The sequence below is a fragment of the Marmota flaviventris genome, chromosome 9, assembly GCF_047511675.1.
Source record: "Marmota flaviventris isolate mMarFla1 chromosome 9, mMarFla1.hap1, whole genome shotgun sequence".
NCBI lineage: Eukaryota > Metazoa > Chordata > Mammalia > Rodentia > Sciuridae > Marmota > Marmota flaviventris.
In genome coordinates, this window is record NC_092506.1 from 53,334,183 (window position 1) to 53,576,454 (window position 242,272).

The window sequence follows — 242,272 nt, forward strand, 5'->3', positions numbered from 1 at the left end:
TCCTCAACACCACATAAAAATGAATAAATAAAATAAAGGTATAAAAATGTATCTGTTTAAAAAAAAGAATCAATTACAAATAACAAACACACACCTAGCATAAATAGCTTACAACCTTGGATAGTATGAGATGGTATTATTTTAACTTGGGACCTTAGTAATATTACTACAAATATTATTAGAAAAGTATCCAAATAAATATTACTTATAAGAATAACTGTTAAATCCTTTGTTTTAATATCTTTAAATTATATTTAGGCCAGGTGAAGTGGCCCACACCTGTAATTCCAGTGGCTGGAAGGCTGAGGCAGGAAGATTGCAAGTTCAAAGCCAGCCTCAGCGAAAGTGAGATGCTAAAACAAAGTCTTTTATTAACACCCTGTCTCTAAATAAAAATACAACATAGGGCTGGGGTTGTGGATCAGTGCCCCTGAATTCAGTCCCTGATAAAAAAAAAAAAAAAAAACTATATTTAAGGGCTAGGGTTGTGGCTCGAGCATTTACCTAGCATGTGTGAGGCACTCATTGGGTTCAATTCTCAGCACCACATATAAATAAATAAAATAAAAGTCCATCAACAATTACATTTGTGTGTGTGTGTGGTGCTGGGGATCAAACCCAGGGTCTTGTGTATGCTAGGCAAGCACTCTACCAACTAAGCTATATCCCCAACCCCCAAAATTAAAATATTTTAAAAAAAAGACTTCTATCCCTTAAAAAAAAACTATATTTAAGTACAGTTTATAACCTTTATGATTATTTTATTTTTGTGTTTCTGTCTTCTCTCTGGTATGTTACAATGGTTAAAGTTTGGATTAAGAAAATTTGAGGGCTGGGGTTATAGCTCAGTGGTAGAGCACTTGCCTAGCATGTATGAGTCACTGGGTTGGATTCTCAGCACCACATATAAATAAATAACATAAAGGTCCATGGACAACTAAAAAATAAATTTAAAAAATTTTTAATTTAAAATTTGAGTTTGTAGAGTGATCATTATGGTAGGCCCTCAACATTTATTCCACTCTTGGATAATTAATAAAAGCCAAGTGGCAGTCCCATTCTCCTCATCAGTGGCTGATTTAGGAATGGACACGTGACACCGTTCTGGCCAATGAGATGTGAATTAAAGTCTGCTGAGGGACTTTTGAAAGAGGTTTCTTCAGGCCCGACACAAAAGAAATGAGAGTCCCACTTACTGCTCTGAATTGTATGTGTGAATACAGTGATGCCAAAACATTGAGAAGGGCAGAATCAAGAGAATTACTGAAGGGAGAGCCTGAGCCCAGAGATACTGCACCAGAAGTCCATCCTAGCCAGCACAGTGGCATACGGCTAGAATCCCATACTTGAGAGCCTGAGGCAGGATAATCACAAGTTTGAGTACAGCCTGGGTAACTTAGTGAGACCCTGCATCAAAATAAAAAATAAAAAGAATTGGGGATATAGCTTAGTGATAGAGTGCCCCTGTTTAATCCCCAGTACCAGTCTTCACAAAAAAAAAAAAAAAAAAAAAACAAAGAATAAAAGGAATAGATGTTAATTGTACTGCTGGACTTCATGTTATGTGAAGACAATGAATGTCCTAATTGTTTAAATTAAAATGACTTATTTTCACCCCAGAGAAATATAATCTATAATCAGGATTTAAATGTAAAAATATAGTTTGAAAAATTTTTATTTTCTAAGTTTCATGTGTTAACCATATACATTTGATAAGCTGATCATCAATTATACGGAAAATTGTAGGGAGTGTTCCTTTGCCCATACAGAATCACCTTGGACTTCCAAGAAACTGAAAATAGTACAAAGACAAATTCCAAAGAGGAATTTATCCCCCTGGATCCTGATATAACGACCTGTTGCTGAATTGGGCCCAAGGAGTTCCCCCAGAAGAAACAAGGGGATCTCAATCCTGCCTAGCATGTTCTTGCCTTGTGCCACAGAAAAAATTTGGGATGCCACAAAAGGGACACAAGCCAAGATTTATTTAGGAAAGCCAGCAGCAAAACAGGATATGCACTCAAAGAAGAATAAGTATGGATGCTTGAGAGTGAGGTGTGCTGTGGGGGTCTGAGGCTTCTTTTTTTTTAATTTTTTTTTCTTTTAGTTGTAGATGGACACAATACCTTTACTTTATGTACTTACTTATTTACTTACTTATTTATTTATTTTTTGCAGTTGTAGATGAACACAATGCCCTTATTTTATTTATTTTTATGTGGTACTGAGGATCGAACCCAGGGCCTCACAGGTGTAGGCTGGTGCTCTACCATTGAGCTACAAACCCAGCCCTCAGGGTTCTTTTTAAAGGAAACTTTGTATGAGAAGCATATGGGATAGCATTAGCCTAATGAGCGCAATTCCTTTGATCATGGGCACAGGTCATGGTGATCTGGTTCTTCTCAGAATATTAACAGACTTGGACTGTACCCATATCATGGAGGTTTTGGGGGGGATGGGGTCTACAGGGATTGAACTCAGGGGCACTCAAACACTGAGCCATATCCCCAGCCCTATTTTGTATTTTATTTAGAGACAGTGTTTCACTGAGTTGCTTAGCACCTCACTTTTGGTGAGGCTGGCTTTGAACTTACAATCCTCCTGCCTCAGCCTCCCAAACCCCTGGGATTACAGGCATGCACCACCACACCCAGTATATCATGGGTTTTTAACACTATATCTTTCTCTAGACTTCCTTTAAGCAGTCTAAAAACAAATTATATAAGGTAACAAGGTATATAGTCACTAATTAACTGGGTTTACAGCAGTCTAAGGTTCATTGCACCTTTTAAGAATTTGGGTCTAGGGCTGGGATATGGCTCAGTGGTAGAGTGCTAGCCTCGCATGCATGAAGCACTGGGTTCAATCCTCAGAACCACATAAATGTAAAGTAAAGATGTTGTGTCCACCTAAAACTAAAAAATAAATATTGAAAAAAAAAGAATTTGGGTCTAGAGATCAGGCCTGGGGAGTGAAGGTGAGGGTGTTCATGGGGTTTTTAAATTTGAGGCTACCGTCCCTCTTTCCCTGTTTGATGGCTGTCTACCTATCCTTATTTCTTCTGTTCTACCCCAGACTGACTGATAGCATGAGGAATGTCTTCAATGATGGACATCCCATGTAAACTCAGGAAGATACATCTGCAGAAACAAACACTGATCTGCTGGCATTGTTTCTTGTGGAGGAGAGGACAGAGAGCCCAAAGGAGCATATTGCTGGCAGCTGTGCTCTATACTAATGACCAAAGGGGGCTTCACAGATCTGCAGTTGAAATGGCTTCAGAGCCCAGACAAGTTCATTCATGACTGAAACTGACCAGAAGCCAGGCAGTAGAAAGTGGTGGTCTAATGGCAATGGACCATTGCCACTCAGATCCAGGGGATGTCATCAGGGGAAATGCAGCTTCAGTACTGCCAAATTTTCCATTTGTCAAGACAAGCCAAACACCTAGATCATGTGAATCTGTTCATTTTTAGATTTGGGCAAAATTTTAGGTTTATATTTTTGCTTTAAAAGCAAAAGCATAATGCCATGGGGCTAAACAAAACACGTCTCCAGGCTATCTGTGGTCGGCAGGATATCACCTTAGCCACGGGCTTACAACAAGTATCAGAGTGAACTGTGTAGTTAGAGGTCAGCCCTGTGCATCCCTGCACACCCAGCATTTCTCTCCCATAGGAGCTTCTTAAGTAGATTCTGGGCCACATAGCTGAAAAGATATGATTCATACTCACAGCTCAGTCAAAGGAATAGCTGGAAAGTGTATCCAAGTAGCTGAACGAAATGACCTGCTGCATGGAGCTGTTATCTGCTGAAATGTTGAAGACCAACTTACAATTTTCATTTCAATCCTTGCCAGAGCCAAGTTGTATGTCTGGTCATTGACAAACCCCCAATGTGGATGGACCCATTAAACTTCTTTGCTATGTTCATTTTTTATTGGTGCATTATATTTGTACATAAGATTGGTATTTATATGCACACAATATAACAATAGAATTTGGTCAATATCACTCTCCTGCACTTCCCCCCTCTCTCCCCATCTTCCATCCCACCTTTCCTCTACTGATCTCCTTTTATCTCCCTTTGATTTTCATGAGACCACCCCCCCAACACACACACACATTTTCTTTTCCTTTTTCCTCTCTAGCTTCCACATATGAGGGAAAACATATAATCCTTGACCTTCCAAGTTTGACTTATTTCACTTAATATAATGGTCTCTAGTTCCATCTATTTTCCTGAAAGTGACATTATTTATTTATTTATTTATTTGTACTCGTGATTGAACCCAGGTACGCTCAACCACTGAGCTACATCCTCAACCCTTTTTATTTTTTATTTTGAGACAGGGTCTTGCTAAGTTGCTTAGGGCCTTGCTAAGTTGCTGAGGCTGGGCTTGAACTTGTGATCCTCTTGCCTTAGCCTCCTGAGTCTCTGGGATTACAGGCATGCACCACCACATCCAGCTGGCCATTTTAACAATATTAATTCTGCATGTCCATGAACATGGTTGATCTATCCATCTTTTGAGGATTTTTAAATTTCTTTCTTCAATATTCTATAGTTTTAATGGTAGAGGTCTTTGTCTCGTTGGTTAGATTTATTCCTAGGTTTTTTGTTTTTCCTATTGTGAATGGAACTATTTTCCTGATTTCTTTCTCAGCAGATTCATTGTTGGTATTTGTGAAAGTAATTGATTTTTGTATGTTGATTTTATAACCTGCTACTTCACTGAATTTGCTTATTTGCTCTAGTAGTCTTTTGCTGGAGTTATTTGAATTTTCTATGTATAGGATCATATCATCTGCAAACAGTAATTCACTGGTTTCTTGAGGATAACAATAAACTGAAGGCAAGTGAATGCCCCTGAATCATTGGGAAACAATGGCTCATTTTCATGGATCGGAGTGCTATATTTAAAATAAGTGTGCCGTGACACATTGTACCAGGAAGAACTTAGGTTATATATTAAAAACAATTTCCAGACTATATGAATTGTGAAGTATTGAACAGGTTACAAATGAGGAAGTGAAGGTCTCATCTAGGTAGGACATTTTAGCTTTAAGGGTAACTATCAGATGTGTGGTCAAATGTTATCACTGGTGAGAAGGGAAGCTGCCCTTCATATGCTGTGTCTGCTCCAAACTGCTTGTCTCCCTCAGTAATGACCTTCCTTTTTCAAAGGGTCAACCTGCTCATTGTCTTATGTCCCTTATTTTACAGTGCCACAATCCCAAATGTTAAAATCCCAAAAGATCAAAATCCTGAAAATACAATTCTGAAAGAAACAATTTTTAAAAAATTTTAAGAGATATTTATTTACATTTTTTTTATGTGCTAGGGATTGAACCCAGGGCCTCGTGCATGCTATGCATATACTCTACCACTGAGCTAAAGCTCATTTGCAGTTCTTTCTTTTTAAATTTCTGCATGTATATATATTTTAGTTGTTGATGGACCTTTATCTTATTCATTTATTTTATATGTGGTGCTAAGAATCAAATCCAGTGCCTCACACATGCTAGTCAAGGGCTCTACCACTGAGCCACAACTCCCGCCCCTCATATACACTTTTAAAAAGCAGTTTATTTGAGAAGCATATAAAAAACAACAATTCACTTCATAGGCCACTTTACACAATAAAATAGGCAATAAAAATATACACATTTGGAGGGGGGTACCAGGGATTGAACTGGGGTATTTGACCACTGAGCCACATCCCCAGCCCTATTTTGTATTTTATTTAGAGACAAGATCTCAATGAGTTGCTTAGTGCCTCCCCATTGCTGAGGCTGGCTTTGAACTCGCAATCCTCCTGTCTCAGCCTCCAGAGCAGCTGAGATTACAGGCATGTGCCACCACGCCCAGCAAAAATATACACATTTTTGTAAGCATAAACACTTTGGTATACTAACAATAGTTACATGGTTATTTAACAGTTATGAACAGATGAACTGTATTCATAAAGAAACAGGTAAAAATGTGAGAGATAGAAACACATATCACTATGGTTGGTATTTAGTTTATAAACTACAGTCATATGAAATACCATGACAGACAACCTAAGTCTTTTGACAAGAGCAATCAAAGACCATGATAGGTCACCACTACATAGTCACCCAGTCTTTCACAAACACAGATGGACAAAAACGACATTGCTTTATTTATTGAGGAAGTTTCAACATTTTTACATATAGGCACAATGCTTACACATAAAGTTAATATTGTGATAATGCACTTTCACTGAATCCAGTTTGCAAAAAAATGTACAAAGCTAATTTGAACTCTATATTTTGTTTTATATTTATGCCTTCAATATGGGAAATGATGCAAAGATGAAATAATAACAGAAAATTTTTAAAAAAGCAAAATAGTGGGGGAAAACTAAACAAGAAAAAATAACAAAAAAGAAAATTCAACACATAAAAAAGTATATTTCAGGGACAGATTATAGGCAGCTGCACAGAGGTAGTCTGTAAGAGCTGGCTAACTTTAATGATTATTAACTATATTCTGAAGTCTTGTATTGTACCAGCTGTTGTTTTCTTTTAGGACAAGGTTCTCCTCACCTCAGGGAATACACTCACAATCATTTCCTACGTGGCAGATCTCCTCAGTAGCTCAGACTCACACACTAATTTCTGGAAACATACACCCTCACATACATCCCGAAAATAATGCTTTAGCAAGTTTCAAGAATTTGTTCTGCCTGAAATAATGCAACTATCTTGCATACAACTCCAAACTGCAGTAATCCCTTCCCCAAAATTCAGCTTTTCACCCTTTCATACAACCTTTTTTAAAAATGGGAATTGTATTTTTCAGCTTTTAGGTTTTCAGCATTCTGGAATTTAAACTCTCAGAATTTTAATCTCTTAAGATTTTAGATTTTGGAGATTCTCATCTTTCAGGATCAACATTCAGAATTTTGACCCAAACCCCATATATTTTAATCAAATTCTTACAAAACCTAATAAGATCAATTATCCCCATTTTACATGTGGAAACTTGACCCTCTGTTTAGCTCTAGCTCAGCTTGCTCATATTTAAGAGCTAGGATTAGAACCCTCATGTGTGTAACTACAAAACTTAGGCTTCTTCCTCAAGGCCACCCTGCTGCAGGTTTCAGCAGGGTACCTGTGTCTGCAAGTGGGGAAGAGTCCCAAAGGTGGGTGCAGGTCAGGGCAGTTTTGTGAGCGCATGGTTGAGGTTCAAAGAGGAAGCCAGTGTCAGCAAGAGAGATGAGATAACCTCTGGGAACAGGCAAGTGCTGTCAGAACCTGGAAGTCAGGCATATTCTTCCAGAAATAAATCTAGAGTGATTTGCACCATCCAGGAAGGGAGAATGGTGAACAGTGAGTTTCTTTTAAACAATACCAGAGCCTGCCAACTCCCAGGCAGTGTGCTACAGACCTGCCCAGCTCAGATTTTCCTTTGGTAGCCCTGGTCAGTTCTCATTAGGACTCCCCCACCCTCTAACAATTGTCTTTGGTGTGTATAAGCTGAGACATTGTTTCCAACAATGACTCTGCAATTTAATTATGTGCTTAAGTCTTTCTTCAGAGTGTCTGGAATCAGAACTTTCCTTCTCTTAAAAAAAAAAAAAAATGGGGAGGGGGGGCTGGGGTTGTGGCTCAGCTATAGAGCACTCGTCTAATACGTGCTAGGGCCTGGGTTGGATCCTCAGCACCGCATAAAAATAAATAAATTTTAAAAAGGTATTGTGTCCAACTACAACATATATATATATATATATATATATATATATATATATATATATATTTTTTTTTTTTTTTTTTTTTTTTTTTAAGGTCCTCTTGTTTCTGCCCTGAGAGGTTTCAGTTTCCTAAAATAGCATCATTGCTACAACATAAGAAAGAGCAGGTGGAAAATTAATGGGTCAGTACACTATAAATTAGGCCATGGGGCCTTTTTGACTTAATGTTCGAGACTGAAAGAAGTGAGTGTCCTTATCACAAAATCAGCCAAACTGCAGCTTCAGGCCAACTCTGGAGAAGGCACCATAGGTAGACTATTTCAGGAGGTGATTCTGGGTCCTTTTTCCATTTTGAGTGCTCAGTTTCCCAATTTCCAGTTATTCCCAGTAGCTCTGGCCTTTGTGTCCAGTTAGGAAATCTAAGAGAATTATACAACTACAGAGATGAGGGAGGGTAGACACACTGGGCTGGGCTCCCAGCATTCAACTACAACTGAGATCCAGTTCATTGAATTAATCTGAAAATTTCCTGGACCCAGGCTCTAGGAGTGGGAGGGAGCCCCAAATCTGCTCTGTTGGTCAGCGACTTTGGAAATTATGTCATTCAGGGTGCATGTTCCTCATCCAGGGAAAGGTTAAAATTCTCCAAAGTCTCCAAATCCTGACATTGGCCTCAGGATTAACAGAACTCTAGGGAATGCTTTGGATTTTTTGAGTTATTCCACAATCATTTTCTGAGCAACTTCTTATTTTCTAGATGCTATGTTAAAAGTGGCAGAAAGGGGTTGGGGTTGGGGCTCAGTGGTAGAGCATTTGACTAGCATATGTGAGGCACTGGGTTCTATAAACAAGTAAAATAAAGGACAATTAATAACTAAAAAAAATATTTAAAAAAAAAGAAGTGACAAAATGCCTCAGAGATGACTTAGCACAGATCCTGATCTCTAGCTGCTCAGGTAAAGTAAGAAAGATGAAGAATGAACTAGATGACTCTGGATAAGAGGAAGAAAGTACTAGGTGCCACAGAGAGATACAACCAAATCACCATCATCATTTTTGTTCAAATGGGACTTTCTGAAATCAGGTTTCTCATATTATCTCTTTTGACCAACGGGACACACGTGGTGGACATCCGCAGTTATTCTCATCCAGCATCCTTTACCTGTTCTGGAAATGCACCTAACTTCTCACTGGATGTGAGAAATAGAATGTCTGGTCGTTCATTTTCAGAGTTCAGTATTTAGTTTTAAATATAAAATTACTGGAGAGGTAAAAATAACACAGCTGAAGGGGAAATATAGCAAATGGTTACCAGCAGTTCACACTTGAATGTAACAGATTCACAGTCCCTTGACAAACAGAAGGCAAGAAAGAAGGCGCCTACCTGAACAATTGCCTACATACCAAAAGGCACTCCATTCGAGAAGACTTTGCTGCCATAAGAGAACAAAGGGAGGTGGGAACAGCCAAAAGCCTATTTCTTTAAAAAATCTAATAGGAACAGTAAAATCAAGTGATGTTCAGGAAGATTGTGCACCCCATAGTACTCAGCCAATGAGGAACTGGGGGAAGTACCTTGCGTTCTAGAGGATAAAATGCTGATTGTAACTACTTTGGGGGTGCTGGCTCCCTCAGACACCCAATTTTGCAAGATTGTCAATAATGCCTCACTTTTTGCTATATTTTGTGTCTCTTGTTTCACTCTTTGGGTTTGGACAGGTGAGCATGTTTCTTACATTGGACAACCTCCACTTGCCCATGTTCCTTCCAGGTGCTGCTGGCAGGTCTGCACCCCAGGATCTGAGGTAGGGAAGGTCTCCTGGGTACCAGTCAATCCAAGCATCAAGTTCTCTTGACCACAGTGACCACTCAAGGATTGGCTCAGGATCCAATGAGAACCCATGTGGACTCAATTGAGACTTCAGAGAAGGAGCTTCCTGAACTTGGCTGCTAGGCTTGAAGTAGAAAGCCCGAAGGTTCTGAAACTGTGGTTGGTCATCTTGCAACTCTGAGCTTGAGCCTGAAGGTGACAGAACAAAAGGCAGAGCTGAGAAGAGTCAGAGTCTTGAATCAGTATTCAATCTTTTTGTTGTGGTAGTGGTGGTTCTAGGGGATTCAACCCAGGGCTGCCTGCATGCTATACAAGCACTCTACCACTGCACCATATCCCCAGCCCTTTTTTACTTTGAGACAGGGTCTCAAAAAAGTTGCTGCTTTTTGAGGCTGCCCTTGAACTTGTGATCCTCCTGCTTTAGCCTCCTGAGTAGCTAGAATTACAGGCATAGACCACCACATCCAGCTTCCATCTCTGTTTTATGTAAGAAAAAATCAGCCTTCAGATAGGTAAAAAAAAAAAAAAAGAAGGCTACTAAAAGAATAGCAAGCCATGTCTTGAGCCCCCAAGTCCTCATATCAATTCATAGATTTAATCTTGTATTTTTCTCAATCACAGAATACAGAGGAAACAGAAAACCTTAGACTGAAAGATTATTCAGGTTTATTGCAGCACCAGTTGAGTTGGACTTTGAACGGACAGTTTGGATTTAGCCTGCAATGAAGATAAAAGAGCATTGTATACAAGGCCATGGATCTGAAAAAGCCCAGGAGTACATGCAGAATAGCAAGCACTTTGCTTTGTCAAAAGGATTGGATGGATAACAAAGGATAACATGGGACTGGGATGTAGCTCAGTAGTAGAGTGCTTGCCTGGTGTGCATGATACATGAGGTCCTGGGTTTGATCCCCAGCACCACACACACACACACACACACACACACACACACACACAGAGAGAGAGAGAGAGAGAGAGAGAGAAGGATAACATGAAATAGAGTTAGAAACGTATTTAGAGTCAGAATGTTTGGTGGACTTTAACTTATCCTGAAGGTCAGAAATTCAATCCCCACTGTATTAAAAATTGGCTGAAGTTTCTGAAACTCAAATGTGGCTCACTTGGTTGTACTAAATATTGGGGGTGAAGGTTACTGACCCAAGAAAAAGGAATCAAAAGAACCCAGTCAGGAGAAAGAGTTGAAATGTTGGCTTTGGGTTTCTTGAAACCAGACAAGCTGATTGAACTGAAGTAGGAATTCCCTCTCATATGAATAAGTAGATATGCTAGCTAGATCATTTATTCTCAAAATTTATCTAAGATTGAAAGCAAGAAAGGGAAATTCCTAGGTGCTAGAAATCAAATGGGAAACCAAGGTAACACGGTGAACAGGATCTGAAGCTAAAGGAGAATAGGTTTGGAGGATTAAGGATGGGCTTTTAATATTGATGTAGCAACTGAAAATGAAAACTTGAGCTCTAAGGAAACTTGAGTAGGAAAAAAATGTCCCATCTACTCTCCATAGAAGAATAACAAACAAACAAAAAAACTCTGCTAATCGGGTTGGGGGAAGGAGCAAGACAGCTTGTCATTGGCCTGGATCACACTGGGAAATAGAAAAATAATCACCTATGAAAAATTGGAATCTCAAGTCTGTTTCTGTATCGGTGCATGTTCTGAACTCATATAATCCATTAGGTACAGGCCACAAGATATGGAGAAAAATGCAAATAAATTCATTCCTAGCCAGAATGGTTGGAGAATATAAAAGAAACGAAAGTCTTTAAAGTAACTAGTAGAAGAAAAACAGCTCACAAAAAAACAAGTTTACCCAGTTACTTATCAGCAACAGTAGGCTCCAAAAGATAAAAAATATCTTAAAATTGTTGGTGGAAAATAATTGTCAAACTAGAATCCTCCTCAGTTAAATTAGCATTAAAAAATGGAAGAGATGGGGCTGGGATTGTGGCTCAGCGGTAGAGTGCTTGTCTACCACATACGAGACCCTGGGTTCAATCCTCAGCACCACATAAAAATAAATAAATAACATAAAGATATTTTAAAAAAATGGAAGAGATGAGCAGGGGTTGTTGCTCAGAGGTAAAGTGCTTGCTTAGCATGCGTGAGGCATTGGGTTCAATCCTCAGCACCACGTAAAAAAAAATGAAGATATTGTGTCCACCTATAACTAAAGAATAGATTTTTTAAAAAAAAATGGAACAGAAATAAAGATGATTTCAGGCCTGGCATGGTGTGCAGTCCTGTAAACCCAGTGACTAGGGAACTGAGGCAGGAGGATTGAAAGTTCAAGGCTAGCTTTGGCAACTTTGCCAGGCTCTGTCTCAAAACAAAAGTAAATAAATACATTTTTTAAAGGGGAGGGGTATGCTGGGACTAGGGACGTAATAAAAAAAAAAAAAGCCACAATCTACAGATTAACAGTCATTTTCTTCACTTTCTTTTCACAAGTGGTGGGCCCATGTTGGCTTCTGGTGTTAGGCTAAGAGCTCCAGTCTCCCACGTTGTGGGCAGCACCATATCCCCATAGGGACTGAACTCTTACCCAGTTACCAAATGTCAAAATTCCAGACTTAAAGTTTCACAAGCCCAAGATTTCAGCTCTAATATCTTACTGTGTTTCTAGCTTAGTTATGGTTCATGGGGATATATAGGAACCAGCTGTGTTTTTGTTGTTGTTGTTGTTTGTTTATTTTGAGAAAGGGTTTCACTAAATTGCTGAGGCTGGCCTGGAATTTGGAATCTTCCTGCTCTAGCCTCCCAAATAGCTGGGATTATTAGATATTCCTAATTATTAGATTAATTATTATTATTAGATTAGATGTAAGCCACCACACCTAGCCAGTCATGTCTTTTTTAAAAAAAGTCATTGTATTTATTTTATTTTTTCCCCAGTACTGAGGATCGAACTCAGGAGTACTTTTCCACTGAGCTACATCCTCAGCCCTTTTTTATTTTGAAACAAGATCTGGTTAGATTGTGCAGGTTGACCTTACCTTGAATCTTCCTGCCTCAGTCTCCCAAGTAGCTGGGATTGCAGATATGTACCATCATGCCCAGTTCATTTTTATATTTTAAATGAAATAGTTATGTGTTTGAAGCAAAGGGGATTTTAGAGACATAAACTCACTTCTTTGTGTTGACTTTGACCTACTCATACCTGGTTTTCTGTCCCCGACTTGGCTATTTATTTTTTGGTACTGGGGATTGAACAAGGGGCACTCAACCACTGAGCCACATCCCAGCCCTATTTTGTGTTTTATTTAGAGACAAGGTCTCACTGAGTTGTTTAGAGCCTCGTTTTTGCTGGGGCTGGCTTTGAACTCATGATCCTTCAGCCTCAGCCTCCGAGCCTCTGGGATTACAGATGTTCCCGTGCCACGGTGCTTAGGCCCCCCACCTGGCTTTTGAAACTACTAAGTCAAGGTCACTAATGATCCCTACGCTGTCAAATCCAATGAACATTTCTCTGTCCTAATCTGTTTTGATTTTCCATCAGTTTTTGACATAATTGACCTTTCTGTTCTTAAAACATCACTCTCTGCTAGACCACTTAACAGTCTCCTGAATTTCATTTTCACTGTCTTTTGCAATGTCTTCCTGTACTTGAGTTCCAGGTATGAAGCTCTACAAATCTGGGCCCTATGCTGTTTTCTTTGCACCCTCCCCTTGAAAATACCTTTAATCCCAGAATTTGAAAAAGCATTCGTAGTCTGATGACTTCTCATTTGTTTATCTCCAGCTTTAACATCTGTTCTGGGATCCAGACCCAGTCCTGTGTGCCAACTTCACAATTCCACTTGCATACTTAATAAATATCTTAAACTTGACATGTTCAAAGTAAAAGTCTTGATTTCTTTTCTCCAAACATCTTCCTACTTTGATCTTTCCTATCATGACTCATGGTACCTTCAGTTACAAGCCCTGAGCAATTCTTGATTTTTCCATTTATTTTATTGCTCCATCCATCATAAATTCTGCCATTTCCACCTGCAAAATAAATTCCAAATCAATTCATGTTTTCCATCTTCAGCATTACATCACTAGACAAGGCACCATTGAAGACAGGATACCAGAGAGAAGAGGGGTACTGGGGGTGAGGGGGTAAAACTTTTTCTATTTTAACAACTCACTCCTGGGGGAACTAATTGGGGTCCCACAAGAACTATCTTTTTAAAAATATTTTTAGTTGTAGATGGACATAATAAATTTATTTTTCATTTATTTTATGTGTATGGTGCTGAGGATTGAACCCAATGCCTCACACAAGCTAGGCAAATATTCTGCCACTGAGCCACAAACCCAGCCCCACAAGAACTATCTTAACTTCTTCTGAGGGTGTTGTAGGGATAAACAAGGCAAGGCATCAAAGATAGCAGGAAATAGTTTTATTTGGCTGCAGCCAGGTTCAGAGGGCACAGCTTTTGCTGTAATCAATTAATCCCCTGAACCCCGAGTTCAGGTAGTTTCAGAGTTTTATACCCAGCATGTAAAGGAAGGGGCTCAGAAGTTCACAGTCTGCAAAAGTTCACATAAAAGCAGCTTTTTCTTTCACTGTTCTGGGAAAGTTAACCCTTCAAGGACAACACCTGAGAAGGGGAGAGCTTCTTCTCCCCTTCTTTCCTCCTCCTGTCAGCTGTTATCATGGAGCCCAATTGTAACTTATCTTAAAAATGTAGACATCTCTGTGAAGCCCAGCTCAAGGCCAGAGGCCTTGTAAAACAGGGCAACACAAAAATAGAAAGTTTATCTACATTGGACTCTCTCCGAGACTCTTTTGCTGACAGTCCTAAAATCAGCCATGGTGAAGAGGGCTTTTCTGTGGAAAAAGGAGATGCCACTTTAAGGGTAGTGTCCTCAGTGACCTAATCACTTTCCATTAAGCCCCGTCTCTTGAGAGTTCCACTACTTCACAGCCAGGCATGACTGCTTAAGCCTGTAATTCCAGTGACTTGGGAAGCTGAGGCAGGAGGATCACAACTTCAAGGCCACTCTCAGCAACCTAGTGATACCCTGTTGAAAAAAAAAAATTTAAGTTTCACTACCTTGGTACTGGAAACCAAATTTCCAACACATGAATCTTTGAGAAATAAAATACATCCAAACCATGGTGGTAGTCACCTCTCTTAGTCTTTGTGTATCTAAAATCATGTGTTTGTTTGTTTTTGTTTTTGCAATGCTGGGGATTGAACTCAGAGCCTTGCACATGCTAGGCAAGTACTCTATCATTGAGCTATATCCCCAGCCCTAGAAAAGCAATATTTGAAGAGATTCAAATATCAAAGTGCTGATATCTTTTTCAAAATTTTTCCTCCAGAGCTAAAGAAAAAGCCCTAGAAATTAAAAAAATAAATATATATATATATATATATATATATATATATATATATATACTCAGCCTAATTAACCTCAAAAGTGTTACAAGGATTTTAAAAAACAATTTTTTTTTTCAGGGACTAGAAAAGTAGCTCACTTGCCTAGCATGCTTCAGGCCCCAGGCTCCATCCCCAACACCACTGTAAGAGGAAAAAAAGTTTCAACATGTAAAAACTAAGTGACTCTTGGGCTGGGGATGTGGCTCAAGCGGTAGTGTGCTTGCCGGGCATGCGTGCGTCCTGGGTTTGATCCTCAGCACCACATACAAACAAAGATGTTGTGTCCACCGAAAACTGAAAAAAAAAACCAAAAAACTAAGTGACTCTTATCACAGGCTTCTTACGAAATGAACCACAAAATGGTCTTGTTATTGTTTTGCTCTGGAGATTGAACCCAGGGGTGATTTTCCACTGATATACATCCCCAGAACTTTTTGGGTTTTTTTTTCTTCCCCCAGGCCTTTTTTGTGTTTTATTTTGAAGAAGGATCTTGCTAAATTGCTTAGGGCTTTGCTAAATTGCTGGTCTCCCTCTTGGGATCCTCCTTCCTCAGCCTAGGATTATAGGCAAATTGCACTGCACCCAGCTAGGATTTTTATTCTAATTTTTTTAATATTTATTTTTTTAGTTGTAGTTGGACACTATACCTTTGTTTTATTTATTTATTTATTTATGTGGTGCTGAGGATCGAACCCAGGGCCTCGTATGCACTAGTCGAGCACTTTATTGCTGAGCCACAACCCCAGTCCATTTACATTTTAATGTCTCTGAAATCAATCAACTGGCAATTTTTTAGTTTTAGTTTTGTTTTCCCTAGGGAAATTTTGTCCAGGTTTTCATATGTTTAGATTTCTGTATACATAGGTAATGTAGTCAAGCTCTCCGGCAGCTGTGTAAATCTCAAGAATGTTTATTTTCATTATCTATTGTTGTCACCTACTTGAAGTAGTCTCTCTGGAGCCTTCTAACTTGCTCTGTTACGGACTGTCTGTACTCTAAGGCTGTGGGACATCATCATCTTGGATTCTCCCTTCATTCTGTTGGGGATTTCCGTCACTTCTTCCTTGTGGTGAATACCTGGTTTCCTGGGTTCCCCTTCCTCCTCCCTCTTGGTTTATCTCCATTTTTCAGTATGGTAAATTCTCTTATCATATCCTGAGAGTGCTTTAATTTTTTAAGACTGTATGTCTGAAAATACTTTTTCTTCCCTCACATGATAGCTTTGTAGGGTGAGAATTCCAAGTTGAAAATGAGTTTTCCTTGGGTTTTGTTTTGTTTTCAATTTTGAAACAGGGTCCAAGTAAGTCTCCCAGGTTGGCCTTGAACTTGAATCCTACCTCAGTTTCCTGAGTAGCTGGAATTACAGAAGAATACCACCAGCTACTTTTTCTCAGTACATTGAAACATTTCTCCTTTGTCTTCTGGAATTCCATGAGAAAGTGTAGATTTCAAATGCATTCTGATCTTTTAGGTTCTTATTAAAAACAAACAAACAAACAAAAAAAAAAAAAAACTATCTCCCTGGAGAAGTCTTAGAAACAGAATCTCATTGTCTACAATGTTATGGAATTTTTTTATAGAACACCAGTTTTTATTCATTATGCTGGAATTTAATGGACTAATTCTTTATGATAGGCATTCATTCCAGCTTTAAGGCTTATCAGGGTCAGCACTTCATCTCCTGATGCCATGTCAACATTACTCCTATGCTTGGTGCCTGAGAACTATCCTGTCCTAGCTTTGGATTCTGCTCACCATCCTATCTTTGGTCTCCTTTTTTGGTTTCTGGCACCTGGAAATTTCCCTTTCTTGCTTTCAGGCCGCCTCAGTAATATTCTCTTGTGGCTTTAAATACTGTCTATACACTGCTTATAAATTACATATTTGTATCAAGTCTCTCCAGAACCACATGTTCTCTGTAGCCAAAAGAAATTTCGAACTTGAAATTCCACATCTGAGTTCCTGATGGTCCCCCTAAGCCTATTCCTCCCTTAGTCCTCCTTACTCTTCCAGGTACTCCATCTGAAAACCTCAGAGTCATCCCTGACTCTTCTTTCCCACATTAAAATTCAACACTATAAGCAAATCCTCTCAAATTTACCTTGAAAATATATCCATAAACAAGTGAATGCTCACCATCTCCATTGCTAGCACACTAATCCAAACTACCAGCACATCTTGCCTACATCACTGAGCAAGTTTTCAGTTCAGTGGTATTGGACTGTCATTGTGATTGCCCCCCTCACCCCAGCCAATGAACAATACAGCCCCTGTATTCATGTCTTTGAGTGGCCTCCTTGCCTCAAGTCTGGGCTGGCCCTATAACCTACTCTAACATAAAAGAATGAGTAAAATTGATGCTTGCCAGTGATGAGCCTAAGCCTTAGAAGGCCTTCCATCTGCACCCTGACGGGAGCTTTGTACAGCCATGTAGGAAGTCTAGCTTCCCTGTTGGAGAGGTCACATAGAGAGGGACACACTAGGAGACCACCTGAAGGTAAACTGAGGAATCGAACCAAGAGCAAAACCGCCCAAACACATGACCACAAGAGAGCTGCTGCAACACACCACCACCTGCTTAAGCTATCCTGGCTAAGGTGCCATTCATGTGACTGAAGAAATCATGTTGGACATTCCAGGCCAAGCAGAAATTGGGTAGTACAGAGAGACAAATTGGTCTTCCTGTGCTCCATCAGAATTCCTACCCACACAACCATGAATATTAGTATAAAGTTTGTCATTTAAACCCTTAAATTATAGGATAGTTTATTATACCAAAATATATAACGTAACCTGACTACTTGATAACCATCCCCTTCAGCCTATTCTTATTACAACAGATGAATTTCTCTTAAAAAAAAAAATATATATATATATATATAGATAGATAGATAGATAGATAGATAGATATAGATATAGATATAGATATATAGATATATAGATATATAGATATTATGGCTGGGGATGTAGCTTAGTTGGTAGGGTGTTTGCCTTGCATGCACAAAGCCCTGGGTTCAATCCCTGGCACCAAAAACAAAAAAACAAACAAAATATATACTTAATTATAATGTACTAATTATATTGATAATAATAGAAGGAAGATCAGTACAGTAGAACAAGCTGATCAGAGGGAGAAGAGACGAGGGGAAGGGAAGATAGTAAGGAATGAAATTAATCAAATTATGTTATGGGTATGTATGAATATGGCATAATGAATCTCACAAATGAATTATGTATAACTATAATATACCAATAAAAATTTTTAAAAGAAAAAATGTAAAAGAGGTCATATTACCCCTGTGCTCAGAATCCTCCAATTCTTCTCATTCCATAGTAAAACCAAAACCTTTACAGTGGCCTATAAGTTCCCAGGGGTGACAGTAAGGTCAAATTCTTGTACTGCTGGAGAAAAGATGATTTTACCACTTTTTTTTAAACCATACAATTTATTTTTATTTTTTTTAGTCATACATGACAGCAGAATGTATTTTGATATATAATACAAAAATGGAATGTACATACATCAATCATATTGTCTATTCTATTCTGCTGCCCTTCCTATCCCCCCCTACTCCTCCCCTCCTGATTTTACCACTTTTAAGCGTAATAACTTTTTTAAATGTGTGTGTGTGTGTGTGTTTGAGTGTGTGTTGCTGGAGATTGAACCCAGGGCCTTGTGCATGTGAGGTAAGCACTCTACCAACTAAGCTATGTCCCCAGGCCAATTTTTTTTTTTAATGAACATTATTCTTTAAATTATTTTTTTTAATGAGAAGAAAAGAAAAAGAATATGTAACAGAGACCATATGTGGCCTACAAAGCTTAAAATATTTACTATCTGGCATTTGGAGAGAAAAGTTTGCCAACCTCTGTCCCACACAGTCTGGCCTCTCTCTGGCCCTGGTTGGTCTCCTTTGCTCCTTCCCCTTTCTCCCCTACCTCCAAGCAGACTGGCCTCCTTTTCTTCTATCACTCCAAAACAGCCAGGAATGCTCTGCCCTGAGGTCTTTGTTCCCATTGTTTTCTCTGCCTGGAATGTTCTTCCCCAGATGTTTGCACAAGGAAGTCCCCTATTCAAAATTACAGGTCATACTCCTTAACTCCCTTTGCTTTATTTTTCTTTAAAGCATGGATCACCAGCTAATATACATGTTTTACTTTTTATTGTTGTTTCCTATTTCTTATATCCTTCCCCTAGAATACAAATTCCAGGACAGGAGGACAGGAGCCTTCATCTCTTTCTTCACTATTGTATTACATTGTATTGTATTACCAGTGCTTAGAACTGTTCCTGGTGTATTGTGGGTACTCAGTATGAATTTCTTGAATGTCCTGATTCACAAAACCCTGCTTTCCGCACAACACTTGTCACTAGCTGCAGGCCATATGTAGTTTTGTCCATGAACTCCATGAAGACAGGGACCACAGGACAACATCCAACAAATATCAAGTATCTTATGTAATATTTACTATTCAATAAATATCTATTTCACATATTTTGGGGGTATTCCAGGGATTGAACTTAGGGGCACTCAACCACTGAGCCACATCCCCAGACCTTTTTTGTATTTTGTTTAGAGACAGGGTCTCACTGAGTTGCTTAGCCCCTCACTTTTGCTGAGGCTGGCTTTGAACTATCAAGCCTCCTGCTTCAGCCTCCTGAGCCCTGGGATTACAAGTGTGAGCCACCTTGAGAGCTTGTTTGGAGGTTCTAGCAGGGGAGCGCAGCTACTCGTATACCCTTGACCAAAGAAAGGTCCTCCTCTATCGGGGAAGGTCGTCCTCTTCCAAAGAGCACGCAGCTGCAGCTTCGGGAGGGACGCACAAGGAGCGATGAGGGAGGAAGGGGACACCCACCTAGCCAGCCAGATCAGCCGAATCAACCCTGGTGATCAATGGGGTGACAGATGTTGCAGCCAGATCGCCCTATCAAGAGCTTTGTAATGTTTTGAACAACTAATAATAAAAATTAATTAATTAATTTTAAAAAAAAGTGTGAGCCACCACACCCGACTCCACATACTTTTTTTAAGAGCAAAAGGGAAATGAGGTAACATGGTGAGTCAACAACTTTTTCAAGAATTTTTGTAAATGGGAGCAGAGAAATGGAATGGTGGCTGGAAGGGAATACAGGGCCAAGGGCAGGTTAAAGGTGGGGATGAGAGGAACAATCCCAATCAACACATACATTAATAGCATAAGAAGGAAGGAGTGATTGAAGAAGCAAAGCTCTAAGAAAGGTGAGGCTTGGGCTGGGGATGTGGCTCAAGCGGTAGCGCGCTCGCCTGGCATGCATGCGGTCCGGGTTTGATCCTCAGCACCACATACAAACAAAGATGTTGTGTCCACCGAAAACTAGAAAATAAATATTGAAAAAATTCTCTCTCTCTCATACTCTCTCTTTAAAAAAAAACAAAAAAAAAAAGGTGAGGCTGATGGGATGCAGAGCAAAGGGGAGACTGACTGGTGACAGACAGAAATCTGTCTTTCCCTTGTAACAGGAGGAAAGTCAGAGGAGCCTCAAGCACCATTGGGAAGAGAGTTCCTATTTCCTGACCTCTACTCTAGTTCCTCACTGAAGTGTGGGAGGTGAGGTTATCTGCTGAAATTGAAGAGTAGGCAAGACACGAAAGTTTGAGAAGAGAGGACAGAGTACAGAATAGACAAAGGGACTTTACTAGGGAAATTGAAAAGGACAGCCAGGCAGTTACTGAGGGCTCCTTTAGAATCTGTAATCATGAATTTAAGTGAAAGCAGTCAGTGGGGTTGGGTGATTTTCCTTGAGCAACACCCAGCTCCTTGGTTGCAGGTGCCCTGATGATCAGGATGATTATAACAAAGCAGTGGTTCTTCAAGCGGGGACCCTGGACCAGCAGCATTAGATTGTTGAAAACTTGTGCCAAATGCACATCCTCAGGCCCCACCACAAGCCTATGTGGTTCTGGTGCTATGCGCAGTCAAATTGGAGCAGCCCTGTTAAAAAAGAAAAGAAGAACAAGAAAACTGAGGACCTACACAGGGATGATTATGATGACACACTAGAAAAATCTCAATTGTAAATAAAGGCAGGAGGGGGCTGATCAACAGTAATAAAATGATCTTAGAATATAACAAAGTAGGGGCTGGGGCTAGGGCTCAGCGGTAGAGCACTTGCCTAGCATGTGCAAGGCGCTGAGTTCGATCCTCAGCACCACATAAAAATAAATAAACAAAATAAAGGTATTTTTGTCCAACTACAACTAAAAAAATATTTTAAAAAAATAATATAACAGGGGCTGGGGGTGTGGCTCAAGCGGTAGCGCGCTCGCCTGGCATGCGTGCGGCCCGGGTTCGATCCTCAGCACCACATACAAACAAAGATGTTGTGTCCGCAAAAATAAATAAATAAATAAATAAATAAATAAATATTAATATTCTCTCTCTCGTGCTCTCTCTCTCTCTCTCTTAAAAAAAAATAATATAACAAAGTAAAATAATTGTAGCATGGTGTATTCATTTTCTACCGCTGCCATAACAAATTATCCCAGACTCAGTTGCTGAAAACAACAGCAAGTTGTGATCTCATAGTTCTGCAGGTCAGAAGTCCAGGTACAGCATGCCTCAGATAAGTTGTCCATTTAGCTGCACAAAGGTTGAAATCAATGTGTTAGTGGGACTGCATTCCTTTCTTGAGATCTTGGAGATAAATCTGCCTCTAAATTCATTCTGGTTGTTGGTAGAATTTATTCCCTGTGGTTGTAGGGATGAGGTTTCCTTGCTGAGTGTCAAATGACACTATGGCAGCTTATTAAAGCCAGAGGCATTCTGTCAAGCTACCCCCTCCCTCTTCCAAACAGCCAGTGCATGGAAGTCTTCCAACACTTTAAATCTCTCTGGCTTACCCTTTAATTGTATCTATTCTTTCTGCTTTACTCCTTTATTGCATCTCTGACTCTTGCTAGAGAAAAGTATCTGGTCATATTTAAGGATTCATGTGATTAGATTGATCTTTTGCCTGTAACTGATCAAAGGTTGCCCTTTTAGTGTCTACTATCATGGCTGTTGTCCTTTCTCACCTCCCCTTTCATATTCTTCATCCTCTTTACAAAAAAAAGGCACATCTCTCATCTCTCACTTATCCTGAGACTGTCTTATTTTTTTTGTGGGGGGGGATGGTGATAATGATATATTTTTCCCACATTTGTTATTGGTGCATTGTAGGCGTAGCTACTAATGGGATTTGTTGTTACATACTTGGACATGTACACAATACACAATATAGCAATATAATTTGACAAATATCACTCCCCAGAACTTCCCCACTTCATCCCCACCTCCCATAGTTCTCTTACCCTGAGTCTTATCTTTTCCTGCTTTATATATATTTTTGTTAAGTTTGAAGCATCTCCTCGTGAACTGGGTGATTTGGTCCACTGAGCTGTTAGACATGTTCTAGAATGAAACCAAGGAAAAATGAAAAGCTTTATCCCTCCCATCTCCAGATTACTATGCAAGAATGCATTGCTTCAGAGACAGAATCCTATGAGGGAAAAACAAAGAGATCAATAAGAAATGCCAGCGTAGCAACTTTTATCCTCCAGGCACAAACTTGGGGCAGGGCTCTCTGCCTCACTTAGATATTTAATCTAGAACCAGAATTCAGACTCAGGACCAGGAAACACAATATGTTTATTGAAGTTGAAAACGGAAGGCTGATTGGCTAATTAATTTGAAAATTAGGCTGATTATTGCCAATTTGATTATATGGCACAAATTTTCCTAAACTGAGTCAATTCTGCAGCTCCAAGGTTTTATCAAATTCTATTTAAAGCCCATAGTAAAATAAGGCATTTTTTTAAAAAATTATGTTAGCAAGTATTAAAATTAATATTTTTACATTTCTCTTTCTGAGTATGTTGGATTAAAGAAGCTATCTCTACATGAAAGAATTGAAGACATAAGTAATATTTGTTTAATCTTGGTAAGGCCTTTCTTGATATGCTTTGCGGAAATTGATGAGTGAAAAAGTCTAACTGGGTAACAAATGATTTTAAAAGAGAAGTGGTTTTCAATTCTTTTACTTTCAACGAAACTGAAAATTGAATTGTCAGCTAATAAGTTGTTAAAATTAATTTTTAGTAATACTTTGCTATGTGATTTTGGTATATAACAGAAAGGGTTCAAATAATTGAAAATATGTGTAATAACTGAATTCCTTCCATCTTATCTGTTTATATGAACAAGGTAATATTTAATCACTAATACATGAACTAAAAAAAAACACAAGCCCATCTATCTCATGAAGAGAAACATTTTCACTAATATTTTGTTTTTCATATTTTAAAATTATTTTTAGTTTTTAATTCATGCTGAATTAAATGGTACTGCCTATAATCCCAGCAGCTTGAGAGCCTGAGTCAGGAGGATTGAAAATTCAAAGCCAGTCTCAACAATTTAGCAAGGCCCTAAGCAATTTAGTTGAGACCCTGTCTCAAAATTAAAAATATAAAGGGCTAGGGATGTGGTTGAGTGTCCCTGGGTTCAATCCCTGGTACAAAAAAAATCTTTTTCATCATAATCATAAGACATTTATATTATTTCCATCAATGTGTTCCAACAATAATCATAATTCAATCCAGAAAAATTTAGCACCTATAACTTTATTGTCATAGAAAATAATACTTTTAAATTTCAATTCATTCAAAGAATAATATGTAATCAATAAAGGACTTTCAAAGATAAAAACATATTACATCAGGATAAAATTCTGTAGTGAGAACTACAATAAATTTCGCAAGTTCAAGGAGAAAAAGACACAAAATTCCAACTTTAAGAGATCATTTTTTTTTAATAGACATAGGGTATTAAGTTGTCATGGGATTTAGATTCTATAAGATACATTTTTAGCTGTCTTAGTCTGTTTTCTGTTGCTATAGCAAATTACCTGCAACAGGGTAACTCATAAAAAAAAAAATAGAAGTTTTGGGCTTAAAGTTCTAGAAGCTGTTAAGTCCAAGAGCATGGTGCTGGCATCTACTTGCATCCATGAGGGCCATATTTCTGTCATCACATGACAGAGGGCATCATGTGGTGAAACTGCAAGAGTGCTAGCTCAAGTGTCTCTTCCTCTTCTTATGAAGCCGCTAATACCCTCATAGGGACCCCACACTCATGACCTCATCTCAGCCTACTTATCTCTCAAAAGTTCCACTTCCATATACTATGAACATATGAATTTGGGGATTAGGGTTCCAAAACAGGAACATTAGGGGACATATTCAAACTATAACGCCACCCATCTCAGTCCTCAGGACTTGCATATTTGCAACATCTGCTGGTTGATCCAGATGAATCTCTAACTGGTCTAATTGGTAGAGCGTCCCAGTACCGCTTGCACTTGCCAATGTGTCCCACCTCAGGACTTGACTGGCCTCAGACATTTCACAGCAGATGAAGAAAGGAAGAGAAGACCAAGTTGGTCTCAGCCTACACAGCTGCCCTATGCAACTGTCTGGGAGGCTTTGGAGCTCTAACCCTCCATTTGTGCCTTCCTTGACCCAGGGCTACTGGGATAGAGCTAATGGGCAGCAAAAGAGCAGTGTATGTTGGAGGAACACCAGACAACTCACTTCATTTTTCCCACCTCTTCTTCCATCCACCTAAATATTTCAACCTTTAATTCAGGTCTCTGTCTGGGTGGAACATTGATACTCTTGGATTTTCCATATTATAAGTGAAGGGAATACTTCATAGATGATTGAATGAATCAGTTAACTAACAAATAACTACACGGTTTCTGTAACTTCCAGTTTTTTAAGACTGTCATAGTAGCCAAGTGCAGTGGTGCGCACCTGTAACCCCAGCAACTCCAGAGGCTGAGGCAGGAGATTGAAATTTTGAGGCCAGTCTTAGCAATTTAGCAAGTCCCTGTGTCAAAATAAAACATAAAAATAAAAAGGGCTGGGGCTGTAGCTCTGTGGTAAAGCACCCCTGGGTTCAGTGCACAACACTTTTTTTTTTTTTTTTTAGTGCACAACACTTTCAACATAAAAACAACAACAAATAAATAAATAAATAAATAAGATATTTTCCATTCCCTACCTTGGTTCAAACCATGTAGTTATTTGGTTCAGCACTTGTAATTTTCTTATCTATACCCTTCACCCAGCCCAGAATGAGTCTTTACATTATGTCTACTCCTGGCCTCTTCCCTTATGCCCATATTTCAGCCTTATCTTTACAATCTGCCTTTAAGGCCATCAGACTCATTTCATAAAGTCCTACTTTCAATTATCCATTCATTCAGCAAACATTTATCAAGCACCTGCTACATTCCAGGCTCTGTTGAGAGTACTTGGGGCACACAAGTAAACAAAAAAGACAAATAAAACTAGGATTCCTGCTCTTGAAGCGCTCACTTTCAGGTAAATACTCTGTCATATGTTATTAGGTAAGAAGTCATATAAAAGGAAAAAGATCGGGCAGAGAAAGCAGGAGCAGGAGTAAGGGTGAAAAGTATTGCATAGTAAATTGAGTGGTCATGAGCAGTCAGAGGAGCAAGATCTTAGGACAGTGAAGGAATAGAGGCAGGAGTATGTCTGGCATGTTTGAGACAGGAGACCCAAGTTGTTGGAGCAAAGTGAAGGATAAAGAGAACAGCAGAAGACAAGCCATAGGTAGAGGCTCCAGTCAGATGGTGTAAGTCATTATAAAGACTTTGTCTTTTATTCAGAATGAAACAGCCACCTGTTGGAGGTTGCAAAGAACAGGCTGGTGGGGGTGGGGGGTGCAGTTGCAGAAGCAGAAGAAATTGAAAAGTGGCTACTGCAGTAACCCAACTGAGAAATAACTAATGGCAGCTCTGATCAGGATGGTAGCAGAAAAAAGTGGTTAAAAAAAAAGTGTTTGGGGGCTGGGGATATAGCTAAGTTGGCAGAGTGCTTGCCTCACATGCACAAGGCCCTGGGATCAATCCCTAGCACTGTGGGGTGGGGTGGGGGATGTTTGGATTACATCCTGGATATATTTTGAAAACAGATTCAACAGGACTTTTCTGACAGATTGGATGTGGGAGGTGAGAGAAAAAATAAATTCTGACTCCTAGGTTTTTTTTTTTTTTTCTGAGCAATGAATGAATGGTGCTATCATCAATTGAAATAGGGGAGTCTGAGGGTAGAAACATTGGGGGAGTTAAGATCAGATGTTTGGTTTTGGACATGTTGAGCTTGGCTTGTCTTTTAGGCATTAGAAGCTGTTAAGTAAGTAGCTGGATAAATGACTGATCTCATGTCATCTCATGCTTTAAATATCCTATCTTCATGGACATCTCCAAAGTCAACTCTGATTCTCAGCTAAACTTCAAACTGTCTCTTTCTTTTTTTTAGTCTGTATTGGGGATTGAATCCAGGGGTGCTTTACCTCTGAGCTACATCCCTATTCCTTTTTATTTTTTTATTTTGAGACAGGGTCTTGCTATGTTGCTGAGGTTGGCTTCAGGCTTGCAATCCTCCTGCCTCAGCCCCTTGACCCTAGTCACTGGGATTATAAGTGTGTAACACAACACCCAGTCTAAAACTTCAAACTCTTAAATCCAAAGTGATTTACTCATTTAGTTTCTAATATACATGTTTTTTGCTTTTAGTTGTAGATGTACACAATACCTTTATTTTATTTATTTGTATATGGTGCTGAGGATGGAACCCAGTGCCTCACACATGCTAGGCAAGCACTCTACCACTGAGCTATAACTCCAGCCTAACAGGCATCTTTGGTTTAATCTGTCCAAAGCTAAATTTCTTATACCCTGCCTCCCTTCACAAAACACACACAAAAAAACAACATCCTACCTAAACCATAAAAGCAATCTTGATGCTCTTCCCTTTCAAACTTCACATTCAAACCACTAAGATCTTTCTGAATCCATCCTGAGGCCATCCTTACCATCTTCACCACTGTGCCTGCTCCAAAGCACCACATCATCTCTTGCCTGGATTACTGTAACAACCTCCAAACTCAGTCTGTTCCCCACAATGACCAAGTTGATTCCTTTAAGAGTTAAGTCACAGCTCAAAACCTTTTAATGATTCCTCATCTTAGAGTAAAATTCTGTAGCCCCCCCCCCCCAGGATGTGGGCCCTATCATGGACAACTTATCTCTCTAGGCACATCCCTTCATTTGTCCTGGCTCACTCCACTCCTGTCACACTGGCTTCTACTAGTGCCTCTACACTTGTACTTGTGCTTCCTCTGCCCAGAAATCACTTTTTCCAGATTTGAAAAATGGTTCTTCCTTCACTTCCTTCATTTTTCTGTTCAAAATGTTAATTTATCAAAAAGATATTTTTTTCACTACTTGCCAAACAAACAAAAAACACATCATCTAGTCTCCCTTACCTTGCAAGCTCCCTAGTAGAAGAATCTTTGTTCACTTCTGTATCCTTAGTGCTTGGGCCAATATTGGAATATAGTTAACATTAATTGAATATTTGCTGGATGAATGAGTAAAGCAAACTTGGCGTCTCTGTAGCTTGAGAGTTTATCATGACACTAGAAATTGACCTGGGAAAAGAAGAAACCTGTGTGAACTCTCTGAACACAACATTCATGGTACAACACTACCACTACCACACACACACACACACACACACAATAACCTAGAACCTATGCAAATGTACAACCAGGGAAATGATGAAGTGTGCCTGTAGGATAGAAAAGTATACAGTCATTAAAACCACTAACTATGAAGACTGTAAAACAATTATGGTATGTTACAGAAAAGTAGTTACTGTACTATCATAATCACAGCAATCCAAAATGTGTATACATAGAAGAGCTGATATTAAAAACAGTTATTGTGCTGTCTATGGGTGGCTTTATAATTTTTTTCTTCACAAAAATAACCTGTGTTATTTTTTTTCCATAAAAGGAACACGTTTTAACTCCCTGAGTGACTGGCTGAGGAAAATCCCAGCCCAGTGAAGTAAGCACCCAAGTTCCCCCAGGGACTCCTGGGTGCGGAGGTGATGAGGGGTCCTGAGACAAGCCTGTACAGAAGAGCTGCCCTGGAGGCTGAAACCCAGTGGTAAGCAAGGCATAGAGGTTTGCATGACAAACGGGGGGGGAAAAACCACCAGAGAGCTATTTCTATTTAAGCTCAGAAATGCAGAAGTATATCTGCTTGAACCTAACTTGGCTTTAAAAGGAAACCAACTGTGCCCCTAAAGTTTTTGTAGGGTGGGGTGAGGGGAGGGGTATTCTTTAAGGAAGGAAGGTCAAGTGTAGACTCAAGTGACCCTAGATGGAGAATCAAATTCCCCAGCTGATGCCAGATTCCAGGGCCCCAGGCAGACTCGGTGCACAGTTCTGAATCCATAAACCTGCTAGTATTGTTTTTTATGTTTTTATAAGTGCATTATAGTTATCATAATAGTTTTGTTCATTTAGACATAATCATACATATATGAAATTTAGTTTGCTTCGTTTCGGCCCGTGCCTCCTCTCTGCCTCCCCTCTCCCCTCCCCCATTCCCATTTCCTTTTCTATTGGTCTTCTATTTATTTCCTTCTATTTTTTTTAATTGGTGCTTTGTAGATATATACAAAGGTGGAATTCACTGTGGTATATTTATACATGCACATAGCAAAATTTGGTCAAGTTAATTCCACACTGTCTCCAGTTTCGCGTCTCTCCCTCCCTCCCCATCAGTTTCTTTCTATTCCATGGATCTGCCCTCTATATTTAAGATATCTTCACTCCTTCCTCCTCCGCCCCACACAAACCTTTCCGCTACCCCTCCACCCGCTTTCTTTGCTCTAGCTTCCTCACGTGAGAGAAAACACTCGACCCTGAGTCTGGCTCATTTCAGTTAACATGCTGTCCTCTAGAATTTATTTCAGAGCAATATTTATTAACTAAGGTTCTGAACTCTGGTCATCATAAAACTATGAAACTTCTTACGAGGAAAATTGCACAGCAGCTCAAAAAGCCGGAAATTTTTGAGGTTTCATGGACTTCCTGAGTCCTATATCCGTCCTAGTTGTCTCCATACCCATTAAGGACCTCTAAATACAATGCCTTACATACAATGTGTCCGGCCTCTGCGAGATTTTTCGAGTCTGTTAATAGTAATGAATAAATACAAATTAATTTAAAAGAAATACTAAATTCAGAGATTTCGTTGTCATGTACCTTCTCCAAAGGGACACTAAACGCTTGTACAGGGCTGAGAAACTTGTTTAAAAGGTCCCTTAGTCCAGTGTGTGTGTGCAGCAGTTGGTTGATTCACCTTTATTTAAGATTTGTTCTCCAATTATGACCGGGGGTTTCCAGATATGGAGTGTTAGCATTATCCAAAGAGTAATCAGCGTGACCCGGGCGTGAAGCGCAGTCACCGGGTCCCTTAAGGTGAGTGCCTGGATGCAGCCCCAGGGCGCAGGCGCGGGTGGCGGTCCCAGCGCCTCTACGCGGAACTCCCTGGCCGCGGGCTCCCTCTGGCGCCCCCAGGCGCAAGGCCCTCAAGGCCTCGGTTCCCCACAAGCACCCGCTTTACTGTCAGGACCGCGGAGGAATGGGGAGATGGCGAGGACAGGGGCGCATTGTCCAGCCTACTGCCCATCACCGAAGTCTCCAGGACAGTAGTCCCCAAAACACCTCACAGCGCCCTTTCCACCCATCCTGGACGCTGTCAACCTGATTTCGACGTTAGCCCCCAAACCTGGCTCTAGTTGCTGGCTCCATACGCTACTCTTCCAGGCTGGAGTATCTGGCACACAATAGGTGTGCGCACATCAGTTGTACACATAAAACGTTGCGTTTTTTGTAGTCGAACTACTGTGTCCCTTGCAACACTTTCAGCAGTGAACCCTCGGTAGGAGGAGGTACAGTGAGTGGTGTGCAAAGAGGGTAGGGGGACCTTGGGAGGAGGTAGGGATGAGCAAGCAGGCTTGGAAAGCAATTTCAGCATAGGCAGCAGTCAGCGCCCAGAACCGATCCCGACCAGCGACGCAAAGCCGTGATGTTAAGGACTGATCGCTAGGACTGCGCGCTACTGCCCGGTGTGGTTCGTGCAGAGTGGACCTGGTGCATCGGGGCCAGGGAGGTGGAAAAATCCAAAGAAGAGAGTCGGAAGGGGCAGAGCCTACCCAACCACCGGGTAGAGGCCCGACGGCCCTACCCCATACTGGAGTTACGGGGCCCGGAAACCTCGAGACTTTAGGAAACTTGGGCAGAAGGAGACTAGTCAAAGAGGACTGGGGTTACAACATGTGTCTCAGTGGTAGAGCCCTTGTCTAGCATGCGTAAGGCCCTGGGTTCAATTTCAATCCCCAGTACAGCCAAAGTAAAGGGCGTGGGTGGGGACGGTGGACCCATACAAATCATCCTGCAGTGATGGAGCAGCAAGTCCACTGTTCACCCGGGGTTGGAAGATAGAGACCAGGATGTGAGCAGCCCGGTGGGTGGGTATCCTTGCCCCAGGTTTCTCAGATCTGGGGGAATCAGCCGCCTGCAGGGGGCGAGATGTTCCTTTGGCACTGCAGGACTGTAACTAAACCAAAAGCCAAAAATAGAAGCTGAGGTCAACTGAAAGGAATGCGACTGAACAAATAGATATATATAATCCTGACGAGACACTTAGTGAAGTAATATTCCCAAACATGGCAGTAAGGAAGGATTAACTCTGTCAGGAATGCTCGGGTAAATGAAAATTTGGAGGGAAAAAAAAATTCAAGTTCTACCATCAAAATAAACTCCAAATAGATTAAAATGGTAAACATGTTATAGACATACCATACCAAATAGTAACAGTTATGTTTAAGGGTAAATGGCAGCATACTCAAATCTTTGAAACAATGAGAGAAACTGCAAAGGAAATCAACATTCAAAAATGTAAAAACTGGACAGAATTTTAAAAAGATAATAGCTTAAGAAAAATGTCTTCAAAGAGTAAGCAGATAATATCTCAAATATATGAAAGTTCGTTTAAATATAGAGGAACCATCAAAGTACTAATCCTTACAGAAGATAAGTAGGTAATTCATGAGAAGAAATAAAATAGTACCCCAGTGCATGGGGAAATACTCATTGTTCTTGATAATCAGAAAGTTTAAACTTATAACTCTAACATAGTTAATGACATCTACTGAGGTGGCAAAGATGTTTTAAAATTATAATGCATAATATTAATAAACTGGTAGGGCTTGGGGTGGAGCCCAGTGGTAGAACGCTAGCAAGAGGCCCTGGATTGGATGGATCCCCAGCATCACAAAACAAATAAAACGAAGTGGTAAAATAAAGTCACCACACAATTTTTTTTTTTTTTTTTTTTTTTTGGTACTGGGGATTGAACTCAGGAGCACTCAACCACTGAACCACGTCCCTAGCCCTATTTTTTATTTTATTTAGAGACAGGGTCTCACTGTGTTGCCTAGCTCCTGGCCATTACTGAGACTGGCTTTAAACTCTTGATCTTCTTGCCTCAGCCTCCCGAGATGCTAGGACCATACAATTCTTTAGAATGACAATAAGATGATCTTCATTTATTCAGTAAATTGCTATTCAGCAGTTCCTACCCCAGGTCAAACATGACTTTAATCTTGCCTTATAATGGAGGAAAGTAAACAAGCAAATATACACATTGCAACATGGTGGTAAGGCTAAGAAGAGAAATAGAAAAATGAATGAGACATGCTGGTGGAATTTGGTTAGTCAGCATAGAGAGTTAGTCATGAAAAGATATCTGAGCTGAGAAATGAAGGAAGTGAGGGAGCAAATTTCATTCAACCTATGGAAAGAGTGCTCCAGGCAGAGAGAACAGAAAAGTACCATGGCCCTTGGGCAAGAGCATATGACTAGTAGAGCACAAGTTGATTCCCTTTTAACTGTAACACTTTGAAAAAAAATTAATTAACTTACTTTTTATATATATAAAGACAATAATGAATTCATTATACTGAAGAGTTACGGTCAAATGTTATTTTATCTTAGCTAAATAAATAAAATCTAGCATCAATGGAGGTGACACTTCAAAAATATGGCCTTACCCCAACCTCTCCCCAAAGTTAGAATCTTCTAGATGGAAAACATCATTTTCACCATGCGTTAGTTTTTTTCTAAATAAAGTATCTGAAGGTATGAATTAAAGTAGTGCCATAGTTCAGGGAAAGGGTCATTAAAGTAAAAGTAAAAAATGCCTTGAGTGTGTCAATTTAGTGTGTGACTAAATACCACTACTGTTCTAATAATCCTCAAATAAATTCCAACCCTAACCTCTGAACTCCACTCTCCAAGATCCTTCTGTCTCCTTGACCTCTCCACTTAGATGTCTAAAAGGCATCTCAAATTTGAATATCCACACTGATCACTTGTTCTCCATGTGCCCGCCCCAAAACACACACACACACACACACACACACACACACACACACACCATGTTTCTCTAACAGTTAATAACAAGTCAAATTTTTCATTTGCTCAGTACAAAAGTTTGGATTCATTCTTCACTCCCCTCTCCTCTTTTTCTCCCTCTCTCTCTCTTTAGTGGAGGAATTAAACTCAGAGGTACTTTACAGCTGAGCTACATCCCTAGTCCTCTTTGTTTTTTATTTTGAGACAGGATCTCACTAAGTTGCCCACAATGGCCTCAAACTTTTGATCCTCCTGCCTCAGCCTCCTGAGCAGTTGGGATTACAGGCATGCTCCTTCAGACTGATTACTATTCTATTGCTTATAAAAGGTAAGTCAGTTCTTGGCAATCCAGTACTTCAAACTTTCCTCATTTATTGGATGGAAAAGTTAAAGTGCTCATGTGCCCTAGGGCCCCAGGCAACCCATCACCCATCACCCATCACCTGATGCCGGGTTTCTGTTCTCTCGACTAAAAGGCTCAGGGGTCACTCTAGTTAAACTGGGCTAACTGGGCTGCACGAAATAACCACACAAGAGACACAAATACCTTTTTCTTTGGGGTCGCTGTGACGGCTCCTCTGACCTTAAGGGTCTGCAGAAAGAGAGCGAGAGCACACGCTGACCCCTTTTATTGAGGAGAAGCTATTCAAATGAGGCAAGGGGTCAGGTTTCAGGGGGCTGAGTCTATCTTCATGATGTCCACTGTCAGCAGGTTGACTGACACCTGGGTAGGCCACACCCAAGGGCACAGTAAGAGGAGGGGACATACACAAGGCACTTCCATGGAAGATTCTATCCTACACAGGGCAAGGGGTTATATTACAAAGGAACAGGTGAGCATAGCTTCACCCATGGGGCTGTAGCAAGACACACCCATTTCTGTGACTGAGCGCCTCAGCACCCAGCTGGGGAGTGTAACTCAGTCACCCGTAAGGTTGGCCTCCCACAACCTGACTTCCTGTTCTTCCCTTCACCTCTCCTCTGGGTTAGACTGGCTTCCTTACTATTCCTAAAATACATCAGACACATGCCACCTCAAGACCACTGGACTTTTCTGTCTGCCAGGAATGCTGTTCTGCTCCACACTCATGTGTGGTCCATGCCTCAGTTTGTTCAGATTTCTGCACAAAAGACAAAGCCACTTTCACAGCGAGGCCTTCTTCTCTACTCAGCCTATCTAAAGTAAACACACAAAAAAACCTCCCAGCTCTGGATTTTCTACTTTATCACTAGCTAGTTACATATATTTCACTTATTTATTTTGTTTATTGTTTAGAACATAGGTCTGTAACTCCTGATGGTAGAATTGTTAGTTTTGTTCACTGGTGTGTCCCCAGTGTCCAGAACAGTGCCTTCCATGTGGTTGATACTTGATAAATAGTGGCTGAATGAATGAGAAGGGGAAGGAAATGCAGCCAATAACCATGTGCTAAAGATCAGAGACAAGAGTAAATATTCTTATTGGCAGAGAACTAACTTCGGTAGATTACTAAGAAAGCAGGAGTGATTGTGAAAAAGAGTCTAGAAAATATCAGTACATGGCTAGTCACCAAGATAGGGGCTGAAAGCCAAATATTCTCTGACAGAGAAGATTAGCCGCCTGGTTCATATTTACATCCAGCTCTAATTTCAGAATCTGGGCCAAACACACATTGACCTAGTAGATGGGGCAAGAGAGTTAATGGGACAAAGGGAACCCTAATATAATTTCTCACAATTGGGATGCCTCAGGTAAAGCAAAGTAACAGAAAACCCAATTCAAACTAGTATAACTAAGAAAGCACATCTATTGTCTTAATGGGGGGGGGGGGGAGTCTAGAAGCAATGATTTGATCCAGAGCTTCCCAACATCTTAAGGGGCTTCATTTCTCCTGACTCTGTCAGCTCTGCCCTTCTGTGAATGCTGGCTTTGTCCTGAGGCTGTGTGGTGATTAATTTTACATGTCAACTTGACTGGGTTAAAAGATGCCCAAATGACTGGTAGTTAATTAATTAATTAATTAGCAGTCTAGGGATTGAACCCAGGCCTCATGCATGCTTACAGTTGGCCTTGAACTTTCAATACTCCTGCCTCAGTCTCCTAAGTAGCTGGGATTGTAGGTGTGCATGTACAGTTAAATCATTAATTTTTAGTGTGTCTGTAAGGAGGTTTCTGAAATAGATTCAAATTTAAATCTGTAAACTGAGTAAAGAAGATTTCCCTCTAGCTGGGCCTGGTGACTCATATCTGTATTCCAAGCTACTTGGGAGGCTGGGGCAGGAGGATTGCAAGTTCAAGTCCAGCCTAGACAATTTAGCAAGACCCCATCTCAAAAAATAAAAAAGACTGGGGATGTAGTGGTAGAGTAGCCCTGGGTTCAATATCTAGTAACCCCCTGATACACACATACACACAAAATTATTACACTCACCAACATAGGTGGGCATTTCCAATTCATTGAGAGCCTGGGTAGAACAAAAGGTAGAAGAGCACAGATTGCTTTCTCTGTTTCAGTTGGAACATCTGCTTTCTGCTTTTGGACATTGGAGCTCTTGGTTCTCAGGCCTTCAGACTCCAGGATTTATGCTATCAACTCCCCTGGGTCTTGTTCCCTTGGACTTGGACTGAATGTATACTCCAGCTTTCCTGGGTTGCAAATGGCTTATGGTGGGACTTCTTGGCCTCCATAATCCTGCAAGCCAATGCCGGTAACAAATCTCCTATTCATCCATGTGCTGCATAACAATGTTTCAGTCAATGATGAACCATGTATGCAATGGCGACATTATAGCCATCTGGGTTTATGCAAATACACTCTATGATGTTTCTCAATGATGAAATCACCTTAGGATGCATTTCTCAGAGTATGTCCTCATCATTAAAAGATGCATGATTGTAAATATCTATGGATATATCCTGTTGCTTCTGTTTCTCTGGAGCACCCTGGGTAATACAAGCTGGTTCCCTTGTGGGGATAGAAATGGCTGTAGTTTTTTGTTTTGTTTTGTTTTTTCCAGATTACACATCCTTACCCTATAACTTCCCTGAAGATTGATTGCTGGGCTTCAATCTGTTTGAGTCAGTTTCTGTCATATGCCTACCCCAAAGCAACTCCTGTAGCCAGAGAAAAGCCAACACTGAGAGAAGGGAGGATCGCCTTAGGTCTTTCCCTGAATCAATTACTTGGCTTGGGGGATGAAAATTCTCTGCCTGGTTCAGGACACACTGCTGGAGCTCGAAGCAAAGTCAATTCTACCTGAACAGCATGTGCTCCTTAAAGAGAAGATCATGTGAATGGTTGGAAGGCCAGTCACAGGATCTGTGACAAAAGCATATCCACCTCTCCTGTTCTGACTCAGGTTTAATTACCTGTCACCAAGGGAAGGCCCTGTAGAGACTCTCAAATGTAGCACCAAATTTCTGCTGGGAATCTGGTGCACACCTATCTGCAGACATAGCCGATGGCTTTAGTTTGTACTGCATGGAAGCCCCTTCAAACCGGTGTCCTTCAATCCCTGGTCAATGAGTCCCACTGTGCTTCCTCCCTATCATCCAGCCTGATTCCCCAAATACAAGTCAGTACTCTTTCCTGTACTCTTGGGCTGATGCTGCCTTCTGTTCTGCCACTACTACAATCACTACTACAGCTTCCTGAGCTTGATTCACTTATAGAAAGGAGCCTCCTCCCCTTCTACCTCACATGGCTTTCTTTGCTCACCTCTTATTAAAAAAAAAAAAAAAAAAAAAAAAAATATATATATATATATATATATATATACATATACACACACACATATACATATATATACACACATATACACACACTATACACACATATACATATATACATACATATACAGTCAATGATGAACCATGTATGCAATGGCGACATCATAGCCATTATACATATATACATATATATGTATATTTGTATGTACATACATACATACATACAAATATATAGATAGATAGATAGATAGATAGATAGATACACACACACACACACACACACACACATACATATTTGCATTTGCTGGGGATCAAACCCAGGACTTCATACATTCTAGGCAGACACTCTATCACTGAGTTACATCCCCAGCACTTTTTAAAAATTTTGAGACAGGGTCTTGCTAACTTGCTGAGACTGGCCTCGAAGTTGCAATCCTCCTGCCTCAGTTTCCCAAGTAGCTGGGATTATAGGTACATGCCACCCTATCTTGCTCCTTTGATTACTTCCTTTTTTTTTTTGTCTTGTGTGTTCTTTAGCCGGGAGGGGGATACTGGGGCTTGAACTCAGGAGTACTCAACCACTGAGCCACATTCCCAGCCCTTTTTTGTTGTTGTTGGACACTATATCCTTATTTTATTTATTTATTTTTGTGTAGTGCTGAGGATCAAACTCATGGTCTCACACGTGCTAGGCAAGCACTGTACTGCTGAGCTACAACCTCAGCACCCCCATTTAAAAAAAATTATTTATTTATTGGTATGTGATGCTGAGAATCCAACCCAGTGCCTCACACATGCCCAGCAAGTGCTCTACTACTGAGCCACAATCCCATCCCCAGCCCCCCTTTTTTTTTGTATTTTTTTAGAGGCAGGGTCTCTGAGTTGCTTAGGGCCTCACAAAATTGCTGAGGCTGGCTTTGGACTTGAGATCCTCCTGCCTCAGCCTCCTGAGCTACTGGGATTACAGGCATGTGGCTACCATTCCTGGCTCTTTGATTACCTCTTGAGAGAAGCCAACTGATTTTCATAGCCCACCTATTACCTCACAAAGATAATCATTATCTTTCCTCCCTCACTGCCTCATTAGACCTTCCCTCTTCTTTGAGGTTCCTTTCTTTGTACTGCCATCTGCTAACTTCCCCAGCATTCATGGAGAATTCTGGCTCCTGACTCACAGGCTTCCAGGGGAAATACTGCCATCATACTGGGCCACTTGGTGTTCCTGTGGTTAGCACATTCTATGTCTTAAAGTCTCCAACTCCTCATCTCTCATGACTTTTGGTCTTCTTATAGCTCGGGATCCTCATCCCCTTGGTCACATGCTGCACCTTGTCATCACCTAGAAGTATTATACTTCCTAACAAAAACCTCTTTATCCAAGCATAGTCATCTTCTCTTGCAGCTCTCCCTTCCTCATCTCACGACATTACATGCTGCTGAGCAATGTAGGGTAAATCCTGTTCTATAGACAGGTTCCAGGATCTTCAACCCCCTGACATCTGGATTCTCTCTACACTGCACCACTGCAGCCGCTCTTTCCAATATTATGGAGATTTCCTTGTGGCTCAATTGGAGGAACCCCTCGGTCCTTATCTTCTTCCCATTCCTCTTCTCTGTGCTGACCACTATTTATCTTCTCCTGGGGCTACTGAGCTGCTGGTTCCCCCTCACTTTCTTCCATCTCCTTGAATGCTCTCCTCCCTCTTCCCCACTAATCCCTTTTTCCCCATCAACGCCATAGTTGCTATCCCCAGTACTCTGTCCTGGTTATACTTCTGACATTTTATAAATTATTGTCAGATTATCTCATACCCAAGATTTCAAGAATTCTCCAAATGCTGGTGATACACAAATCTAAGTCCTGGCCCTTAACATATAGCTGATTGTCCATTGGCCATTGCCATCCCAGGGCCCCTCAGGGACCTTAAACTGTATGTGGTCAAAATTGAACATTCTGAATCAGGTGCTGAGGCATAGGGCTATACTCTTAGCTACTTGGGAAGTGGAGGCAGAAGGATTGCAAATTTGAGGTTAGCCACTTAAGGAGACCCTTTCTCAAAATAAAAAATTAAAATAGCTAAGGATGTGGCTCAGTGGTAGAGGATCCCTGAGTTCAATTCTCAATATCACACACACACTAAAATTTTTAACTAAAAGGGCTAGGGTGTAGCTCAGTAGTAGAGCACATGAATGCATCTGGCCTTTGGTGATTCAATTCCCAGAACCACCAAAAAAAAAAAAAAAAAAAACCCAAATCGAACTTTCTGGGATAAGGATGTAGCTTAGTGATGAAGCTCTTGCCTCACATGTAAGAGGCCCTGGGTTCAATCTCTAGCTTTGCAGAAAAAATTAATGATAGCCAAATTGAACTTTGTGTTCTTTAGCTTTCTCTTTGCAAAAACAGGAAAGGGAACTTGAACAATATTCATTACTACCAATTCAAGCTTTATTAAAGTGTCCCAAACATTTCTTTAATCAGCAAGTTGTTGAATGTAAAAACACTATGTTCCCTTTAAGGTCCTGAATTGCTCAACTGTTAACTCTCCTCCCACAGATGACTTTAGGAGGAAGTACTGTGTCTTGGCCAGCAGCCCATCTTGATTTGGCATAGATGTGACTTATGAAATACAAGGCACATTCAGAGTAAGCATGTGCAGGGCATTTGCCTGCATGTTTAAAAATGGATTTCGCTTCATTGCAGATATTAAGCTTAGTAGAAAAAGAGGCTGGGTCACACATAAAGCTGAAAATAGATGTCCTTTTTCTGAGGACACTCCAGGTATGTGCCTAGGCTTCTGGTCTCATGCTGCCTCCTGAACTGTGGTCTTACATGAGTGGACTGACACCTTACTGGAAATGTAGATGCCAACAGGACTATCAAAACTGGCTAGAGGGAAATAGTCTCCACTGACCTAGCTCCTCCTGGGTCCAACTGAGATGTAGAGGTGTACAATTATAGGAGTCTCAGGATGAACAAAGCTCTGGGTACCATTAACTTAACCTACCTTGTTTGTCATCAAGTGAGCATTCTTGTTGCATAGCTCAAGAAATAAAAAATGAACCAAGGACTTTAAGAAAAGCAGGTGAGACTTAACTGGAAGGATAATTGAGTGCTTCAAGTTTCAACTAAACTAGAGGAATAGGAGGGAAACCCTGAGTGTGGGCCTCTGTCAGATGCCTCTGGAACAAAGTCTTCAATGTCTGGTCTCTCTGCAATCTGCTTCAACCTTTAACAACATTGCAGCCTGAATTCTCAGCATCACACGAATGTCAGCAGCTCCCTGGACTTTCTCATATCCCAGCTGCCAGCAGCAGAGAGCTGTGATGAGGTCCAACAAGTCCTCTTGATTCATGTATCTGACCCTATACCAAATAACTAGCAGTGGGGACATGGTCACATAGTACAGACCTGGCCACTGAGCATGGAGGGCACCCTGTGTAGCAAGGACAATTTCCAGGGTGGAAGGAAGTATAATATTTCATTGCTAAGTGAGTGTTTTTCAATCCATTCCCCAAAGACAGTTACATAACCTTAGTATGTCAATCATGCTAAATCCACGTGTTAAAGCACATAGAAACATAGCCAAGCCCTTCTCCTTATGCTGTCACTCTGTCTCAGTCCCTTTGGCTGTCTCTATCTTTGCTGACTTCTGACACCTCAGCTCCTCTCATCTCTCCCACCCATAACAGGGTCTACTCACATCCTGCTCTCTGTGTTCACTCCCTCTTACTGTAGCATGGAGCATGGGGTTGAGGTCTTTGTCTCATGAATTTGAAGAATAAAATCCACAGATATAAGGGTGGGAGCAAAGTAACAGGATTTATTAGAGTAATAGAAAGAAAGCAGAGCTCCTAAAGAGGGAAGAGTTCAAAGAAAGGGATATCAAAGAGTGGCTATTGTCCAGAGGTTTATATAGATCTATAGGTTCAAGGAAGTCAGCCCCCTGGGTAAGGCACTCAGAGTCCACAAGTTATTCATTCAAACTTTAGTCCAATCAAAATATCAATCAAGCATTTTTACTTCTTTGAAGAGGCATGGACCTCAGTCACATAAGTCCTGATTTTAAAATAGCCTTTTTGTAGGTTTCTTAGAAAATATCTGCAAGTGCTGTTTACTTTACTGTCCAGGAAGTTACCCAGGGGCCTGACTCTCTATACTCCCAGCCTTATCTCTTCCTTCTGACATCATTATCATTTCACCTCTAATTGCTCTCTTTTTTATTATGCCCAAAGGGAGAAACTTCAAGTCTCCAGGCAAAGGGAAAATCATGAAGATTTGAATCTGCATGCACTCCAGTTTCACACATAAGAAGCTTGTGGGGGAAGAAGGAGCTCTTCCCAAAGCCTGTGAAGAGGAAAATGTGAGAGGACGGGGCATGTGTGTTGCAGACTCCTCACATGGGTCTTGATCTCTTCCTGGGTGAAGCCAGACTATTCTCTGGTACTCTAAGATGTGTGAGCCTGTGTGTATATGAGCTCATATGTGAGCCAGTATGACATACCAATTACACACTACTGACAACCAGTGAAGCAGCTGAGGGCAGGTGGTAACTGTCCCAGTCCTTTCTGACTCACTCCTGATACTAGCCTGGACCCAAGATTTCTGCATTTGCTTGTAATTGAATTTGGTTTTCTGTATTGGCCTTTCTTACTACTCCCTAAGATTTTATCTCTTATGTAAGCTGGGCATGGTGGGTCATGCCTGTAATCCCAGCAACTCAGGAAGCTGAGTCAGGAGGAAGGAAAATTCAAGGCCAACCTGAGCAATTTCACTAGACTTGGTCTCAGAAGTAGAAAAAAAGGAGAAAGAAGAGGAGGAGAAGGAGAAGAAAAAAGGTCTGAGGATGTAGCTAAATGATAGAGGCCTGCTGGGTTTAATGCAAAAAAAAAAAAAAAAAAAAAAAAAATCTTGCCACTTGTCAAGGAAATGCCAAATAAATGTGCTAACCACTTAAATAGTCATTGAAGGTGTAGAACAGGAAAAGTGTTCACTTAACTCTTATGTACCTCTGGCCACTTTGATTAGCATCTCCTTGAGTTATAGCTTTCACACTAAACCCCAAATCAAGCCTGCTTGGCAAGCTCTCCAGCCAAGCTCACAACAGCAATACTGATGGGTTCAACAGTAGACATCTCTACTATATGTGGGGAGGGAGCTACTCTTTCTGGTCCTTTCTAGATAAAAGGAATAAGAAAGGAAGAGAAGCAGGTGCTCTGCCAAAGGGGAAGAGAGGCTTAGCTCCAAATACAGCCCTGTCCTACACCATCAGCTCCCCAGGGACTGCTCAGTATTCAGGAAACAGGAAACAGGGAAAAGCAAAACATGTCAATCCCTAAGTCTTGGCATAGGGGCTTGGGCACAGAGGAGGCAGCACCAGACACACTGCAGGAAGAAGGACATAGTACAGAGGGCAAGAGGGACAGTACCTAGAACTGATCTGATGAAGAAAACAGCAGGGCCAGTGATGAGGCAGGAGCAGCTACTCTGGGCTCTTTTTAGAAGACAGAACTCAGAAAAGGCCAAAGTTGCAATGACAATGGACATTCTTCTCTCCTTTTCTTCCCATGGTTGTTGTGATTCACTCCTTGATTGACACAGCCTAGGACTTCTTACATACATTTCTCTCATTTGCTTATTCATCATTGTTTTCTACTCTTGTCTGAACAAGAATAAATAGAAGTTCCTATTTCTTAGCCATTTGTTTATTGCAGAATCGAAACCCAGAAATAGAAAACATGAAAGTGGCAAAGTGATCTGGCTTCCTAGTAATCAATGTGCAAAACCAGCTTGCTTGTTTTCCTCTAACACATGTTATGTTCTCACCCCTTAATGTCCCAAGCGGTTTCATTCCTTTGTGCCTTGCTTGTGCTAATCTCTTTACCTAGGAAACTCTTTTACCTCATCCACTTGGCAAACTTGTCTTTCATCTTTCAAGACATAGAGGAAGTGTCACCTCTCCCAGAATAGCAACACCTACCTCTCTCTCTGATGGATTGTATATCATTTGGTCCTCATAGTGACTATGTTAACCAAAAAGAGTACTTATTTTTCTATACATACAGTTATTTCTGCCTAATTCCTCCTCTACACTGTGTACAAATAAAAAAGTATGTGATGGAAGGGGGTCATCTTGTATATCTTGTTTGTATTCCTCAGTGTCTATCACTAGCTAATAATCCCTAGCACAGTGCAAGTTCTCAAAATAAACACAGATTGAAAAAAACAAACCAAAGAATGCAATCAACACAGAAAGCATGGATGCAGTTTCATTCTACACTTTGGTCCCTTCAATGCCAGAGCCAGAACTCTATAATCCAGGACTCTAAAATCCAGAAGCATGTGATGGAGCCAGATCTTAGATATCTTTAGTATTTGTTCCCCATCTTCAGTATTTGTTCCATCCCTCAGAATGGAATACATATATATATATATATATATATATATATATATATATATATATATATATATACACACACACACACACACATATATATATATACACACACACACACACACATATATATATATATATACACATCTTCAGAATGAGGATGCTTAAAACAGTACTTTTTCCCAACTTTATATGTCAAATATAAATCCAAGATATCTCCCTGCTTCATCTCTAGCCTCTTTCTTCAAGAATAGCTTCTTTGATAATCATAGCAACAGTGTGTGGCAAACAGGAAAACAAACTGCACATTTAATTGTCCAAATCACCTGACTACATAAGTCTCTTTACTTGTTAATGAAAATGTGGTGCTTAATCCTGTTCAGCAGACTCAAAAGGGCTATGCCTGGGGCTTTGTACAAAGTAGGCACTAAAAAAAATGATGCTCTAATCATATGTAACCAGGGAAAATTAGGTAGGTAGAGAGGAGATGGAGTCTACTGTGTCAAATGTCATCTTGATCCAGCAGGAGCTCCAACAAAAGGATTAACCCAGGAACACTCAGATCTTTGCCATACATTTCTCAGTCATACAAAATCTATAAAATTTAATTCATGGCTGCCAGTTTAGAGAACTATGTTGCAATAATCAAGTTCTTTTAATTTTAAGCAACTGATACCCTCTTCAAAATAGCTTAGGCCAAAAAGACAAAATGACTTTAAAAAGTTTAGGCTAAAGAAAAACTTGTGTAAGCTCATGGAGATAAATCAAGATTAGGGGGAATAAGACACTTAGATCTTGCTCTCCTCATTCTCAATTATTGGTTCATTCTCTTTTCCTGCAAATACTACTACCCCTTCTGTGGAGGGGGGACCAAAAAAAATGGGAGCTGTTTCCCCATCTATGCTGGTGAAGATTCTAGGAAAAACTCCATTTGGTATACCTGAATTCAAAGGAGTGGTCTCAATTATCAGAAATCTGGAGGAAGAATGGGCATCATCATTGGACAAATCTTGGTAAGCCATGTGATTTGCCCAGATTGTACTGTGCATGTTAATAACCTCAAATGTTTTTAAAATTTATTTTTATTATAAAATAAAACTTATTGTTTAAAATAGGATAAATTGGGGCTGGGGTTGTGGCTCATCGGTAGAGTGCTCACCTAGCACGTTGCGAGGCCCTGGGTTTGATCCTCAGCACCACATATAAATAAATAAATTAAATAAAGATATTGTGTCCAACTACTACTAAAAAATAAACATTTAAGGGGCTGGGATTGTGGCTCAGTGGTAGAGCGCTCGCCTAGCACGGGCAGGACCCAGGTTCGATCCTCACCACCACATAAAAATAAAGGCATTGTGTTGTGTCCATCTACACCTAAAAAATAAATATTTAAAAAAAATAAATATTTTTTTAAAATAAAATAGGATAAGTTTAAAATGAAAAAGGAGAGAGAAATTTTTCATAATCACAGTTTTCTTTTTTTATTTATTTTTTAGTTATAGTTGACACAATACCTTTATTTTATTATTTATTTTTATGTGGCACTGAGGATCGAAACTAGGGCCTTGCACACGGTAGGCAAGCACTCTACCGCTGAGCCACAACCCCAGCCCCATAATTGAAGTTTTCAATTAATGATCATTTTAGTCTCATGCTCTTTTGTTTAATGCTTTAAATATATATATATATATATATATATATATATATATATATACACACACACACACACACACACACACACACAGTTTTGCTTGCTGATTTTTTTCCACTTTATTATATAATACATGCATTTCCCCAAGTTATAAAACACCTTTAAACACTGCTTTAAAGAGCTGTGTATTATACTCTGAAAACTTTTTTTTTTTAAAGAGAGAGAGGAGAGAGAGAATTTTTAAATATTTATTTTTCAGTTTTCGGTGGACACAACATCTTTATTATATTTTTATGTGGTGCTGAGGATCGAACCCAGCACCCTGCGCATGTCAGGCGAGCGCGTTACCGCTTGAGCCACATCCCCAGCCCTGAAAACTTTTTTTAAAAAACTTTTTACCCACCTCATTCGCAAGGAATGGAAAGTGTTCCTTCCACTTGTCTGTCCTCAGGCCGCTTTAACACTTTGAATTCATGGAATTCACTTCTAACTTCAGAAGAGAGTCCATCATTTGGGAATTCCCCACCTCCATTTTCTACATTCCCCAGAACACTTCCAAATTTGTCTCATCCATGCTCATTCCTTTTCTGCTGTAGGAACAGAACATTTGTTCTGAATTAAGCTAGTGTGCTTCAGTGCAGCACTCTGGGCTCTGACTCCTGAGAGTGTAGCTATGTAATCTGGGAAATTCATTTTACTTCTCTGAATATTACGTATAAAATGCAGATTTTGTCATGGAGTTGTATGTGTATGTGGTGTGGTACTGGGTATTAAACAACTCTACCACTGAGCTTCATCCTCAGCCTTTTATTTCATTTATTTATTTATAGACAGGGTCTCATTAAATTGCTGAGGCTAGCTTGAAACTTGTCATCCTCCTGCCTCGGCCTCTGGAGTTGCAGGAATTACATGAGTACACTACCACTGATGTCATGGGGTTCTATGAGGATTAAATGTTTTTGTGTTTTGTAAAACACTTAGCCCACAGTAAGTTTATAATAAAGTTCATCAAAAACAAAACTCAAAATTCCTTTCTAGCTATAACTCTTTCTTCCCTTTAACCACATTAAAAATGATTTATCTTGCTGTTTCTACTTCATATCCTGTTCACATCCCAACCCACTGCTAACTGGCTTTTGTTCCCCCTCTACCAGCACTTCTTATCAAAATCTCTTAATGAACTCTAGGTGCCTTCTCAGACCTTTAAATCATTTAATCTTATCGGTTAATTGATTTCTTCTTTGAAGTTCTCTATTGGTATCTATGACATAAGATTTCTCCCGACTTTCCTCATTCTTACATTGTTCCTTCTTACTATCCTTTGCTAACTGCCCTGTCCTTTAATTGGTTTTTGTCCTCAACTTTCAAGTGTCTGGAAAAACACAGTTCTTCAAATGAGATCCGAGTAGGAATTTTGGTTCTGCTCTGAGTACCTATTCCTAAATTGTTTAACTCCCTCAAGCGTCCATATTCTCACCTTCACAAAGGTGACTCTCCTACTGAGTAATCATCCTTAAATACAGATGATGTACATTATTTCCCATTGGCATAAATCAGTATGCTGGGGCTGGTAATCCACTTCATATCATAAGAATGTCAGAACTCAAAACAAATATTCTTCAAAATATTTATTAACCATACAAAATTAAACAATATGAACTATGATATAAATGTTCCTTTGAGGTATTTTTCTTCAAGGGCTGGACTGGCCGAGGTTTCTTAGACTCTTAGTTTAATGAAGTTGGGACAGAACATGCCATCTTTTCCTGGTAAATCTTCCTAGAGCATACATAGATTTTTTCCTTACTCCAGAGACCTTTGAACTGCATTGAAAATTAGGGACATCTGCCACAAAGAAAAAAAAATTTCAATGATGTTCAGATGAGTACCTCTCAGTTTGTGAAAACTAAATGTTAGGAGAGGGACAGTTTCAATGATGTCTTACTCTTCCATTTTTTAAAAAAAATATCTACTTCGCTGAGCTTCTGAGAAATTTCTAACAACATAACCAGGTTTACAGAAGTTAACTTCTAGATCCACTCACTCTGCATTGTCAATCAGTTTCAGTGATGATTTTTAGTTATACAAATGCCTTCAAAAATATTGAATAAGGGAGTTTCCTCCAAATTCCTAATTCCAGGCTTCACTTATGATTTTCACAATATCCAAAACACTTCCAAAACTTTTTTGATCTATCATCTTTGTTGATTGCTTTAATTGGCCTTCAAAAAGTTCATAAATAAAAATGCCTTAAGGATGCAAAACATTTTATTTGTTGGCTAAAGTCAAGAGAGATGCTTTGTGGAGATGTACTGGGGAGGAAGAAAAACTACTCTAGTCTGCTACTTAGAATTAGGAGGTAGCCTGAAACCTTACCCAAACCCAGCTATTATATGAAATTTTTGAAATGTTACTGTTTGACGTCTGGTGGAGTGAAAACCAAGTGAAATTCAAAGCTTGAGAATTGGCTCTTCAAAAGTTCATTAATTAAAGGGGTATTGCTCTTGGAGTCTTGGCAAGGCAAATTTTTATTTGTAGTCAAATTCTAATGTGAGGGCTGGGGATGTGGCTCAAGCGGTATCGCGCTCGCCTGGCATGCGTGCGGCCCGGGTTCGATCCTCAGCACCACATACAAAGATGTTGTATCCGCCAAAAGACTAAAAAAAAGATAAATTAAAATTCTCTCTCTCTCTAAAAAAAAAAAAAAAAAATTCTAATGTGATTCCTCTTACCCAACTGCTTTTAATTTTTCTTCTTTATTAAACTGTTTTCCAAAAAGAATATAATTATACCAATGGTAAATACTGTCAAACAGTAACAGACCTTTGCATTTTAATTAAATTTTTGGGAAAATTCTTCAATGTATCATTATTAGCATTAGTGCTTCCCAGCAGATATTATGCTAAGTTCTTATTCTTTGTAATAAAAATTAAACTATTTCAAGTGCAGTGTTTCCATCTAATGAAATCTCTATCCTCTTTTTGCTACAGTGGCTTTGAAACCAGTCTGAACTTCATTTCCTGGATCCATTCTTCAATCTACCACTACTATCTTCCCAAGACATGTGTAGAAGTTTGAACCATCATTTTAACCTTGCCCAATCCCTCCAATAGAGCACTTAACACACTTTATTGTCATTATATATATATTTACATGAGTCTCCTCTACTTTATCCTGAGTCCCTAGTAAGCAAAGACTATTTCTTACTGGTTTTTGGTCTACCACAACACATAAAAGGCACTCAAAAGTATCTTATGTTGACCATGAGTCCAACTTTCACATCAGGTTTCGGATGGCTTAAGAACTCCCCCATGAGCACCAAATACCAGATTATTTTCTCCTTAACCTAATGAAACAGTTATGTTAAAAAACAAAACTACTACAAATCTTGATAAAAAAAACACCTGGATTTTTCTTTGAAGCTAGTACACTAGAAAAATGTACCTTAATGACTTAGAATGATCACAATGAACACAAATTATTTTTTATAGCCGTCTTCCTTAGCTAATGAAAATTGAAACATTTACTTGCTCCAGTCCATGAGGTCTTTTAGGTTCGTGGGGCGGCAGGGGGAAGGGGTACTAGGGATTGAACCCGAGGCACTTTACCACTGAGCTACATCCCCAGCCCGCCCGCCCCTTCTTTAGTATTTTTTAGTTATAGGTGGACACAATATCTCTATTCTATTTTTATGTGGTGCTGAGGATCGAATCCAGTGCCTCATGCATGGTAGGCGAACGCTTTATCTTTGAGCCACAGCTCCCCCGACCACCAGCCTTTTTGATATACTGTCTCCCTAAGTTGCTGAGGCTGTCTTCAAATTTGCAATCCTCAGGTATCAATCTTCCAAGATTACAAGTGTACATTGCTGTGCCCAGCACCCATTAGTTTTTATATCTAATTTATCTGTCTACCAATTTCTATCACCTCTTCCTCTTAAGTTTTACTTTTTAAGATGCTAAGAAGGTAAAATAATCAAGCTTGTTAGAAATATTTATAGCGGAAATAGAGCCTAATCAAGAGCCTGATTGATAATAGACTATGATCAAAGCATAATGATCTTGCAACATCACTTTTGCTCTGTCAGAAAAAAATGTCACATTAGAACAAGCACTATCATTTCAATTTGCACTCAGTTTGGAATCTAGGGTAGCAGGGTCACAAGTTCAAGACCAATCTGGGCAATTTAGCAGACTACCTCAAAATAAAATGAGCTGGTGGTGTAGTTCAGTGGTAAGTACTTGCCTAACATGTGCGAGATCCTGGGTTCAATTTGAAGTACCACACACACACAACTTTCCCACTTTAAAGCTCTCTTCTGTGACTCAGTATAAATTAGAAAAAGTCATGACTCTTATTTTATTCACTTGAATTAACCTTAGGCTATTTTAAATTACATTATACCATATTTCTAGCAAGTCAGATGCATAATATGTAATGCAATACAAAAATATTACGTGAATATTTTTAATGATTTAAAGTTGATGGGTGAACTTTCAGGGAATCACAAAATATAACTGGACTAAAGCCTATCATTAAACTGGCAGTAAGTTTTGTATTTCATCAAAAATATGCACTCTGCTATAGTACTTTATATACATTGCACTCTACATTTTATAATGTAGTGATAATGGAGATAAAATAAGAGAAAACAGGCACCACAAAGATATTGACAATTAAGGTAAGCTCAGAGTGACTTTTAATATGCCAATCAATGTTAATAAAACACAAGTCAAACAGACAAGTGCAAACATGTTTTAGAACAAAGTTAATGAGAAAACAAACAAGAGACAATTTTTTTTTGTAATATCCATTAGCCGGTGTTAATAATTAAGTGGCTAATCACAGATCAAATATATTTTGTGAAAAACTTGGTATAGTCAGAAGTCATTCTGGCATTTCAAACAGCTATGTACAGTATTACCAAGATCAGTTTATATACACAAATATTGAAGAGAAACCAGGCAAAACATTTAAAAACAGACTACCCATACAATCAAGTACAAAACTTGGGAGAAGGAAAGAGACATTTTAAAAAAGTTGTCAGGGAAGGACATTATCCGAAAAAATTACAAAACCAGTAATAATTATACTACATTAATACAGCATTCCAAAGGGGGAAGAGGTGCATTTTTTTCAATGCACTAGCTTCAAAGTTCAAAGAGAAAAAAAGGCAAATAGCTGCTTTTCATCAAGAGCAGCTATATATTTCACATAATTGTTTCAAAAGAAAGCCTATTAACAATGATGATTGTTTAATGCTACAATTTTACAGCAAAGACAAAACTAAAATAGCAGCAAATTCACAAGGCAATACTTCCACAGAATTATCATTCCATGGTTCATGCAATGCCTACAAAGTGCTCCCAGTTGGATATAGAAGTATAATTCACAATTAAAAAAAAAAGAAAAGAAAAGAAAAAAAGAAATGTAAGATTGACACACAGGTACATTGGAGAGGCTGAGTAGTACTGAGTATCTTAATATTTCCCTTTTCAAAGGGAAGTATGTTTGCAATAAAGCCCTTGAGTCCTTTCTACAGGTCACTACAGGGAAAGATACCTTTTATTACAATGCAACAGAAAACTGTAAGCAGCACACCACCACAGTGGTTAACCCTGCAAAGGATGGTGTAACATCCAACAGTGACTGACTGACATCCTACAGAAGACAAACTGATAAGACTATACACAAAAGCCTGATATGGCAAAGGTCAAAATACAGCTTTCAACTGTAATTCACAAATAAAAGTCCTAAAAAGTATTTCAGTAAAACTACTGACACCAATAGAGAAAGTAATTGCAAAGTGGATTCTAGCAGTGATTTCAACCTAGCTTCCTCTTGTCACAGTTTTTTTGCGGGGAGGTGGGAAATGAGCAGTTCAGTATATAGTAAGGCTGACAGAGCGGTTCATTTTCTTTCCAATAAGTCGAGAGGTTCTATTACTCTGGGTGGTGGACCTAGTGGCCATCCGGTCAGTGAAGAGTGCTCTTTCCTCAGCTGCAGCTTTTGCCAGCTGGGCTTTCTTGAGTTCTCTAAGAACATAAAAATAGAAAACAGAACTTTTTATCTATTAATCCTAGGAAGAGATTCTAAGAGGCCAAACACAAACTGGGAGCTATTCATACACCATTATTCCAAGATGTACTCTTTTTTTTAAACTTTTGTTTTTTTCACCCTAAGATCTACTTTTAAAGAAAGAAAAAAATACAACATGAAACTTTAGCTTCTATTCAACTTAAATGTACAAAATTATTTTTATTTTGTGCTTTTGGCATCAAAATACCATATATACTTTAATATAAAGACATGAGTAGTAATAAATAGTAATAACTTTAGGTCTTAAAAAATAATTTCAGCCAGACATGGTGGCACCCACCTGTAATTTCAATGACTTGGGAGGCTGAGGCAGGAAGATCCCAAGTTCAAGGTCAGCCTCAGCAACTTAGCAAGACTCTGTCTCAAAAAATAAAAGGGCTGAGGACTAACTCAGTGGTAAAATGTCCCTGTGTTTAATTCCCAGCACCAAAAAAATTCAAATAAAACTCTAACTTAAATTATGAATCTATTTTGCATAACAGATGAAAGGAGAACCTTATCTGTAAAAACTGATGGTTATCAAACTAATGATATATAAACATTTTAATATAAAATTTTAGAATTTAAAAATTTTAAGATTTAATACAAAACTTTAAAAAAGTCACTTTTCTTATGTTAGACTCAAAATGGGAGTAATAAATCAAAATAACTAGAAATGTGACATGTGGTTACTAATGCTTTCCAATATTTCCCTCTTTTATATATATATATGTGGTTTTTTTTTTTAGTTGTAAATGGACACATACCTTTATTTTTGTTTATTTTTATGTGGTGCTGAGGATCGAGCCCAGTGCCTCACACTTGTGAGGCAAGCACTCTACTGCTGAGCTATAACCCCAGGCCATATTTCTCTCTTTTGATGATTTTTTAAAAATATTTATTTCTTAGTTGTAGTTAGATACAATATGTTTATTTTATCCGTATATGGTGCTGAGGACCAAACCTCACATGTGCTAAGCGAGCGCTCTACCGCTAAGCTACAACCCCAGCCCCTGATGATCTTAATCTTTACAACTATCTTTCTAAAACTGTCAAGCCATTTAGGCCAAATATATATAATCATCTCTGCAAACTTAATCAATATTAATTTCATCCTTTTGTAAAATAAGCACAACAGAATGTTTTCAGGAAGATAATTTTTGATGAGTCTGGGCAAAAAACTGGTAAGGGCTCACTTAGCTTTTACTATTATTTAGAGCTTAACAACTATTGCCACTTGCAAAAATTCTAGGCTTAACATTTTTAAATTTCATAAATTTCAAAGTTTATTAAGAACACAATATATCAAATACTCATTTAAGGCAGAAGTCTCCAAACTTTCATTTGCAACAACATATCAAATTAATATTATATCTTTTGTTGAGCCTAAGTGATCTTTCATTAAAAATTTCTTTTTTTTTGTTCCAGGGACTGAACTCAGGAGCACTCAACCACTAAACCACATCCCCAGCCCTATTTTTGTATTTTATTTAGAGACATGTTCTTACTGAGTTGCTTAGTGCCTTGTTTTTGCTGAGGCTGGCTTTGAACTCGTGATCCTTCTTCCTCAGTCTCTCAAGCCACTGGGATTACAGGCATACACCACTGTGCCTGGCTCTCATTAAAACTCTTGAGAATTAATGAGAATGAAAAAGTAAAACAAAACTTCTCACTTACTTCTGCAAAAGTGAATTTTTGAACTTTTCAGCATTCAATTCTATTCGTAATTGTTCGGCACTCTTTCTAGATGCAGACAATAATACTGAATGCTTTACCAGTGCCATTGCTGAAGGTCTTCTCTCTGGATCTGGATGAATCATAACCTTAGAAAGAAAAGTAAAATTAAAGACATTCAACTTAACAAAGTATTGAACAGTGTTGATAAAATGGTTCATATATAAAATGCTTACTTTTAACAACTCTGTAAATTCCTGGGAAAGCACTTGGGGAATTCGAGGTAATCTACCCTGTCTGATTTCATGCCATTGGTCTCCATTTCTGGGAAGAGGTTCAGCACCAGCAGCACACACCACTGTGAGGGCAAGGGCAAAAATATCCGCTTTTGGTAGATGGGTATAGTTCTGTAAAAGTTATGTAAAAATGGTCAAAAGAGTACACTTCAATGATGATTTAAGTGAAAAATCAGACTAAATTAAAATGTTAATGCCACGTTTAAATTACAAAGTAACATGCACTTTCCAGAAGGGAAAATTTAAATATATATCTAAAACCAAATGCATTTTTAACTTTATAACAAGCTCCTTAAATTCTCAGAAAAAACTCACTCTCTAGGGATTCCTATGCAAACACAACACGTGTACATGAACATACCAACAAGTCATAAATACATACATGAGCAATAAAGCAAATACATATATAAAAGATTAATAAGATCATAATTATACTTTCTGTTGTTATTCTATTTTAAATATTTGTCAGACTTCTTCTGAAATTATGTGGCAAACCGATTTTGAAACCACAGATTTTTAAATACTGACAGATCTTAACATTTTGATCTCCAAAAAGGCTTTACCATTTTAAAGTTCACCAGCAGCATATGAGAACATCTCTTTAACTTCAATGTCACAATAAATCTTTGCCTTCAATGACTTTTACTAGATTAAATATTCCCACCTAATGGTTTAGACTTTCTGTTCCACTAGTTATAAAAATTCTAATATATTTGTATTCATATTTTTCCAATAACCGATAGGTATTACAAAGCAACAATATTAATAAAGTACAAACAACAGTACTAATAAAGTATTAATAAATTATCAAAAGACAAAAATTACCTCCTGTAAAACTTCATTTGCAAGAAAACGACTATCACCTTCTTCAACTTGTGGACTAGAGATTCTTGTTACATGCCCAAGATCACCTAGAAGTATTGAAAAATCACAGTAGGGGGCTGGGGATGTGGCTCAAGTGGTAGCACGCTCGCCTGGCATGCATGTGGCCCGGGGTTCGATTCTCAGCACCACATACAAACAAAGATGTTGTGTCCGTCAAATACTAAAAAATAAATATTAAAATTCTCTCTCCCTCTCTCTTTAAAAAAAAAAAAAGAAAAAAGAATAAAAAGAAAAATCACAGTAGGAATTAAAACCAAGGGCTGGGGCTATATATAGCCCAGTGGTAGATCACTTGCTTAACATGTGCAAGGCCCCCTGGGTTCAATTTCTGGCATGCATACTTACATATACACATACACACACACACACACACACACACACACACTCAGAATTAAAAACCAATACTCAGAATTAAAAACCAACACTCAGAATTAAAAACAAATATTTCTGGCATGCATACACACACATACACACACACACATACACACACACACACACTCAGAATTAAAAACCAACACTCAGAATTAAAAACAAATAGCATTTGTCTTAATTTTAACATAACAATCTAGTTATCTTTCTTACCTATTTTAAACATAACTTTGTTGGATATCCAGTCATCTTCATCTCCATCTTCAGAGGCAGCATTTGGGATTGCAGTTCGAGATATGAAAATATTACCTGTTAAATAGTTAATTATTTAAGCCTCACTAACAAAAGTATAACTATAGTTTATAAACAAAGTCAAATATCAAAATCATCCAAAAGGCTTTTAAAAATCCAGCTCTCATGTTCTACCCCCAAACCAATGAGAACAAAAACTTCAAGGGAGGATGACAAAGCTATATTTTCTGGGAAAATACTTCCTAGCTCGACAACGATCCCTGAACACTTGGAAAACCCTGCATTAGAATCTCATCAAATACATATTAATCTCTAGCAGTTTATTAACTTAAAAACAATACAAAACATAGTAATTTGTGATGCTGCCAAAGCACAAATTTTAATTTAGTGCTTACAAGGCTGGTATGAATAAGACATTTAGCCAGCAAGTTTGGCTGACCATACAGAATCTACTGACCAATATTGCTTTGTGGTTCACTATTTGCTACTGTACAGACATTAGCTTTTCCTTCAAATTCAAGTAAACTCATGATTAACTTAAGTTTTAGTGGCAGATTTCATTTTATTATTACTGATAAAATTCTGAATTTATAAATCTTATACTCACTGGACTCCTCTGTCCAATTTCTATTTATTTTTAGATAACTTATGGTAGGATTTGTAAATTTGCTGATTTTAAAACTTCATATCTCTTAATAATTTCACACTTTGTACCTTGCAACACAAGGGTCTATGGTATTTATCTTACAGTTCATACAAGCTATAAGGGAGTATAGCTAATGGACCTTACTAATTCAGATTCACAACCACTACCAATGTATTTTTCCTTTTGAAAATAAAAATTTTATTTAGAGAGATGTTCAATTTCAAATAAAAAATTACATCAGAAATAAGATGTATAGAGACTAAGGATATAGCTCAGTTGGTTGAGTGCTTGCCTCGCATGCTCAAGGCCCTAGGTTCAATCCCCAGCACCACAAAAAAAAAAAGAAAAGATGTATAAAGTGACTTAAATTCTCATGAATTGACATACATTCCCATAGATAAAAAGAAGGAAAAAGGGCTGGGGAAATAGCTCAGTTGGTAGAGTGCCTGCCTTGTATGCATAAAGCCCTGCGTTCAATCCCCAATACTGTCAAAAACAACAACAACAAAAAACCTATAAAATTCAACTTAAAAACACTTGGACTAAAATGTTCAGTTTGACTCCCATCAACCTTTAGCTACAAATTAATTTACAGGAAATATAGGGGAGAAAGGAACAATTTAAATGATACAAGGAAGCAACTAGTCAAATTCAGAAGAAAAGGAATCTTGCAAGACAATCCTGTATCATTTTTAAAAAGTAGAATAAAGCAGCCAAGTGTGGTGGCACATGCCTGTAACCTCAGAGACTCTGGAGACCAAGGTAGGAGGATCACAAGTTGGAAGTCAGCCTCATTAACTTGTGAGGCTCTGTCTCAAAATAAAAAATAACTGGAGGAAAAACAAAAAGGAGGGGATGATTTGGTGGTAAAGCACCCCTGGGTTCAATCCCCAGTACCAAATACATAAGTAAGTAAATAAGAGAATAGCAGCAGAATGAAATGCTAAAGAGAAAAATGGATATAACCAGATGTAATGCATGGTGCTGAGATATACTACTTTAAACAAATCAACTGCTAAGACTTGGATAAATAAAGGGGCTGGGATTGTGGCTCAGTGAGCACATGTGAGGCACTGGGTTTGATCCTCAGCACCACATAAAAAAATAAAGGTATTGTGTCCATTACAACTAAAAAGAATAAAAAAAAAAAAAGAAAGAAAAAAGACATGGGTCAATTAGAGAAAATTTAAATATGGCCTGGCCTAGCAGAGGAGTAGGGTGTTAAGTCTTTTGCTTTTGTTTTTGCAGTACTGAGGCTGAACCCAGGGACGTACTTAAGGCTAGTAAGTGCTCTATCACTGATCCTATAAAAGACAGCAGAAAGGTTTCTTTTAATGAGTAGTATGTAAATTTGTAGGGTTAACAAGGAAAGAGATGAATAAGAATCATAAAACAGTACTTTTAACAAAGATACTTAATGAAAAACCATGTGGTTTCATATTACAATGAAACGATTTATTCTCTATATCCCCAAAGAATGCAAGTCAGAGGATTTATAATACTTACTAGGTTTTATATCCATGTGAACCAAAGACATTGAATGAATATATTTCAAGCCCCGGCCAACTTGCAAAAGGAGATCCTTCAACTCTACTTCTGTAAAGTAACTCATGATTCTGTAGTTTTCACTTATAGCATCAGCTAAACTTCCACCTAACGAAAACAGCAAAATTAATATTTTCTTCTTTCATAGTCTTCTTTCATTCCTCTTTACTCTTAACAAAGAATGATATTTTCTAGGACCTCGCCCTTCAACCTGCTTACAAAATAAAATTTTTATTTTTTCTTTTAATAGGTAAATAGACTCATATGGATAGAAAATACAATTTAAACCTTCTTTCCAGCAACCTGAATGGTTCACTTTCCCAGAGTAAACCAATGTTGTCAGTTTCTTAGGTATTCAACAAATTAACAAATGATATTATATGTTTATTATCCTGAAGAAAATTCTGTCAATACCCTTTTCTTTCTTGTGTCCCCACAGAATTCCATTGAATGGTAATGCACTAACCAATCCCCTAATTGATGGACATTTAAAAATCATGTATATACTGTGACCTACCTAATGAATATCTTTATTCATAGGTCACTTCACACATATGTAGTATGTCCTGGCACCAAAACTGCTGGATCAAGATTGTAAGTATTTGTAATATACGCAAAACACAGACGAATTCATTCTCTCTCCACAGAAGACCATACCAAATTTATATGCCCATTATCAATGTATGAGTAACTCTTGCCCTAACCCTAACAAGTCCATAAATTTTAGAGGTAAATACCAGTATCTGAGTATGGTTTAAATTTATACCTCTTTTATGAATGAGAATATAAACCTGCTTTTATAGAACAGGTTAAACCAATCAATTAATTTGTTTACACTTTTAAAAACTTTTTATGTTTATACTTTGTCTCAAAATCAATGAGGAACTGTTAAAACAAACCTGGGCTGGGCTACAGCTCAGTGTTAGAGCACTTGCCTAGCATGCTTGCAAAAGGAGATCCTTCAACTCTACTTCTGTAAAGTAACTCAAGATTCTGTAGTTTTCACTTATAGCATCAGCTAAACTTCCACCTAACAAAAACAGCAAAATTAATATTTTCTTCTTTCATAGTCTTCTTTCATTCCTTTTCACTCTCAACAAAGAATGATATTTTCTAGGACCTTGTCCTTCAACCTGCTTACAAAATCAAAATTTTTATTTTTTGCGTTTGATCCTCAGCACCACAAAACAACAAATATATTTAAAACTTAAAATCACTCAGGGTAATAAAATCAGAAAGGTCAATAGTGCATTAGTCAGGAAGGGAGGTTCTACAATTTAAGACTAAATACCAAAATGTCAAATATATTTTATATTTTTTGGGGGAGGGGAGTAACCAGGATTTGGAACCAGGCGCACTTAAGCACTGAGCCATATCTCCAGCCCTTCTTATGTTTTATTTGATAGGGTCTAACTAAGTCGTTGAGGACCTTGTTAATTGCTGGGGCTGGCTTTAAATTTGTGATTATTCGGCCTCAGCCTCCCTAGCTGCTGGGATTACAGGTGTGTACTATAGTGTCTTCCAGGTGTCAAATGTATTTTTAAATAAAAAATTGGGGTTGGGGGGGTATATCACATCAACGTGAAAAAATAAATTAAAAGGAGATGGCATCAAGCAAATATGTTACAGAAAAGACAATATGGTTAAGTTGTTATAAATTAAACTCAGCAACTGAAAAATTAGGGTTAAGAAAAAATATAGTCCATAAGATCATAAGAAACAGCTACATAAATTTTGATGTTATGAATAGAAACATTTCTAGAGCTGTGTGAAACAAATTAGCAGCAATGCTATATAATGAACAAAGTTCTTTCAAGGGCAGAGAACTAAACGAGTAAAGACTGGAAAATGAACTTGCTTTGTTCATTATTTTTAAATATGGAGAACCTAAATCTGTACCAATTAATTATTAACAAGCTATGAGATTGCTGATATTGCTTATTTAAAGAAAAAATGAAAATGAACAAAAATAAATCTTTGCTTTCTCAAGGGTTAGCTAAACCCCAAATTCTCTAATAGTCACAGAAGATGTACAGAAATAGAAATAATACATTATATATAAAAATGTGGGTGTATAGGGGCTGGGGTTGTGGCTCAGTGGTAAAGCACTTGCCTGGCACGTGTAAGGCACTGGGTTCAATCCTCATCACCACATAAATACATAAAATAAAGGTATCTACAACTAAAAATATATATAAAGAAATATGAGTGTATAATAGAATCCTATATATCAGCATTCAAATCAGGATTTCGGTACAGATTTAATAAAAAATAAAAGAAGGAAACCAGCTGGTCCTTAAAGAACTTCATGAAGGTAAAAACAATTCAAGGAGGTCCAAAGTTTATCCTATACATGTCTGCTTTGTTTCAATTTGCAAGAGGGAGAGAGACCAGCTAAAGAATTAAAACAGCAGGGATGGGTTTGTAGCTCAGTGGTACAGTGCTTGCGAAGCAGGCGTGAGGCACTGGGTTTGATCCTCTGCACCACATAAAAATAAATAAATAAATAAAATAAAGGTATTGTGTCCATCAACAAATAAAAAATTTAAAAAGCAAAAAATAGCAGATGGTGGGAGTAAAGCAGAATTTCAGAACACCTTGAAGAAATGAAAAACATTAATGGAGAGTCATTGTCCTTTCATGACCAACAACAGTACTAGAAACAGAAAATAAAATGGAAAAGCAAGGATGGATGCAGTGAGATCCCACAGGAAAAAAATATCTCTTTGCTATGATTTGAATGTGTCCCCCAAAGTTCATGTGTTGGACACTTAATCCCCAATGCAAAAAGGAATGGGAGCGGGGATGCGGGGGTGTCTGATAAGAAGTGACTACATCACAGGGACTCTGTCCTCAAAAATAGATTGTTATTATCAATAGATTAAAAAAAAAAAAGGGGGGGGAGGGGGTTCAGCCCTTAAAAAATGCTGTTGACAAGCTCTTAGATTTCCCAGCCTTCAGAACCATGAACCAGATAAATTTCTGTTTATTATAAAATTATCCAAGGCTGGGGACATAGCCCAGTTGGTAGAGTGCTTGCCTCACAATGTATAAGGCCCTAGGTTCAATCCTCAGCACCACAAAAATATAAAGCAGAAGGATCACAAGTTTAAGGCCAGCCTGTTTCCAAATAAAATAAAAGGGCTGGGGATTAGCTCAGCAGTAGTGCTTAGCATATGTTAGGCCCTAGGTTCAATGTCCAGTACTGCAAAATACATAAATAATAAATAACCCAACACAAATATTCTTTTGTAGCAGCAAAAAATAGACTTAAGACAATCTTTACATATATATATATATATATGTGTGTGTGTGTGTATTTTTTTAGTTGTAGGTGGATACAAACACCTTTTATTTTTATGTGGTTCTGAGGATGGAACCCAGTGCCTCATGTGTGTAAAGTGAGCACTCTACCACTAAGTCCCAGCCCCAGCCCCGAATAAGACAGTCTTAACAACTATGTGCCCTATGCACTATGCTAGGTTCTAGGATACCAGAATATACATGGGAAGATCGCTATTTTCTCAAATGGATTGGTGTAATTTTAATAACAAGGATATGCATAGTATACAAAGTTCTACTGAGGTCTCTACAAGGTGCTTTAGAAGGGAGGTTTTCAATCTACTTGCACTTAAAATACACAGAAGGCCTCTAATCTTTTCTTTTTTTTTTTTTTTTTTTAATATTTATTTTTTAGTATTTGGCGGACACAACATCTTTGTTTGTATGTGGTGCTGAGGATCGAACCCGGGCCGCACGCATGCCAGGCGAGCGCGCTACCGCTTGAGCCACATCTCCAGCCCCTAATCTTTTCAGTTTATAAGACAGGCTGGGGAGTGCTTGCCTTGTACATGTGAGGCCTTGGTTTAATACTCACGACACCAAAAAGAAACAGAGACAAGAGTCAGAGAGAAAGAAGGAGAAAAACTTGAGATAATAATATTCCCTCCTTGGTGCTCATTTTCTCAAGTACATAAGTGTATGAGAAAACCATTACATTACTCACCATTACAATATTCATTTTGAATAAGCATATGATCATCTTCTGCCCAGGCAGAGAAATATCGAACCACATGAGGATGCTGTCCAAGCACTGCATGAGCATACACCTCTCTCAAAGCATTCTGCCTAGGAGAAATTTGAGATCAATAGAATGGTAAATGATTTTTTACTCAAGATTAACCTGAGTTAATTTCTCTGAAACTTTACTTTTCAAACTTTATGCTGAAATGAAATATGCTGGGGGTGGGGGCAGGGTTAAGACTCATGAGATTTCCCAAAGGCTTCCTTCCATTAAAGACTTTCAGAAAGATGAAAGTTTGCTGGCCTTAGGACTCAGGAAAGATTACATGCTATTCTACTGTAAATTCATGGATGTTGACTAGAAATAATAAATTTAAGTTAGACTCTAAAATAAAAAACAATGGCACAAAATTAAAAGGGCCTGATTAATCTTTATGATTTCTCAAAAATTAAACAAGTTAAATTCAACGTTTGATCATCTAAAACCTTAATGTTTGTAATGCCATAGGAAATGAAAAAAAAAAAAAAGATAGGAATGTGTAATACATACTCATCAACAGAGCCGGCCAATGGTTTTTTTGATCGCTTAATGGCATAAACGCATCCATCTAGCCTCTTCACACACTTAAACACAGAACCAAACTCTCCAGAGCCAATTTTTTCCAGCTCATGAAACTCTGTCGTATACCGTGACTTCATATTGCTTTCAGTAATGGTAATTCTCTGGAATAAAAAGGTTATCCATGTACATAATACAAAGAAATGAAAATGAGTTTTTGCTGTGATGACAGGACTATGTGTGAACTTTTAAAAAATTATTCTAGGTTATGTTTTCATGCTTACTTAACATGTATATATCTTAAACAAAATTTCAGAAATAAATATTTACTTTAGCGGGTCTTGTTTCATCTTCAAGCTCATAATCACTGCCTTCTATATCTTCACAGGAACTGAAAAAATAGCATATATTTTTTCATCAACACATCTAATAGATACATCAACTTGAGATCTAAAATTGACTATGGTACACATACAGGAATAGAGAACCACCACGGAATTTCACAGAGCTGGAATCAATTCCTCTAATTTTGTAATCACAAGATTCAGTTCAGATAATGAAAAAGTCCCCGCTGAGATACACTCACTAACTAGATGTCAACATTACCACACATATCAAAATTAAAGTCTTTTTAAAGCTGGGAATGTTGGTTCACGCCAGTATTTCTAGCAACTATGGAGACTAAGACGGAAGGATAGCAATTTGAGGCCAGCCTGGGAAACTTAGTGAGACCTTGTTTCAAAATAAAAAAGGACTGGGGATGTAGCCCAGTGGTTAAGTGTTTAATCCCTGATACCAAGAAAAAAAAAAAGAAAATAAAGCCTTTTTAATAAGGCTTTACTGCCTGCCTCATTTGACACCAGCTTTCCTACAATTTATATTTTTTTATTCCTTCCTTTTTCACACCACTCCTTTCCCAAGTGTTAATAAGAAAACATTTCAGAGCACAATTAACCATCTATGCCATTCAGTAGAAGCTAAACTTTGTTAAGTACACCAAACCAATTCTGGGTATATGGGAAAGCCAAACTATTGATAAATGACTCACTCATTCCAATACGCTCTCTTTCTTCTACGACACTGTCCTGAGGAATGAAGCAAAACTGAATCCGGAGTAAAAGGATTAATATTCACTTGAGGAGTCTGTCGTGTGTCAAATTCTCTCTTTCCTGATTTTTGTGTGTCCATGAATAGAGAACCACCGCGGAGTTTCACAGAGCTGGAATCAATTCCTCTAGCTTTGGAAAGCAAACTCTAGAGAAGGAAAAATAAAAATTCTTAGGACCCAACCCCTCCAGACAGCCTTCACAATCTAACCTTGAACAGACCTTTTAAGTGGCTGAAGGTAGAGATCAAAGTACCCCACCAGAACTGGGGATGTATCTTAGTAGTTAAGTGCTTGAGTAACATGCTGGAAGCCCTGGTTTCATCCCTAGCACCGCAGAGAAAAAAAATGAAGCAACATACAAGCTTTTAATACCAGCGGTTCGGGAGGCTGAGGCTTTGAAAATTCCAAGTTCAAAGCCAACCTCAGAAATTTAGCGAGGCCCTGAACAATTTAGCGAGAACCTGTCTCAAACGGGCTGGGGATGTAACTCGTGAAAAACAAAACAAACAAACGAACAACAACAACAACAACAAAACAGTGGCTAATTTAAGAGTCTGAGATTAGATATTATCTATCTTTCCGAAAAAGGGAGGAAAGTAAAATCGGTCTCAAATCCTAAAAGGAATATTTATGCTAACTAAAACTAAATTAATTTCAGTGTCTTAAAAGTTAACAAACCCCAGTCATCTGAAAATAGAAAGCAGTCAGTCTCATAAAAGCTCCCCTCCCCCATCTAAATAGTGCTTTGAAAGACACTCCCGCGGGACTCCTCCCCTCACTTGCGGGAGGATCTTGCCGTAGGCAAATCCGCTAATAAAACTAATTCTCAAAAGTACATATATTTCTGGTGTTTATGATGAACGGACAACGAAGTGAACCCGGACTTACTTGAAATAACGTAATTTCGCACACAAATGTGCAGCTTGTCTTAATTTCGGTGTCTGTCCTTAAATCTGGGTGACTTTGGAGTATAAGAAGTGGTAATCGGCATACTGAATGACCATTCCACCAACAGGTGCAGAGACCCTCCTTAAGATATCAACAGCAGAGTCCCTAATCATCACCCAAAGGCAACCAAACTCCGGCACCGCTATCCCACGGACAAAAACAAACGCTTACCCGATACTACGTCCTGAACGAAGCTTAAAAGCTACCAGGCATTATTCTGAGTCTAGGACTGTAAATGCGGGGAAGGCCGGGCTTTACTCGCCAGTGGAAGTCCTCACTTTTTCCCCATAACGCCACTACACACGAAAAGGATAAGAGCGGGGAGTTGTTTTTTTTTTTTTTAACCAAACACCTTCTGCCCGAGGGGCCCAAATTACAGGCCTCGTCGCCGCGTTTAAAAGGCACCATATGGCTCGGGAGTGTCAGGGGGCCGGTCCTGCACCCCTCGATATCGGTGCCACACTCGGGGCTGAGGTGCTCGGGGCGGCCCCGACTCCGGGGGCGTCAAATCGTCGGCCACCTGCACGGCGCCGACCAGCCCCTTTGTAAAATGAAGAAGTGCAGACGAGGCCCATTGTTCAGTTACATAATCTTAACGGACAACTCCTGGGCAGGGCCAAAGAGAGGGGCTGCCAACTCTGGGTGGCGGCGCCGGGCAGCGAGCGGGGCGCGGCCGGGCGGTTATGTAACCGAACCCCGACAGCGGCGCGCTCGGCTGGGCGCCGCGGCCTGTTTAAAGGCCCGGCCGTCCCGCCCGCCCGCTCACCTTGGGCGTGTGCGGCGTGTCGAAGAGCCGCAGCTTGCGGAAGGTCTTGTGCGGCGGGGTGCCCGGGTGGTCGGGCAGCGGCGAGCAGGGGCCCTCGCTGGACTGGCGCGCCCCACAATCCCGCGGAGACGCATCCCCCGGGCCGCCGCAGCGCACAGGCGAGAAAGAGCTGCCTAAGAAGTAGGCGGCCGCTGGCGACTTGACCGGCGACGAGGAGCCGAAGCCCTCCTCCTCCCAAGAGTCGCCCTCCGCCCCGCCGCCCGCCGCGTCCGCGCTCGGGCTGGCGTCCTGCAGCAGCATGTCCTCCTCCAGTTCCCCGGGGCTGCCGGGGACCGGGCCGGGCGAGCGGCGGCGCTCTGGCCCGGGCTCCGTGGGGCTCCGCGCGGGCGGCAGCGGCGAGTCGGGCTCCTGAAAGGCCGAGTCCTCTCCAGTGCTGTGGCCGCTGCCCTCCTCCTCCTCCTCTTCCTCCTCCTCCTCACAGTCGCTGCAGGGCGAGAAGATCAGCTTCTGCCGCAAAGTGCAGGCGGCCCCGGCACGGCGGGGCGGCGGCGGCTGCTGCCGGCTAAGGAAGCTCATTGCGGGCCTGGGGCCGGGGCGGAGGACTGGAGAGCCGCTGACCGCGGAGTCCAGGACTCGGCCGGCCCAGGGGGCGGGTCCGCCACGTGCGACTGGGCGCGCCTAGCTGCGGCGGCGGCGAGCCTGCGCAGCGGCGACGGCGACTCCGAGGCGCTCTGGGCTGCGGGCGGCGGCTGCAGTGGCGGCGCGGACTGTCCAGCGGAAGCTGGGCGGCCCGGGCACCGAGACTGGGGTCTCCGCAGGTCCAGCTACAAGTTCGGGCTCCGCGGCTTCCCGCGACCGTTAACCACGTGAGAGCCCAGCCCACCAATCCCCGCCCCGCTCTGGGTTTGAAAAAAAAAGGAGGGCGCGACGTAGCCCGCGGGGGAGGAACCAGCTACGCGATTTTGGCGCGAAACTGCTGGCTCCGCCTCCCTGTCGGCGCACTGCCAGGCCACGGGCCTATGAGCGAGCCCGAGGCGGCCTTCAGGGAGGGGCGAAGGGAGCGAGGTACGCCCTGCGGGGCGGCCTTCAGGGCCGCCCCGAGGGCCGCCACGGGGTCTGAATCTCTGCGGGCGGCGTGGGGGCCTCCTTGGTCCCTGCGGGCCGGCAGCAGCCGGAGCCGCCTGGAGCCAGGCGTCCCTTTGGCGCTAGCCACTGTGGCCCTGTGGGCGTGGCGGTGTGCAGTCACGTTTCGGACTCGAGGTCGGGCCTCCGGACCTTCCTGAATTCTGTGAACTGGTGTGCCTAGGAGGGACACCGAGGTCAACCAGAGGACCCACACGCGAGTTCTCGACGCGAAGACACTGGCTGGGGGGCGCGTCCTCTGAGCCTCAGTTTGCTCAGGTGGTGGCTATTGGGGGCGGGTGCGACCTCCTGAGGTGAGCTCTCCAGGCCTGTGGTCCCCTATGCAGCCGAGCCAAGGCTTGTCCCGGTAAACAGAAGCAGCACCCCCGCGGCGCTACCCCAAACTGGTGCCCACCAAGCGACCACGGTGTTTGTCAGCCTGCACGTGGGCCTGTGTTGGCAAAACGGGTTGGCCAGGCAGCTAAGGTCTAACTAGAGAAAACAATTCCCCTCCTACCCTGTCGAACCGTCCCTTATTGCACACACAAGATTTCTTTCCCAGTTTTTCTGTTGTAAATAACCCCGCGACTAATATCCATCTTTCTCCGTGGTATTATTATTATTTAGGATACATTGCTGGAGTGGGAATTACTGGGTCAAAGGATTTAAGCTGCCAAATTTGCCCTCCAGGAAAACAATTTGTATTCTCACTACCAGTAGATTACAGCACGCTTTTTGTGAATTTTGGATGTCAGCGGATATTTAGTGTTTGTTCAGGTGGGTTTGGTTTCGGTTGTGTGGGTTTTTCTCTTTGTTTTAGTTTTGGTTTAGTACTGGGAATTGAACCTGGAAGCACTTTACCATTGAGCTACAATTAAATTGCTGAGACTGCTTTGGAACTCGGTGATCCTCCTTCCTCAGACTCCCTAGTCGCTGAGATTATGGGCGTGCACCACTACCAGTGATGAATTTGTTTTTGATTCACAATATTGGACAGTAATCTTGGGTTAATGGCCACTTATATTTATTTATTTATTTTATCATAGCATTTTATGGGAGTTAATACTTTGTGATTTAAGTTGTTCTAACACTTCAAAAGCTAACATCAAGCTGGATTTTTAAAACTGGTCTTAGTACTTAGCACATCGCTTGTTGAATTGTCTTGAGATCACAACTGATGACAATAAAGGGTCTACAGCTGTTTCCACAAACATTTGCAAGCTAATGTAAGTATGCCTTTTTGTATGCTAACCCAAACTTAATTTTAAACTTATAGACGATCAGAACTCTGTACACTTCAAGGAGAGGCATTCTCTGATCCAGAGTGGTCAAAGCCAAGGATTGTTTTCTAGCACCCTCTAATACCTCCCCCTCTGTCCCTTCTGATAACAGAATTATTTGGTGTAGATAGTGACATTTTCTATGAAATGTAAATAAAAATAACCTTAGAAAACTGCTGCTTTTATGGATCTAAAGCATGAATTTGTATAAAAATGTGCTTTGTAGGTAAATGGGAACTTTAAAGCCCCTTAGGCCTCTTCTCATTAGACTGTTACTCCTGAGCCCCTCCTCTATAAGAATTCTATATCCCTTGTTACTAACTTCTCATATCCCCTTCTTTGCCCCACTTTGTCTTTCACAATTCCCTGTTTTATTTCCTTAACAGGTTTATGTCTACCTCCAAGTAGGTTGTTTGTCACTATGCTGGAAAAATAAGGTCCCTGAGGGCAAGGACCTTCCCTAACTTGTTTATTGTAGTGTTCTGATATGGGTTAGGTGCTATTTTATCACTGATAAAAGAGCCCTTAGTTAAAATGTTAATTGGTTTGCTTCCTAAATTGGCAAGTTTGCATTTAAATTTGCCTATTCTAAGAGTTTTCTAAAAAAATTTTTTTAGTTGTTTTTGGACCTTTATTTATTTATATGTGGTGCCAGAATCCAACCCAGTGCCTTTCCTTACACATGCTAGGCAAGAGCTCAACCAGTGGGTCACAATCCCAGTTCCTATTTTAAGATTGAATAGAGGATTACTACTTCATTCAATGAAAGTGTGTAAAGGTTAGCAGACATCACACTATATCATTTTTTTCTATGGCCTTCCCACCCCCAAATAATAAAGATTTAAATGATACAAAACTTTCCCATCTATCCCTTCAATTTCCAGCCCAGTTCCCCTTCTTGGAGGTAAACATTCTGAACAGTGTTTGCTTTGTTTTTGTCAACTCCTACATTGTCATCTGTCTGCTTCCATAAACTGGAAGTTCTCAAACTGGGGCAACATGGGAAGGGAAATTCTCAGTGCATAGTCCCAGAACTTTGAAGGCTTGGCATCCTCACTCACAGTGGATGAGGTAAGTTCCCAGCAAATATGTAGAATGACGGGGGAAAAGCTGGTATTATTTTTTATTCATTCTTTTTAGTTATACATGACAATAGAATGCATTTTGACATATTATACATACATGGAGTATAACTTCCCATTCTTGTGGTTGTACATAATGTGAAGTTACACTGGTTGTGAATTCAAGAATGAACATAGGAAAGTTATGTCTGATTCATTCCACTGTCTTTCCTATTCCCATCCTCTCTCCCTTCATCCCCATATGTGTGTGTGTGTGTGTGTGTGTGTGTTTATATTTTAGTTGTAGATGGACACACTGTCTTTATTTTTATGTGGTGCTGAGGATCAAACCCAGGGCCTCCCACATGCAAGGCAAGTGCTCTACCACTGAGCCACAACCCTAGTCCCCTTTATTCCCTTTTGTCCAATCCAATGAACTTCTGTTCTTTCCTCCTGCACTTAACATGTGTTAAAATTGGTATATCAGAGATAACATTCAGCCTTTGGGTTTTAAAAGCCAGTATTTTTAAAAAATTGAAAACAAGACTCAATGCTAGAGGCTAAGGTGTAACTGCATGGTGAGTGCTTGCCCAGCATTCTGGAGGCACTGTGTTGATCCCTACTCTTGGGTGGGGATGGAACCAAAGGTGGCACACTCCAGTACTCAGTGATAGAGCCACTTCCTAGGGCCTTCCTGCATGATTTACTCTTGCCCACACCTGCATGGACTGTAGAACTCTCTTAACTTATCTGTCTTTCCTCACACCCAGAGCTGGAATCAAGTTTTATTTGTCTTTTGAACTCCATCCACCAACCAGGATTGTGCTTTGGACCCCAGGACAGTGCTTCATAAATGTTTCTGGAATAACTGAAAGAAGATCTAGTAATCCTTAAAAAAAAAAAAAACAGTGTCATAATGAATGAGAAATCAGGCCCTGCCTCCTCAGCTAAGCACATGGCACAGTGTTATGGTTTAATTATAGCAACGTCCTAACTGAAATTTTAAATGACTATTCTGATTTTTAAAATTTCATGCTCATTGAGTACAGCACACACTGTACCCAAGAGAGGAGTTACACCCATTTGCACCAGGGCATATCTAAGTCAAATTTCTAGTTTCCTTCCCTACCCAGTGTTGTTTCCAGCTGTAATGTTGCTAGGCAATTTTTGCAAAATCCACATGCTTGTGGTAGTGTTGTAATAACTGAGTCACAATTTTGCCTCTAGCTTTGGAGAGAACAAACTTAACCTGTTTATCCTGATTAGATCCATGACTTAGCAAGTAAAAGGCTTTAATGCCACTATTGTTAGCCCACTGACTTTCCTTGGCAGAAAAATAAAGCAAAATTCTTGCCCTGAAGATTTGTAATTGAGATTTCTAAATCATCCTAAGCACTTTAAATATATATAGCACATGAATATGTTTGCTTACTAATATAAGCTTTGTTCTTTGAATGAAATCCTTCAGAACTAAGAACTAAAATTTTTTTTCAGTGATGTAGAGTCTCTAGGAATGTTTCAAAAATTAATGGGGGCTTTACCCAAAGCTGAATCTTTTCTAGTTTACACTTTTGATTCTAGAGAAATAATCAGTTCATCTCAAAAGAGCCTACTTGATATAATTAAAAAGCCACATTGGTCAAAATCTCACATTTTCACTTGAAAAGCAAATAATACAAAAAAAAAATGTTCAACTGTCTTTCTTCATCTTCCTTATCTTTACCTTTCCCCTTCTGCTTGTTCTTTCAACAAACCTCAGCTTTAACTGCTACCAACTGCCGGTTGACCTCAGGAATCCAGGTCACAGGCTAGAATGTGGCAACTCCTAGCACTGCTCCTGTCTGACTTCTCAGGTATAGATTAGATTTCTCTACTTTGTCACTTGCCTTAATACCCTCTGATGGATGAGGTTGTTTGACCATTTTACTAAATGTTCATCAGCTTACACTGAAAGTACAAACTAATCAAAATCAAATTCTTCCCTAGATGTTCAATGTAAAATTAGTATTATTCCTTACAAATAGTTAAGTATATGCTAGAAATATGCTTTTAATTATAGCAGTGTTGTTTGAGAATAATTTACATTTGTAAATTACATTTGTAAATTATTACAATTTACATGACTTTACAGTCAGTAAATGCAACATGTCACTCCTTATATTCCCCCCAAAATTTACTTAATATGAATAGACAGTTTTGCACACCCAGCTAGGATAATCAAATCAGAACAGAAATGATACCAATGTAAAGGTGACCAATTGATAGTTTAATGAAATAAACATTTCTTGTAATGTCTGAATCTTCAGGGACTACTAATATACTATTTCCTAATATTTATATAAGGTAGATTAAGGGCAGATTTCATTATATCTGTTAGGTATGGAATATATATATATATATATTTTTTTTAATTTTTTTTTTAACTAGGGTTTGAACCTAGGGGTGTGTTACCACAGAACTACCTCTCCAGCCCTTTTTATTTTTTATTTTGAGATAGGGTCTCACCAGGCTTCTGAGAACCTGATTCAATTTTTTTTTTTTCCTTTGCAGAGACTGGCCTCTAACATACATCCTCCTGCCTCAGCCTCTGAAATCACTGGGATTATAGGTCTATGCCACCAAGCCTGGCTCACTTATATGGTTTCTATATTAAAATTTGAGGATCTGGGGGCTCAGGTTGTAGCTCAGTAATGAGTGCTTGCCTAGTGCATGCAAGACCCTGGGTTCAATTCCCAGAACTACAAAAAAGAAAAGTTTGAAGATTCTCATTCAGTTTTTGCTTGGCGGTCTTAAGCTAGGAGAGACCATGCTAGGGTATTTTAAAATTGTGTCTGTACCCGTACAAAACCTTGGCTATAAACATCCTTATTAGTGAAAGGAGCCCTCAGGCTCCTCCTGATTATTTCAGTAGCTCTCAGCCTCATGCAGGCTCCTGGTCTTGAAAGACTTGATAGTCTGCTACAGTCAGGCAATGGATGATAGTAACGGTAAGACCTTTCTCAAGAGAAAATACCACTGACCACATCATTCCTAGATAAGAGAGGAGTTTAAAACCAACATATTTTAAAACTATGCCTCTCTGAAGCAGCTATTATGCACAATATTTGCTATTTAATGACTCTTTTGGGATGGAATCAAGTATATTCAGAGAAATCCAATATTTCCCCTTTTTCCCTTTCCAGAGGCAAAGGGCTACTTTCCTCTGTACTTTAATGAGTTTAAATAACTGAAAAGATCACTTCATAGAAATGTCATAAACGGGGAATCATGAGTGTCCAACAGAATTGCAACCACTCAAAAAACATTCAGATAATTGATTAATTGACTCTCCCCTGGATTTGTGACATACACAGGAAATGACCTAGATGGTGGCAATGTTGTGTGATTATTTAAATCAGCTTTGTTGAGATGATTCTTGCCAGTGAGTCAAGGGGCTCTTTCTCAGTAGGGGAAGGAAGGGAGAAAAGACAGACATCCCATGCTGGTCTTTTGTTAACAAGAGCAAGTATGTTTGGAGTATTGCTATGTTTTGATGACTAAGTGGTGAGTCATTCTTAAAGTTCTGTAAAAGGCTTTGTTCTGCTCAGACAGGATTGAGAGATGAGCTCATCTAGTGACTAGCTGGTTAGAGAGCATCCATTTGTGTGACATGTTCAGTCACTTGGTAGTGTAAATGTGTACGCTGAAGAAAACACTGGTTCCTAAGTGCAAAAATCAACTCTACTTGACAGTTGTCTGTTGAGTGTCTGCCATGTTCAGGTACCAACCTTAGCCTATCAACTGCATATTCCCTTAATGCTGGTCAGTATATATATATGTGTGTGTGTGTATGTGTGTATATATGTATACACACACACACACACACACACACACACATATATATATATATACTTAGTGCTATAAAGAGTGGGGATGCTTTGGAGAGGAGAACATTTTAGTGCCAACTATGTGATAAATACTGCATCAGAGGCTGTACATATTCATCCTTTTTTTGGTTGGGGAGAGGGAGGTGGATGGGGAGGCATTGTACTGGGGAGTAAACTCAGAGGTTCTTTACCACTGAGCTACATCTCTAGCCCTATTTATTTATTTAATTTAAAGACAGAGTCTCCCTAAGTTGCTGTCAGCTTTGTTAAATTGCTGAGGCTGGTGTTGACTTGAGATCCTCCTGTTTCAGTCTCCAGGGTTGTTGGGATTACAGGCACCATGGCACCCAGTGAACTCTCTGAGAAGATTTTTTTGTTTTTTCAGGTACTGGGATTGAACCTAGGGGTGCTTTACCCCTGAACTATATTCCCCAGGCCTTTTTATTTTTATTTTTTTTGAGACAGGGTCTCCCTAGTTGCTTAGGGCCTTGATAAATTGCTGAGGCTGGCTGAACTTGCGATATACAATCATAGAACTGGCATTACTGAGACTGTATTTCTAAGACTGTATTACTGTTGGTTTAGGACCTGGTTCCTCTTACCCCAGCAAAAATGGAGTAAGATGAAGGGGAAGAATTAATTAGAGACTTGATGAAAGCAGAATCACTGGACCTTGCTGGTGGACCTGACTAATTAGGCAGTGTGATGGCTAGAGTCCCTACATGAAGGCACACTCTTGATGAAGTAGATCCAGAGGGAGCCAGACTTGCATGACTTTTTTGCCCCGTCATAAAACCCAAATGTATTTTAAATTCTCAGATCAAGAAGAGAGAATGCAAAGATTGATATTATCCTGTGTTCTGCAGATTATGCATTATTATCTACTATTGGGGTAGATATGAATGGTACCTTTTTAAAAATATTTTTTTGGTTATAGATGTACACAATATCTGTATCTTATTTATTTATTTTTATGTAGTGCTGAGGATTGAACACCTGTGCCTCACACATGGCAAGCACTCTGCCACTGAGCTACAACTCCAGTACCCCCCTTTTTTGAACCCAGAGGTGCTTAACCGCTTAGCCACATCTCTACCCATTTTTATATTTTATTTTGAGAAAGGGTCTTGCTAAGTTATTTGTGCTAAATTGCTGAAGCTGGCTTTGAACTCACAGTCCTCTTGCCTCAGCCTCCCACATCACTGGGATTACAGGCACCACTAAGCCCTGCTGAGTTGCTACCATTTTTAAAAGATTGTTTTGGTGATTTCTGTCACAATTTAAATATTCACACTCTTTGGTCCAGCAACACTACTGAAATATTTGTACAGATTTACAAAAATATGTAAAAGAATGTTTACTGTTATATGATTAGTTCACCAAGTAAATACTTAGATATCCCTTTGGACCTGGCACCTTCTGGGCACTAGGAACACAGCAGGGATGCATAGAAGTCCTTACCTTTTATTTTCCCTTTCTTTTATTTTTTCCTGATACTTAGCCTTTTTAAATTTTTTTAAATCTTGAGACAGTGTCTCAATAAATTGCCCAAGTTTATCTTGAATTTCTGTCTTCCTGCCTTACCCTCCTGAGTAGCTGGGATTATAGGATTAGCTATGGAAGTTCCCTAACGTGCCTGCAAGAATCTTTACTTTCTTTTTGCTTTCTTTGTTTTTCTTTTGGTACTGGGGATTAAACCCAGAGGCACTTTACTTCTCAGCTATATCCCCAGCCTTTATTATTTTTTTTTATTTCTAGACAAGGTCTTGCTAAATTGCTGCGGCTGGCCTTGAACTTTCAATTTTCCTTTCTCACCATTCTGGTATCATAGGCATGTGCCACTGAGGCCAGTCAAGAATTCTAACTTTCATAACATTTTCGAGGCAACCAGTATATTACAAACAATACATAAGTAAACAAATGCACAAAAAGATCATATTATGGTAAGTGCTGTTTAAAAAAAAAAAGCAGAATAAGGGATTAAGAAGTGGTGAGATGGAGGAATGCTATTCTGAGGAGGTAGCACTTAAGTAGAATCTTGAATGAAGAAATCAGCCAAATGGAGATCTGTGGTTATAATACAAAATTGCAAGCCACTCAAATGTCCATGACATACTAAGTAACTACATTTTGCAAAGTAATGAATCAGAGCTACATGTACAAAATGAAAAGATGTCCATAACATGATCAGAAAAGTTGCAAAAGTATATGATGATTACATTAAAATACAAAAACAAGAAAATCAACCTGAAGCAAACATTTACCACAGAAAAATGTGAAGAAATACACAAAGTTGTCAAAAGCTCTGACTTGTAATGGATTGAATGAGACAAAAATAAGTCAAAGTGCCTGAGTGCTTATCAAAGAGAGAGCCAGGAACAAATCCTAGTTCTCTCTAAAACTGGATAAGGCAGACAAAATTATAGCAAGTTCTGAAGATTTGACATGATTGGAGTGCTCCTTTCTTTCAGCTTCCTTATGCCTGAGACCTTCCCTTTCCTCACTTCTCCACAAGTCTTCCCCCCCACCCCAGCTTTATTCTTGGGAAAGAACCCTGCACTTTTTTTCTCTTAATTTGTATACTTTATCTGACCTGGCCTTCCAAGTCAGTCTCAGACAAGCAGCTATGTGTTCTGGCTGCTATCTGTGAAGAGCTGCTGATAAGGAAGAGCTTCCTGGCCCCTGCTGGTTCATAATAGCCTTCCTTCCAAGGAAGTGCAGCTAGAATGTTAGAATTGTGAGCAATATTCCCACTCAGTGTTAACAGGATCACCTGCCTTCCATTTAAGGAGTTTGAAGCAGCCAGGCTTTGTTTTCTGCCCATCCCTACTCTCTCTCACCTTTCACCATCCACTCTGATAACTTCCAGGGCCTTTTGCCAGTCAAATCCAAGAAACAATAGAACACAGAAAAATTGTCAGTGTAGAATAAAAACATGTAAAATACAAACAAAGGGCTAGGGATGTAGCTCAGTGGTAAGATACTTGACTAGCATGCATGCTTCAGGCCCTGGGCTCAATCCCCAGAGCCACAAATAAATGAAATATTATTTCTGACAATTATTCATTTGATTATTTCTAGGTAGACAATGATATAATCAACAATAATTCTGCTTCCTAGTGTTTAATTTCTTATTGTCTAGTTGCATTAATTAGAACAATATTAAATAATAGGGCTAAGGATATAGCTTAGTTGGTAGAGTGCTTGCCTTGCATTCACAAAGGCCCAGGTGGGTTCGATCTCCAGCACTAAAAATAAATAAACAAACAAATAAATAATAGAGATGGTGCGCATCCTTGTCTTGGTCCTGATTCTAATGGGGATATTAAGAATAATATTAGTTTTCCAGGCACATTGGCACATATCTGTAATCCCAGAGACTCTGGAGGCTGAAGCAGGAGGATAGCAAGTTTGAGTCCAGCCTCAGCAACTTTTTTTGGTTGTTATTGTTACCAAAGATTGAAGCCAGGGGTGTTTAACCACTAAGCCATATCCCCAGCCTTTTGTTATATTTTATTTAGACACAGGATCTCACTAAGTTGCTTAGGGCCTTGCTAAATTGCTAAAGCTGGCTTCGTTGTTTTTTTGTTTTTAGTTATACATGACAGTAGAATATATTTTGACATATATACAAGGAGTATAACTTTTCATTTTTGTGATTATACATAATGTGGAGTTACACTGGTCGTGTATTCATATATGAACATAGGAAAGTTATGTCTGATTTATTATACTGTCTTCCCATTCCCATTCTCCCTGCCTTCCCCCTAAACCCTCTGGCCAATCTGGAGAACCTTCACTCCCCTTCCCCAGCACTGTGAGTCAGCATCTGCATATCAGAACATTTGGCCTTTGGTTTATTTCACTTAGCATGATAGTCTCCATTCCATCCATTTACCAGCAAATGCCATAATTTCATTTTTTTAAAAATATTTATTTTTTAGTTTTCGGCGGACACAACATCTTTGTTTGTATGAGGATCGAACCCGGGCCGCACGCATGCCAGGCGAGCGCGCTACCGCTTGAGCCACATCCCCAGCCCATAATTTCATTTTTTTTATAGCTGAGTAATATTTTATTGTGTGTATGTATCACATTTTCTTTATCCATTCATCTGTTGAAGGGTACCTAGGCTAGTTCAATAGCTTAGCTATTGTTAATTGAGCTTCTGTGAACATCGATGTGGCTGCTTCACTATAGTATGTTGATTTTTAAGTCCTTTGGGTATAAACTGAAGAGTGGGATAACTGGATCAAATGGTGGTTCCATTCCAAGTTTTCTGAGTAATCTTCATACTGCTTTCCAGAGTGGTTGCACCAATTTGCAGTCCCACCAGCAATGTATGAGTGCGCCTTTTCCCCATATCCTTTCCAACATTTATTGTTACTTGTATTCTGACTGGAGTGAGATAAAATCTCTGTAGTTTTTGGTATATATATATATATTTTTCCCCAATGGACATTTATTTTATTTATTTATATGCAGTGCTGAAAATCAAACCCAGAGCCTCACACATGCTAGGCAAGCCACAACCAAGCCACGATCCCAGCCCCTCAGTGTAGTTTTAATGAATTGCTAGTGATGGTTTGAACATTTTTTCATGTATTTGTTGATCAATAATATTTCTTCTATGAGGTATCTATTCAGTTGCTTTGCCCATTTTTAATTGGATTATTTGTATTTTTAGTGTTAAGTTTTTTGTATTCTTTATATATCCTGGAGATTTATACTTTATCTAAGGTGCAGGTGGCAAAGATTTTCTCCAATTTGTAAGCTCTCTCTTTGTGTTCTTCATTGTTTCCTTTGCTGTGAAGAAGCTTTTTAGTTTGATGGCATCCCATTTATTGATTCTTGTGCTTTAGCAGTCTTGTTGAAGAATTCAATTCCTAAGCTGACATGAGGAGATTTGGGCCTACTTTTTCTTCTAGTAGATGTAGGGTCTCTGGTTTAATGTCTAAATCTTTGATCCACTTTGAGTTTTGTACAGGGTGAGAGATAGGGGTCTAATTTCATTTTGTTACATATGCATTTCCAGTTCTCCCAGCACCATTTGTTGAAGAGACTATCTTTTCTCCAATGTATGTTTATGGTGCCTTGTCTAGCATGAGATAACTGTATTTATGTGGGTTTGTCTCTGTGTCTTCTCTTCTATACCATCGGGCTTCATGTTTGTTGGGACTAATACTATGCCATTTTTGTTCCTATAGCTCTGTAGTATAATTTAAGGTCTGGTATGGTAATGCCTCCTGCTTCACTTTTCTTATTAAGGATTGCTTTGGCTATTGTGGGCTGAGGCTGGCTTTAAATTTGGGATCCTCCTGCCTCAGCCTCCCAAGCCACTGGGATTACGTGCATATGTCACCGTGCCCAGCTGGCCTCAGCAACTTATCAAGACCTTATCTCAAAATTAAAAAGAAATAAAGTGGACTGGGGATGTTGCTCAGTGGTAGGAATGTCCCTAGATTCAATTCTTAGTCACACACACACACACACACACACACACAGTACTATTTGTTGATGATATATATATTAGTGTGCGTGTGAACATTCACAGGATTTATATCTGTATTATGTTAAAAAGTATTATATCTCTTTAATACATAATGTTTTTTTTAAAAAATATTTATTTTTTAGTTGTAGTTGGACACAATACCTTTATTTTGTTTACTTATTTTTATGTGGTGCTGAGAATCGAACCCAGCGCCTCGCACATGCTACACAAGTGTGATACCACTGAGGCACAACCCCAGCCCTAATACATAATTTTTTTTAATATACGTGTCTACAACTAAAAAATAGTTATTTATTTATTGTTATGTGGTGCTGAGGATCAAACCCAGTGTCTCACACGTGCCAGGCAAGCGCTCTACCACTGAGCCACAACCCCAGCCCCTAATGCATAATGTTTTTAAGGAACATATATTAAATTATATCAAAATTTTAATATTTCTCATTATTCTATTTTTTACTCATTTTACTTATTTATGTGGTAAATTGGATTAATGGATTTCCTTATACCATTTTTTCCTTCCTGAAACCAACTGTACTTAGTCAAGTTGCTTAAAAATATACTGAAAAATTATATTCATATATTTTTAAGGTGTTTTGCATCTACATTCATAAATGACGTCCATATTTTTATGTTGCTCAATGTAAGATTTTGGCTTAAAACACAGAGCCAGCCTGGTAGCCCTTGCCTCTTTCTTTCTCCTTTCTTTTTCCCTTCCTTCCTCCCTCTTTCTCTTTTTCTTTCTTTTTTTCTGAGACTGGGTCTCCCTTCATTGCCCACATTGGCTTGAACTTCTCTACTCAAGTGATCTTCCTGCCTTTCCCTCCCTAGTAGCTATGATGACAGGTATGGTCAGCATAACCTTCTTCCTTCATTTGTTTTCTATCCTTGGAACAGCTTTAGTAGTATTAGAATGATTACTTCTCTGAAAAGTTTGAAAAATGATGCTCACCAACCTATCTAGATTTATTGGGTTTTATTGTTTGTTTGTTTTTGGTATAGCTTTTAACAGCTTTCATCCATGATGTGTGTGTGTGTGTGTGTGTGTGTGTGTGTGTGTGTGTGGTGCTGGGGATATAACCCAGCACCTTGCACATGCTGGACACACACTCTACCACTAAGCCACATCCCCTAGACTATGTGATTATTTATCTGTTTAGATTTTCTATTCTTCTAAGTCCCTATTGGTAATTTACATTTCCTTGAGTATTACCTATTTCATTCATATTTTATATTGTATTAGCATAGAATTGAATAAAGCATTCCCTTGTAATTCTCATAATTTCCCCTGTACTGATAACTGTAGCCTTTTCTCATTCCAAATTTGTAATGCTGGGTATGGAATACAGGGTCTTAGGCATGCTAGGCAAAAGTATTTTATTCCTTTATCACTTATTATATTTATGAAACCTTTTTTAAAAATTTGTTAGTAAGTGGTTTGTCAGGTTTGTTTGTTTGTTTGTTCTTTTTGGTGTTGGGGATTAAACTCAGGAGTGCTTTACCACTGAGCTACATTCCCAGCTCTTTTATTTTTTATTTTGAGAAAGCATCTGGATAAATTGCCTAGGGACTCGCTAAGTTGCTGAGGCTGGCCTTGATTTTGGGATCTTCCTGCCTCAGCCTCTCCAGTTGCTAGTGTTACAGGTATGCCCCACTGTGCTGGGCAAAATTTGTTAATTTTTTTGCTTGCTTCCTCCTACTGCAAAGAACCAGATTTTAGATTTACACATCCTCAGCCCTTTTTTAAAAAATATATTTTTAGTTGTTGATGGACCTTTATTTATTTTTTATTTATATACATTGCTGAGAATAGAACCCAGTGCCTCACACATGCTAGGCAAGCGTTCTTCCACTAAGCCACAACCCCAGCCCCACTTTTTATTTTATTATTATTTTATTTTATTTTTAGAGGGATACTGGGAATTAAACTCAGGGGCACTCAGCCACAGGGGCACTCAGCCACAGAGCCACATCCCCAGCCATATTTTTATTTTAAAAAAATATTTTTTAGTTGTTAATGGGCCTTTATTTTATTTATTTGTAGATGGTGCTGAGAATCAAACCCAGTGTCTCACACATGCTAGGCAAGCACACTACCACTAAGTCACAACCCCAGCCCCCATATTTTGTATTTTATTTAGAGACAGTGTCTCACTGAGTTGCTTAGCACCTTGCTTTTGCTGAGGCAGGCTTTGAGATTGTGATCCTTCTGCCTCAGCCTTCCGAGCTGCTGGGATTACAGGTGTGGCTACAGCGCCTGGCCCTTTTTATTTTTATTTTGAGGCAGGGTTTTGCAGAGTGGCACTTGCCTATAATCCCAGCGGCTAGGGAGGCTGAGACAGGAGGATCGAAAGTTCAAAGCCAGCCTCAGCAATGATGCGGCACTAAGCAACTCAGTGAGGTCCTGTCTCTAAATAAAATACAAAATAGGGTTGGGGATGTGGCTCAGTGGTTGAGTGCCCCTGAGTTCAATCCCCAATACCAAAAAAAAAAAAGAATTATGTGGTGACTTATTTTACCCACTTTGTTTTATTTGTTTTTGTGATGCTGGGGATCCATCAACCCAGGGCTTCTTACATGCGTTCTACCACTGGGCTCCACCTCCAGCCCTATCAGTTTATTAATATTATGCATTATAATTTTAAAACATCTTTGCCACTTTAGTAGATGTAATGAACTATGTTAGAGTTATGTTTAAACTTTCTGATTATCAAGAACAATGAGTATTTCCCCATGCAGTAGTAGAGGTACTACTTTTTATTTCTTCTTGTGAATTACCTACTTATCTTCTGTAAGGATTATTACCTAGATGGTTCCTCTATATTTAAACAAATTTTTTTTATATTTGAGATGTTATCTGCTTACTCTTTGAAGACATTTTGCGTAATCTACTTTTAAAAATTCTGTCCAGGGCTGGGGATGTGGCTCAAGCGGTAGTGCGCTTGCCTGGCATGCGCGGGGCGCTGGGTTCGATCCTCAGCACCACATAAAAAAAAATAAAATAAAGATGTTGTGTCCACTGAAAACTAAAAAATTTTTTAAAAATTCTGTCCAGTTTTTACATTTTTGAACGTTGATTTCCTTTGCAGTTTCTTTCATTGTTTCAAAGATTTGAGAATGCTGACATTTACCCTTAAACATAACTGTTACTATTTGGTATAGTGCGTCTATTACATGTTTACCATTTTAATCTATTTGGAGTTTATTTTGATGAGGTGGAACTTGAATTTTTTTCCTCCAAATTTTCATTCATTTACCTAAGCATTCATGACATAGTTGATCCTTCCTTACTGCTACCACCTTGCCTGTCCTGAAGAATTGAGCATAGGAGTGTGGAATGTTGCTAAGAATAAGTGACAGGTAGGGGCCTCTGTCAGAGATTTGCCTTGGGTGGGAATGAGATTTAGTCTTCAGCAGTCTTTAGTCAAGCACTGCAATTTGCATCTCTGTATGGAAACTGAAATACCCCTCAGAAGTATTTTTTTTGGCCAACACTGTTTATTAGGTATTAATAAAAGCCCAAAATGGAGCTGGGCATGATGGCACATACCTGAAATCTCAGTGATTGGGGAGACTGAGGCAGGAGGATCATGAGTTTGAGGCCAGCCTGGGTAATTTAACAAGACCCTGTTTCAATAAGGGCTGGGGTGTATAGCTCAGTGGTAAAGCATCCCTGGATTCAATCCCCTGTACCACCAAAAGATAAAGCCAAAAGTGGTTGTCTTTGTGTAAGAAGACAAAACTCGTCTCCCAAATCTGAAGTCAACACTTTTTCCATAGTAACATCCAAGTGACCTGAGGAGGCAATCAGGGTTCTTCTCTATTACTCTCCCCATTTTCTTTCATGAAATGACTTTCTTCAAGGAGTTGGGCCTCAAAAAAGATACTCCTGGGTTGGGTTTGTAGCTCAGTGGTAGAGCGCTTGCTTAGAATGTGTGAGGCACTGGGTTCAATCCTCAGTGCCACATATAAATAAATAAAATAAAGTTATTGTGCCCATCTACAACTAAAAATATTAAAAAATACTACAGAGTCTGGCACATTGATAAAAAGAAAAGCAGTACCAGAACAAAGCTTCTTTTGACCTTCTGTCATTCCACCCACTCAAAGCACAAAGAGGGGTCCCTCTGAAGTTCAATTATCTAAGACAGGTTTCTCCATCAGATATACATTTATCTTGAGTACCATCCCTATAGTCTTATCAAACAGGGAAAATAGCCTGCCATGGTGGTACATGCCTGTAGTTCCAGCAACTTAGGAGGCTGAGGCAGGAGGATTGCAAGTTTGAGGCTAGCCTGGACAAGTTGGTGAGACTGTGTCTCAAAATTTAAAAAATAAAAAGGTCTGGGGACCTTTTTCAGTGGTAGAGGACACTTATGTTCAATTCCCCAAAAAAACAAGAAGATTAACTCCTAGGAAAGGAACACTAGAACACCACAACAATAACCCAGACAGACTTTCTTTCAGGCTATTGTTTGTTTTTCAAGTTCATTCATCTCCCTCAAAATCACTTACTCCATGTCTCCTGTCCTCATTCACGAAACCTCACCCCCTATGTCATTCTATAGTTTAAACTGCTATTTAAAGTTTCAACAATTGGGGCTTTTGAGTCTCATGTTTTTTTGTGGTTGTCATGTGCATATGTGCATAATAAATGTGTATACCTTTTTCTCCTATCAATCTGTCTACTATTAGTTTCTTTGTATAGACTCACAGGGCAGGGGGATCTTCCTTTTGTGCCTACAAAGACCATCCCATGGGGCACATGTATGTAATCCCAGTGACTTGGGAAGCTGAGACAGGAGGATCATAAGATGAAGGCCAGACTCAGGAATTACTGAGCCCCTGGCTGGGGGTATAGCTCAGTGGTAGCATGCCTCTAGGTTCAGTCACCAGTAACACACACACGATTCTCCTGTGGCTGGTATAGCTAAGTGGTGGAGCACTTGCTTAGTATGCATATGGCTCTGGGTCCCATCACTAGCATTGTAGACAACAAAAAACAAAACAAAGCAAAACCAAACTGTCCCAGTCAGGACACAACTGATCCATTTGTCCCAGAATGAGGTGAACCACAGATGATAAGGCTTGTGGATTGCTCCCCAAACCATCAGAACACCTCCTTGGGCTGACCCCCAAGGTGCATTGTCATGCCTTTCATGAACCAGTTCTTTTCTTTTCAATTTTGAGAATCTTGATTGCCCCTTCATAATAGTGAAGCCTGTGTTTGCAGAAAATTATGGAGCTTTTTTTTTTTTTTTTGTCATTGCTGCTTGATTGGTTAAAAGAATATGAAGCAATTTCAGGATACTAGAAAAGGCTAAAGCAACGGGAAGCCTGTCTGACCAGTTTTATCTGGGTAAAACCTCCTATGAGTGTTGGACCTGCTCCCAAGTGGGACCTAGTGTCCTCTCAGGGCCAAGATAGCTCAAAAGCCCTGCCACTGCTCTGGAGCAAAGGTTTCCTGTTTTAAAAGATAAGGTAATCCCCTGGGGCACAGAGCTTTTAACTCTTTGCTTTTCCCATAGAAATTGCATAATTCGTGTGGTGGGCCCTGGGATTGAGCCTATAGCTCAGATTCTAGCTGTTTCTCATGTCTCTTTGTGAGGTTGGGGGCTTTGGGGCAAATTAATGAAAGTGCTCAGGCTTGGGGAGAGCTTTCATATGCTCAAGAATCCTGGGCATCCCAGGGAAGGCCTCAGAGGTGAGATCAGTTAGGCAGAAAAGTAAACAAAATTGCTTTTGCCAGAGAATTTTCATTGTAACACTCATGCAGTTTATCCTGAATTTTGAGCATTCTTCACTCTCACATGACTTTCTGTCCCTTCAATTTCAGCCATGCCCTGGAAGCAAAATGAATCTCCTGGAGAATTGAGGAGTCCCTGTATCTCTCAAGCCGGGTGAGTTTAGAATAAGAGGAAACAGGTAGCTGTGATGCTGCTGCTATGCAAAGCCTCCAGGAGTTACTTGGAAGTTTAAATTTCCAGTTATCATAAAGGACCCCATATTCTAAAGGGAGAAACAGATAATATAAATTCACAAAATACAAGTCGCACATCTACAGCAGAAAGGGAAAGGCTAACACAAACATATTTCTCAGAAGGACAGGTTACATAATCTGTGGGGGTTCGGTATGAAATGAAAATGTGAGGCCTCTAAGTAAAAAAGTAAGAAAAAATTGCTTTGAAAGGAACAGCAAGCCAGACACAAAAAGACAAATACTCGCTGGGCTCGGTGGCACACACCCATAATCCCAGTGGCTTGGGAGGCTGAGGCAGGAGGATAACGAGTTCAAATCCAGCCTCCATAATTTATCAAGCCCCTAAGCAATTCAGAGAGACTCTGTCTCTAATAAAATACAAAAAGGGCTGGGGATGTGGCTCAGTGGTTAAGTGCCCCTGAGTTCTATCCTTGGTACCGAAAAATAAATAAATAAAGGACAAATACTCACTGGACATGTGGCACATACCTAGAATCCCACCAACTTTGGTGGTTAAAGCAGGAGGATCAAAAGTTTGATTCCCATCTCAGCAACTTAGTGAAGCCCTAAGCAACTTAGAGACTGTGTTTCAAAATAAATAATAATAAAGGCAGGGATGTATGTAGCTCAGTGGTTAAGCACCCAGTACCAAAAAAAAAAAAAAAATATTGTATGATATGAATTGCCTAAAGTAGTCAACTTCATAGAGATAGATTGGTGATTGTCGGGGGTGGGAGGAGGAGGAGGAATGGGGAGTTAGTGTTTAATGAGTACAGAGCTTCACTTTAGGTGATGAAAAGTTCAGGAACTGAATGTGGTAATGGTTGCATGAGAATGTGAATTTACTTAATGACACAGAATTGCACACTCTAACATAGGCTTGCCTAGCATGCACAAAGCCCTGGGTTCAATCCTCAGCACTGAAAAAAAAAAAGTTAAAATGGTAAATTTTATTATATGTATGTTTACGTATTTTATTAATTATTATTAGTAGTACTAGAGATTAAATTCAGGGGTACTTTTCTGCTGAGCTATATCTCCAGTCCTTTTTATTTTTTACTTTGAGGGTCTTGCTAAGTTGCTGAGACTGGCCTTGAATTTGAGATCCTCCTGCCTCAGCCTCAAGAGTTGCTGGGATTATAGGTATGCATCACCATACGCAGCTTATTGTATGTATATTTAATAGCATGTGAGCACACACACACACAGATACAAAAAAGGTAGACACACATAGCTTGTCCCTTGGAGTCTCTATCTTGATTTGTCATTGACTTTATTTGCTATTTAATATTCTAAAAAAAACCTAAACATTGAAAGTTTTAGCATAGATTTTACCCCTCATCTTTGTGTGTGTGTGTGTGGGGGGTGTACTGGGGACTGAACTCAGGGGCACTCGACCACTGAGCCGCATCTCCAGCCCTATTTTGTGTTTAGAGACGGGGTCTCACTGAGTTGCTTAGCACCTTGCACTTGTCTCAGCCTCCTGAACTGCTGGGATTATAGGCATGTTCCACTGCCTTCATCTTTATATTCTTGTGTTAATCAGCTTTCTCTCATTGGAATAACTCAACTTAAAAAGAGAAAAGGTTTATTCTGGCTTACAGTTATGGAGTTTCTAGTCCACAGTTGGTTTGATTTGGGGACCTGTGGTGAGACTGTACATCACAGCAGGAGTGCATTGCACAGAAAATTGTTTACCATGGCAGCCAAGAAGCAGAAAGAGGCTGGGGTCCCAATATCCCCTTCAAGGGCATGCCCCCAATGAACTAAGTTCCTTCCACTAGTCTCTCCCTCCTAAAGGTTCCACCATTTCATAATAGCACCACAGGCTGGGAATGAAGCCTTCAACACACGGACATTTGGGAGACATTCAAGATCCAAACTATAACAATTCTTCAGTGCCAAATTTATTTATTTATTTTTGAGAGAGAGAGAGAGAACTTTTAATATTTTATTTTTTAGTTTTCGGCGGACACCACATCTTTGTATGTGGTGCTGAGGATCGAACCCGGGCCGCACACATGCCAGGCGAGCTCGCTACCGCTTGAGCCACATCCCCAGCCCCTTCAGTGCCAAATTTAAAAGCAAATATCAAGAGTATTTAATTCAGCCAGGCATGGTGGCATACATCTGAAATACCAGCAACTTGGGAGGCTGAGGCAGGAGGATTCCAAGTTCAAAGCCAGCCTCAACAACTTAGCAAGGCCCTAAGCAACTTCGCGAGATCCTTTCTCAAAATAAAAAAGACTAGGATGTAGCTCAGTGGTTAAGCACTCCTAGGGCAATCCCTGATTTAAAAAAAAAAAAAAGTATTTAACTCATATTTGGAATCACTGAAATAACACAAAATTAGAATTGACTAGAAGAGACATACACAAGTCTGGCTTAGGAAAGCTGGAAGGAGAAGATGATCTCAGCAGAGCCTGCTGAGAACCATCCTGGACATGGGACCTCATAGGTGACTGTGGTATTCACAGGTGCTTGTGAGCCTGACATCTGCCAGATTCTCCTTCCTGCCAGGTATCTCTCCTTCCCACAGCACTGCCAAGCCAGTCCATAGTAAACAGGTTTATCCAAGTATCTTTAAAGCTCAGAGCTGGAATGCTCTTGGAGAAGAGGTATGCCTGAGGCTCAGGGTGGGAATGGCCACCACCACACCCCACTCCACAGGGTTTATGCAGAGTGTGGCAGCAATTGTGGGTGAGGGCAAGAAGTAGGAGGCCAACAGTGGGGAGGTTGTGATGGTGAGAAACCTTCCAGGGAGGCAGCAGGAGTAGGACTGTGTGTGAGCCCAGGCTCCAAGTCTTCAGGACATGCTCCACTATTGCATAGGACTCCACAAAACAGATTCAAAGATAAAACTATTAAGAATTTCAAGATGGCAAGTTGGATTTGTAGCTCAGTAGTTGAGTGCTTGCCTAGCATATGTGGGCACTGAATTTGATCCCCAATACCACATAAAAATAAATAAATAATATAAAGGTATTTTTTTCATCCACAATTAAAAAAAAAAAAAGAATTTCAAGATGGCAGGCACAGTGTATTAAACCTTAAGTTCAGGGCCCCTCTAAGTATAGGTTCTTATTCAAACTGTACTGATAACACACTCAGGATGCCAATAGTTGGGCACGGTGGTACTTGGCTACAGTATTTGACAGATCCTTTTATCTCCAAAGGATACCTAAATACAGAAAGTGCTCCAGTGAAGGGGGTGGAATAAGCTCACGTGTTCCCTTTTACTCCTTGGCAACAAGCCTTCAGCTGTGCCCCTTTTCACCTTTTGCTCACTGTTGAGTGATCTGCTCATAGTTGACTGGCCTATGATCTTTTCTGAGAACATACTGGAATGTAAGTTCATAAATACAGTCAATTTCAACAGTTTCCCAAGTTGCTTACCTAGCCCAGGGCTGCCATACAGGGAGGCCGGCTATGATACTGGCCAAGCTTAGTTTGTCCCTGAAAGACTGGGAGGTGGGCATGGGGGAAGAAGAGATCTGACTCTCTGTGTAGCTGCTACCTGTAAAGCAATATGGAGGCCATCATTCTCGATATATTTACTAAGTTGGAGGAATGCAGACTGTTGACAATGAGCTTTTTCTTTGTAATAGCCCTAAGTTGTGCCTGGGGTAGGGTAGGGTGTTTTACTTGGACTGAAGGGTTTGCCTTGAGCATTATCTGGATTGTATTACAGAGGGTTATGTTCCCTGGTTCCATTGTTCAAGTGTAGTCATGTTTCATCAAGTGCCTTTCTGAGATTTTTCAACTTTGGACTTCTTTCCACATCTTGCACTTGAAGAGACCTCAGAGCAGCCTCATTGGTAACTGTCAACACAGCAGCTGGAGTCTGGAGGAAATATACCATCTCACTAATAAGTTGCGGACACCCAGCAGCACATGGTGCTCTTCTCTCTGGATGCAGCGGGATATAATCATGTTCATTAAAACTGTTCAACTCAGCCCTCCCCAGTCTAACTGGCAAAGGTGCTGAAATCTGAGAAAAGACAGATTAAGGAACCAAAGGAGGCAGGTAGCTTGGGTTTTAGTACTAGAAAGCAAAGCACAATAGCCTACCTGGCCCAGTGGAGCAGCTCCCTGACAGTAGTCAGGGACCAACCCTGGTAGGATGGAGCCCCACCCTGTGATTCATAGGTTGTGGTCTGTCCCACTATGCTAGCACTTGTTGAGACTCAGGCCTTAAAGTAGTAGTTCTGTGTGTGCTTAAATGTCTCCATCAACAATGAAGGCTGTCATCAACTCGGCAAGACCCCGTCTCTAAATAAAATATAAAAAAAAGGCTGGGGATGTGGCTCAGTGGTTAAGTGCCCCTGAGTGGTTCAGTCCCCAGTACCAAAAAAAAAAAAAAAAAAAGAATGAAGGCTGGATTTGGATTTGTAGGCAACTAGGAACTTTTCTAATGCTATACATTTAGGAAGGCTTTGAAGGGAAAGCAACCAATCCTTTCTCTGTCCAACCTTGAAGTGTTTCTCATATTAAATGCCCAAGTCATGACCCCTTTAGCAAGAGTTCAAAGGGCCCAACCAAAGATAAAATTTACATTAAATAAAACAGCACATTTCTCCCTTTGTATTGTAGAGCTTAAAATGAAAAATAACCATATTCCAATGCTCTAGCAAACAATGCTGGGCTTTAAAGGACAGTGCAGGAGTGGCTAATGTAGGACAGCCCTTTACCTTTTTTTTTTTAAATATTTTAAAAATTTTTTAGTTACAGTTGGACACAATACCTTTATTTTATTTATAATTATATGATGCTGAAGATCAAACCCAGGGCCTCACACATGCTAGGCGAGTGCTCTACCGCTGAGCCACAACCCCAGCTCCATACCTTTTTTTTACCTTGGTGGATTGAATTTACATCATAAAATAATATCTAGTGTGTCAGGTTATTAGGAAATAAGAAATGGCCAAAATACATCTAGATAATCTCTGCTACAAATAATCATTTAAGGAGGAAGCTGTGGTGTAAAATATTCTCTGGGTAAATTAGCTTTGTTGGTTGCTCAGTTTCCTTATGTATAAAATGGAGATAGTAAATCCCAAATACCTCACAAGAGGCTGGATGCAGTGGTATGCACCTAATCCTAGCTACTTGGAAGACTGAGGCAGGAGAATTGCGAGTTTGAGGCCAGCCTCAGCAATTTAGCAAGACCCTATCTCAAAATAAAAATCTGAAAGGTCTTAGGATGTATCTCAGTGACATAGAGCCCCTGGGCTCAATCCCCAATATCCCAAAACAAAGCACCCAAATATCTCACAAGGTTGTCATGAGTACATAAAAAATATAGAAAAGTACTTTTTTTTTTTGGTACTATGGATTGAACCTAGGGGCACTTTATCATTGAGCTACATCCCTAGACATTTTTAATTAAGTTTGAGACAGGGTCTTGCTAAATTGCTGAGGTTGGCTTCAAAATTACAATCCTTAGCCTGAGGCTGTAGCTCAGTGGCAGAGCACTTGTCTTGCATGTGTGAGGCACTGGGTTTGATCCTCAACACCGCATAAAAATAAACTAACTAACTAAATAGATAAATAAATAAATAAAAGCATTCTGTCGATCTAAAACTACAAAAAAAAAAAAATTGTGGGCTGGGGTTGTAGCTCAATGGCAGAGCGCTTGCCTTGCACATGTGAGGCACTGGGTTTGATCCTCAGCAATACATAAAACTAAATAAATAAAATAAAGACATTGTGTCCATGTATAACTAAAAAAATATTTTAAAAAAATTGCAATCAGGGGCTAGGGTTGTGGCTCAGTGGCAGAGTGCTTGCCTAGCATGCATAAGACACCAGGTTGGATCCTCAGCACCACATAAACGTAAGATATTGTGTCCACCTAAAACTTAAAAAAAAAAAAAATTGCAATCCTTCTGCTTTGGTCTCCCAAATTGCTAGAATTACAGTATGCAACACTGAACCCAGTTCTATTACTGGTACTTTCTGAAATACTTCCCTACGCACATTAATTTAACAAAACAAATATAAAGGTAAAATTTTAAAAATTGCTGTATTCAAAATTAATAATAAAATTAAGGGTAAACAGGCTTTAAAACAAAAGCACATAAGCAAAAATAAATAATTTACACCACCCCACTAACTAATTTTCATAGTAAAGCCCTTTCCAATTAAAGTACTGGCCACCAGCCTCTGTCAACTTTTTTTTTTTTTGGTACCAGGAAGTGAACCCAGGGGCACTTAACCACTGAGCCACATTCCCAGCCTGTCCCCCGCCATTAAAAAAAATTTTTTTGGTAGTTATAGATTTATACCTTTTTCTTTCTTTATGTGGTGCTGAAGATCGAACCCAGGGCCTCACACATGTAGGCAAGCGCTCTACCCCTGAGCTACAACCCCAGCACCCCCAGCCCTTTTTATATTTTATTTATAGACAGGGTCTCACTAAATTGTTGAGGCTGGCTTTGAACTCTGATCCTCCTATCTCAGTGTCCTAAGCTGTTGGGATTACAGGCATGTGCCACGGCACCTGGCTTCTGGTGAAACTTTTGACAATTCATTATTTAAGCAACAAAAACACTTAGTTGGTAGAGTGCTTGCCTTGCATGTACAAGGCCCGGGATTTGATTCCCAGCACCACAAAAACAAACAACCTGCCCAAAACCCTAATAAATGTGTCAGAATACATTCTACTGCCATGTATAACCCATTAGAACACATTTAAAAAAAAAAAAAAAAGTAACAAAAGACTGAACACTTAGTAAAATCTTTAACAAAACCCAAATGCTGGATTTAATGTTTTAATTTTAAATAACCAAACTTTATAATTCTATACATAATCCAATTAATGCTAATAAAATTAGCATTTAAGCTCCAAGGGTTGGTATGTAACAGGGATAGTCTTCAAACCATGAGATACAAATAAAAATGAACAAGTATATAGTAGAACAAAAAACTGCAGACACTCTACTAACTCAGGGAAATATCTGAAGGCTTTACATCCTTTATTGACCATGATGGCTTTTGGAATTATGATTGTTTGACATGTAGAACCTTGACATTTTAGATACAGGCTTTATTTTTTATTTTTTTCACAGTAAGTTAATAATCCATTATAACACTCTGAAAGACTTCACTGGTCTTGCAAGTGGATTCTAGGAGTTTGTGATCTGATAAAAGAGTAACATGAAAATTTACTGTATTGCCCTAATTTCATACTTCCTTGTACACAATGAATCACTTTGGGAATCTATTCCAAGGGTTATATACACAAAAGTGTCAAGAATAAAATGTTCTCCACTCTTGCATAAAAATGTGTACAGTGTATCAGGAATGGAAAACTTCTGGTTTTCCAGGGCCCGGGCTTCAGGCATTTCTGCTGCCAGAAGATGGGATTTCTGCTGCCACAAGATGAAAGGCTCCTTCTGCTTTATTGCTTCATTGTTTTGAGGATTAGTCATCCAACCCTGGCGTTTCCCCTTGTTGGATCCTAGATGCTATTCTAATGGCTTCTTCTAGAGATGGCTGTTCTCCAAGCTGAAAGAGGAACATACACATCAAACACTAACAATCCAAAAGCCACAGCCAAGATAATGCTGAAAGAAATGTTATATGCCAGAAGTGAAATGTCTCTCTGTAATTTTAGGGCTTATTAAAAATATTATTCTGACCTAATCATTTAGAGTACAAAACCAAATTTCTGTGGGGGGGAATAATGCAGTTTGTTTATTTGGGATTTTGATAAATTCTTTATACATTTCAAGGGACAAAAGGTAGTCATCTTGGCCAGTCTGGAGATGAAGAACTTCTCAGACTGTTAGCTTCTCTACCCATAAATTAAAGAAAACTAACCTGGCATGTTGGCTGGCATTTTCTTGAGTGTGTTCCAAACCCTTTATCAAGTAAACACATGGAAGAAAATTGTCCCCAAGGAAAGGATATCTGCACCTAGCATCCAGGATTCTAGATTCTCTACTTGAATCCAGTGACTTTTCCCAGAGAGTAGCTCCTTGCAGGTCTTCTGACATTCCCCACTTTAAAAGGGGGGCAGTGCAGGGATTCTCAGAAGACTAATTTAGGATCTGTGTTTATACTAGGTTCACCTCCAAGAGTAGCTCTTAAGAACTTTACAAAATACTGCCTAGTTAGACTTTTATTTTGATAGTAAAGATGGCTGGTTGGGTACACACAGGGACACATGCCTGAGATATTTTTCTTGCTATAAATTTCTCAAGAATATGCAGAGGTTGTAAAGAACAAAATGTTAGTCTCTTTGAGATCACCTCAGATATAGAAATTTTCTTAAAGTAAGCTAGGTATCCAGATATGTCTGTGTCCTGCTTTTGTGTGGGTCACATATAAAGCCCAGTGTCCTGGGTTGAGAGCTATGAGTATCACTGCTGTCAGCTGAAAATAGCCTGTCCTTGTACTCACCTGAACTGCAATCTGGGTGCCATTGGATGTTGCCACTAAGGTCAGAGGTCTGGTTTCTGTGGTTACTAAATGATGGCTATGCTGCTGGTGCCCTATTTCTGATGAGGCTGTATGGAATGCTGCCAGGTCTTGAGCAACAATTGCAACCTTAAGTAAAACAAAGCACACATGAAGACTTAAGTCTATGACTCAAATAGGCTGAAGTCCATTTAATGCAAGGGATTGTCTTTAAATTCAAAAGGAAATACTCCTTTCTGATCATAGAATTATGAAGCCTATCACTGGAGGAGACCTTATACTATCCATTCTGGATTTTTTTTTTTTGGTACCAGGGATTGAACTTAGGGGTATTTAACCACTGAACAACATCCCAGCCCCATTTTGTATTTTGTTACAGACAGGATCTCACTGAGTTGCTTAGCACCTTGCTTTTGCTGAGTCTGGCTTTGAACTCAATCCTCCTGTCTCAGCCTCCTGAGCCACTGGGATTACTGGTGTGCACTGCCAGGCCTAGCTTGGACTCCTCTCTTGTATTTGAGGAAGTTAAGGCTCAGAGAGAAGGAATTTGTTTACGTTTATGAAGTGAACCATTGGCAAAATAGAGTAGAGGACACTGGAGAAGTAGATCTGCTGTACTAGGGATATGTGGTTGTACTTAGGATCTATTACCTGGAAACAACTGCTTGGAAAATTATATTGGTAGACTACATTACAAACGTTATTTATTTCTGAGTGTGGATCAGTGGTAGATAATAGACTATTTTCTCCTGTTAACCTGTTTCATTTAAAATTAAATTTCCATTTTTTAAAATATTTGTTTTTAGTTCCAATTTCTTTACATCTTTGCTAACATTTTTTTTTTGCGGGGGGGGGGGGGGGTGTTGTATAATAGACATCCTAATGGGGGTGAAGTAAAAGTTCACTTTAATTTTGATTTGTAGTTCCCTAATGATTGATATTGAACATCTTTTTATGAATTTCTTGGCCTTTTTTTTTTTATGTCTACTTAAGTTCTTTGCTCATTTTTAAGTTGGGGTTTTTAGTGTTGTTGTGCAAATCAGAGATGATTTGCAAATCAGAGATATGATTTCCAAGTATTTTGTAGGCTATCTTTTCACTCTCTTGGTAATAGTAATATCCTTTTTTTAAAAAAAAAATATTTTTTTAGTTGTACATGGACACAATACCTTTACTTATTTTTATCTGGTGCTTAGGATCGAACCCAGTGCCTCACACGTTCAAAGCGTATGCTCTACCACTGAGCCACAACCCCAGCCCTTGGTAATATCCTTTTGATGCACAAAAACTTTTTTCTTTCCAGTGCTAGAGATTGAGCCATGTTAGGCAAGTGCTGTACTGCTGAGCTACACTTTGATGAAACACAATTTATCTATTTTTTCCCTTTCATTGTCTTATGCTTTTAGTGTCATGTAAGAAATCACTGCCTAGTCCAAGGTCATGAAGATTTTCATCTATTTTCCTCTTAGAGTTTTACAGTTTTTGCTCTTAAATTCAGATCTTGATCCACTTTGAATTATTTTTTGTACATGGCATAAGGGCACAATTTCATTCTTTTGCATGTGGATATCCAATCTTCCCAGTACCATTTGTTGAAAAGACTATCCTTACTCCATTGAATGGTCAGTTTAAAAAATGTATATATATATATATATTTTTTAAACTGTGGATGGACATAATACCTTTATTTTATTTATTTTTATGTGGTGCTGAGGATCAAACCCAGAGCCTTATACTTGCTAGGCAAGTGCTCTATTACTGAGCCACAACCCCAGCCCTCAATTTTTTAAAAAATATTTATTTTCTTTTTTTAGTTGTAGGTGGACACAATACCTTTATTTTATTTTTATGTGGTGCTGAGGATTGAACCCAGTGCCTCAGGTGCCAGGAGAGTGCTCTACATTTGAACCACAACCCCAGCCCTGAATGGTCAATTTTTAAGCAGAGACAGGGGGTATAACTCAGTGATAGAGTGTGCTTAGCATACATAAAGAAATGGGTTTGTTCCTATGCACTAACCCAAAAAAATTAAGAATGGGAAATGCAGTAGTGGGAGGGGAAGAAGGAGAGGAAAAGGAGGGGACTGAGTCAGGAAGGACTTCCCAATGAATATACAAAAACAGCTGTAGCCAATTTAAGGATTAAAGTAATTCACAGGTTATGTCCAAACATCCCAGAAGCCAACATTTGCCCAAAGACCTACCGCTGCAGCTGCTGCAGCAGCCAAAGGAGTAGTCCTTAGGTGAAACCCCCACCCCTTGTGTTATTTTCTTTTGCTGGAAACTGCTTGGTTTCATTCCAGTTTTCAAAGTCTCATCTCCTGATTAGTTTCCATACTCACAAGTCTATAGACAATCTACATAAGAATGCTTGCCTTAGGGTCTGGACTTGTAGTTGGTACAAGGTATATTTACCCAAGCTGGGTTATAAACCCATCCTGGAATCTTTGAACCAAGGAAATGACTGCAAACTGATTATTAGGTGGGACCTCCTGTTCACAATATAGCCCGAAGGCAAGTACCTGTGCTTTGTTTTGGTCTCTATAGTAAAAAAAGGAATGAAAAAAAATGGACAGATGTTAGGTAGTCTGTTGAATTCTGACACTTAAATACATCTCTAAAACCACTACCTAAAACAAAATCTGGAGTAATTTTTTCATATTCTACTTAATCAATTTCCCTCCAAAATGGATTAATTCTGTCTGTCCATAGTTCATATAATCATACAATATGTATCCTAGTGGAATTGCTGTGTTATAGAGTAGAGATGTTTGACTTAATTTTTAGTACTAGGGATTCAACCCAGGAGAACTTACCCACTGAGTTTCATCCCCAGTCCTTTTGGTCTTTTATTTTGAGACAGGGTCTCACTAAATTGCTGAGACTGGCCTCTAACTTGCAATTCTCCTGCCTCAGCCTCCCAAATTACACATGTGTGCAATGGCTCCTGGCAATAGAATCATACGATATGTGTTCTAATTGGAGTTGTTGAATCATAAAGTACAGAGTTCTTTGATTTTATAAGAAAACTACCAAATGACTCAGATGGATGTTTTATTTTATACTCCCACTAGCTGCTTTACATCCTTGTCAACATTTGGTTTTAGATTTTAGCCACTGTCTTGAGTCTAAGATGGTATCTCATAGTGATTTTTAATTTGCTGTTTCTTCCCTCCATCCCTTCCTTTCCTTCTGTGCTGGCGATCAAACTCAAGGTTTCTGCTAGATAAGTGCTCTACCCTTACCCCCTTATTTTGTATTTCTTTGATGAACAAAAATGTGGAGCTTTTTTTTTTGCATTATAGGTCATACATAGACTATATCTTCTTTGGGGAGAAGTCTGTTCAAATAAAGAATATAAATAGAATGATCTGTACATTTAAAAATTTAGCAGGTGTGCCTGCAGGTGCCATAATGTCAGCGACTTGGGAGGCTAAGGCAGGAGGATCACAAGTTCAAAACTCAGCAAGGCCCTAAGCAACTCAGCAAGACCCTATCTCATAAAAAATAAAAAAGGGCTGGGGATGTGGCTTAGCGGTTAAGAGTCCCTGGTACAAAAAAAAAAAAAAGTTTAAAAAGTTTTCATTTTTGTTCATTTTTAAGGGGCTGTTCATCTTTTTATTGTTGATTTGTAGCTGTTATTTATTATTTATATACATATATAAATTTTTAAAAAATCTTTTCCCTGTCTGAGGGATATCTAATCCTTACCTTACATTGCCTTAGTGAGCAGAATTAACTTTAAGTCCAATGTATCTGTTTTTTTTTTTCTTTTTCCTTTTGTTAGTGCCTCTTATATTCTGTCCAAGAAATCTTTACCCCGAGGTTCAAAAATATTTGCCTCTCTTCTAGAAGTTTTATGATTCTGAGTTTTGCATTTCAAGGTATATAAGACCTCCAACTTTGTTCTATTTGGGAGGCTAAAGTGAGAGGATTTCTTGAGCCCAGGAGTTAAGAGAATTGCCTGGGCAACAGCAAGATTCTGTCTCCCTGTCTCAAAAAAAAGAGAAGAAAAAAGAAAAAAAAAGAATGTTTTGGCTTTATAGGTTCTTTTGCATTTTCATGTGAATTTTTTAAATCAGCTCAACTCATCTAAGCCAGGTGTGGTATCCCACACCTGTAATCCCAATGACTTGGGGCTAAAGCAGGAAAATTGCAAGTTTAAGGCCAACCTGGCCAATTTAGTGAGATCCTGTCTCAAAGAAAATAAAAAGGGCTGAGGGTATAGCTCAGTGGTAGAGTGCTAATCAAGCATGCAGGAGGCCCTGGTTCAATCCCCAGACTGCAGGGGACATACTGTTCAGGCAGTTCTGGGAACCATGACCCAGCTTTTGGATAAGAATCTTGGAGGTCAGTAGGTCCGAGCTGACTCAGAGACATTTCTTCCACAGAGGACTAGAGTGTGGACTAGCTGGGTGTGTATGGCTTTGTCTGTGTTTCTCTTTTGGGTTTGGGCATACATCTTGTCTCACTGAACGAAAACTCTGTGGGCACAGACTGTCCTTTTTACCATTTTGCTCCTTGTATGTCGCATGCAGCTGATGCTCAATAAACACTCATTGAAAGACTATGTCCAAAGATTCTCTCTAGGCTCCCTAAAAGCTTTCTCTGGATGAGTCCACTTCAATCTTTTTTTTTTTTTAACCAGGGATTGAACCCAGGGGTACTTAACCACTGAGCCACATCCCCACACCTTTTTATATTTTATCCTGAGACAGGGTCTCTGTGAATTGCTTAGGGCCTTGCTAACTTGCTGAGGCTGGCTTTAACTCACAATCCTCCTGCTTTAGCCTCCCAAGTCTCTGGGATTACAGTATGTGCCACTGTGCCTGGCATTCATTTCAATCTTTTTTTAAATTTTGTTTTGGTGGTGCTAGAGATTGAACCCAGGGCCTTGTGTATGCAAGACAAGTACTCTACCAACTGAGCTATATCCCTAACCTTCCATTTCAATCTTAATAGTAAGAAATAGAGAAACAAGATGGTGGAATACAAGTACCCTCCATGTGACTCTGCGAGTGAGAGGAGTCAAGATAACAAAGGAGAAACCATATACTGAGGAGAGAAAGAAAAGAAGAACTTTGAGAACCAATACACAGTGACAGGAAACCTAAACAAAAAGGTTTAGGAGAACTGGAAAGATTTCAACCCTGGTTCCCTGGCTAGGGATAGGGAGGAGCCCAACACTGCAAACACAAGGTAAGTTAGAGAATGCAAACAACCTGGATAATAACAGCAGACCAGCAGTCCTAACTGTAGGAGAGATCCATGGTTCTTACAAACTTTAAACCCATTTTGGACATTTGGTCTGAAAGTGATTCTTCCAGCACAACAAGCTAGCTTACATTACATTATCACATCAGTCAGCAAACTCTGAGTGCTATAACCAGGAGCCATCTGGAGAGGGGTCCTGTAGGGACTAAACTGCTCTAGGGATCAGCAAACTTGGAACAATTCTGAGTTCCTTGGGATACCCTATGCTTTGACTGGGTGGGAGACAGCCATGCAAGATAGTCATGGTTTGGGAGAATGACACAAACCTGAGAGGTTTAAACACCTGGAAACACAGCCTATGATGGGGAAGGGAATAGAGGGCACAGCAGTTTGTAATTCTACCCTCTGTGATAAGGAGCAAGACCAGTTACATGTGGTTTCACAAGGGGGCCAGGTCCAAGAACTCAGAGACCAATGCTACAGAGAACTATAAGACGAAAGCTAGCAAATTGCTCGATTCCTGTGCCTCTTCTGAGTATAAAACTTGGGAGTCTGATTGCTCCCCCAACTCCTGGAGGCATTTCCAGGGATGTGCCATGGTTTGATTATTTGCCATCTCCCCAGATGCACAGACTAGAAACCTCTGGACTGACATGGTCCACATACCACTGAATCTTAGTCGGCAAGAAGGGCTCATGGTAACCCCAATGTTCACCATACCCATGGGTAAAACATAAAGTTTCCAGAGAGAATACAGCACTGGTGCAGTCAACATTTCCTCAACCTGCCCAGTGAGAAACTTGGGTCACAGCCTGCATACTGCCCGATCTTGTTTTGATATGAGCTTAGAGGAACACGACAGGCTTGAGCTGCGGCACCCTGGCCCTCATACCTAGCAGTCCAACATCAGAAGACCTGGAAAGAAGCATCAACAATCCAACCACCTCAGCTGGGAGGAATTTTTGACTCTTTTCCTCTGTCCCCATCTATCCTTTTATATTATTGTTTAAATTTTTCTATTTTTTCTTATTTTAATGCTTTAATTGAGTTTTTTTCTCACTTTTTTCCTCAAAACCTTCTTCTTTCTTCTCTTCTCTGTTTCCTCCTCTTTATTATTCTCTTTTTCTTCTTTTTTTTTTTTTTTTTTGGGGGGGAGGGTGTAGTGGAGATCAAATCCAGGACCTCACACATCCTAGGCAAGTGCTCTACTACTGAGCTATGTCCTCAATCCTTAAGTCATTCCATTTTAATTAATTAATTAAATTATTTTTGGTACCAAGGGTTGAACCCAGGGATGCTTAACCACTAGCCACATCCCCAGTTCTTTTTATTTTATTTAGAGACAAGGTCTCACTGAGTTGCTTAGGGGCTTGCGAAGTTGCTGAGGCTAGCTTTGAACACGCAATCCTTCCTCAGCCTCCCAAGCCACTGGGATTATAGGCATGTGCCAGAGCACCCAGCTTTATTTTGTGTTGATATTGGTTTTTGGTAAGTTACTCAGGCTGGCCTCAAACTTGTGAGTCTCCTGCCTCAGCCTATTAAGTAGCTGGGAATACAGGTGTGTACCACCATGCCTGGTCCTTTTTTATTGTTATCTTGACTTGTTTTTTACTGTATTTCTATATTTAGATTATTTTTATGTTGTTGTTACTGTTTTTGTTTTCTTCTTTCTGAATGGTCCTAGGTATTGAGTCTGGAACCTTGAACACACTTGTTAGTGGGCTACATCCTAGCCCAGCTGGGAGAAATTGTACCTTACTCAAGCCATGACCATGTCCCAATCAAACCTTGGCAGATACTTCAACTTAAAGAAGACCTGGTACCAAGTAGGAATGGCTAAGAAGGTCCAGAAGCCCATTCACCTTCAGCAAAGAGAAGTAAAACAACTGTTGTGGATATCACATCCACGAGGGACCTCAACTTAGGTTGTTCCCATACCCTGTTGACAAGACTCTAAGAATAACCATGGAGGGTACACCCCATATACTCATCTTTCTACAACACACCTGCCTGAACTACTAGAAGGACCCTACTCTTGAGAGGCCTACAAAGAAAATGAATCCCTCACGCTCCAATATAGTACACACTGTGTCAAAACCCACTAATCACAGCCAAAGAAGCCATAAGGAAACTACATTATAAAGTCCATTTGCAATCAAACTCAACACTACTCAACAAACTGAAATGCCAGGACTCACTGTCAAGAGAAGGCTGCTCACTAAGAAGAGGCTCACATAAAATTAGAATAGATTTCTATCCCAACAGATGCTTAAATCTGTACACAAAAACACACAATATGAAAAAAACAGAACAACTCTAAAAATTCATTACTCTCTAATAACTGTCCAAAGGTAATGAAGGGGTGAGATGCTGGACAAAGAATTCAAAAGAATGATTTTAAAATGATTCATGAGCTGGGTGCAGTGGCGCACACCTCTAATCCCAGCAGCTTGGGAGGCTGAGGCAAGAGGATCACAAGTTCAAAGCCAGCCTCAGCAACAGCGAGGTGCTAAGAAACTCAGTGAGACCCTGTCTCTAAATAAAATATAAAATAGGGTTGGGGATGTGTCTCAGTGGTTGAGTGCCCCTGAGTTCAATGCCCCGTACCCCCACCCCTCCTGCTAAAAAAAAAAAAAAAAGATTAATGAATTGAAAGATGATACAAATAGGGGCTGGGGTTGTAGCTCAGTGGTAGAGTGCTCACCTAGCATGCATGAGGCATTGGGTTCGATCCTCAGCACCACATTAAAAAAACGTAAAATATATTGTGTCCACCTAAAATTTAAAAATATATATATTTTTTAAAAAAAGAAAAAAGATGATACAAATAAACAGCTGAACGAATGAATTAAGGAAAACAGTATAGGGCACAAAAGAACAATAAAGAAAAAGAATTTCTGAAAAAGAACTAAAGAGAAATCTTGGAAACAGATCTCAATAAGTCAAATAAAAAGCTTAGTTGAAAATCTCATGAATAAACTAGATCAAGTAGAAGAAAGAATATCAGAACTTAAAGAAAATAAGCATATTCAGACAGTAATGAACAAAATAAGAATGAACAGAACATGCAAGATTTATTGGACATCATTAAAAATCAAGCACAAATATAAATAGAATAGGCAAGGGAGAAGTATAGGTTAAAGGCCTCAAAAAAAATTCCTAAATCTTTTGAAAGATATAGACATGGAGGGATAGAAGGCATTTAGAATCCCAAACAGACATGACCAGAAAAGAACTGCTTTATGACATATTGTAGTTGAAGTGCCAAAAGCATAGAACAAAAAAATAATAAAAGCTGTGAGAGAAGCACCAAGTCATATATAAAGGCAGACTTATCAGAATAACAGCAGATTTCTCATCAGAACTGTAACAGGTAATAGGGCACAGAATCATGTATTTTAATCCCTGATAGTAAATAAATGTGAATGTAGATTACTACATCCAGCAAAGTTTCCTTCAGAATTAAAGAAGAAATAAAGACTTTCCAAGGTAAGCATACACTACAGGAATTCATGACTACTAAACCAGCATTACAAAAGACACTTGAAGAAAGATAAACAATCACAAACTAATGGGATGGGGCTGGGGATGTGGCTCAAGCAGTAGCACGCTCCCCTGGCATGGGTGTGGCCCAGGTTCGATCCTCAGCACCACATACAAACAAAGATGTTGTGTCTGCCAAAAACTAAAATGTAAATAAAATATAAAAAAGAAAAAACAGACTAATGGGAAAGGATAAATGTCATTAGAAGAGTAGAGCAGTAAATGAGAATTAGCGAAGAATCAAACATTAGAATAACAAAACAACAGGAATTATACACACTCTTCAATAATAACCCTTAATATAAATGGTCTTATTTCTCCAATTAAAAGATGCAGACTAGCTGATCAAATTATTAAAATAAAAATAAAAAGGCCCACTGTATGCTGTAATGCCTCTCTGTAATCCCAGCTACTTGGGAAGTTAAGGCAGAGTGATCACTAGATCTCAATTCCAACCCAGGAATCTTACGGAGGCTCTCTCAAAATAAAACATAAAAAGGGCAGGTGATATAGCTCAGTGGTAGACCTCTGTATTCAGTCCCTAGTACTGACAACAAAACAAAATACACGAGCATCTTAACAGATGCAGAAAAAATCTTTGATGAAATCCAACATCCCTTCATGTTAGCCCTGAGTAAATCAAATAAAGGATCATACTTCAACATAATAAAGGCTGTGTGTGACAATCCCCCAGCCAACACCATACTTGAATGGGGAAAAACTGAAGCATTTCCTTTATAATAAAAAATAGCACAAGGGCACATGCTTGTAATTTCAGCAACCCAGGAAGCTAAGGCAGGAGAATTCCAAGTTCCAGGCCAGTCTCAGCAATTTAGGTCCTAAGCAACTTTGCGAGACCCTGTCTCAAAATGAATAATATAAATAAAAAAGGGATGGGGATGTAGCTCAGTGGTAAAGAACCCTGGGCTCAACTCTTAGTACCCAAAAAAAAGAGTAAGTGTGTCCACTTTCACCACTCTTATTCAATATATATAGTATTTGATATTTCAGCCAAAGCAATCAGATGAGAAAGGAAGAAAGAAAAAAAGCGGATACAAACAGAAAAGGAGGAAGTCAAATCATCCCTGTTTGCAGATGATTGGATTCTATACTTAGAAAATCCTAAGGACTCCACCAATGACTCTTAGAACTGATACAAAAATTCAGCAAAGAATCAGTATACAAAACCAATGTACAAAACTCAGGCCAGATACAGTGGCACATCCCTGTTATCTCAGCAACCCAGGAGATCAAGACAGGAGGATCACAAGTTTGAGGCTGGCCTCAATAACTTAATGAGGCTCTCGGCAATTTAGTGAGACCCTGTCTCAAATAAAATTAAAAAGGGCTGGGGACATGGCTTAGTGATAAAGTTTCCCTGAGTTAAATCCCAGTACCAAAAACAAAAAGCAAAAATGAGTAATTTTTCTATACACCAATAACGAATTACCAGAGGGGGGAAAAATCAGGTAAACAATCCCATTCACAATATCACCTCCACACCAAAATATAAAAATACCTAGGAATAAGCCTAACCAAAGAAGTGAAAAACTTCTACAATGGAAGTTATAAAATGAAAAAGAAGTTGAAGAAAGACACCACAAGATGGAAAGACTTCCCATGATCACAGATTGGGAGAATTAATATTGTTAAAATGGCCATACTGGGCTGGGGTTGTGGCTTAGCAATAGAGCACCCGCCTACCATGTGTGAGGCCCTGGATTCAATCCTCAGCACCACATAAAAATAAATAAATAAAATAAAGGTATTGGGTCCAACTACAACTAAAAAATATTAAAAAAAAAAAAAAAGGCCAACTGTAGAGTTGGTAAGTATGCCCAGGCCAAACAATGAGGTTGAATACATGGGTAGTTGCTCCAAAAGAGTGCTGAGTTTCTACTGCACATGCTTAAAATATCTTAAGGGTCTAGATGTACATTCTCTACTCATTGAACTTATCCAGGTGAATGAAGCAACAAGATGGGCTGCTACACTTACAAAGTGCATGGTCAGATTAACTCATACACGAGCTCCCCTGCCACATCGAGATGATCTTTACTGAAAAGGAATAAATTGTTCCTAAGCCAGAAAAGGCTGCACAAAAGAAAAAGATCCCAGAAGAAACAAAAACTCATGGCACTGGAATAAATTCAGCATGTAAAACAAATGCAAATAAAACTTAAAAAAAAAGTCACACTATTGAAAAGTAACTACAGATTCAGTCAATCCCCATCAAAACATCAATGACAGGGCTGGAGTTATGGCTCAGTGGGAGAGTGCTTGATACATGAGGCACTGGAGTTCAATCCCCAGTACCACATTAAAAAAAACAAAATGTTAAACAAAATAAAGGTATATCCATCTACAACTAAAAATATTTTTTTTAAATTACATTCTTCATAGGAAAATTTAAAAAAAAATCAATCCTAAAATTGTAAGGAAGGACAAACCCTGAAGAGCCAAAGAAATCCTGAGCACAAAACAAGATAATGCTGGAGTTATCATAATATCTTATTTCAAAATATACTTTAGAGTCACAATAACCAAAACAGCATGGTCTTGGCATAAAAACAGATATGTACCACCAGGTGCAGTGACACACACCTATAATACCAGTGACTCTGGAGGCTGAGGCCCTAAGCAAGTTAGTAAGATCCTGTTTCAAAATAAAAACTAAAAAATGTCAGGGATGTAGTTTTGTGGTAAAGCACCCCTGGGTTCAAGCTCTACTATAAAACAAAACAAACAGAAAACAGACATGTAAACCAAAATACAAAAAAGGAGCCAGAAATAAACCCACACATCCAACAACCATCTGCTTCTCAAAAAAATTACCAAAAGCATGTTAGAAAAAAGCCTCTTCAACAAATGGTGCTGGGAAAACTCTGGAAATCCACATGTAGAAGACTGAAACTAGATCTCTATCTCTCACCCTAAAATGAACTTAAGGCTGGGCACAGTGGCACACAATCTGTAATCCCAGCAGCTCCGGAGGCTGAGGCAGGAGAATGGAGAGTTCAAAGCAGACCTCAGCAACTTAGTGAGACCCAAAGCAACTCAGCTACTCAGCAAGACCCTGTCTCTAAAATAAAAAAAAGAAAAGAAAAGAAAAAGAAAAGGGATCAAAGGCCTTAATGTAACACCTGAATCTGATATTGGAAAAAAACATATGGGAAACATTTCAAGATACTGGCATAGGAAGTACTGAATAAGACTCTAACAGGCCAGGAAATAAAAGCAATAATTGACAAACCAAATTACATTGAGTTAAAAAGCTTCAGCAAACGAGAGGAAACAGTCAATAGAGTAAAGAGACAACCTACAGAATAGGAGAACATCTTTGCTAGTATTCATGTAATTGAGGATTAATATCCAGAATATATTAAAAAAAACCTCAAAAATTTAATAATGAAAGAATAATCCAATCAATAAATGGACAAATGACCCGAATAGACAGTTCTCAAAAGAAGATACACAAATGGCTAATAAATGTGAAAAAATGCTCAATATCTTTAGCCATCAGAGAAATGTAAATGGAAGTATGCCGAAGCCAGCATGATGATGCATGCCTGTAATCACAGCAACTCAGGAGGCTGAGGCAGGAGGATCCTGAGTTTGAAGCTAGCATGGGAAACTGAGCAAGACCCTATCTGAAAATAAAAAATAAAAAGGGCTGAGGATATGACTCAATGGTAGAGCTCCCTGGGTTCAATCCCCAGTACCCCCAAACAAAACAAAACAAACTAATGCTGGTGAGGATGTGAAGAAAAAGGAACCTTTATACATTTCTGTTGGTGGGAATGTAAATTAGTACAGCCACTATTGAAAACACTATGGAAGTTCCTCAGAAAACTATTCAGCTATACCACTCTTGGGGATATACCTGAAGGAAATGAAGTCAGCATACAAAAGAGATCCCCCTGCAGGACTGGGGTTGTGGCTCAGTGGTAGAGCACTTGCCTAGCATGTGTGAGGCACTGGGTTCGAGTCTCAGAACCACATATAAATAAATGAATATTTATTGGGGCTGGGGATGTGGCTCAAGTGGTAGTGCGCTTGCCTGGCATGTGCGGGGCGCTGGGTTCAATCCTCAGCACCACATAAAAAAATAAATAAAGATGTTGTGTCCACCGAAAACTAAAAAATAAATATTAAAAAATTCTCTCTCTTGGGCTGGGGATGTGGCTCAAGTGGTAACATGCTCACCTGGCATGCGCGGGGCACTGGGTTTGATCCTCAGGACCACATAAAATAAAAAATAAAGATGTTGTGTCCACCAAAAACTGAAAAATATTAAAAAAAATTCTCTCTCTCTTAAAAAAAATTTTTTTCTCTCTAGAAACACAAATAAACAAAAAATGAAAAAATAAAGGCCCATCAACATCTTTAAAAATTCTGAAAAAAAAAAAAAGAGAGATCCCTGCATATCCATTTATTATAGCCAAGACATGGAATCAACCTATGTGCCAATCAATAGATGAATGGATAAAATAATATGTATATATACACAATGGAGTATTTAAAATAAAGTCTCATAGAAAAGAATGAAATCCTGTCATTTGTAGCAAAATGGATAGAAATGGAGACCATCATGTTGAGTGAAATAAGCAAGACAGAAAAGGACAAGTATTATTACATGTCTTCTCTCATATATGAAGACTAAAAAGAAAAAATAAATAATCTGTAAATAGAAGAGGGATTAAGGAAGAGAAGGGGGAAGAGGGAGAGAGAAGATGAGAATAGTAGGGAAGGTAGATACAATAAAAGCATGATATATGCATGTATGGAAATGACACACTAAAACTCATTGATTTGTAGAATTAAAATGTGTTAATAGTTATAATAAAAACAGGAAAAAAATATGAGTTTATTTTTTTGTGGAACTAGGGATTACACTCTACCACTAAGCTACAGCCCCAATCCTTTTTATTTGCATTTACTTATTTATTTTAATAGATTTAAGAGCATTATACTTCTAATGAACAATTAAATCAGGAAAATAGAGATAAATATTGTATTGATATTTTGGAATCCCAGTATTAAGACCACAAATAAGTCTTAGCCCACATCTACTTCCAATGACTCAGATGTTTCTTTCTAATGAATTGATCATTACATTTCCAAATTTCTGAAATGGCCAACAGACAACAGAAAGACATTTGTTTAGGCTCTTGCTTGGAACGGTTTCAACAAACTGCTAGCCTTGATTTAGAGACAAATTATTTTTAATTTTGAGACAGGGTCTCACTGAATTTCCCAAGCTGGCCGTGAACTTGCAATCCTCCTGCCTTAGTGTTAAGTTTAAAAAACAAGATGCAGAAAAGTATCATTTACTGCCATTAAAAAAAGAAAGAAGGGAAGACAACTATTTATTTGTATATGCTTAAAGAATTACTGGAATAACACATCAAAGGTTAATAAAAGTGAATTATCTATAGGGGCAAAAACTGAGTAGATAAGAGGCAGGGATGGGAGGACACTTTTCACTGTACACCTATATATATATTTTTGTCCTTTTTTTTTTTTTTTTTGTATGTGTGTGTGTGTAGTGCTGGAGGTGGAACCCAGGGCCTCATTCATACTAGGCAAGGGCTCTACTACTGGCTCTACCATGTCCCTATTTTTTTTTTAAATTATGTGAGTATATTAATACCTAGAAAATTTAATAAAGTAAAAATAAGTAAATTTTGCAAATGAATTAATTTCTTGAGTATATGATGATGATGATGGTGATAAGAGCTACCAGTAAGGAATACTTAATATACAGCTGGGCTGAGTACTTTACATGCATTATCTCATTTAATCCTTATATTGATCTTATGGAGCAGATAGAACTATCACTCTTAATTAAAGATGAACAAAAAAACAGACTCTGAGGGTTAATTAGCTAAGAAATTCCAAAACTGAATTCAATTTGAAGTTTTTATGCCTAACCACTGTCATATATATAAAGTTGTATAACAGATTTTTTTTTCATATGTGCAACAGTTTTGAAATGGATATATGTATTGACTGATATAACAGACAAAGGTAATTACCTGCTGCCCTTCTGTACCCTCGGCGGTGACCATAGCAACAGAGTGTGTTCCTGCTGAAGAGATGACTGCGTCATGAGCAGGGACTGTGATGGGTGTGCCATCCTGCGTTACCATTGTGATGGTGTTGCCAATGGCCTGCATGTCAGCCTGAGATATGTTGACCTGTAATACAGTGCCTTTTACAAATCAATGCTTCATGTTATATTTGGCGATCTTGGTTATAGGGCCTGACCCTTATATAGGTTTACTCTGTGGGAGCAAATAAACCTTTCACAATTAAATAAATTATTCTAGTCATCAGACAAATCAGTCTTCTTCTCTTTTCTTCCTTTTTTTTTTTTTTTTTTTTTTTGGCACTAGAGGCACAGAGGCACTTTACCACTGAGTTACATCCCCAGCCCATTTTATTTTTTATTTTGAGACAGGGTCTCGCTAAGTTGCTAGGACCTCACTAAGTTATTGGGGCTGGTCTCAAACTTGCAATCCTCCTGTTTTAGCTTCCTGAGTCACTGGGATTACAGGCATGCACTACTGTGCCCGGCAGTCTGTCTTTTTTTTTTTTTTTTTTTTTTTTTTTGTGGTACTGGGGATTGAACCTAGGGCCTTGTACATGCAAGACAAGCACTCTACCAACTGAGCTATATCCCCACCTCCAGCAGTATTTCTTAAATGATCTCTTCCTCTTCTCTCCATCCCTGTTGCTAGCTGAGACCCTTATTTTTCTCTCATCTGAATTTCTGTAGTAATCCAATTCCTTTCCAAGTGTCCAGCATAACTGTTCCCTAACCATCCTCCACCTTAACACCTTTCTAAAACAAAGCAAATCAAGTCTTATTATTCTACTTGCTAAAATTCCCAGTTACTTCCTATCCTTCAATGTTCAGACTTCCTCTGTGGCATCCTTAACCTTTCATGATCTAGCCTTTACCAACTACTACTTCCTAATTTGCATCTGACTCTCTAGCCACAACTGATTCCCAGTCCTAGACAAAGTCACATTCATGGCTTTTCCCTTCCCTTCATTCTTAGCATGGCAAGCTCATGAAAATTCTTCAGGAACCAACTGAATGACCAAATCCATAAGAATCTCCAAGATTCATTACTTTCTACTTCAGGCTTCCACACCACTTTATATGCCCATCAATTATATATCCCTCATTATGAGAAACTGTTCATTTTAGAAATGGCTTTCTCCTAGACTGTGATATTCCCTTTCCTGTACACCCAGTATTGACTACCAAAATGTCTGGCATGGGATAGATGGTCAATAAATATCTGTTGAAGGAATGGAATGGAAATCTAATTACTGAAGGAAATGGGAAGGTTGAATCTAGAAGAAATACAACACTCATTAGGATGGGGAAGACAGTTGTTTTGGAGTATAAGAAGAGGCATTAGGGCTGGGGATGTGACTCAAGCGGTAGCGCGCTAGCCTGGCATGCGTGTGGCCCGGGTTTGATCCTCAGCACCACATACAAACAAAGATGTTGTGTCTGCTGAAAACTAAAATATTAAAATTCTCTCTCTCTCTCTCTCTCTCTCTAAAAAAAAAAAAGAAGAAGAAGAAGAAGAGGGATTAGATTTATTCCGTATGGTTAAAAAAGAACCATGAATTAACAATACAGAGGTGGGTTCCCAATAAATAGTAGAGTTCTCCTGGCTGCCTCTTAACAGAGAAGTTAATCAATCACTATGTATTAGCTCAGTAAAGGATATTTCAAAGTTGCTATAGAAGGGATTTCTCCTACATAGGAAGGAAGGGTAGATTAAATGACTTCCAGAGGTCCTCTGTTTGTGATGATCTGATTCAAGACAAAGTTTTAGAGCTAATGAATTAAAATTAGGTTAAGTAAATATGTTTAATCTTTCTTGCATGACAGTCAGTGGGCAGAGTACTGTGCAGAATTCACAATGTCAAAGTGGGGGCTGGGGGTGCAAGCATGTGATGGTATGAATGCTTTGTATTATTTGATCCTGAATGGGTTCTGCCACCTAACTAATATAGGCATGTTAATAGTTATCAATTTGTTAAAAAGGCAGATTAATTATGGAAGGTAAAAGTCCAAGAGAGGTGAGTAAGGAGAGATTCATCCTTGGAAGAGACAGATAAAAAAGCACATTATACCCCAACATTCCTAATTTTAAAGGTACTAAGAAAACCTTAGTTAGAACTCAAAAATAAAATCAAAGTTAAGTTATTTTAAGCTAGCAGAATCTAGAAAACAACAAGTTTAGCTTTTAGAGAACAGCCATTAAACTGTGCATTTTCTGGAGGAAATCAAGATATTTGCTTTATTAACTCTGTGGAGTTAGTTGAGTAAACTTCCATGATTCCTGGAAAGGAAGAGTGCCACAGTTTGGAAATTTCATAGGTTTGCCTGTCACTTATTTCCCAGGATCTTTTATTGAGTCCATCATATCCTGATCACGTCAGCCAAAGCTCTGCTGTTTTCTCAAACCTCATTTCTTGGACCTAATTAGCCACCAAACCCATCCCTTCTCAGATCTATGTTTCACATGGATACTTTTGAAGCCCTCAGTTTCCCTGTGGTTCTGACCTTCATTACCCCTCACCTTTGAGTGATACCAGTAACACTCTATATGAATTTTACAGAGACGTAAACATTCTCTCCCTACTAAACTCACTTCATGTAATCTCTTTTAGTAGCCTATGGAGAACTTTTAGGAGATATGTTACTGCCTGCCTACAGGCTGAAATCCAACCTTTATTCCTTGATATTCCAAGGAATATTCCAAGGAAATTCTTCAATGAGGACCTGGACTGTGTTTTCAAAAACGGTTGAAGAGAAATATGATTTAACTTGACTAGCTTTTGGTAGACACTTACATGCTGGGTCCCATCCTGGGATATAAGTGTAACTTGTTGACTCAACCCGGACTGGGTTACTGTGGCTACTTGTGTGGATACAACATCATCTCCTTCTACACCTGTAACATATGTGATCTGGGACCCCTTAAGAACATCTTCGCCTTGACCTGTTTAAAAAAAAAAACAACAACGACCTCTATGACCAATTAATCAATCTGTCTAGAAAACTGAGAATATTTTAATATTAAAGAGAATATTATATAAAATTTATTTATAGTATATTCTAAATCATGAAAAAAACTTCTAGTACCTCCTTCTACTTCCTTCACTTCTACGTTTTGAAAGCTAAACCAAATCATATCAAACCACATCAAACCTTTCCCATCAAATTTAAGTGTTTTAATTTTGGGGGACCACTTTTTAAATCTTTTTTTTAAAATATTTATTTTATAGTTGGACACAATACCTTTATTTCACTCATTTATTTTTTATGTGGTGCTGAGGATCAAACCCAGGGTCCCTCGCGTGTGAGACGAGCGCTCTACTGCTGAGCCACAACCCCAGCCCCACACTTTTTAAATCTTAGTTGGAATAATTATGTGATATTGTGCATATGTGTTGGAAAAGGGAAGGGAGAAACTCTATAGAAAGACTAGAAAAAAATCCTTCAATACAACAAGGATGCACTAAGTTCTTGGAGTCACTTAAGAAGCCATACAAGTTGGGGGTGGGGGCAGGGTGAGAATAAGAAAGACAGTAGAATGAATTGGATATAACTATGTTCATACATGAATACATGACCAGGGGCTGGGGTTGTAACTCAGTGGTAGAGCACTTGCCTAGCACATGTGAGGCACTGGTTCAATCCTCAGTACCACATAAAAATAAATAAATAAAATAAGGCATTGTGTCCATCTACAATAAAATATATACATATGTATGTGTGTGTGTGTATATATATATACACGACCAGTGTAACTCCACATCAGGTACAACCACAAGAATGGGAAGTTATATTCCATGTCTGTATGTCAAAATACATTCTACTGTCATGTATAACTAAAAAGCACAAAACAAAATAAACCATAAAAGTAATAAAAGAATCTTCATAAACATAAACCACAAAACTACTAAACTTTGCAAACTCTGTCTACTAATTTAGCCTTTAACACAAGTGACTGATTACAGGTTATCAATAAACAATGACATCATTGTGTAAAGACAATGTAATGGCACATTATCTGGGGTGAAGTTAATCATTTAAGAAGTTAAACAAAAGCAACCTCCTTACTTCTTTATTTTGCAAACCACTAGCAAGTAAACAGCAATTTTAAGTCATTACTGCTATACTTGTCAACTAGGGAGATTACTGATCTCTATTCTTCCAACATTTTCCACTTCACATGAAGTAAGAGAAAGAGAGCAAAAAATTTTCCCCTACAAAGAAGTAATCTATAAGTCTTCTGAAAGTCAGTACTTGATGCATGCACATGACTACAGTCATCAAGGTGCCATTTCCATGACAGTAATGACTTCACTCTTTTTTCTTCTGTTCCACAGATACTTATATATACTATTATTCCAACTGGTTACAAAACCCAGGGAACCATGTGAAAGGAAAACAAATCTATACCTATTCTTAGAAAAGCGTTCTCCCCTTCCTTGTGTCTTTCTCCTCTCCTTTCTTTCTTTTCCTTTCTCCTTCCTCCTTCTCCCTTTCCTTCCCTTCTTTCTTTTTGTACTGAAGATTGAGCCCAGGGGCTTTACCACTGAGCAACATCCCCACCCTTTTTATTTTTTATTTTAAGACAGGGTCTCCTAAATTGCTTAGGGCCTCACTTAGTTGCTGAGGCTAGCCTTAAACTTGCAATCCTTCTGCCTCAGCCTCCAGAGCTACTGAGATTAGCCATTGTGCCCCACCAGATTTTAGGGTTTTTTTTTTTTTAACCTAAGTTATCACAAGTTCAAGGCCAGCCTCTGCAATTTAGGGAGGTCCTGTCTCAAAATTTTAAAAAGGGCAGGAGATGTAGCTCAGTGATAGTGTGTACCTCCTAGATTTAATTCTCAGTACTGGGGAAAAAAAAAAACAGAAATTTTTAATAATATGAAATATCAACATATAAGAAAAGATCAAGGTGGCTGGGGTGTGGCTCAGTGGTAAAGCACTTGCCTCCCTTGTGTGAGGCACTGGTTTCAATCCTCAGCACCACATAAAAGTCAATAAACAAAGACACTGTGTCCATGTACAACTAAAAAATATTTTTAAAAAAGAAAGAAAAAAAGATAATCAAAAGACAGAGCATGGTGATACATGCATATAAGCCCAGGGATTCAGGAATCTGAGACAGAATTTCAAGTTTGAGGACAGATTTGGCAATTTGTCTTGACCCTATCTCAAAAAAAGAAAAAGGAATGGGGTATAGTCAGTGGAAGAGCACCCCTAGGTTTAATCCAAAAAAAAAGAGAGAAAAGAAAAGAAAAAGATAAAGGGCTTAAAAAGTGTAAGAGTCTTATAACTACATTTTTTTGTGTGTGTACTGGGGATTGAATTCAAGGGCACTTAACTACTGGGCAACATCCCCTGCCCTTTTTTGTATTTTACTTAGAAACAGGGTCTCCCTGAGTTGCTAAGTACCTTTCTAAGTACCTTGCTAAGCAGGCTTTGAACTTGCAATCTTCCTGCCTCTACCTCCCGAGCCACTGGGATTACAGGCGAGTGCCACCGTGCATATAATTCTATAAAATATTTTTTCAAAGGTTTTTCCTCATTGAAATGAGTTGTTTTGTTTCTTACTATATACCTAACAGCACCTGAATCAATGAAGTATTATTTGGAGTACTTCTCTAATCTTATGACTAGGCTGCCCCTACCTCATTCTCTACCCTCACTTCACACCACCTTCCCAGGCAGAACCACCATCCTGATCAGGCTTCTTTCAGTATCTCTAATTTACTTTGCTCTCTCTAACCTCCTGCTTTTTGTAGTATCATACCTTCTACTTGAAAGTTCTCATCTTTGCTGTTTCCCTTCCCCCAACCCGTTTCTTCACCTAGTTAGCCTACTTGAAGATTCACCCTCTAGATTTTCTCCAAACACCATTTCCTCAGAGAAACTTACACTTTCCTAGATAAGACCAAGTTCCTCTCTTAACACAACCCAGAGCTCTAATACCTTTCTTCAATAGTACTTTTCACAGTTATAAATTGTAAATTTGTGTGATTACAGAAAAGAAACTTTCTAATTTGAGAAAATGTTATGAATCATAAATTATATTCATAGTTGTTTGATTCTCAAACTCAGAAACAGCTATAATGGATAAAAACCTTACCTGGGGGAGGCTCAAAGAAGGCTTCTTGCTCCTCCTCAATGGGCTCAGTGTCATTGTGGGCTGTCCGTTTGTGCATAGCCAGCGTGGAGATCTGCTTGTATGTCTTACCACAGTGATTACAGTTGTATGGTTTGGAGTGAGTGTGAACGACGTGGTGTTTGTACAAACTAGAATATTCTGTAAACCTTTTGTCACACCCAGGAACTGTACAAACATATGGCTTTTCCCCTAAGAAAAACCAGCACACAAAATGTCAGCTTAAAAAAAAAAAAAAAAGGTCAGCTTTTACATAGGTAGACATAATTATTCCATTATGGGGTGGAGGACCTCTAAAATTAAACAGTTGCCAAATCTGGGCTGTGGACATAGATCAGTAATGAAGCGCTTACCCAACACAGCAACATATACACATAAAGCTTGTCAAATCTCTTCATATCCTACCATGAGGGAAAAACCGTAACTATAATTTTAACTTGGCTCAAAAGGTAGTCTACATTCTGAATATTGTCCTTAAGCATCAATCCCAATGTTCCCTTAATTTCAAGAGATGAGAGAATTAAGGATGATGTTATTACCCAGTTTAACTTTGATGAAACTATAATTTATTGTTTCCTGTAACTAGATAGATATACTAATAATAAGAATAACAAATGCAAGTATTACTATAACTAATGCAGCTTACCCAAAAAGTTTTATAAAGATAATGAAAAAGGATTTTTTTTAAAAGTCTACAGACAAGTTAGACATGTCAATATTCAACTATATATCTAAATATATCTAAAAGAACATTTACAATTTAACTTCACTTGACCTCTTATATCCAATCAAAAGCTATTCTTTCCTCACCAATAGCAAGTAGGCAAGACAAATGGAAGAAAAAACTATTAATTCCTGTTCTATGAAATAATCTGAGAATACTATAGGTAGTATATAATATTTTTTGAACTTTTTATTATGGAAAATTTAAAACTTACACAAAAATATAGAGAAACAGTATAACAAAACTCCATGTACCAATCACTCAGCTTCAACTATTAATTCATAACCAATATTGTTTCATTTATTTATTACATACTTATCCCTTCTTCCTACCGAGGATTATTCTAAAACAGTTCCAGAAAACATTCTATATTATCCGAAATGTGTGAGATTATGTATATGAAAGATGGATCCTGTTATTTTTAAACAACATAAACAAAATTAACAATAATTACTTAATATCACAGAATATCTAGGCAATGCTATTTTGTGGTGGTATGGGGACCTAAAACTGAAAGCAAATGGAACAAGTTATCCTAATTATAGTTTAAGTGAATACTTTTATCCACACTGGGGCATGAGGAAAATAAATTATTTCAAGTAATTTTTTTTTTGTAGTTGTAGATGAACAGAATGCCTTTATTTGTTATGCGGCACCTCACACATGCTAGGCAAGCATTCTGCCACTGAGCCACACTCTCACCCCTCATGTAACTTTTTTTTTTTTTAGTATTTTTAGCTGTGTAGATGGACACAATATCTTTATTTTACTTATTTATTTTTATGTGGTGCTGAGGATTGAACCCAGTGCTTCACACATGTGAGGCAAGCACTCTACAATTGAGCCACAACCCCAGCCCCCCCGTCAAGTAACTTTTATATAGAGTATTTAACTAATATTTTATATATGGCATTTTAACTAATGTCCTCAGTCTTGAGCTAGGGATGAGGCAGCAGTTGCAAACAAACCTTGAACTCTTCAATAGGCTTATGCATTGTGGTGGTATGACTGAAGTGATACTAAAATTATTTTAGATGTAACTAAAGACTGAGCAAATGAATAAATATTCAGTGCTGTAGAAGCCAGGGTTCTCAGTGTGGAAGAGACGTACAAATATGGAATGGGGAGGAAGAGCCTTGTGGGATGAACTAGAATTGGAAGTATTAGTGTGAACTCTTCATTTCTGATATAGAATGTGTAAGTGTAGAGATCCATGTTCCAGCTAATTCTTATTTTAGATCTTCCTTGGTGCATTTCTTCTCATGGCTCTAACCACAGTAAAACTACCCATAAAGAAATCCCTCACTAATATAATTTAAGTTTTAGACATAAAAGTAATTGGAGATGGCTTCCTGTCCTCTTCCTCCCAATATCCATTCTCAAAGCAGGCAGGATTAAGTTCTTATCTTGGTGGATGGTTGTAAGGAAAATATAGTGAGGGAAAGGGAAGTGGGAGTAGATTTCCTAAGCAGGAAAGTGGCAGCAAATTTCAACTTGGAAAATCAGCCAATTTTCAACTGAGAACAGAAATCCCCACTAGGTGGCACCAAACCACAGTCAAAAACTGAATGGAGCAGAATACAATGGCACATGCTTTCAATCCCAGCAACTCCAGAAGCTGATGTTAGAGGATGGAAAATTCAAGGTCAACCTCAACAATTTAGTGAGATGCTATTCAAAATAAATAAATAAATAAATAAATAAAAAGAACGAGGGACTGGGGATGTAGCTCAGTGGTAAAGCACCTCTGGGGTCAATTCCTAGTACACCCCCATCAAAAAAATTTTTTTTTTTTTTTTGCTTGAGCTTTAGAGTTCCTTTTGGCTGGCTACATGGCTTCACATGGGTCATCTGATAATCAAACTTCATGATAGACTGCATTTTATGAAAAAATTGAAAAGACAACCCATAGAGGGGAAAATACTGCAAATCTGTCTGACAAAGGACTTGTATCCAGAATAATAAATAATTCTTACAACCCAATAGTGAAAAAACAACCCAGTTAAAAAAGGGCAAAGGATTTGAAAAGATATTTCTCCAAAGAAGATATATGAAAGGCCAATAAGCACATAAAAAGATACTTAACATCATTAGCCATCAGGAAAATGCAAATCAAAAGATATCACACTACTAGGAAAGTTATAATAAAAAAAAATAACAATTATCTGCCTATGGTGTGGATCAAATGGAAGCATCATACATTGCAGGTGAGACTGTAAAATGGCACAGCTACTTCGAAAACAGTTTGGCAGTTCCTCAAAAGTTAAAAAATAGGGCTGGGGTTGTAGCTCAGTGGTAAAGTGCTGCCTCTCCCATGTGAGGCCCTGGGTTTGATCCTCAGCACCACATAAAAATAAATAAATAAATAAAATGAAATAAAGATATTGTGTCCATCTACAACTAGAAAAAATTTTTTTTAAAAAGTTAAAAGATGGGGCTGGGGATGTGGCTCAAGCGGTAGCGCGCTCGCCTGGCATGCGTGTGGCTCAGGTTCGATCCTCAGCACCACATACAAACAAAGATGCTATGTCTGCCGAAAACTAAAAAAAAAAAAAAAGAAGGGAAAAACTCATTGATGAGAAAAAAAAAAAAGTTAAAAGACTTTTGAAAAGTGACCCAATAATTCCACTCCCGTTTTTTGTTTTTTTTTTTTTTTTTTGTATTGGGGATTAAATCCAAGGGGTGCTTTATCACCAAGCTACATTCCCAGTCCTTTTTTTTCGGGTACCAGGGATTGAACTCAGGGGCACTCAACCACTGAGCCACATCCCCAGCCCTATTTTGTATTTTATTTCGAGGCAGAGTCTCACTGAATTGCTTAGCACCTCGATGTTGCTGAGGCTGGCTTGGAACCCACCATCCTCCTGCCTCAGCTTCCCAAGCGCTGGGATTACAGGTGTGCGCTACTGCATCTGGCCCCAGCCTTTTTTAATGTTTTATTTTGAGACAGGATCTTGCTAAGTTGCTTAGGACTTTGTTAAATTCCTGAGGCTGGCCTTGAATTTGCAATCCTCCTGCTTCAGCCTCATGAGTGGCTGGGGTTACAAGCATGCACTACCACGTTTGGAGAATCATTATGCTTTAAATGGATAAATGGGGCTGGGGATGTGGCTCAAGAGGTAACGCACTCACCTGCCATGCGCGGGGCGCTGGGTTCGATCCTCAGCATCACATACAAATAAAATAAAGATATTGTGTCCACCGAAAACTAAAAAATAAATATTAAAAAAAATTCTCTCTCTATCCCTCTCTCTCTTTAAAAATAAAAATAAATGGATAAATGTCTAGTATGTGAATTTTATCTTAATATAGCTGTTTATTAAAAAATGAGAAGCCAAGCATGGTGGTGTACACCTATAATCCCAGTGACCTGAGAGGCTGAGGCAGTAGAATCATAAATTCAAGGACAGCCTCGGCAACCTGGTAAGACCCTTGTCTTATTAAAAAAAAAAGGGGGGGGGGAGGGGGGGCGCGGCTGGGGATGTAGAGCACCAACCCTGGTTTCAATCCCCAGTATTGCCAAAAAAGCGGAAAATGTATCCATAGATCATTCCTCCTTTTCTACCCCACAAGCTCCACAAAGTTTAATTTAAGAAACACCTTACCATGACAGCATAATACAAAAATCCCCTGATTACTCCTCCGACTTCACTGCGTACAAATCTTCTACATGTAATCTATGCTCTAATTATATGGAACCACCCAATATTATGTTTTTTCATACCTTTGTGCCTATCTTCATTACACTTCCCCTGCAAAGAATAATCTTCTGTTTACCTTTTACATCAGGATTCAGTCTAAAAGTCAAATTCCCCAGTAAAGTCTTTCTGAAACATTTCTTCCGTTCCTGCAAGAAATGACTGTTCCTGCCTCTGCTCCCAAGCATCTTGTTCATATTACAGACATTCTTCAGCAAGTTTATGACCACTAATCTCTCCCCAACTAGACTGTATTTGATAATGTCTTATCTGTCTCGTCTATGGTGTCTGGTAGAAAAACTCATGATAGATGTCAATAATTGTTGAAGAAACGAACATACAAAAGAATGATTAAGTTGAAAAATTTTAAAGGTGTTTAACTTCTTTCCTCCATGCCAACTGGTAGGAAGAAAAGAAGAGATTAGCTAGGTATTGTTTCTGGAAGGGGGAAGAATTAAACTAAGCCTTCAAAGATAAAGGACCAAGAGATCAGAGATCATTACCTGTGTGTATCCTCACATGATTTTTATAATTGGTTGCGCTGGCAAATGCCCTCCCACATCCTGGTTCTGTGCAATAATAAGGTCTTTCTCCTGTATGTGTCCTAATATGCACTTTTCTGATATTTGATGTTGTAAAGGACCGACCGCAGCCTTCGAAGGGACACTTAAAGGGCCTTTCTCCTGAAAATACAAAGGGGAATAAATTAAATGGTGCAAAAATATATAGAAAATTGAAAGGTCTTATCTTCAATTTTGCCTAGGAGCAGGCTCAAGACTTGAGTCTTCTATTAAGTTTCCCTTTTAGGCTTTTTCTTTTTCCCCTGGAAAAAGTATTTTCCACTCCTAACAAATTTGCCTTAGAAAAACTGAATGGTATTCAAAACTCATCAGTGATTACATGTCTCCCCAAGATGGAATCATTCAGGTGTGCATATTAAAAATTGAGCTGAGAAAAGCACAGAAAGAAATGGCAGAAAAAAATATATAAGAAAAAAATAGGGTCAAGAATAAGGATTAAGTTAGAACAACCCCAGAATCACTTAAAAGTTTGTTTCCTGCTTTATTTATGCTACGATATCTGGCAGAAAAAATAATTTTAATCTTTTAAAATCTAGTGCTTAGTATGTTTGTCAAAATACTTGCTAAATACATTACTATTCTCATAGTCCAAACTTATGACTGAAAACTCTGCCAATTATATTCCTTCTTTCCTATTTGCTTTATACAACCTTGAAACTCAAAAGTCCTTTGAACAGTCAAGCAGGAGATGGCTTTTGCTTTCAATTTTTATGTGCCCTTTTCTATAATGAACTCAAGCAAACAACTTCTGGAGCAGGAAAAAAAAAGTATCTTTATAGACAGACACAAGTATTTCATATATATAAGAGAGAGAGAGAGAGAGAGAGAAAGAAAGTCTGTTATTTTTCTTTGGGTCAAATAAAATTATGGTTTCCCTGTTGGTACAGACCATTCCAAAAGATTTCTGCCCTCAAGTTTGAAATCATTAAAAAAGGAACAGAATCTTTCTCTTTTCTTCAAGTGAATTTTTCACGATATGTTCACCAAAAGAGAACAGAATTCATATTGGGCAAGTCCCATCTCCTCCAAGTCTAGAAGACCTCTAAAGTCTTCCCACCTGTGACATGCTATGAAAAGCATAAACTGTTCTAGGACAATTTTCGTTGTACTATATGTATTACTATTCTGTAGCACCTAATTTGTTTTTGACTGAAATCACCTAAGTTCCTAAGCCCCTTATTCAACCCAACATTGTACCATGTTAAAATGTTATGCCATTATAACATTTTAAATCATGAAAATGTCATGATAAAAGTGGTGTATGGGGGCTGGTAGTATTGCTCAATGGTAGAGCTTGTCTAGCATGCAAAAGGCCTTGGGTTTAACTTTTGGCACCACCAAAAATAAAGAAATAACAAAACATAAAGACCAGTGTAAGGGGCTGGGGATGTGGCTCAAGCGGTAGCACGCTCGCCTGGCATGCACGGGGCGCTGGGTTCGATCCTCAGCACCATATAAAAATAAAATAAAGATGTTGTGTCCACCGAAAATTAAAAAATAAATAAATATTTAAAAATTCTCTCTCTCTCTCTCTCTTAAAAAAAAAAAAAAGACCAAAACTGTATGTTTTGATGGATGAATTAAAGAATCACAATTCTGACAGGCACAGTGATGCTCGCCTATAATCTCATAATCTTGGGAGGCTGACACAGAAGGATCCCAAGTTCAAAGTCAGCCTCAGCAACTAAGTGAGGCCCTATCTCAAAAGTTAAAAAAAAAAAAAAAAAAAAGGCCTAGGAATGTGGCTAAATGGTTAAATGCCCCTGGGTTCAATCCCTGGTACCAAAAAAAAAAAAAAAAAAAAAAAATCAAATCATAATCCTGACGTTTTTGCTCAATGTCAATGGTTGTATATAGCTTTTATACAACAAATTGGCTTTATATTGCAAATCCAAACAAAATTTATAGCATCTTGGAAACACTTGCCTTTGATACAATGAATAAAAATAAGTGCAGGAAGAAAAGGAAGCAGATACCTACAACCATTCCTAAGCATTACAAAGTAAAGCAAATTTAGGATCATGTTTGTACTAAAGATTAACCTTAGTTGCTAGAAGAATCCTCCCTGGAAATTTGTTAAACTATATCAGAGTATTTGGAAGTACAAAAATTGCAACATTCGGGGACAAAGTTATAACACCATGTTTAAAACACCTATATTAAAAATCTCTAAATTATTTTATGCTTTATTACTTAGTCAATAGCTTAAAATAGCATCTTTTATCAACAGTTTCTGAATTTTGTTCAGCTCTGATCCAAAACAAATCCTTAAGCCAGGCGTAGTGGCACACACCTAGAATCCCAGCTCCAGTGGCTAGGGATGCAGAGACAAGAGAAGCTTAGGTTCAAAGTCAGCCTCAGCAACTTAGTGAGGCCCTAAGCAACTTAGTGAGAGCTAAGGGGTGGGGATGTGATTGGTGGTTAAGAGCCCTTGGGTTCAATCCCTGATACCAAAACAAAAAAACTAAAAACAAATAATCACCCTTATAGTATCAATTCCACAAGCAGTCAAGCATAGGGTAGAGAGGGGAGTGAGGGGAGATAAGAATAAAGTACCACTTAGAAAAAGAAGGTAAGAGGGCTGAGGATGTGGCTCAAGCGGTAACGCGCTCGCCTGGCATGCACAGGGTGCTGGGTTCGATCCTTAGCACCACATAAAAATAAAATAAAGATGTTGTGTCCACCGAAAACTAAAAAAAATAAATATTAAAAAAAAATTCTCTCTCTCTCTCTCTAAAAAAAAAAAAAAAAGGAAACAAGCAGTTTAAAAAAGAAAAAGAAGATAAAGACATTTAAAGAAGAGATGATCACAAGTAACAAGTCTTTTTTTGGGGAGGGGGTGGGGAGAGGGGTATTAGGGATTGAACCCAGGAGCACCCTATCTCTGAGATATATCCCCAGCCCTTTTTATTTTTTATTTTGAAGACAGCCTCCCTGAGTTGAACTTGTGATCCTCTTGCTTCAGTCTCCAAGTCCTTGGGATTACAGGCATACACTGCTGCAAGTGGCTACATGTTTTTTCTTTCTGTGGGGCTATTAGGGGTTCAGATATTTTCTTTAGCAGCAGCTTACTGAGGAGAAGCGATACTACACTCAGGCAGAATCAGGTGCCTTAGGTTTTGTTCTCAGGCTACTAACTAGACATGCAATCCTAGGAAAATGAGCTTGTTGCTCAGATAATTTCTGCAAGCTGCAAGGGATGGTACTCTAGAGCCATTGTTCATCTCTTTTGGAACACAGACCCTTTTAAGAATCTAAGAGAGTCTTGAGCCCTTATCCTGGTAAGAAACATATAAACACAAACAGCAAATTCCATGGAATTTCAGGAATTTAAAAGAAGCCCCTGATACTGATTCCCTGAAAATTTTCCAGATACTCCTTCCCCAAATCCCCTCCCTGAAGATCAAGAATTCTTGTCCTAGATATGACACTATTTACAATGGTACCTGTATGAGTTCTAATATGTTTCTGTAGATCTCCTGATGTTTTGAAAGATTTGGTACAATTATCTTCTGAACACCGATATGGCTTTTCTCCTGTATGAGTTCTGACATGACTTTTTAATCCATAACCTTCAAGGAAAATTTAAAAGAAATTTAATTACACAATACTCCTCTAAACATTCACATTGAAATTAAAGTACTGAAAAATATAGTAAATTCCAAGAATAAAACACGTTATTAAAAACGTCCTTAGATGGCTCAGGACTATCACACTGAAAATTTTTAGTAGTTTATCTTTGTTTAGAAGTGTGTGTTTAATTTTTTAAAAGTGTCCCAATTGGGCTGGTGTTGTGGCTCAGTGGTAGAGCGCTTGCCTAGCACATGTGAGGCCCTGAGTTTGAATACTCAGCACCACATAAAAATAAATAAATAAAATAAACGTATTGTGTCCATCTACAACTAAAAATACATTTTTAAAAAAGTGTCCCAATTATATTAGATGATGTTCACAACTCATATCCAAAAAGTTTAAATTGGATTCAAGACAAGGAACAAAGAATGAATGTCAGGAGGAATGGTACATGTTGGCCCTGCCACATATATCCCTGGGTAGACTCCATCCCACTGTTAAGTTCCAGTTCTCAGTGGTTCCCTAAGGTCTGTATTAATGTTAAATTTTTAGTCAGCTTTTAAAATTTGGCTTTTATTTTTCTTGCTAAAAGAAAGCAGAACATGTAGTGAAAAGCACCAAAGTAGGCAAAGACAGGTCTGTGAAGGAAAAAAAGAACACAGAGAGGGGTAGAGCAATCAGGCTAAGGAGGCAGTTAAGAGTTAAGAAAACCCAATAAGGGCTGGGGGATGTGGCTCAAGCGGTAGCGCGCCTGGCATGCGTACGGCCCGGGTTCAATCCTCAGCACCACATACAAACAAAGATATTGTGTCCGCCGAAAACTAAAAAATAAATATTAAAAAAATGCCCCCCCCCTCAAAAAAAAAAAAAAAACAACCCAATAAGAGATGGGGTTGTGACTCAGCGGTAGAGCGCTTGCCTAGCATGTGTGAGGCCCTGGGTTTGATCCTCATAAAAATAAATAAATAAAGGTATTGTGTCCGACTACAATTAAAAAATAAATATTTAAAAAAGAAAAGAAAACCCAATCATGTGTTCTCTGGACTCAAGACAAGGATGAAGGGTCAAGTTTTTGCCCACTTATCTCTGCTTGACCTCCATCAGAACCTAGAAACAAAGAAAATTTATGTTCTTACCTGTTGCAAAAGCTTTCCCACAGCCTTGATGTTCACACTGATAAGGCCTGTCTCCTGTGTGTGACCGTTCATGGACCTGTTATTAAAACACAGGCATGATTCCATTTCTTCCACACACTCCTCAAGTAAGATGATTTTAACATAGACCTATTTTCCCCTCTTAGTGCTGAGTGATTTTGTTGTATGCTTTTGAAAGAAATAAAACACCTTTTCCACAAAAACCATAGCCCAGGGATAGGGATATAGGTCAGTGGTACAGTACTTGCTTAGCATGGTGAGATCCTGGGCTGGATCCCCAGCACTGTAAAAAAGAAGACAAAGACAAGCAAACAAGCCAGGCGCAATGGCACACACCTCGGAGAGAATTTTTTGTATTTTATTTAGAGACAGGGTCTCACTGAGTTGCTCAGCAACTGGCTTTTGCTGAAGCTGGCTTTGAACTCACAATCCTCCTGCCTCAGCCTCCCAAGCTGCTGGGATTACAGGCATGAGCCATGAGGTTTTGCCAGTTGCCCATGCTGGCCTCAAACCTGCAATCTTCGTACTTCAGCATTCCAAGTAGCTCGGATTATAGGTGTGCACCACTATGCCCAGCTTACATTTAAGCATTTAAGTTTTTTTTTTGTTTTTTGGTTGTAGATGGACACTATATCTGTATTTTATTTATTTTTATGTGGTGCTGAATATTGACTCCAGTGCCTCATGTATGCAAGACAAGCACTCTACCACTGAGCTATAGCCCCAGCCCATACTTAAGTTTTTATTTGTATTCCACATCTAGGATGAGGGGATAAAATGGGCTTAAAATATTCATTTTAATAAGGAATAACAATATTATAATATAACAGGAACATCTGAGGTCTGAGTTTTTCCAGAGTGATTAAAGGTACCTGCATGAAACATGCATGAAGAGAATTAAGACAGGGTGCAAGGAAACGTTACCCAATGTAAAAAGTGTGGAGGCTGCTATTAGAGGGGTCTAAGTTTGAAGTAAGGTTCCACCACTTCCTTCTCTAAACCTTGAAGTCCTCTTTGTAAGGTGGGGACATAATAGTATCTATTGCTGTGACAAATGTGTAATCATGACAATGGCCATTCAATGAACATTTCTCACATATCAGGCCATTTTTCTTAGTACTTTACAGAAACAGCAGAACTTACTTAATTCTTATAACCACTCTGTGAGAGAGGTACTCTTATGATCCAATTATAGTTGGGGGGAATGAGGTACCAAGAAGTCAATTATAGGCCAAAGTTATACACTAACAAGTAATGAAGATGGACTCTTGGGTCACTACTCCAAATATGCTAAGTGCACACTTTTTGACATAGTTATTTAATATGTCTTAGATATTGTTATAATGAGTCACAGTACTTCTATTGTGTTCATCTACAATTAAAATAAAATACTTCATCCAAAAATTTAATACAGGACAAATTAACATCAACTTTGCTGGATTCTGGTGAATCACTGTTAGCAGAGTGAACATACACATCTCTCATATAATTACATAAATTTCATATTTGACCAAATGCTTTGAAATATACAGAGTGTCTCACATGTGCCAGGTAATATGCAGGACATCAGGGATACACAGGTGAAAAAACACAGTCCAGGCCCTTAAAGAACTGACAGTTTCTACAGTCTGTACAGACTTTTGTGTGTCTGAGTGTGAGCATGTGTCAGTATTTTGATAAGCATTTGAATGCTATATGCATATCACATTAGTTTTTAATGTCCTAGATATACTATAACTAAATAAAACACATATATACACCTTGAGATGATGAGCTGTTGTATATAATTTTCCACATCCATCATATTTACATTGAAATGCTTTTTCTCCACTCTGTTGAGATTTAGCAGTTACTCTTGTTGCATGTCCTTGTAAGACAATCTAGATAAAACAAAAATTATGATTTAAATTACTCATATGGAAATAAAAAAGCTGAAATTTTCACAATAAAAGATAAAGCTATAATGTGGGTTCCAGATTCAGATAATCACTTTATCAAGAGTCTATCAATCTAAATCAGTCACATTCTTCCTGTTCCATTGCTGAAGTCAGCAGCTCTGAAATAGTCAAAAGGAGAGCTACAGTTGAAGGCACTGCTAGTTCAAAGATCTATTTCTCTCCTAGAAAATCAACCCAAGTACCATCCCCATTGTATGCACATATTTCCTGACATACTATTATTTAACTATGCTTTTTTTTAAGGACATATGCCCTAAAATGTCAAATACATTTTCAATTTCAGAAGCATTTCAAAAGCAATGAGAAAAGCTGGGCCTAGTGGCATACATGTGTAATCTCAGCTACTTGGGAGGCTGAAGCAGAAGGATCCTAAGTTCAAAGCCAGTTTAGGCAATCCTGTCTTAAGTCAAAAAATAAAAAGGGCTAAGGCTGGAATTGTGACTCAGTGGTAGAGTGCTCCCCTAGCATGCATGAGGCACTGGGTTTGATCCTCAGCACCACATAAATATAAAACAAAGATATTGTGTCCACCTAAAACCTAAAAAATAAATATTAAAAAAAAAAGGGATGTGGTATAGCTCATTGGTGGAACACCTCTGGGTTCAATAGTAAGAAAGAGAAGGCAGAGGAGAAAGAAGGAAAGGAGGGACGGAGGGAGGAAAGAAGAAAGGAAGAAAGAGAAAGATGGAGGAGGTATGTGCAGGCATTAGGTCATTTAAGTCACCTATAGGAGATAATACAATCAATATCACATTCTGTACTTATATTCAGCACAAGATCTTTTCTTTTGGATATAATACCATAAGAATTCAAATAACACTCCTATGCTAGTAAAGGCTTTTAAAGATTGCTGCCTATTTTAGAAATTATGATACCACAAATGTTGAAGAATGACTGTCTACTATGTGGGTCATATAGTGATACGTTGCAATATTCTTTTCTGTGCTGGCTGTCACTCAAGGTTCAAAAATGACTCTTTCAGAGTTTTGTTGGTTTTTTGTTTGTTTGTTTGTTTTTAGTTGTAGTTGGACACAATACCTTTATTTTATTTATTTATTTTTTTAATGTGATGCTGAGGATTGAACCCAGGGCCTCGGATGTGCCAGGTGAGTGCTCTATCACTGAGCCACAACCCCAGCCCCAGAGGTTTTTTTAATGTTGTAAAAAATTCAAAATAATGAAGCCAAAATCATCACTGGGTGATACTACAGATGTTGTAGGCTTAAAAAGAAATCTGAAAATAAAAGGCAAAACAAGCATGTGATCCTGATGATTTTTCCTCAAAGAACTGTTAGATTCTCTTTGTTTTTGTTTAAAAAAATATCTGATTTATATAAGAGATTCTGCCATACCTCACCACTTTCAGATAAATATGAAGATTTTGGTAAGTAAATTTTCATAAATGTATTTTTAATTGCTTGCTGCTTTTTATCCTCATTCTTAAGGAAATTAATGTTTCATGTAATCTGATTTATGGGGTGAGAACTGATCAATAAAAATTATTTTAGGGTTGGGAAGGTAGCTCAGTAGAATACTTGCCTAGAATGGATGAGACCCTAGATTTGATACCCAGTATCACAAAAATTTTAAAAATCTACATTACTAGATATTTAGACTCTAAAGTAATGTGTTCTCCCATCTCAGGTAACCTCAGGTAACCTCAGATTTCTTTTTTTCTTTAGTACTGGAAATTGAACCCAAGGCCTCATGCATGGAAAATAAGTACTGTACCGCTGAGTTACATCCCAGGCCCCTTTTTTTTTTTTTTTTTGCTGTACTAGGAATTGAATCTAGGGGTGCTCTACCACTGAGCTACATCTTTAGCCCCTTTGGGTTTGATCCCCAGTTTGGGGGGGGAAAACCAAGTATCTAACAAATTTTTCCTAATTTATACCATTTCATTTTCTAAAAAGCTTTATTTTTTTAAGTATATACAACAGCTATACGTATGGTAATATTATGGGTCATTTTGGGTTTTCTTTTTGGAAAATCTCCAAATTAAAAAAAAAACACTAAAAATAGTAATATTGGTGCTACGGATTGGACCTAGAACTTCATGCATATTAAGCACACACTCTATCATTGAGATACACCTCTAGCACGTTTTTTAAAAAATCCTAGATAAACATTTGAGGTGATGGATACGTTAATTATCCTGACCTGATCACTACATGTTGTCTATCTGTATGGAAATATCCCACTATACCCCCCAAAGAGGTATGACAATTTTTGGGGGGGAGGGCGGGGTTAATGGAGATTGAACCTATGAGGAACCTAGCACTGAGCTACATCCCCAGGTCTCTTTATTTTTTGAGACAGGATTTCCCTAAGTTGTTGAGGCTGGCCTTGAACTTGTGATCCTTCTCTCTCAGCCTCCAAAGTTGCTGTGTATATCACTGTGCCTAGCCCCAAAATATGTACAACTATTGTGTCAACTTAAAAAATCCTTTGCCCCTGACTAATAGTCACTGATATAATTATTACCTTTAAGAGATGGAAAAAAGTGGGCTTAAAATATTTAAGAAAAGCAAGGTTTGGACTGGGGATGTGGTTCAGTGCAAGAACATGTGCCTAGCAGGCATGAGGCCCTGGTTCAACCCTCAGCACTGCAAATATATATATAGCAAGTTTCACTTGGTCAAGGTCATGTAGCTAGATTAAAAAAATACAGAAAACAAAAAAATAAAATAAAATAAAATATGAACCACACCTAAATTGCCTATACTAAACAGGTTTGGTTCAATGCAAGAACACGTGCCTAGCAGGCATGAGGCTCTGGGTTCAATCCCATGATTTAGGAAAAACAACATCCACGGACTCTGCTAACCAGAGAAGACTGTACATCTATAGGCTGGCCAGTGATATAACAATGCCTATGTGGTCTGGCTTAAAAATTCAGGCTGAGCCCCATGCTACATGCCTTTATAGTCTCAGCACTCTGGAAACTGAAGTAAGAGGATCACTTGAGCCCAGATGTTTGAGGCCAGCCTAGGGAAAAAAAAAAAAAAAAGTCTCGCCAAGTGTACAGATTCTCTCTGCAGGAATTTGACCTAAGAAATAAATGGAGGAAGGAAGGAAGGAAGGAAGGAAGGAAGGAAGGAAGGGAGGGAGGGAGGGAGGGAGAAATGGAAATCCTGAGTTGGTCATGAGTGGTAAACCTGAGAAAGCATGGCTATGATGAGTCATGTGCAAACTCAATAAGAAGACAGAGAAAGCCTATCTCCAGAGAAAAGGGAGCAGAGATGCCATGGAAGAAACCAGCCCTTTGTGGGAAGTGGGAGAGAGAAGAAAAACAAGTGAGATCAGCCTCCATTCCTGATTCCTTTGTAATTCTAGTTCCTGTGCGGACTAAATGTTCAGCAGTTCCCATTCTGATCTTCTTATTTGCTCTGATATATCCTTACAATATATCTCTTTTTTTCCTTGAGCTAGCTTGACTGGTTCTTGTGGGTCTTCCAACTATTACAGCTCTGATTAAAATACTGTCAAACCAAAGTACTTTGATCTCCAATTAAAGAAAAGTTAGTTTTGAATGATGAAAGGGCCTGGCATTCTAACATAACACGTAGAGTATCAACAATTATATGCATCTACAAATAGTATTTTCATGTGTTACTTAAAATATTAACCAAATGAAAATCTCACTTGGTTATCATAAACTCATGAGATGGGTAAAGCAAAGATGATCATCATTCTCATTTAACAGATAAAAAATTCAGATCCAGAGAAGTAACTTGCTCCAAGTCCCACTGCTACTATATAGCAGAGTAGAAACTCAATCTGGATCTTTTGATTATAAATTGTATACTGGGCTGGGGATGTGGCTCAAGCGGCAGCGTGCTCGCCTGGCATGCGTGCGGCCCGGGTTCGATCCTCAGCACCACATACAAACAAAGATGTTGTGTCCGCTGAAAACTGAAAAATACATATTAAAATTCTCTCTCTCTTTAGAAAAAGAAAAAAAAAAAAAAAAAAAAAGAAAGGGCACCCCTCTATATGAGGACTCAGTCCATAGAGGAAGGTACCCCCAAAAAAAAAATAAATTGTATACTACTTCAATACTGTTTTCTAATTAATAAGGGTGTTGTAACATGAGGGCAATGACTATAGCTATAGTCTGCCACAAACACATCCGCCTCCCCCCAGTGTTTTTACAGTTCTTACAAGTGAACACACAGGTATTCTTAGAGACTATTTTATATTGGGGTTTTAAATTCAGTGCTACTGGGGCTGGGGATGTGGCTCAAGTGGTAGCACGCTCGCCTGGCAGGCGTGCGGCCCGGGTTCGATCCTCAGCACCACATACAAACAAAGATGTTGTGTCCGCCGGAAAAAAAATAAATAAATAAAACCTAAAAATAAAAAATAAAAATTCTCTCTCTCTCAAAAAAAAAAAAAAAATTTCTTGAAAATAAATTCAGTGCTACTGACATTTTCAGAGGGTAACTCCTTGTTGGTGGAGCTATCCTTTGGGGGAAATCTCTACCCACCAAGTTTCAAGTAGTTTTACCTAAATTGTTGACAACCAAAAAAACTGTCTCTAGACATTGCCACATGTCCTGGGGCAAAACTGCCTCCACCTGAGAACTGCTTTAAGTACTCTAAGCCTTTCCTTGTCCGGTGAATTTTTTGTTGTTGTTCATATCAGAGATGAGTTCAGTGGCACAACTAACATCTTCATGTTACAGCTGAAATAAAAATTCTAAACTATAAACATCACAATTTTTTAAAAAATCTAGAGCTTAGAAACAAGACTATTTACAGGAAAATCTGTTGCTTTAGCTATCAATTTCTTTAAAGTTTAGGCAGACACAGAGCTACAACTTCATAAGCAAAAATGCAGAAGGAGCACAAAGAGATGAGACCAGAAGTTATACGTTCTGCTTATTTGCTACGATTCCTTGAAGCAGCCTGGCTTTTTAATACCATACATTGGGCCCTCAATCTCAAATGTGATACTCAATTGTTTTAGAGAAACAGGAAGTTTTGGTCAAGTACTAAAGAGAAAAAGAGTAAGTCACAAATACAAGCCATATATATAATTAAAATTTTCTACTGCCACATTGAAATGGGAAAAAGAAACAGGTAAAGTTAATTTTATCTAACCCAATATAATAGGCCGGATATGTGTTATTTCAACATGTATATGAAAAATTATTGATGAGATATTTTACATTTTTTTTTCATAATAAGTCTTAAAAATCCACACCTTAATTCAAACTAGCCACCAAGTGCTCAATAGCCACGTGTGGTTAGTAGCTACCATACTGGACAGCACAGATCTAGTCTGCAAGGAAAAAGACAGAAGGCTGTGGTCAAAAAAAATTCTATTGAACCGTCTTCTATTATTTTGTCTATTGGTACCAATAACAATGGTTTTATTTCTTCAGATAAAAAGTAATGAAGTTGTGGGGTATGGTGGCACATGGCAGCTTGGGAGGCTGAGGCAGGAGGATCACGAGTTCAAAACCAGCCTGGGCAATTTAGTGAAGCCCTAAGCAACTCAGCGAGGCCTTGTTTCTAAATAAAATATAAAAAAAGTGCTGGGGAGGTGGCTTAGTAGTTAATTAAGCACCCCTGGGTTCAATCCCTGATACTCCCTCAAAAAAAAGGTAATGAAGTTTTTAATGACATTTTTGCCTTAGCAATTCTCAATCCCTCTGTTTCTGGATTCAGAAATTAACAACTGATGTTAATAGTCTTTTATAATAATATATGTTAATAGGTTAAGAAGCCTGATGGTAAATTCATTCATTTTTTGGTTAAGTCTCACTCTATATTAGTTAATTACAAGCACACTTATAACTTCCTTTCTTTAAAAATATTCTACAGTTGCCAGGTATGGTGACACATGCCTATAATCCCAGTGATTTTGGAGGCTAAAGCAGGAGGATTGCAAGTTCCAGGCCAGCCTCAGCAATTTAGTGATAAAAAATAAAAAAGGGTGGGGATGTAGGTAAGTGGTAGAGTGCCCCTGGTGATAAAAAAAGAGAGGAAGGAAGGGAAAAGGGGAGGAAAGGAGAGCAAAGGATGAAGGCAGGGAAGGAAGAGGGAGGGAAAGAAAGCAGAAGAAAGAGAGGAAAGAGGGGGAAAAGTACAAAAAGGGAAGGAGAAAGGAAGAAAGGGCTGGGAATGTATAACATGATACAATACTCTGGGTTAATTTCCATTACCCCCCACCCCCAATCTATGTTTGCAGCATGGTGGTGCAGGCCTGTAGTCCTGGCTATTTGGGAAGTTGAAGTAGGAGGATCACAAGTTCAAAGCCGGCATGGGCAACTCAGCAAGACCCTGTCTCAAAATAAAAAATAGAAAAGGGGATGTATATAGCTTAGTAGTAGAGCAACCCTGGGTTCAAAACATAGTACTGCAAAAGAAAAAAATTCTAAGATTCTACTGCTTAAATATCTTATCATTTGGTAGTTACCAATAAGAAAACTTAATAGGCCACTGCAAGTCACTGAGCTATCTCTTGCATACATTTACATGTGTTTCCATTTCAGTAGAATTTAGCTGAGATGAATTTGACATAATAAAATTTAAAAATATTAAGTCTCATTCATAAAATGTGAAAGTGAATTCCAAGACTTGAAAACTTTACCAAGAATCACACAATTTCAAAGCTCATGGACTTAGTAAACAGAAAATTAAATTTATATTCTTGTTACTCTGTAGCACCACTTGAGCTGTTAAATATATAGACTGGCCATTCAATCATCAAACTTGTATCAGAGATATCAGTAATTCTTTTCTTTTATCGTTTATTAGTATTATAACTGAAAAATCTCTTGATAAGCCCTAACAATCTCACTAAATGTTATTAAGTGGTGATGTTAATGCTCAAAAACGTGTCCTTGGCTGATCACAGAGGCATATACCTGTAATCCCATCTACCTGGGAGGCTAAGGCAGGGGGATCACAAGTTCAAAACCAGCCTGTGCAATTTTAGTGAGAACCTATCTCAAAATAACATTAAAAAATAGTTGGGGGGTGCTGGGGTTGTGGCTCAGTGGTAGAGTGCTCGCCTAGTATGCATAAGGCACTGGGTTAGATCCTCAGCATCACACAAATATAAAATAAAGATATTGTGTCCACCTAAAACTAAAAAATAAATTTTTTAAAAAAATATTTATTTTTCAGTTGTAGGTGAACACAATATCTTTATTCATTTTATGTGGTGCTGAGGTTTGAACCCAGTGACTCAGGTGTGCTAGGTGAGTACTCTACTGCTGAGCCACAACCTCAGCCCCAAAAATAAATATTAAAAAAAAAACAGTTGGGAATATAGCTTAGTGGTAGAGTGCTTTCCAAGCATGTACAAGGCCTTGGGTCCAATTCCCAGTAAGAAGGGGGACAAAAAAGATGGTTACTTTGGTGGTTAATAGGGTGTTACCTGAGCAAGGGGTAGCCAATGACTAGACCAAGGGTGAACACTGAATCAAAGGGAAGCCACAGGCCATCTGCAGCCCAGGAAGCAGTCTGGTACAAAAAGTACAATATCAGTTTTGCTAAGTATGAATAATAATGATTAGCTTGTCTGGATTTTCCCTTCAGAATTTGAAAAGGAAAATACGGGAATAGAAGTAGAAGAAACTTTTAAAACATACAAATGGCAAAGTATACACAATGGAATATTACTCAACATTAAAAGAAAATAAAATCATGGCATTTGCAGGTAAATGGATGGAGTTGGAGAATACAATGCTAAGTGAAGTAAGCCAATCCCCCAAAACCAAATGCCGAATGTGTTCTCTGATATAAGGATGCTGATTCATAATGGGGATTGGGGGGGAGTTTGGGAGGAATGGACAAACTTTAGATAAGGCAAAGGGGAGAAAGGGGAAGGGAGGGGGTATAGAGGTAGGAAAGTCGGTGGGGAAAAAAAAAAAAAAAAGGCAAAATAGCAAGGATTAGGTCATAGTAATGAGTGAGTCACAGAGAATGGATCCACAAAATTCCATGAATGGGACAGTAAGAAAACTGCCTGGTTTCCAAAACTGCTTTGGATTCCAGAATACAAACTAAGCTGGATTTCTGTGATATTTCTATTTCTGTAATGTCACTCTACCACCACTAACAAATCTTAGGGCCTGAGGTAATTTGAGAAAGCTGGTCCTAATACGGATACTGTTTTTCTGAAATGGTGCAATTTTCCTGGAAAAGTAGCATGATCTCTATTGTTGCTTAGAAAACATTAAGAGATTCTTATATAACAAAGGAGATTTACATACCTGCATTTTTTTCTCTTGTTCATTTTCTCCAATTATTCCAGTACCTGTTACACTTTCACTTCCATCAATGGACACCTATAGGAATAAAATAAAGCTTAAAGATGTTTTACCTTTGCATTTTTTTAAATACCTTCATTTTATTTATTTATTTTTATGTGGTGCTGAGAATTGAACCCAAGGCTACACACATGCAAGGCGAGCACTCTACCACTGAGCCACAACCCCAGCCCCTTATCTTTACATTTTTACAGTGGGGGGACAGATACCAGGATGACTTCATGCCTGCTGGGCAAGCCCTCTTCTACTAAACTACATCCTTAGCCCCATGTTTTACATTTTGGTAATGTATGGCAGGTGAGAACATGGAGGTTTTGTTGTTGTTGATGTTGTTGTTATTATTATTAATATTATGTGTGTAGACTTCCCAAATAAAAATTGAAAAAAAAAAACTTAAATTAAATGAGAGAAATATGTTTGATGCAGGAAAAATACCCACCACCACCCCCTTTTAGAGCTGGGGTTTTTGTACGTTACTCAGGCTAGCCTAGAACTCTGAGACTCAAACATCTTCTTAACTCAGCCTCCCAAAGGGCTGAAACTATAGCCATACAGCATTACACAATGATCAAAACTCAGTCCATCTCTCTTTTTTTTTTTTTTTTGGTACCAGGGATTGAACTGAGGGGCACTTTAGAACTGAACCACTGTTGCAGCCCTTTTTTACATTTATATATACATATATTACTTACATTTATATATATATATATATATATATATGTGTGTGTGTATATGTGTGTGTGTGTGTGTATATATATATATATATAGAGAGAGAGAGAGAGAGAGAGTGTGTGTGTGTGTGTGTGTGTGTGTGTATAATGAGTGAGTCACAGAGAAAGGATCCACAAAATTCCATGAATGGGACAATAAGAAAATTGCCTGGTCTCCCAAACTGCCTTGGATTGCAGAATATAAGCTCAGCTGGATTTCTGCAATATTTCTATTTCTGTAATGTCACTCTACCACTGCTAACAAACTATATATATATATATACACACACACACATATATATATATATATATATATATATATATATATATATATATATATATATATGCATTGCTGGTTCTGCATTGCTAGTTTCCCAATGCAAAAATATATATATATTTAATTGTGGATGATTATTTATTTATTTATTTATATGTGGTGCTGAGAATCAAACCCAGTGCCTCACATATGCTACAAAAGCACTCTACCACTAAGCTAAAATCCCTTTTTTATATTTTATTTAGAGACATGGTCTCGCTGTGTTGCCTAGGGCCTTGCTAAATTGCTGAGATTGGCTTTGAACTCATGATCCTCCTGCCTCAGCCTCCTGAGCCACTGGGATTATAGGCATGTTGGGCATATCTATACTTTATTATTTCTTCTATAGCACTCATCCTTGAATATCTCTTTTTGTAAATTACCTGCTAATTCATTTATTTTCTGTAAGTCCTTACCCCATTCCCTTATTTTTTCTTCCAATATATCTTTTTACACTTCACCTTTTTAAGATAAATGCAGTTCTCTTTGAGGTTGAATGATTTTGGTTCTGCATTGCTAGTTTCCCAATAAAGTGTACTTTTTTTTTTTTTCCATGAAAAATAAAGAGGCTGTACCTGGGACAGTACTGAAGTAAAATACCATACCTTTGCTGCATACTGTTCCAAAGCACTGATAGTGTCAGGGTCAATTGTGCCATCGCCAGTGTGAAGCCCTGCCACTGTCCCATCGGCCTGAATTGCCAAGATGGTGTCAGACTGCGGGACTTGCACTGCATGGTGGATATAGGCTGTGGTGCCATCTTCCAGCTGAACAGCCTGTAATGCACTCTGGTCATAACTATCTGAAGGAGTAGAAGAGAAAGGCCTTAAAGTTTGACAAACAGTTACATATTTAAAAGAAGAAGGGAATAAACTTTTACTGAGTAGTACTAGAAACACCAGATGATGTGCTTTATGTTATTTCATTTAATTCTCAAAAAACTTCTATGAAACAGGTATATTTACTACCATACAAATGGGAATCAGAATTTGAGAAAAGTCACTTTCCTTAGGAACCAGGAAATTTTTAAAAACCTAACAAGTAATAGTCCAAATCAGTTGTAAAGAAACCAGGATGTGGGTTGAGGTTGTGGCTCAGTGGTGGAGAACTTGCCTATCCTGTGTGAGACACTGGGTTCGATCCTCAGCACCACATAAAAATAAATAAAATAAAGATAGGGAAAAAAAAAAAGAAACCAGGATTTGAATTGATGTAATTATGACTCCAAAGTCCATAGTGTTTACTGTTCCAAATGGTTTCTGGCAGCTCAAATTGTGAGAAAGCTTTCTCTTTTTAACTGTGTGCAAGCCAGGTGCCTTGAACTTCAAAGGATAAATACAATTTTTACACATGACGATACTTCAGCAGATATTATTTTTCCCATACTCCCACTTCTCCCTTACTTCATATTTTCAAAGTTACTGTACCTTTGGAGGTATGATGAATAAATGCTGTGGTTCCATCTTCTAACTGCACTGCTTGACCATCCTCTAGACGCAAACTGTCCCCTGCTCAAGAAACAATTGTTTACATTTAGGTCCCATGCTTTCCAACATGTTCCAATTAACTAACTTGGCAAAAAACAATCAATTAGCTATTAAATGCATGATGACAACCTATAGTTGCTTTATGAGTCAATAAAGCTGCTTTGAGAAAGCACTTAAAAGCAATATAATACTTGTTTTAGGAATACACACAAGAGGGGAAGAGAGTTGAAAGTAGGGGAAAAAAGAAGAAAAAGAGTAATGCAGGATTCATTTCAAACAATAGACACATTCACCTAGGACTGCTACCCACTAATTTCTAGAACTTCCTTTCCACTATCTTTGAGACTCAGTCTTGGTTACATTAAAATGGTCTTTAAGCCAGGTGCAGTGGTGCACACCTACAATCCTAGCTACTTGACAGGCTGAGGCAGGAAGATTGCAAGTTTGAGACCAGCCTGGGCAACTTAGCAAGACCCTGTCTCAAATTTCTTTAAAAAGGGCTGGGGTTATGGCTTCGTAGTAGAGCAGTGCTGGGTTCAATCTTCAGTATTGGAGAAAAAAAACAACAACAAAAAAGGTCTTTAGATCCTACCTCTGGCACCTACTTATCTCCCTTTTCAAAAAAAGGCAGACTAGAAATCAGGACCAAATTTAAGTAATATGAGGAAGCTGGTGGCAGCAAACACCAAAATCAGAGAATCAGGAGGTTTCCTGTGTTGCATCTTAAATACTTACTACTTTTAGGTATGGGCACATGTTGAACATAGGCAGCAGAACCATCTTCCAACTGAATGACTTGGCCATCAATGAGCTTCCCATCTGGAACAAAAGATTCAAGCCAATAAATTAGCACAAACAAAAATTTTTTAACTTTATACAATTTCAAAATGATATCAACTATAAAAACATACACTACTTAAGCTCATGTTCATCTTGATTCTTCCCTCAACGTTCTGAGGCAATTCAATAACACATCCAGTGATCCTATAGAAAGCAGAAAATCCTCCCTCAGCCATCCTTCCTCCCCTCCAATTTTCAATCAAACAAGTACAAGAGGAAGAGTGGCTCATCACAGCAAGCTACATGAATTGAACCTCAACGTACCTTTCAGAACCACTCAGAATCAGTGACCCTGACTATGGGGAAGCTGAACAGTATGTCAGCGTATGTGAGGCTGGTTGTCACTGTCACTCCTGGGAGGAATGCAGACCCTGTGTATATACATTTGTGCTCAGTAGGTTCCCATAAAAACAAGGAGTTTTAGAATTGGGCTATTTCCTGGAGCAAAGTAAACAGTAACTTAGAGACAATGTTACAAAAGCAAAACCAAATGTCTACCCTTATGTTTAATAAACACATTAAATAACAACTTAAAGTTAAAAAACAAAAGAATGGTTTTGCTCAAAATAGGAAACAGGTCAGACACACTCCCTTCCCTCCTCTCTCCCACTAAATTTGATACCCTAGAGTATCTTCCTATTATCTAAAAGGGTGTCCCAAAATTATCCAGTTATCAAAATTTAAGTTAAAAATAATTTAAAATTATTATAAGCAATCTAGTGTCTTTAGGAGAGACTGGGAAGGAGGTATAGTTGCTAGGGGTTCCAATGCTAAGGTTATAAATTGCTGGTACTAACCAACTGGCCATTTAGGAGGCACATACCTTTAGAATTGTGTTGTATGTAAGCAGTAGAGCCATCTGCAAGTGTTACTGCTTGCAAGCTTACACCTTCCATATTTTCTAAATTGTCACCATCTATTATAAAACAAAATTACTTTCTTTAGATAACTATTATGTGCATGCTGATTAATTTTTTAAAAAAATGAAGATTAGCAATAGGCAGGTTGCTTTACCTAATTCTTAGAGACCAAAATGGAATCTCTTTTAGCATTTATTAAAAAATATTTCCCTGCCCTGCTATACCCAATGCCCACATCAGGGGGAAAAAAAAATGCTCATAATAGCCAGGCATGGTGGCACACTCAACAACTCAAGAGGCTGAGGCAGGAGGATCACAAGTTCAAGGTCAGCCTCAACAACTTAGTGAGACCCTGTCTCAAAATAAAAATTTAAAAAGGCTGGAGATGTGATTGACTGATTAATTACCACTGGGTTTAATCCCCAGTACCAACAAAACAAAACAAAACCTCAGAAAGGCCTAGGTTTATGTTACCACTAATTAAGTTACAGGGAAGTAAATACAGTGTCATAAGTTTCTATTTAAGATAAATAATATTACCAAACTCATGTGGTCCCTTCAAATATGACTGCTCACCTGCCACAGTTACTGCTTCTGTGAGGCACAAGGTAACATGTTGAGCCTCCATTCCTCCTCCAGGAAACTCTGTCATTCCTTGAGAATCCCGATTTATCTGGGCTAACAACATTTTCTACCTTGAAGAAAAATACAGTCCCTTGAGGATAAACAATGACACATATAAAATAAAAGACATAAATATATTACTGAACCCGCCCCAAAAATTTTGAAAGACATAAACAGTATGTGATATTTGATATAACATGCAATTTCACTTAATATGCAGGGTAAGAGTATTAAAACTACAAAAGTATGTCTTATACCTCAAGAAAGTAGCACTAATGACATGACTTAGTAAGGGCACACCTGAACAAAGCTGAATGGTAAGTATACTCTGGTTTGCTTTCCGTGAGACTAGGGAGTCTGAGGAACAGAAGTAGAGAAAAAAGATTCTGATATTCCAAACACCACTTCTGAAGTTGCTCTATTAAAAGGCATGCAGTTTGGCCAGGTGTGGTGGTGCATGCCTGTAATCCCAGAAGCTTGGGAGGCTAAGACACGAGGATCACCAGTTCAAAATCAGCCTCAGCAACTAAGTGAGACTCCATCTCTAAATAAAACATAAAAAGGGGCTGGGGATGTGGCTGGCTAAATGGTTAAGTGGCCCTGGGTTCAATTCCAGGTACCAAAAAAAAAAAAAAAAAAAGCTATTTCAAAATTCACAATAGTAGATTGTACTTTAAATCCCCCAAGATGAACACTGCATATGTTAACTGTTTTTTGAGGGGTGGTATGGGGAGTAACAGGCACTCAGCCACTGAGTCACATCCCCAGCCCTAATTTATATTTTATTTAGAGACAGGGTCTCACTGAGTTGCTTAGCACCTTGCTATTACTGAGGCTGGCTTTGAACTTGTGATCCTCCTGCCTCAGCCTCCTGAGTCGATAAGATTACAGGCGTGCACCACCGGCGTGCACCACCGCACTCCAGCTCCTGTTTATTAGTTTTGAGGTACAGAGTTGCAAAAAGTGATAGTAAAAGAACAATCAGAGCATATTATAAAAGCTTTCAAGTATGTACTGGAGTAGAATCTTTTTTTCAAATAAACACACAATCTTGAACCCTACTAAAAAACAGCTAAAAGTGGCATTTAATTATAAATGCATTTTAAGTGTAAACTTTTGTTTTCTTCTTTTTTAAAGTATAACCTTTTAAATTTTATTCATGAGAATGATTGCTTAGATGAACTCAAAATCTTAAATCAAAATAAAAGTGATGATAGCAGGGTTATGCATCCAATTTATCATAGAGCCAAGAGAAGAAACAGAAAGGTAAAGCTGATTTGCACAGATTAATTCAGAGATCAACTTTTTAAAAATCCCACAATATGCTTTAATCAAATAGATCTACTGGCACTAGAACAGTAGTAGATAATATGTTTGAAGTTTAATCACTAATTATTTTTAAGATATACAGAGTAAAGTACTTGCATACCAGAGGACTGAAGGAATATCTAAAAAGCACTGGGTACATCCTCTCTGTGGAAAATAACTCTATTTACATGAAACACAAAAGTAGAATATATTTCTTCATATATTTAGATTCTTTAAAGCTTCATATTATCAATTTAAACCTGAAAGTGAAAAATTGAACACAACTTCAGCATACTAGGAGATATACCAGTTGTGGTATATCTAATATACTAAATATACTAGAAATAAATTTTAGCATTGTGGGGATGGGGTTGTGGCTCAGTGACAGAGCACTGCCTAGCATGTGTGAGGCACTGGGTTCGATTCTCAGCACCACATAAAAATAAATAAAAGTATCATGTCTGTCTACAATTAAAAATATTTAAAAAAATTTTAGCATTGTTTTATTAAATATAAGTAATAAGATGCCAAGGCAAAGAAACCAGGCATTTGTTCCCATTTGTTCCTACTTCATTTAGTCTCTTGTTTATACTAAAAATAGTAACTTACCACCACAATCTTACCTTAAAAACTATAAATCTAAGTACAATTTATATGCAAGGGTTTTCTCATAAGAGTTTCATCACAGGTGCACAATAAAAAGACTCCAGGACCTTGGTTCAATACCCAGTACTAACAAAAACAAACAAGCCAAAAATTATACAAATATATACTGTTTATATATATAATGTATATATAACTATGTATATGTGTGTGTATATATACACATATACATATATATACATATATGTATATATATATCCTGTTTCTTCCCAAATAAACACAACACATTCCCTACCACCATTAAGGTTTGCCAATTCATCTTTCTGCTCTAAGAGGTTTGCCATCTGGATTTGCCTATTTTCATCAAAGTGAGACACCCAGAATAAAAATTATCAGGTCACCCCTTAACTAAATTTTTCATTTAATTTTATTTTTTTATGGTACTAGAGCTAGAACTCAGGAGCACTTAACCACTGAGCTACATCTCCAGTCTTTATTTAATTTAATTGTTTTATTTTGAGAAGGGCCTTGCTTAGTTGCTAAACCTGGCTTTGAGCTTGTGGTCCTCCTGCCTGAGTGTCCTAAGTGGCAGGGATTACAGGAATGCATCACCACCCTTGGCTTAAATTCTGATTACAAGACAGCAGTTGCCAACACCATGATTTTCACTCTTCAAAACTTTTTCATCTCATATCTTTTGTGTGTACGTGGTGCTAGGGATTGAACCTAGGGCTTTGTGCATTCGACGCAAGCACTCTACCAACTGACTTACATACCCAGCCCTCATTTTGTATCTTAACTATTGCAATAATCTCTTTATGTTCTCTTTGTGCCATTCTCATTCTTCAAGTCCATAACAGGGCCAGCTATCTCACTCTATTCTGTATACCACTGAAATTTTTCTTGTGTACAATATTATAAAATAAATTTTAAAATTAAGAAAAATGGAGCTGGGGATGTGGCTCAAGTGGTAGCGTGCTCGCCTGGCATGCGTGCGGCCTGGGTTCGATCCTCAGCACCACATACAAACAAAGATGTTGTGTCCGCCAAAAACTAAAGAATAAATATTGGAATTCTCTCTCTCTCTCTTTTAAAAAAAAAAAATTAAGAAAAATGATTCTCAATAGTTTAAAATCAAATATTTTCATTTTTCTTCTTTAGTTCTTGCTATCTATATATACATATATTTTACAGTGTTGTAATTAGAGATATTATTTTGTATTCAGTTTTTAAAATTTTAATAACTACGGAAATCGATCCCTAAAAATAGAATCTTTAGCTTTTTTCACTTCTATAAGTTCTGCCAAATTGACAACACATCTTAATAATGATCACTTTTAATTCATTTTTTTTTTGGCCGGGGGGGGGTTTACCAGGGATTGAACTCAGGGGCACTCAGCCACTGAGCCACATCCCCAGTCCTATTTTTTGTATTTTATTTACAGACTGGGGTCTCACTGAGTTGTTTAGCACCTCACTTTTTGCTGAGGCTGGTTTTGAACTTGCAATCCTCCTGTCTCAGCCTCCCAAGCCGCTGGGATTACAGGGGTGCACCACCACACCTGGTGATCACTTTTAAATTAAATTAAGGTGTCCTGGGTGTAGCTCAGTGGTGGACTGAGCACTTGGCATTCGAGGGATCTTGGATTCAATCCCCAGCACCAAATGAACACAAAAAACAAAACAACATTAAATTCTCTTATAAGCCATTTAACATTTTTCTTACTAAATATAAGGCACAAATGACTTTGTCATTAAAAATAATCTTTCAGTAAATATGTTTACAAATATAGTGTCTTTGGAGAAGCAGAGTAGATTATATCCTTAACCTCTCAGAGCACATGCCTGTAAGCCCAGCTAATCAGGAGGCTAACGCAGGAGGATTACAAGTTTAAGGCAGACTCAATAACTCAGCAAGATGCTGTTTCAAAATAAAAAATATAAAAAGGGCAGGGAGCTGGGTGCAGTGGTGCAGCCTGTAATTCCAGCAGCTTGGGAAGCTGAGACAGGAGGATTGTGAGTTCAAAGCCAGCTTCAGTAATGGCGAGGTGATAAGCAACTCAGTGAGACCCTGTCTCTAAATAAAATACAAAATAGGGCTGGGGATGTGGCTCAGTGCCCAAGTGGCCCTGAGTTCAATTCCTGGCACTCCCCCACAAAATAAATAAAAAGTAAAAAGGGCTGGGGGTGTAGCTCAGTGGTAGAGCACCCCTAGGTTCAATACCCAGTACCACTCAAAAAAAAAAAGAAAAAATCCTCCCACAATTAAGTTTAGTGGATCAGAAAATATGAGCATTTTTATAACAATCAGTGATCATTACTTGCATGTCTGGGGCGGCAGGGGTGGTGGTGATGGTGTGTCTATAGAGCTGGGGATTGGACCTAGGGCCTCATGTATGCCAAGCAAGTGTTCTACCATGGCCCTCTTTATGGTTTGTTGGGGTTTTTTTGGTGCTTCACTGCTGAGTTTCATCCCCTGTCCTTTAATTATTTAAAAAAAATTTTAAGACAGGGTCTTGCTAAGTTGCTGAGGCTGGCCTCAAACTACAATCCTCCTGCCTCAGCCTCCCAAATTATTGCTGGGATTATAGGTGTGTGCCATGTCATCTTATACCCCCAAAATGCTGGGGATTGAACCCAGGATCTTATTCATGCTAGGCAAATGCTTTACCACTGAGCCACATTGCCAGCCTGCCTGTCATTATTTTTTAAAATGGTTGTATCAACCACTTTGCTACCAGCAACATAATGAATATGCTAATTTCACCACATTTTTACTGGTATTTGACGTTATGCTAGACCCTCTGTTTGATTTAAGAGAGGGATAATTAAAGATAATCAAAGAAGGGAAGCATTAAAATGATATGTACCTTAAATATTTTTAGTTTAAACACAGAAACACATTTTTATTCGCTAAAGCTCTTAAAAAAAATCTTCTTCCTGAGAATTGGTCTATGGAATTGGTCTATTTTCAGCATTGTCTTTTTGTAAAAATCCCTAGGACGACACATTGTAGTTTGGGTTCCTTTAAAGTAGAGCAAAATCTTAAGATTCTTGCAAAGGATTCTAGGATACAATGCTTCCAGATTTGAACATTTCTTCCTTCTAATATTTTACTCATACTGCTTGTAGATCTTCTGACATTCAGGCAATACTCCAATTTGGCACCTACTTACCTTTGTAATTTCATCTTCTAACATTCACATTCAGATCTTTACCTAAACCATGGGCAAACTATTAAAAAGACATATAAACACAAACACATGTTTATATGTTTATATGTGTGTATATATATATCTATTTGTGTGTATATGCACATCGCAACATACATGTTATTGAAGACATAGAAAGGTTTTTGTTTGTTTTAAAGTCCTTCTGGGGTTTTGTTTTTTTCTTTTGTGGTGCTGGGAATTAAACCCAGGGCCTCGTGCATGCTGCTGGAGCATTTTACCTCTACGTTACATTCCTAGTCATCTTCAGTACTTTAAGAAACTAGTTCCAAACTGGGCATGGTGGTGCATGCCTGTAATCCTGGCTACTCAGGAGGCTGAGGCAGAAAAATTGTAAGTTTGAGGCCAGTGTGGGCAACTTAAAATGGGCTGGGAATGAAGATCAGCAGCCAATGAGTTCAATGCCCAGTACTACAAAAACAAAACAAAAAAGAAACTCCATGGCAGAAGAAACGTGGAAACAGGTCATTAAAGCACAAAGTGTAATCCCCACTGTACATGACACCAAACTATCAAAAATTTAATGCAATTATTCAACTAAGTGATTCTTGGAATTTTTCTAACAGTCATGAAAGTGTGCAAGGTTCACTGAGGCATTATTTTATAATAGCAAAAAATGGTCAAAAATCTAAAAGTCCTTCAAAAGGATGTTAAATATAGGATACCTATATGTGAAATATGCAGCCATTAAAAAGAATGAGAGAGGTGCTGAGGATATAGCTCCAAGGTACACTGCTTGCCTAGCATACACAAGATCCTGGGTTCAAGCCCCAACATTGTAAAACAACAACAAAAAGAATGAGATTGATCTTTATGGAACATAGAGAAGCAAATCCAAGATATATTTTAAGTTGGGGGGCAGGGGAAGCAACATGCAGAGTATACCTGGTATGATTGCATTCATGTTTTTAAAAAATGTATAAAAGTATTAGCACAAGCTTGTGAATACATTTAAGGGCTCAAATAGTTTGCACCCAGGAACAGGACTAGGCAATGAGGGTAAATGGGGAAGAGACTTTTAATTTTTACTGTATACATCCTGTAAGTTAGAAAAAAAATCACCGTGTATTATTTTCATGGCTTATTATTTTCGTTTTAAAATAAAAGCAGTCACTTAATTTTTCTTTTTCTTTTTTTTAACTAGACAAAAGCATTAATAAAGAAGCACTTAACTGCCTTAGGGACACACAAAAAAAGAACATGTGAATTTTTTTTTTTTTTAATAGACGGACACTATACCTTTTTTTGTTATTTTTATGTTGTGCTGAAGATCAAGTCCAATGCCTCACATGTGCTAGGTAAGTGCTCTACTGCTGAGCTACAACTTCAGCCAGTAAATGTGAATATAAATAAATAAGTAGGTATTCTGTAGAAACCCAAGACAGAAAGGGTAGTAGAGACACAGAGAAGAGTCTTTATTCCACACATCCTTATTAGCAATTCCAAGGTGTCCTTCCCTCACTACCCAGCTCTCAGTTATCATCAAGGGCTACAGCATTTGCAGTTATTTGGCTTATAGCCCAGATCACTTTCAATCACTGGTCATGTGTTTTTCGTCACAGCTCTTCATCTATACAAAATTATATCATTTGTTGGCCTTTATACATTCAAATTCTGTTTAGCTCCAGCTTGCTGAGCTTGTTTTCTATTTTGGAAAAAAAAAAAGAGAGAGAGAGAATACAACGCCCACCTGATACAGCTTATTATATGCTACTGTCTTTTTTTTTTCTTGGTACTAGGGATTGAACCCAGGGGTACTTTACCACGGAACTTCATTCCCAGTCCTTTTAATTTTATATTTAGACAAGAACTCATTAAGTTGCTGAGGGTCTTGCTAAATTGCTGAGGCTGGCCTTGACCTTGGGATCTATCTGCCTCAACTTCCCATTACAGGTATGTGCCACTGTACCTGGCTGCTACTGTGTCTCATGGCCTTTGTATTTTTAAAAATTATGACTATATGTTCAATAAATATCTGAATTTATCATAATCATGTGTCAGAGGTCTCAACAACTGTCCTCCTCCATTATAAATATATACAGCCATGCTGACCCTTTTATTTCCTAGAATACACCTAACTCTTCTGATGGCTTTTGTGCTTATTGTTAGGTGTCACCTCCTATCTCAAATATGTGACATTTTAACAACACCCCTTATTCTCTGTCATAGCACTCTCTTGATCTCCTTCTTGCCTCTTAGAGAATTTGTAATCAAACACTTCAGTTGTATGATATCAGGATTTCTTGTCTATTGGTTCATCATTGAATTCCTAGTTCTTAGGAGAATGTCTGACACATAATATATGCTTTCTAAATATGGATGAACAAAGAAATACAAGTTGTGGGGCTGGGTTGTGGCTCAGTGGCAGAGTGCTTGCCTTGCATGTGCGAGGCCCTGAGTTTGATCTTCAGCACCACATTAGAAAAATAAAGGTATTGTGTCCAACTACAACTAAAAAATATATATATTAAAAAAAATAGAAATACAAGTTGTAAGTAGTCATAGCTTGTTATAGCCTAAGGCAAGATTAAAGATTAGATCTTTATTCCTTTTCTTTCACTGTCTCACTTTGTATGATATGCTGCTGTGTGTATGTATTGTTTATAAAGTACCATGAATTTAAATGATTCCAATTTCTTATGATCATTATACCCATACTATATAATGAATTTCTGTATTTTCAAAACTGAGTCTATAGAGCCAAATGCATTTATTATTTTTTTAAAAGAGAATTTTTAATATTTATTTTTTAGTTTTCGGTGGACATAACATCTTTATTTTATTTTTATGTGGTGCTGAGGATCGAACCCAGCACCCCGCGCATGCCAGGCGAGCGTGCTATCGCTTGAGCCACATCCCCAGCCCAAATGCATTTATTATTAAAGACGTATATGTGGCTCAGCGGTAGAGCGCTTGCCTAGTACAGGCGGGACCCGGGTTTGATCCTCAGCACCACATAAAAATAAAGGCACTATTTTGTGTCCATCTACACCTAAAAAATAAATAAATATTTAAAAAAAAGATGTATATAAATAACGCTATGTATGTTATGTCATTTTATGTACAGATTTCAAAATACTATTATCATTCTTGGGTCAACAGATATATTTTAGAAGTTAAAGAGGAGGGCATTTGGTAGCTTATTAAAGTCTTATAGGTTATTGAGAATTTCAGTTGAGAGAATGGGCTTCTGAGCCAGTCACGGGATCATGTCTCAGCTTACAGTGGACAAATAATTCTAAAGTTTAGCTGGTTCACCTGCAAAGTAGTAACTGTATCAACAGTAGTAGGTTTGTAGTGAGGATTATAAGTTTATGTACACATATAAAACACTTAATCACATAATTCAGTGCCTAGCCAGTGAAGTGGTATACATAAGTGGAAATGGAATATTAAGTCCAAGAAATATAGACAGGAAGGATATATCTGTGTCTACATTTTAATGAATATATATTTCCACAGGGTAGAGTTGTCACTGCAGTTTTAAAATAAGATTAGTTTTATGAGAAAGTGTGAAGAAAGGTATTCACTGTTTTCAAAAAAATTTTTTTTCTAGTCAGGAGTGGTGGCAGTGATCCTGTAATCCCAGCAATTTGGGAGGCTGAGGCAGGAGGATCACAAATTCAAGGCTAGCCTGGGCAATTAAGTAAGACTCTGTCTCAAAATAAAACAAAAAGTGCAAAATAAAATAAAAAGTGCTAGGGACGTAGCTCAGTAGTAGAGTGGGTAAATCACCAATATGGAGGTGGGGAATCATTATGTCCTGAAATAAAGCCAGGAGCAAAAAGATTCAGAACTGGGTAAAACTTCAGATTTAACCACTACCCCCTACCAAAACTCTAAAACACTATATAAAACCCCAAAGCTAAGTAATGAAATCAGGACTGATACAGTTCTTCTCAAATGATCATTATATATATATATATATATGTGTGTGTGTGTGTATACACACACACACACACACCATTATGTATATACACACACACATCTATCTATCTATCTCTATACACACACACACACACACACTGTAAACAATGAATAACAGCTAAAATAATAAATTACTTTTTTCCACTCCAGCCAGGTCATCTTTCTATGAAGAATACAATGAATCTTTAAGCAATATCCCAATGCTTAGCAAAAGGTTTAGGTTACTCTGTAAATCATGTATCTGATAAGGAATTTCTATTTAGAGTACACAAAGAACTTTACAACTCAATAATGAAAAGAAGCTGGGCACGGTGGTGGACACCAGTAATACCAGTCAGTGACTTAGGAGACCGAAGTAGGAGGATGGCAATTTCAAAACCAGCTTCAGCAATTTAGCAAGGCCACAAAAACTTGGTGAGACCCTCTCTGAAAATAAAAAATAAAAAGGACTGTGAACGTGGCTTTGTGATTAAGTGCCTCCCAAATAAAAAATGAAAAGGACTGTGAATGTGGTACAAAAAAAAATTTTTTTTTAATAAATAAAGAGACCAAAAAAAAAAACAAACTTTTAAATGGGGGAAAGGATCCAAGTAGATTTCTTCAAAGACATACAACTGGCCAATAAGAGACATGGAAAAAATGCTCAATATCATTAGCATTCAGAGAAATGCAAATCAAACCCACAATATGTGCCACTTCATATCTACCAGGATGGGTATAATAACAAGTAGTGGCAAGGATGTAGAGAAGTTGGGACCCTTATACCTCGCTGGTAAAAATCTAAATGGTACAGCCACTGTGGAAAACAGTTTGACAGTTCCGTAAAAGGTTGAACATAGAGTTATCATATGAGACAACTTATAGTACATGTACCCAAGAGAAATAAACACCTATCTTCAAACGCAGTGTAGTGGTATGGTTGTAATCCCAGCTACTCAGATGGATAAGGGAGAGGGATCACAAGTTTGAGGCCAGCCTGGACAACTTAGTGAGGCCCTTCTCAAAAATTTTTTAAAAAGACTACAGATGTATTTTGGTGGTCAAGTACCTACCTGCCTAGAACACATAAGACCCTGGTTTGGATTCCCAGCACTGCAAAACAATAACACTCCCCACCTGAACCCCATGTCCACAGAAAAATCTGCACCCAAATGTTCACAGAAGCATTATCCATAATAGCCAAAAAATGGAAACAACCCAAATATCCATCAACAGATGAGTGAATAAAATTGACTGTGTCCATTTGGCAATAAAAAAAGAAATAAAGTACTAATACACGTTATAACGTTCTGGCAAATACTATGCTAAGCCAGTCACAAAAATCATCCTCTATGATTGCATTTACATGAAATGACCAGAATAGGCATAATCTGGGGTGATGAGAGGAAGTGGGGAATCACAGTTTCTTTTTGGAGTGATGAACATGTTTAAAAAGTTGTGGTGATACATAAATGGGATTGATATTTTAAATAAAAGAAGTGTATAAATTGAATATAATAAAACTCAGCTAATTATACACTTTAAATTGTGGAAGGTAAGGCATGTGCATCGTATCAATAGTTTTTTTTTTTAATGGGGGGAGGTGTCATTTTTAGACAACCAATTTAGTATAAACAGTATAGTCAAAATATGCCAGGATAAAACTATTTATGCATCTTACTGGCATTTGGGGGTGTTTCGTCAAATTTCTTAAACAATAAACTATGTACTTAGTTTTTTTTAAAAAAAAATAGTATTACACTGATTTCACGTCATTTTCTGGCAAAATTAAGGACAAAAACGACCACAATCTTAAAATCTACAATTTTTCATTACATCCCCACTTAACTATGCAGCTAATTTATACTCTTCCATAGCAAAGGCAGAAACTAACTTCAAATAATGTGCTGACAACGGTGCCCTTTTAAAAGCGTTATAATGTGGGGAAAATTTTTTAAAAATCAAGAGAGGAGGGAACAAAAATGAACTCAAAACAATAAAATATTACAAGGTGTTATAATGATTTGTTCACTCTTTAGTCAAAACCGGGGAAAGAGAGAATGATAAGTTACAAATTTCTAAAACTTGGTGTTAGGATTCATAAATCCTTTAAAAAAATTAATAATAAAGCAAAAGGAAAACAAGAAATCTCTCCGCGATCCGAGTGGGAGGAAATTCTGGATGCTATCCGCAAGCAGGGTCCCGAGCGGGCCCACGGCCAGCCGGGCCGCAGGCGCCCCTGCTGGGCCCTCGTGTGAACCGTGGACCCGTAGCAGCCGGAGGAGATTCGCCCCGGCGCGCCTGGGGACTCTGCGCCGAGGTCAGGCCGAGAAACGCCGCCAGGTTCCCGAGGACTCCACCCTCTCCTCTCACTCTCCCTCCCGTCAGCGGTCCCCTGAGGGGAACAGGCGGGGCGCGGCACGCTGGGACAAGGGGGGGTTGCGTTCTCAGCTAGAAAAGCTCCGCCGCCCAGAGTGGCGGCCGCGGGTTATTAATAAACTCCGCTTCTGCCCAGGCGCAGCTACCGAGGCGGCCGTAGGATCAACAAGGCCTGCGGCCGAGGTTGAGCAGTGGGAGCCGGAGCCCGGGCCCAAGCGGGCCCGCGCCGCCGCGCTGAGGGCGGCGGCCGGGCGGAGAATAATGCACACTGGGTAAAAACACATTTATATACGAACCTCCGAGAAAATTTTCCAACAATTCCTTCGTCCGACCACCATGCACCAGGACAGGAAACAGCCGCCCGGCCCCCAAGCCCCGCAACCCGCATAGCGTGTCTGAGGCCCGCCCCCAGCCTCCATTGGGCAGGCATTACGTCACTCACTGGGCATTCCCTGCTTTTAATTGGACCAAATTTAACCTACCAGAAGGGAATCGCCCCCTTAGGCACGCCCCAACTTGGGACGTCACCAAGGTTGGTCTTCCAGCCAGCGCCTGAGTGGCTCGCGCAAAGTGCGGAATCAAAGTTTCTGTGTCTTACTGGTTGGCAGAACCGCTCATCCCAGACCAACACCACTTCACTGACAAGTTAATTATGCGGATTCCGGGGCTCCAGCGGGAGACGCCATTTTGTAGCAAGGGAGGGAGGTTGGTCCTTGTGATTACCTGGGAGGGAGAAAGGGTGACGGGCGCCATTTTCCCCACAGGGGCGAAGAGGCGGATTGGGATTTCCCTGTGGGCTTGTTGGAATGAATTCTGGAGACCAGATGAGCTTTGCCTAGCCCTTGCCGAATGCTGTACCATTGGGAGGGAAGAGGAGGGGAAGCATAGGACAGGATGGGAGACCTGCCCGCTCCCCGGGGGCTCTCAATGCTGATTGAGGCCCTTGGTCTTGGGCAAAGGCCGTTTACCCGAGACCTGATGTGTGCCGGTGACTGGCTTCCAGGCCTGCCTGCGCTTCTCCAGTCGCCGGGGGCATCACCGTGCGGTGGGAGGATGAGCCTTCTGCCCCCGGAAACTCCCGCGGAGTTTGGCACCAGAGTGGTGGTAGTCTAAGATTCCTTCGGGAGACTGGAAGCATTTATTCATTTTTGTACTTTTGGCTCAAAGTTTTAAGTCAACTGAATTGGTGTCGCTACGTTCTTTTGAATCTTATTTCCCTTTTGTGTGTTGATAACTGAAAAAGTCAAAGGGGTGCGGGAAAGTATTCAATCGGGTCCCCTAAACCTGTTAATGGATACAGATAAGTCGTTTCATGTGTGGTAGCTCTCATCCATTCCTTTTCTAAGTCATTGAAAATACTAGTAATTTCAGGAGGTATTGAGTAAATATTATTTGCTTGGGAAACCATGCCGAGTAAAAATGAAATAAAGTGTGTTAAATGAGGCAAGCCAGGTGTAGAATCGATTATGAGGACGTCGGCTTGCTTGAACAGATTTGGGTACTTAAACGGAGAGAGTAGGATAATGTTTAGTTTCTTGCATTTCAGATGATTATGGAATAGACGGAGGATAAGTCAAAAATGTTAAAATATAGCCAGCCCTCAAGACAGTGCTTTGGTGCATATCTGTACTCTGGGGTTGCAGCATTCCCCTTTTCCTGCTTAGGTGTACCTTAACCAAGGCAAACATGCATAATTTGTACCCAAACGCTCTTAGAAGGAAAACAGGATTTTATTTAAGCTTTAACACATTCTTTAGTAATTTAAAATATTTCTGATTACTTTTTAGGTTCTTGTATGAAAGCCACTGGGGAGGCTGAGACAGGAGAATCGCCAATTCAAAGCCATTCTCGTCAAAAGTGAAGCAACTCAGTGAGACCCTGTCTCTAAAATAAAATACAAAATAGGGCTTGGGATGTGGCTCAGTGGTGGAGTACCCCTGAATTCAGTCCCCAGCACCAAAAAAAAAAAAAAAAAAAGTTTTTTGATGCTAGAGGATTTTGCTCATTTACAAGTTAATGGAGCCGGTGGCTCACACCTGTAATCCTAGTGACTGGAGAGGCTGGGGCAGGATGGTTGCAAATTTGAGGCCAGCCCAAGCAACTTCATGAGGTCCTAAGCAAAAATAAGGGCTGGGTTGTAGCTCAGTGGTAGAACACTTGCCCAGTGGTGAGACACTGAATTCTATCCTCAGCACCACATAAAAATAAATATTGTGTCCATGTACATCTAAAATAAAAAGAGCTGGGATATGACTCAGTGGTAAAGCACTCCTGGGTTCAGTTCCCAATACCAAAAAAATAAATGGATAGATTGATTCCCTTTTAACCAAAGCTCAGCTGAAGGATAAGAGGTTCTGGGGGTAGTGGTGCACACCTGTAATCTCAGCTATACCAGAGGCTGAAGCAGCAGGATTTCAAGACCAGATAGCAATTTTTTGAGACCCCCAGCAATTTAGGGCAACCTATCTCAAAACCAAAAGGGCTGAGAATGTAGCTCAGTGGTGAAGTTAATGGGTACAAATAAGTCGTTTCATGTGTGGTAGCTGTATTCAGTTCCCAGTACCGAAAAATAAAGCACTGGGGACATAGCTCATTATGTCCTGATAATGAGTTCTATCCCCAGAATTCATTTCAAAACAACAGTCTCAATAAATTGCTGAGGCTAGCCTCAAACTTGCAATCCTTCTTCCTAAGCCTCCCAGAACTCGGATTATAGGAGAGTACCACCTCACCCCAAACCAGTGTTTTGTCTGTCTCAATTAGAAACTGTAGCTACAGATGTGGCACTTGCCACCCATTTAACAATGTTGCTGGGAGGATTTATGGTAATGTAAATACTGTACATAGGAAGCACAGTGCCTCTCAGATGTTTTTTAGTACTCGATAAATGTCTTTTTCCACTTCATTGTTTACAGCAGTGGTTCTTTTAAAAAAAAAATATTGGGGTTTTTTAGTTGTAGTTGGACACAATATCTTTATTTTAATTAATTATTTCTTTAATGTGGTGCTGATGATCAAACCTAGAGCCTTCCATGTGCTAGGCGAGCGCTGTACCACTGAGCCACAATCCCAGCTCCTGTAGCAGTGGTTCTTAAGTACTTTGACAACTCCTTTGAGATTCTTATGAAACCTCTGAAAAAAATATACCGAACAACTGTACTTTTCATAGGGCTCATGGATACAGGGTTGAGTCTTTGGTTTGTGCCATGTTTGGTGGCATACACCTGTAATCTCAGTGAACTGGGAGGGTGAGATAGAAGAATCTTAAGTTTGACGCCAGCCTGGATAACACAGTGAGTGTGTGTCTCAAAAAAGAAGAGAAAATCCTGGGTTTGTAGACTGAGATAATTTTCTTAGCTTTCACACAGAAAGGAAAATTCGTATTTACATTCCATTTGTTAGGGTTTAATTATACTTTTAAGAAGCAGGGTCTCCCTAAGTTGCTAAAGCCAATCTCAAATTTGTGATGCTCTGCCATCTTCAGCCCTTTTTATTTTGAGACGGTCTTACTAGATTTCCAAGGCTGGACTCACACATGCAGTCTCCAATATCTGGGATAACAGGCATGTACCACCATACTCTCTGGAATAATATAATTTTATAACTTCTAAAACTTCAAACCCCCTGAAGATCCCAAAGGTATGCCTCTTAACAAACTAGGACCTGATATATGCTAGGCAAGTGCTCTGCCACTGATCTATAGTCCCACCCCATTATAGTTCTTTATTTTTGTGTTGGGGATTTAACCCATGGTGCTCTACCAGTGAACAGCATCCTCAATCCTTTTGAGACAAGGTCACTAAATTGCCCAGGCTGGCCTTAAATTTGGGATCCTCCTGCTTCCCCATTCCAGATTGCTGGGATTGCATGTGATTTGCTCTTCATTCCTTTTTGCTAACTATTTGTATGAATCTAATATTTATCAACTGATGGATATTTGAATTGTTCCTACCTTTTTTGTGTGTGTGTGGTGCTGGGAATTGAACCAAGGGCCTTCTGCATGTAAGATTTTTTTCTACCTTTTTGGCTCTTAGGAATACTATACTTTGGATAATACTGAAGCACATCTCTGCATACACCCCCCCCCCCCGTTCTATTTCAGAGAGACAATATCACACCCAGACTCTATGACATTTCTGTGCAAGTATTATGGATGTATTTTATTTCTCTTGGTATATTTACTTAGGAATACAATTGCAGAGTCATATGGTAAAACTGTTTACAACCTTTTGAGGAACTGCCAAACACAACAGATGAGCATTTTACATGTAAGGATTCTAATTTCTCCACATCCATCTTTATCCCCACCCCACACCACCACCCCCCCTTTTTTTTGTGCAGTGTTGGGGATTGAAATTAGGGCCCTCTGCAAAAGTTTTTACACATTGTGGCTGGGTGTGGTGGTTCATGCCTGTAACCCCAGTGGCTTGGGAGGCTAAAGCAGGAGTTCAAAGCCAGCCTCAGCAACAACAAAGCCCTAAGCAACTCAGTGAGACCCTAAATAAAATACAAAATACAGGCAGGGATGTTATTCAGTGGTTGAGTGCCCCTGAGTTCAATCCCTGGTACCAAAATAAATAAATAAATAGTCTTTTGGAGTGCTGGGGTGTGGTCAGTGGTAGAGCCCTTGCCTAGTATGTGCAAGTCCCTCAGTTCTATTTTAAGTACCATGCAAAACAACAAAAAATACAACTTGAACCACAATATTGATGAAGCCCAATTATTTTTTTCCTTAAATATGTGCTTTGGATACAAGTTTAAGAAACCACTACCTAATAAAAAAATCATTAAGATTTATGTGTATGGTTTTCCCCAAGAATTTTATTATAGTTTGAAGCCTTCATTCAAATCTTTAATACATTAGCTAAGAGACCTGTTTCATGCTTTTGCATGGAGATAACGTATCTTAAAAAGATGACTATTTCCCACGTTGAACACTCTTGGCACCCTTACTGGAAATCAACTAACCATAAATGTAAGGGTTTAATTAGTGATTCAACTTTATTCTCTTGGACCATCCTTACACCAACAGAACACTATGTGATCACTAAATCTACTTTTTCCAATATTGTTTCATCTATTCTGGGTCCTTTATATTCCCATACACATTTCAGGATAAGCTAGTAAGTTGCTGGGCAGGGCGTAAAAAGATAGCTGAAATCTCATATGGATAAAACTGTATCTGTAGATCAATTTGTGCTATGTTGCAGCGTTCATGTTATCTTCCACTTATATAGTTATTTCAGTTTTACCGTTTTGTTGTATTTACTCGTAAGTACTTCTTCATTGCTACTGTAAGTGGAATTTTAGTATATTTTGTATATTATATAACCTTGTATCTTGCAATCTTAAAATCATTTTGTGCATGTTATTTCTTAGAATTTTCTATCATATCATCTTGTGAATATATTTTTACTTTTTCAACCTGGATTCCCTTTACTTCCTTTTCTTGTTTAATTGCCTTGCCTAGAACTTGATTTGTAATGTTGAGTACTAGTGGTAAAAGTGAGCATCCTTGTCTTATTCCTGAACTAGGAACAATTATTACCATTAAGCATATTAACTTTGGGTTTTTGGTAGATATCTTTATCAAGTTGAGGAAGTTTATTCTTTTTATTGTTTGGCCAGGTTTTCTGTTGTTGTTGTTCTGTTTGGGGGTGCATTATATATAGTGGAGTCTCTTTTTTTTAAATATTTTTTTAGTTGCAGTTGGACATTTATTTATTTATTTATTTTTATGTGGTGCTGAGGATTGAACTCATTGCCTTGCACATGCTAGACAAGCGCTCTACTGCTAAGCCACAACCCCACCCCAATAGTGGAGTCTCTTTTGTTACACGTTTGTACAAAATTTGGCTAATCTGACCGGTCTTTTAAAAGAAACTTTTAAAAGGTTTTGAGTATAGCTGACAAACTTCAGTATATGCATGGAAGCAGAATCGAACTATATAAAGATGAACTAACCTATACTTTAAAAACTTGGTAGGAGATGATGATAACCCTAGAAAAATATTACTCTAAGATATTAATTCCTCTCATAGTGCAAAAATGAGGGATTTCTACTGTTAATATAGGTTCAATCCCTAGTACCACACACAGAAAAAAGAACTAATGTTCTTGCAAGAAGAACCTTTTCTAGCTTCAAGATGTGACTTATTTAGATAACAATTCCTCCTTCTCTGAAAAAGATTAAGTATTCCAAGATACTTGACATGTAAGTGAACATGTAACCTTTTTTTTTTTTTTTTTTAAACCATGAAGCCCAAGTATTATATGGTATTGCAAGGGTAGCCAATCTAAGGGTAGAAGCTGGAATTCAGTAGAAACACTGCTGGTAAATAACCTCAGGTTAACTTTGCCAAAAATTTAAATTATATCAGAACGGACAAATCTTATAGAGATGTAACTTAGGTGATTCATTCTGTAAGTATGGAATGTCTGTTATGCTTAAGTCATGTGTTCTTACTGAAGGCATAACTTTCATTAAATTCATGAAATATCACTCCCACTTGGTGGTACCAAGGGAGCTTTACCATGGAGCTGCTACACCAGCTCTTATTTTTTTGGTACTGAGGATTGAACCCAGGGGTGCTTTACAACTGAGCTATATCCCCAGCTCAATTTTTTGATATTTGGCCTCACTAAGTTGCATAGGGCCTCACCAATTTGTTGAGACTGGCCTTGAATTTGGTATCTTTACTCCTTGACCTTGCTGGGATTATAGGGGTGTGCCACCACACCCATCACTTTATATTTTGAGATAGAATCTTGCGCTAAAGTGGCTGAGGTTCCTCTCAACTTGTGATCCTACTGCCACAGTAGCTGGTATTACATTATGTTATGGTAATTCTTAATGCCTTTTTCTTCGTGCTTGCTTCAGGAAGAGGGTATATTTGGGCTGAATAGCGGCATATAGCTATGAGGCTCTGGTTTGGCCCCTCCTATAGTATAGTCCCTTCTAGAGCAAAATACAGCAGTCACTATCTTAATATGTCAAAAACAAATTTATAGCTGGGCATGGTGGAGCATGCTTATAATCCCAGGGAGGTAGGAGTCTAAGGAAGAAGGATTTTAAGTTTGAGGCCAGCCTTAGCAATTTAGCAAGACCTGTCTCAAAAGAGGACTGGGGACTTAGTTCCATTGCAATTGCACCTCTGGGTTCAAATGCCCAGTGCAGGGCAGGTTGGGGTGGGAGGGTGTCTATGTATAACTACTTACAAGAGTTGCATTCCCATGTAGAAACTCAAACATATTAAGACATATGATCTGTGACAAACTGTAATTTGATATTGTTTAAAGAAATCATGAAAATTGAAGTATATATTGGATTCATTAAAAGCTATCATTTGAACATTATTTAAGTAGTTTAATTATAAGGTATAATTTGGGGTTAAAGTCTACAATGGTGGGGCTGGGGTTGTGGCTCAGCGGTAGAGCGCTAGCCTCTCACGTGGAAGACCTGGGTTCGATCCTCAGCACCACTTATATTTAAAGATATTGTGCCCATGTATAACTAAAAATAAATAAATAAATAATGGAGATTAGTTTGGAAACAATTAATGGGAGACAATAAAACTTGTTCTCAAAGACATGACAATACATCTTCTTGAAACAAAACCCCAAATGAGAATTGTCGTTCTGTTCATGAGAGTAACTAAAACCTTTATTAGATATGGTTTTCCAATAACAATGTGAAAACTGGAATTATCATTTCAAAGAGCAGTAAAGTTTGAAATTTTAAAAAGTAGGGGACAAAAAAAAAAGAGGTAAAGGAAGACAAATACTATTTAATATCTCCCCTCTGTACACAATGTTGCATATATACAACTACTCCATTTTTTAATAATTTTATATAATGTGAAATCCCCTTAAGCAATTTAGGGTATATAGTTGGTGTCTAACTTGGGGGCAGGGCAGTAGAAACATACTTGATTAACAGTTTTCACTCAGACATTAGACAATTTTTTCATTTTTTGCCAAGATTTTAGTAGTAAATTCATAAATATAGGAAATACTTCACTCCTTCTGTGTTAATAGAAAACCAACCAAACAGTGCCAGCAATAGTGGCTTAATTATTGATATACAAGAAAAGCACAACACCAATGGGTTTCCTTAATTATGCATTTTAAATATTTATGTGCATTTTATTCTTATACTTACAAATTTTTAATGTTTTAGACAATAGCATGTAAGTTTGAATCCACTGAGATGTTGCTTTCAATTTGAAATATTGTGTATACATGTATATAAAAAATAACCCAATGTATGACTCATCTGACACATGTTTTAAGATCAATAAAGGCTTATTTTCAACATGCAGTTAGAAGAGAGGGGAGCAAGCCAACCTCTCGACACTGTCTTGTTGCTGGCTCGTTTTTCCAGTGGTATCAATAGTGGTTTTTGGAGCAAACCATGTGCCTTCGGCCTATAAATAAGATCAGATACCACAATCATCAAGAGGGGCAGAGGAGCTGTGCAAAGGGAAATAGGCAGATGATGTAAACTGTTAAGGATGCATTTTGCATTTTTTCTTGTTACTGGATTAAAACAAGCCAATGAAGGGAAGAAATTATAAATAGGAACAAAACTGCAATCAAATCAAGACATAATAGCCGAATTAATTTCTTTTAATATTGCATATATAGATGTTTAGCCATACTCTAAGATCAACTCTTTAAGAGCAGAACTTTATATCCAATTTACATGCTTCAGATATCGCCTTTCTTGTTTGTTACAGTAAGGTCTTGTATCCAAATATTCACTTGTACACTGAGAGCTTTAAGAAAAAAAAACAGGACACAGAGGGAGTTGCCATTTTTAGCAGCAATGAAATATCACTAACCCCTTTTTACATACCGAATTCAAGTCACTATCAGAGGTGAGTGTACCACAAAGTTACCAGTTACAAAATTGCTAGTTCATTTTTAAATTAATAACTTGAAATTACCCCTGCCCCCCACCCTATTACATCCCTTTTTATAAACAGCAAACATTTTTGCTTTTATACATAGGCTAGCAGGCTTGTTTCAATATGAAAGTGCTAATTCATTTACAGATTTTTAAATCAGTTATGTAGTGCTACAATAAATGTCCAATAATCTACATAGGAACAATATTTGATGAATGAAAATGAAGACTGAATAAGGCTATCATATTACCTTATCTTATTTACATACAAAGGATACCCAATGGTGAGGAAGAGACAGAAATCGGACAAATACTCATAGGTGTAAAAATTACATCTACCTTTGAGCTTTATACTGTAAATGAGACATTTTAAATAGTCCTGTAGCCCATGCCTATTTTTTCCTCAGAAAAAGAAAAGCTGCCTTCATGACATACCCTCTTGTTTCAGATTTCCACAGTGTCACTTGAAGCTTCAGAGTCAGGATCTTACTTTCTTCAAAAAATAAAGAAAATACCCCCACATTAACCCCCCTCCCCACAAAAATCCCTCTGGTTTCACTTCCAGTGCCAGGTTGCATGATCAGGTCCCACCTCCTGGGGTTTTTTTGTCCATCTATTGATCAATAGTTTAGAGTAGGTAACATGAACCAGTTCTGGAACCACTACTAGGAGGAACACAAGCTCTTCACTACAATCACACAGCAGGAAAGAAACTGAGAACTCAATTCATCCCTGGTGCCGGGCCTCCAAAATTGAAAGAACTTGGCACAACTGGAGCACTGAATTTGTATCCTCCATGCTTCTCAATCATTTTGGATTCTAGAAAATAAATAAGTGAAACTTTAGTAGGGCATTCAATTATCTTACTACTTTGTAGGGAAAAAAAAGACTTAAGAATTAACAAGATAGTAGTTTACCATTAGTGCCCAAGGTGTTCCAAAGTTGACAGCTCTATTCTCCCTGACAAAAGTATAAGGGGAAAGAGGGCATGCACTATGTAGAGAAGACAATCTGTCCTGTTTTATGCTATAGAATCCTTTAGCGAATTTTAATTTCCATGGTTAAGGAAAAACATTTTTAAGGTACTGAGTACTGAACCCAGGGGTGCTATACGACAGAGATATAGCTCCAGCCCTTTTATTTTGAGACAGGCTGGCACTAAATTGCTGAGGCTGGCCTCGAATTTCAAATGCTTTGTTTCCCAAGTTGCTGCAATTACAGTTGTGTGCCATCATGCCTGACCTCAAGAAAAAAAAAAAAAATCTTTAAACACTCCATTGTGAGTCATAAGGAACCATGATTGATACCAGTCATATGTATCAATAAGGAACCATCTTGAAAAGAATTCCAAAATAAAAAATACTTAAGAGCTGGGTATAGTGGTATTTGCAACACAGTAAGACACTATCTCAAAATAAAAAAGGTGGGAAATGTAGCCCAGTATAAAGCACCTCTGAATTCAATCCCTAATCTTTTTTTTTTTTCAATCAGAGTATCTTTAAAAAAAAAAAAATCTTTTTAATATTTACTATTTTTTTTTTAGTTATAGATAGACACAATACCTTTATTTTACTTGTTTATTTTTATGTGGTGCTGAGGATTGAACCCAGTGCCTCATGCATGCTAGGCAAGCACTGTACCACTGAGCCACATCCCAGCCCAAGGGATCTCATCTTTGACCACAACTATAAAGGGGTCTGGGTATTAAAACCTAGAGAAAACTGTTACAGAGTATATAAAATTAAAATACACATTTGCTAGGCGCAGTACTACACGCCTATAATATCAGCAATTTAGGAAGCTGAGGTAGGAGGATCACAAATTCCAGCCCAGCCTCAGCAACTGACGCCCTGAACAACTTAGTGAGACCCTATCTCTCTCTAGAGAGAGAATTTTTTAATATTTATTTTTTAGTTTTCGGCAGACACAACATCTTTGTTTTTGTATGTGGTACTGAGGATTGAACCCGGGCAGCACGCATGCCAGGCAAGCGCGCTACCGCTTGAGCCACATCCCCAGCCCAAGAGAGCCTATCTCCAAATAAAAAGGGCTGGGGATGTGGCTCTGTATTTAATCCCTGGCACACACACACACACACAAAGAGTAGATCTTGAAAATGCATTCCAGAGCTGGAAGTTTATATATATACATACATACATACATATAGTGGTGTGTATATGGTAAAGTATATATATATGTAAAGTTTGGTTCCTAACATGGAGCATAGGGATGGAGTGGAATGAGGGAGTATATTAAAATGTTTAAAGATTAAAAAAAAACTGGGGTTTTTCTATAATATATTTCAGAAAAAATTTTTAATTCATTACCTTTTTTTTTTTTTTTTTAGTACAGGGATTTAACCTGGGGTGCTTAATAACCAACCCACATCCCTAACCCTTTGTATTGAGACAGGATCTTCCTAAAATTGCTGAGGCTGGTCTTGAAAAATGGCAATTGTCCTGCCTCAACCTCCCAAATTGCTGGGATTACAGGCGTGTGCCAACACACCCAGGTAATTTATTACTTTAAAAAAATATTAGATTTATAACTACATAGCCTACATACCATTATACAATATACCTTTTATATAATGTTAAATTCCTTCATAAATCATTGGCTGAGGTTGTAGCTCAGTGGTAGAGCACTTGCCTTGCATGTGTAATCTACTGGGTTTGATCCTAAACACCACATAAAAATAAATAAATAAAACAAAAGATATTGTGTCCATCTACAACAACAAAAAAAAAATGTTTAAAAGAAAAAACTTTGAAGTCATTAATTACATCAAAAAGGGATTATGGTTGACTAACATACCATGGGCTGCTCTTCTTTGATCGGCAAGAGTTGCTATGTCTTGTAACTGTTTTCTTTGTTCTTCATTAAGACCATGAGTCAAAGCTTGATACCATACAGGATTACGATTCTGAATAGCTATCAAAACAAAAACAAGTAGGAAAAACCATTAATACGCAGGACTGACAGCTTTTTTTTTTCTTTTCTTTTGGTACCAGGGATTGAACTCTGGGGCATTCAACCACTGAGCCACATCCCCAGCCCTATTTTGTATTTAGAGTCAGGGTCTCACTGAGTTGGTTAGCACCTTGCCATTGCTGAGGCTGGCTTTGAACTCTTGATCCTCCTGCTCAGCCTCTAGAGTCCCTGGGATTACAGGCGTGTGCCACTGTGCTGGGGAACTGATACGTTCTTTCTATTCTGTTCTGTCTATCCGCAACCCAAAAATGAAATTCTCCCCAATAACTTTATTTCTATTTACGTATTTGTTTGTTTGTTTTATTTTTGTGGTGGTGGGGATTAAACCCAGGGCCTTGTGCATGCAAGGCAAGCACTCCACCAACTGCGCTATATCTCCAGCCCTCCCAAGTAACTTTAAAAGTTATCTTAAGTTACTTATGGAATAAAAGATATAGGGCAAACAGTAATTCCAGTTCATCTTTGTGCTTCAAAAATATCATAATTGTTCTTATTGTATTGTACTAGGGGTGTTTCAATAATAAAATTAATTTAAGTGGTAGAGCACTTGCCTAGCAACTGTGAGGTGCTGAGGGTTCAATCCTTAACACCACATAAAAAATAAAATAAACTGGGTGCAGTGGCACACACCTGTAATCCCAGCGGCTCTGGAGGCTGAGGCAGGAGGATCCCGAGTTCAAAGCCAGCCTCAGCAATTTAGAAAGCAACTCACTAAGCAACTCAGTGAGACCCTGTCTCTAATAAAATACAAAATAGGGCTGGGGATGAGGGCCAGTGATCAAGTGCCCCTGAGTTCGGTCCCTGGTTCCCTAAATAAATAAGTAAAATATTCAGAGTTAAATGACTTGAAAATACAGATGCAAGAAAAAGGGTAAACAATACAAAATACACGCTTTATTTTTCTTCCTCTGCCTACTCAAAAACCTCTCTTTAATATAACTTGGTTTGTGATTTATGTCACTGCTAGAGTTCTTTCCTGGAGTATGTGAGACCCCAGAGTTGGCAGGCAGTAAAAAGAAAGAAAAAAGAAAAGTATATATACATAAAGTCTTTCCATAGAAAGGTAACTTTGCAATTCTCAAGATAAAATGACAAGTCACACATTTTTATATCATAGCCTAAAAAATGGTTACTCTGTGAGGAACAGAACAATTTTTTTCCAAATGTCACAAAAACAAGTGTTAAAATTTCACAATGTTCAACCAAAAAAATATACTACACAAGTGAATATAAAATGATGGTAGGTCTGAGCAAGTATTTGCCTATTTCACACATACATCTGCAAGCAAGAGTCTAAAATAGGTTTTACCCCCAATATTTTCACTGCCGAGCAAGTAAAGAATGTAAAAGTGATTTCCACATGTATTGGGTGCAAGGTAGTTGGGGGGCAAAAACCTAATGCTAAATCACAAGATCTTCTGTTTCTCCTTTACTTCAACTGTGCAGAGGCGCTGTATTAGAAACTATATTTTAGAGACTGTCCTGTTCATACCTAACAAAAAACAAAGCAAGCCAGAAGTTCTAGCACTTCAATCAATTCTTGTTATTATCTAATTCAGAAAACTATTTGTGAACTGGCATCAAAAATACTTTCATGCGCTTGGAGTACTTAAACCTTGGTTATGAAAGAACTTATTCCATATCAAAGTTCCTATGTAGAAATGATAATTAACAGTGGAGAACCCTGAGGGGGAAGGGCTTTCAAATTTAGTGGCAATTTAAATAGCCGCCCCCCACTACTGGGGACTGAATCCAGGGTTGCTCTACCACTGAGCAACATCCTCAGCTCTTCGTATTTTTTATCTTGAGGCAGGGTGTTGCTAAGTTGCCCAGGCTATACTCAAACTTTGATCCCCCTGCTTCAGCTTCCCAAATAGCTGGAACTACAGAACTATGCGATCAGCAATTTAGTTTCATAAAATGAGTGGTGGACTATAGGCATTACACCTTGAAATTCAAGCAAAAGATGCTATTAAACAAAAATAGCATGTCGTATTCTATAGCCACACATAACTGTGATATATCTAGAATTCCAGGAGAAATCTGTATCACTACAACCAAATTTGGGTGGTTAAATTAGCTGCTTGAAGCTTAAAATTGATTATATTAGAATTGCTAATTCTGTAATAATAGAATGAATTGATTAAGAGATGCAAAAATACATAAATACTGAATAGATATAAACATGGAAGAACAATTGAGGAAAATTGAAAGACTGAGAATCAGAAGAAAGAGGAATTGTCACTGTACTTTTAAGAAATACACTATATTCTAGAATGTATATCTTTCAAAATTATAAACTAAATGGAAAAATAAGAGGAAGAGGACAGAATACTCAGTAGCTTGACGGCATCATCATAAATAATTTTGGGTACTTTAATTAATCTCTTCATTAAGGGACAGATTGTTTAATGAAAAGTCTATATGTGATAAGCTGACTTACTTTGAAATATAGCTTTAAATATCTGATACTCATCAACAGGGTTGTCTTCATCATCAATGATTGTGGAATAGCCTTCCAGAGCAGTCTCCTCTGCATCATCTTCTTCCCAATCATCATCATCTCCATCTTCACCTGCTTGCTTAGCCAGAATTTCCAAATATTCTTGCCCATCTTCATCAATATCATCTTCATCACTCCCTAGTTCCTCTGCCAAGTCATAAATATAACACTGAAATGGTTTGTTACTCAAAGTGACAATCGCTTACCATTTTCAGCGAATTATAATTCATTAATAAAGTCAAGGAAAAGTTCCAGGAATTGGTGTTTAAACACATGTCTAGCAACAGACAGAATAATAACTTCTCAAGCATGTCCAAGAAACCCAACCATGTCTTGTTACTCTAAACACCAGAGATGATTTTTTTTGGGGGGGTGGGGCAAGGGGTTGTACGAGTACCAGGGATTGAATTTACGGGCGCTTTACAACTGAGCCACATTTCCAGCCTGTTGTGTTTTTTTTTTTTTGAAAAGGGTCTCACTAAGTTGCTAAGGCTGGCTTTTAACTTTCGATTCTTCTGCCTCAGCCTCTGGGATTACAAGTGTGAGCCACCTCACCTAGTTTGTAGGAAGATTGCAGCCCATGATATGCTCTTGGCCTTCTAGTATGAAAATTCAAACTAAATACCAATAAAAAATTATATAGTTTGAGTAATACCCATAGAAACTTTGGCAGGGGGCCAGTGCTGGAAATCAAACCAAGGGCCTCAAGGAAGGTGCGATACAACTGAGCCACATCTCCAGCCTCACCCATAGAAACTTTTGTGAGATCAAATAAAAATAAAAAAGGGCTAGGGATGTAGCTCAGTGGTAGAGCACCCCTGGGTTCTATTCCTGGTACTGCCAAAATGGAAAACAAGACCCGCTAAGTTAATACTTGCGGAAAAAGAAAAGAAACTGCAATGCCTATCTTACCTTGAATCAATTTCAGTAATTTCTTTTTAAAAAATATTTGTTTATTTTTTTAGTTTATTTTTATGTGGTGTTGAGGATTGAACCCAGGGCCTTGCATGTGCTAGGCAAGGGCTCTACCACGGAGCCACAACCCCAGCCCCTCAATGGCAATAATTTCTAATATCACTTATGCATTCTTTGCTATATTTGCTATGCCAAACAAATACAGAGTAACCATCTTTTATTGATTGCATACTATAATGCCTGGAACTTCCCTCTTATAGGAAACATAGATGACAATTCTGCCTTTATAGACTTTGCTACTCTTCTGAGATAAGGAAGTCTTTCTATGAATGAACAACTATAAATGCATCTGGCTATGATCCTAAATTTTGGGAGAAGGACTAGAAAAAAGTCCAGTAGTTTTTTAACTATATATGTGTTGCTGAAATTCACCACAAATCTCTTACCAGTTTCATCATCATCTTCAGCTTCATCATCATCATCACTGTCGTTTTCATGTTCTGCATGACAGGCATACGCTCTTTTTAATCCATTAAACAAAAGGATAAAAGCTGGCAAAATCTGTCCAGAAACCTGATTTAAAACTTGTGGTATCTGTTCCATATCAATAAGAGCACAGAGGCCAAGAACACACATCTTTCTGTCATGAAGCCTAAAAAAATAATATAAAAAAATAATTTTCCTCTATTTTCTTAAATAAACAGAGTTCTTCATAAAGGTCCAATTCATGTTACTTACCCCAAGAAACAGTCAACATCATTAAGCCACTGTGTAATAAAATGGTTTGTAACTGGTTCAACGTTATTAGGGAAGCGAAGATTTTCTAAGGTATTGAGTAGGAGGTGCGGATTATAATATAAAGCTGCAATTGCAACTTGCAGGCACATTGTTCGCAGTTCACTTGTCTTAACCTCTCTTGTCAGTCTCTCTAAAGCTGCCTCCACGAATAAGGGAATGCACTGTAAAGAAAGATTACAAGGTAGTCCAAGACTGAAATGAATAGCACCCTAACTATTCTATCCATATTAACTTAACTGTTGCCTCAACTAACCCTTTAGGCTCATTTAATTACTAAAGCTGTCAGAAATCTTAAGCCAAAATTTACCTAGCATAACAAAGTACACAAGAAACTTCAATACTTGTATTTTCAACATATTAAATATATGTTCATTAATATATATTGGTTAAATTTTACACCAACAGTGAAAATAAATGCTATGGTACACAACAGTGTATCACAATATATTGTAAATGCCAAAAGGAGAAAAAGATGTAAAAAATTGATTTATTCTCTGAAGTTCCAAATAAAAGCATTAGAAGTTAGCCTTGGGCTGGGGATAAAATGAAATTCAAAAGTAGACTGTCTGCCTAGCATACATGAGGCTCTGGATTCAATCTCAGCAACCTACACAGTTACCCTCACTGACCTGGTCAATGCCACGCCCTTTGCATTGTAGAATGATGACCTCTAACAATTTTGCTGCATGACATTCTGCATCTTCTCCCGCAACTCCTGTAAGAACCTGATCAACAAAGAATATAAATTCCAAGAAGGTTTCATGAAAATGTTTACATCAGAAATAATTTCCTTTCCTTTCTGAGCAGTTCTGAATGATTACAATGTTCATTGTAGAGACTAAACTACAACACCTGAGGATTTAAACTTGTCAAATAGTCTAGCCTTCTGGTGTCCTGGTCTTAGTGATCAAAGCATCTATCCTGAAATGCCATTCTGGATTAAAACAGGATATGAACCAGTACCTTCTCACACAAAGGGTAGAAGCTAAAACACTTAATCTTTCTCAGGGTACTGACTCTTCTGTTAAGAATTACACAAATGCTGCTATTTGTAGACAAAACATTTGTCTCAAAAAATGAAAAATGATGAGTTAGGGTGCTGTGGGATAAGGAGGAAGAAATATCCTATTGATGGCAACCACTGGCCTATAAACGGCAGACAAGAACTAAAGAATATGGACATGACATGGTACTTAACATTAGAAAATTATAAATGTACAGATAAATGTTCTGGAATAACAAAGTAGATTGTAAGAGTATTATCTCTTTTACCATAATATTAATATAGACAAGATAACTGGCAAAAAATGAATAACACAACTAAAGAATTACTGTATGAACAAGAGATCAAAAGGGAAAAATATTAAGTGAAAGACAAGCATATCTAAAACCTTCTTGACAAAAATACTTTTCCCCTTCGTAAATCAGATTATCACTAAGGTTGTTGCCCAAGCTGGCCTTGAATTCATGGGCTGAGGAATCTTCCTTCCTCAATCTCATCAGTAGCTTGAATTACATCCATACCTGGCAGCAAAATCATTTTTTATTGTGCTGCTACTTCTTAACAAAAACTGTTAGAAATTAAAATAGTATGAATTATATCACCAGCCCCCCATTTAAACACATGTCTCCCCAATCAAACTGTAAATAAAAATTTATCCCCCTACCCTTGTTGTAAGAATAGTATTTTTACTTTCTAGCCTCTAGAAACCTTCAATCTCCAAGTATTTCTTTCCTTTATACATCTCTATCCAACTCTAACTAAAAAAAAAAAAAAAATTAAACAAAACAAAACATCTGTCTACTATTCCTGATTCTTTCAAAAAATCTCAAGCTATTGATTCTTTCCTTTAGTTTCCACAGAACTGGGTTAAAGTAAACTCCAGACACTCTAAAAATCAAAACATTTGTAAGTAAATGTCAGAAGCCATAGAGAAGACATGTGCATGCTGAAGTCATTACTAGGTAATCTAGAAAACAAAGGTTTTTTTGAACTTTTTTCAGGGAGTGGGGTGTACTGGGGATTTAACTGAGGGATGCTTTACTTGTGAGCTACATACCTCCAGGCCTTGTTCTTTTTTATTTAAAGACAGTGTCTCACTACTTGGTTTAGGGCCTTTCTTGCCGGGTTTCTGTTCTCCAGACTAAAAGGCTCAGGGGTCACTCCAGTAAAACTGGGCTGACTGGGCTGCGCAAAATAACCACACAAGAGACACAAATATCTTTTTGTTTGGGGTCGCTGTGATGGCTCCTCTGACCTTAAGGGTCCGCAGAAAGAGAGAGAGGGAGAGCACGTGCTGACCCTTTTTACTGAGGAAAGTTATTTAAATGAGGCAAGGGGTCATGTTTCAGAGGGCTAAGTCTATCTTCATGATGTCCACTGTCAGCAGGTTGACTGACACCTGGGTAGGCCACACCCAAGGGCACAGTAAGAGAAGGGGACCCACACAAGGCACTTCCATGGAATATTCTATCCTAATCAGGGCAAGGGATTATATTACAAAGGAATAGGTGAGCGTAGATCCACCCAAGGGGCTGTAGCAAGACACACCCCATGCATGAGACACCGACCCTCGCACCCAAGAAGGATGGGGAAAGCTCTGCCACATTTCTGTGACTGAACGCCTCAGCACCCAGCTGGCGAGGGGAGTGTGAAATCAGTCACGTCTAAGGTTGGTCTCCCACACTTACTAGCTGAAGCTAGTCTTGAATTTAATCCTCTGGCTTCAGCCTCCCAAGCTGCTATGATTATAGGTGTGCATCATCACGCCTGAGTGTTCATAGCTTTTAAACCCTTTGATTTTATCAGACCCACGTGCTCACCATGTTTTTCATAATGTGATATCAAATGTATCCTGATAATTGTATAGGAGCAAACTTGTAAGATCTAATATTACCTTAAAATGACCTACCTTTTTGCACATACTGTATATCATCTCAAGATACTTGGTATCAGATAGAAGTGTGTCTGTATCAACTGTTACATAATTATGCAGAAGAGGCATCATGTCTGTATTAATAAAAAGCATCAGTTATACATGTTTACTAATACAAATGCTTTATCTTTGCTTCTGAAAATTTTCCTTAGAAAAGGGCAAATCTGTGAAATCAGATGATCTCTCTATTTTTTTTTTTAACTCCTAGTATGGGGGATTTAACTTAAAGGAGTTTTACCACTAAGCTACCTCCCAAGCCCTCTGTATTTTGAGTCAAGGTCTCCCAACTTGGTCCAGGGTGATCTAAAATTTGACAAGGCTGGCCTCAAACTTACTATCTTCCTTACTCAGCTTTCTGAGACACTGGGAATACAAGTAAACATCATGATGCCCATTTTCTGTCATTCAATTTTAGTAAAGATGTATTCAATTTTAATGCAGAAAGGAACCTATTTCTTAATTTCTTAATTATACATAAAATAGCTATGGGGGCACTAAAAGAGCAAACCTAAAATAACTAAGTCAAAATATAAAACAGAAATCAATACTATGTGTTGTCCTTGAGGATTAACTACTAATGATAACTTACCCAACCAATGAAGACCATTTAAAAGTATATAACCAAATGATAAGCTATAAATGAATCAATCAACACGGGGAAAGGTGAAACCCTCAGTATTTTCATGCTAATTAGACTTACCTGTGAAGTAATCAAAGCCATCTTGCTGAAAGACCTCAAATACAAGGGGCAGTAGCTGCCACATCTGTGGAGATACTTGTTGACATGTCAAACTATGAGCCAAAGAGAAGATCTCTTCATAGAATTCTAAAAGAGAATACTAAGTCATTAGGAAAATGTTTACCAATGTGAATGGCACTAAATTCTTAGTACAATATGTGTAATGATACCTAAGACATGCTGCTGTAAAACAGTACCAATGACCTGTAAGCAGATCCCTTCAAGTTGCTGGGTTATCTAAAAAAGAAGGGGGACAAAAAAATCATATGGAATTGCAGCACACTTAATAAATTATTAAGATAATATACAATAACCCACTACATTTCTATATGAAAGCACATTGTTAAATCATATTGTTATGAAATGACATGCATATTATGAAACTTTACACCAATCTGAGATTGAAATTTGACAAAATATCATTATAATGAAAAAACACAAATAACTTGATTCATCTACTAAAAACTGAAAGGTAATAATTTGCATATTGGGATATGCAATATAACTACTCTGAAGAGAACCTATAGGTTTTGATTTTTTTTGGTCCTGGGGATTGAACCCAGGTGTGCTTAACCACTGAGTCATATCCCTAGACCTTTTTATTTTTTATTTTGAGACAGGGTCTCACTAAGTTGCATAGGGTCTCACTAATTTGCCGAAGCTGGCTTTGAATTTGCAACCCTCCTGTCTCAGCCCCAGGTTCCTGAGTGCTGGAATTACAGGCAAGTGTCACTGCTCCTGGCACCTAGAGGTATTTTTTTGTGTGTTAAGCACTGACCCCTTCAGTCCAAAGGTAACTAAAAAGTCACATTTACAAGAGAAATAATCTGAAGAAAGTCATTGTTGCTACCAATCTCAATAATTTTGAAGTCACTACTGTTTTTCAAATTATATCAGTGAACCAAGGAGATGAACTCGGGCTCCCCATCACAATCACAATTAATAGAAAATAACCAACTCCTCATTAATTTTCAGTATGGCCTTCAATAGAACCACAAATCTTTGACAGCCATCAGAATGTTAAAAGAACATTCTGGAGATTAAATATTTTCCTACTAATCAGGTATAGGATATAAACTGAGCATGGTGGTACATGCCTTCATTCACAGACTCAAAGAGTTGAGGGAGAAGGATCCCAAGTTCTAGACCAGCCTCAGCAATTTAGCAAAGACCATGTCTCAAAATTATAATAAGAGCAGGGTGCGATGCAACGTGCCTGTGATCCCAGGAGCTCGGGAGAATGAGACAGAAGGATCATAAGTTGAAAGCCAGCCTTAGTAAAGTGAGGTGCTAAGCAACTAAGAAACGCCCTGTCTCTAAATAAAATACAAAATAGGGATGGGGATGTGGCTCAGTGGTCCAGTGCCCCTGAGTTCAGTCCCAGTACCTGAACCCCCAAAAAAGAAGCAAGATAGCCATTTCAAATACATATTATGCAATACATCTTCAATTCCTCAAAATAATCTACTTTAAGTTAAAGCAGCTATAAGATTTCTGATGTCTTCTGCCTATATTCTATTTCAATAGGGAATACAATGGTTTATTGGAAATCTCAAGCTGCAAAAGGCAGAGATCTAAAAACACACAGCTATGGATAAGATAACCTATAGAAACATCTACACCAAAATTTATTCCTCGAAATTCAAGACAATGATTAATTTTAGAGGAAGGACAGAAGGAGGGAAAGGAGATTAGGAAGCAATCCCCTGAGGGATTCAACTACATCTAACTGAAGTTGCTGGGGCTGTACATAAGCACACTAACAGACAAAATGCCTTACATATACAAGGTCGTGCATGCAACACCCCTCACCACAAAAAAAAAAAAAAAAAAAAAAAACCAACAACAAAAAAACCCCCAAATCATCTGAAATTGTTTTTCCTGAAAGTAAAATCTAAACATAATATAAAAATGATTAAATGCAATAATATTTGGTAGCGATTAGGTAGTATCAGCTAGTTTTCTCTATGGTTTATCTTTTTCTGGATGTTTGAAATAATTCAATTTTTAAAAATCCATGATTGTAGTTCCCTTAATTTTCTAAAAGACAACCAAAAAAAAAAAAAAAAAAAAAGATAGGTAAGAAGGGCTGGGATCATGGCTCAGTGGCAGAGTGTTCGCATGTATGAGGTACTGGGCTCAATCCTCAGCACCACATAAAGATAAGTAGAAAGATTGTGGTGATGCTTGCAAAACAATTTGAAGCACTCAATATCAGTAAACTGTACACTTACAAATGGCTAAGATGGCAAATTCTATGTTTTACATATTTTACCAAAACTTTTTTTTTTTACTAAAAATGCAAAGTCAAAGTAGATGGGATGATTATAGAGTCATCTCAGGTCATGCCCTCCAAAAATTATAGCACATTCAGTGTAAAATGACAGTGCATAAAACCTATTCCAGAATGAATCATTTTTCTTACCTCTTTATGATCTTCAACTACACTAAGAAGTGTATCAATGGTATTGAGAATTCCCATGGCGGTAACTGCCTTGTCATCACTTCCTTCTTCATCTGGACCAGTCTGGATTACTTGGTTAAACGTCATTGCCTAGACCCAAAAGAATGCAACTTAGGTTTGTCAATTAAACACTATAACATAGTCTTAACACTATTTTAGTTTAGTTTGCAGGTGTTTTTTTCCCCCTCCAATCCCACCCTGCCCTGCCCGCAACACTTTTATTTTTAAAATGTTCTCACTGGGAATGCAGAACAAATCAATGCCTCCAAATTAATGAATAATTAACAGTGTAGGCTCTATAATCAAATGGTCTTGCTCCGTCACTCATAGGGTGACCTGAAACAAGCTTACTTGAACTCCCTTCCTAGACTTTTCTTGACATGACAATTTGGGAAGTTCACAGAAATACTGTGAAGATTAAAAGAAACAAGTGGCCAGGTGCACTGATACACAATTGTAATCCAAATGACCCAGGAGGTTGAGGTAGGAGGATTTCAAGTTTTAAGGCTAGCCTGGCCAATTTAACAGGATCATGTCTCAAAAATGACATAAAACCTGGGCACACAGTAGCACATGCTTATAATCCCAGTAACGTAAGAGACTGATGTAGGAGGACCACAAGTTTGAGAACAGCCTCAGCAACTTATCAAGATCCTGTTTCAAAATAAAAAATAAAAAGGGCTGGGGATATGGATCAATGGTAAAACGCCCCCAGGTTCAATGCCCAGAACTGAAAAATGAAACAAACCAAAGTGAAAGAAAAGGGTTGAGCGTGCAGCTTAGAGGCAGAGCACCCTAGCTAGGTTCGAGCTCCAGTTACTCACACTTTCTCAAAAAGGAGACAAGTTATAGAATGTACTCAATATTATGAATATTTTCATTAATATTACTGGCTAAATCTGTGCTCAAAGGTGAAAGCCTGGTAGTCCTAGCTACTCAGAAGGCTGAGGCAGGAGGATCAAGGCCAATCTGTTCAAGTTAGCAAGGTTCTGCCTCAAAAGAAAAAAATTACAAATTAATTAATTAATTAATTTAAAATGACTGGATATTCAGTGGTTGAACATCCTGAGTTCAATCCCCAATACCATAAAAAAATTAAAAAACAAAGAGTACGGTGGAGGCCTACGTATAAATCCAAGCCCTACCATATCCAATGTGGGCAAGTTATTTAAACTTTTACCTGTTATATTTTGTATCTGTAAAATAGTATAATCTTTACCCAGATCTGTATGAAAATTAAATGAGTTAAAATAGCTGTCAAGGGGCTTAAAACCCTACATCCTACCTATTAAGCTCCATAAAATATTTGTTTCAAACCTAAGTCAAGGTACTTGTGATGTTAACTGGAACCTACTGCGAGCTAAATTTAAATGCTTGCAAAAAATGGTAATCCAAACATACCAAATGTTGTGTCATTTCTACTGCAATAGGAGTAACTTCTTCACTATATTCACAGATCATTTTCTGAATTACATTGGTAAGATCATCATTTTCTGTTTCTCTTATAATATGAAGGAGGGCCTGCATTACAGGTCTGATAAATGGTGTGATGTATTCTTTAGCTGTAAGAGAAAAACAACAACAACAAAAAAAACCCTTCTTTTGTAAAACAATTATATCTTTTAGAAACCTGACACAACATGTAACAAAGAGTACTTTCACATAAAAAGGAAGTATGATATGACTGGGGATATATCTCAGTGTTTGCTTGCCCAGCATGGTGCAGGGTTCAATCTGGAGCACCACAAAAGAAGAAAGAAGAAAAAAAAGGTGTTAACTTCCTAAGAATAAGTATTGTACAATTAGGCAAAAAAAAAAATCGGTATTTTTGACATGCAAATCCTTTACCTTTTTCTTGATTGCTGATCAACACTTGAAGTGCAATGGCGGCTTCCACTTTCACAGGCATTTCCCTATCATCAATCAGACATCTTCTTGTCAGCTCTAAAGCTGTTTGGAGATTCTGATCACTTTTGAACTTCACCTCACAAAAATAGTGAAGTACCCAGCAAGCCTTTTAAAAAAAGCACAATGACTATAAATATCATACACCAAATTCCCCCAAGCTAATCTCTTTATTTAGAGTTCAATGTGTGGGAATTTGGAGGCTGGCCAGTGGTAGATATGTCCAAAGAGACAACACTAGACCAGTACTATGATCCCAAGTTACTCTTTGGCTACAAGACATTTGTGTGGATAGCAAGATCTGAATGCAAAACACAGACAGACACTGCTACCAGACACAGATGAAAACCATGCACACATTATAGCAGCCATTTAAAGATTTACATTAAATAGACATCCTACATGAAATATAGCTTTTGAAGTAAACATTCAAAAGTTTAAATATAAAAACCCACAGTCATTTATTACAGGATATACATATATAAAATATTACAGCTTGGAAACATACCCTTGCTCTCATGTAGCCTAGGTCACTGCTGAAGAGAGGGAACACGTGATTCTGCAACATGTATTCCATCTGGTCCTTATAAATCTTTTTCTGTAAATATAAACGATTATTTGGATATAGTTCCAAATACCATCATTTCAATTTCCAAGTAGATAGAACATTGACTATTAATGTCATAACATACATTTACTTTAATCCTCTGACCCCTTGAAACCAAAGCCCCAATACATTCTTATATGTTTAAAATCACCTCATTAGAAAGTAATTAGAAGTCTGGGAGTGTAGTTCAGTGGTTAGAGTACTTTCCTAGCATGTGCTGTGCTGGGTCCTGGATTCAATTCCTAGCACCACAAAAATAAAAATTTCAATATGATTACTGAGGCCTACCTTGCCCAACCCAAGGTTTAAAAACAAAATGGCAAACAAGCTATTAGACCAAATTTTAATAAAAATGGTGTTTAATGACAACAAAGTTAACTTTACTTCTTACTTTTTTTCATGAAACTTTTCTAACGAAACAACCTCTCTGTGTAGTATCTAACTGAACATATATAGTTAGAGAAATATCCTGCTCTCAAAACTAATAAACTAGATATTGTTTTTCTGAGCAAAGAGTGGTGGCACACACCTGTAATCCCAGCAATTTAAGAGGCTAAGGCAGGAGGATCACAAGTTCAAGGCTAGTCTCAGCAATTTTTTGAGGCCTAAGAAACTTAGCAAGACCCTGTCTCAAAAAATAAAAAGGGCTGGGGATGTATCTCAGTGGTAAAGCATCCTAAGTTCAATCCTCAGTAGCTGCACCACCACCAAAAAAATAAAGATACTTTCATAAATCTAAAATTCAATATTTCCCAAATGGTTAATAATGGTTTTAGAAGAATTCCTTGAACTGCACATCAAATGAACATTAAAGAATCAGTGGGAAAACTTATAAAATTATATCTGTGAATTATAATACAACAATATTAATTTCTTGGATTTGTTAATTGTGCCATGCCTATATAAAATGTAACCATAAAAGGCATAGTAGATAAAACAAAAAATGTGATGAATTCAGTGGAGCAAGGTTCCTGGTAGTAGGGAAGGTATAATTACTCAATATTTACATACATCTGGAGTAGATTTACTAACTTCAAAGGAAAAACAAAATGTAGATCTTGTTTATGATGTCATATACAATGTATATAATTGAGTTCAGGTTTCTAAACACAAACTAATCTGACTTGTTACTCTTTACCACAATATTTGTGACAAAATCATGAGGTGCCTAGCCTGCAAATGGATGTTTCATGTTTGCAAATTGTCCTAAAGATCCATAAATTTTAGAAGAAAAACATTCTTTAACAACTATCCTGCAATATGTACAGAACAAAACTCAACCTGATGTAGTTGCCACACCAGTAATCCCAGCAATTCAGGAGGAGGAGGCAAGAAGACTGCAAGTTCTAGCCTGGATAACTGAGTGAAACCCAGTCTCAAAGAAAATAGAAAGGGCTGGGGACACAGCCAGTAGTAAAGCATCCCTGGGTTCAAACCCCAGTATGCCAGTAGCTAGTAGGTATATGGGCACAAAACCTCATATGAAAACAAATATCTTCAACACAAGCAAGGAGAGAAAATGTAGATAAATTGGATATCGTATCAAAATCCTATTGAAACATTAAAGGACATCACGAAGGGAGATAAATGTGGTGGCCCAGACATATAAATCCAGCTGTCAAGAGGTTGACTAAGGAGGATCCCAAGTTCCAGGCCATCCTGGAAACAGAGCAAGTCTCAAATTCAAAAGAAAAAAGGATGGCCAAATTAAAAAAAAAGTAAGATCAGGAGTACAGTATCCATGGATTCAATCCCCCATATCACAAAGGTTGTTTAAAAAAAAAAAAAAAAAAAAAAGCACACCATCCAGGAAATGAAAAGATAACCTAAGAAACAGAAGAAAATATTTGCAAATCATATTTATAAAAGAGCATATTTTTATAGAATCTATATTGATAATATCTACTCTAAGCAACTACTCTAAGCCAATAAACCAAAATCTAAACTCTATCTATAAACCATAATTTTGTTTTCGTATCTCAGTTGATCATGAAACCTAATAGAGCATTTACACAGGCAAAAATAAATAAGCAAGCAAGCAAGCATTTAGTATTTAAGATCTCTAACCAATCAATGGTAAAAAACAAATGACCTGGACTAGGGTTATGGCTCAATCGTAGAGCACTTGCATGAGGCACTGGGTTCAATCCTCTACACATTAAAACAAAACAAAACAAACAAGCACAAAAACCCTAAACAAAATAAAGGTACTGTGTTCATGTAAAACTAAAAATACTTTTTAAAAAAATGATCCAATTGAAAGGGGGAGGGAAGGTTGGGGCTGAGGCTCAGTGGTAGAGCACTAGCATAGCACGTGTGAGGCCCTGGGTTCCATCCTCAGCACCATATAAAAATAAATAAAATAAAGGTGTTTAAAAAGATGTAAGCATGATACATAAAACTAAATAAATAAATCAATAAAAGGGAAGAGGGAAATATGATTTGAATAGACATTTCTCCAAACTAGATATACAAATGGCCAATAAAGATTCTCATACTGGGCTGTGGATGTGGCTCAACCAGTAACGCGCTCACCTGGCATGCGCAGGGCGCTGGGTTCGATCCTCAGCACCACATAAAATAAAATAAAGATGTTATGTCCACCAAAAACTGACAAATAAAATTAAAATTAAAAAATTCTCTGTTTAAAAAAGAAAAAAAAGATTCTCATACTATTAGCCGTCAGGAACGTGGAAATCAAAACCATGATGAGATGTCATTTCCCATTAACTAAAATGTCATAATAAAAAAGAATATAAGTACTGGTAAGAATGTGGAAAAACGAAAACCTTCATACAGTGCTGGTAGAAACATAAAATGCTATACCCACTTTGGAAAAGAATCCTGTGGTTTCTCAACTATGACCACCAATTTAAACTCCTAGGTACATACCCCAAAGAAATGAAAACCTGTATCCCCATAGAAAATTGTACACAAATATTCATAGCACTTTTCATAATATTCAAAAGTGGAAACAAAGCAAATGTTCACCAACTGATGAATGAACAAATGAAATGCAAAATTTCAACAAAATGTACCAACAAAAAGAACTGACAAATGCTACATTATGAACCTTGCATATATACAAAATGAAAGAAAACACTCCAAAGGCCATACATTACACCTCCATTTATATGAAATATCCAGAACAAATCCAGATGCAATTGTCCACAAAGAGCAGCATAGGGCTAGGAGGTTTGGGATGAAATGGCGAAAGACTGCTAATGTCCACATGGTTTCTTTTGGGATTGATGAAAATGTTTGAAATTATCCAGGGGTAATGATTGTATAATTCTCTGAATATAACTAAAAACCACTGAACTGTATACTTTAAATGGGCAAACTGCATCATATGTTTACTGTACCTCAATAAACATGTTAATTTAAATGAACTACCTGCATAAGACACATATTAAAAAAAAAAAATACCTTCAGAAGTATTTCAGCTAAAGAGCCAATCATATGTAAGGCTCCATCTTTTTTTCGAGGATCAGCATTTGGTTCTGTAAGAATTTGGTAACAAAATCCCATAGTCTTCTGTAGTACCTAGATTGAGAGATAAGTAATACTTTACTCCAATGCTCCTTAAAAATACACTTAACAGATGACTAACATGTCTGGCATTTGTAACTGAGTATATCTGAACAGATTTTAGGTACTGTAGCAAAAGTTATCTGCAAATTAAATAACTTACCTCTTTCCTCTTACTACAGGCTGTAAACAAAAGTGTTTGGGCAGCAGTGGTAGGAGAAATGAAATCTTCAAATACATCTGGAAAACAAATTTAAAATTACAACAGAAAACAATAATTTTAATTTAATCAAAAAACATTTTCAGGGATGGGGTTGTACCTCAGGGGTAGAGCGCTTGCCTAGAATGTGTTAGGCACTAGGTTCAAATCTCAGTACCACATTAAATAAATAATTAAAGGTCCATTGACAACTAAAAAAATTTCTTTTTAAATTTCATAATAAGTAATTTATAGGTTATGCTGCGTAAAAAGGGCATTTAAAATTTTCTATGGGCTGGGGATGTGGCTCAAGCGGTAGCGCTCGCCTGGCATGCGTGCAGCCCGGGTTCGATCCTCAGCACCACATACCAACAAAGATGTTGTGTCCGCCGAGAACTAAAAAATAAATATTAAAAAAATTCTCTCTCTCTTAAAAAAAAAAATTGTGGACAAAGTCAATGTACATTTATAAATAAATAAATAAATAAAATTTTCTATATCTGATATAAAGTAAATAAGAAAATTAATCTTAATCTTTTTAAACAAATTAAATGGTAACACACCTAATTTTCCTAAAAAATTCTTTCACACAAAACACTACTGGAATTTTCAAAATAGGGTTGGCAAAAGTACAGAGTATTCTGGTAGGAAAAAAGACAAAAACTCAACATTAGCCAAATTATAATTCTTTAGTTTTATGCAGGAAGTACATGTTACTCCAGGTTTCAGTATGCATCTTTTTAATTCCCTCACATATTATGACTGACATTGGATCCAAAAGCACAGGTTAGACACTTAGTATTAAGGAATAATCTTGACTATCTAACAGTTTTGACATGTGTCAGAAGCACATGCAATCCTCATAACTAAATAATTTAACACTTCTACAATTTATGTCTCCTAAAAATAAAAATTATCATAATGTTATAATTAATGAATCATCTTAAGAAGGGATAAACTGTTGTTTGAAAGAACCAAAGATGAGGCTATAACATCACTTAGGTTTGCTACAGATAATCACTTTAACTTTTACTATTGACATATTGTTTCTAAAAATTAAAATTCCTCACCAAATTTCATGCGTATATATTCATAAGGGTCTTCTTGCCAAAGTTCTTCATCAGCATCTGTATAGCACATCAATGGAAAAATAACATCTTGGATAATGCCCTGCAAATTAAAAATTAAGAAAAGTAATAGCCTTCAGCTTTCAAATTTCAACTGACAAATCTCCTTTAAGTACTAAAAAAAATAAATAACTATGTTTCGTGTGTGTGTGTGTGAGTGAATGTGTGTGTGTTTATTCTGGTACCAGGGACTGAACCCAGGGGCACTTAACCACTGACTCACATCCCCAATGCTTTTCAATTTTTTGTTTTCAGACAGGGTCTTGCCAAGTTGCTTAGGGCCTCACTTATTTGCTGAGGCTGGCCTCAAACTTACAATCCTCCTGTCTCAAACTCCAGACAGGATGGGATTATGAGTGTGTGCCAAATATGACACGAATTTTATTTTCTTGTACTGGGGATTGAACCCAGGAGTGCTTTACCACTGAGCCATATCCCCAGTCATTTCTTGATTTTGAGATAGGATCTTACTAATTGCCAAGGCTGCCCTTAAACTTAGGATCCTTCTGCCTTTGCCTTCCCGAGATTACACGCATGCACCACAAAACTTGGTGTGTTTTAAAGTTTAATCCAAACTTTACTAATGCACTTCCAGATCAACTACAAGTTTTTACCTTTTCTGTAAGAAGCGATTATAAAATAAGACATGCATATATAGGTACACATTAAGTATTCTGAAGGAATTCAATTTAAAATTTTAAGTCTCTGAAATCCTACAGCTGTAAAAACAAATAAACAAATAAATTACTTATAGTAGGTCAGCCAATTATCCTGGAAAACAATCTCTCCTTTTACTAGTATACAATCAAAACAATCAACAGAACTACAATAGGAAAAAAAATTAAAAAACACAAATTTTCAAACTTTGTGGAAATTAATGTCACTTCTATTATATTTACGAAAACCATTGCAGGTACAAAAATATTACTTGTATATGAGGCTTCAGGTTCTTCCAGGTAAGGGCATGGGAAACTCCTTGGTTTATATAATTTAATGTCTGTTGTAAAACTCGAGGAGCCATGTATTGCTTCTCCTTGTACTGATATAACACCTTCAATAAAACCTTTGGGGGGGAAAAAAGTTCCATCAAAAACTGAAGTTCAAATAAAAATTTTAACCACTTATGAAATAAAATAATCTGACATTATTTCTTTACCTTTGCATTTCTGGGGATTGAACCACGGGCCTCACACATACTAGACAAGTGTTCTAGCACTAAGCAACATCTCCAGCCCAATATGACATTTACCTTAATGTCCAGATCATCATTAAAACTAACAACCAAATTCATTTAATAAGTAGTAATTTTTGAAATTATGTGAAGAAACACATTCACTCCCAAGGCATTTATTTCATAAACAAATTTAAGTAAGAATATATCAAAGGCCTAGTTTCTGATTCAGTATACAATGAAAAACATATGCTGCCTATTGAATTACCACAATATTCTGAGATAGCCCTGTCTTATTGAGCATCTTCTAGGAAAACCTACCAAACCACTCACCTATTTAACTGTGGTCAAGAGTTCTAACTCTAATTAATATTTCACAACATCAATTTTCATTATGATTCAGACTTCTGTGAATCCTAAGAAGATCTTCATCAGAGGACCCAACAGATTAAAGCTATTTCATAATAATGCCAAAATGCTATATGTATATGCCCTTCTTTTTAAACTGGGCTGACATTTGCATCAATCAACTAAAGTTCTTTGATACCTAAAAGAATCAAGGAAGTAGCACTAAACCACATACATGTAGAACAAGTTTTCCTTAAGAATGTCTCTGATGAACCAGAAAAAATTATAATTACTAAATTATTAAATGAGAAAGTACACATAGAGGTCACCTACCATATTACAAAGTACAAAGGTAGGAAGAAAAGCTATTTGAGACTGAAAGGCAAACTAAAATAATTACTAATTCATGAAAGACTATTTTATGATAGAACTAAAAAACAAATTACGGTTATTAGACTTGTGCATATGGCAGAATTTTCTCTAAAATAAACAAAATAATCCTGTCACTTGAAAGAAAATAACTGACAACATGTTACTGTTTAAATTTCAGTTTTCAAGCAAAAATTAGAATTCTAGGCATCCTGGATTCACCACCATTAGCTTGAGCGCTTTCCAATAGAAAGGATATGTATGCTAAGACTAGTAGTGATATTAACAAGCATGGTTTCTTTTGAAATTGTACAGTGAGGTGATGACATTTGCAAAGCCTGCACTAACTCAATGAATAAACACTTTCCAAATGCCAAGTCCAAGATGTTATAAAATCGTGTAAATAAGAGACTCAGACTGCAATATACACCAAAATATTTTAATGGAAAATGTTCACTGTTAAAAAGTTTTTGTTATTGTTGTTTTGGGTCCTGAGGATTAAACTCAAGGTGCTTTACCACTGAGCTACGGTTCCCAGACCTGTCTAAGTACTAAGATGGGGTGTCACTAAATTGCCTCGCTAAATTACTGAGACTAGCTCTGATCTTGTGATCCTTCTCTCAGCCTGAGATTATAAAGTATACCACCACACCCAGCCACTTTAGAAGCTCCATAATGCAATGAACTTGGAAGAAATGTGTAGTCAAATTTTGGTGAGATTTTAAAGAATTTCCATAATTATCTGAAGTCTATTACACCTCCATTTTTCAACTTCATACCTGTGAGGCCAATATTTTGTTTTTAATGTCAACCATAGTGAATTAACACAGACTGAATACAGAAGCAGGTAAATATCTAGGTCCTTTCTATTAAAGATATTATGAAAAAAAAATGTATAAGAAACAATAAGTCCTCTTTCTAAAACATTTTCATTTTGGAAAACAGCTATTTTTTACTGAAGACAAATTTTTTATATTAAAATGTAATAATGGATGTTATTGGATCTTGCCCAGACTGGTCTTGAATTTCTGGGCTCAGGTGATCTTTTTGCCTTTTCTTTCCAAGTCACAGGAACCATAGGTGTATGCCATCATGCCCCACTTATCTATTCAATTTTTTTTTCAATTATAATGATAGGTATCAGTAAGTACAACCCTGTAAATGAACTCTCCTGAGTAATTTTTTAAAGATCAGAAAGAAGTCCTCAGACCAAAAAAATGTTTGAGAATTGCTATAGGGTTCAAACATGCAGCCTTCAGATGAAAAGAAAACTAGAAATAAGCAAGACAGAAATTAACTTTAGGAAAACTTATCTGAGACTTACTTGTTGGACACCAACAGCAAATGCTTTCAGAAATACTTCGGCAAATTCATTATATTCCTTGGAAACATTGCCAGGACTTCCATATCTAACAGAACATTAACATGCCCATTATTTCTTTATAATCTTTTAAATCTGTACTTATAAAAACAAAAGCTTTAAAAACTAAATTGAAATCACCAAATCAGAGAAAAGCTTACCTTTCAAAAAGTCTTGCTAAAATATGTAAAGCCCACTTCTTACATTTCCACCACGGTAACTCAGGTCTATCATCTTCTTCAACTTGAAGAGTTTCCTTTAAAGAAACATTTATTTAATGTTAGTAAAAGATAATACTATCTACAAGGAAAAGCTTGTGCATGTGCATGTGCTTCTAATGCTGGCCTTTTGCAATAGATCAGACTTGACAAAGTATTAACCCCTATTTGAATCTAAAGGCTTTTAAAAACTCTTATAGACAATTAAAATCAACAATTTTAGCCATGATCTTAATCATATAAAGTCAAGCCAATGAAAATAGTATCTTTTTAAAAAATTTGTTTTAGTTGTCAATGAACTTATTTTATTTACTTATATGTGGTGTTGAGAATCAAACCCAGTGCCTTGAACATGCTAGGCAAGTGCTCTACCACTAAGCTACAACCCCAGCCCAGACAATAGTATCTTAATCAAAACCAGAATAGCAGGGCTCAGTAGTGCACACCTGGAATTGCAGCTGCTCTGGAGGCTGAGGCAGGAAGATTGCAAGTTCAAAGCCAGCCTCAGTAAAGTGAGGCGCTAAGCAATTCAGTGAGACCCTGTCACTAAATAAAATAACAAGGGGGATTGGGATGTGGCTCAGTGGTCAAATGACCCTGAGTTCAATCCCCAGTACCCTCCCCTTCCCTGCCCCGCCAAAAAAAAAAAAAAAAAATCAGAATAGTTCATAATGGGGAGGACATAAGAGACTCCATTTTCAAAATCTAGTTTTGGATATCAGTATAGATAAACAATGTTTTATATATGAGAATATTCACAATACTATTCATAATAGCAAAAAAGTACAAAGAACCTAAATATTTACTAATAAGGTAATGTTTAATCACATCACTTTCATAAGACTACTATTCAACCATTCAAATAATGAGCTGTTACACTGATCTAATAGAAAAATAAAAATAAAGAACAGAAGAAGCTGTCATATACTGCCAGAGAGTACAATGCTACAACCACTTTGAAAGTCAATTTGGAAATTACTAAAAAAGTCTCAAACATGTTCATTGTGGTTCTATCTAAAATACTTATATGTGAAAAGCATCCTGATTATCTATCAACATGAGAACATATCATAAATTGAGGTATATCTACACAAAGGGATAATATTTTACAGCAAATAAACAATCTCCTATACAATATGAATGAATCTCATTAATACATTAAGCAAAAGAAGAAACATAAGATTACTTGTATATCAAGAAATATACATGGGCTGGGGATGTGGCTCAAGCAGTAGCGCGCTTGCCTGGCATGGGTGCGGCCTGGGTTCGATCCTTAGCACCACATACAAACAAAGATGTGTTCGCCAAAAACTAAAAAATAAATATTAAAAAAAAAAGAAGAAGAAAGAAATATACAGGGCTGGGGATGTGGCTCAGTGGTAGAATGCTTGCCTACCATGCATGAGGCACTAGGTTCAATCCTCAGCACCACATAAAAATAAAGATATTGTGTCCACCTAAAACTAAAAAAATAAATATTTTAGACCTGTAGGCTGTGGCACAGTGGTAGAGCACTCGCCTACCAGGCATGAGGCACTGGGTTCGATCCTCAGCACCACATAAATGTAAAATAAAGATATTGTGTCCACCTAAAACTAAAAAGAAATAAATATTTTTTAAAAAAGAAATATACAAGACAGAAGCTGGGGTTGTGGCTCAGCGGTAGAGCGCTCGTCTAGCATGTGCAAGGCCCTGGGGTTGATCCTCAGCACCATATAAAAATAAATAAAATAAAGATATTGTATTCAATTACTTCTAAAAAAAGAAATATACAAGGCAAAAATCAATAACAGATGATAAGAACCAGCCATGAACAAACATTCTGGGGTGACTGTTATACTGATCATAAAACTGAAATAACCCACTTAAGTATTTACTTATAATCTGGTGAATGTTACTGAATATAAATTATACCACAAAAAGGTGGAAAATATATAAGACATTTTAGTTATATTTTGTACCAATTAAAAATACACACCAACCTGATTTCCTATGGAGGGGGAAAAATATTTTGTCTTCTGCACAGATTCAAATCTTTAAAAAACAAATCTAGTTGAATATAATGGCAGAAGCCTCTAATCCCAGAAACTTAAGAGGCTAATGCAGGAGGACTGCAAGTTCAAGGCTAGCCTCAGCAACTTACTGAGGCCTTAAGAACTCAGTGAAACTCTATCTCAAAATGAAAAAAAAAAACATATGTAGCTCCGTAGTGGAGTGCCTCTGGGTTCAAACCCCAGTACTGGGAGGGGTGGGGGGGTACTACCACACACACATATAAAAATTTAAATAAGGACTGGGAATATAGCTCAGTGGAAAAGTCTCTGCTTAGCATGGCTGTGACCCTGGGTTCAATCCCAGTATAGGGGAAAAAATAAGTAAACTGCAAAATAAGAACCTAGTCTTCTTTAGGCAATTATTAAACATTCCACTGACTAAGAAGTTACATGATAATCCCATACTTAGGTTTAATATAAAAGCCAGAAGGATTATTTTGAGGACCAAATAAGCAAATTATATATAATAGAACCTAAAACATACTAATTGTTCAGGAGGAACTTGTATTTACAAGTTGTATTTACTTTCTATGACACTAGATTATATAGTTGAGTGAAACTGGCCAAATCATATTGTTACATTATATTCATGTATGAATATGTAGCAACAAATCCCACCACTATGTGCAGTTATAATACACCAATAAAAAATGTGGAAAATAGGGCTGGGGATGTGGCTCAAGCGGTAGCACGCTCGCCTGGCATGCGAGCGGCCCGGGTTCGATCCTCAGCACCACATACAAACAAAGATGTTGTGTCCACCGAAAACTAAAAAAATAAATATTAAAAAAATAAATAAATAAAAATAAAAAATTCTCTCTCTCTCTAAAAAAAGTGGAAAATAAAAATTAGATAATATAAAAATATTATGGTAATTTTAAAACTTATGATAAAATGTAAAATGTAACAACTCTGTACCAAAACCCACTATGTTATACATTGTAAATGGATATATTTTATGGCATAAATTATAATAATAAATTTTTTAAAATAATGTAAGTACAATGTCTTGCCAACTTATGAATCAGGTTTTCCCTCTGTCCACAGATGTTTGACAAATTACTGGGCTAAAATCCAGCCATAAAGATGAGGGGTCGGGTGGAACGCAGTACTAAACTATACCTCTATCTCTTTTAAAAATTCTTTATTTTAAAATAGGATGTCAACTAAATTGTTGAGGCTGGCCTCACTTGTCATACTACTGTCTCAACCTCCCAAGTCACTGTGATTATAGGCTTGCATCACCATACCCAGCTAACCCTAAATTCATTTAGTTAAGAAGTGAGAAGTTGGGCTGGGATGTAGCTCAGTGGTAAACTGTTTGCCAAGAATGTTCAAACCCCAGTACCATAAACAACAGAGAAATTAAGAAACAAAAAAATTAGGATGAAATAAGCAAATACACACAAGCACTTAACCAATAATATATGAAATAACCTTTCACAATTTACTTAGTATACATATAAAGAAAAGAAATCCATGTATCTAGAAAAAACTGCATCATGAATTACAGAAGTTCATAAAGAATATTATAGGAACTATCAGTGAAAATCCAAGAGATTATTAAATATTTATGTTTTATAATATAATAACACATAGAAACTTACATTAGGAACATCCCTGTTCACAACGGTCTTCAAAATTTCTATCCATTCTGTCAGGTTCTGTTGGTTTATCAGCTCAAGTGGCAGTGTATACTAAATAAAAATCAGGAATTAATATTTTTAAATCTTACTAAAGAAAATTCTACTATTCCACTTCCATTTACTCTTCATACAATACCATGTAAAAGTATTTCTTTGTTTAACGGAAGGGGGGCTACCAGGGATTGAACTCAGGGGCACTCAATCACTGAGTCACATCCCCAACCCTTTTTTGTATTTTATTTATAGTCAGGATCCCAATGAGTTGCTTAGCACTTCACTGTTGCTGAGGTTGGCTGTGAACTCATGATCCTCCTGCCTCAGCCGCCTGAGCTGCTGAGTTTACAGGCATGGGCCACCATACCCTGCTTGTAAGAGTATTTCATTCAATCAATGTATTCCCATTAGTACATAAGTAAATTTCTTTGATTTATTTGTCTATAATGGAAAACACTGGTAGTGACCATGGGCATCCTTGTCTTGTTCCAACTTCCTGGGATTAAATCTTATATTCATATATAAGTATGATATTTACTGTAAATTTCTAGTAAATACCTTTTATCAAGTTAAGGAAATTTCTATTTTACAATTCAAACAGTTTTTTGTTTTTGTTTTTTTTTAAAGCAGGAATTGTTATTTAATTTTATCAAGTGCTTTTCTCTGGGATCCCCAAAGATAATTACAGGTCTCTCTCTCTCTCTTAATGAGGTAATCGCAAAAATTAATTTCTTATTGCTCATTCATTCTTCCATCCCTGGTATACATCCTTTCAGTAGGCTGATAAAATAAATATCCTATGAGGATTTTAAGGCATCTATTTTCACAAGTGAGACATTTTGATATAAGGATGTGCTAGGCTAAGAGAATGAGTTGGGAGGATAACATACTTATTTTGTCCTATGCTCTGATAATTTTCAAGGATTATTTTAATCTAAAATTGTGATTATACCAGCTAGGAAAATATGAAAAGTCTTCAGCTATCTTCCATTCAAGTGGCATTTAACTAAAGAATTATGTAAGGAAGATCCAGACTGGGAGATGATTAGAATATCTTTAAAGACCTAGAAAGCCAGGTGTGGTGGTATGTACCCATAATCCCAGCTATTCAGGAAGCAGAAACAGGAGGATCACAAGTTTGAGGCCAGCCCCTGTGACTCAGAAAGACCCTATCTCAAAAATAAAAAATAAGAAGAACTAGGATGTAGTTCAATCCCACAGTACTACAAAAAAACAAAACAAAAATCAACTACATCTTAGGAGAGGTATAATCACAAGTCTTAAGATTTTTAATAATGGTATGACTTGAACCAAAAGATCCTGATAAGATGCAACAACATAACACAAAAACGCAGAACTTGAATTTTAAGGATCTATTTTAAAAGTAATTACATTCCACTGACAATACAAATTCAACCAATACCATAGTGGGTTATTTTGTATTCAAGGAAGATTAAGAACAATACTGTACAAAAGATATTTTTTTAACTGTAATCAAGTCACATGTTTTAAACTCGTGAATTATTTTTGTTGTTGTTTTTAAGATGGAGTCTTGCTATGTTCTCCAGGGTGGTCTCAAACTCCTGGGCTTGCAGGTCTTCCAACCTCAGCATCCAGAGTGCGGGGACTGCAGGCATGCATCCACACCAAGTTGGACTCGAATTTTTCTTCTTCTTTTTTAAAATATATTTAGTTTTTAGTTGTAGGTGAACACAATACATCTATTTATTTATTTATTTGTTTGTTTGTTTGTTTTTAATGTGGTGCTGAGGATCAAACCCAGTGCCTCACTTGTGTTAGGCAAACGCTCTACTACTGAGCCACAACCCCAGGCCAGGATTCAAATTCTTAGGGTAAAAGATGTTTTAAGTGGGAATGGTGGTGCTCTCTATATTCCCAGCTACTTAGACGGCTAAGGAAAAAGGATGACTTTAACCCATGAGTTCAAGACCAATGTAGACAGCAGAGCAAGACTTTATGACCCTGAAAAAAAAGACTACTTTTGTAGTGCTGAACACTTTTAAGAGAACTTGAGATTGTTTATGTATGCTGCGAATTAGGCTTTATCCTTTTAATTCTGGCAAGTATTATCTTACTAGCAAATCATCCATTGAATCATTATTTATATACTCATATTCTTCAAAATTTTTTAAAATTATTTTTTATTTTATTTATTTTTATGTGGTGCTAAGGATTGAACCCAGTGCCTCACACATGTCAAGCAAGCACCTTGAGTGACTGAGTTATAGGCCCAGCCCAAAATTCTTTAATTTTTAATGTGGTAAGTGTAGACTGACTTTATATATAAAATCTACTTTATACAAATTACCTGAACAAGAGCATAGAAGATCTTGAATATCTGTTTCTGGATGAGGACAGATTGATCAGATTGATCAGAAAGAAGCTGGATAAAGCGATCCTTTAGAACTGGCAAGAAATGCTGCATTGCTGCAACCAATGGACTCCGCTCTTCTGGTTTCTTGTACCTGTGGATAGGAATACAAACTAATTCTGTAAGAATTTATTTCCTCAATTTATATATACATAAAAACTACCTGTTTTTCTACACAAATATAAGTAAACACTTTCTAATCCATCTAGAAAAAGAAAAAAACCTATTCTGGAACAAAACCACAAACAAAAGCAACTCAAAAACAGAATATCTAATATAGACTGAACATTTATAATGAGGTGAATAATATTCAAGTCCCCCATTAGTATTCTCCCTTTTAGAATTGAGAGAAATGAGTCCCTGAAGTTAAATATCTTTCCCAGTATTACACATGGAGGCATAAATCTAACCAAATGAGATCCAAATCACTATATAGTCTCTAAGTGTGAATACTGGTACAAATAAGGAGCTACAACAAACTAACTTAAACAGTAGTAGCTGATGAATAAACAAAACCAATTAAATTTTACCATCAGTAAGTTATTCACATTACAAACAAAATTAAGGCAGAAATGGCATGTACAAAGCAGAAAATAAATGTCTAAAAGCATTGTTAAACCAGAAGTTCTACCATCCATGTGGCAACAAAAAATACTCAACAAACTATATACAATCTTCATTTATCCCATCTGGGGTCAATATTCACATATTTTTTCAGCAGATATATAATATGTTGGACTACTGGGTGCTACTGTGTACCAGTATTATTTAACTAGTATGATGACCTTATTACCTTTCTAAAATCCAAAAAATTCTAAATTCCACTTTGCTCTAGGGATTATGGGTAAACAACTGCTGACCTACTTGGGACATTTCTGTATATATTACTTATCATTTTAACAAAAATTTTTAAAGATCTGTTAGTTTATATTTTAAAAATCAAATAATCATTTTATAGGTTAAAATTATAGAAATGAAATTCCAGTTTCTATTACTAAGGAGACATCAGGGAAACTAGATTTGTAAAATACAAATTACTGGTTATAGAATTAATAACCAAAGCTTGTCTTTTTGGAATACATGATTATTTTAAATTGCTTTAAAATAGTTCTCATCAATGGTCCCAGTTTTATTTGTTTGTACCCTTCTTCTCTCAGAGAAAATCTATTTACAAATTACACATCTAAGCCAGGCTCAGTGGCTCACACTTGTAATCCCAGTAACTCGGGAAGCTGAGGCCCAAGTATCAAGTTCAATCAAGGCCAGTCTCAGAAATTTAGTGGTCAATCCTGTCTCAAAAAAAAAAGGTCTGGGAGTGTATATAGTTCAGTGATAAATACCACTGGGTTCAAACCCAGTACCAAAAAAGAATTGAATATCTGAGTACATTTTTTTAAAGTAAATGAAGGTATATTCTTTGTTTCTATTTGGGTGACATGAGAACCAAGATAAATTTTCAAAGAAATGTTCAGTACTGGGGCTGGGGATGTGGCTCAAGCAGTAGCGCACTCGCCTGGCATGCGTGCGACCAGGGTTCGATCCTCATACAAAGATGTTGTGTCCGCCAATAACTAAAAAATAAATATTAAAAAATTCTCTCTCTCTAAAAAAAAGGCGGGGGGGCTCTTTAAAAAAAAAAGAAAAAGAAAAAAGAAATGTTCAATACTGGGATGTATATAACTCAGTGGTACAGTGCTTGCCTTGCATGTGTGAGACCCTGGATTTGGATCTCCAACAGAGAGAAAGAGACAGAGAGAAAAGAAAGACAAGAAAGAGGGGAAGGAAGGGGAAGGAAACAAAGAAGGGAAGGCAGGCAGAAATCTAACAAAGAAAGATCCGGGCTCAGGGTGCATGCCTGTAATCTCAGTGATCCCCACAACTAGGAGACAGACGGACACAGGAAGATTAGAAACTGAGAAAGAAAGCATGGGGGGGCGGGCGTTCAAGAATGTAGCTCCCCTGAGTTCAATTCCCAGTATCACCAAAAATAAGGTTCACTTTAATGCTTGGTAAGGCTATTTACAAAACTGACAACTCAGGGCTAGTGCTGTAGCTCAGTGGTGGAGCACTTGGCTAGCGCAACTGTGAGGCACTGGATTCAATCCTCGGCACCACAGAAAAATAAATAAATAAACAAATTGGATGCTGTATCTATCTACAACTAAAAAACTAACAAAATTGAAAACTCATTTTAGACATTATTTTAACATACTAAGAAATTATACTTAGCATATATTTAAAAAGGATTACCTATACCTTTGAGTCAATAAAACAGCAACATTTTATGAAAGAAAGCCATTTGCACTCTCTAGTCTGACTACACAAACTATAAATGTCTATAGACAAAATTTTCTTTTAATAAAAGAAAACTATACTATGCAGCACTCTCCACTTATCCATCCCAGGTGACTGTGAATGTGAATACTCATGCCATGTTAGAATTTCTTCTCTGCTACCTCCCCTCACTGTGCTAGAAGTTGGGAGGTAGTAGAAAACAAACTTTTAAAAAATATTTTTTTTAGTTGTTGATAGATCTTTATTTTATTTATTTATATGTGATGCTGAGAATCGAACCCAATGCCTCACACATGCCAGGCAAGTGCGGTATCACTGAATGACAGCCCCAGCCCCTAGAAAGTAAATTTTAATGCCAAACATATAATTTCCCTCCAAGGCCTGAAAATTCCTGAAAGTGTGAAAATGTGACACTGACACAAGTCTACTATCACTTTTCTGTTCATAAACTATTCAATGCTTCCTCAGTATCTAAAAGATCACATCCAGGGCTGAGGTTTTGGCTCAGTGGTAGATCACCTGCCTAGCACGTGCAAGTCCCTGGGTTCAATCTTCAGCACCACACAAAAATAAATAAATAAATAATAAAGGTGTTGTGTCAAACTACAATTAAAAATAAATATTAAAAAAAAATCACATCCATATTTTCTTTTGTCATATAAAACCTTATTTAATATGGTCCCAATAGTCCAAACTATTATTCCCAACCTTTCATAAGAAACTATGCATACTATTAAGTGATTTCCTTTCTATCCATTTAATACAGTGTCTCATTTCCACCTTTGCATCTTTCTTTGTTCATACTACTCACTTCAGTGTGACATGCCTTCCTCTTCAAATGCTCTTTGTGCTCCTTCAACAGACAAGCAACTCCTGAGAATCTATGCTCCTGAAGGCCACCAAATTCAAGTATCTCCATGAATTTTCTTAGAAATGCATCAGTCCACACAGATCCCTTCTGAATACCTGTGTTCCATAAACACTGCCTAAAAGAAACCTGGACTTCTAGTATTGTAGCAGCCTCCTATACTTCCCACTTGAAAATGCCTATCAAATTCCCTCCTGCTAAGATTTTAAAACAGGAGAGACTTGCGCCTCCTCAATGACAACTGACAGCTTATCACTGTTATTCTCTCTGATTTTAGTCACTCACTTACCAGAACTACAACAACTGGCATTCTGACAGAGGTTGGAGCAACAGCTGGAACATTCCTTAGCAGGAAGATGGGCAGCTAGTGGGAACACAAGAAAACACCAGCACCAGTGCTGTAAATGGTATATTTTCTCTACTGCTCAGAACAACAGCAGCAGTTTATCAGCTACTTTGAAATGGGAACCAAAAATGGTATTGGAGGCTAACTACAACTTCTAGATTTGGAGGTATCACAAAGGCATCTGTGTAGCTGTTAGGACTGGAAATAAAATCACCATCATAGAATTTAAAAGGCCTTCCTCATAATTTTTCCACATCAAGACTTTCAATTGCCTACCAATTTTACTACTGTTACCATATGCTTAAAGGAAAGCCCCTTCAACATTTCACTTAGCACTGTTAGTGCTATACCTCAACTTACAAGGTTAGGTTTTTTTTTTTTTTTTCTGATTCCTAAACCCATATCTAAAATGATTCCTTAACCAGAAATATTTCTGATACTAATTACCTTACATGATTTATAATATGCTTAAATATGCAAACAATGAAATAGCTAAGTATGAATCCTTCAATACACATAGCTTTAAAAGGAGCCAGGTGTGGGAGGCACAGACTGCCATCCCAGCTACTCAGAAGGTTGAGGCAGGAGGATCCCAAATTTGAGGCCAACCTGGGCAACTTAGCGAGACTCTATCTTAAAGAAGAATAAAATACAGCTAGGATTTAACTCAGTGGCAGAGTGCTTGCCTAGCATTTACAAGGCCCTATTACCACAAAAAATAAAAAAATTTTTTAAAAAAATTAATTAATTAAAATTACCATTTAGTTCACTAATTTCATGAGCTATGTCAAATATAATTTTACATTTTCAAATTGGTATGTAAAATTTCAAAACTCTTCCTACTTCTTGAAATTCCATGAGAAAGACACTTACTCATAATTTTTCACCAATTGATAAAGGCAAAGGAGAATTCCTAGCCAACAAGCACTGTTATCAGATTGAAGATAAAAGCCAATCTTGTCCACAATGGCAGTCCAGCGGCTTGGATAATCATGCTTGATGATGTGATGAATGCATGTAGTGAGCTGTACCCTGTAAGTAAAAAATATATATAGTAAGAAGGAAGAAATACTAACAGATAAAATTTCACTGACTCATAAAGGGAAAATGGGCTATTCAGATAATACCTAATTTCAAATAATCTACCTGATGTTTGTCTATACATCCAATACAAATAATTCAAAATACTAATTCAAAATAAATCATTCAGCAAAACCTACTATTCCTACCAACTTAAAAGAAACTGAATAATTGTTATGAGTGCAGATTTTTTTAAATCCCTGAAACTAGTAAGTATCATTTAAGAACAACCACACTTGTTATAAATTTTGCAAAATATAAATATGTAAGAGCTTTCAGCGGGTATAGCCCATGGTAGAGTGTCTCCTTAGCATGTGGGAGGCCCTAGGTTCACTCCAGAACCTCAATAAAATAATAAATAGAAAAGAGTTTTCAAATATTGAAAGACTACACAATATAAAGTATATGAGCTGGGTATGGTGATGCACCTATAATCCCAGCGACTTGGGAGGCTGAGGCAGGAGGATCGAAATCTGGAGGCTAGCCTCAGCAACATAGTGAGACTATGTCTCAAAAAAATAAAAAGGGCTGGGGATGTGGCTCAATAGTTAAGACCCCTGAGTTCAGTCACCAGTACCAAAATACTATATGTATGTACATACATATAGTATATGACAGCATTTCACAGTTTTGTTTTTTATTTGTTTGTTTGTTTTTTGGTACTGGGAATTAAACCAAGGACAGTCAACCACTAAATTACATCGTCAGCCCTTTTTTGTATTTTATTTAGAGAAAGGGTCTGGCTAAGTTGTTGAGGCTGGCTTTTAAACTCAGGACCCTCCTTGCCTCAGCCTCCCAAGCCACTGGTATTACAGGGATACACCACCATACCCGGCCATTTCATCTGACAACAGGATGTTTTCCAAGTTTTACGATTGTAATATTTAACTGTAGTAAGAAAATTAATCAAAGACACTGTCGTATAAAAACATTTTTTGGATAAGTTTTCTGCTATAAAAATTGCAGGTTTGCAGGCTGGGGTTATGGCTCAGCAGTAGAACGCTCGCCTCGCACGTGAAAGGCCCTGGGTTTGATCCTCAGCACCACATATAAATAAATACAATAAAGTTAAAAAAAAAAAAAAAAAAGTAGGTTTGCGTATTCTAAATAGACACACCCCCGCCAAAAAAAAGAACCTGAAAATTACATACCTGATAAGCTCAGGAGAGTGAATGATGGCTTCTACAATATTTTCTCGAATGCAGTGTCGATCTTCTTCTGGAATAGTGTAAGGGGATATATCCCCTGGTACTGTTTCTCGATCAGGCCAATACTGTGTTATCATATTTTTCAAATAGATAACACCTAAAATATGGATCAGTTTGACAAAAGAATATTTACTATGAAAGCAATGTTAATGTCCTTTTACAAAGTCCATTCCTCAATTATTTCTTCCAAATCATTTTTAGTTACAAACATAAAACAAACAAAAAAAATTTGTATTACAAACAAAATACTACAATCAATATTGGGTTTTTGTTGTTGTTGTTGTTGTTTTTTGGTGGTACAAGGGATTGAACTCAAGGGTACTTTACCAATGAGGTATATCCCGAGTCCTAGACATTTTATTTTGAGACAGGGTCTCCCTCAAGTTGCCCAGGCTGGCCTCAGCCTCCCAAACAGCAGGAATTATAGGCATATACTACTGTATCCAGCTTTTTTCAAGTATGTTAAAAGTTAATAATCAAAAAACAAAATTAACTCTCATTTACAGCAATTACTACTCAGTGACAGCAATAACCAACATAATTGAACACTAAATCTAAGAGAACCTGGCAAATAAACACTAGAAGCAAAACGGTTATTTTGGGGGGGAGGGGGTTACTGGGAATTGAATGCTGGGTACCATTGAGCAATGTCCCCAGCCCGTTTAATATTTTATTTTGAGATAGGGTCTCATTAAGTTGTTTAGGATCCTGCTGAGTTGCTGAGGCTGGCATTGAATTTGTTGTCTTCCTGCCTCTGCCTCCTGAGGGGCTGGGATTACAGGCTTGTGCCACCATGCCCGGCAATAATCAGTTTTCTATAGAATAGTTAAACTAATTTTAACAGTTTTCTAACCAAGAAAAACCTGAAGACAGAAGTATCTCACACTAAAATAATTTCTAAAATAATCTCACAAAGGTGATAAAAAATAAATGTATATCAAAGAAAAATCATAGTAGTGGGGCTGGGGATGTGGCTCAAGCGGTAGTGCGCTCGCCTGGCATGAGTGCGGCCTGGGTTCGATCCTCAGCACCACATACAAAGATATTGTGTCCTCCGAAAACTAAAAAATAAATATTAAAAAATTCTCTCTCTCTCTCTCTCCTCTCTCCCTCTCTCTTTAAAAAAAAAAAAAAAGAAAAATCATAGTATATAAAGGTTCTTAAATCTATAAATCCCAAGTGTTTCAATCACACAGCACTTCAAATTCATTTTGGGGGATGGGGTACTGGGGATTAAAGTTATGGGCACTGGACCATGCAGCCACATCCCCAGCCCTATTTGTATTTTATTTAGAGACAGAGTTTCACTGAGTTGTTTAGCACCTCACTTCTGCTAAAGCTGGCTTTGAACTCACAATTTTCCTGTCTTGGCCTCCAGAACCACTAGGATTACAGGTGAGTGCTACCTGTAATTTAAATTCATGTTATTTTATGGGAGAATTTGCTATGCTCAAAAATGACAGATCACAGATGCCATAGTGCATGCCTGCAGCTCCAAGACTTGGGAGGCTCAGGCAAGAGGATAACAAGTTTGAGGCCAGCCTGGAGAACTTAGCAAGATCCTGTCTCAAGACAAAAATGTTTTTAAAAAGGGGTATGGATATAACACTTGCCCAGCATGCACAAAGCCCTGGGTTCAACCTCCTAGTACAGGAGGGAAAAAAAAAAGAGATTACAATTTCTTGTCAACTATTATATATTACTACCTTTGTACATTGCTATTTGATGAAATGACCAAACTGATGTGGGAAAATTTAGGTGGTGGTGGTGGTGTTTTTAACCCAGCCCTTAAGCCAGGGAGGCTAGTGGGGTATGGACCACAAAAGTAGAAGAGATACAGCAAGGGAAATTATTCATACTTAATTAATTCCTAAATTCTGGTTCTTTGATCAGCAATTTTTTTTTTTTTTTTTTTGAGGTAGTAGTGGGGATTGAAACCAGGGCCTTGGGCAGCACTCTACCAACTGAGCAATTCTTATTGGAAGTCCTGCACACATTGGAACAAGGACAATTGACATTACTAGCATTTTTTAAAAAGTATTTTTTAGTTGCAAATGGACACGATACATTTATTTCATTTATTTATATTTATGTGGTGCTGAGGATTGAACTATGTGCCTCACACATGTCGAGTAAGCACTCTACCAATAGTAAGCCTGAAGCCCTAGTTTCAATCCCCAACATCACCAAAAAATATAAATCAATCAATCAATCAATCAATCTTTTGAAATTGATACCAAATATCAAGACACTTGCTGTTTATTGAGGGCAAATTTGTTTTCAGGAAAATCATGAAGGGCCACCCCAAAATATTTCTGCTATTCAATTTACAAACCTTTAAACAATATCTTTACAATCAAGAAAATAATTCAGGAAACGTACCTGCCTGTCTTACAGGTAAATCCAGTTGTTCTGACATAGTAATTTGGAGCAATGTTGAAACAAAATTCAGAGACTTGTGTGCCTACAAACAAATGGGGGAAAAATAAACTTTTTAAAGTTTCTATAAATAAATATAATTTAAAATAACAGATCCAAAGAACTTTAATACTCTTCCATTGCTTGGCTTGTACAAAGGACTTTGTCACCTGATCCCAGATTTATTGCCCATCACTCTCCTATACTGAACTTGAACATATAATGACAAATCCTAAAAATGTTTGTATGTTTGCATTTGTCTGCACTGCCCTTTCCATTTCTCTCAACTAGCATTCTTAACCTACATTGGTAGGAGCAGCTCAAAAACAATATGATCTGTGATGATATCTACTTCTACTTTTCAGTAATAATTTCTTTGTATACATGTTCTGTTAAGTAGCTAGATACATCCTAAGTCAATAAAAATGAATAATGAGTAGATTGGGATGATTCCAAGGTGCTAATAATGTTTATTTCCTGATCTGGTTGCTGTTTTATATAAGTGTGCTGTTTGTGAAAACTGTATCCTTATAAACACTTTTCTGTACATTTTATATTTCAATGGAAGAGGGAAAACCAATAGCTTTAACATAATAACAGTAGAATAAAAACTATATGATCATACTTAAATAAATATATGATAAGCAATGCAACCCACAGAAAAGACTGAAACTAAAACACACCAAAAATGCTAAAACCAGTTATCATTGAGTAATAAGAGCTACTCCTTACACATTTTCTATTTTCCAAGTTTTATATTACAATACTGAACACTCAAGTTAAATTACTTCTTGTATGTTTTGCCATTTAATTCCCCTCCATTCTAACAAAATCACCACCTATAAATGTCATCTCTTTTCAGCCTAAGTTTTAGTATTTTTGTGCAGGTGTTCACATGAAATATACTGATTTTTATTTTAATTTCCTCTTTAAAGACTTTCCCCAAAAACATTCTGCAAACACATTCTCACAGAGAATTTTATTGTTGAATACAAAAAAAATTTACTCCACATTAACATCTAGAGTGATAATTATATAGTCTGAAAATTATACAGTTACATGTTCTTGGTGCAGGACATTATGCAAGAAGCTGAGATTACAGGACTGAATATTACACTCAAGTTCCATGACCTCATAGAAACATATAGTGTACTGAAGGAATATAAAATAATCAAACAGCTAATGGAAGAAGTAGTAGACACTACAGAAGATTCAAGTAGATGAAGGGCAGGTACTAACCCCTTTCCTTTACTCCAACTAGATCATCAACACAGTAAATAACTGTCTTTAGAAACCTTTCATCAGCACCATTTATCACACCACTCTTGATCTCTCTCCGCAGGCTTTCTTTGCTGATTTCCCATTCTGTTTAATCTATAAATGCTAGAACTTACCAAGACCCAGTCCTATGCCATCTTTTCCAGTCTCCAGCTGATCTCATCTAATTTCTGTCTTTAAATACTATCTATATAACCGGGCATGGGGTGCACACCAATTAACCCCAGCGGCTCAGAAGGCTGAGGCAGGAGGATCACAAGTTCAATGCCAGCCTCAGCAACTTAGCAAGACCTTGTCTCTAAATAAAATATAAAAAGGGCTGGGAATATGGCTTAGTGGTTAAACATCACTACTGAATTCAATACTTTCATACCAAAAGACAATGAAAAATAAAAAAATAACGCACGTGTGTGTGTGTGTATATATATATATAATTTATATTTACATACATTATTTCCAACCCAGATCATTATAAAAGACTTATCTACTACACATTCCTATTTCAGTATCTAAAGCATCGTTTCTCCCATAAACTTCTATGCTACTGTATATACTAACTCTCTTAACTTCCATCATCACCATCCTTGGCAATCCTCACACTTTCCTCTCCTACTCCCAATTTAACACATCCAGTCCTAATTCTAAAACGTACATTTTTAAAATATACCCACTTTCTTCATTCCCATCGATACCAACCTAGTCCAAGTAACTACCATCCTTTCATTTATTTATTTATTTTTGTGATGATGGCAATCAATCAAACCCAGAACTGGAACCTTGCACATGCTAGGCAAAAGCTGTACCACTAAACTATACCCCATCTCATATCCCTCTTAAATTAACTATTCTCACTCCTAACCATTCTCCATTTATCAGCCAACCAGATTTAAACATAATCCTAGACTCTAAGCATGAGGATTCCATGTTCAAGGTCGGCCTGGGCAATTTAGCAACACCCTGTCTTAAAATAAAATATAAAACGGGTTGCTGAGGGGCTGGGATTGTGGCTCAGCGGTAGAGAACTCGCCTAGCACAGGCGGGACCTGGGTTCGATTCTCAGTACCATATAAAAATAAAGGCATTGTGTTGTGTCCATCTACACCTAAAAAAAAATTTTTTTAAAGGGCTGTCAATGTATTTCAGTGGTAAAGCATCCCTGGGTACAGCAAAAATAGGGCTGGGGTTGTGACTCAGTGGTAGAGTGCTCGCCTAGCATGCGTGAGACACTGGGTTCAATCCTCTGCACCACATAAAAATGAAATAAAGATATTGTATGTTCACTTACAACTAAAAAATAAATATTTTTTAAAAGTACAGCAAAATAATGAATTAACTGAAAATAAGATTGTAAATTAATCTCTTTTAAAAACATTCTATTACAATTTTTGATGCCCTTAAAGAAGATATTTCGCCCCCTTCGTCAGGCTCATTTAAAAAACTCTCTCTCCAGGGCTGTGGTTGTGGCTCAAGTGGTAGAGTGCTTGCCTAGCACGTGTGAGGCACTGGGTTCAATCCTCAGCACCACATAAAAATAAAATAAAGATATTGTATCTACCTAAAACTAAAAAATAAAATTGTTTAAAATAAATAAATAAATAAAAATAAAAAAATAAAAAACTTTCTCTGGCTATTCTGGGTCTCTAATTTTTCCAAACGAATCTCACAATTGCTTTTTCTATTTCAATGAAGAATGACATTGGGATTTTAAAAGGAATTGCATTAAATTTGTGTAAAAACGCTTTGGGTAGTAATGGCCATTTTGATAATATTAATTTTGCCTATCCAAGAACATGGGAGATCTTTCCATCTTCTAAGATCTTCTTCCATTTCTTTTAGTGTTCTGTAGATTTCATTGTAGAGATCTTTCACTTCTTTTGTTAGATTGATTCCCAAGTATTTTTTTAAATACTTTTTTAAATAGTTGGACACCATACCTTTATTTTACTTATTTATTTTTATGTGGTGCTAAGGATAGAACCCAGCACCTCACACATGCTAGGCAAGCATTCTACCACTGAGCCACAACTTCAGCCCCGATTCCCAAGTATTTTCATTTTTTTGAAGATTTATTTTTTAAGAGACTTAGAACAGCCAAACTAATCCTTAGCAAGAAGAGTGAAGCAGGTGGCATCACAATACCAGACCTTAAACTGTACTACAGAGCTACAGTAACAAAAACAGCATGGTACTGGCACAAAAATAGACATGTAGACCAATAGTACAGAAGACAGAGACAAACCCCGCATATACAGTTATCTCATATTAGACAAAGGCACCAAAAATAAACATTGGAGAAAAGATACCCTCTTTAACAAATGGTGCTGGGGAAAATGGAAATCTATATGTTGCAAAATGAAATTAAACTCCTATCTCTCACCCTGCACAAAACTCAACTCAAAATGGATCAAGGACCTACAAATTAGACCAGACACTCTGACCTAATAGAAGAAAAAGTAGGACCAAATCCAATCATGTCAGGTTAGGACCTGACTTCCTTAACAAGACTCCTAAAGCACAAGAAATAAATTCAAGAATCAATATATGGGGGCTGTGGCTGTGGCTGTGGCTGAATGGCAGAGCACTTGCCTAGCACATGTGAGGCACTGGGTTCAATCTTCAGCAACACATAAAAATAAACAAATAAAATAAAAGCATTCTGTCCATCTACTAAATACTAATAGTAGTAGTAATAATAATAATAATAATGGAGGACAACTCCTTTGAATCACTTTTTAAAAAAGAATCAATATATGGGATGGATTCAAATTAAAAAGCTTCTTCTCAGCAAAGGAAACAATGTGAAGAAAGAACCTACAGAATGGGAAAAAAAACTTTACCACAAGCACCTCAGGTAGAGCACTAATCTCCAGAATATACAAAGAACTCAAAAACGTAACACCAGGGGCTGGGGTTGTGACTCGGTGGCAGAGTGCATGCCTCACACACATGTGAGGCACTGAGTTCCATCCTCAGCACCACATAAAAATAAACAAAATAAAGATATTGCGTCCATCTATAAGTAAAAAATATTTCTAAAAAATAGCACCAAAAAAATACAAATAATCCAATTAATAAATGAGTTAAGGGACTGAACAGACACTTCCAGGAGATATACAACTGATCAACAAATATATGAAAAAGTGTTCAACATCTCAGAAATGCAACTCAAAACTACATTGAGATTCTACCTCACTCCAGTCAGAATGGCAGTTATCAAGATTACAAGTAGCAATAAACGTTGGCAAGAATGTAGGGGAAAAGGTACACTCATAATATTGCTGGTGGGACTGCAAATTGGTGCAGCCACTCTGGAAAGCAGTATGGAGATAGATTCCTTAGAAAACCTGGAATGGAACCACCATTTGACCCAGCTATCCCAATCTTCAGCATATACCCAAAAGACTTAAATCAGCATACCACAGTGAAGCAGCCACATTAATATTTACAGCAACTCAATTCACAATAGCTAAACTATGGAACTAACCTAGATGCTCTTCAACAGATGAATGGATAAAGAAAATGTGGTATGTGTACATAGTGAAATATTGCTCAGCCTTAAAGAAGAATGAAATTATGGCATTTGCAGGTAAATGGATGGAGTTGAAGAATATCATGCTAAGTGAAATAAGCCAATTCACAAAAAAAAAAAAACAAAGGCCAAATGACATGCAGATAATAATCCATAATGGGATCAAGGCGGGGCACTAGGGAAGAATGAAGGAACTATGGATTGAACAGAGGAGAGTGAGTGAGAAGGATGATGGAATGAAACAGACATTATTACCCTATGTACGGGTATGACTGCATGAAAAGTGTGAGTCTGTATCATGTACAGCCAGAGAAATAAGAAGTTGTACTCCATTTGTGTACAATGAGTTGAAGTACATTCTGTTGTAGTATATAACTAATTAGAATAAATTTTAAAATTAAAAAAAAAAAAAACTTTCTCTGGGAATAGAAAAGACAGTACAATTAATCGAACATATCTTTCCTATCCTTATATATGAATACACAACCACTGTAACTCCACATCATATACAACTGCAATAATGGGATCCTAACTGAAACAAATTATACTTAAGAATCTATATGTGGGGCTGGGGATGTGGCTTAAGCGTTAGCGCAATCACCTGGCATGCGTTCAGCCCCAGTTCGATCCTCAGCACCACATACAAAGATGTTGTGTCCGCCGAAAACTAAAAAATAAATATTAAAAAATTCTCTCTCTCTCTCTCTAAAAAAAAAAAGAATCTATATATGTATAATATGTCAAAAAACACTCTACTGTCATGTTTATCTAGAAAGAACAAATAAAAAATAAAAATAAGTAAAATAAAATAATAAAAAAGCTTTTCCCCTGCCCTTACTTTACCATCCTTCTCCGGGTTCTTTCAATAATAAATGTCACCCCATTTCAGAGTCTTTGTACATACTGTGAGTTTCTACTTACAACATTCTACTCTCCCCTTGCTTCAGCAGAGTTAACTGCTTCCCAATGTCCCACTCTATGTCTCAGTTTAAACATTATTTCCTTAAAGAAGTCTTTCCTATCTAATCACTCAAGTTAAAGTAAGACTCCCTTAGAATGCTCATAATTTTAACTATTTTTTCTTCAAAACACTTATTACATATTTGTAACTACCATATTTGTAACCCACACCAGTTTTATCCCTTTTTCTACCATTAACTAGACTTTAAGTTCGATCAAATAGGGACCATACTGTTTATATACCTAATCCTCATTATGATGCATGGCATTTCAGACAGTCAAACTATTTACTGAATAAATTGAAAGAGACAAGAAATAAATGCCTTGAAAGAAGACATGATTGCCTAGGAGCATAGTAGAGTGTGAAAAGATATTTATACTTAAGGGATAGATAGAAAGACCTATAACGAACACCACTATCCATACTATTACTAATGTAATTTTAGGCCATTTATAATATATAGTCTCCAATATCAAACTGGGAGCTTCTGGAATGGACTGCTGCAATCAGATAGTCCTGGGTGTAATTCTAAGTAATGACATTTCCTATATTGTTAAGCCTTGAGAAAGCTAATTCAGAAAATCTGTCTCAATTACAAAATGTGTACTAAAATTCACTACATAGAATGTTTGTAAGAAGTAAATAAAAAAGACCCAGAAAATATTTTAACAAATTATGAAGATATAACAGGCTGGGATTGCTCTCAGTGGTAGAGCACTTGCATACCATGTGCAAGGCCCAAGGTTCAATCCTCAACACCAACAAAAACAACAAACCAGCAAAACACCACATAACAAATGTGTATGTTCTATATATCCATACTCAGTAGGAGTTCATCTTTCTTAAAGAGTATGATCTAACATTAGAAAGATGTAAACTGAATGTAGCCAAGTTACTCATTAGTTCTTTAAATCATCCATAAAACACAGCACATGTGGCTTTGTGTATTTAAACAATCTCTTTTGAGGTCCCAATGCTGAAGTTTGTCCTTCAGACTTGAAACAGATTACTTTCTATGATAAGTCCTGAGGAAGGCTGGGCATGGTGATGCAAACCTGTAATCAAGGGGCTTGAGAGATTGAGGCAGAAGGAATGTGAGTTCAAACCCAACCTCAGCAACTTTGGGAGGCCCTATCTCTAATAAAAAATAAATAAAAAGGGATGGGGATGTGGCTCGATAGTTAAGCACCCCTGGGTTCAATCTCTGATACCAAAAAAAAAAAAAAGTCCTGATGAAGTTGTTGGTTTATAATTAGGAGTCATGTTAAACCAACATAATCCATCACAATCACCACTATTTTTGTTTGTCTTACGTATACAAAGGTACATTATTTGAGTTAAAAGTAGCATATGCTACCCACTGTATCTTCCTACAGCATAACTGGTACTCTCTTCTTAAGATTTTAATATAAAAAAAAAAAGACAGATACTGTGTCAAGCACCTTTTTTTTCTTCTTCTTCACAATGTTTACAGTTTAATATGCTGTCAATGTGTCAAGAAGCTTTGGGGTAAATAAAATAACAGAATGTCCCAGTTACTTGGGAGACTACAGCAGAAGACCCCCTTGAGCCCAGGAGTTCACTTGAGCACAGTTTGCAGCCATCCTGGACATGAAATAAAAAAGATCACAAAAGGTACTTCAAGGAAACCAAGGCAAAACATTATTATCATCAAGGAAAACAACATGATAACAAAGGCAGAGAGACAAAAAAGTAGTTTAGGATTAAGTAGATAAAATGTGAAGTTTTGGGGCTGGGCTATGGTAGAGCACTTGACCCTGGATTCAATCGCTAGTATCACCTAAAATAAAAGAAAGAAAAAAGGAAGAACTTTTAAACTCCCCCCATTGGTATAAACAAAATCAAAAAGGAAAATAAAAATATCTGTAACATCTTAGGAACAGAGTTCATTACTCCAAAAAAAAAATGAACAACAAATATGTGCAAATTTCAGCCAGGCCAGCTAGGCTCAGTGGTTAAGCACCCCTGGGTTTAATCCCTGGCTGGGGGCGGGGGGAGGGGAGATCAGCCCTGGGGACCATGGTGGGTGACTATAATCCCACTGATTCAGGAGGCTGAGTTAGGAGGATGGGAAGTTCCTATTCAAGGTCAGCCTTAAGAACTTAGCAAGACTCTTTCTTTCTCAAAATAAAATATAAAGGACTGGGGAATATATCAGTGGTAAAATGCTCCAGGTTCAATTCCTGGTACCAAAAGGAAAAGGAAAAAAAAAAAATTGTAAACTTCACAACAATTAGTATTAGTAGACAATAGTCAATCCTATGCCAAAACAATATATGAAATATGACAAAGCACTGATAAGGATATAAAAAGATGGAATATTCTTACAATGCTAATGGTGTAGAAAATGGTGCCATTTTGGAAAACTGACAGTTTCTAACATGCACTACCTAATAACCTAGCAATTTTACCCTTATAGCATACATATAAGAGAAATGAGTCCTTATATCCATAATATTCAACCATTAACAAGTGAAAGAATGAACCAAACCATGGAACGTTCATAATAAAATACTATACAGTAATTAAAAAATGAAGTAAAACCAACCTACAAAATCAACCAGTAACACTCATCTTCAAAACATGTTGAGGGGGTCTGAGGCTGTAGATCAGTGGTAGAGTGCTTGCTTAGCATGTGCGAGGCACTGGGTTCAATCCTTAGCATCACATAAAAATAAACAAAGACATGCTGTACACCTACAGCTATGAAAAAAATTAAAAATAAACAACATGCATTGAGGGCTGGGGATGAAGATAAGTGACAGAGTACTTGCCTAAGTGTGGAGGCCTTGGGCTCAATCCCTGGTGTGTGTGTACACACACACACACACACACACACAGTTGAAAAAGAAGTCAAACTCCTTAAATACATTCCATGTGATTCTATTTATATGAAATTCAAGGACAGGCAAATTTAAACCATAGTAACAGAAATCAGAATAATAGTAACCTGGAGAAGGAAAGGTACTCAATAAGAAGATTACCAAGGAAACTTTCTAGGCTAATGAAAATATTATTTACATGTTGGTCTGGGTAATGACTACCCTGGTAAAATAACTAGGCAAAAAGTGAATGACCTATACAGTTATTTTAGCTTTGTACTACATGCAAATTACTCTGATTTGAAAAAAAAAAAAAAAAACCTATTATTCCATGGACATTAACAGCATTAACAATTAGTAAAAGAGAAATAGCGATCATGCTACCATGGGTATGGATCTTGAAAATGTACACTATGTAAAAGAAGCCAGTCACAAAAGACTACATATTATATGATTTCAATTATATGAAATGTCCAGAATAGGCAAATCTATATGGACAGAAAGCCTGGATTACCTAGGGCAGGAGTGTGTGGGGGGCATAATGAGAAGTGACTGTTAATTGGTATGGATTTTCTTTTTAGAACACTGAGGAAAGTGTTCTAAAGAATGTGATGATGTTTGCATAATTCTGTGACTATACTAAAAATCACTGAATTGCATACTTTAAATGAGTGAATTCAATAGTTAGTCTTTAAAAATCAACAACACTGGGGCTGGGGTTGTAGCTCAGTGGTAGAGTACTTGCCTTGCATGCGTGAGGCCCTGGGTTCAATCCTCAACACCCCATAATAAATAAATAAATAGATAGATAGATAGATAGATTTTTGTCCATCTACAATTAAAAACAATATTTAAAAATAAATCAACAGGGCTGGGGATGTGGCTCAAGCGGTAGCGCGCTCGCCTGGCATGCGTGCGGCCCGGGTTCGATCCTCAGCACCACATACAAACAAAGATGTTGTGTCCGCCGAGAATTAAAAAATAGATATTAAAAAATTCTCTCTCGGGCTGGGGATGTGGCTCAAGCGGTAGCGCGCCCTCCTGGCATGCGTGCGGCCTGGGTTGGATCCTCAGCACCACATACAAAACAAAGATGTTGTGTCCGCCAAGAACTAAAAAATAAATATTAAAAATTCTCTCTCTCTCTCTCTCTCTCTCCCTCCCTCTCTCACTCTATCTTAAAAAAAAAAAAAAATTCTCTCTCTCTCCCCCCCACTCTTTCTTTAACAAAATAAATAAATAAATAAATCAACAACACTCAACAATAAAAATAAGCACTTATTACTTTATTAATGCTATACTGCCTTGAAAAATACAGGTATAAATTCAAAAGCGCCTTTTGTCTTTCAAGCAACTGAGCTAGTCTTACAGTAAAAAGAAAATTTCTGTAAGAGGGGTTAGCACAAATAACCTCAACCTGGGACATCTATCTACCTTTTCCATACAAATTTCCATCCATTTGAAATTCCTAAGGCAGAAGAAGCACTGCATTCTCTCAAAGTTAATGATAGAAATGAGAGAAATAAATATTGGATAATCAAAAGTAAAATTGAGACAGAAAGTAGATTAGTGATTGCCTGAGACTGGGATGGGGGATAAATAACAAAATGGCATAAGGGATATTATTGGGGTGATGGTTATACAACTCAGTCTACTAAAAATAACTAAATATGGCAGGCATGATGACACACACCTGTGATCTCAGCAACTCAGGAAGCTGTGGCTAAAAGATCACAAGTTCAAGGCCAGTCTCAGCAATTTAATGATGCTTTGTCTCAAAACAAAAAATAAAAAGGACTGGGAATGTAATTCAGTGGAACAGAACTTAACCTAGCATGCATAAAGCTCTGAGTTCAATCCCCAGGACTGGGGGGATGGGGTGCATGTGGGGTGTGAATCACTGATTGTCACTTAAAACAGGTGAATTTTATGATATACAAATAACAAAAGGCCAAAATCTATATATAAAAGACATACATTAACTCTCCAAATTAGGAAAAACTGTTATTCTAAGAGCATTGATCTCTAACAACTTACTTTTTTAGAAAATTCTTCTTTAGTTGTTGATGGACCTTTATTTATTTATATGCAGTGCTGAGAATCGAACCCATTGACTCACACATGTCAAGCAAACACTCTACCACTGTGCCACAACCCCAGCCAAATCTCTTAACAACTTTCTGACATTCCTGAGTATAGCAAACTATCACATAGTAAAAAAGAATTTTCTTCATATTTTTAAAGGCAATTTAAAAAATAAACTAAAGTAAAAATGCCACTAACATCAATCTTTTATCACAAAACTATAAATTTTACAAAATTATGGTATTCTCAACAGTTTAGCATATAGCAAATACTGACATGGGCCTCAAAAAGTCATAATAGATCTTTTATGTGAGTCAAAGTCTAAATGTAACTTTTGTATGCTGACACTAATTACAGGACTAAGTCCTCTCTTCAAGCTCTTAGATTCTAGCAGTCAGAGTACCAGAGAACTGAAGCAACAGACAAGTCATTATACACCATTATTAATTAAGGCATACACACATAAAACTCCTAATACTCAAGTTTAAAAGCTGCTAGTCTTAACATAAAACCACCTTTCAAAACTTTGTACCTTCTCAGTATCTGTCATCAACCCAGATAATTTCAATTTTCACCCTAATTCATCTCATCAAAATTCTTCAATAATCCCAACACCATTGTCCATCTCTTAACTCTATCTACACTTCTAACTAGAATTACAGTTGCCACATACTTTAATATTATACTGAAGAGTTGTAACTGGACAAACCAATTAAATCTCAAAGTAAACCCTAAAGGGCTTAAACTCTGAGATGCAAGGACAAAATTTTAAATAGGAAAAGTAGGAGTTTTATAAAAGAGATTATCAGGAGAATGAAAGCAAATGGTGAAAGATAAAATATGAAGAAGTAAATTGTTACACAAAGATCTAATTAAGGGCTGGGATTATAGCTCAGCGGCAGAGCACTCCCCTGGCACACATGAGGTACTGGGTTCTATCCTCAGCACCACATAAAAAATAAAATCAAGGTATTGTGTCCAACTACAACAAAAATATTTAAGAAAAAGATATCAGATCTGGGGATGTGGCTCAAGCGGTAGCGCGCTCGTCTGGCATGCATGTGGCCTGGGTTCGATCCTCAGTACCACATACAAACAAAGATGTTGTGTCTGCCGAAAACTAAAAAATAAATAAAAATTCTCTCTCTCTTAAAAAAAAGAAAAAGAAAAAGATATCAAAAAAATCTAATTAATTTGGGCCAGTGGTGCACCACTTGTAATCCCAGCAACCCAGAAGGCTGAGGCAGGAGAATCATGAGTTCAAACCCAGCCTCAGCAACTTGGCAAGGCCCTGAGCAACTCAGCAAAATCCTGTCCCTAATAAAATATTAAAAAAGGGCTGAGGATGTGGCTCAGTAGTTAGGTGCCCCTGGGTTCAATCCCTTGTACCAAAAAAAAAAAAAAAAAATCTAATTAAATGTGAATTTTTTAAAAAGAGTTTTAAATGACCAGATAGATTGACGCTATAGGAGGAGATCTGACGCTATAGGAGGAGATCTTGAAGCAGTGTGAAGGATCTAATTCAAGGACTGATGACTATAAAACAAGATGAATGGAAAAACTAATTATTATAACAGGTAGCACAATAACAGGCCAGAAATACCTACTAGTGCTGAGAGCCACAGCCCAGTCGGAATGGCCCCTGGCATTTTGTCAACAGTATTGGTTGACAGGCAAGGCATTACTATCCGCCTCCTCGGCTACTTTGGAGTTCTCGTGGGGATTCCTGAGAGTTCCCATTGGTTGGGGAAGTGCAGGAGGGATTTCCCGAGGAGATATTTCCGGTTGCTAGTTCCTGGAGGAGCCTTGTGGGGTTCAGGATAGTTCCCGGGGAGTGTGTGTGGAGTGTGCTGGTGGAGTTCAGAAATAAAGTTTGATCCTGCTTCAGTGGCTCCTGATTTGTGCCCAGCCAGACTGCCGCATACTAGTCCCTCATTTCTGCTCCACAGCCAGTTTCCCCAAGGGTTACTGTGCCTCCCCGCCTTTCCCATAGGTCTAAGTTTACAGGGCAAAAAACGGAAACTACAAAAACTACAAAGTTCTCTAATCCTGATACCTTTTTAATCTACCATCTATCCTACTCCTTTACTAGCATTCCACTCACTGATCCTGTAATCAGAAATTGTTCCCCACTCTCCTACCCCTGAAAAGTCTTCAGTTCACTTTAATTTCTCAGAAATGCCAACACTTGGGGCTGGGGTTATGGCTCAGGGGTAGAGTGAGGCACTGGGTCCATCAACAACTAATAAAATATTTTAAAAAAAGAAAAAGAAATGCCAATACCTAGGCCACGGGGGATGAAGCTCAGTAGAATTTTTGCTTAGCATGCACAAGGCCCTGCAACTGATGCCCATCACTAGAAAAACAAATAAACAAAAAAATCCCAGAAATGCCAATATCCCTTTCTTCAAATAGTTTTTTAAAATATTGTGAAAATAATTCATGCTCACTGGTAGAAAAATTATGAAAATAGTGTAAGAAAAATGAAGCTAAATTAACTCTAACCACAAGACAGTAGAATGAATCAGACATAACTTTCCTATATTCATATACGCATACACAACCAGTGTAGCTCCACATCATGTACAACCACAAGAATGGGAAGTTATACTTGATGTATGTATAATGTCAAAATACATTCTACTGTCATATATAACTAAAAAGGACAAATTTAAAAAATAAATAAATTAATTAATCACAACCATCCTTCTCACTTGTAAATTTTTTCTTTGTATCTCTCCTACTTTTATGCAGAATTCCCCAGTCGACTTTTTCCCCATTTCTCCAAGACCCAAAAAAACGGGCATAACCCAAACTTTGGCCCTCCAGTCCACCCCACACCTCTGGTTCATACTTTCTTCTTCTCTATAGTAACCTGCAAAAGAAAATGACTTTTCATTGTGGTTTTCTCTTCTAAACTTCAGTTCTACATTCCAATTGCCTGCTACACTGTTTGTCAATGATGTTTATTTATCAGCTCCTCAAACCAGACATAAATTTTAACTCATGAAGAGAAATCCCTGTCTCCCAAAGTCAGTTTTCCATCTGGACCCACATTTTCCAATGGAATCACCTAATTTCAATATCTTGAAAGTTTATTTGTTAAATGCAAGCAGAGAGACTTCAATTAGTTAGTCTAAGTTAAACCATTTATAATGAAAAGGAGGGAGACTTAAGGAATTGACACAATAAATTTTTACATAAAATGAATACAAAATAATTTTAAAAGCTACAGAATTTCTGACCTTTCCTTTTACTAAATAATTTGACAAAGCCAAATAACTATACCTGTTTTACATGAAATATGAAGCATAATGAAGTTATAGGGGGAAAGTTAGGACCAGGCTGAGACTCTCACTACATTCTCCTGCTTCAAACAAAAACTTCATTATAAATTATTTAGAGATCAAAAGGAAAAAAATGCCACTTTACTCAGACTCATCATTAATATGTAACTGACAGAAACAATAAAAAAATTATATATCCGTCTACTACATCTGAAAATGACTATTTTATTCAAATACTAATACTGAACCAAATGTAGTGAGAAATTCCTATAATTCCATTGACTTGTGAGGATGAGGCAGGAAGATCACAAGTTCAAGGGCAGCCTTGAAAATTTTAAGTTTTAAAAAGGGAGGAGTAGGAATGTAAAGTGGTGGTAAAATACCCTTCAGTTCAATCCCCAGTACAAAATAATACATACATATATATAAAATCTTTCATATTTTATCTTTCAGATCTTCAACATGCTGTCACCGAGTAATTTTCTAAAATCCAAAGTATCCAGAGACTTTCCCACTCCCAGATTCCAAATAGTATCTACTTTTCAATATTCCTGGTTAAGGAATGTTAGCTACTCAACCTACAGAAAAATATACACTATTAGAAAGGCGTAATGGCACACAACTGTACTCCCAGCAGCTTGAGAGACTGAGACAAGAGGATTCTAAGTTCAAAGCCAGCCTCAGCAACTTAGGCCCTAAGCAACTTGGCAAGACTCTGTCTCAAAATAAAAAATTTTTAAAAAGGGCTGGGGATGTGGCTCAGTGGTTAGGTGCCCCTGGGTTCAATCCCTGGTACCCTCCCCCAAAAAAGTGTGTATGTGTGTGTGTACACATACATATATATGTGTTGAGAGCTACAGTTTAGTCGGAATGACGCCCCACATTTTGCTAGAGGGAATGGTTGAAAGGTGACCCTGCTCTGGGATTAGGGTGGCTCCGGGATTAGGGCAGATCCTCTGCCTCGGGAGCCTGCTATTTTGGAGTTCGGGTTGAATTCTCCCCGGGTTGAGTTCTCGCAGGGTTCCAGGAAAATTGGAGCGCAGAGCCCGGTGGAGGGAGTGTATTCCCAGGAAGTGTGTGTAGAGTGCCGGTGAGAGTTCAGGAATAAAGAGTTGCTGTTTGAACCTACAAGGCTTTGTGGCGGCTCAGTTATTTTGTACCCAGACAGACTAGGGCATATATGTACACACTACACATTTAAATATTTTGTTTAATGTGCAAATTGGCCTACAAATATGCCATTATTTTGCACTTGATTTTGTCTTTATTTTTATTTATTTTATTTATTTTTTTTTTAGTTTTTGGCAGACACAACATCTTTGTTTGTATGTGGTGCTGAGGATCAAACCCGGGCCGCACGCATGCCAGGTGAGCGCGCTACCGCTTGAGCCACATCCTCAGCCTTGATTTTGTCTTTTAATAAAAATAAAAATCAAATTAACATGTATAAATAAGGTCCATCACAACACTAGTTTGTCCATCACCATTTGTAAACATAAAATAAAGAAATATATCAAAACTAAGTTCATTTGCTTTTTCACATAAAACATGTAAGGAAACAGCAGCATTTTTGCCTATATAACCATTTCATGGCACATTAAGCTTAGGAACTGAAGGTTTAAATGGCATCTATAGGTAAGCCTTCAAATTCCACTTAGGGCATTTCTCTTGGCTACAAATGTGACAGAGAGGGATGCTGATATCATATCTGTCTTTTACCAAGGTCATGCATAATAGTTTTCTCACTTAAAACATACAAAGAGCTCCATTACAGTCCTGACTGCAGGTAAGTATTCAATTTCTAACTTTGCTTACTATTTAGCATACAGATAGTTGGTGTTAAATGAACCAGACTAGGAGTATCATTCAGAATATATTTCAAGATTTTTTTCTTGGCATTACATATAAAAACTTCAGTTTATGGCTGTGCATGTTGGCTGGTGCACACCTGTAACACCAGTGACTTGGGAGGTCAAGCCAGGAGGATTCCAAGTTCAGAGTCAGGCTGGGTAATTTAGCAGGACCCTGTCTCCAAGTAAAAGATAAGGGATGGGGATATAGCTCAGAGGCAGACTGCCCTGGATTCAAAACCCCAATTCAAAAGAAGAAGAGCAGGAGGAGGAGAAGGAGGAGTAGGGGGAGGAAGAAGAAAGTAGAGGGAGGATATATATGCACAGGTTATGTGGAAATTCTACCTTTTATGAGGGACTTGAGCATCCTTGGTATTCTAAACCAAGGTGGTTCTGGAACCAATCTTTCAAAAATACCTAGGAAGGACTGGTCAGAACTTCTCAGTACTTAAAACATCTAAAGGGCTTTCAATGGAATTTCCAACTTGTACCTTTCAATTGTTTTCTCCAATAATAAAGGCAAAGTTTGCTACATGAAGATAATTAGAATTGGGATCTGACAATAAGTTCCAAAATTGTAACAGTGGTCCAAAAAGTAAAAAGAGCCATCAAAACATAAAACATACTACAGAATAAGTCATACTAAGTAGATGTAGCTTGATAATACCTGCTAAAAATGGAGACTTCAGTGCAGTTTCTAACGATCTATGTACTATAAATAGATGAAACATCCTTGAGTTGAAAGGGGTATAACAGAGCTAAATTCTATACTATTATATATTGTAATATTAAGTCAGTGAATAAAGTCTAACACTGGCAAATCAAAGAATAATAGTAACAAAAGACAACTCCATTCCTCATGAAACTTAAAAATTATAGGGGGAAAAACAGAAATAAAATGTACAATAAATCAGTGCTACAGAGAAAAACAAACAAATGCAGAGAGGGAGTGTGGTAGCCAGGGAACTCCTTGGTGATAAGGAGACAAAGGAAATAAGAGAACAAGTCAGGGAGATAATTGAATAAAAGGAGTTCCAAGCAAATGTAACAGCTAAGTGCAAAGACTCTATGGCCAGAGTACTGTTTTGTTTTCATACTATCTACATTATAAACACTTTGAAAACATCTGCAATTTTTACAGTCAGTGATTACTTCACTTAGTGAAAAAAAAATTCATTCACATGTTAAAGATCTTTTTCCTTTAACTAAATGAGCCAAAATACAGCTTCAGTAAAATGATAAGACATGTAGAATGATCAATAGTTTTCAAAGCTAAAGTCTCAAGAACAAAAATGTTACTTCCTCATTCTTACTATATTCAAACTTCAAGACTCAATTAGAATCTTCTCCCTAAATCAAGTTTCAGTCACAAAAAGTCGAAGCAAGGGCTGGGGTTGTAGATCAGTGAAAGTGCACTTGCCTAGCATGTGTGAGGCACTGGGTTCGAGTCTCAACACCATATATAAATAAATAATATAAAGGTCCATCAACAACTAAAAAATATTTTTTTTTAAAAAAAGCAAAAAGTACTCACATATAAGGGAGGGAGGAACTAATGCATTAAAATAGAATAAAGATTAGAAATTAGTAAATATTCTAGAAGTAATCTCAGCAACTCTGAAGGCTGAGGTAGTAGGATTGTAGAGGCCAGTCTCAGCAACTTAGCAAAACCCTGTCTCAAAATTTAAAAAATACAATAATGAAATAAAAAGGACTGAGGATGTAGCTCTGTGTAAGAGTGCTCCGGGTTCAATCCCCAGTACCACAAAACAAGTAAGTATGTTAGTAAATAAATAAACATGTAAATAAATGAATATTTTTTAAAAAGGTACCTTAGGAAAATTACTATAAAATATTAATGTAATAATTGAAAGACATATGAAATGTAAACAGCTAACAATCACAGACATAAAAGCTATAAAACACATTTTCTGCCAGAAAAGATCAACAGTGTCCACTGTTCCATAGTATTACAAAACAGCAACTCAATGGTTAAGTAATAAAAGGCTTTGAATACCATTGATTATTTATCTTCCAAAAACTAGCTTGTGAAATACTTACCCCGGGTCTTTTATGTTAGTGCATATAACAAGACATGAAATACCTGCCCAAAAAATGATTCATAAGCGCACATAGAAATATGACATAATGAATCCCACTATTATGTATAATTACAAAGTGCCAATAAAAATTTTAATTTAATTTTAAAAAGAATAAGTGATTTTCAAATTTGCACAAAATATTATTTATGCAATTTTTATGTAAGGGAATCAACTCTTTCAAGTAATAGTGTTTTAAATTAATAATTACATGCAAGTACATTTAGTCAAAGTAATGTGCTATTAAGAGCAAAGTTACAAACACAAATTACTTTTTGCTTTTCTAGTCTCACACCTGCATAAATACTTCATAAGGAAAATAATGTTCATCAAAATGCGTGTCTATCATAACACAAGTCAAAACAAAAAGTGATCCATAACTGCCCCCATAGTTTAGTAAATGGTTCGAAGTGGGAATTTGTTTCAACTTCCTCTTTTATACCAAAAGAAATCTAAGCTCCTCCCAAGGTGACTTTGAGCATGCAATTGTTAAGCATAGTATGATGATCTTAACATATAAAAGATTTAACTTTTTGGTTTGAAATTTTACACTTAATTCATCTGAACTGAGTAGTCTTCTTGAACTGTTTCTGTAGTACAACATTGTACAAGATGTTGTTCAATTGGTGGTATTCCTGCTGCTTCTGATAAATCAAAAAGTAATGTTTTAAATGTCAGCTAAGACGAGCATATAATAACTGAATCTCTTTAAAGTGGAACTTCTTTTTAAGTTCAAAAATGTATGCTAAATCACTAAAACTGACAGATTCAACAATATATCAAAATACGGTTATTAACTGGCAACAGAAGTTACAATAGTCCTTTGAGGAAGCCTTTGAAATAGGAATCATTAACATCTAAAACTGTACCAGTTAAGAAACAAGGAATGATGATGAACACAGTACAATAAGATACCCACGTGGTAATGCTTTCCAAGGGGTGCTCTCCAAAAAATACAGGGCAAGAAGAAACTAACCCTCAGCAAATGCAGCATCTAAAATGATCTGCAAGTGAAGCACGTTTCAAAGCTCTCAGATTTACATTATCTCACTTGACCATCACAGCAATCCTGTGTCCTAATTTTATGAATGGAAAAAACTAAGAATCAAAAGGTTAAGCAACTTGCCCAAGGTCACTCAAGAAATTAGTGATGCAGCTACACCTAGAAGGGTGCACTTCACCTGACCCTTTCCACTACATCACCCCGCCTCTCGACTGTGGCATTATGACAGGAGAAGAGCAAGGATCAGATTCATATGTTAACCCACACTACTCCTGCCTACCAATGAGGCGCAGGCTTCCCTCTTAAAGCAGCTCGCCAGAAATAAGTTGTGACCAAGAGGCAGGCCACTGATCAGCCCAGCGAAGTGACAAGGCTCGACATGCACAGACCCCCATAAACCAGTATGTATTCCCAGGAGCCCCTCCAGACTCGGCGCCGACAAGACTGCTCACGAAAACGTCTGAAAACCTTCCAGTGAGTTTCGCCCCCTCCTGGACTCAAGGAAAGAGCTGGATGTGAGCCAGAGGGCGGCCAGCCACCGGAGCCAGCCATGTGTCCAGCCCGTCACGCCCGCCTCGCCCGGGCCGGCTCCTCACGCCTAGACCGTAGCCAGAGGCCCAGCTCGGGATCAGACGCAAAGGCAGCCTTGGCGGCTGCCACCTCCACCACATCAGCCTGAGGCGTCCCGGCGTGGCACTGCCGTCAGGTCTCCACCCGACCCCTCCATATGGGCCCCTTGGCGACACCGTCCGCGCTTCTGGCCAGGCCGGGAGGGCTCTGCCTGCCAGAGTCAGCCCGCCCGCCGCCGCCACCGCCGCTAGCCGGGCGTCCTTACTTCATTGAGCTGGCGCTCCGCGGCCTCGCGCAGGGCTGGGTCCATGGTGCCCCGTAGGGCCTCGATAATGGTATTGGGGTCCATTGTAGCGCGGACTCGGTCAAACCCGGAGCACTGATGCTACTGGGGCAAGAGTAGCGCCACTCACTGCGCACATGGACCCGCCGCGCTCCGCAGCGGCAACCGGCGCGAAAGGAAAGAGAAGCGCCAAGGCCCCGGATAGAACCTCTTCGCCTCGGTGTGGAGGCGGGAGATGCTCCGGCCACTTCCTGTCGGCGCGCCAGCGGAGGGCTTTGGGAAATGTAGTCCGCGGACGCAGACGCAGCCCACGTGGCTGGTTCCCACCGATGAGTCCAGCTCTTCGAGAAAAAAACGTTTAAACCACGGAAAGAAAATTAAGACAATGAGCTACAAAGAGTTCATATAATATACCTAGGGAATCTGATACAATGTTTGATGCAATCCTTGTAATAGCTGTGTAATCAAAGGATTTTTTTTTTTTTTTTTTTTTTGGTGAGGGTGGAGGGCATTGGGGATTGAACTCTGGGGCGCTTTACCACTGAGCTATGTTCCCAGTTTTATGTATTTAGTTATTTAATTTTTAAGACAGGGACTCGCTAAATTGCTGAAGCTAGCCGCCAACTTGCAGTCCTACTACCTCAGCCTTCCTAGTCGCTGATGATACAGGTGTGTGCCACCACGCCCTTCTGAATTAACTTTTTTGAAAAGCAATTTGAGATGTATTTCTAAATTTCTTTTTTCAAAGAGAGAGAGAGAATTTTTTTTAATATTTATTTTTTTTAGTTCTCCGCGGACACAACATCTTTGTTTGTATGTGGTGCTGAGGATTGAACCCGGGCCACACGCATGCCAGGCGAGCGCGCTATTGCTTGAGCCACATCCCCAGCCCGAGATGTATTTCTAAATGTTAAAAAAAAAAAAAAAAAAGTTTATACTCCGTGACCCAGTAATCCCATTTTATGAGACTGTTTATGATAAGGAAATACTATAATACAAAATGTTAAGCTTTATGTGTGAATGCTATTTTTCACATTACTTTTTTTGTAATTACAAAATACTGAAATAATGACGTCTATTGAATATCCATATGTTTGCCAGGACTTTTTATAAATCACCTCTAAATGCAGAGTAAAAGTGTAGGCCCTAGTAAAATCCATCTTCAGGGCTGGGGTTGTGGCTCAGCGGTAGAGCGCTCACCCGGCAGGTACTGAGACCCTGGGTTTGATCTTCAGCACCACAATACAAAAATAAACAAGTGAAATAAAGGTGTTGTGTCCAACTACAACTAAAAAATAAATATTTTTTTTTTAAATTCATCTTCATTCATCAAAGCAGTTTCAGAAAGATTAAATAACTTTTACAAGATTACTTAACCAGATGTTCAACTATGCTTTCCAACAAAGGTTTGCTTTCAAAGTTTTCGTTCTCTCCACTGAAAAACTACATCTCAAGAGAAATGTCCAACAATATGAAAATGGTTGAGCAAATTATAAGAATCCAGTTAATTAAATATGTCACAGCCATTAAAAATTGCAAATATTGCTGGATGCAGTGGCACACACTTTCAGCCTCAGCTACTTAGGAGACTGAGGCAGGATTCCTTGTGCACAGAAGATGAAGTCCAGTACCCAAGGCAACTGGGGAGACACTGCCCTTTCCCAGATTACAAATATATACCTTGTATCACCAGGAAAGCATTCATGCAAAGATTTAGCTTTGTAACATGAACAAAGACTGGGAAGCAAGTTTGGCAAATGAAAAAAAAAATTGTTTTCTAGGAGATTGGGGGTAATTTCCTTTCATATCTATGTTATTGTGATAAAATCATGTAAACAGCTTCAAGTATAATTTGTTAACTGATCATTTGTTGTTTTTAGTTTACAGAAAGGAGGAGTGCACACTAAAACTTTTCTCAGGAACCTGAGGGTGTAGCGCAGTGTTAAGAGTGTGTACCTAGCATGTGTGAGGCACAGGGTTCAATCTCCTCCAGTACCACACACACACAAACACAAAAAAAGTAAAAGCCACCAGGTTAAGAGGCACACACTTGTAATCCTGGATACTTGGGGAGGTGAGTCAGGAGAATGTCAGGTTCAAGGTCATCCTGGGCAACTTAGTAAGAACACTTCTCAAAAATAAACAAAAAGGACTAGGGATGTGGGCTGGGGATGTGGCTCAAGCGGTAGCCCGCTCACCTGGCATGTGTGCCACATTCAAACAAAGATGTTGTGTCTGCCAAAAACTAAAAAATAAATATTAAAAAATTCTCTCTCTCTCTCTCTCTCTCTCTCTCTTAAAAAAAAAAAAAAAAAAAGATGATTCCATCTCTTGGGTCCCCTTCTTCCTCTGGGAGAAGTCTTTTCTGCTGTCCTTTAATAAAGTTCTATTTTCCACTCTGAAAAAAAGGGCTGAGGATGTGGCTCAAGGGGTAGCGCGCTCTCCTGGCATGCATGCAGCCTGGGTTCGATCCTCAGCACCACATACAAACAAAGATGTTCTGTTGGCCGAAAACTAAAAATAAATATTGAAATTCTCTCTCAAAAAAAAAAAATTTAAAAATTAAAAAAAAAAAGGAATAGGGATGTAGCTCAAAAGCCTTTCCCTGGAATAGTGGACTTGGTAATATTAATTCCTGTTATGTGCCAGCTACTGTGCCTGAAGTGAAGTATAATTATTCCTCATTTACAAATGAAGAACTCAAGGCTTAGGTAGTCTACTTAAGATTGTGAAAGGTCAAAAAATCTTCATAATTGGGCTGGGGATGTGTGGCCCGGGTTCAATCCTCAACACCACATACAAATAAAGATGTTGTGTCTGCTGAAAACTAAAAAATAAATATTAAAAAAAATCTTCATAATAAAGATCTGTAGAACTCTCTAGCATTGTACTGATATAATATGTTTAAGAATTTTCCTCTCAGGCTGAGCTGGTAGCTCAGGGGTAGAGCACTTGCCTAGCATGTGTGAAGCACTGGATTCTGTTCTCAGCACCACATAAATAAATTAATTAATTAAAGGTATTGTATCCATCTACAACTAAAAATATTTATATATTTAAAAGAAAAAAATCATGAAAGAAAAATTTAAAAAAATAAAGAATTTTCCTCTCCCTTCACCACTTTAATATGAGAGCCTTTAAAAAAAGGATTATGTTTTATTTACCTTTGCATCCTCCATTCCTACCACAAGGCTCATATGACTAGAGAAGTTCAGTAAATACTTTAGTGAGCAAATACTGAAAAGAATGAATAGACTTTAGATGGTTGAGCCAGAATCTAAATCTCTTCATGAACCAATCGGTTCTTCCTTTCTTCCTTCCTTACTTTGTGGTACTGGGGATTGAGCCCAGGGGTGCTTTACCACTGAGCTGAATCCCCAGTCCTTTTTATTTTTGTTTTGAGCTAGGATATCACTAAGTTTCCAAGGCTGGCTTCAAATTTTGACCCTCTGCCTCACACTCCTGAGTCGCTGGGATTACAGTGTACCACTTCACCTGGCTCTCTTTGTACTATTACATATATAGTTTAGATTCCAAAAATGACATATATTATGGAATTGTGAAGATTACAGCACAGCATAGTGTATGCAAAAGCACCTGGCATGTAGACAGTGATCTAAAAATATTAATACTCTTCCCTGAAACTGAAAAGGAGAAGGGGTGGTGATAAAAAGATACATATGTTTTTAAAGAGATAGTGCCAAGAACTGGGAGACAAAAAGTCTTGCAAGTGTATAGCTGGACAAGAGCCTGTGTCTCATACTTTAGAGAAAAAAGAACACATTGGGTGCATGACCCTATCTAGGAATACAGAGTTCCTTTCTATACAAAAGCAATTTGGGGGCTAGGTTTGTGGCTCAATAGTAGAGCGCTCACCTAGCACACATAAGGCACTAGGTTTGATCCTCAGAACCACATAAAAATAAAGGTATTGTGACCACCTACAACTAAAAATATTTTAAAAAAATAGTCTATATATATTTTTTAAAAAATAGTTTGGCCCCAGGACCATTTGGGAGCTAGGTGACAGAGTAAGTAGTATATCCAACTTATATGTAGATTTGGTTTTATTTTATAAAGTTACTAATATAGAGAATGTGACTTATATGATTGGAATATTTTTCTGCTCAGGTACTGGGGATGTAACTCAAGGCCTTCCATATGCTAAGTAAATCCTCTACAACTCAACCACATCCCCATCCCCTTTATTGAGACAAGGTCTCACTAAAACTGAGGCTGGCCTCAATCTTGAAATCCTCCTGCCTCAGCTTCCTAAGTCACCAATGTACCCACATATCTTGTCTAATACCTAAAAATAGTTATTTGATGTATTTTACTCAGTTTCTCGGTCTTTACAACAAGAGGTGTTTGCTGTTACTCTGCCATGGTTAGAAACAGAAGACATTTTCATTACAATAGAAAGGTAGATCCTCTTTAATTTTTATTTTATTTTATTTTATTTATTTTTTTAAGCAGCAAAGAGGTGTTTATTGCAAGCTAGCTGGATCCTCTGCACGCACACAGCAACTGGTGACGCTGAGAGGCTCCAAGCCCAGGGTTTGCAGCAGTTTTATACACTCTTTGGGGAAGGCAGGGACTTCACATACATCATAGTATCTCTTAGCAAATCATCACACACCGTGGGAAAATCATAAAACAACTCTAAAACATGATTAGCACATTCACTGGCAGGAACAAGTTGGGTAGGGGTGATTGGTTAGTAACAAGAGGGGGATTCGTTTGTACTGATTGGTTTAAACCACAAGGGGAGTACATGCTGAACTACATGGTTTCCCAACATGTTATCAACCACCAAAAACTACTGGGAGGGTCATCTGGGATCCCAGGTATTTTCCCTGTCTCATGCTGATTGGTGGCTGCTAGGGGGTTGCTATGGGTCCCCATCTAGCCTGACTGAGTCGGGACACCTGGCGCAGCAGATCTCTCCTGTTATTTGTAGATAAACAACTCAGCAGGGTGGGTATGTTCATAGGAGTCCTCAGTGGGTCTTTCCAAGGACAAGGGTCACACCCCTTTCCTTGGACAGGCTTTGCTCTGAGGTAGAGGCTGGTTTTTCATTCCCCCCTTTGTCTGGAAAATTGGAAACCAATCATGGTTCCCTCCATTGGGGATCTATTTGGGCAGGCTCTACATCTTGGTAAATAGTAACCCTCAGGGGACAGTCTTCAACTTCCCAGACTCACTCAAAATTGGCCTCCTAGGGCTGGGGATGTGGCTCAAGTGGTAGTGCACTAGCCTGGCATGCATGTGGCCCAGGTTCGATCCTCAGCACCACATATAAACAAAGATGTTGTGTCTGCCAAGAACTAAAAAAAAATAAATATTAAAAAAAATTCTTCCTCTCTCTTTAAAAAAAAAATTAATGAAAAAAAAAATGGCCTCCTAGATCCAACCTGACTCGATTTACACTGTCTGTCTATTTCTGGCTTCTTTCCCCGCTCTAATTTTAGGAACTCCTTATTGCTATAAGGAGAAGGGGCGACGGCTCATTCTGGCTGCTTCAGAGCTGAAAGGCGGTGTCTAACATGAGGGGGCTCGACAACATGGGGGGCGTGAGTTCCCTTTTAGAAGTCAGTTCCATTTGAAGTCTGGTTGGGGAAAAACAGGTTGTCATCTGGGGATGGGTGTTTCGGCCGGATTTTCATTACCTCTCAATCGGGGTGTCTGGGTAGGCTTATAAGGGGGATCCCTGACAAGCCCCCATATGTTATGCTTGAATTTGGGACTCCCAAAAGACCACCAGAGACCAAGATCAATGTAAGCAACAAAGAGGTGTTTATTGCAAGCTAGCTCGCTCCTCCGCATGCACACAGCAACTGGTGACACTGAGAGGCCTATTTTATTTTTTTAATTATTTTGTGGTGCTGGAGATTGAACCCAGTGTCACGTGCTAGGCAAGCATTGTACCTTGGAGTACATTCCTAGCTGGATATTCTTTTTATCACCTAAAGTATTCAGGGTAACCATGAGGGTCAAAAGAGAAATCATGCATCAGGTTTGTATTTTTTTTTAATTTATTTATTTATTTATTTTTTTGGTACTGGGGATTGAATCCAGGAGCACTTAACTACTAAGCTGCATCCCCAGCCCCTTTTCATATTTTATTTAAAGACAGGCTCTCACTGAGTTGCTTAGGGCTTGGCTAAGTTGCTGAGGCTGGTTCTGAACCTGCAATCCTCCTTCCTCAGCCTCCCAAGCAGCTGTGGTTACAGGTGTGCACCACCACACTACGTTTATCCTTTTAATTCACATTAGAAAAGTTTCCTTTTACCTGTCCACTCATATTGTGGGAGAGATATACCACCCACTTTGCATGGTCATGTGATGGCAAACAGGAAGATTCCACAAAAAGAAGTCAAAATATGTGAGGTAGGTTCTGGGGATATAGCTCAGTTGGAAGAGTGCTTGCCTCACATGCACAAGGCCCTGGATTTAATCCCCAGCACCACCAAAAAAAAAAAAAAACTCTGAGGTAGCTTTGTCTCCAATACTCAGAAAACTCTGACCTAAGATCAGCCCCATCCCGTCACCAGGAAGGAGAACTGTGGTTGGGGATTTGGCAGCCTTCATTTTCTAGGAAGGTAATCAATCATGTTTGGATATGGTTCAAAGTGGTGGAAACTTTAAGAGGTGAGCCTACTGGAAGGTCATCAGAGGCATCACTCTTGGAAGAGATTAAAATAGTTTTCCTTGGACCCAAGTTAGTTATTATGAGAACAGGTGAGGGATACCACCATTTGGCCCCTTATATACATGTCTGGTTCTTTTTCCTTTCTTCACTATGTAGTGATACAGCCAGGGAGTCCCATCAGGAGGCAGTGCCATACTGTTTGGATCCTCCAGACTCCTATTTAGTGATCTAAGTAGATGACTTTAATAAAATACCTAGCCTCAGGAATTTTTTTATAGCAGCAGAAAACAGACTAGTACAGCAATCTAATTGACAGCTGATTCAGAAATATTCAACTTTTAAGCAGTAAAAATTATACTAGTCAAACCATAGGGTTTCATTTCTATTGTGGCTTAGTAAAGGCAGACAGACTTGGGTGGAATCTTGACTTATAATTTTCAGCTTTTTTATGACTATGGGCTTAATTTTCTCTTCAGTGAGATAGGAATGACCGCATTTCTATCATTAGATTGTTGTAAGATGATATATATCAAGCAGTTAGCCCAAATTTTGTACACAATGAATGTTGAACAAATGATATGTTTCAAGACATTTCACCCAGAATGGTTTTCAAATATTCACATAGTGGTGGAATTTACCAAAGATTTGATAATTGAGAATTATTATTAATTTAGATCCAGAGGCCTAGTATGAGACTGCAATGAATAAAAAGATAAGTCAATCACTTTTTCCATTATTCATTTGTTTCATACATCATTACTGAGAAATTATTATAAGATAGAAAAGAATATATAAAACTTAAAAATAAATAGAGCCAGCACAGTGGTGCATACCTGTAATCACAGGAACTCAGGAGGCAGAGACAGGAGAATTGCAAGTTCAAGGCCAGCTGAACAACTCAGAGAGAACCTGTCTCAAAATAAAAAATAAAAAGGACTAGGGATGTGACTCAATGATAAAGCACCCTAGATTCAATCCCCAGTACCAGAATAAATAAATAAATAAATATAAAACAGGGAAATGTATACTTAAAAAAAGAAAGAGAATGGGCTGGGATATAGTTTAGTGGTAGAATGCTCCTGGGTTCAATCCCCAATACTGCAAAAAAGGAAAAAAAAATCTAAAGATGAAACCACCATATGATCAAGAAATTGCAGTCTGGAGAATTGAAGAGAAATGAAGCTATGTTCACATAAAACCTGTACATAAATGTTTATTTATCCTTTATTAATACTAGTCCAATATTGGAAACTAGAAGTCCTTCAGTGGGTGAACAGTTAAATAAACTATGGTACACCTATAGCATGGTGTTACTCAATAAGGACCAATCTTGTTTTTTCCCCAGTACTGGGGATTGAACCCAGAGGTACTCTACCACTGAGCTAGATCTTTAGCACTTTTATTTTGAGTCAGTCTTGCACAGGCCGACCTTAAATTATATTCCTCCTGCCTCAGCCTCCTGAGTTGCTGGGAGTACAGGTATGCATCACCTGTATCCAGCAGAAGAAAGAAAAAAATGTTACACAAAACCACCTGGATGAATCTCCAGAGCAGGTTGCTGAGTGAGAAAAGCTAATCTTGAAGTTTATACACTGTATCATACCATTTAATAACTTTCCTTCTTCCTTCCTTTGTTCCTCCCTTCCTTTCTTTATTTTAACCCAGGGACACTTAACCACTGAGCCACATTCCCAGCCCTTTTTTATGTTTTATTTAGAGTTAGGGTCTCCCTGAGTTGCTTAGGGCCTCACTGAGTTGCTGAGACTGACTTTGAACTTGTGATCCTCCTGCCTCAGCCTCCCAAAGTGCCGGGATTATAGGTGTGCACCACCATGCCCAGCGGTTTTGTAGTTCTTTATCATATTTTTGGTTTTTACAGCCCACAAGCTAAGAATGGTTTTTACATTTTTGACCCAGCTATTTCTCTTCTTGGACTATACCCAAAGGACCTAAAAACAGCATATTACAGGGATACAGCCACAAAAATGTTTATAGCAGCACAATTCACAATAGCTAAACTGTGGAGCCAACCTAGATGTCCTTCAGTGGATGAATGGATTAAAAAATGTGGCATTGATACACAATGGAATATTACTTAGCACTAAAAAAGAACAAGATCATGGCATTTGCAAGTAAATGGATGGCGTTAGAGAAGATTATGCTAAGTGAAGTTAGCCAATCCCCCCCAAAAAATGCCGAATGTTTTCTCTGATATAAGGGGGGTAACTCAAAGTGCGGTAGGGAGGGAGAGCAAGGGAGGAAGGGAAGAGAGTAGGGAAGAGGGGTGGGAGGGAAAGGGAGGGGAAAGGAGAATAGCAAGGATGGTGGAAGGTGATTGTCATCATTATACACAATACATATATGAAGATTTGAATTTGGTGTCAACATACCTTTATATACAGAGATATGATAAATTGTGGTATATTTGTGTATTAAGAATTGTAATGCAAAAAAAAGAGAGAGTACATGTATAATGGCATAATTTTGCATGAACATACTTTATATACAGAGTTAAGAAAACATTATTACCCATTTACAGTTAAAAAGCTGTAAATGGGTAATAATGAGTGTAATACATTCTACTATTGTCATGTATGTAAAAAATAAATTTAAAAAAAGGAAAATAGACAAAAGTTAAATATGTAAACAATTTTGAACTCTAATAATAAAAATTATGAAAATAAAAAAAGAAATGCAAAAAATATTCAACAGAAACTGTATATGTTCTATAAATATAAAATATTTACTCTCTGGCCCTTTACGTAACTGTTCAAGAAACAGTATTTAGTATGTAACTAGGACCCAATGAAGCCTGCATACTTTACTATAGTTCACCAAGGACAATGCAACCAAAGCTCCCAGTCATGCACCTCATCCCGGGAGTCAGCCATCCATGAACTAAGTCTCTAAAACCATGAGCCAAAATTAACTTTTCCTACCCTAGGTTGTTCTGGTTAGGTATTTTGGTCATAGCAATGAAAAGAGGACTAACATAGTCTATCATGCCATATGGTCAAGAATTTCCTTTTACAATGGAAATGCTACATTTGGGATTAGGTCTAAGGAGGAACAGAAGACATGAATAAATTTCAAATGACTCTAACTCCTATGTTGCTAATGTTAATTGCACTTCAATTCCTTCAATTCACTCTAATGATGGGGGGACAGGAAACAGGCCTTATTTACAGAAGGGTCAGGTATTATGTTGGTATTAATAAAGAATAGATGGATGTATAGTTTCTTATACTGAGGATTGAACCCATGGACATCCCAAATCAGGGATGTAGCACTCTACCCCTGACCTATATCCCTAGCTGGGTCTGGTGGAGCATGCCTGAATCCCAGCACCTTGGGAGACTAAGACAGAAGGATCATAAGTTCAAAGCTAGCCTCAGCAAAAGCAAGGTGCTAAGCAACTCAGTGAGACTCTGTCTCTAAATAAATTACAAAATAGGGCTGGGGATGTAGTTCAGTGATCCAGTGTCCCTGAGTTCAATCCCTAGTACCAAAAAAAAAAAAAAAGGTTTAAGCCAGGGACTTTGGTGCACACCTGTGATCCCAGTGGTTCAGTAGGCTGATGCAGGAGGACAGGAGGATCATGAGTTCAAAGACACTTTAACAACTTAGCAAGGTCCTCAGTAACTCAAAGAGACCTGTCTCTTAATAAAAAAAAAAAAGGGGGGGGGGGACTGGGGATGTGACTCCAAATTTAATCACCAGTACAACAACATCAAAAAGAATGGATCAAACCATACCCCTGCTTCTACTTGGGGGTGACCATAAAGGACAATGATCAAGAAACATCCTCCCAGAGGGTAGAGTTGAGAATAGTACATTTGGTCATTCAATTTGTTTTGTTTTTGTTTCTTATACTGAGGATTGAATCCATGGACATCCCAAATCAGGGATATAGCACTCTACCACTGACCTATATCCCATCCCTCTTCATTTTTTATTTTGAAACATGGACTCAATAAGTTGTAAAGGCTGGCCTCAAACTTGTGATCCTCCTGCCTCAACTTCCTGAGTAGCTGGGATTACAGGTGTGCACCACTGTCCCTGGCTATTGTTCATTTGATTTGTATGGAGGGATAAGTGGCCTGAGTAGGGATATAATATGGACTCCCAGTAATGTATGTATTGTCTGATTAATCAGGATCCTTGAAGAAGTTTGAAAGATGGGACAAAAAGGGCCTGAGGAAGAGGTAAATTGATGAATTTAAAGAAATAGGCATAAAGAGTATAGAATTTTGTGTCTCAGGATAATGTCTACTACAGAACAAATATCACAAAGGATACACTGAGTCCAGGAATACAGGATGACTTGCTTTATGGATGGCAGTCAGACTCTTTTTAGCCATCCCAGTGCTCAATGAATCTATTCATGGAGTGGTCATGTTAGTAGGATTGGAGGCTATGCATAGGCCCAACATGGGTTCCTTTCAATCAATGTTGATCTGGCTATTGCCACTGATGAATGCCCAAACCCTAGCATAAGAGACTATTGCTGAGACCTCAATATTATTCCATCATTGGAGGGCCCAGTTAATTCCTTGGTGTCAGATTGATTATATCAAACCCATTCCTTCCTTGAATGAGTAGCAATGTGGTCTTAGTACGATTGACAACTCCTCCAGAAATGAAGTTGTTGCTACCCACAATGCTTCTGCCAGCACCACTTAATATTTACAGAATTTTTCTCTGTCTTTCTTTATTGTAGTGCTGGGGATCTAATCCAGGACCTTGTACATCCTAAGCAAGTATTCTACCATTGAGCCTAGTTTGTTTGTTTTGAAATATGGTATAAGATATTGCCTTGAACTTATGATCCTTCTGCCTTATTCTCCCAAGTATCTGGAATTATGCATAATCATGCTCTCTTGGCTTTAGAATAGGGACTCTTGGACTGGGGATGTAGTTCAGTTGGTAGAGTTCTTGCCTAGATGTACAAGGCATGGAATTCCTTCCCCAGCACGGCACAAAAGAAAGAGAGAGGGACTCTATAGCAAAGAAAGTACAACAGTAAGAGGATGGACACAAATCCATTGATCTTTCCATATTTCCCATCTCAAAGCTGTTTTTGAAGTTCATTACAGTGGCCTGTTAATGTCTCACTCTATGCATCAACTTGGACATAGCACCCTGTGTTTGGGACACTATCCTCTAGGATGTATTTATGTGCTGAACTAATGCTGATATGTAGTCTATATCTGGGAACAAATGTTGAAAGTAGGATATTCTCCATTTGATTGAGACACAGTGAATTCAAATTCAAAGTTACAATTTTCACCTTGGTCACTTTGCACTTATACAAATGAAACAGCAGGCAAAAAAAAAAAAAGTTGCTATAAGGATCAATATAACCAACACTCATTAATATAATGCCTCTGTGTCTGGTGACAATGGTGAATAGCCAATTGCAGCCACCATCACCCAATCATGATGAGGAAACTGGGATGAGACCCCTTAAGTAAGCAGCAACCCAGATGCTTACCTAAGGATAAGGATATAGGAACTCTGCTAAAAGAATTAAAAGAGATTAAATTAAAAGAGATTGTGATTGCATCCGTATGGCACAGAGTATAACCGCATTGTTCAGCACTTGTGCTGTATTGAGTAAAAAAGTCCTTTGTCTCTAGCCGAGGTCTCACGTCTTCTGTCAGAATCAATAAAACTGTAAATGAAATGGTGGCTTGCTTTTACCTGTATTTACAAGCTAAATGTTGACATATCCATGAGCAACCTGTGAGTATCACCAGTCCTCTCTTCAGGCCTATCATTTCCTACCCCAGGGCTTCCCTGATGCTATATTATCGTATACCCATAGAAACATATTTGGTTCTTCTGCATGCCCAAGCTGGAAATATGGGGAGGTTAATACTCTGTAAGACAATCCTTGACAACCAGAGAATGAGAAACTGATTCTTTCATCTCTTTTCTGGTCCTGAGATACATTTTATAAATCTGCTCAAATTCCACACTATCAAGCTCCAGTCTCTCTCAGTAGCGGACAACTAAAAGCCTTTCCTTGTACTGGCTCTTTCTCCTTCTTAATTTCATGGCATCTATACCTCATTCCTGCCCTCTGAAATTATACTTCCAACTACAAATTATCTCAGATTCTACTTTTGGGGAAACTCAGACAATGGCAATGGAACTTCAGATGTGGAAAGAAGATGACTTGTAAAGCCAGGGTGCATGCCTGTAATCCCAGTGGTTCTGGAGACTGAGACAGTAGGATTGTGAGTTCAAGGCCAGCCTCAGAAATGGCAAGGTGCTAAGCAACTCAGTGAGACCATGTCTCTAAATAAAATACAAAATAGGGTGGGGATGTGGCTCAGTGGTTCAGTGCCCCTGAATTCAATCCCCAGTACAAAAAAAAAAAAAAAAAAAAAAAAGAAAAGAAAAAGAAAGAAAGAAAGATGGCTTGTAATTTTTAAGCCTAAGTGAGTTAGAATGTGGTGATGCTATCAGAAGAAATCAGCAATGCAGCAGGAGAAGCATGTTTGCTACTATGAACATTTCATTTGGAACATTTGTGTATCTCCTTGTGATGCCCAATGAGTAGGATAGTGTTGACCTAGATATCAGGTAAAAGCCAGATCTTCCATTGGTAAGCACAGATTGGGATCCTACCGTATGCCTGCTAGATTTGGATCCATGCCAAGTTCTTAAAAATTGACACCATGAAAAAATTAGGACCTGAGAAATGGAGAAAATAAAAGCATTGTGTCAGTAGAAGTAGAAAATAATTAAGCAATGATTATGTGCATGGTCTGCGCTTCCCTCTGCTGTGAAGAAAACAGAGTTGAAATAGTCATTGATTTTATTTTTAGGTACTTATAATCTAATAGAGATAATAACACAGAGTTGGAAGTGAGAAACATTCTTTAAAAAAGTAAAAATGTAATCCATTAGGTTAGAAATAATTTGCCGCTAAGTTATTAGGGCTGGCTGTAGAGGAAGAGGCATCTGAGCTGGTTTCAGAACAAATACCGTGAGAGCAAGTGCATTCCAAGCAGAGGAGATGACAAAGCTACAGAAATGGAGAACATAGTTTGGAAAAGACAATTTTTTGGAACCTTAGTTACAAAGATCACATTACTCTACATAACAAAGATTTATTCCAAAGCTATGTTGGAAAATAAAGAAGACAGGAATTTCAATCGTGTAGGATTGAAGACTTGCAGGGCATTAAATTCCATCTGAGAATAGGGAGGCTATACTGGATTCCAGAAAGCTAAAGGAATCAAGTATGCTATCTGGATTCTTTTCTGTGGTCTGTCACTACGCAGGGATGTTCTTGCATCTATTTGCTCCTGCTTATGCCACCAGTTTTCTCTATGCTTCTGAATAATCAAGGCTTCTATCTACCCTTGACTTCTGCTGTGTCATAACACCTAGTTAGAGCATTTTCTCAGTGTGGTTTCCAGCTTCTGACCCTGCTATTAACTATTGCACTATCTGGGTTTCAAATTTAATCTTTGCAAGAGAAAATCTGATTAGCTCGTTAGTTATTCATCATTCCTATTGAACAACTCTCTTGGGCAATTTGACAGACTATGAATAAACTCCATAAGGTCAATTAGGATGTGCCACAGGTGACAAGGTATAAAGCAAGGTGAACTCAGGTGGAGCCATGGAAGTGGAAGGCACTGTTCCAATATTGGGAAATCAAGTAAAGAAAATTGATCTTAGATATCACAAAGAGGAATAAATCTTGGACATGATGATGATGACCATTTGTGCTAGCATAAGTCATTTGGTTATTTTTTGAGTAGGCCAGTACTTCTGAATCCTACAATACCCTTTTTATAATCTCCTCTCTCCCATTTTTATTTATTTTTAAATTTTTTTTAGATGTTGATGGACCTAAATTTTATTCATTTATTTATATGTGGTGCTGAGAATTGAACCCAGAACCTCACACATGCTAGGCAAGTGCTCTACCACTGAGCCACAACTCCAGCGCCTCCAACATTTTTTAAATGAGGTCCATAGATACTATAGTCAAACTAACTATACTCATATTTTTAAAAAATATATAATGTTCTAACTTTAATATAAAGAAATAAAAGGGCTGGGCATGGTGGTGCACGCCTGTAATCCCAGTGGCTCAGGAGGCTGAGGCAGAAGGACTGCAAGTTCAAAGCCAGCCTTAGCAATGGTAAGGCGCTAAGTAACTCAGTGAGACCCTGTCTCTAAATAAAATACAAAATAGAGCTGGGGATGTGGCTCAGTGGTGAGTGCCCCTAAGTTCAATCCCCGGTACTAAAAAAAAGAAAGAAAGAAAAGAAAGTGATTTGTAATAATACATATTTCAATATGTAATTCCTCATGCACAGCTACACTAGAATTCATAATGCTGTAGCCAGATGCTTGCAACTGTTCATTGCAAAAGCATACATGTTACAGCTACAAATTCAGATTGATACAAGTATACTGTGTGGATGCCAAATACCAGTAATATTACTGCCATCAATAATGCAATTTTCTAAAATAGTATACCAACCCCAAGTTCAGTATCTAAGATACACAGTTAAAATGCATTGTTTGGTTGAGGGTGTAACTCAGTAGTAGAATGCTTGCCTGGCATGTGCAACATGGGGTTGGTCCCCAACTCTGAAAAAACAAAAACAACTTTCCATAGAAATGGAAGCTAGAAATTGACAGTGGAGAAATGTAACAGGGGTTCACTTGATGCTTTGACTATATTCCTTGTCACTTTAAAACTTACATGTTTTTTTTCTTTTTCCCAACCTTCTTTTCCTTAACTTTCTCCTCCCTGATCTTCTTTTTCCTGATCTTCTCCTTTCTAATCTCTCCTCCCTAATTACCTCTTTAAAAAAACCCTGTTCCCCATGATGGGCTGAATCACAGGCTCTGAGACAGGAGTCCCTTGTGTGTCTCCTTTGCTAGCAAAGCAATAAACATTTTCCTTTTTTAAAAAAAAAGAGAGAGAGAGAGAGAGAGAGAGAGAAAAGAACCCTAAAAAGCAGTGTTTCCAAGTTAAAAAAAAAAAAAGAAAAAGAAAAAAAAAAATCTGAAAGCCAGAGTGTCATAGTTTGGATTTTAAATATCCCAAAGGGTTGACTTTAGCTCAAGTGGTTACTTCCTCATGCTGGACTTCTATCCATCTTAAATGTCTCCCAAAGACCTGTGTGATGAAGATTTGATCCCCAACTTGGCACTACTGAAAGGTGATGGAAACTTTAAGAGATGGGCATAGTGGAAGGTCTTTAGGTCATTGGGGTATATTCTTTTTATTATTATTATTATTTAGTTGTAACTAGACACAATATCTTTATTTTATTTATTTTTATATAGTGCTGAGGATCAAACCTAGGGCCTCGCACATTTTAGGTGAGCACTCTACTGCTGAGCCACAGCATCAGCCCCAATGGGTATGTTCTTAAAGGGAAAAGTAGGTCCTCAGTCCCTTCTTCTTTCTTGCTTTTACTTCCTGATCATGAGGTAAGCAGTTTTGCTCTACCATACACTCCATACCATGATGTTTTGCCACAGGCCCAAAGCAATGGACTCAACTGATCATAGACTGAAAACTCTAAAACTGAGCCATAATAAACCTTTTTTCTCGGTGTGTTGAATTATCTTGGATATTTGTTACACTAATAGAAAACTGACCAAAACAGAGACCCATTAAAGATTTTTTAAAAAGAAGTATTAAAATAAGAAGCATCTTTAGGGCCAGGCACTGTGGCCCATGCCTGTAATCCCAGCAGCTTGGGAGGCTGAGGTAGGAGGATCACAAGTTCAAAGTCAGCTTCAGCAACTTAATGAGACCCTGTCTCAAAATAAAAAAAATAAAAGCAGCTGAGAGCTGGGTGCAGTGGTACATGCCTGTAATCCCAGCGGCTTGGGAGGCTGAGACAGGAGGATCGCAAGTTCAAAGCCAGCTTCAGCAACAGAGAGGTGCTAAACAACTCAGTGAGATCCTGTCTCTAAATGAAATACAAAAATGGGCTTGGGGGTGGCTCAGTGGTCAAGTGCACCTGAGTTCAATCCTCAATACCAAACAAAAACAAAAACAAAAACAGCTGAGGATATGGCTCAGTAGTTAAACACCCTGGAACCAAAAAAAAAAAAAAAAGAAAGAAAGAAAGAAAAGGAGAAAGGAAAAGGAAAAAGAAAGAAAGAAAAAGTTTTTAGGAAGGTTTAAGATAATAAGCTTTAAGATTTGAGTTGTTTTGATCTTTGGTTCATCTGCCCCTCTACTCTAGTGCTTATAAATAATAAGCTCTTGATACACAATTTTAAATTGAATCCATTTGAATCAATATCTCCAGAAAAGTGTCCATAGAGCCATTTAGTATAATATTCTCTCAGGGCATAGCTCCAGAAAAACAGTATTGCTGGGGATATAGTTCAGTTGGTAGAGTGTTTGCCTCACATGCACAAGGCCTTGGGTTCAATCTCCAGCACCAAAAAAAAAAAAAAAAGAAAACAGTATTAGTGGAAAAGACTCCTTCATGAGAGGGCCCAAATCAGTTCTATGTCTTATTCACATGCACAGGTCCCTGGAGTCTAAAATAGTGTTCTAGGTTCAGTTCTGTTACAAAGAAATCTATATTACTGTTAGATAATTCTAAGATTCGTTAGCAACAAGTTCAATGATCCACAGCTAAAGCTGGCTCATAGCAGGTTTCAAATTTTGGTTGATTATTTGAAGAATATTTTTAGTACCTAGCATAGTGCCCAGCATGTAATAGTCACTTTACAAATGTTCTGGGTGTGGGCTGAGATTATAGCTCAGTGGCAGAGTGCTTGCCTAGCTCGTGTGAGGCACTGAGTTCGATCCTTAGCACCACACAAAAATAAACAAATAAAGGCATTCTGTCCATCTACAACTACAAAATAATAATAATAATAATAATAAATGTGCTGGATGGATGAATGAATAACAGCTATTGAAAACTGTGCCTAAGACAGCAGGGTGAAATAGCAAGAATTCTGTATTATATCAGAAGCAGCTCTGGGACTCTTGGTCTTCGGTTTGAAGACCTGTCAAGCAGACTGACTCCAAGGCAAGCACTCAGGCCACATATCCAAAACAAAATAACAAAAAAGAAATAAGCAACATATGCATGTAGTTTGAAAGTAGTGCCAAAGAGCTTAAGAGGAAAAGGAATAATTTCTTGATCTTCTTTTCCCTCAATATTCAGTCCCATAATGCTTTAGGCAGGTCCAAGTTTCTAAATATATAACTAAATATATAACTTTATTCAAAAGATCTTATGACATTATATCTGTTTTCAGCTTTAGCCATTTTCTCTTTATGAAATAACTGATCTGATTAAGAAGGACTTATACACTTTCAGTTGATTTTCAAATGGTGGAGAGAGTCTGCAAAGAAACACTTGTACCATTTCAGCTTTGACAACCATGGCAGGCATGCCATTCGTTACTGAGTGCAGAGCCATAGTTCTCTTCAACAGCAAAAGACAATAATATCTATTATAAGTAAACATTTTTGAGCACCAAGTACAAGTGGATATCATTCTTAGGACTCACAAATATGATCCCACTTAATTCTCACAATTATTTATCCTCGTTTTTCAGGTAGGAAAACTGAAACAGAGATTAAAACATTTGCTCTGTATGACAAAACCTGTCATACAGTTAGTTTACAGTGGCATTTAAATTAAAAATACTAGATTTCTTAATGAAAATCTAAACATCTCACACACACAATTCTGGATTTCACTTCTGTAGGACACCTAGAAAGGGCTACTTTTTAGGGTTTGTGCCCTTAATGAATTACAGCTTGAAAGAAAGGTTGTGATTACCCATGTGGGATAAAATATGATGAGAAATTTGGGAAAATGATGCCAACTCTTAAAAAATGAGCTTTTCTGAGTAGGGTACTTGGCAGCCACTGTGCCTCATAAGACTTGGCCATTTTGCTCATTGAGAACATTTCCTGATGGAGAACAAAACCTGACAACCAGAAAAAAAGCAACTCCAGCCAATAACCAACCCTAAAACACACCTAGGAGAGTAATTTAGGAGTATGTGTGGTGAGCATAATGAAGTTACTTAAAGTAGCTGGGCATGTAGCTTAGTGGTAGAGGACTTGCTAGCATGTGTGAGATCCTAGGTAAAACTCCCAGCACCAACAAAAAATAATGATGTTGTAGATATGTGAGACATGGGTGAATGCTTTTATAATGTTGTCTGAAAACAGTAAAATAAAAAATGATAGTTTTAACATAGCTATGCAAAAACCTCTTCAGGTGAACAAAAAATGTAGGGAGAGAAATAAAAGTAACTGTGGTTTCTGGTTTAGGGCCTCTAAGTAGGTATGTGGTTCTCATCCTTAAGAACTATATATGGCATGCTGGAGTTTGTCTAAAGCAAAACCAACAAAGGATTATTATATGAAAATGAGAGAGGCCTCAGTAGTCTAGTAAGAGTGGGGAAATCTTCAGAAAGAAACTGGTTCCTTCTTACTAATTTTATCATGGACCTATAGAACATTTCTTCCTCTGAAAAGCTCCCATCCTCTTAGAACTTCAGCTTGAAAGCCATGTAATCTCTTGGAATTCTGGAATTTTTGCTATTGCATTAAAAATAATAGTAATAATCGTGTTTGTGTCTGTTAAATTATTATTTACCATATTTTGGCACTGATTCAGGAAAATCCCTTTGATTCTGGCCTCGTGCCTTTGATCTTCAACATCTACCTCAAGGTATTGTGAATTTTCTGTCACAAGGTCAGTAGCTTCCACCGAAACCTGCATACAGAGTTTAGTTAAACAATAATCAGTGCCTAGGAAAGCTGGCAGTAAGATAAAGACTCTGAAAAATGTGATAAGGAAGGAAATGGAGCAGGAATACCAGCTATTCCATTCCCTACAATCTTTTTAGCTGAAGATCAAAAACAGTGACCTTGATTGTAAAGCAAAGGAATGTACTCATAAACAGCAGACAAAATCCATCTATGCAGTCGGCATGCAACCGATCCTATATATATTCTCCCTGTCATTATGGGCGGTGAGGCCCTCCATTTCATCAAAACCTCTCCGTTCTTTCTTTCGGATAAGTGAACAGTATGCTTGAGACATACTGTTTGCAGACCTGGAGCCGAACAGTAATTGTTCCTTGAGGCCCCTTCAGGATTTAAATTTTCAATCTACGATTCCAGGTCCGAGTGGGATATCGGAAATCTCACACTTAATCTGGCTTTGGCTGGGCCTTCAGATTGCCAGGGACCGTCAGACTGCCAGGGACCGCGGTGGCGCGCAGCCCTGGGCGCGGGCCCTGGAGCAGTGGCGCGCTCCGGCCCCTCCCCGCTGGCGTCGCTCGCGCTGGTAGCTCTGACTCAGCTCTTCCGGTCACCGCCGTCACTAGTTGTTCTCCACAGCCCTGAAGATGCCGACGCTGAGAGTCACAGCTCGGCAACGCAGGAGAGAATGGCAGCCATGAGCTCGGGGGGCGGGGGTGTTCGGAAAGGGCTGCGTTCCTGCCCCCGGCGTGACTCAGCCGCTTCCGCTCCAAGGTCGCGGTGCTGAGGCCTCCCCCGCTTTCTCATTGCCCTGGGACGGGCGCCACGCGCCTGCTTCCACCCTTATGCGCACTTCTCTAAGTCCAGGAAAGGGAGTGGCAGCTTGATAAATCTGAGCTCTAATGTTTAGGCCCTGCAAAGCTCTTTTCTTGAGGAACTGGAATCTCAACACTGGAAAACATTCCTCCCTCCTCTTTGCAGAGAGAGGACTGGTTAGTCTCACACCCTTTGTAGCCCAAAAGACCTACCTTGGAAGCTCAGCTCTGCCACTTGCTGTTCTGTTACTCACAGAGAGTCATTTAATCTGCCTAAATCTCACTTACACATAGGCGGAAAACAACGATGATTTCTGTGTCCATCTTAGCGAGACTGTCTTAGTCCACACTAACCACTGAGCTACAACCCCGGCCCTCAGATGTATTTCTTTCTCCCCAAGAGTGATCATTTGGACTCAGTTCTGAACATCTCACTGCAGGGTCACCTTAAGAGCTTCTTAACTGGTTTTGCTACATTCCTATTCAACACTCCTCACAGTGACCAGGTACATTTTTTATAGTCCTTTGAGTCATTTTGCACAAGAAAATTCAATGCCCAGTTGCCTTTTGTTTTGACTGGCACTACGTCATGGCCTGCTCGTCCAAATACTCATGCCTCCCATATTTTATGCCGATACTGCTCTCTCTCATGGTATGGACATTCCTGCCCTCCTGGAGCTTTAGTGGGGGCAGGGGATAAACACATAATCACATAATTATAATACTGTGTAATAAGTGCTCTGATCAAAATATAAACAGGAGAAGGAGAAAGCCAATGGACAGAGGGGGAAGAGGAAAGGCTTCCCAGAGGAGGTGACATTGGAAAGGAGATTGATGAGTGAGGGGGAGGTTAACTCTGAAGGACATCCTATCAGGATCAGAGTGCCCTAATTCCTCTAGAACCTGGAAGTCATCATTATGCTCTGTCTTATTGGCTGCTACTGAATGCATGAAATATCTAACCCCATCCCTTGAATTTCTCTGCTGCAGTGGTCCCAAAGAACATCAGGGGTTAGGGATTTAACTCAGTGGTTGAGGCCCTGGGTTCCATCTCTACCATCACAAAAACAATCACCCAAACCCTAAAGAAACACGGATTGTAGGAAAGAATAATAGCACACCCAGCCCTAACATAAACACACAGAATTACAATCTATTAATGATAAATACATAAATGTATGCATGTAAAATTATAGGGTATGAAATGGAATGATACACATGACACTTATGGTGGCACTTGTCATTGCGCATTGAAAGGGGAAATGTAACTCAGAGGATATATAATGGAAGGGGATTGTAATTTTTTTTTCTTTTTTTAATTTTTGTTTTTGGGTACCAGGGATTGAACTCAGGAGCACTCAACCAGTGAACTTAATCCCTATCCCTATTTTGTATTTTATTAGACACAGGGTCTCACTGAGTTGCTTAGCGCTTCGCTAAGTTGCTGAAGCTGGCTTTGAACTCTCTATCTTCTTGCCTCCACCTCTGGAGCCACTGGGCTTACAGGTGTGCACCACTGAGCCTGGCTGAAGGGGACTGAAATTTTATTTATAATGCTTCACTTCTTTTAAAAACATGGGAGAAGCAAATATGAAACTGTTAGAAATGGATGATTTTGGATGGTGGGAATATGTGTGATTGATATTTTATTCATCATACTGTTTTAAAATTTGATTTAGCTTGACATGGTGGCTGTAACCCAGCCACTCTGGAGGCTGTGACAAGAGGATCACAAGTTTGAGGGCAGCCTGGGCAACTTAGAAAGGTCCTAAGCAACTTAGCTAGACCCTGTCTCAAATGAAAAACAAAAAGTATTAGCCAGGCGTGGTGGCATGTGTCTGTAATCCCATCGGCTTAGGAGACTGAAGCAGGAGGATTTCTAATTCAAAGCCATCCGGTGCTAAGCAACTCAATGAGACCCTGCCTCTAAATAAAATACAAAATAGTGCTGGGGATGTGTCTCAGTGGTCGAGTGCCCCTGAGTTCAACCCCAAGTACTAAAATATAAAATAAAATAAAAATAAAAAATAAAAATGATGGCGTATATAGCTCAATACTAAAGATATAATAAACCCATGGGTTCAATCCCCAGTACTAATATTTTTATTTTAAAATAAACAATTATAGATTCTTAAAAATATTTTTTTAGTTGTAGATGGGCACAGTACCTTTATCTTATTTCGTTTTATTTTTATGTGGTGCCAGGGATTGAACCCAATGTCTCACACGTTCTGGGCAAGCGCTCTACCACTGAGCCACAACCCCAGCCCAATTATAGATATTTTTAAAAACAAATAGTGTGTGCATGAAGAAAGATACAAGTTTTATTGGCATTCAAAATGGAGAAGTTATCAAAGTCAGAATGGGAGAGAGAAAGAGAGATGAGAAAGGTATATGAACTGATCCTTCAGGACCCAGAAGATTAAGACAGCTCAGAAAGGGACTGTGGAGTGGTATTCCAGGTGGAATAAGCATCATGAAAGATTCATGAAATCAGAAAAGCAAGGAACTCTTGAGTAGTTCTTGACTTGAAGACACCTGATGATGAATAGCAGGAAGCAAGTCTAAAAGGTGGTTGTCATCTCATCAAAAAGGTATCTTCTATGGAAAACCAATGAATTTCAGTCTAATTTGTAGATAGTACATTGTCATGAATGAGTTTGGAATTGGGATGACAGAATCAAAACAAGATTAATCTGCACAGGAAATATGAGAGTTTTTTTAAAAAATATTTTTTAGTTTAGATGGCTACAATAGCTTTATTTATTTATTTATTTATTTATTTATTTATTTATTTATTTAATGTGGTGCTGAGGATCAAATTCAGTGCCTCATATGCGCTAGGCAAGCCTTTTACTACTGAGTCACAATCCCAGCCCAATTATAGATATTTTTAAAAACAAACAGTGTGCATGAAGAAAGGTACAGGTAAAGTTTTATTGGCATTCAAAATGGAGAAAATATGAGAGTTTGAAATGGAAGTCTGGAGGTAGCAAAAGAAGGTAGGAATAAATGAATTATAGTATTCCAAGAGAAGAGTGAATGTAAGTACCCCAGTCCCCTCTTCCTGTAGACTTTCTTTTGTATTTCTTTATGGCACTGCTGGGGATTGAATTTAGGACCTCATACATGCTAGGCAGGTGTTATATCATTGAGCTACACTCCTCATCTCTCTTATAGCTTTAAGAATCTAGGTGTCCTTTTGACCATACACAATAGTGTCTGAAATAGTCTTTCCACTATGGGCTGATATTTCCCGAACATTTTTCATGTTCCACCATATAACTCACTCTCCTCAGTTATAGTAGTTCACCCAGACAGAACTCTAGGGAAAACTGGTAGACCTGCACAATTTGAATAAGGATCCAGTCCTGAACAATTATAACTTTCATCTTGTACAAACACTTTATGTTCAAAGATTTCCATTGCCTAACCTGGGCATGGTAGTATACTCTTGTAATCCCAATTTTCTGGAGGCTGAGGCAGGAGCATCACAAGTTTGAGTTGAAACTTGGGTTGATACCACAACTCAAAAAAGAAGAAAGAAAAAATATGTTCACCCTGCCTAAGAATGGAAACCACAGTTCTCATGTGAGGTTATAGTACTGACTTTCCTTCTTCTACTTCTGTGTGGATTCCACACTCTAGCCATGTTGAGAAGTTTTACAATGCCCAAAGACAGCAGTGTATTTTCTCACTTTGCTTTCTTTCTTTCTCTCTCTTTCTTTCTTTCATGTTCTCTCTCAATTTTTATTATCAAAAATTCTGTTAATATTTTGGGACCCAAATCCCACTTCTTCCATGAAGGCTTATGTGATCAGCCCAAAGGAAACAAAGTCTGGGCCTGTCACATGATAGCTTGTACTGCACGCCTCTCTCTCTCTCTCTCTTTAAGATTTTTAAAATTGCCAATGGACCTTTACTTCATTTATTTATATGTGGTGGTGAGAATTGAACCCAGTGCCTCACACATGCTAGGCAAGTGCTCTACCACTGAGCCACAACCCCAGCACAATGCTCTTTTTAATACTTCTTTCTCCTCTTCCAATCTAGATTTTAAATGACTAGAGATAGAAAACAAGTTTAGATTTTGTTTTTAATCTCTCTAGAAAACGCTAGCCCAAAGTCTTTGCAGGTCAAGGTGTTTTATATTTAATTTTATTTATTTTTTATATTTTTTTAGTTGTAGATGGACACAGTACCTTTATTCTATTTATTTATTTTTATGTGGTGCTGAGGATTGAACCCAGTGCCTCATACGTGCTAGGCAAGCGTTCTACCACTGAGCTACAACCCCAGCCCAATATTTGGTATTATAAATAATTACCATTTATTTATTTATTTTTTTACTTTTTTTTTTTTTTTAGAGAGAAAGAAAATTTTTTAATATTTATTTTTTAGTTTTTAGCGGACATAACATCTTTATTTGTATGTGGTGCTGAGGATCGAACCCAGGCCACACGCATGCCAGGCAAGCACGCTACCACTTGAGCCACATCCCCAGCCCCAAATAACTATCATTTATTAAAAGACTCCTGGTTACAGGTACTATATACATTATATCTATTCCTACAGTAACCCTGGGAAGTAGATAATGCTGTTCCCAATTTACAAAAAAAGAAACAGAAGCTCAGGATTAACTAACATGTCCAGTGTACTTAATAAGAAAATAAGAGATTTTAAGATTCAAATAGTATTGTGATAGGCTCCTAAGATTGCATACTTGGGGTATCATGCTTTTTTTTTTTTGTACCAGGGATTGAACCCAGGGGTGCTTAACCACTGAGCAACCTTTTTTTTTTTTTATAAGATAGGGTCTCGCTAAGTTGTTGAGGGCCTCACTAAATTTCTGAAGCTGGATTTGAACTTGCAATCCTCTGGCCTCAGCCACCAGAGCTGCTGGAATTACAAGTGTATGCAGTGCTCATGCTGTCTTTCTTTCTTTCCTTCTTTCTTTCTTTTTAATATTTTTTAGTTGTAGATGGACATAATACCTTTATTTATTCATCTTTATGTGGTGCCGAGAATTAAACCCAGTGCCTCACACGTGCTAGGCAAGTGCTCTACCACTGAGCCACAACCCCAGCCCATTATGCTGTTTTTCTTAAGGGACAGTGAAATAATACTTTTTGTGTGTAATGCTGGGGATTGAATTTAGGGCCTCACACATAGTAGGCAAGTGCTCTACCACTGAGCTACATACCCAGCCCCTAGCATACATTATTTTTTGTTATTTTGTCAACTTACTTTTCTTTAGTATGTTTCTTCTCTAGAGGATTACGCATCTGATAAAGAAAAAGGAAATACTAGGGGCTGGAGATATAACTCAGTTGGTAGAGTGCTTGCCTTGCATGCACAAGGCCCTGGGTTCAATCCCCAGCACCACAAAAAAAAAAAAAAAAAAAAAAAAAAAAAGGAAATACTAATCAGTCTCTCTTGCCAGCTGTATTAATTGCATGTAACAGAAATCCAACTCTAACAGAAATCGGACTCATACTGATTTACACAATAAAAGTAAACATGTTGATTAATGAATCATGGAGTTCACTGGTGATATTCTAGCTTAAGGATTGGATTACTGTCACAACAAATATGCCTTTCTCTTTCAGTTTTGATTTCCTTTGAGTTGACTTCACTTCACTTCCTGGCAGATTCTACTGTTGTAATAAAAATGATGGCCACCCAACAGCTCCAGGTTACACTGTACCTACTTAGTAACTCCAGTGAGATGAATCTCTCTTTCTTTTTTTTCTCTTTCTTTCTTTTCAAAATGATACTAAAAGCTCAGTTCTTGTCACTGGGCCAGTCCAATAACAAGGACAACGTTTTGAGAAAAAGGAAAAAGTTTTATTGATTTGCTGGCAAATATGAAAATCAGGAGACTCAAGTCTCAGAGGCTATAATTCTAAGTGCCATGGGGAACAGAGGGCTTTTAAAGGAGGATTTGGGGGGCTGGGGTTTGGCTCAGTGGTAGAGGGCTTGCCTAGCATGTGTGAGGCACTGGGTTTGATTCTCAGCACTGGATAAATAAAATAAAGGTCCATTGACAACTAAAAAATAAGTAAATAAAAGGGGAGTACAAGGACTATTCTTCAAGTATCATTATCAGTAATCAAATTAATTGTTCAACTTGTATCCTTGAGAGAGCTGTTGTTCCAGTTTCCAAGTCCAGAATTTCTTAATTTTTTTCTGCAGTTGAGCTGAAGGACAGATAACATGGCTTAGGTCAGGAAGAAAAAAAAAAAAATTTTTTTTTTTGTGGTACTAGGGATTGAACCCAGGGGTGTTTTTCCACTGAGTTACAGGCCCATCTATAGTCCTTTTTATTTTTTATTTTGAGACAGTGTCTCACCAAGTTACTTAGGGCCTTGTTAAATTGCTGAGGCTGACCTCAAACTTGTGATTCTCCCGCCTTAGCATCCCAAATCATTGGGAGGTATGTACCTCCAACATGAGACTAATCATATCAAAGAACAGGAAAGAATTCGTATGATGTGGGACTGAACCATTTGATGAATAATCAGTAATGTCCTCAGAGGAAATTATTCAGAGATGGGTTTAGAGTTGGGGGAATGAGGAAGTCACATGTGAAAGCAAACCAAAATTAAACTGGGCTGGGAGGTTATATAGAGAGTTTTTTTTTTTTTTAATGGATATAATATCTTTTTCTTTAAAATTTTTTATTTATTTATTTTTTAGTTTTAGGTGGGCACAAATATCTTTATTTTATTTTTATGCGGTGCTGAGGATCAAACCCAGTGCCTCACATGTGCGAGGCAAATGCTCTGCCACTGAGCCACAACTCCAGCCCTATAGAGAATTCTTACACATGAAGATTGCCTAACACTAAAATCCTTCTCCTAGATGGAACTGTTAAATATTTAAGACTTTAACACTTTCTAAATTTTTAATGGTACAAGTAAGAGGAATAAGCAAGAGGTTCTCAATGGGATCTACACGGATTCAGCAATAAACAGCCAGCCAGATGACATGACACCCAAATTCCCTCAAGACTGAGGGATAGATAAAGACTAGGGGGGACTGTAACAGAGCTCCTTTAGTCTGAAAGCTCCAATCTCCCCAGTTTCCTGATAAATTGTTTTTCTGCAACTGAACATCGTCATCCTGAGAATGGAATCTGAAGGACTAGCCCCTTATCCTGGGTAGACATCAGCAAGTGTTGAA

The 242,272-nt window shown here is 38.2% G+C and overlaps 3 protein-coding genes, 2 long non-coding RNA genes and 2 other non-coding genes across 12 annotated transcripts; 1 reads left to right on the forward strand and 6 right to left on the reverse strand.

Moving 5' to 3' along the window:
• Window positions 1–18,464: 18,464 nt before the first annotated feature.
• LOC114098128 (uncharacterized) lies at window positions 18,465–41,551 on the reverse strand. Its single transcript, XR_003583688.2, has 4 exons — window positions 41,463–41,551; window positions 27,317–27,481; window positions 22,276–22,375; window positions 18,465–20,917 (listed from the first exon to the last, which is right to left on the reverse strand). It is a non-coding gene; the product is annotated as an uncharacterized lncRNA (long non-coding RNA).
• Window positions 41,552–48,747: 7,196 nt separating this feature from the next.
• On the reverse strand, window positions 48,748–63,941 carry Wee1 (WEE1 G2 checkpoint kinase). Of its 3 annotated transcripts, none has more exons than XM_027942403.2 (11): window positions 63,228–63,941; window positions 61,454–61,659; window positions 60,736–60,796; window positions 60,397–60,569; window positions 59,830–59,951; window positions 55,785–55,931; window positions 53,594–53,689; window positions 52,952–53,037; window positions 52,067–52,237; window positions 51,834–51,979; window positions 48,748–50,113 (listed from the first exon to the last, which is right to left on the reverse strand). In XM_027942403.2, the coding sequence occupies exons 1-11, from the start codon at window positions 63,801–63,803 to the stop codon at window positions 49,960–49,962; spliced, it is 1,938 nt and encodes a 645-aa protein (XP_027798204.1). In that variant the 5' UTR covers window positions 63,804–63,941; the 3' UTR covers window positions 48,748–49,959. The 3 variants fall into 3 exon arrangements, with proteins under 3 accessions (XP_027798204.1, XP_071472496.1, XP_071472495.1); XM_071616395.1 differs by lacking the exon at window positions 63,228–63,941 and adding an exon at window positions 62,633–62,915; XM_071616394.1 differs by lacking the exon at window positions 63,228–63,941 and adding an exon at window positions 62,402–62,455.
• A 24,845-nt stretch (window positions 63,942–88,786) lies between these two features.
• On the reverse strand, window positions 88,787–148,075 carry Znf143 (zinc finger protein 143). Of its 4 annotated transcripts, none has more exons than XM_027942350.2 (16): window positions 147,994–148,075; window positions 136,224–136,342; window positions 135,611–135,703; window positions 134,683–134,766; window positions 133,888–133,971; window positions 133,066–133,262; window positions 131,378–131,452; window positions 122,949–123,068; window positions 121,171–121,246; window positions 119,908–120,033; window positions 116,384–116,563; window positions 111,423–111,650; window positions 108,112–108,260; window positions 105,264–105,425; window positions 90,452–90,598; window positions 88,787–89,554 (listed from the first exon to the last, which is right to left on the reverse strand). In XM_027942350.2, exons 2-16 carry the CDS (start codon window positions 136,333–136,335, stop codon window positions 89,471–89,473), a joined length of 1,917 nt encoding a protein of 638 aa, XP_027798151.1. In that variant the 5' UTR covers window positions 136,336–136,342; window positions 147,994–148,075; the 3' UTR covers window positions 88,787–89,470. The 4 variants fall into 4 exon arrangements, with proteins under 4 accessions (XP_027798151.1, XP_071472493.1, XP_027798152.2 ...); XM_071616392.1 differs by having other exon boundaries at window positions 133,888–133,968; window positions 136,224–136,338; window positions 147,994–148,065; XM_027942351.2 differs by having other exon boundaries at window positions 136,224–136,338; window positions 147,994–148,065.
• LOC114098285 (small nucleolar RNA SNORA2/SNORA34 family) lies at window positions 104,311–104,443 on the reverse strand. Its single transcript, XR_003583719.1, has one exon. It is a non-coding gene; the product is annotated as a small nucleolar RNA SNORA2/SNORA34 family (small nucleolar RNA).
• Window positions 148,076–148,282: 207 nt separating the features above from the next.
• Window positions 148,283–155,478, forward strand: LOC139706880 (uncharacterized). The gene is made up of 2 exons (XR_011708561.1): window positions 148,283–148,402; window positions 149,485–155,478. It is a non-coding gene; the product is annotated as an uncharacterized lncRNA (long non-coding RNA).
• An 826-nt stretch (window positions 155,479–156,304) lies between these two features.
• Window positions 156,305–215,077, reverse strand: Ipo7 (importin 7). The gene is made up of 25 exons (XM_027942323.3): window positions 214,858–215,077; window positions 195,052–195,133; window positions 192,613–192,766; window positions 191,255–191,413; window positions 186,810–186,966; window positions 184,448–184,537; window positions 180,730–180,824; window positions 180,533–180,617; window positions 178,249–178,383; window positions 177,264–177,363; window positions 176,158–176,234; window positions 175,893–176,009; window positions 172,365–172,454; window positions 171,800–171,965; window positions 171,353–171,513; window positions 169,913–170,041; window positions 167,658–167,724; window positions 167,449–167,574; window positions 166,725–166,822; window positions 164,442–164,537; window positions 163,753–163,973; window positions 163,461–163,666; window positions 162,040–162,246; window positions 159,420–159,536; window positions 156,305–157,424 (listed from the first exon to the last, which is right to left on the reverse strand). Exons 1-25 carry the CDS (start codon window positions 214,939–214,941, stop codon window positions 157,327–157,329), a joined length of 3,117 nt encoding a protein of 1,038 aa, XP_027798124.1. The 5' UTR covers window positions 214,942–215,077; the 3' UTR covers window positions 156,305–157,326.
• Window positions 172,039–172,222, reverse strand: LOC114098281 (small nucleolar RNA SNORA23). The gene has a single exon (XR_003583715.1). It is a non-coding gene; the product is annotated as a small nucleolar RNA SNORA23 (small nucleolar RNA).
• Window positions 215,078–242,272: the final 27,195 nt, after the last annotated feature.

What these genes read in the sequence shown, in the direction of transcription:
- Wee1 (XM_027942403.2), bottom strand. Translation starts at nt 63,803, where the DNA reads ATGAGCTTCCTTAGCCGGCAGCAGCCGCCGCCGCCCCGCCGTGCCGGG. An exon ending in AAGAGAGCGTATTGGAATGA is followed by an intron (nt 60,797 to 61,453) that starts GTGAGTCATTTA and finishes CTATTTTTTCAG; the next exon opens with TTCCTGTGAAGATATAGAAG. An exon ending in TCACATGGATATAAAACCTA is followed by an intron (nt 53,690 to 55,784) that starts GTAAGTATTATA and finishes ACTATTTAACAG; the next exon opens with GTAATATTTTCATATCTCGA.
- Znf143 (XM_027942351.2), bottom strand. Translation starts at nt 148,035, where the DNA reads ATGGTGGTCGGACGAAGGAATTGTTGGAAAATTTTCTCGGAG. An exon ending in CAACAGCTCATCATCTCAAG is followed by an intron (nt 121,247 to 122,948) that starts GTGTATATATGT and finishes TTTTAATAACAG; the next exon opens with GTCCATGAACGGTCACACAC. An exon ending in TGGGAAAGCTTTTGCAACAG is followed by an intron (nt 120,034 to 121,170) that starts GTAAGAACATAA and finishes TTTTCCTTGAAG; the next exon opens with GTTATGGATTAAAAAGTCAT.
- Ipo7 (XM_027942323.3), bottom strand. Translation starts at nt 214,941, where the DNA reads ATGGACCCCAATACCATTATCGAGGCCCTACGGGGCACCATGGACCCA. An exon ending in TGAACAGGGATGTTCCTAAT is followed by an intron (nt 180,825 to 184,447) that starts GTAAGTTTCTAT and finishes GTTTCTTTAAAG; the next exon opens with GAAACTCTTCAAGTTGAAGA. An exon ending in TCAAAGAAGAGCAGCCCATG is followed by an intron (nt 157,425 to 159,419) that starts GTATGTTAGTCA and finishes TTTATTTTCTAG; the next exon opens with AATCCAAAATGATTGAGAAG.